The sequence below is a fragment of the Lagopus muta genome, chromosome 1 (genome assembly GCF_023343835.1).
Source record: "Lagopus muta isolate bLagMut1 chromosome 1, bLagMut1 primary, whole genome shotgun sequence".
In the NCBI taxonomy this organism is placed as follows: domain Eukaryota; kingdom Metazoa; phylum Chordata; class Aves; order Galliformes; family Phasianidae; genus Lagopus; species Lagopus muta.
This window is the reverse complement of record NC_064433.1, coordinates 52,748,533-52,992,247: the sequence shown is the minus strand read 5'-3', so window position 1 is coordinate 52,992,247 and position 243,715 is coordinate 52,748,533. Positions and strand designations below refer to the sequence as shown.

The 243,715-nt window shown below is 41.9% G+C and overlaps 5 protein-coding genes and 1 long non-coding RNA gene across 12 annotated transcripts; 5 read left to right on the top strand and 1 right to left on the bottom strand.

Moving 5' to 3' along the window:
• The first annotated feature begins 5,107 nt into the window (after positions 1-5,107).
• On the top strand, positions 5,108-96,955 carry RFX4 (regulatory factor X4). Of its 2 annotated transcripts, XM_048933386.1 has the most exons (18): positions 5,108-5,205; positions 21,903-21,989; positions 29,016-29,076; positions 34,091-34,214; positions 45,531-45,592; positions 51,386-51,599; positions 52,444-52,521; positions 54,431-54,594; positions 56,972-57,072; positions 58,858-58,916; positions 60,396-60,540; positions 63,915-64,009; positions 65,416-65,533; positions 72,078-72,197; positions 73,100-73,261; positions 80,088-80,250; positions 85,340-85,478; positions 95,460-96,955. In XM_048933386.1, exons 1-18 carry the CDS (start codon positions 5,163-5,165, stop codon positions 95,730-95,732), a joined length of 2,208 nt encoding a protein of 735 aa, XP_048789343.1. In that variant the 5' UTR covers positions 5,108-5,162; the 3' UTR covers positions 95,733-96,955. The 2 variants fall into 2 exon arrangements, with proteins under 2 accessions (XP_048789343.1, XP_048789344.1); XM_048933387.1 differs by lacking the exons at positions 5,108-5,205; positions 21,903-21,989; positions 29,016-29,076; positions 34,091-34,214 and adding an exon at positions 39,346-39,568.
• Positions 96,956-101,714: 4,759 nt separating this feature from the next.
• RIC8B (RIC8 guanine nucleotide exchange factor B) lies at positions 101,715-135,429 on the top strand. Of its 4 annotated transcripts, XM_048958362.1 has the most exons (12): positions 101,759-101,871; positions 102,268-102,362; positions 103,921-103,968; positions 111,250-111,388; positions 114,374-114,982; positions 118,254-118,348; positions 122,628-122,781; positions 123,104-123,199; positions 125,641-125,785; positions 125,935-126,079; positions 127,792-127,911; positions 134,337-135,429. In XM_048958362.1, the coding sequence occupies exons 5-12, from the start codon at positions 114,506-114,508 to the stop codon at positions 134,446-134,448; spliced, it is 1,344 nt and encodes a 447-aa protein (XP_048814319.1). In that variant the 5' UTR covers positions 101,759-101,871; positions 102,268-102,362; positions 103,921-103,968; positions 111,250-111,388; positions 114,374-114,505; the 3' UTR covers positions 134,449-135,429. The 4 variants fall into 4 exon arrangements, with proteins under 4 accessions (XP_048814299.1, XP_048814319.1, XP_048814310.1 ...); XM_048958353.1 differs by lacking the exon at positions 111,250-111,388; XM_048958342.1 differs by lacking the exons at positions 102,268-102,362; positions 111,250-111,388 and having other exon boundaries at positions 101,715-101,871.
• Positions 135,430-159,781: 24,352 nt separating this feature from the next.
• TMEM263 (transmembrane protein 263) lies at positions 159,782-174,652 on the top strand. The gene is made up of 5 exons (XM_048958468.1): positions 159,782-159,898; positions 161,135-161,199; positions 162,174-162,307; positions 165,280-165,349; positions 169,592-174,652. Exons 4-5 carry the CDS (start codon positions 165,286-165,288, stop codon positions 169,876-169,878), a joined length of 351 nt encoding a protein of 116 aa, XP_048814425.1. The 5' UTR covers positions 159,782-159,898; positions 161,135-161,199; positions 162,174-162,307; positions 165,280-165,285; the 3' UTR covers positions 169,879-174,652.
• Positions 173,819-179,044, bottom strand: MTERF2 (mitochondrial transcription termination factor 2). 2 transcript variants are annotated; one of them, XM_048958456.1, is made up of 3 exons: positions 178,981-179,036; positions 176,373-176,500; positions 173,819-176,164 (listed from the first exon to the last, which is right to left on the bottom strand). In XM_048958456.1, the coding sequence occupies exon 3, from the start codon at positions 176,151-176,153 to the stop codon at positions 174,957-174,959; it is 1,197 nt and encodes a 398-aa protein (XP_048814413.1). In that variant the 5' UTR covers positions 176,154-176,164; positions 176,373-176,500; positions 178,981-179,036; the 3' UTR covers positions 173,819-174,956. The 2 variants fall into 2 exon arrangements, with proteins under 2 accessions (XP_048814413.1, XP_048814403.1); XM_048958446.1 differs by lacking the exon at positions 176,373-176,500 and having other exon boundaries at positions 178,981-179,044.
• Positions 179,045-181,254: 2,210 nt separating this feature from the next.
• On the top strand, positions 181,255-216,182 carry CRY1 (cryptochrome circadian regulator 1). 2 transcript variants are annotated; one of them, XM_048956813.1, is made up of 14 exons: positions 181,255-181,658; positions 200,958-201,066; positions 204,039-204,181; positions 205,492-205,676; positions 206,836-206,924; positions 207,581-207,721; positions 208,239-208,550; positions 210,749-210,900; positions 210,999-211,201; positions 211,981-212,082; positions 212,400-212,495; positions 213,481-213,552; positions 213,676-213,783; positions 215,527-216,182. In XM_048956813.1, the coding sequence occupies exons 1-13, from the start codon at positions 181,501-181,503 to the stop codon at positions 213,777-213,779; spliced, it is 1,866 nt and encodes a 621-aa protein (XP_048812770.1). In that variant the 5' UTR covers positions 181,255-181,500; the 3' UTR covers positions 213,780-213,783; positions 215,527-216,182. The 2 variants fall into 2 exon arrangements, with proteins under 2 accessions (XP_048812770.1, XP_048812778.1); XM_048956821.1 differs by lacking the exon at positions 181,255-181,658 and adding an exon at positions 188,706-188,825.
• Positions 216,183-219,624: 3,442 nt separating this feature from the next.
• Positions 219,625-227,868, top strand: LOC125688006 (uncharacterized). Its single transcript, XR_007374561.1, has 3 exons — positions 219,625-219,781; positions 222,244-222,402; positions 226,166-227,868. It is a non-coding gene; the product is annotated as an uncharacterized LOC125688006 (long non-coding RNA).
• The last annotated feature ends 15,847 nt before the right edge of the window (positions 227,869-243,715 follow it).

The following is a 243,715-nucleotide window of genomic DNA, read 5'->3' as shown; positions in this document are numbered from 1 at the left end:
TGGCTTGAATCTGTCCTTCCCATGGAATGTTTCTACCTGCTTTTGGTGGGGAAATTCATTCTTTGGGAAGAGGTATGGAAGTGTATGAGCAGTGACTGGCTGCTTCACCAACCTTGCTCTACCTGTTGCCTGTAGACCTGATCAGTATCTCCTCCTCAGAGTAGTAATGGGTGCTGGAGACAGCCAGTGAATCAGTTTTGCCTCTTGGCAGTCATTGAAGATCTCACCATACGGACTCACAGGACTCATGCACCATCTTTGCCACAGATGCATATGAATGTTTGTCCAGGGGAACACCAGAACTTGGTTAAACTTTCTCCAAGCTCCCATCAGAGACGATACATAATTATTATTATTACTACTATTATTTGCAGCTGAGATTTTTAAAAAGCAGTTTATATGGCTTAATTCCTGTCTCATAAAAGTCGACAGCAATGATTCCTGTTAGCCACTCTGTGAGTGAATTTGGACCATTGTTCCTCCTTCAGAAAAATCTTTCTGAGCTTGTAAGCAGGCCATTGCTCCTTGCATCCTGCTGCTGGGGGGTGGGAGGGGGCAGGAAAGAGTAAGTATGTGTTTCTCCTAATTCCAGTTATTCTTTTACTCCCCTGTTTCCTGAGGCAGGTGCCTTTGAGGTGTTTGCAAAGACCAAGTATTTTTTGCTAATAGCTTCATTTTGCATGTCTTTTATCCCCTCATCCCAGTCAGCGTATTAACAGTGTGTTGGTTCAAATGAAAAGCATCTCCCTGCTCACAGTAGCGGTGACTTTTTCCTTGCTGTGAGTTTCAGGGAGCTGCTTGAGCTAAGCATATGTTTTTCAATTTCAGGCAGTGCGCTCAGACTTAACATCAAAACATGATGAACAGAAAAAATGATACAAAAACTAAGGAGCAAAATAAATGAATGCACTAAACGTAACTGTTTTTATTTCTTGCTAAATTGCATTCTGATAATGGAAATGGATTTACCTTTAATTCACAGTGACTTGAAAACTTAACTCTGCATTCAAGCCTCAGCCTGCCAGTCACCGGCAGGCACTGACAGCAATGCTCTGTGCTCCAGGCGGATCAAAAGAAACTCATTATCAGTCAGTCATCTAAGAGGATATGACGGCTTCACGTCCAGTTGTTCGGCAGTCTGGAATGGATCTTTTCTGTGTCTGTTGTCTATAATAGCTTTTAGGGCTGGCTCTTCTTCCAACGCACAGTACAAATCCTCTGGTAACTAGTACCAGCCACGCACAACAAAAGCCAGCTAAATCTGGTATAAGCTCAGAAATTGATGACTCCTTGCCCTTTCCTCGTACTGAAGTCAGAAAGGGACTCCTAGGGCAGCAGCCCTAGATGCAGGAGTTCTTCTGGACTCCTACAGACAATGATGTCGCCCAGACCTGCAAGACCAGAAGAGTGAATTCCCTCCTTCTGTGCAGGGTGAAGCTGACCAGTGTGAACAAGTTGTTTTGCACAGTTCCTTTGGCAACTCTGGCACTGCCAGTTCTCCCTGAACCCAGGAACTGCAGCCGAGCAGAATTCCTTTCACAGGCATTAATAAAAGCAGATCAGTTAAGGTGGGCCTATACTCATCTTCAACAAAAGTTGGCTTTGGACATCTCTACTGTTCCAGCAAGCCAGCTGCAATTAACGTTACTTTTCATTCAATCTAAAAAGAAGGTACCCCCTTGCCCAATGCATGTGCAATCCATCATTCGCATGCCTCAGCTCTTCTGATCATTTTCTCCCAGATCCTTGCCTATGTGCCTGCCCCAGCCACTTTCTCTCAGTGCTTGTGTCAGTGAAAGCCTTGTGTCAGTGAAAGAGGGATCAGTGTGTGCATGTTTACCTAGGATGCTTTCTGATGTTCTTCAGTTCCTGCATCTGTCAGCATCACACTCCCAAGCACGCACACACAGTTGATTCCAGAAGCCTTCTGTCAGTTTATATCCTGTCCTTCACCTATGTGTATAGCTTCCTAAGGAGTGTTAATATATGTAAAATAAAGTTAACATTTCCTGTATGGATAAGGAAGGTAATTGGGAGAGGAAAACCAGTACATAAACAAGATCCTTCTCTTTTTTTCTTCTGCGGGATTTTCCTAGTAGGTAAAGAAAGAAATAAAACAGCTGCAGAGCTGGGAAAGTGAGCAGACAGAAGTGTTTGTTCATTCTGGGACAGAGGTAGCAGGCTTAGGCAAGCAAGAAAATATGAAAAAACTCCCAGACTGCAGCCACTGCTAAAATCTCACTCTGTACATGCTGAGATGTTGGGGATCCAAAAGGGTCCTCTAAGCCATTCGCTCCAGGTCCCTCATGTTGTCAACGCCATTTTATACAACTGTTCACAAGACATTGACTTATTACTAAAATTAACACAAGTTCCTGTCCTTGCGAATACAAGAGAAAACTTGCCTAGAACTTCAGCCTACTGTTGCCTTGGGTATTATGGCTAAATTGATAGCTCTTACTACGCTTTGGTTTCTTCCCCTACTATTCATTGAAACTGCCCTCGCTCCTTGGCACTTACTCCCAAAGTATTTATGCTAGGGTCTAGAAATGATACTTGGGGTCTAGTACCACCATGAGGAACATCTTATGACAAGGAAATTTTGTGTGGCTGCAGCCCACTGCAACAAATGGCTGCAGAATGGAGGACACTCACGGAAACCTGTTTTTGAAAGAGCTCAAACTATTGGATTTTAAGTGGATACCCTCCCTACCCTTCGATGACCCTTCCCTTCTCTCCAAGCACCCACGCTCCAAGCACCCATTCATCTTTCTTGAACAAAGGTGACAGGAGAAGGGGAAATGGCTTTAAGTTGTGCCAGGATAAGTTTAGGTTGGATATCAGGAAACCCTTCTTTGCAGAAAGAGTTGTTAAGCACTGGAATGGGCTCCACAGGGAGGTGGTCGAGTCACCATCCCTGGATGAGTTTAAAAACCGTTTGGATGTGGTGCTCAGGGACATGATTTAGTGGAGGATTGTTAGTTTGGGTAGTATGGTTAGGTTGTGATTGGACTCAATGATCTTTAAGGTCTTTTCCAACCTCAGCAATTCTATGATTCTATGATTCTCCTTTCACAATAAGTGACACAGCCTCTCTCCCCTGAAAACACCACACTGAGGCACTAGGGTTATCCTGTTGGTTTTGTGGTTTGTCTATGTTCTGCATAGACAAGAATCTGGAGCAAAAATCCCCAATTGTAGAGTTTCTGTATTCTTGCCAAGACCTGCCCTTTACTCTGTATCAAATCCAATCCTGCAGCTGACATTACTGAAAAAAGCTAGCGCTTTGCAGTCTAACCATCTGTAAGCTTCCAACTTGCTGCACGTTAGGTTAATCAGATTTTTGTGGGAGAACGCCCCACACTTTTAGAAGAATTATGTCCTTTGCTGAGAATCGCGTGGGAAATCCAAAAGCACTTTTTGGAAATGTAAGGACAGCTCAACCAACACTGAGCTGTGGAAGGATACCAGAGTGATGTGTCCTACTGAGGATTAGGTAAGCAGGAAGATGGCAACATATGAACGTGAGGACAGGAACTAATCTGGAGAGGTGGGCAGCATGCACCCTGTTGAAGAGAAAGATGAGCCTCCAGCCATGCAGCGCAGACTCCCAATGGAATCTCACCCTAGAAAGAGCTCACACACACTTTATTCCACTCATCAATGGGACATCAGCCCCATAGAAGCAGCTCCTTTACAAGCCGACCTCCCAGGTTCTGGCAGTGCCTGCAGCAGGGCCCTGGCAGCCTGCAGAAGCTGAGGGCCGCGCTTGAGGGAAGCACTGCGCTTTGCGAGGTCCCCTCCTGGGCTCCGTCCGAGCTCGCTATGCTTGCAGGTGTCTCGAGGCCTCCAGGCTGCTTCTGACTGAGCGCAGGGCGAGGCCTAGCGGGGCGGGCGGGCTGGGGCAGCCCCACGAGGGGAGGGAGAGCCGTCTCTCAGGCGGGGAAGGCGCCCCGTTCAGCCACCTCGCCGCTTGTTTTGCTGCGGGTTTGTGGTGTTAAAAAAAAAAAAAAAAAAAAAAAAAAAAAAAGCTTCGCAAACCGACGGGCAGAGGGAAGGGGGGCAGTCTGGGTGATGGGAGGGGAGAGGGGGAGAAGAGTGGAAAATGTTGGCTCTGTCCATGGTCAAAGTAATTCAGCTATAATCCCCCTTTCTCTTCCTCTCCTGGAGCTCCATTCATATTCTAATCACAGCTTTTCCTTCCCCGGACCAGCCACTTTTATCACAGCCCCAGCTTTGCACTTTTACTTCCACTTCCAGCACACACAGCCGCCTGCAGAATCACCAACTTTTCCCAGCCTCTCCTCCCTGACCCCGAAGCGGGACGGATCCCCGCTCCCTCGGGGTAGAAGCTCCGATTCCCGCGTGCCCAGCGGCACCCCGTGCTCTCCCTCCGGGAACGCGAAGCCCCGGCCCGGAGCTGCCCCAGCACCGCCCGGCGGGACGCTGGCAGCCTCTCCCCCCGGCTCCTTCGCTACCCACACACATCGCCCTTTTTTCTTAACCCCCCCCCAGCCCCCGCCCCATGAGGGACGTCGGGGAAGCCACGAGGAAGCCACGAGGAGGAGGGGAGCGGGCGCTGCCCGCCCGGCCGCGCCCCGAGGAGCGCAGCCCCGAGCCCGTTGGAATATCGGAGGCGATTTTGATCCGTGGTTGTAATGAGCCAAAGGCGCTGGGTGGGGGCCGGGGGGAAGGGAGGAGTGGAAAGGCCGCTGGAACTTTAAATAAGAAAAACGTTTCTAATGCTCTAATAGAAGAGGGAAGTCGAAGTGTTGGGATTGCGTAGATCTAAGGCCCCCCTTTTTGGAGGAAAGCTTTTCTTATTCAAAACAGCATCACAATGGGCTTCACATTGAGCCTTGCCACATCCCCATCTGAGTAGCAGCCATTCATCAGGCTGGCTGGCCTATCAATGACATTTCTCCCATCAGGGCTTCTATAAAATGATGCTTTTTCCCATGAAACATCCGCAAACATTTTGACGGGTCTGGCTTTGCCCTGCTGGATTACGGAGTGTCCCCCTCTCCCGCGCTCCCCCTCCCCACGAGCCGCCGCTGCCCTCCCTCCCGCCCCGCTCCCTCTCCCCTCGCTCCGCGCACCCCCGAGCTGGGGCTCTGCACACCCCGGCACCTTGGGGCTCCCGTCCCGTCCATGGGAAGAGCATGCATTGTGGGTTGCTGGAGGAACCCGATATGGACTCCACAGGTAAGTGCCCCCTCCCTCCCTCCCCTCGCCCCCCGGGCAGCGCTTCCCGACGTGACGCTGCAGCCCCGGGTCTGCGCTGCCCGACGCGACGCAGCGCTGGGGTTTTCCCTTTCTTCTTTTTTTCTCTTTTTTTTCCTTTTCCCTTTCTGCTCCCCGGGCTACCGGCCGGCAAACTCGTTCCCTCTCTGCTTCTAGTTGTAGGCTTTAGGTTTTTTGGGAGCCTTTCGGCGAGGTTTATCGGGGAAGTTGCTTGCGAGGTGCGCAGCTCGTCCAACGGGCAGCGCCTCGAAGGGGAGAGCTCTGGGGACTCCCGGTCCCCTAACTGCCGGCCCGGCCGCTCAGCCCGTTCACTCACGCCTCCCAAGGAGGGGAGAAGCCGGAACAGGAGCGTGACGAAGGGATGCTCTCCCTGAGGGCCGCAACCCGCGCCCCGACGGCCGCCGCTGCCGCCAGGCGCGGCCCGACTCAACGCGGCGGTGCGGCGGGGCCGTGCCGGGGGCCGCCCGCGGGCAGGGCCCAGGGCCGTGCGTTCCCTCTGCGGCTGTCAGCCGGGCCCTGCCGTCTCTACGGCCCCAACTACCCGCCCGCTCGCAGCGGCCGAAACCCTCCGGAGCCCGGACACCGGCACACAGCCGCCAAAACAACCTTTGCAGCTTGAATTTATCTGACCGGCGCCGGCACGCGAGCCCTCCTCCTTCCCTCTTTCCCTCCCTCCCTGGGCAGAGCCTCCGGGACTCGTAGCCCCGCAGCGGATCGAGTCCCCCGCGCCTCCCCGACGGCTCTGCGGGACGGCCCCGGCTCCCCGCGGCTCCCCGACGGATCCCGGGGCTCTTTCATCCCTCACCCCGGGACGATATCCCGATAGTGTTGAGGGGAGAAAGTGCTCCGCGGGGAACTGCGCTCGTGTCCCGCCCGTGAGCGAGTTACGGACGTCGGATGGAGCTGTCCCGCTTCGCTCCACCGTTGCCGGGACGGCGCCGAGCGCGCTGCGGGCGGATTCTCGTTGTTAGGAACGGGCCTTCAGGGGACACCGCCCGAACCGACAACCAAACTGAAAAACCAAAGCAGGCAATGGGTTCCCTAGCCCTGCATTCGGCGCCGCCCGTCCTCGGCAGAGGCTCCGCACTGTCCGTTCCTTAAGTTCAGCGCGGCTGTAATAGATGGCAGCATGATTGATTAAGATAATATTAATCAGAAAACGCTTTAGTCTTGCTAAACAGATGGCAAGAGAAGTGGGGCTTTGCGGTTGTCTCATTCAGACACCTTAACCTCCCTTTCAGAGGACTTAATCCAATTAGCTTTTCTCCCGAGTTGCAGTTGTTATGTAAAGATCCTTTTGCATCGCGGAGAAATATGGCTTCATTGAAAAAAATCCCTCGTGTTTTAATTCTCCCTAATGCTTCATCTCGAAATAATAATAATAATAATATCCCATGGCCATTGGGCAGAGGCTCCACGCTCTGCAGCGTGCCATAGTCGGGCAGGAGCACCTCTGGTTTCAGAGTGCTGCCTGGATGGGATCTTGGGATGTGGAGCTGAACCTCCAGAGAGAACCCAAAGCCCATGAACTCAGCAGAGAGCCCTACAGTGCCGATGGGAGGTTGGGATGAGGCCCTCAGAGCGCTCCGTGCTGCCGGTCTGCCTGCAGGATACCAGCACAGTGCTGGGCTGCCATCGGCCTGCCGGTGTAACGGGACCCAGCACCCAGCACTGGCAGAAGGGAACGAATGGTCTTCATCGTTCGGTTCGGTTCATGAAATCACCGATACTGGTAGCATTCAGAGCTGGCAGGCAAAGCAGTTGGGACAATTTAGAACGCGTCTGTAACACAGAAGTGTGCAGCCCAAGGTCTGACTTCTATTTTTATTTTATTATTATTTTTTTTAATCCAAGTGAGTGGTTTATTTTGCTGCTGAAAATTGTTTGCTTCACCGGTTGCAGCGTGATTTACTAATAGATGAAGTGGCTGCTGTTGTTGTTTCCTTACAAGCTCTCAGGCAACCCAAACTGAGATTTATGTTTGTCCCAGAAAATGAAGGAAGTTATTTACCGCTCCGCAGTTTGCTTACAAAGGTTCTCACCTGCTGAGCCGTTATGATGATCCTTCAATTTGTTTGAATTCTAAACTCAATACGATGCAAACACGCAGCAGAAGCACCGCTGGTTCTTAACGCAACCAAACCTGGCTGTTTCTCTCATGTGATTTCACATCTTAACGCAATTTGATGTGAAAGAAATGGAACAAAACAAAATGCAGCAAAACCGTTTTGTTTCTTGCTGGCTGTGGCCGGGCCCACTCCTTGGCAGCAGCCATCGTTCACAGCCATCCCAGTGCTGTGCTGGTCCCTGCTCCTGAGGGTGCATTCCAGACGTTGGGCAGGCTGAGGGGCTTTGTAGGGCTTTGTGAGTTGTGAGTTGGCCGGAATTCTCCCGAGTGAAGAAGTTTGCCTTCGAAGTCTGACACGGAGAGAAGGATGATTTTATGGTTTACTTGTCTGAATTCTAAAATACACTGGGAGGTAGAATTGGGGGACTTTCACTGCTCAGCAGTCCGCTCTTTACCTGCCTTAAAGGAAAGCTCCTTAAAGGGATGAAAAGGAAGAACCGAAACAGGATTTTACATAAGAATAGCTGGACGGCTGCAGGAAATTATTTCATCTATTTAAGTCACAGTTTAGGGCTCATGGTCCTCAAGATTTTATTTGGGTGAAAGCTTCGTTAAAGAAGGGGCTCCTGCTTCAGGCAGATGACACTTTTGCCCGTGGGACTGCACTGAGAGCTCCACAGCCCTGGCGGTCCCACACTTCTGCAAGTGGTGAGAGGAGATCTCTGTGCTGTGAGATCCCTGTGCTGGGCATTAGAGCTGTCCCACAGAAAGTCACCGTGACTCTGCCCTCAAGCACAGATCAGTGCTCCCATCAGCATTGTCAGCTTGTTTGCTGGTGGGAAACCAGGCTGCTTTCCAGCCACTGGTGCTGTCACCGAGAAGGAAGGTTTGCACACCCATACGATCAGCAGCATCTCCACATGGAAGCGGTTTTGCGTTTTTTGAGCTTAATTTACACGTTTTGCAAGTTGGAGCAGTCAGAAGGGACGCGTCCCCTGGGACACAATTTCAATACGTGGGGTTTTGCCGTGGTAAAATAAATGACATTGTGGGAGCACCAGGCTGCGTGCGGTGGGGAAACAGTAGTGCCTCTTCACACGGGGACTTTTGAAGAGGCGGCCTTAAATACAGCCAGGGCGTGGGGCTTTGTAACAAAGCCTTGAGAGCCGCAGCGGGCTGTCGTGTAACCAATACAAATATAGGGTCAGTCCTTTGGGGGATACTTGATGTGACATTAAAGTCCAAATAATTAGCTCACAATTCCGTGAGCCCGGAGGTCTGCGAATTTTCCGAGTTCACCCGCTTGTCCGTTTCCCCACATCTGCGCCGGATTTTCCATTGGTTTCATTGTGTCTGGAAATGAATGCCCCGTACGATCCGGCCCTGCTGGAGCCCAGCAGCCCGGCGGCTGAGGCGATCGCATTGCTGACACTCGGGTTAGGAGGATGGATAGCATAAAGGGTATTTGATGGCTGAGCGATCCCATAGATAGCAAGAGCAGGAAGAGAATGCGGTGTCGATGAAGGAATAGAGACCTCTGTAAGCTTTTTATTATGCTTGCATTAAAACATGCTTATGCATGTCTGCTAGATCCTGCACGCTTGTGCATACATGTGGAAGTTTTTGTGTTTAAAGCTGTGACAGTTTGTTATCAGAGATCCCAATGCTGCAGTTTCTCCCTGAGGGAAGCACCTGTTGAAAACCCCTGTGTAGCTGCCCCAAAGGGCAGGTGTGCAGGGTCAGCTCATGATGATCCTTCCTAATGGCAGCAAGTGTGTGTAATAACTTAATTGCCTCTATTTCACATGCATAACTAGCAGTCCTGGGCTGTCTTCATTCTTCCTTCCCATTTATTTTCTCCCAGGAGGCGAGCAAAAAAAGAAACAGTCTGTTAGAAGCAAAATGTTAGCCCGTGCTAGAGATGGGGCTTAGTAAGTGGCACAGCTTGCTGCAGGAGCCCTGCTTCTACGTTCTCCATGTGTAAGTAATAGGTTAGAAGTACTTTTGACCCATTCTTGCTTTTCTGATAAACTTGAAATCAGGAAATGTGGAGAGGGTTAAATAGAACCTTGGCTCTCGCTGCATCCAGTAACGAAGGAAAAGCTCATTTGCAGCTTAAATTGTCTCAAGGCTGAAATGCGGGGCTCAGCGCTGTTTCATTCCCTTCAACTACAGCTAAGCACTTTGTTCCCTTCTATTGGTAAGTGAACTTAATTTCTCTAAAATGGAATTTGTTACAGCAACCAACTGGATGATTCACAGCTATGAATGACAGGTTCACAACTAATTAGCAGCTTATCCTGAGCATTTTTTTTCTCAGGATCTCAAATATTATGGTAATGGGAAACAGTACATTTTCAACAGCTGGAGCAGTTTGTGAAAGTTCTCTGAAACGTACAGCACGAGTAGTTTGAGGCAGTAACTTGGGAGCAGCGGAGCAGACATGTGTAATGGGACTTCTCATGTTTTCTAGGCATGCAGTGGTTAGCGTTCTGTAAATTTCCTGCTGCTTGTGAGCCCTGTAGTATGAACTCAAACACTTAGAAATACAAAATCCTTTTCTTCATTTACTTGTTGAGATCGTATCCAGAAGATAAGGAGATTTGCCTTGGTAGTAAGGACTGCAGGTTTAGGCTGTTGTCTAAATGACTCTTGTCATTTTCTGGAATGCTGTCTCTAGACATAAAACTTGTTGCTCGGCTTTGCTTTCTTCTCTTTTAAAACTCTTCCTGCTTAGAGAATTACTGTCAGGTCTTCTTTATCCTGTTTTCTTTGTAGGTATTTTCACTGGCTTGGCTATTTGGGACAAGACTTAAAAATGCATTAGATTGAACAGAACTCATTTCATTGCATGCAGAATATCTTACATGCATGTAAGTGTGCACGTGAGACCACTAAGTCAACCACACAGTGTAATTGCTGTTTTATCTCCAGCAGGTATGAGCTGGTTTGTGTAAAATTTGTAAAGCAGATTAAGAAAAAAAAAAAGTAGTAAAGGAAATCAGAAGGTAGTGGGAAAGAAATGTAAATATGCACAAAACTAAATGCAATAATAACGGGTTAAATCAGAGTGCTAAAACACCCTCAGTTGCAGCTGAGGAAGGGCAGCATAGACAAGAGTCCATTTCACTGATGGGGACTCAGGAGCTGGTGGCATCCAGCACTGTGTGAAAACCCTGTGTCCTGGGTTCTGGTCCTCCCTGGTGGCAGCAATGCTTACCTCACTCAGAAGGCCCCGCGTATCATCTTTTCCTCAACCCATGATGCTTTCCTACAAGACTGAAAGCTTCCCCATGTCAGAGGACCACCAGGAAAGGCTGTGTGTTTTTTCTAACATTGTAGGATCTTGCAGAAACAGGTCATTCATTAAATAAAATTTCAGGATGGGCATAGGGAGCAGGCCCAATCTTATCCTTCAGAGGAAAAAAGAAATCATCAAGAAGCTGTCTTATGTGATTTCCACCTTATCTGACATTCAGTTTTTGCTCATAAGGCAGGTTGTCCTAATTAAGCAAATGAGTATTTAATGTCAGCTTTTTCCAGTGTAACCTGTTGCCATCTCCAATGCTCAGGGGAAAGTTAAATCCAACACAATGAAACAAAATCCCCAGCTGCTCCTCAAGCGACAGTGACTGGATACAGACCATAAAATGTGGTGCAAGCAAATGTGGACAAAGAGTTCTGCTCTGCAGGTGCCATGTCTGGGCCCAGCTATGCCACTCTGTAAGAAGAGTTTCCTGCTTGTGTGGTGGGCTTTCATAGAGTTACAGAACGGCTTGTGTCAAAAGGGACCTTAAAGCCCATCTAGTTCCAACCTAATGCCTGTCCTCTGTGCAGGGCTGCCATCCACCAGACTGACCAGGGCCCCTCCAACCTGGCCTTGGATGCCTCGAGGGATGGAGCTTCCTTCAGGTACACTGGCTCGTGCCATAGCTAGATGCAGCAGGCTTCTGCTTAACCTTCCTTGCACTTGGCATGGTGCTTCAGCTCTAGGCTTCTGCACACCAGACCTAGCCCAAGCAGCAAGCGTGCCTGAAGTGGGTGGGATGGACATCCCATAAGAGGAAAATGTGACATGAGAACTGAAGTAAGAGTTATCACACCAATTGCAGCAGGCCTGTGGAATGTGTGCAGTGCCCATTAAAGGCTGCTTCTTCCTGGCTTTGGGGTAAGGGGTGTGAATGGATTCTGTCTTTGGGGAGGAGTCCTGAAAAGAGGCCTCCAAGACCTGCTGCAGAACACTGCAGCTGCCAGAGAAATTTACTCCATGTCTCCTGCAGGTGGAGAGCAGGTACCCTCTGCTTCCCCCTTCTCCTGAGTGGAGCAATAACAGGTACCACTGGTCACACAGGCTGGCTAGCACAGGTTTTCCACCACCAGAGCTAACATTCCTAAGCGCAGAGCCATGGGGACAATACTTGTGCAGGGGCCCCTCTAATGCAAACATTTTTTTTAATGAGTTGTGGTAGGGGCAGCAAATGGCCTCCATTGAATAGAGGTGGGGAGAACTGGGGAGGACTGCTTTTGCAGAGCATTTTAATCACATGGATGGAGCAGCGTGTTCACCTCTTCTCCTTGCTGGGTCATTTCCACTTTGAGCTCTGCAAACAGACCATCTATTGAGCAGTTAGTATTCAGTGCTGAATATTCAATACTAGACTCTTGTTTTGGTGAGTCTTAGGCAAAAAAAAAAAAAAAAAAAAAAAAGAGGAGGAGGAAAGAAGACTTCTCTTTTTTCTCATGTTCCCTCCCTGAGTTTGCTTTGCATATTGTTCAGAGGAGACTGGAGGCTTCTCAGAAAAGCCAGGCTCGTGGTTTTAAAAGCACTGGTCCAGTTTCATAGTACTTTCTAAAAGGGTGGAAGAGACAGCGTGGAAGGAACCAAATTCGTGCAAAGTTTGTGAATCTGAAAGTCTAGACACATTGGGACTGAGTGAAGACTTTCTGGGAAGCACATTTAAGCTGTGAATTTAATAATATGAAATGCATGCTCTAAGTGCACGGGTTAGTTCTGTGAGGTAGCTGTCTTTGTGGCAGTACGTTATGACGATTTATCAATGTCCTTTCGGCTAACTCTCTGGGTGCTTTTTGAGAGCTGAAAGAAACGGTGCTCATTTTTTCTGTCTGGTTAGAGCTGTATTTGCTCACAAAATGGTTGTGAGTAATGTAATGGCTGCATCCTTTGGCAGTAGCTAGCAACTGCTAGATTTGGAATGGATGTGCATTAAGTGAGGGAAGGTGGCCTTTACTTCAGCAAATACAGTATCTCTGACTCTTCTTCAGTCAAGTGACTTTTTTAGTGCTGTGATTTGCATCCTTACACCTCGGTTTTCTATGCACATAAGTGTCTGTTTCTCTGTTACTGTTTCTTATGAGAAACGTTTACAGTAGTCCTATTTCTGTGGTCCCTGTAGTTCCAGTCCAGGATCTGACTGCTTTTTCTTCCCATTTTTCTAAAATTTTCCTCTATAGTTACTCTCTTTCCTCCCACCCTTTATTTTTAACACATCCTTTTACTTGTTACTTATTCATTTCTTTTTCTTTTTCACCTCCTCTCCAACAACACTCCTTCTCCCTCATCTCTCACCACCCCAAGCCCCACAACCAGTGTTTTTTGCATTTTCCACCTATGTCTCACAATTTTTTTTGTCACCTTTGCGGTCCTGTATTACCAATGTACTTCCATTTCTGTGCCAAGCTGGCTTGGCTGCTGGGTCCATCAGCTACTGTGACAGAGGGAAGCATTTTGCAGACACTCGCTGCAGATCCTGTTGCTTGCTGAGTCACAGGCTTCCCGTTGAGCCAATTGACTCCAGCCCTGTGCACTGATGAAGCAGAGCTGAATTAAGGATTTGAAGACTCTGTGTCTTCTCATGCATGCTGGCGAGCTGAGGGACCGTGGTAGCAGAGGGAATGGTAACCCAAATAGCTTGTGAACAGAGGCTGACTTCTGCTGTAGAGTAGGAGGATCATGGATGTTGAGACAGGCACGTAGGAGTGAAGACATCCTCTTAGGAGATCTCCAGTGTGCTTTACATTAATTGTATAATATAAGAAGTCAATGAAATGTGGAGCAAAAAGGGCATCAAGAAGGTCTGTGCTTTCTAGTTGAAGAGAATAGAACTGGAAGCAACAAAGAAGCATATCTACATTTTCTTGAAAGGAACCTGTGGATAAACTGGAGATGGTAGCATTTACATGTAGCAGACCCTGAAAGACTGAGGATCTGTAATGCTTCTTGCTATGAAAGCATGGGGAACTCTTTTTTATAGGCAGAGTTGGTGCTTGGAAAGCACACAGTATTTGCAACCATCCTACTGATGATAAGATTGGCTGTAAGTTGCACAACCATGCAAGTTATGTGCCCTGGAAAAGCTGAACTCGTCAAATACTGGTGTTATTGGCTTAAGTGATCTTAGGTGAGAGAATGCCACTGGGCTGAAATTGAACTGAGGGAGATTTCCTTCACTGTAAATGAGGAATGGCCTTAATAACTAGTGACCAAATAACCAAATAACTAGTGACTACTGGTCTGCTGAAAATTACTTGTCAAAAAATGATAATACCATGTGATGTGTAACTGAGAGATGGAAAAGGCTACTCCTGATTAACAAACGTGTTCAGACAGTAATACGATAGTAATATATGTAATCCCAAAGAAAGGAACATACAGCACTTCCGAAGACCTGTCTGATCTGGGTTAGATGCTGCCCTAAAGGCCAGAATCAATACACAGAGCAATCCCATATTCTAGGACTTACAACTGTCTTGCCCTATGTTTGGGATGTCACTTCTTAATAAGGAATATTACCTCCTGTGGATGTAGTACTTAAACGAATGTGTCGCATTTAGCATAACTTCTGCTTGATATGGAGTAACAAGAAAGCAGCATCTCGTAAAATGCAGTTTTCCAACACGTGTGTTCTAGATAAGTGTAATGATGATGAACTGTGGTGATTTTTGTTTTATCTCTTTGAATAGAGTATGCCAATTTTTTTTAAATGTACTTTACCAAATAAGTTAGTAGGAAGATCACAAGGAGTGTAGACGTGGCAAAACAAAACAAAATTGTTTTTGGAGATTGAAGAGTCATTCTTCACATTCTTATGATATCATAGCATATCTGACTATGCTTCACCAGAATCACGAGAGCAAGGAAAAGGATGAAAATATTCCTGCCAACATTTAGTAAAGGCCCTGGACCAACGTCCATTAACCCTGAAATAGTTCCAAGAAAACTGTATGCCAAGAAATGAGAACAAAAGAAATGAGACTGCAACAAGAGTGCCCGACATTTTGCCCTGTTGGAAGCGAAATAAAGTTAGATTAACAAACAAAACACCAAGGTATCTGGCAGCTTGTCAGGGTAGCAGCTCTACCATCTGCACCAAGGCCATGTGTCACTGTCATCCCTGAGGAGCAGGTCTCTTGGAAGAACAGGAGATGGCCGTGTAGAACCGAGGAGGACACAGGCATGATTTCCTGTGGAGCTTGATGTTCATGACAGCTCGTGCTTGCTAACTGAAGGATACGTGCCCTGCCAGCTGATGACAACAAATGAGGCACCAAAGAGGGAAACCAGGCTCTGTGTGGCAGGTCCACCTTGGCAGTTGAAGAGGAGCTGTTTTGTGAACTGGGAATGTCTGAGCAATGGGGAAATCAGAAAGAGCAGTGTTTGGAAGGTAGCCCTGATGTGGTCTTACAAACCTTTCACTTGCCAGCAGAGAGAAGGGAGATTATATCATCTGCTTAAACCTACACTTTAGAAGATCTCCCTGTGTTTGATTAGCTGTCTGTAATAGCTTGTTCTGCTTGATTTTGGTTGATTTCGCTAAGTTTGACACCCTTCATGGGAGCCAGTGGTTGCCAAGCCCTGTCACATTATGTATAGAATGTTGTTTCTAACGTAGAGGGGCCAGGCTAGGAGATCTTGATGAGGTCTTGTTTTTACAGTGGATTGAGGCTTCAGAAGGTGATTTTTCTTTGCTTTCATTCAAAGTGCAGCTCTTTAAAAGCTCTGAATGTACTGCTGCAGTCAGCCCTCACACCACTTCAGCAGGGTTAGACTTCTCAGTGTGAGACGTAGGGATAACCAGCAGTGCTAAGGGGAGATACAGCACATGAATCTTGTTTCTAGTTAGTTTCCATCAGGTTCTAGAGCAGGCCTTCCTGAGCATGAGCATCTGATTCCTGTTTTATCTGCATCCTGCTTTATCTTCATCCTGATAGAAAGAGCTAGTCTCTCTTGCCTTAGGGAGACTGCTTTAAAGTAGCGATTTGTTCTCTAAGTTGATATGACCAATTGACACAAGACAGTGAAGTGTTATTAGATATAGGTTTCACTTGGAAAAAAAAAAAATAGGGATTGTTGGATGGTAGTGTGTTTAAGACAACGTTCAGCAAGTTAACTTCTACAAGTAAAAGTATCAACGAACCATGTAGTCCTCAGCGTTTACTTGGAGATAGTGTCAGGGCACTAAGGGTTTTCTTTAGAAAGATGGAACATCATCCCACCAACTCCACTGAAACAGTTTTGTGATAGGTGTAATATCTGGCTAACATCATCAACTAGCAAACTAGAAATAGGAAATTCAGTGGCTATTAGTCAGCCTCTTGAGCTACCTCAGGTATGGCTTTTACCTCTCAAATCTGCTGGTTAAAATCACTTCCTCTTGGTCTACTAGGCCAGATGAGCAGCTAGGTACTGAGACATATGGCAGAGATGCTGCAGGAAAAGAGGAGAAACTCTTCCCTCTCATAACAATGAATACATAACCTAGAGGGGTGATAAGATCTGTACGCATAACAAGAGTTTCTCCTTTGTCACAGGAACTGTGAAATTATGTCTGTCATCACTTCTGAGTATTCATTTTTCAATAGGATCTCTTGTAAATCCACTGAAACTTTGTTGCCCTTTGGTAATCGCATTATCCAAATATTTATATCCTTTTGCTCACAGGTAATTTCTACTTTTTTCTACATCTGCCCTAAGAAACAGCAGCCATGAATAAAAATGAGTGTGACAGTTGCAGCCGTGCCATCCAAGTTGTTGCATGGCTCAGGCAGTAATCTGAGTCACAGCATATCTCTGTTTCATCATAGGATCATGAGCTGGAAAATACCTTTAAAGGTCATCTAGTCCAAATCCCTGCAACGAATGTGAGCAGCTACAGCTGGATCAGGGTGCTCAGAACCCTTCCAGTCTGACCTTGGATGTCTCCAAGAATGGAGCGTCCACCATATCTCTGGGTGTACAAACAGCAGGGACTTATTCCAGAGGTAACTTTTGTATTTCTATTTGTTTTTTGCAAACTTTTGTTTGCTTTTTTCCAAGCAAACTTTTGTAGAAGAAACACAAGTTCCTGTACAGAGTATGCAGTAAAACTCTGTGCTTGTTGACAAACTGCGTTAAAGTTTGGAGCATGGAAGCAGATCTAGAGCTGAAGGCTTATTAAAAGAAATCCCACCCAACTTAAGAGGCCATGATGAAATAAGCACTTGGTAATTCTGCAAGCTCTGATGCTGTGACTGCTAAAAACCTCTTTTTAAATCTTTTTAGAACACAGGAGTGTTCATCTAGTAGAATTTCAGAGTAAAAAAAAAAAAAAAGCTATTCAAAATTATGTCCAATTTATGACCGCATCTAGATCACAGGATAGGGCATAACTAGAGAAATCCAGCACAGTTAGTTCCACTGTAGGGTTGAGAGGTATGGCAAAGTGCAGCTCAGATTAGGTGTCTACAGAGTTTTTTTATTTCCTCCATAAAACTTCTCAGTTTCTCCTCAGGACATTGGTCTGCCTGCAGGGCTGCATCCAGGGACCTTGGTTCAGGGTGTGTTCTCACCTCCCAGCTGCACCACACAGCCCCTCCAGCTGCCCCTGCCATCCTGCCTGGAGCTGAGCAGGACATGGAGACCTCTAAAGACCAGAGGAGACTGAGAGCAAGGGACCCTCACACTGCAGAAACTCTGAGACTTGGCAGAACAGCAGCTGCAGGAGCCAGCACTGGCTATGACCAAGCCTGTCTCCTATTCTACTCTGCATCATGGTGCCCAGGTGGCCTTTGTGTTGCTTTTGCTATTGGCCAGGCAGACATGGTAGACAGAAATGCTTTTTTTTTTTTTTTTTTTTTTTCTTCCTTTCTCTCTTTCTCTCTGGGCTGTAGATATTCTAAGCCAATAATCATTATGCAAACAAGGCAGAGTAATTATCTCATTAAACATACTGTCAATACGCTGCAGCTCTGCTGTATTCCTCACCTCCTCACCTTGAATCAGGCTCTGTGGAGAGAGGCCTTTCAGAACTGACTTCCAGGACTTCTGAAAGAGGTCATTTGTCCAACTAATTTGTCAAAGATCTATTTAAGGTACTGTGCTTCTCCTCTTTCCTAATAACTCATGGAAACTCCTGTCCCTGAAAAGCTCTAAAGTGCTTTCCTCTGTTTTGGGGAATCCCCAGGCCCTTCCTTCTCAACTGAGTTGGGAAAACACCATTATAAATACAAATGTGTGCGTCAATATGAAGAGAAGAGCATTTGGTGACTGGCAGGGTCAAAAGAATATCATGCAGACCTTTGCTCTTCCAACTCCTAAAAATAAGTTCAGTTGTAGTTTACTCTTGTTGTTAAAAGCATTGATAGACACATTTAATGGAAGACAAATATTTTTATACTTGAGGCTTTGTGAGGCTTGGCAAGATCAAGACTGAAAAGAAAAGAGGCCAGAAGTAGTTCATAAATTTTAAAAAATCCATTCTTCAACAGCTCATTGGGAACAATTTATATTTTTTGTTTGCATCATAACTATTTTCGAGTTACTCTGTAAGAAAATTGAAGAGTCTTCTCTTTTCCTTCACGTTGGAAGCAGATGTCATGTATTTGTATCCAGAGGCTGAGGGACTACTGTGCTTCATTATGATTCCCTTCTGATACTTGCAAAATTAAATAGTTGATGTAGTATTTAAAGGCACATCTTCAAAATGCCATTAAAGCACCTGATTTGTATTCTTTGCTAGTAAAATTATAATAGTTTCCACACAGTGTAATAGAGCAGAATTATCAGGCTGTGTCTACGCTACAGTTTACTAGTGGATATTAATTAATTTATTTTGCCTGATAGTTTTTTTAGCTGGTTCTGATCATTGCTCAAACTATTGTGCCAGTACAACTGAGGGTGAAGATGCTGGGGATCAGACTGGGAAGGAGTCCCAGGGAGAAGGGAAAGTGGGAAGTGTGATACACTGAAAACACTGTAGTCAAGTACACCTTGTGACACATGCATGTCTCACTAGATATTTGGGTTTTCCACATAATGTCTTGGTCATTCATTGTTACCAGATCTCATAAGCGCTTCTGCTTGACCACCACCTGAACCTTCCATGACTGTGTGACTGATTAGTAAGGTCCAAGTGCCATAACTTGGGCTCCTGTCATATTGCGTAACTTGTTATCTTTCTAGATCATACATGGACTGACAATCAGCCTTGGCAGTGTGTAATGAAAACTCAGTCAAGAGACAGCAAGGGTTAGCTGTGGATGCCTCCTTCTGACTCTGCAGCTGGGTTGTGCTCCAAGGCAGTGCGAACAGAGCTCTGCCCAGTGAGTTCAATATGCTGCGGCAGGATCTAATGTTATTAGCTCTGAAACAATTTCTTTAAGACAGACTTAGTTTTGGCTTTTCTTATTTTTTGTTTGCTTTGTCTTTCTCTTTCCTTTTTTTTTTTTTTTTTTTTAATGGCAGGTTTATGGTGGATCTATCAGGTCTCAGTGGAAGTGTTTTCAAATTCTGCAAAGCTGGTTGTATTTTCTTTTAATGCCTGCAGGCACTGTTATCAATATTGGCAGTTAAAAGCTTTGTGAAAACTTTTATCCTTATACAAGCAGTAAAAACATTTATTAAGTGAAGGAATTTCTTAGAATACTTATTTACTTATATTTACAGCTCTTGGTTTATGAGATAATGCAGCCTTTAAACAGTTAGTTGGTGTTGTCACATTTTGTCATCTGCCAAATAATTTGACAAATTTGCCATAAACTCCCTGACATTTTCACTTAAAAGAGTTCGTTTTCTTCATTCTTTCCTGCCAGACAGGTCATGTATCTTTTCAGGCCTGAAGAATTTCTATCAGCTATTTAAATGCAAGGCCACAAAGACAAAGCCAGACTCAAGCTGCAACGAGCTGAACCGGCGTGATTCAGGACCAAAGTAGTTGCAGCACATAATTAAACAGTAACTGTGCCCTATTCCAGAGATGTTAGAGCTTGCAGTGTAAATTTCCTTACTGATGAAAAGGGCTTTAAATGCAGTTATCAGGATGGTGATGAGAAAATTACTCTAAACAACACCTAAAAACTTTGTTTTTGCTACTTAGTGAACATGGCTAAAGATGGCTGCTGCCAGTTCCCTGCTGTCGAGGGAAGAGGATGAGTCCCAGCTTCCCAGCTCTCGGTGACGGCAGGAAAAGAAAGGGCAGAGCTGGGCATCGCTCTCCCCTTGGCGCTAATGGCAGCTGCCTTTGCTTGTGCTCCCTGCAGCTGGGCATGGAGCCAAGGGAATTATGTACGGCCATGGCTGTGCACTGAAAGGAGGAGGAGGAGGTAGAGTAACCTTTCCCAAGGCTTCTCGCACCTCTCTCTGGGGTCATCAGCAGAAAGTTTCTCTTCGCCTTGTAGCGAGGTGTGAAGAGCCCTCCCGGGCTCAATTTAGTAAAATGAGAGAGGAGAGGTGCTGTTAGCTCAGTGCTAGGGCAGTAAGGGCGGTCTGGCATGGAGCAGTCCTGTTGGCCCTGTGACAAGGGGTTGGTGGGCCCAGCTGAGCAGCAGGAGCAGTGAAAGCCTCAGCACTGGGTTCCCAGCAGGTTTTGGGGTCAACAGCCTCACTGCAGAGCTTTTCTTGGTAGAAGTTAAGTTGCAGTGTCGGTAAAAGTGATTTTTATATGAGACCAGGAGTGCGATGGTAAGAAAAAAAAAAAAAAAAAAAAAAAAAAACTCCGTGGATTTATCAGGATATTTTGGCTGATTTTTGGGGAAGTGTGGGTATTTGCCACACCTCAAAGACTAAGCTGCAGTGAAGAGGCTGCATAGTCACAAGTCACAGAGTGCTTTAATGGCATGATGTGCTCGTGTGACAGCGGTGTGCTCTGCTGCAGGTGTGCGGGCAAATAAACAGGGCAGGGGAGGGCCTGGAGCTGCTGTGGCCTCTCTTGGGCTGCCCGGGCACTGGGAGTGTGCAGAACAGCAGTGCCTGCACCTGGTGTCAGGGCCTGGAGCACTGCCCTGAGGAGTTCTCAGCGGGCCCTTTCTGCATTCCTGAAATGAAGTGTTACCAACTGCTGCCTTCTGTAAAACACACAGGCAGCTCTCGCTGGGCTCCTGCCTTCCCTTCGGGCCTGTTGCTGTGGCTTTCCCTGGCTGGCAGCTCCATGCAGGTAGCCTGGCGGCCTTGGGGGTGGCTTATGGAAAACACTCTGCATCCATTTCCATCCCTTTGAAGGTATTTCTGGTTCCAGCAATTTGCTGAAGGGAGGCCTGTTTCCCCTTATTTCTTGTGTATCCCTTTGCTCAGTGGGGAGGTTTCCTGTTGTAAGCTGCGGGGCTACCACAGCTTCCCACCTGCCCTTTGCTTTTCTTGCTTTGACCACAGTGAGTTCTGCCCTTGAAAAAATAGTCTTACAGAAGGATCAGTTTATCATGGTAGCATCCAGGAATTTGAAGCAAACACACTAGGACTTGTATTTTATGCTTTTGTCCAAGGAAGGTGTGACTTTTGCCCTGAAGATCTGTAACAGTAAATTCTGCTGAGCCTGGTGCATCCTCTAAAATCATCAGGGGGTATATGTTATAACTTCCAGAAGGAGGAACAGCAGAGTCAAATTGATGTAATGCTGCGCTTCATCTGACTGGGGGGAATAAATAGGAAGTAAGAAAAGAGGGAGGATGGGAGCAGCTGAGGACTTACAAAGGTTTCAGTAGCACAAGGGCTCCTGACTTGGTACCTTGGTCTCGTACCTGGAAATGATCTCGGTAGAGCCAAAGAATCCAGCAGCACAAAGGAGGTTGTAAGACTGGATTTCAGTGAGCACAGTTTGAGCCCCGCTGTAACAAAAATCCACAGGAATGTTTTACATGTGCGAACCACTCTCACAAGAGCACTGGAAGTGTTCAGGTACATAAGTCTGCCAGACAAAGACGTAGAAATCAATGCAGTTTGTGTGTTTCAGTTGCTCACGAGGCAGTAATTATTTTTTAATATATCAAGTGATGGGGAGGGGAGAGAAAATCCTAAAGACCTTTGTTGTATGCACGGAAGTGTTTTGGCCTCTGTTGTTGTAAAAACAAAAACAAAACAAAAAACAAACACAGAAAACACACAAGAAAAAAATCCCAACTAAAAGAGCCGGCAAAAAGCAACAGCTGGGTGTGAAAGCTGAAAAGATTTTCTTGCTAAAGAACCTCCATCTGAGCTTGTTATAACAGAAATGCTACAGATGACCATCTGTTGGAAAACAGCGCTCTATTTAGTTTAATGTGTTGGAAGTTTATTTTCTATGCAAAGACAAACACCAAAAAGAGCAACTTTGTTGTTTTGCAGAGAGTTGGATTGAACGGTGTCTCAATGAAAGTGAAAACAAACGCTATTCCAATCACACCTCTCTGGGGAACGTTTCTAATGATGAAAGTAAGTAAATTTTCATGAATTCGGAGTGCATGTTAAAATGTCTAAGTGCTAATTTCCTTCTATTACATATATGTATCTCCTCATAGTATTTTTGGTACTCAGTAGTTTGAAGATTTGGCTCTTTGACACATCCAAAAGTTTTATCAGTGTTTTTGCTGGAACACTGGTTACTTCCCATTATTTAAAAGAACTAATACCATCTATGAGTTAAAACATCCAGAAGAATTTGTGTGTCCCTGAATAGAGGTTGGGTGACCTCTAAAATGCACTGTTAGCAGTTGCTCATGACTAAAAGTATCTGTTTTGCTTTTCACTGGTGAACACCAGGCAGTTGAAATACAGGGAAAAAAAAAATTGTTGTTCAATACTGAGTCACACAAATAAATTCTTTAAGAAGTAAAAAATCGACAGATTAAAAAAAATCATTGAATATTGAATCATGGTATTGCTTCCCTTTAGTCATTGAGAGGAAATAATTATAAATGTAGGTAATTTCACACTAGCTATTTTTTCTCATTTCTCCTACTTAAAGTAATTTTAGCTCTTGATTTTTTTTTTAATTTTATTTTTTTTTTAACAAGAGCAGGTAATTATAAGTACCTCCAAATACCTCAAAATAACCTTTTTTTTTTTTTTTCTATTTAAAATTGTAATACAAATTTTAATTTACCATCTTGTTTTTGTTTGATTTCTATTTTACTTACGTTGTGTGAAGAAAAATAGTCTTAGGGTCATTTTTCATTTCTGTACTTCCAGCATTACTTGGTTACAAGATATTAATGCAAAATGAATTCTTCATTCAGAAAGACACAGTTTTGTATTGAATAAAGACATAAGTTTTGAAACTGAATTTTTAAATACATCTTAATGCTGATCATCCCTTTTTGCATTTATTTTTTTTCATTTTAAGAAAACTGCTCTTTGATATCACTGTAGAATTACATGCCTTGCAGCACAAAGCTTCAGCTGATCACAGAATTTTCTATGTTGGGGTCTTGCGCTTATTTGCCCAGGAGTCTCTTTTGAAGAGATATCTCTTCTGAGGAAGAAAGAAGGTGTTAGAAACATGACTCCCATACTAAGAACAGCAGAAGAGAATCCTCAAAGATAACATTTGACAGGTCTGGGTTTTGAGGTGTTCTGTTTTTATTTGACGAAATAAGAAATTAGCAAATGGTACTGAAAAAAATAAAACATGTGGTTGTTAATTGTCATTTTATGACAACCTTTGTGCAACTTATTACATTCATTTTACTCTATCTGATGCTTCTAAGAACGTGACAGAAATAATCTGTAGTGACTGAGATGTGACTTCTGATTCTTAATGGAATCTGAATGCATGATTTGATTCTATTGACTTCAGTGGGCTTTTCCTTAGACTCACAGTATCAGAGTAATAAATTAATACCATTAGCTATATAACAAACAAACAAACAAAAACCAAACCAACACAGTTTATTTTATGAGTTTCCTTCTATACTCTTTTTTAAGATTTGTTACTCTACATAGGTTGTAGCAAATCAGCAGTTTGTTATATGTGCTTATGGCTTGAATGTGTGCACAGAAAAACTTTCACGTCCCCAGAGTCAGTAGGTGAACCTACTGTCGTGATTAAGAGCAGGTATTTCACAGAGCAGCACTGAGGAGACAGGATGGTTGTTCATTCTGTCTTCTGGTGCTGGAATTAAGGGAAAAGTAATGAAAACACATGGCAGCAAACGTAAAACTGATAAAAACGTAACTGAATGTATCCCACACTTTGTGTGCAGAATGCTTTGTCACAGTACATGATGGAAACTCAAATGAGAATGAAAGTGTTCATTTAATCCAGCTTCCTTTTTATAACCAGTTCATCCAGCTGTTTCCATTGCACAAATACTGACATTTTTGCAGTGTAGATCAGAGAATTAATTCACCTGAAAAGCCATCCTTGTTTTTGTGTGCACGAAAGAGAGGAGTAAGAGGAGGAAAGAAAAATAAGCCATTTGCCTAGCAACAAGAAGACCAATAATCTGTGAAATCTAGAAAAAAGTAGGTGTTTCCCCTTAGGAAGCATCATATCATATTATGTGGTCCTTCCTAGTCTTTGGGTTTTCCTAAAAGTGCCCAAGAAGTTTCCAAAGCATCGTGTCCATCTTTGTCCAGCCTCTGTCATACACTTTCAAGCAGCAGGAGACAACATATTTTGGGGAAACCTACATGACTTTTGAATTTCTCAGAATGGTGGTCAAGCTGCTGTGGTCAGCAGATCTCCTGTTTTCATCCACAGCCAAAATAAGGCATCATTCATCTTCCTCTTGATTTATTGGTGATGTTGAATTTGTTTGTTTTCCTAAATACATCAGGTAGTTTTTGGTTGGATGCTAGTAGAGCAAATGTGGCTTTGTTTTTCTTTTAATGTTTTTTTGGAGGGTGGATATGTGCATCCATTAAGGAAGACTATGAAGATTTCCACTGATTTCTTACTCAGTATCAGCCTGCTTTTATGACTTATTTTTTCTTGCATGTTTTTACAGTTCATAGGGCTTTAGGACAAGTGATAGTTTCACTCTAACCTTTTCTACCGTTGGAGCACATGACAGAACTGTACATTGGGCCACAGAAGTCCTTTACACTCTTCCATTTTCCTCCTGGTCTCCAGGTCCGTTGAACCTGTATGACGTTGTAAAGCAATGCTCACTGCTGTTTTTGAGTGCTTCTTACCCTCTTGGGACCTTTGATGTGTTTTCCCAAAACAAAGCATTTGCACTCTAATATAAAAATTATAGGATAATTTTACTTCAGTTTCCAGTTTTCTAAGTATTTCTCCTTTCACCACTTCTACATGCTAGTCGAAAGATCAACAGGAAAATGGAATGGTACAATCTCATATCTAATATTGGAAAGAAAAAAACATTTTCTGAATCTGCTCAAGCCAGATTCTCCAAAATTGAAATAGGGGTATGAAAGAATACAATTTAAGGATTATGAAAGTTTCAACTTCAGTTTTCTGTGCAAGGAGTCATGATGTTATGTGATGAAGTGGAAGGGCTGCTTGTCCAAATTATTTTGTATATTTTGGAATGTGAATGTGTAGACAATTCAGAAAAGATAAAAGATTCATACTACTTTTTCCTCTTCAAAAGGAGTGTTTAAAATCAGTGTTGAAACTGGTTAAAATGGAAATCTTATCAAATAGGTTTTTTTTGTTTGTTTGCTTGAACTAAGCTACCTTTCCTTTGGTTGAAAAACATCCACTTGAAAGAAGAGCTACTTGATTTTGTTGACATTTTCTTTGAGGAAAAATTCTTGATTTCCCAGTCATGCTTATTGAATTGGATCTACACTTCTATGTTTCTCAGGTAGTCTAAAAGAAATCACATTACTTTTTAAAGCACAGAGTTCATGCTAACAAGGCTGTATCTTGCTTACATTTACATGGAAGTATGAGGTTAAGCAGCTTCTTACCATCCCTTAATTCATGTTAGCAAAGGGCAAATCACTTTTGAGAACAGTCAGAACTTGGGCTGCTGAGGCTACAGGGGCAGGGGCTATTCATCTGAAAATTGTGGAGGTGTCTGAACTATGTGAAGGATTTTATTCAGATAAAGCTACTAAAACTGTCTTAGCTCCGTGGAGGTTCTTTGAGACAAGTACAAGCAGCCCGGGAAAGTACATGACTCTTCTGTTAACCTTTGCAGTGCAAAGAAGAGCTCTAATTCCACTGTAGTTATGACAGAGATGAACATCAACATTAGTTAGCTGATGTCTTTAAGTCCTTTAGCATTTGTCAGAGAAGAACTGTGGTGTCTGTTCTTTGACAGTGTCTTGAAACAAGGCTTCTTTTCCATGTCATTACTTCTCTTCTTTACCAAATGGATTCGATTTTTGAAGTATTTAACTTTAAAGGTTCCTTTCAGCACACAGTGGTTCTGTGAAGGGTTCTGATAAAATGACAGGAAGAAAAAGAAAAAGGAAAAGGAAAAGAAAAAGAAAAAGGGAGAACAGTATTCTTTATATCTTTGATGCAGTACAAACAAATCGGGGACCAGGCCTGAGTCAAGACTTACGCAAAACATTCCCTGCTCAGTAGGGAAACCATTAGGTGCCCTGCTACCAAATAAAGCATAAGGAATAGGGATAGCTATTGTTCTGCTAGTAAATTATCGAATGAGATTATATGGTTGTACAGCACTCTTATATTTAATACTGAATGATTATATTTCTAGATCTCATCCATTCTTACCCTATGTACAACTCTATCCATCTATTTAATAAAAATAAATATTTTGTCCAAAATCTAGTGAAAATGAGAAACGTTTTAGCTGATATCTGGCCCATAGGCAGAAAATGAATAAAAGTTCTATATTATTTTGCAGAGGCTTGATTCTGGGGAGGATATGGGAAAGATTATGGATATTTTCATTGTGTTGAAAATCCAGTTGCTCATGCGCTAAATATTTTGATGGAAAGCGAGTCTCAGAGAAGTTTTGCAAAGAAGTTCAAAGTACATTGTTCTCCTACTTGTTACAGACAATTAGTGGAGGGTGCTGAAGCATCTTGAAGAATCACCGGGAAACATACACAGCTGAGAAAAGGGATTTAAACTGTAGTTTGTGATCTTACCATTAGCTTTTGTGGTTAAAACGCATCCTTCTATGAGAGGAACTGATTGACTATGGATAGCTTGGAGAGTGTCTGAGAGCAGGTTAGGCAAAACACCTGTTCACGGGTCTTAATGTGATTGTGAAACAGCCAAAGGATGGGTAGAAGGGATGCAGAGACCAATTATTAATTTGGATAGTGGTTTGATGTGTGATAGAGTGCCACGTATGCAGGGGAAGATCAAATCTAATTAGTGTAGGTGATAGACCTTTGCATATTAACCCCCTTAAATCACTAAATATAATCAGAAGTTCTGTCTGGAGTGGGGAGAAGGTTGGTGGGGGAACTGTAACACCTGTTGGTTTCACAGACAGAGGCAGTTTAGGATTATTGCATCTTAGTTACATCAGTGGTTACTGAGATCAGTAGCACCCAGCCTTTTCAGTTTGTACCTCGCTAGCAATTTCCAATGAAGTTTAAGCCACAGTGTGAACTTAAAGCAGTGTGTAAAGCTTTGATACTGACAGAGAAAAAGGTGATTAAGAAAACAGACAACTTTCAGCTGGGAAGCAATAACCTTATTCTGAATAAGAAGGTGGCGGGGCTGAGACGGAGCCCCTGCACGTTGCCAGTGCACAGGAGCAGCAGCTTCAATTATTGTATCTCACTCTGACGTCTCTCATGCACTGTCAAAGGCCATAAAACTCCACAGTCAACAGGAAGGTGCTGTGGTGCTGCTCTTATAGGGACTGGTGGCAAACTGGTGACCTCCCATGCTCGCATACCCATCCCCATCCCTGTTTGCCAGGCTTGCTCGCTCCCATGGCTGCCAACTTTATTTCCTTTACAAAACCAGGGGAACTCCCCCATCTCACAAGCAGTTTACTGCCCACAATAAATTGCTGAGACTAACTGTGGGTATGGCCCCAACTATTTTATCCACCTCTGGTTTAAGTCTGTGCTGCACTGCTCTGTCTCCCAAAGTCCAGGCTGTGTTTATGCAACCTGCAGTGGCCGCTCGGCATTCAGGCCCTGTGTGCCCAAGGTTTGTTGCATGCGGACCATTTGTGTTTAGGAAAAACAAACGAAAAACACAATTTAAAAGTGATTTGAAATGTGTATGTTGGTCCTTTGGGCTGAATAAAAGCAGACCAGTGAAAGGCAAGGAAGGAGTGTGCGGTCCAATAATTAGAGGCCCATTGTCATGCAGATGTAGAAGAGAGGCTGCCCCAGTGTCTGTGGATAACTGTAATTTTGGATTTTCTTGATGTTCAGGGCCTGGCCTCCCTGGCTAGATGATGTTCAGTTAACACTGAATGTCATGGAAGAAGCACTGTGATGTGAGGGCTGAAGGTAGTGTGTTCTGAAGCGGGGTTTTATTTCTGTGTGCCCATTGTTGGCATTGCACAATAGACCTCCCAAATGGGTCTGGTACTCTGAGGAGATATTCTGCCTGCCTTAAAGTTCGACATCCTAAAAGCTGGCTTATGTAATTTCTAAAAATTAATTGCACAAAGAAATGATTCTAGCAATGCAGTGTAACAATACAGTGGTTTTACCTCATTTATGTATCTAAGCTTTCTACCCTTTGTGCATTCGTTGGGGACAAAGTTGTAAAAATAGCCAACTGGATCTGAAGCAACAGTGCTTTCCACAGAACAGCCTTCTGGAGAAGCTGGTTGTGCTTCAGACTCTCAGCTTTCAATTAGGAAGCTTCATACACTTTGCAAATCACGGTTTAATAGGAATTATTCTGTATATACTTCTTTTTTCTCAAAAGAACTAATGTGAACTGGCAAAAAAGCCAATCTTTTAAAACAGTTCTACTTTCAATGTCTTTATTCATCTTTTATCAAGCTTTTTGGAAAGCCAGCAAATCAAAGAGTTAACAGAGAGTAAACAGAGAATACTATCATCAGAAAATTACCTGAAAAGAAATAAACTGTATTACAGAATGTTTTTAACTTCAATTTTAATTAAGCTTTGTAAATTTACAAACACTCAGTGTTTGTCATACATCAGGATCACAACAGTAGAAGAAAACCATAAGGTTAAATGCCTCATCTAATTGAAGGATAAAGAAAAAGCAGATTGGATTAGGCAGCTGTTCCGTTAAAGGTGGTGAAAGTTTTTTTTTTGTATTTGGACACGTTGCTAGAGATTCAAGATTCTCTTTTTTTATATACACTTATGCTTTCCAGTGTCATCATTTCTACACAACACCCCACTCCCGCTGTGAGAGAAGTTTGCAGGCTTTGTTGTCTTAAGCAGTATCTGTAGATAATAACTTAGGGAGCATCGAGTTTACATTTCTATTCTTCAGTCAGAATTTGGGAAAGCTTTGACACTTCAGAACATTTCTGATCAGATAATCCCTTACAACTTCACACTGCCTGAGTAGTTCTCACTGAAATTAAATAGTCTTCTTTTGTTTCTTAACAGATGAGGAAAAAGAAAATAATAGAGCATCGAAACCACACTCAACTCCTGCTACTCTGCAATGGTAAGATGCCTTTGAAAAAAAACAAGGTGACCTGTTACAATCTTTCCTTATCTTTTTTTGAACGGAAGTGAATAGAGATCTTGGACGTCTTACAGAATTTTAAAGATAGTTTTACTGTATGTATTTAATTTGCTCATTAGCATCCTATGTAATGCTTCTCAACAAATATCCTACTCTGATGAGATTTATTTGAATATAAGAGAGCTCTGATACAGTTTAGAAAACCCAGTTGCCATATTTGCTTGTCACCTTGCCAGTTGGTAATTTGTGGTTCATCTTCCTTGTTGTACTTACTACAAAAAGAAAACTAATACAGAGAATTTTGTTTGAGACTTGTGATTGCTTCAGTGTGTGATGATGTCCACCTTTTCTGACTGTTTTACTAAAATGCAATCTTAGACATTAGCACAGAAGATGACAAGTGATCAATCATTTTCCAGGAGGTTCTTCTATCTGGCAGAACAGAGATCTGTTACAGAGAAGTCTGCCAAGCCTCAGAGCATGCTATCTGAAATCTCATGCTCCTTAGATTGCTTTAAGTCTTTTGAAGACAGGCCTTTGCATCACCTGTAGGTAGTTCTTTTAGGATTAGATTGCTGGGTTTTTTTGCTTTTAAGAGAATGTTAGAAAAATGATTTTTTTTCTTCTGTGAACCTCTTGGGAAACCTAACAGAATAAATAGCAAAGAATAAACCAATCAGTTCATGAGATTCAGACAATTCCATTTATGTTCTCTTTAAAGTTAATCAGTTAAATTTTAGATTTCAAAAAAACAAAATCCGTAGGAGGATTCATAATAAGTTGCTGCAAATATTCAATATTTTGCCTTGCTGAATTTGCAGACACTTTCAGTGCAAATAGTGAGATATGTAAATATAAATAAAGGCTCTTAGTTCTGAATGATTACTTCTTTTTGCATATTTGTACAACCAAGATGCTTTCAGAAGCTTTGGAAATGTGAATAAAGAAGGGGAGTGACTGTAGAGAAAAAAAATTAATAAAATAGTAGGGAAATTATGTAGATGTATTTTCTCATTTTCTATTATTCACATAAACCACTCCAATACAGTTCAAACAAGATCAGTGAGAATGATCTAGATAAAATGAAATAATAGCCATGGCTTACCAATCCAAATTCAGAACAGAGTTTATTTTGCAGCAGATTCAGTGAAGAGTCTTTTCCACAGGAGCAGATAGCATAGTAGCCAAGTCAGAGTTCATTAGAACATGCCAGTGATATGTTCCCAACAGAAAACGTGCAAATACTCTTAACCGTCTTTTGCCAGATACTTTCAAGCTTCCTCAGTCATAAAGATTAGCAAATCCCTAAACTCCTGGGATATTGAGCCCTGCTGGAATGTGGTGCAAACACTAATACTCATTCAGCAGTTTTTGCAATAGAATGCCAGAATTTTGGACAAAAAAAAAAGAAAATCTGCTTACGTCATCTTCCCTTCCCCTTTGCTAGTGGATTGGCTTACTACCTGCCTGTTGTGTAATGCTTCCTACACTTTTTGGTAGGTTAGAAATTGTCCCTTTTGAGACTTCTGGAGCATCTGCAATATCCTTCATTCAATTTTCCATTCAAAACACATGAGGAAACAGGAATCACTGACATTTTCAAGTTTAACTTCTTTAGCTAATGTCAGACTGAAAAATATGATTTACCCACTTATTAATAGACCTACAGGTAATAGCTTGCCAGCTTAGTAGCTGTCTCATATGAAAGTTTTTTCTTGGCTTCGATATGATTTTCTGCAACTTTAAATTGGGGTTGCCTGGAGAAACCATGCTTCTGCATTTCTTACATTAAAATAAAGTTAGAAGCTCAAACATTGTGATCAAAATGCTATAAAGCAGAAAGCTTGTTTTGGGAGTGAAGATGTTTCCAGCCAGACACATTACCATCAGGTTATTTGTACTGTGGTAGCACATAGCAACCCATAGGTTGGTAAATGATTGTGGTCAGCACTGTGCAAAAGCTGCACTGAGTGTTTCCCACAGGTTTGGCCCTACTTGTTCGACAATTTTGCCTGCTCAGGGCTCAAATCAAGTTTTTGCACAGTCAGAAGAGATGAAAAATGAAATTTACCTGAATATGCCTCGAGTAAGCATGCATCCTACCTTCTTGCAGGAATCTCTAAGCAAGATTCAAGTGCTAGAAGTTCTGGGATAACTTACTGCCTAGATTCCAAGGGCAAGGTACTGAAATTACCTTGCTCTGGCAAATGGAAGCACCACCTTTGTCTCCTGTTTCTGTTTTTTACTGTAAGGTGCTACTATCATTCATAAATAATGGAGTCATGGGAGCAGTGGAGAAAAGAAACAAAGGAAATGTCAGTAGCAAGGAAAAAGAAGGAAAGTGGCAGGGAAAGTGAAGCAAATTGTAAGAGAAATATGTAATTTTTTGTCATATTATTCATATTGACTTTGCTTTTATTATTTATTTCTTGTCTGACATCTTAGTGAAAAGAGAGAACGCCAATCCCATGGGGATCTATCTGTAACGTTTATGCCTCTCCAAATGGGAAGTACACTGAACACTATAAAAGAGGAGAAGATCTAGCTGAGGATTTAGAAGTGTGTCTGGCGGACTGTCAGCCTGGCTAGATATCTTTCCTGGAAATAAGAATGATGTTTTTTTGCTTCGTTTAGTTTGGCTGATGACACAAAATGAAGTGAAAGGTCAGGTAAATGCAGTCATTCTGCCAAATTATCATCCAGGAACACGCACCTCCAGACTGAATGTTAACTGTTAAGGCATGAAGATTCAAATACCTAGTATTCTGTTCTTCTCTCTTGTTCCTGTGTTCATAATTATCTGCGTAGCTACAGCTTGCTAAGTACTCCTCTCAAACATTTGCCATTATTTCCCTGGCGAGCTGGTTGACCAAACTGTAGTGTAATTTCACTTCAGTTTGGTGTGTGTGTGTCTAATTCTCTCAACACTGAATTATCAAAAGCCAAGACAGCTCAAGTCCATGCAGTTTGGTGGCTTACAATTATTTGGTGCACAAAATAATAACAGTGTTGTGAAGGTGAAACAAACAAAAAACTATTGTATTTTCTACAACATGCCAAAAAAGAACAGAAAAAGAAAAAAGTAATGCACACTTTAGTCAATGGATTCTCCCAAGATTAGCAGTTTTGCAGAAACAGTTATAATACCTCAAATTATCTATTCCAGAATCCTTTGTGTAATTAGAAATGATAACATCACAGCTGTTCTGTTGCCTTCCAACCTAGAAATAAGACTACACTATGAACACAACTCTGAAATATAATAATGTCATTTATTCTAGAAGTATGTAAATATAAAGGGGGGAATGCTAATAGAGACCGGTAAAATTGTCACTATTGTGGAAGGATTTAGGGGTTTTATTGCTATACTGTAGTGGTACAAAAGGTCTTACTGTGAACTACTGGACTTATTGGGGCACTTAAAATGTTATATATACATTATTTCTGATAGAAATTTGTTAGGTAGCAGGTTGAGTTCATTATCTTCCTACAACACTGCAGAATGAGGCTGAATTCAAAACATGATAAAGTTGTTAAATAAAAGACAGGAAAATAAAAGAAGTGGAGCAAGATGGGGTTTTGATCATTAAAAAAAAAAGTTCAGGTATAATGGAGCATTGTTCGGTGTCAGACTAATGATTCTCTGTGAAAGAGAGGAGAAAAAGAGAAAAATTCATCAGATATGAGCAGAAATAATTAACTGCTTTTCTTTCTGTCCTGTCTTGGTCACGGAAGCTGACATTCCAATTAGCAGCTATAGTATACAAACGAACTCTCCAGGTTTTGAAAGAGGGTTTTGTTAAAGCGCTATGAATTTGAGGAAAGATGCCGTGATGATATTCCTGTAGAAACCAAGGAAGAATAGATGTTGCCCATACAAACTGATTCCATTCATCTAGCCGGATATCTTATTAAAATAGTTTGCAGTCACAAATGATCATGATAACTGAAATGGAAGGAGGATAAGACCTGGAAGAGGCAACGAAAGAGTGAAACTAGATATTTGAAAAGGTATTGTACAGTTGTCATATAAGAGGGGCCTATTTACTGTAAAACTGAAGGTTTCTGAGAATATACTTATTTTATAGTTTAAGAAGAAGTTGTACTCACTTTCTTCTCACAGCCAGCAAGGCAGATGAGCACACTTGCAACTTAAAAGCACAAGTGCTACCATGGGTGACAAGATTGAGGTTTTAAAGTTGTGCGTATGTAAAGATCTCTTCAACTTCTTTGGGTCAGCAATCATAAGAATATAATTTCAAGATAAATATTTTTCTAATCTATCGATTGGCAGTGGCTACGATTCCATATTTTAAACACTAAGCAGTTGCTCATTCATGTATGTGATGCATAATTAGAATGTAATGGTTGTATCTGTGTGTGTAAGTGAGTTATGATAGTTTCTACAATGCGAAGGAGGATGGTATTTCACTACTGCATTCAGCAGATCGTGCACTCTTGTTTTCTTCTCTTAATCCATCAACAATAGGGAGAAATTATTCTACAGATATAGTTTTATGCACATCTGTTGGTGTTTACAAACGAATTGTTTCAGCCACGCTTGCTTCCTCCAGGTAAGGAATTTTGTAGATGGACAGGAATGAAAAGATGTCATGAACCAATGGTGACTGTCCTGTAAAAATGAGGAAATGCTGCCCATCACCCTGTGTTTGGTTTCGTTCAACAGGCGTTATGTGATAGTATGTTTTTCAAAAAAATAGTACTTTGGAACATGCCCACAGAATAATATTCCTTTGTGCAAATCTCCTGTTGACTCTAAGAACTCACAATCTACGTATTTGATCGAAAGCAGAAAGCAAATTATAAGCAAGCTTTGTCATTGGACTTTGTACTTAAGAACAAAACAGAGAAAACTGGCTAGAAAAGCAGAGGCTGTAGTGTTTGGTCTTAAAGATGCTGCTTTGCACACAGTTCACCATACAGGACATCCAACATACTTGCAGTGCTCTCTGTTTGATATTTGCTTTTTAAGGCTGGAGGAGAACTACGAGATTGCGGAAGGTGTTTGCATTCCTCGAAGCGCTCTCTACATGCATTACTTGGACTTCTGTGAGAAAAATGACACGCAACCTGTTAATGCCGCCAGCTTTGGAAAGGTGAGTCTAAACAGCACTGTGATACCTCGAGCTCTCACCTGGTTCAGGTGAATTTGGGTTAAAGAAAAAGTAAAATTGTCATTTACTGCTAGAGACATTGATGTATTTATAAAACCTCTTACGATTCAGATTACAAAGCAAAGGTTAAGATTTCAAGTATTTGGAAAGTTGGAATCAGTTCTCATCATGACTAAGCTGCAGAATATATTACTTTTTTGATTATTTCAGCATTGGTGTTACCAGCCTATCTGACAGTTACATTATACAGTATTGGCAGCTTGGAAGTCAACTACGATCCAGTCTGAGCATTGTGACCTGTAGTGCTTTAATAAATGTATATTTAAAACAAACAAAAAAAAAAAAAAAAAAAAAAAAAACAAAAAAAAAACCCAGAAGGGTTAAGTATCAATAATTTAATTCTGGGTCTATAGTTGCCATTCTTGTAAGCATAGTGTAGAGATCCTTGAATTAAGAACACACTGGCAAATCCATGATGGAGAAAGTACAGTGCCTCTGGATGACATGATTCTGTGAAATCCCAAAAGCATCCAAAGCGTCTGTGGGGCTCTGCACATGCAGGCTGCCCACATATCTTCACACTGCAATTCCTTGTGCTTCTGCTTTCCAGGCCAGATTTTGTTAAGAGCCACTGTGCTTATTTCCAGCCTGAAGTGGAGACACAGTCTGTACAGATGCAGCAGTGCATGGCACAGGTGTGAGCAGTAAAGGGTTATGCTGTACCTCACTATAAGACATTATCAAGTGGCTAAGATGTTACACAAACTTCTTATTTTGGAATTTCTGATAAGATGATGTTTTCTCTGTGAAAAATAGGATGGTATTTTGTATTTTTCATTTTTTTTATCTAAGACCATGTTTTTACTCTCCAGTGTGTCACAGGTTTTTAAAACTCATCTCTAGACTAAATGTAGAGTTTGCCACTGTTTTTGAAATGCTTACAAGCATGAATCTGAAGCCTTCTTCTAGTGTTCACAACATTTATTCCATAAAAATGCTGCTTATTCAAAGAGGGAATGTGTTCCTAGGGTATGTGCCTGTGAAAAGAGTAGGCAAAGGAGAAGAATGTATTTAATGAGGTGCCATTTTCTGTAGTGCATCTTTATGTTGGCAGTTGAGCAAGACAAGTAAAATGTACCATATTTTAATGTTACAATGTCTGTCACATCATAAAGACCTGCATAGCTCTGTTGATTCTATGTTACATTTATTTCTAAAACACTGCATATTATGAATGGAATTGTTCATTTTATGTATTATTACTACCTACTGGTTAAGTGAACTCACAACATGTAATTTTTGAATAGTGAGAACAAGAAAGAGGCTTCATGCAGGCCTACACATTTGGGATGTAGGTAGAATTTACATGATGCTATCTTGCTGCTACTGAAAACTTCCCAAAATTGTAAGGAGTGCATAATCTGTGATTATTTCATCATAACATAATTTCACCAACATGCAGCAGTCCAGTTATCATGTGTACTACTCTATCCTTCTCTCTGCCTTCATACATATGCACTTTATCAGTAGGGTGGTAGGGTGATGTTGGCCTAACAGGACAGGTACAGTATCTTCCATCTAAAAATCAAGGTATTCTTTTTTTTAATTTTCTTTTTTTTTTTTTTCCTTCATGCTGCTTTCTATTTAGCTGTAGTAGAGTTAGTTCTGACACAGTGATCCACAATGTTTGTTTTTCCTTTTTGTGGAGATGAACCCATATAGAATTCTCCCAGTACTATCATAAAACAATGTTTTGTATGGCCAGTTTGGATCTGTAAACTGTGGCTTCTGTATAGATGTGTCCAGGAATCTTAGGCAAAACTGACATGAATATTGAAGCAAATCAGGCTTCTGTATATGCAGAACCCAGAGCGACCTCAGTGCCTCTGTGAGACCTGTTATTGCTAAAAAAAAAATGTCCTTCATAGTCATGATGATCTGCAAGGCGCGCGCATGCTTCATGTAGTCAGAAATTTGCAATCTGATTTTTCTTAGAAGAAGGTACACAAATGGAGTTTTAGCCAACAGAGTTGTGTTGTAGCTTAACCTGACCAGGTGGCTGAGCACCATGCAGTTGTTTGCTGACTTTCCCCTTTCACAGTGGGATGGCAGAGAGAAGATAAAAAAACCAACATGATAGAACTCCTGAGTTGAGATAAAACTATTTACTAAGAGAAAAGGAAAAGAATAATAATGATGACATACATATATATATACACACATATAAATGTATATAACAAGTGATGCCCAAGCAATTGCTCACTACTCTCCAGCTGATGCCCAACTAGCCCCCTGAGCAGCAGAAGAGAGACAGAGATATGAATTCCCACCCCCCTTCAAAACTCCTTCCACATGATCTCATATGGCATAGAATATCTCTTCGGCCATTTTAAGTCAGCTGCTCTAATTGTCTTCCCTCTCAGCTCCTTTGATCCTTCGCTGCAAATGGCCTTGGCTCTGTGCATCACTGCTTAGCCACAACTATAAACATCAGTGTGTTATCAACATTGTATTTCTCCTGGAATCAAAACATAGCATCATACCAGACACTTTGAGGAAAATAATTCTATCCCAGCTGAAACTATGACAAATTGTTATCATGTGACTTAAACACCATGTTGGCAGTGCGTGCTACAATGACTTGGAGGCAGAGCAGGGAAATTGGTGGTATCTGAGGACTTCTGCACTTAGCTGCTGAAATAGAGACCCCAGACATGTTCATCCTCATTGGGAACCATGAAGAGGCCTGCAGCTGTCATCTTCTGTGGAGAAAGGGGTTAGTTGTTCTGTGAAATTGTAGACAGTTCGCCTTTCAAGATTAAATTTATGATTCATCTTTGAACTTTAACTCTGTGGGCAATGCTAAACATTTAGACATTTCCTTCAACAGACTGATAGTATTCGGAAAGAGACATGGAGTTCAGCACATGAAAACAGTCTGTAAGAAGGAACATCCTAATGCGTTGTTACTCAGTTAAATCTGAATTAACCCAGCAGAATTAATTTCATTTTTAAAGAGACTGCTTGAGACAAGAAACTTGCCTGCAAATGATTTCTCCAGGTTAAGATTTTGTGGGCAGTGTTTCAGCCTGTTTATTGCTTAGCCTTAATGCAAGTGAAATATTCCACAACAAAGCATAGAAGGGGACACAGATGGATTGTTCATGATCAGCTGAACTAATAGACCTTGTTTCTTACAATTTCATATGTTCCCTAAATCCAGAGCTGTACTTAAGTCTTCTGTATCTCCATGTTTCCCTACAGTACTTCCAATTATTTTCAGGTCCCGCTCACTGTATGGAGGTCTTTCTTTTTCCAGTTTTCTTACACACTTGCTGCACCTTCCTCCTCTGTTATTTTTAGATTCCCTCATGTCTATTTGTCTGTGTGTCTCTCTTTCTCTCCTCCGTCTCCCCAGGCAGCTGGGCAAGTAGTAGTCCATAGGTTGGCTGATTGGAAGCAATGGCAGAGTTGACTCCCTGCCTCATACTCGTAGTTCTCCAGTAAATCAGTGCCAGATGGCTCACCTGAAGGTTCATCTTTCTCCCCTGTATTGTCTTTGAACCACACAATCATTAAGGTCGGAAAAAAACACTGAGATCTTCTAGTCCAGTTGTCAACCTGTCATCTTCAGCCTTAATTTCAATTTGCTATCCCCATTATCCAGCCAGGGTTTCTTACTGCATGTCTAAGACATGGACTGCACCATAGGCATTTGGTAACACTGGATTAGTGGCACAAAACTTGCTCTGAGAAACAGTGAGGAGGAGAGATTTGCAGAGAGACAGTAATACCTCACTGACTGTTTCCTTAGGAAATCTGGCTAATAGCAAGAAAAGTACTCAGAGGAAAAAAAGCAGAATTGTTGTATAAAGAAACACCATTTAAAAAGTAACCTGCACTCCTAAGCCACTTAAAGTACATATAAAATAAGGAAGATTCTAACGGTCATTGATACAATAATATTATGTGGCAAAGGAAACTGTAGCTTTAATATGTTAGCCAAGTATTTTAGTTCTTTACTTAACCAAGTAATGTGTGAAATGACAGCCAGTTCTGTCCATACTAACATTTGCCAATGTTTAAATAGCTGCACTACCTGGTTTATTGTTGCAGAATGGATTAAGATTCTTCCTGCTGGAAGTTCTGCCACTGCCTGTAGATGGGAGGGCTGAGCAGGTGTATGTTTTTGTCTGAGCATCACATTAACATAAAATATTAGTGATAATTAATAATATTAGTGATCATTAATACACTGAGCATGAATTACCCAGGAACTGTTGCTTATGGACTGGTTTTGTAAGACTTCTTGGTTCTGTCCTACCTGTGCCAACTCAGGTCCAAGTGGTAAGTCCTTGAGCTTCTCTTACACTTTTGTTTCCTCAGCCAACACTGATTTTTGTTGTTTTTCTTGTGACTCTTTATGAGCCTTACGTGTCTTAATAGAACCTCTTGAAGACGTAATCTTCCCCTACACACCAGTTTTCCCTAACTCACAGTTCTCAGTTCACTGCTTCAAGTGTACCGCGTAGCACTGTTACCTGCATATTTCTCATACAGATCACTTAAGAAAGCTTAATTTTTCATGGCGCAACCTTTCCTTTGCATCCTAGTGTATTTCCCATAACTCCCATATGCCCCCTGGAGGTTAAATAATTTCCTCCTTTGTTCTTTTGTTTTTGTTTTCTGCCTTGTCTTTTGACAAGCAGTAGTAAATTGATATTTGAAAAGAAAATGAAAGAAAAATGCTGACAGTCTGTGGGCTGCTTCTTCCTCAGCCTTAGGTCCTTTTGCAATGTGGATGCACGCTTACCTGAATCTCAGAGCCACCTCATTGCTCTCTGAATGGCTTTGCTGTAAGTTTATTTTGATAAATAGAGAAGGAAGGGGTCCACAACAGGTTTATAATGTTGGTTAGGAAAGATCTTTTACTTTTTTGAAAAATAATGGGCTGAGACACAGTTACACTAGCAAAAAAAAAAAGTTTCAATACAGTTTGCTTAGCTCCAGGGCGGTACAAGCTGTACCAGCCAGGGCCTTCTTTTATCACTATGCACTGTCACTATGCCCAGAAGTTTTGCCAGCAGGATTGCTCCTCCAAGCATGAGTAACATAGAGAGAATTTACAATTCCATCCCATCATACTGGATATATTTGACTTCAAAAAAGGACAGGCTAGCCTCTTTGAAATCTTATTGATAATGACATTACAGTATGTGTTTGGATTCTGTATGGAAATGTACACATCTGGAAACTGCCTGCTGTGCCTAGGGAAGTACTTCTGAAGATGCATTTTTTGCCCTGTCCTCCCAGTTTGCTCTTAAGTAGCCTCACAGGTAAGTGTACACCAATCCCAAATTTATTCTCAGTGCTCTGTTCTATTAGACTAAAATAGAAAGTGCTTTATTATGGACAGTTACTACATCAGGAATGGGTTTTTACTAATTTTTATACTAATTTTTTTATAGTCAATGTAGAAAAAAAAGAGAATGGGGCAAAAATCAATCTAAAACTGAGGATGTGGTTTTGGTTATTGCATGGAAGGACAGTCTGTCAGTGCTATCTGAGCAAACCCTGCTTTTCTTTCATCTTTTTTACATCCTGACTGAAGGACAGTTAATACCAGTATGACATTTTTTCCTGATTCCAAGTTTTCTAAGTCAAGCTCCTCTCACAAACCCATCATAGTCCCAGAAGCAGCAGGTCATACTGGTGTGGGAAGAGTGGTGGTACAGGGGGCTCATTGCCCTCTGCCTCTGCTTCACAAATCCCTCATATTATTACAGGTTTCTATCCATTGTCTTTTCCCCTTGAGCTTGCGAAGCAAGAAAGCCAACAAGGACATCCCAGTTTCTTTGGATAAGCTTCCCGTTTCCCAAAGATTTGCCCTCTAGCAAAGGCATTTCTTACAGGCTTTGTCACTTGAAGCATCTTTCTTCCACTCAGACCTTTGGTGTGAGTAGAGTGGCCTCTGGGCTGCTTTACCTCATGCCTTGTTAGAACGTCCCAGAGGCTGTTCTTACAGCACAGGGTCTGCCAGAGTGCAGGGATGCTGGCGCTCAGCCTTTTCCCACAGATATGCTGGGTGTGATGGCAGGAAGTGTGTTGGCACCAGGAAAGAGCAGGGGGAGTTGTTTTGGGCTTTAGGTCTGCTTGGCTTCAGCAAGGCAGCACAGAAAGTGCTGTGACTCAGTAAGACATGTGAGTCAGGGTGTTCAGTGTTTGCAGGGATGCAGTAATCCATTTGATTGTGCCTTAGGCTGAATTCTATCTGGCCAGGGGAACTGCTGAAGGAGAATTCTGTACTTAGATGAATTTGAGGATATGTCTCATAAGCTTCACTAAAGATGGAGTTTGTCATGGAGTCTAATCTCCACAGCAGGCAGAATTGGGCATGGACTGGCTTTGTCTGACTTGCTTTGCAATATCAAATGAGTTGTATCAGTGCTAGAAGAAAAATCTTATCCAACAACTAGGCCGTGACCTATTCCGTAAAATGATGCAAGTGAGTAGAGAGAAATGGGAGGATGCTGAGTATGAACAAACTGCAGCTGTGGGGTCAAGAATACTGCACCTGCACACTGCACTCTTCCCTCTAGGACTATGCAAGTATGTGAGTGAGGAGTAAGGTATAGACAGACATGCCTCTTTTCTTCACATAGCTTGGTGGAGCTGAGGAACAGGAATGATGTTTTGTAATGGACTGATTTGATCACTCTCTTTCCTACCAGTGGAACAAAAGCCTTCCTGATCTTTTTCTCAAGGTTATATCTTGTCAAGCCTGCACCAAAGCTACCTTTGATCCAAAAGGTATCTTAGCACAGGTATTAATAATAACACTGTTTAAGGATCTTAGAATCACTTTCTCCTTCTGGCAGCATTCAGATGCTGGGTTGCAACTTAATTTGTTTTTATTTCATTACACTGGAAAGCATGACTAAAAATCATTTGAAATAGAAAAGAAACAAGAGAAACATCCTTCTATATCAGATAGATTAAAAAAGTGAACGTATGATTTGAAAAGCAGCATCTCAAGCTGTTTCAGGAAAATGACTTCTTGAAGCGTAGACTCCACTTCTCTGCCTACTGCCCTCAGAGCAAAACTTGACACAAGGAGGGAGAAAAAAAGATGTCAAATGTTTCCAGACATCTCTGGTTTCTTCCATCCCTACTAGCACAAAGACAAATGCATGGGATGCTTTTCTCCTCCTGTTTTGTTTCAGGATCTCACTTTGTGGAATAATTAAGATGGAATAATTGGGAAACAAAGCTCTCAGTTTGGTAGTGAATGAAATAAAGAAAAATGGATCATAGGATGATGGCAGAATTAACAATACACTTCTCGTTTTAAAAGGGAGGCTGCCTCTGCTTGTGTTTAAATCTCAGTGCCGGCAATATGAGGAAAGGTGCAACCGCAGAAATTACAGCTGGCAGTCATCAGGATGAAGGAATGCACCTCTGCAGCCATTTGCTGGTAACAGAACAGCTCCTGCAGTTAGCCATGCCTATGGTTAATAGGTTTTGTGGACTACAGTACAGACCTTTACAGAGGAGGTGCATTTTTCTCATTGTCACTCATAAATCTTTCTCTGTTTTGCACGGATGCTTAAATAATTTATTTCATTTTGATTCTGCGGTGTGAAAAATGAGCAAAAATAGAAATAAATAGATATTTAATTCAAATTTATTTAGACACTAAGATTTAAAAAGCCAAAACTAGATAAAAATCCCATTAGTTCTGTGCAAGTTCTGTGCAATATACATTGAATGTTATATTATCAGCACTGTAATCTCAGTGCTGCATTCATTTGGGCTGCCCAATGCATTCAGAGTGGAGCAAGTACTGCCTGTCTGAAGGGACAGGTTCCCACCTGTTCTTCCTGCGCCATTCATCAGGATTTTCTACTGATGGGTTATAGCCAAATGCAGACCTGGATATATGAGTCCACTGGAATGTGTAGACTATATATGTGCTGCTTTATATCTGTCTCTTCTGTGCACAACATGCAATTACCAAGAGAACTCTGAAACCATGAGAAGATAAAGAAGCTATTAGCATTTTTATTTTTAATTGATGAATTCATACAACAAGATCTTCTATAGGCAGAAGGCAAGATCAGGTCTTGAGCAGAGCAGAGAGGAAGAGAGGGAGAATGGGACTCAAGTTTAGTAACTGAAAAAGAAATCAAAGGAGCATGGCTTTCTGAGATCAATATATGAGGGACAGATATCATAGATATTTGCAAGTGAAACTCCTGCACTACATCATTCTCAAAAACAAAAAGCCAAGTAGCATAAAGTAATGCCACATGAGTTTGATAGAGTTTTACTTGGAAAATACAAAGCCTGCATCCCTTTATTCAGCAGATCACACAGGCAGCTGGATTTGTGGTAAATTTAGAGAACTGCTGGATAAATTTCAGTTCCATTGAAGGACAATCGTAGAAGTCCTCTCCACTCTAAAATTCCCTTGGATACCACCCATGAGATCTTTTTAACGCTGCTTCTGTTGAGGAGCCAGCAATGCTGTGAGAACAGGGACTGGGCTCCATTCAGAATGAGGTTTAAACTGCATGGTCAGGTCTTGCTTCATTTCTGCTTATGCAACTCCACAGCAGTGATGAAAGGAAAAGAATCCAAGTTGGTTTTCAGATCCTAACCTGAATTTTCTTTTCTGACATCTGGGAACATCCTTCCCCCTTCTCCCTGCAGTTGTAAAATTAACTCATTTTCTGTGTAGGTCTTAAAAAAGTCAATATCTATTAAATACAATTATGGTGTGTTTTACTGAAAGACTTTTCAAGATGCAAGCATGATTTAAAAACAAATTCTGGACCTTCTGCTTTTTCCATTTACTTCAGCGCACCATGAACTCCACTTTGTCCTGCCTGCTCCAACCTCCTCTCCACTTTACAGGAAATCTCGCTCCCTTTGGGAATATCATTCCATAGGGATTCACATAAGTGTAGATAAATACAAGCATTTATATGAGCAGCTAGTTCATTGCTTACTTGATTTGTTTCACTCCAGTCACAAACACTGATGCTAATGTGTACAAGCACCAAAGCACGACTATGCTGTGCTATCTTTATCTTGCACATACAGCATTAGATCAAAGAGTCCCGATGTTTTCTTTCAGAGGTTTGCTAGATATTTTTGTTGTTAATTATTGGCAAAGGACATTTTAAGAGATGCATACTTTTCAGCTGTGTTCCAAAAGGTGTATTTCGTTGTTTAAGCATGATGAATTTAAAAAAGAAACAAAGAAAAGAAAAAAAAAAAAAAAAAAAAAAAAAAGGATCATCTGATCATCTGCTCTGTTATTCTCCTTTCCTGATCACCTCTGCCCTGGTATGTAGAAATTGGCTGATTTATTTAAATCCCAGCAACTCCTATGGCATATGGTTCATAAAGTGGCATTTACAGTGTGCATTGTAACACTTCATCACTACTAGGCAGACTTTGAAAGTAATACGGGTTCACATTGTTCCAAAAAAGAAAAATTAAGGTGAAAGTAAATCTAATACTTAGCTTTTCTTTTGAGTCTACTGCTGTAAAAAATCAACCTTAGGAGAGGAATGGAATTTTCTGAATGACAACTGCCACCAAAAAAGAAAAAAAATCCCCTAACCCAAAAAGCCATCCTCAGAAAGTAGTTCTTCAACACCGCCTTTTTTCCCACAGCCTTGTGGAGCCCCCAACCCTGTCTGCAGAAAATGAAAGAGAGAGGGGTGGGATTAATGTGTAATTAAAGGGAATTTGGAAGGCTGAGATGTTGCGGAATGTTAGATCAGTAGCTGGAACAGCATGTGGTGTTCTTTAGGCAGGCTTCATTGAATCCATACAAAAAAAGAAAGAAGGGCTGCTTGCCTGTCTGCTCATTTATCAAACAGCTAGGCTGAACTTTCACAGCTCCACAAAAGTGTTTTACTGTTTGCTGAAGTTTTGCTCCAGAAATTAAAGCTGAACAACCTTCAGTGAGTCTGAGTCTGCATTTCTGACATAAGCCACGTTGTGCAAAGCTTATGGAACATGGTGCAGGTCAATTTTTTACATGATGCAAAAGAAAGCTGAGTTGTGTGTTTGATTTTAAAAAAAACATATTACAGTCAAATATGTGACATTGTAACATCTTTATTTATAAAGCACCTTTTGATCCAAATACATGTTCCAGAGCTTTCAGTCATCAATCAGGATTAAATATTTATCACGGTGGCAAAATGGCTCACAGGGGAAAAATCTATACTATTTAATCAATTTTACCTGACACTGTCTTCTGTTTGAACAGTTGTATTCCATCTTGTATGCCTGTTTTTCTTTAATTCTACTTGTTCCTCCTCACCCCCTGCAAAATAGGAAACAGCAATTTATATTATGAAAGTATGAAATAAACTACAGATTAAGAAAGAAAGAAATTTCTCTTGTAAGTGAATCTTCAAGGCTTACTGTGTTCTTTCTTGCATGACTGTTCTGCCAGCTGAGTTTTGCCTCTGCTGCAGACAACACCGAGAATCAGGTTCAGTCCCACGAGGTGCTGAGAGCTGCCTTTCCAGCAACTCCAGCTGAGCTTTTTCATCACGAGCAGCCTGGCTGACAGCGGATCTGCACAACTGACATTCATTAATTTGTTTCTTTAAATGCATCTGGTGCTGAAGAAGTTTTGTTTTACAGTAGCAGTGTTCTTTTAATCTCTGCTGATGGACCGAAGCCCAGGTTCTTGACAATATCCTGCTGTTTCTGAGATGTGCTTGTTTTCCATAGCAGATAAATTGATTATGACCTATCTTTAGAAAATGCAACAGTGAATCTTCCCTGGTGGAAGTGGTGCCCTGTCAAATACCATTATCTTTTCACAGAATCCTCTCTCACAGAAGGGAGCGTTTAATGGCAGGATCATGAAGGCCTCTGAAGAAATGCTGCCTCCAAAGCTCTCCAAAGGAAAGGTTTCTCTGGTTGCAGGAAAACCAAGTTTGTTTTAAATCTGCAAATTTGAATAGTCAGTTCTAAATACACTCTTCATTCACTTAGAAGCAGAAATGGTGTGAGATTTGAGGGACAGTAATTCCATAAAATTCTTTATCTAAAGTGATTATAGTTAATAAAATTCATATTGAGTTTAAAAGCCTATTGCCCTTTTTACAGCAGTGGAAAAAATCAAAAGCTTTCTCCTGATTTTTTTACCCATGTATTTGGGTGAGACCACAGTACAGTTTTTCTGCTTATTGGTCTTAACAGTCTGTAATAAATTATTAGCAAGTGTTTTCATTTCTTTCTAATATCAGTTTTATTCATTTGCAGATAATAAGGCAACAGTTTCCACAGCTAACAACGAGAAGACTTGGAACCAGAGGCCAATCGAAGTAAGCAGTGTATGGTGCATTATCATCTCACACAGGGCCCCATCTGGCCTTGACTGAATAGAATAGTATGACATCAGGGAATTATTTGTCCAGTTGGGGAATTAAAACCCAACTCTGATACAGTTTCCATTGTAGTTTTTACTCTTACTGTTTCAGTGGTGAAAGTGCTGCATAATCCAATGGAGATCTTTTACTGAATTCATCAGCAATATTTTCCACATTTTTCCTACAAGTTGTCTCTTCTCAGCTCATTTTACATGACATAAAAGGCATTCACACTTAGCACTAACAGAGCTACTGTGAAATCACAGCTGGTTAACATCATGTTTAAGTTTGGAGAAAAAGTGGTGGAATGCTATGTGGAATTTAGCTAGAAATATTTTTTGGCCTGAACTCAAATTGTCCACAGACCTGGATTTAATCACAGATTTTGCTGTGTATCAAAATCCAACTTCTCTTTACACGATCAATGAATTATTTTATTGCCTTATCCGAAAGATGGTATCTCCCCAAAACAGTTTCATCCTAATAGTTCGTTCCAGAATGAGAAATAATTTTAGATAGAAGACTGCACTTCACATTCTATTTGAGATTTTCCAGTTGTTCTTATGTTCATCTTGAGATTCTCTTAACTTTTATAACTCAGCTTAACTTTTTCTCAAGCAGCCATTTTTAAGTAACTAATTGTAGATCTGAAACTTCTTCCCAAGTATAAATTCAGACATGCTATAACAACACTCAGAGCTACCAGATCCTACTCAGTTGTACACATTGGATTAGTCCAACAACATATTAGGAAAGCCTGATAGGTCAGGACTCAAAGCATCAGGACTTTGCACTGAATTTAAGTTATATATAATGTAAGTTATAAGCTCATAAAGACAGGGTGAAAGCATTCCCAGGTTGCTTTATGGAATATTTCCTATGGCAGTGCTCTTTGTCAGCCATGAAGTCATTCTGATCCTGGCTATAAATTTGTTATTTGTCTTTCTGTTTAAACAAAGAATGAGCATTGGTATATTCCCAAACTGGAGCTCCTCTATCAGGTTCAGAAGTCTCTCAGAGGGGCAAGATGCCTTTGATCAGCTGACTGAAGGCATCTTGCATTTGCAAAAATAATGTCTCTTCGCTCTCAGGGACTGAAAATCGGTGAGTCTTAAAAGTTCTTGCATATTTTCCCCCTAACCTGCATGCCTACTGAAGAGGCTTTCAGATCTCATTCTCTTATCATGCTGTCTTTGCAGAAGTTCTGATCCTATCTAGCAAGTAAGATGTTTCTGAAAAGCACTCAGCAAAATCCTAGGTCTTTGGTAGTCTCTGATAATGCTTCTGAGAGAGATTATATATAGTTATTTAAATTTCACAGCCTTAGTATGTATAAGATGGAGTTGTTCTGGTCCAAAAGAGGATACCTACGTCTTCATCCATGGTTAACACCCAATGATCATAGCATACAGAGAAGTAATTTGATCCAATGATCCAATGAAGAGGGGGGGCATAAACACATCTGCATATTACAGATTCGCATGGGCTGGAAGGAACTTCTGGAGATCATCTAGGCCAACCCCCTGCTAAAGCTGGTTCCCTACAGTAGGTTCCACAGGAAAAGGTTTGGGCATGTTTTGAATGTCTCCAGAAAACAAGACTGCACATCCTCTTGGGCAGCTTCTTCCTGTGCTCTGTCACTCTCGAAGTTCTTTCTCATATTCATATAGAACTTTCTGTGTTCCAGTTTGTGCTCATTGCCCCTTGTCGCTGGGCACTGTTCAAGAGTCTGGTCCTATCCACTTGACTTCAGCCTATGGGATATTTATAAACATCGATAAAATCCCCCCTCAGCCTTCTCCAGGCTGAATAGTCCCAGGGCTCTCAGCCTGTCCTCATAAGGGAGATGCTCCAGGCCCTCACCATCTCAGTGTCCCTCTGCTGGGCTCTCTTGTGAAGTTCCCTGTCTTTGAACGGGGGAGCCCAGACCTGGACACAGAACTCCAGATGTGGCCTCAGCTTTGCAGAGGAGATCAAGAGGATCACCTCCCTCGACCTGCTGGCCACGCTCTTTGCAATGCACCCCAGGATGCCATTGGCCTTCTGGGCCACAAGGGCACACTGCTGGCTCATGGCCAACCTGTTGTCCATCAAAACACCCAGGTCCTCCACAGAGTTCCTTTCCAGCAGCTCAGCCCCTCACCTGTACCAATGCATGCAGTTATTCATCTCCAGGTGTACGACTCTACACTTGCTCTTGTTGAACCTCATCAGGTTCCTCTCTGCCCAACTCTCCATCCTGTCCAGCTGTTGCTGAATGGCAGCACAGCCTACTGGTTTGTCAGTCACTCCTCTCAGCTCTGTTTCATCAGCAAACTTGCTGAGGATTGACTCTATCCCTTCATCTAGGTCACTGATGAAGATGTTGAACAAGACCAGAACCAGTACTGATCTCTGGGGAACACTATTAGTTACAGACCTCCAAGTAGAGTCTGTGCCACTGATTATAACTGTCTGAGCTGTCAGTCAGCCAGCTCTCAGTTCACCTCATTGTCTACTTGTCTTTCTCATTTGCACGTTGTACTTCTTTGCAATGAATACACCAGCACATACGCTCCTTGCTGGACCCAGCACAGCTATAACTGAGGTCTGTTTTTATTTTCAGAAACATCTGATTGCATTTCAGTTGTGTTATGTAAATAAATTACTTTATGCATTAACACTTCAGTCCTTTTATCACCCACTGTGCTGACCAATTGTTGCCAGTATGATTTTCCTTCCATTTCCTTGCTACTGCCAAGGAAACTCAACCGCAGAAGTGGTTGAGATCATCTGGCTTCACACTGTTCTGCCTTCAGTCTTTTTATAGCATGGCTCCCTCGTAACATTTCAAAGTTCAGAGCTACAATGGCACTATACTCTTGGTCATCTGTTGTGAGGCTTTCTCTTTTGCAGCTGGGCTTATTGCTGTAAATGTGCAGCTGTTCTCTATCACGCTAAGCTTAGAAAGAGTTCCACCATAGGTGAGCCATGAGAAGGCATCTAAATAGAAAAGCTCATTTCTTTCTGTTCTACAGCATGAAACTCTTCAATTATATACACAAGTGGTTACTTAGACTAATGGGAATGATATGGTGTGCAGGGAGTTTTACTTCTTTCTCTAAGAGTGTTGTATTGTAGATTCTGGGTCCATGAAAGGAAAAATTACTCTATTTACTGCAAAAAATGATTGTGTGGTCTGCCTGTTACTTCCTTACAGATCAAACTTTCAAGACTTCCTTATTGATTTCAGTTTGATTGTGGGTGGTTAGTTGTCACTTTTGTTTCTTTCTTTCTGTTAGAAATGATTTAAAGAAAAAGTGTTAAGAATATCCGTGAACTGCACCAGTGATTTTTTGCCATTTGGGATAGTAACATTTCCAGATAGCTTCCTCCTTCAGTAAAATTTCTATGTTAATTTGGCTATTGCTGTCTACGTAATTTTGAAGCTACCTGGCAATCTCTTTAATGTAGTATACTGCCAAGTAAAATATACCAGACATTAAGCAATGCCCTGTGACATTCTGCTACAGTTTGGAGGCTTTTATTCCTTCTTTTTTTTTCCCCAAGAATTGATTTAAAAAGAAACTTAACATAAAAGACTGACCTGCTTAAGTTATACAGAACTCTCAGTCTGTCTTGAACTTTTGCAGTCCTGCCTGCTGTGGCCTTATATTTTTCTTATTTTTTTTCTTTTTTCTCGTTCCCTTTCTCTCAGTAATTTGTGGTGGTAGTTTCTTTCCGTTTTCCCATCCCCAGGCATACCGAACTCACAGGATATAAGAAAGTAGGCTATGGGCTTTATGGCTGTTACACACAGTGCATGCATGACAGCTGCTATCAAGCTGGGAACTTGAACTGCAACCTGGAGTTGTTACAGTTTAAGCAAAAAAAAAAAAAAAAAAAAAAAAAGAATTAAAAAAAAGCTTCTATGGCTGGTGTACCATCGCGTGTAGCTTGGCACATGTAATGTCTGGCTGAATCAGCCTTCTTAGTGCCCTTCGCTCTGGTTTGTCCTTTTAACAAGCACAAAGCAGTAAGGATCCCATTCAAATAAAGCCAGCGAAACATGTGATATGCACAGCTATGGTATCCAAGCAAAAACTTGCCATCAGCTGTCTGTAACAGAGTGGGATGGATCTGAGCCTGACTTCTGGTCTGGAATATACATTTTGGTCTGAGCCCTGACATGATTAGGAGCAGATAGTGTGGCTTTCTAAGGTACTGAAGGAAGGAAATCTTACTCAAATAATGTCAGATTAATATATTAATAAATCTCCCCTGCATTATTCAATATTGAGTTCAAGATAGCTTTTATTTTTATGTCATTTATTGCTGGATGATGTGGAACATCCTCAGTCAAAATGGTAAGGGCAGCACATACGAGAATCCTGCAGCTCCCCAGGCCTCCTCTCAGCCCATCTGTGCTGGTAGACAAGATTAGGGCTTCCAGCTATTTGCCACTACTTTCTGTTGGAGATTATAACATGCGCCGATTTGCGGGTGAATGAGTGAATCTGCTCTAGAAAAAAAAATCACCTTAGCTTAAGCTATAATCAATTAGACACTGCTCTTTCACTGTTTGAATCGATGTTAGTAAAGCCAGATGATTTTCCTAAAGCAAACAAGGGGTAATCAAGTGAACTGATCTGCCTGTAGCACTCTGAAAACAGTAACTGTCTGTCTGGGGAGGATGACAAACATCTGGAGATGGTTCCCTCTCCTCCCACCACAGCTGGATGCAGAAGTGAAAGTCTCATCTCAGTCTGATAGGCTGTAAGGAGAGAACCGGAAGATCATTGAAAATTCCCTTGAAGGAAATAAAGTCAGAGGTACAAGAGCAATATGATTTTATGTTGCCTTTTGTAACCACTAAAAATTAAGTTGAAGTGATGGTGGGGCTCACAGCTGAGAAAATGAAGTAAATGTTAGCAGAATCACAGGGTGAATGAGATTGTTTCTGCTGCTCCGATGCAAGGGTTAGCCTGGATAATGAGTGCTCCCATTAACACCTATAATAATGCTAAGCCGTGGCACAACCGTGTGCCATAAGGCCACCAGTCCATTCTTGTAGTGCAGCCACACCGTGTAACACCCACTGTGCTCTGCACAGGCAGAGTTACAGCGTTGCGTAGTATCCTGTGCTGATCCAAGACCAATTATGATGGAAGTTATAAGGCACATCATTTTGGACTGTACATTTTCTGCTGTGCATTGCTTTCAAGCACATGTGCTTCTCCCTTCCAATCCTTCCACCCCTCCCCCTGTGTTTCATTGCAGTGCTTTCAGGTTTTGAAACATTTCTGATCAGTTTGTTTGTGATAAAGACTTGTGCTATTCAGGGATCAAAGCGGCCCTGGACAGTCTGAGAAGAAATAACAACAGAAGGGCCAGACCAGAGGGGTTGTACCTCTGCTTATTGCTAAACTAAAGGAGCAGCTGCACAGCACAACTCTGCCAGCAAGAAGCTTTAGGATGTGCTTTTAAATCATAAGAAAAAAAAACATAGAACTCCATTGATTTTCTGCCCTGCAACAGTCAGCTTTATTAACTCTGAAGAGAGCTAGCTGCTTTTACCAAAAGAAATTTGAAAACCCGGAGTATTACCACAGTATTCTGCTACTGAATCAGTGCTTGTTAATGATACAGAAACTATTACAAAGTCTGTTTTGCTATCGAGATTATTAACATTGTCAATTTATCTTACTCCCATATACTTTTAAAAATAATTTTTGAACAATTTACTTTATGTACCTCTCTGTGTATCAGGTACCATTATTATGGAATTGCAGTGAAAGAAAACTCACAGTATTACGATGTGATGTATTCTAAAAAAGGAGCAGCCTGGGTCAATGAAACTGGAAAAAAAGAAGTGACCAAACAGACAGTGGCATATTCACCACGATCCAAACTGGGAACATTACTGCCAGAGTTTCCAAATGTCAAAGATCTAAATCTGCCAGCCAGTCTGCCAGAGGAGAAGGTAACGCTTTGGAAATATTTTCTTAGCTTGTCCTGTATCTTTTTTTCCCTGCTTTGGATGAAAACTTCGTCTAAAGTATAAAGACTTTAAATAAGATTAAGTCTAATAATGCTTTGACTTTATTTATGGGGAACTTAACTGCTTCTTATAATAGTCAGAAGTATCTTCCCTCAGTACAACAGCATATGCTATCAGATGTATAGCAAATCTAAAGCCTACGCACACTCCTCTTTCAAAGTTGTATTACATACAGCAGGAAAGGCTTGGATGGCAACTGGTTAAATCACCAATAACAAGACCCCAGTTTTCTGTTTTAGCAATATGTGAACCCCCTTGTTGGCAAACTGAAAAACAAATCCGGTGCTTTCTTGTGAGGAGAGGAATTTAATGCATTTCTTATCCTTCTAGGCTGGAAATTAAAAGAATCCTGTCTGCACCTATGACAAAAGTGCTCTGACTGTTCTTGGCTGAGCCTGCTAGTTTTCTGATGCTATTCACTTGTGTAGTATCAATGTAAAGTGGACAAAAGAGTAGGGTTTTATAGTTCTTTATGTCCTAATTAGGGCCACATTCTCGTCTTTGATCTCACTGAGGTTTTTTGCTCCTCTTGCATTTGAAGAATCCCATTGACATAGAAAAATTCATGAATTCAAAGGGAGAATTTACCTTTAAAAAGAAAACTTATGTTAAAGCGAATCTAACTAGACTCTGATTTCATTATTTTTGCAATTTTGCATAGGTAAAAAACAACTTACTTTTTTGTGCTCTGTATTTTGATAGTTTTGAAAGCAGATTTCTTAAAGAAGAATGAACATTTGTGTGTCTCCCTCTCATTCTTTTTCAGGTTTCTACCTTTATTATGATGTATAGAACTCACTGTCAGAGGATACTAGACACTGTAATAAGAGCAAACTTTGATGAGGTATGGTTAGAAACTGTAGTTGTAGTTTAATGATATTACTGGTATGAATGGATCTGAGAGCTGATTTTGAATTTGGTATTACAAACTTATGGTTTTGTGGTGGCTAATCCTTTTCGTGAATAAAGAAGAATAGATATACATATTACATATTATGTCATTGATAGCATTAAATCTCACTTATACCACTAGGTGAGTTAGAGAAATGAAAGCAGTGGGAATGGTTTTGATTCTCCATTGGGATTAAAGTGGCAATATCCTCTTACAAGATGTTGACAATCCAGTCCTTACATCTCAACAAGTGTATCCATCACCACTTTCCTAACCTTTGAGTAAGGAACTGAGCTTTGAACTTTGAACTGAGCTCTGTTTGAAGGAATTCCTCTGAGTGTTCAGAACAAACCCAGGGCAGGTGCCACAGCCAAAATGATGTTCTCTGCTAGTCTGTTAACAATGAGCATGGAGCTGGGGGGCCTAGAGCCTCCCAGACATCCCAGTAAACCTCTACCTAAAGTCTCCAGTTCTTCAGTTGTTTGGTAGTACAGCCAGGAACACACACACTGCTCAATAGTTGATACGATTCACTAGGATATCAAACTGAAACTGAGGGCTTTCTGGCAATGCATGCATACAAGTCCTATAATTAGAGGTGAATGGCTACAAACATCAAACATTACTGGACTGCAAAGACTTTTATATCACATGTGGAGAAATTTTCTTTTCTAGGAAAGCAAATCTGACTATAGAAATGCTGAGGGCCTCATTCAAATATAGTTTGGAAAAAGTCAAAGGAAATGGGTCTTTTGACTCTGCATTCTGAACTAAAGCAGAGAATTCCTTCCTTTTTTCTATCCTGCTCTAGTTCTCAAACTCCTCTGATTTAAAGCTGAGGCACTCTTAAGCCATTGCACCAGTCTAGGTTCTTCCTTGCAAGAAAATTGTTCCTTCAGCATTATTTTACTTCTTTTCACATTTTCCAACGTGTCTCTCAGATCTTCTCCTAACCATGTTTAAGTGGGAACCCAGAAGCATAAAAAAATATTTAAATCTGTTGTACGGGTTAGAGAAAACCAAACCCCTTGGCCCATTCACTCCAAGCCCACTGGTTCAGTGATTCAGGTTCATATTCAGGTTTTGCTGGATCAGTCTCTGAATGCTTTCTTCAGAGAAGGATGTTGTCTTTTTCTAGGGAATCTGTCAGGATCAGTGGTGGAGAAGGGGCTGAACAGTAACAAGATGTAAATGATAAATGTTACTTACTGCACCTGGTTCAGTTACAGGCTGTGTGTTAAAAGGTTATCATGTAGAAATGCTGGTGTTCTGACACCTGCAGAATTGACCATGCCATTCACATAGTAACCCCTTTATTTCCTAAATGGCACTTTTCAGATGCATCTTTTTCTGTGTCTGAAATTTCCTCCCTATTTTCTTTTTTGCCCTTCTCCATTCTTTCTCCACTTTCCCTCATAGACAAGGAGACAAAGAAGAAATAATTGCTGTTTTTCTTTAGTCACTGTAACAGCTGTTAAGATCTCCAAACTGTTTCTTTTCAAAATTAATGCAGAAAATGGTATACTGGCCTCCATCACCGTGCTGTGGTCCTGTCCCTCCCCACACCAAGTCCTAGTTTCATTACTTTGTATACAGGAGCAGCCTCTCAGCTGTAGGAACAAAAAGGTACCCTGTCTCCAACTCAGAATGCCTCCTTGCCCTTTGGCTCATTATCCCATTCAGCACCTGGTTAAGTATAAGCCTGTCTAGTTAAGGAATATACATAATCTGTGTTGTATATCATAAATCCAGCTGTGAGACTGAAATAAATGTTATCCAAACAGGATCATTTAAAGGAAAAAGTATTAGTGGCCTTTTGTTATTTTCTCTTACATGTCCCTTCTCCTTCTCACGATTGCAGGTTCAAAGTTTTCTTCTGCACTTTTGGCAAGGGATGCCTCCTCATATGCTGCCTGTACTGGGTTCTTCAACTGTAGTAAATATAGTTGGAGTTTGTGACTCGATTTTATACAAAGCAATTTCTGGAGTTTTGATGCCAACAGTACTGCAAGCACTACCCGACAGGTCAGTATAACTGACTGCACTGGCCATTTCTACATATCTCAGCTGTCTTTATTATATATCTTCTCCTTGCAAAAGGCACCAATTCTCAGAAAGCTGCACGTTTCCACCTGTGTTTAAATCACATGCCAGTTCAAAGGAGCTGAATGCTGACATGTTTGTGGAAAAAAACATATTGATTTTAACAACACTTGTGTTGTGAAAAGTGTGACTTTTTTGTGTGATAAAGGATAAGACTTTCTTCTTGGTTTATTAACATCAAGCTGATAGTCATGTCCCGCCTTCCAGGGAATATCAGAAATCTGCAGCTGCAGAATGACATGTTCCTTCATTTTCTGACAGTTTTCAGATACATTTCTGTTAATCTAGTGTAGCAAGATAACAGTACTCTGAATAACAGTGACCAAAGCTGGCCTGGCTGCTCTGTCTGTAAATACTCCCTTGCATATTCAGTCACTGCAACTTAAGCATTTGTCTGTGTTTACACTCTTGGAACCCAATTGTTATTCCGCTTGCCAAGAGCAGAAAATATGAAGATTGTACTTGAGAAGTCTCAGACAACCTGGATTAATTTAAATGCTATACTGTGATGAACAGATGCACACTTATTTAAGGATCCCTGCATTAATATTAACAAGTATTTGATTCCGTTGTTTCAGAGCTCAGTTTTCTTTGCCAATCCACAAGGTAGATCTCCTCTTTTCTCTCCCTACCTGGAGTACATCTGAGTCCAAGAAATCTTAATCATGTAGAGAAAACAGAACAGAGATCAACATTTTAGAGCATAAAGTGTAATTACTGTGTAGTCAACCTATTCCTCTATTTGATTTTCCTAATATAAACATCAGGAAACCTTCTTTTTCTAAATATTTATTCACCTTTATTATTATTTGATACTTTCCTGAGGTTAAATAATTGTTACATTTATTCCTTTAAGAGTTTAATATTGGCACTGTATATTTAGCCTTCAGGATTGTAATGCAGCTCTAATTACAGCAAATGTTTTTGAGATGTCATTCTATGCTCCTAAATTGGTGACTGCTGTTTGCAGTGTATGACTGCTAAAGTACAGACAAAGTATTTTTTCCATGAGAAACCTGTTATAAGCATGGGATTTCCTTGATATGTACATTTTTGCAGGCTTTGCCTTCTCCACCCCCCCACCCCCCCCCCCCCCAAAAAAAAAATCTATTTCATTGGAAGGATTAAACAGAACAGCAGTCCTTTTCTCAAGCTGCTTAGTTCTTTCATAGCAAATAAGGAGAGACTTGAGTGTGAATATGGACTTTTGTAATGCATATAAAGGGCCAGATTGTGGCTATTAAGCCATAGCCTGCACTGGAGGGGGTGAAGAAGGGTCTCACTGCAATGGAAGCTCCTGAAGGAAATCTTGCTGACTCAGCCAGAATCTTCTGAGGAACTTCCTGGGAATGAATGTCGGCTGCACAGAAAAAAACACTTTTTAGAGGATGCAACAGATGCCATCCGTCTGCTATCCTAGGTGTCTCTGCAAAGCAGATCAGATCTATGGCATCAGTTATTTTACCACCTCTGTCCTCTGTGCAGTGTGTGTTGGAGTACAAACAGAATGGCTGCCTGGCAGCATGAAGTAAAGTTCCTTGCGTCCTTCCTCTGTCTATGTATCTTGAGTGTTAGAGCGTGTGTGTATCTTGAGTGCTACAGACAGCGCAGCTCAGTCTGGCAGCACCAAGTGCAGGTCTCCCCTGCATCATACCCCAAACTTTTCCTGGAAATTGTCATTTTTCACTGAGCAATTTAGAAGAAGGGCCTTCCAAATGTAGGAGGAAATGATGGGACCATCTAGCAAAGGGCTGTAAGGAAGAAGAGGGAAATCTCATTCATCTAGGAAAGTTCTTGCCTTGCTCAGAGCTAAGCAGGAAGGTTTTGCTGTGCCCCCGCATACAGTCTAGAAATTCCTGACTGTCACAGCCACCCATTCAATGGCTTCAGTCTGGAGCACAGTTGGTTATTGCTTCACTTACATGTGTCTGTGTCCATTTGTATAAATGTAGGGACAAATAGCCTGAAATCCCAGGCTTGATCTATTGTTGTCTTCTTTAAATAAATGTGATTTTATGTTTTTATATTTTATGATTTTATCCTAAGCTAAAAAAAAAAAAAAAAAAAAAAAAAAGATTTATAAGAATCAATACAGTGAATACAGAGACTTTCATTCTCTGTGGTGTTAATTTTTCTGGAAAGGCTTTCAGAAGTTTTCCTTCATGTCTGCAGACCAAAACATGTTCAGCAACTCAGCATAATAGTGAGGTGTAAATAATTGGCCTGTAGTGTTCACATGTTCACAATTCTTATAGAAGACATAGAGTATATGTTCTGATGTAGTGATTTCTCTTCTAAGTTTGACACAGGTGATCAGAAAGTTTGCAAAGCAACTGGATGAGTGGCTAAAAGTAGCTCTCCATGACTTGCCAGAAAACCTACGAAATATCAAATTTGAATGTAAGTATTGCCAAATCTCTCCTATTAATCTGGGAAATATGTAATGTTAATGTTTAGAAATTAATTGGAAGTGAACCTTGAGTTCTTTTAAGAATTAAATACTGACAGCATTGTTAATCTTGCATTCACTTCCAAGCTCCACTTGCTCGTGAGAACCAATTTCATTTAGTGAAATGAGGCACTGCCCCAAGTGAGAAAAATTACTTTTCCTTTCTTGTGAGTTCTGATAAGAAATTAATTTTGTTGATAGTAAGCAAACATTAGGGATATTAGGCAAAGAAAATTATTAAACAAACCTTTAGGGTAGCACAATTTGAATACAGCTTGAGGCCCTTGCTCAAAAAAGTGCCAGAGTTAAAAATGAAGGAGATCAAATTACCCTGTCGCCACAGGAAAGGGCACTAGCCCTATTCAGACATGCTTTGTAGATGCCTGCAGTGCACATCACCTATTGATAAAGCCTGCTTTATTTCACGGCTCTCAATTCTTTGCCTTTCATGAGCACTAAATTCCACACCACAAAGTTAAAGGGGAAAAAAAAAAAAAAACAAAACTAATTTAGGAGAAGGATTAACTATTTTGATCAGCACGGAAAATTAGAAGTATATTTTACAGAGAACACTCTAGAATGTGAGTTAGAATAACTAATTTTAGGTTTTTGTGTGTTGTTTACTAATTCATTTTAAAAGTTACAGAAAGTCAGAGCTGAGAGCATGCTTTATCACATCTTTCTCTGTTCAAAAATATCACGGATCTGCAACAATTTTCCAATTCTGCCGGGAAAGAGAAAGAGACAGATGATGCACTTTCTACTCATTCTTGAACAATGCTCTTTAACTGAGGAAACTCCTACTCTGTGACTACATCTAGGGCCTGTTTGGATAGTTTTGGATAGCTCTGCAGGCCTTTTGTGATTTTATAAGAAAAACATTGAGTCCAACCTAGCACATACATCCTAGCCTTTGTCATTTCTGCATTTTTTTTCCTCCTAATCAAAAGTTGTGATCAGAAGAATTACTGAATGGAGAAACTGCAAGTCTTGGTTGTATTTGCAGTTCTTAAGTCATATAATTCAGACAAAATATGATCAACAAAACATTTTAAAATTCCAGTTTCCGAGTACAAGAAGTATCTTAATACAAGGTCCAAATCCTCTTGGAAAGAGATAAAGAGAGATGGCAAGTACCTCCTAGGCTCTCTTATGCCATTGCATGTTAGTGTGTCATGTAATCACTTTAGAAACTTTAATCAAATTTTACCTGAAACTGTCTCAGATTTTAGCTCCTTCCTTACTCCAGTCTGAAGGCTGCTCTAAAACCTGTTTGCATTAAAACTTAGGAAACTTTTCTAATTTCCTGACAAAATGTTGCTGTCGTTATGTTTTGCCCACTTGTTCTTGCACCAACATTTTTCTTCCTGTTAAATAGTTCAGTCTTTATGGTTTTCAGCTCTTTTGTGTACCAGGAGAAAATTTGCTATGCTAAACAAGCAAAGCTCTTCCATTGTCCTCTACGTTTCCCTTGTCCTCTCGTTATTCACAGCATCTATAAATCATCACTTGTAATATGCCTCTGTAAAATTGATTGAATATCCAGATTTAAGGTTATAGGTCAAGGCTTAAACTAAGTTAAAACTGTGCTATTCATGCAAACAGTATGTTGCCATAATTGAATGTAAAAAACTGGATATGTTTTTTCAGTGCTGATTTGAATTCAGAATTTTCAGAAATAAAGGATTTTACTTATTTAGCACAGTATGTAAGTATATATCTCCTCTTTCCTACAGTGTCCAGAAGATTCTCACAAATACTCCGGCGACAGACGTCACTAAATCATCTGTGCCAAGTAAATATTTCAATTATCTGAGTTTGCTGAATGCCATTTTTACTGATTTGTAAAATAATTCATTAAATTGGCAAGCTGGACTTTACTCAAAGAGGAAGAGATCATGTTAGCAGTTTCTTTCCAACATTTACTATGACCATCTTTACAAAATCAAGAACTAATCAACAAAAGTACTTTGCTAGAGAGCTGGAAGCCACGCTGATCATTAAATTAAGCAGAAAACATTTTGAAGCAAATTTAGGATATGATTTGAGAGGATCCATTGGTTTCAGTGAGGCTTGAATCAGGACTATTACGGAGACAGAAAAATTTATATATGCCTGACAAAAACTTCCAAGTGTAATTGCATATTATAAATCAAAAGTAAATCAGTGAAAAACAAAAGGGTTGAACCACTTGGGTTTTAAATGAAAATATTTTTATGACCACAGCAAGGGAATGTAAGAAAATCACCCTGAACTGTTTGCTTTCACCAGCTACTTTAGGTGACAATTACCTATCAAAAATTAATGAGGCCATACTCTATGTAGTACAAAATAGGGGAGAATGCACTGGGTTAATTAAGGTTGCACATATATATTGAGCAAATAGTTTGTTTTCCTTATTAGTTTTAAAGCTTTATATTTGAAAGGTATATCTAGCACCCAGGGTAACCCTGAGAGTCAGGAAGTCCACAGGAAGAAACCTGGGGGGAGGCAAATGCTTGTGGAAGGACACCTTTGTAGATTTCTTCCTCCATTCCCTCCCCTTCCCACAGTGGAATGTCACTGAGCTTTGAAGTTCTGTAGAGGTTCAGAGGAAATCAATATGCAGAGACCACAACCTTCTGCATCAGGCTTGGGATCCAACAGTCTCCTTACATTGAAGGATTATTCAAATGTATAATTTCCTTAGGGAATCTGGTAACTTTAGTGTGGTCTGTCATCTCTGTTTCACTTACAGAGATCTGGTGTGTGTCGTATTAGCTTGAAATTTTGTCACTTCCTCTTCTATCACCCTATTCTTCCCATTATCACCAGCAGAACCCTGTATGAGGCAGATATTATAGAGAGGCAAATGATCTTCAGATTTTTCTTGTGGCTGAGGGAAGAATGGGAGTCTGCATAGTGTGGAAGAGCATGGATTGTAAACCTTTGTAAGGTTCCTTTGGTTTTGGCTTCATTCTTGCTGTTGCTTTTAATTTTGACCTCAAGCAAACTGAAAAACCAATGGAGCTGTTTTAATTTCGAGAGTCCATATTTTGGGTTTGTGGTGAGTGTGAGCAAAATATTTGCTGTTAATTGAACAAGGCAAACTGATTTCAAAGTTCATTGTGGTAAGAGGGCCCTGTAACTTCCATAAGATATCTGTTCAGTGGGTAGGGTTGAATGAGGAGAATCAATTTAGTGAGCCTAGCTAAGGAAGCGGAAAAGGGGATAAAGGTTATTTTTTTTAATCAAATAAACCATGAACTAATGAAGAGATTGGATTGGATTACAGGCATCAAGAACGGTGATCCACAGTGCAGACATCACTTTTCAAATGCTAGAGGACTGGAGGAATGTGGATCTGAATAGCATTACCAAACAAACCCTCTATACTATGGAGGACTCACGGGAGGAGCACAGAAAACTCATCATACAATGTAAGAGATGAACCCTCAAATAAAGCCAGGTGAACCTTGGTTTCTTGTTGGAAAAAAACCCTCAGTGAAAGTAATGTTTTTGCAGCTATGCGTTTGCTTAAGATATATAAGGAGACATTTCTCAAAACAACAGGTGAATCTTTTTTAAGGTCTTATATTTTAAGGCATAGATCTGGGCACTCCTTCATTACAGACTTTCTTTCTAGTATCTAGAACAGCCAGTGGCACAGAACATGCACCAAATTGAGGGGGAGTTGTTTTTTTTTTTTTGCCATGGACATGGGCAAAGTAAATCTATGCATTAGCCATTGGAGCTAATGAAGTCCATCTACCCTGCTGTAAAATTGTAGGGGAATTGTCTTTTGGAGGTGTTTGCCCCCAAATGGCTTTGAGTGCCTTGTAAATTTTATTTGTAAATAGCTCCATTTCACATGGTATTTTCTTAAACAAAGGAATTTGATGGGATGAAGCTTTTACCCTGAACTTTTATGAATAAATAAATGTACTGTATTAAGCAAGTTAATTGACTAATTTAGATTCTTTGTAGTGTAGTGAAAGGCACGAACTGAAAAGTGACTTTGGAGATGCTGGCAAATTGGCTTCATAGTCAAAGATCTTATTTTGCACTTATAAAATCTGATTTGTCTTGTCAAGCAAATGTGACTGTGACTGTAAGCTTGTGTTTAACCCTGAGCACACTGACTTTCTTCCTCCAAGGCACTGGTATTGATTAGCTTTGTCTTTAGCATCATTCGTAATTTTGGTTCCCTTCAAACCCATCTGTTGTACTGATCTGACTCCTTAGGATCAGTCATGTCTCATCCAGGACCAGCTTTAATGGGGATCAACCTGGATACTATTTGTGGGAGCCCTGCATGGGTACATTTGCTAGAGGGGTGATTCTTTCAGTGTGTGGCTAGAAAGAGGGTGATACGTTCACATGAACACTGGGCCCTGCAAAGTTGACATTGGCTCTTACACCCATCTTGTCTCACTATGGTAACACTGTGGTAAAAGTCTTCTTTTTAGGAATGCGTCTTACATCCTCTGCTACCTTTTCAGTGAGATGTGCTTTGTACCCTTACCTATCCTTCTTAACCCTTGATTCACCTCCTTACATGGTGCTCTTCCATTCTTAAGGGTATGAAACTCGACATAGCAACAGGGAAAGTAGAGAATAGTGAGAGTGGAGTATAGAAGCTTGCTACATTTTTCTGCCATCTGTTATGTGTCTACCCAGCATCCACCCACTGACCAAAACATAATGAATTCTCAAAGTTATAATCCCTAGGAGAAGCAATAGTTTCGGCTCTCATTCAGAAAATTCTCACTGTTTAGGAAATATTTTTATATGTGTGCTGAATATTTAAATACAAACTTAAGTATCATCAAATCAAATGGAATTTTCTTGAATGCAGATGGATTTGAACATACATTTTTCCATATTGTAGGTCCATATATTTCAATAAGCAAAAAACAGAAGCTCACAGAAATGGTAATCCAATATACATGTTCAACTATGTGGTGAGATTTCACAGGGATGTCAAATATATAGAACACTTATTCTAAATCTTACAGCTTTTTCCCTCATTGTTGATGTACGTTCTACTTGGCCAAAGAGCATCTCAGAGGTTACACTTTCTGTGACTCGTCACATGCAGTAAGGCCTGCTTGCACGTTCTTGGCATTAAGAACCACGAAAGTACAATTTTCAGCTACTATCTCTCAGGGGAAAAAAATGATGATAACAAAAAAAGTTCATAAACCTGTAAGTAAAGTTAGAGAGAAACACTGTAAAATCATTGGGTAGATGAGAAGCTATTTCTTGCTCAGGTACAGTCGCTGTCTTTGACCTGGTTTCTTCTTTATTCCCACTGTTCTCAGATCCTGTATTTCTAACAGTCACTAAAGGCTAAGCAATTACTTTTCTCAAATAGCTGATGGTAAATGGTTGCAATGCCCCACAGATGCAATGCTCCTGCATTGCCAAAGCAGGCGACTGATTTGTTTTTCTACTGTTGCTCCCCTCTTTGCACAGCATGTGAATTATTGCATCTATTGGCAGTTTCTGTCCAGCCAAATACTCAGATAAAAAGACAAAATTTGGATTTCTCTGAGATCTGATCCTGAATAAAGAGAGGCTGCCCATTCAGTAAGAAAAACCAAAACAAGATAAAGGCAGCCCAAACATCATTATTTCCCTTCTTCCATGATTAAGTTTCTGACCATCCAGCCTTTGCAAGTGTAAGTTAAACCAAGTTTTAAGTGGGCGCAAAAGCTTTCCTGCTTATCTTGCTGATTCATCATGGGATGCTATTGCTCCATTTAGACCACTGAGCTCCTTCTTTGCTTTAATCTCAGACAGTCTCTCTGGCTCACTTCTCCACTGGCTCCACTTCTCGCTATCACCTCTAAACTTGGTCTCCTCCACCTCCCCCACTATCTGCTTCCTATGGTGGGAAATTCTTCCCCCTTGTTATTTGCAATTAAGCATAAATGGAAATGCATAGCACATTGAGATCATCCTGTGACACAGCAGGTAGAAAGTATCTTTCTTCTTGATTTACTGGGCCTTTTATTTTAGCTGGGTTGAAGAACAGTTTCTTAAGGTCAAATCACAGCTCATGATTCTTTGCCTTTTAGTCCTTGATTCTCATTAATAAACTGGAGACTTGCAGGTTTAAGAGCTGCAGTTTAATTATTTGTTTTTTACTTTCTGTACTAAAGTATGAATTCACTAACTTGGGAAAGGTTAAAAAGTATTTGTGTTGCTTTTTGAAACTACTTCATAGCGTTTGTGCTTTGGTAACAATTTGTTCTGAAGAAGTAGAAGTTTATGGAACTTCTTTGTGTGTGTCTGGCATTGCAAATAGATGATTTGCAGCAGCTAAATAATGTTTTTGCAACTAAAGCATTATACGAAGAGAGCACTATCAACAATACTCATCTATTTGATGCTTAAAGATTCTTTATGCGTTTCTAAATCAATTTCATGCATGACCTTTTTTCATCACCAGGGTCAAGGCCTAGCTTCACACTCTTCGTAGCAAACACCATAAATGTTTCATTTCCGGGCACCACAGACAGCCGAAGGTTAAATCAAAAGAAGAACTTTAAATAATAGGTCCTGATTTGCTCGCACCTAAATGCTACTTCCAATGACTCTATCATTTTCAGAAGAAGCAAGATGGAGACCAGGAAAAATTACTGGGTCAGCACCAAGGAAATTATATTTGTCATGGCCGAGCAATCTATTATGAAAAAAAACCATAGCAAGTTGGTCATGTTATTGGCAGCTTTTTCTATTTTGTTTCTGTTTTGCTCTAAATGGAATTCAAGCACTGAAGTAGGCTGTTTTTTGCTTTGTCTGCCAGTGTATCAGGAGTTTGATCACCTTCTGGAGGAGCAGTCCCCCATTGAGTCATACATTGAGTGGCTGGATTCCATGGTGGACAGATGTGTTGTAAAGGTTGGTAAAGAATAAGGACTTGAGTCACCGATGTGCTTTTTGAGCTCTGTTCGGATCATAGATCATTAGCAAAAACAGAAAAAAGAGAAAGTGAAGCGGTGTAGTAAGCAGAAGTAAAGCAGCAGCAGATAAAATGTCCCCACCTTTCATGCACAGTATGAGAACTGCTCACATTCAGAATTCTGGTTCACTCTGCTCTTGTCTGCCCAACTCAAAAAGTATTCAAGAATGGAACAGGACTAAGATTTTCAGTCAAATAATGTTTCAAAAGTATGGAGAGATGAGCTCAGAGTTGTTCTAACTACGTAGTGCAAATGAAAATGGTAATCTGGTTTGTCCTTTAAGATTTTAATAAGAGAGGTATTTAGGCCAGCTAATTAATTTATATGCTCTCAAATGTAAAGAGGAATGTCTGTGTTACAAATTTATACTGTATTTTCAGTTGATTTGAGATAACCAGGGCTTGTACTTTATTTTGACTGGATGCAAAAATATTTTAAAAAATCTTCAAAGAATATTTTCAAAAGTGATCATGCATCATCATTATATTAAGTAGAGTATGTAACTATGTTATGAACAAACTAACTTCTGTCATCAACTGTGTTTTGTATTAGGATGTTCTTTTGCAATTTCAACTCTTCATTCCAGATTTCCTTTTTAGAGATAGTAAGTAAAAATACATGTGCTAATATGCTGCCTTTCTCTCTGCTGAAAAAGAAATTGATACAAAAAACCTACAGGCACTTCCCCAGATTACTTGAAATATTTTGATTGCTTTGGAGTACTCTTCTTGGATTATTAAAATGCAATTTTAAATGCAGACCATGGTTTGCATGAAGAATTTCAAGACGGAGTTTCATTAGATAATTGAATGAACCTAATTTGTTAACCAACGTATGACCCTGTCAAATAAGTTTCATGGAGTTGATGCCTGAAGTGTTCTTTCTGGGGAGTATTTTTGCTAGTAATATGTCTATTCATATCACAACATGACAAAACTCTAATTGAAGTGCTAATATACATTTTCAGCATAGATCAAGCATTCTTGATTACACATTGTTTCCTTGTCTAGGAATGATCATGTAAGTGATTAGGTTAAAATGAAGACTGGGGCTTTTTTGGGCAGTTCTTTTCTCATTCATAAAGGGAAGTCACTCTCAGAGTTGAATGGTAATTCTGCTTTTCTCTTTCCAGTGTTTGTATATAGTTGCAAGTTGGCTTTCTGGGTAGGTTTTTTTTTGTTTTGTTTTTGTTTGTTTTGAATTTTTAGGGTTTATTTTAATGTGAGATTAATGGTAAGTAGTTTTTCAGTTTTAAAAATGGAACATAGATACATACATTATTCATCTGTATCAAATGGTGGAAAAGAAAATTTTGCCATGTTAGATGTATCTGTTTTCTTGCAGGTAGCTGCCAAGAGACCAGGCTCTTTGAAGAAAGTAGCTCAGCAGTTTCTCCTGATGTGGTCCTGTTTTGGCACTCGAGTGATTCGGGACATGACTTTGCACAGTGCACCCAGCTTTGGTACTTTCAGTACTTTCATTTTGTTGTACTACTTGCATGACACAGACCAAAAAAAGACTACATGGCTGGTAGTTTTCATGTGTCTGGGGCTCTTCTACCAAAAAAAAAAAAAAAAAGAGTCAAGGCTGCTAACTCATATGGATGTTTTCCTTCAAATCCTAGCCAGAAGAGTGCAAAACGCTGTTATTTCTGTTAGTTGTAGCCAGAGTTATCAGTCACAGGTCAGCTTGAGGAGTCAATCATTGGAGCATTCCCTAATGCACTTCTGTGCAGTCAGCCAGGTTACCTAAACTGCTGTGGCCGTGTTATGCTAAGTGATTTTGTGCCCAAGCTTGCCAGTGAGCCATTTTGCTAGCTTTGCTTTTAAAGGACTTGGCTTTTTAATGTAGACTTCGCAGAGTGGACCTATTTGTGTGTCCTATACAGATTGCCTTCCATTCTACCAGAACACAATCAGGATAGAAAGGTGATTTCTATCTACTAAACAAGATGTTGTTTAGTAGTGAAAATGCATGCTGTTTTTCCACGTGGTTTCAAAAGATTTGCCTTGACCTCCTGGGATAGAAACAGCATCAGTTATAAAATCAGTTTAAGATCGGTGATTGAAAATGGACTGTTGTGTTATGAGTGTGTTTGTGGTTATTTGCAACTAGAGTTTGAATTAGGGATGTTTTTTGAATGTGCATATTTGCCAGGACGTAGTCATAGAAGATTAATAAGAAGTGAACTTATAAAGGCAGTGTATTGAACAACTGCAGAGTTTTCTGCCACCTGTGTTCTGCCATTAGATGACATTCAGAAACCATCAGAAACAGGAACTCAGAGTAGAATTTATAATTTAATATGAAACTTCTTTCATCACCTTTTCCCTTGTAAAGGATTTTTCCAGCAGCTATTAGTGAGTCACTACTAGACATCAGGTTAGTGAGCATTCCCAAGACGATCACAGTTTCCATCTGCTAGATTCTGTTTTCAGCACCAGTATCCTGATCATATCTATTTTGAACGTCCTCTAGGTCTCATTTTCTCCTTCAGTTATTGCAGCTTTTCTTTTTTGTGGGCATAAAAAGAGCTGATACTGCTTAACAGAGTATACATTCCCACAGTATTCAAAAATCCCTTCGTATGAAGGAATGCTGAATTTTGTGCTCCAGCATTTTGTGTTGCCACACATCTCTCTATGGACATAAACCTAAACCTGTGAAATACACCAGCAGCCAGCCAATGAAGAAAACACTTTCTATTGGTTGTCTGTTGTTGTCTGAAAGTGATTCTCAGCTCTGATTAGTAATAGAAACATTTATGAACTTGCTGTGTTTCAAGAAAATGTGAAGATTGGCGATTATTCACTTGCTCGAGTTTGGGACCCATGACGCTATAACATATTAGATCTGCCAAAATAACTTACCTGCTCTCTCTCTTATAAATTTGAGTCTTGAATTTCTCATTTATGAGAACTTTAACTGCTCCGTCATATCATTTGTTTATTTTTGTCTTTATAACTCAGTGCATGTAACTGCATACAAACTCATGATTCTCTTTATATGGATGCACATCTTCGAACGTGAATTTGATGTTTTATATATAGCTGCAGTCAGGAAAAAAAAAAAACAGTCATAAATGATGTGTTTTTCATGGGTGGTCTGTGTTATTTGGTGCTGAGGGACATGGCCAGAGGGCATGGTGGTGATGGGTCGACGGTTGGACTAGATAATTTTAGTGGCCTTTTCCAACCTTGATGATTCTGTGATTCTATAATTTTATAATTAGAACTAGACCAATAACAGCTTTTAATTTGATAGCAAAAACAGGATTTAAAAAAAAAAAAACCATTAATTCTATTGCATGTGCCATCTTTCACTGCTTAGCCCAGTTACCTGCCTCAGCAGTGTTAGATTTCTAGACAGAGGACTAGAGAATCCACTGGAAGGATTTTCTCATCTTTTTTGTTGAAATTGTTTTACTTACGTACAAACCACTTAAAAATTTGTTGAACCACAGTGGTCTGCAGCCTGCTAGGTGGAATTCTCTTCTGGGAGTGAGATGGCAAGCATTGGCCCAGTCCCAGTTCTAACCCTTATTTGAAGTGGGACCTGCTCAGATCCAGCTCCAGTGGAGGAAGGAGGAGCTCTGAGCCTTGGGTTTTCAGGGAGGAAACCAGACCTAAATCATACCCTCATCCTATCAGGGAAAAGCTTGGGTTATCCCTACCTTATTTCTTCAAAAATAAACCAAACGTCATTTAGCTGCAGACACAAAATTATAATAATTTGTACTAATGCTGTTAAACTTTCACAGCAATGCCATTTGACACATTGTTCACGGCTTAGAGTCAAGCAAATTCCAAGAGGAAAAAAACCCACCTGAATGTAAACAGATGAAAGCTAGAAGTCAGTGACTCTTCTGTGCTTAATAAAGTTCCTTCTAGCCTTTCACCATAGCATATGCATTTAGGTGAGAAACAAAGACGTTGGCACACTCCTGAAGATTTATATTTGTATACCTTTGCTCTTAACTTAGAGAAAAAGTTTTGCATTTTTATGTCATTGTAAATTTACTATATTTACTACTTTACTACATAAGTTTCAGTGGACTGATTTTTGCTTATTTTTTCCACTCAGATGCTCATGATGTTATTCAGATTAAAAAGAGGGAGGTTGTATTAGGTGCTGAGGTCTTTATATATGCAGGGCACTATATTTCTGTCTGTGAAACAGATTATATGGAAATTTGATTAGAGAAAGTTGCAGTGTCTGGCACTGGACTGGCAAGCAGAGAGATTTGATTCTGCAAAGCTTTTACTTGTGGTGACATGGGCAGGATGAAACAATCTTAGCCAAGATAAAGCTCCTATCTTTCCCTCTCCCTTTTTCTCCCTCCTGGCCTCCCTCCCTCCTTCCTATCTATGCATATCAAAGGCACAGTTGGTGGTGATGTTTGGGTAATGCATCCAGTCTATTAACATAACTAATTAGTAATAGAAGCTCCATGTGCCATGATTTTTTCCAAGTCTCGACATCTCACTGTTGGTTTTTTTTTTGCTACTTACACATAATTGCCATATCTGTTAATAGCAGATGATATTTACTGTATGTTACCTGAGTAATCATTGCCATGATTTCAGTTAACTCAATCTGAAAATTACAGCCAAATACTATTTATTATTATAATTGCAGTCTCTTGAATAACATCTTCCCTCTTCCTAAAGCAGCAGCAAGGTTTACCAGCCACAGCTGTATCCTTTTCACTGCTTAAAGATATACTTGAACGAGCTAAACAGTTTAATGTGAAAAACAGTAGCTTGCAAGCACAGAATAATTTACTGCACATTGTGCTGAATAGCTATTCACTGGGTTGCTGAAATACATGCCTTGATACTGGTTTCAGTCTGTAGCTTACATTACTTTTGAATCATTTGGAAATATAAAAATATTGCATTCATTCAGTATCAACAACTTGTTTGTCTGGCGTCTTTCACGCAAATTCTGGGCTCAAAAACTCTATACAGAGTTTAAAAATACACAGTGGGAGAAATAATAGAGGAGGAAGAGAGAAATTCAAAAGAGTGACAAGGGTGCTGGGATGTTTTTAAATGCTGCATTCAGTATTGCCAACCCCAAGTCTTCAGAACAGAGCATTAGACCCCCCAAAAACAAAGACTATTTTTTTAAATAGCAAATCTTGCATTCTTGTCATTTGCTTGGTAGCATTTGAGTGCTTAGGGTTCACACTTGCAAGCGTTTTTTTATGAAACTATAAGCAACTTTCTTTTGATTTCTTATTTGAATGAAAGAGAGTGAAGAGTTTAGTGACAAACCCCAAATACCCTGAGCCTTTTGCCACCACATGAGGCTTCGCAGCGCTGAGGCCTGATTTTCTTACCTTGGAAAATCTCATGAGCAGGAGCTGCGCTGAAATCTGTAAGACTTGGATCTTCTTAATAATCTCTTTTTTTCACTGGAGGAGCTCTGAATCAGTAACAAGGCGATCAATCAGGTCCACTGTCTTCATAATACTGCTATGTTACATAGGGTTTTATTTAATAAGACTTCTAATTCAAAAGATCTTTAAAACAGAACTTCAGAAGTAATCAGGTGATGATCTCCAGTATTTATCCTTGCAAGGCTGGGGAAACATGCTATCATTTTGACTTGCATAGATGTGGAAACAAAAAACTGAATGCTTCACGTTCAAGAAGAGCCAAAGATTTCCTCCTCTGAGCAAAGGTGTTGCAATCATGTATGTTTATCTCTGCTGCCTTGCCCAAGAACACAAAGGCTCACATTCTCTTCCCCGTGTGTGCACTCTGCTTGTATCAGTGATGGCAGAAGCCATGCAGGCATGGAGTAAGAGAAAGAAACACAAAGACCATCAGGTCACAAAGAAAAAGAATGTGCTCAGAGTTGCTTTGAAAGCTGGATTGCCAGCTAGAATTGTATAAGGATATAGGGCCTTTCAAAACACTTCTTCTCCCTTCAGCAGTATATTTCAGTGTAGAAACTGGACTAGAGGTATACTTATGCTTCACCATGATAAAATCTAGTGTCCCAAGATAAAGCTAACTTTCCAAAGAACAAATCAGTTGTTATGATACTTAATTGAATTTGAAATTTGTTGCATCTTTTTTTTTTTTCCATGGAAGTATTTTCCTCAATATGTGTTAATGGAATTTCAAAAAGAACACATCTGGATGATCAGGTGCTTTTTTTTTTGACTGGCGGTAACCGATCTCTGTTTCTCAGCTTGTGATTTTTCTCCTGTTTAAATCACAGGCTGCTGGAGCAGCTGCTAATTTAAGCTGGCTGCATTTGCGTGTGTTAGAGTTATCTGACCACTAACATGAGCATGTTTTAAATATTCCATACAAGTCTAAATAAACCAAGGAGCTTTTCAAAAAAGTATTGTGTGATCAAGCCCTGTCTGCAGCTATTAAAGGTATTGTATGTTGTGGAGTCTACTGCGTAAACTGACCAAACCCCATCTCGATACTTGTCAGTCTTCCTCTCAAAATGAATGTGATTCCTTTCAGGAAGAAACTACACAGTGTCCCAGTCTTCATGCTTTGCTTCTTTAATTTTCTGTTGAAATGCATCTATGGTCTCTTCCAACACATCTATTTTTGTGGATATGTATGCTCTGGGGCAAACGTTTCTTCACCACCCCAGACAACTATTTTTCTTTATACATTATGGAAAGCAATTCCTTTTCCCTTCTGTAAAATGAAGCCAGAAAAGCATTTTTAATAATTTGAAATCTATTGTCCATTTCCCACATCCTCCTGGTAATCTCCATACCAGTTTAAGCTTGTACAGATTTTTCTTGGACATTGGTGACTAGAGTTACGGTGCAGTATTCCAAGTGAGCTTTCACCAGTGCCTTGTGCAATAATATTAATACTTCCATTTCCAGAGAGGCATGTAACTACATTCACTGCCAACTGCATCAGAGGTTTGTCAACTAATTTATCCTCAGCTCTGTCATTTGTAATTGAGGAACTTAAAGATTAAGGTTTTCTATAAATCACTAAGGATAGAATAAATCCCTAAGGATAGAACTTCTTACAGTGTGCTAAAAAAATTTTATTTCTATTACTCTAGTCTATAGCATCTCCCAGCAGTTCCTCCTAACAACATTAACAAGTTCTCCATCTGTGCTCAGCTCTCACTTGAGGATTTGTGGCAGAGCACTAACAACATAATCTCTTTTTACTATTAATTTTCAAGTTCTTTAACTCCATCCCAACATTTTGTTTTGTCTGCACTTTTTCTTTTTAGTACCTTTTTTTCACATTCCTGTCATGGCAGTTAAGAGAGAGTACCACAGAAGAGATAATAGCACAGAAAACAGGCCAAATTTTATACTGTTGATATGATTCAAACTGGTAATTAGGTAAAAAAAATGTGGTAGGAAAAGTAAGAGGAAGCAAAGCTGAGGCAAAAGACTTTCCTTTAAGATATGTAGAATTGCTGGTGATGCCTCTGTGTGTGACAGATAACGTGTGCCTCATGCAACCCAGGCAATGCACTGGAGGTATACCACCAGGAGATCTGGAAGGCTGTTCCTACCTTTCTATGGATTAGTCTCTCACTCATTTCATTGTCCAATGACACAGGTGCTTCAGTTTTGTTTTGTTTTGTTGTTTTTTTTTACCAGAACATCACTAGGGCAGTCAATTTAGGAATATACTTCTGACAGAAATTTGTATCTGATACCATAGATAATTTCACTTGCAGTGTAACTGTCTAAACTGTTCAATTCTAATGCAGGAAAAGAAAACTCGATATCAAGTCCCAGATCTCAGGTAGGCAGCCTCTTTAACCACAACAGTTGGTCGTATATGCCTGTGTAAGTGCAGGAGTGGATAGTATGCTGGTCCTTAGATTTACTTTAACCTCTTTTACTTTGAGTAACCGGCATACTGCAGTGGTAGTGCAATATTGAGGCAGTTCTACTCAGTGCCTTTTGTGTCGAATCCCCTAATCACTGGTTTAATGAGTGTATTAAGACAGTCAATGGCTTTTCTGTTTGTTCACTTTATTACCAGGGTCTTTTCACCTTATTCACTTGATGTTTGATGACTACGTATTGTACCTGCTAGAATCACTCCATTGTCAAGAAAGAGCTAATGAGCTAATGAGGGCAATGAAAGGAGAAGGAAGCACAGGTGAGTTTGTTCTTTTATTCATCATTTGTTGTTTTACTCCACTGGATTCACTGTTTTCTTTATCCTCACCTAACCCTGTGAGTCCTATCTAGGAGTGCAACGCTGTTTTTTTGGTTCCATCATGATTTGAAATCTGTCATTTGTCAAGGGGCTTCCTGGAGTTAATGCATTCTGAAAGAGACCTGCTTCATGGTCTGACTCTGGATGTCTGAAATACTATTCCTGAGCACAAACTCAGTTTTTCAAATAGAGAACCTTTTGCCTCAGTTGATCTGTGTAAGCCACCTTTGCATTTCAGCGGGCCCAGTCTTGATTCTTTCTCACCCTTGTTTCACACTAAATAAACTCATATCACTGGGTTTGTATCAACCTAAATAAAAGGGAGATACAAGAATTGAGCAAGTAAATTAAAAAAAAAAAAAGGCTAGAATTTCTGATGCATTTTAATTCTGATTGTCTGTACCGAAGCAAATTCCTTGCCCTGTTCTACTTTGCACTGAGTTGCCAGAACAGAAGCAGACAGAGACTGCCGTTAGTCTCTCTGCTCAGGGATGCTCCTGATCCACACTGATCTTCGTTCCTTGCATCTTCCATTAATTTTGGAAAGTTAAATCACTCTGTCACCATATCTTACAGGAATAAAGCCCTACATTGTCCATGCACATATTTCTTACATGTACATCAGGAAGAATAGCACTTTTCTATAAGAGATCTTATTAAAATAAACTCACATTGGTAATACTGAATCTTACTGAAGTGCTTCTTTCAAAGATTTATGTGAGTCCTGCCATGGATTTCGTGAATTATGCAAAGAACTTAACTGCTCACATAGTATTTCTACAGTTTCTCACTGTCCCTTCACTTTTAATCATTTGTTCTGTGATTTTTCTCTCACTCCACAGCAGAAATACGAGAAGAAATTATCCTGAGCGAACCAGCTCCTCCAACTCCCTCCCCAGTGCCTTTCTCCCCAGCTAAATCTGCCACCTCAGTGGAAGTGCCCTCTGCCCCCTCACCTGTCAGCAACCAGTCCCCAGAGTACGGTGGCATAGCAGCTACAACAGGTAGGCAGGTTTCTGGCAGCTGGATCTGCTTGAAGATGGCTTTTGCATTCCATCACCTGACATGGAACTTGAGCACAATATGTGCCTGTTTTTGAGAGATGCTAAGCCTTCTCAAGCAGAAATCTGTTTAAACTATTGGTTATACTTTCTTTTATCCGAATATTGCGTGCAGTTTAACAGGAAATGGATCTGATGCTTGGAGTCCAGAGCCCTAACAGGAGTCCTCAGACCAGAATATATTCTGTTGCTGAGGCCTTCAAGAGAACAGGCCTGTTGCTGTATTTCCAAATGGTTTTTAAATCAGTTAAATTGGTCATATTTCTGGCAATGCCATGAAAACTTTTAAGCATGTTCAATGACATTGATGGGAATCAATCTCTATGAAAAGTGTTATATACCTCAAGGAAATATGCAAGTTGTTTTAAGGCTTGCTGAGGCTTTCAACATCTTAATTAATAATTAATACCCACTGCATACCCAGTGGGAAAAATGAGAATTGGATATCTTTTGACATATTTGAGACCCAAACATGCTTAAATATCTGCACACGTTTCTCTTGGACATGTTTTTACACATTACTGGTAACTTTCAACATTAGAAATTAGGAATTGAAGGTCTGAAGCATGCTCCATACTGTTTTCAGTTACATTCTCTGTTTTCAGAGCTCATGAGCTTGTTGTACTGTGGTGGGCCCACAGGTTGAAAAATCAATTCTTAATATTCAGTTTTTGGGTGAACTACCAGAAAACAGTAAAAAAAGTGATGCACCCACCTGGCTTGTTGATTGGCCTGTATTAATGGGCAACCATCCTGTGTACCCAGTTGTTACCTGTTGGACATGGAGAAGATGGTCCATCTGTTGTATGATCTAAAAGCTGTGTTTTCTTAATTCATGAAAATCAGAAATTTGATTTCTGGCAGAAATGTGAGTGACTTTCAGAAGACATTCTAGGCAGTAAAATACCAGCTTTGCTGCCCCTTGGTGCAATGGGTATATAATCAGAATGTGGAAGCTATCACTTGTGATGTACTAGAAAACTTACAAAACCTTCATGAAAGAATGTCAGAAAGTTATGATTTACCACACTGGAGAATTTGGCAGTGGCCAAATGAGTAATAAATCCTTCTGACAAATGTTTTCTTTGTTTTCAAAGGCACCATAGGGAGGCACAGTGCATAGTTGTGGTTAAAGGCAATTTAAGAATTACTATCCCTACATTGAAACTTAAGGTTTTCTCATTGTTGGAGACTATACTGCATTTAGGAAGGAAATAGAATGATCTCACCCCCAGAACAGTTAGACAATAAAGCAGTATGAATCCTAAACATGTTAGGTGAGCAGGTCAGTCTGCTTTGGATCAGGCAATGCTGGAGGTGGTGTATATGTTTGAGTCTTGAATTGTCGATTTTGTGAGTAACTTGGTCTGTACACATAATGGTCCTATAAGAACATTGTGCTATTGTATCCAGAAATTACAGGGATGCAGAATTCTACCTTAGAAGTAAAAGACTGAAAAGTTGGGAACCATGTGCTCTCCAGTGGCATTGATAGGAGTGGAAAGTTGAGGGATGTTTTTGCTTAAGCTACAGAGACTGTAACTCTATATGGATATCTTAACTATTAACCCAAGGTTTATTCTATATTTAAACAATAGCCTATACGTCATCTGTATGAGCTTCCACCTTCCATGCCTTATGTAGCCTCAGATCCAGGCAGGAATAGGAATTGCATGAACCTTATGTATCGCTTCTGAATCCATCAGTAATCATAGAGTAGAATCAGAGAATGGACTCACACAGACATTACCAATGTAATTCCCTTCTGTTTTCATGTTGTATCTTGTTTTTTTATAGTCTATTTTATTCTCTCTCTCACTCTTTTGCTTGCCCTGGTAAGGCCAAGATCTGCTGATGTGAAGTTTGAAGCCAGAAAAAGAATTACTTAGGTACAGTGGTTGAAGGATCTACTGCCATAATACAGACAGTAGAACTTGATGTAATTATTCCCATAGCAGAACTTCTTAGGCAAGAAAGCTATTTCTAATCATTTTAGCTCTGTTTTTTTTCTAGCTTCTTATTTTTCAGGTTGTTCAGAAAGCTTCAGTTGAATTGGATTTTATTCTTACAATCTTGTGCAGTCTAATTTTTGCCAGTGTGAAAGTCATTTTGGCCTAGAACAAGCCAAATTTGTCAATTCAAGCAGCCATCCGTTTATCCATTTAAGATTAAATAAATACAAGTATATGGATATTTCCCAGACCTAATTTGGACAATTAGCAATACCTTCATTTCCCATATGGATTATATAGATGAACTGATCACCTTTTCAGTTTGCTAACCATTGCACAGTGGAATGCAAGATCTGTTCACATAAGGTAATTCAGCCATGTTTCAACCACTGAAAATTGCTATAATTTAAAATGGCAGTGCTAAAGATGTAATTCTTATATATATATATATATATATATATATATAATCAAAATGTTACATACACAGATTTTTTGGAACTAGTATATAGAATATTTTGGGACAGGAAGTTCTGGTCTGGAGAAACATATTTAAAGGACATTCTATTGATTTTCTTAAACATCTTTCATGGGGTAAATATAAAACTCTGAAAATGCTTTGTACGTGTTGAGAACTGGTCCCATTGGCTACTACTACTAGCTTTACTTCCCTAATTTAAAGTATAATTAACTTTTTTTTTTTCTTATGACATTAGCAATAAAAGTTAACTATTAAACTTGTGTTTTAACCTTTTTGCCTTCACTCAATGGTCAGCATAAGAGACAGTAAACTAAACTTTGCCATTACATGGTACTAAGCAAAAGAAAGGTAAATTCTATATATAGCATTCTGTGTTACAACATCTGGCATGGCTTAGCTAGCATTTTATTTAAAACTTTGGGTTAAGTTACCAGACATTTAAAATGATAATTAGTCTCTATCCTTTCTAAATCACAAAGGCCAGATTAATGATTATTCAAACTGCAGCAATATTGTCATAAAAATGATAGCTATATGGCTGACTGTGCTATTCTCTCTCAAAGCTCCTTTGAAAGCTGTGATTACTCATTTGCTAATGCAATGTTATTTGGACAGCCTGAAATGAATTCTGAATTGTAGCTACTTTCTAACACATTAGTAAAGTGATGTATGCAGATTACTGTTTAGTTTCATGAAATACATGTCTGAAATCAGTCTTCATGTTATCAATTGTCATTTTAGGTAACTGTTTTCCAGGTCTGGGCTAGATACTTATGTTTGGGGATCTGCCCAAATTTCAGGAGATAACTTGCACAGAGCTATCAGCTCTCATATTTGTGTTTGAATACAATGACACTGTTTCTGCAAAGTTCCAGCTCCTGAACTCAAGCAAATATATGAGAACATCTAGAGTAAAGAGTTTAATTCTAACAATTGCAGAGTGTAAAACTCAGGCAGTTCTCTCCTTCCCAATGGTTTTGTTGCTGTTGTTTTCTACATGAAGAATTCTTTGTTTTGTGGAGGCAGAATGGAGGTCTGACTCATGACTGTTGATTACTTGGGGTTGACATCAGTGCTTGCTATCAGATGTAATACACAGTGCAGTGAGTACCTTCCTTGTACCTGGGTGATCATTTACTTCAGCATACAGCAAATAATAAAATGCAGCATAATGAAGCAACTTTTGGTTCTTTTGGCAGTGGTATACATGAAGGCATCACTGACAACAGGCCATAGTCAATGTTAGCAGTCCCGCTTATACCTGATTCCTGTAGATATCACATGGCCTATTAATTAGTATCCTCAAAATCAAATTTATCTTTAAAAGAAAAAAGAAAAAGAAGTGATAATAAATGAACTTCCATATTTTAATCAAACTCTGAATGTTCAGAACAAAAAGCAGAACAAAACGTTGCTCAACCACTATTGTTTTTCCTTATTTCAGAATGTGGTTCAGTTGGGTTCAGTCGTATCTAAAAGAGACTTCACCTCCTGGAGTTCAGTTCTGTGGCCAGCTGAGGAAATCAACTGTATAGGCGTGGGACATAGATGGGTGTTAGAAAGCTAACTAGGAAGATCTGTGACTACTCCCATTCCTTCTTATCTACCCGCCATAATGTTGGCAGTGTTCTGATTGACCTCATATATACCGATACACACAATCTCAAATCTATTGCCATCTTCTGCCCTCTTCTTCTTTGTGACTAGGTAACTGAAAACAGTGTGGAAACAGTGAAGGAAAACTCCATTTTCCTTCTGAAGACTAAGAGAATCAAGGCAACAGTAAATTTCCAACACTATCCTGAGAAGATTATTTGAACATCTTTCTGTTACTATGTAAATCCAGGGTAAAACTCAACATATATTCACTTCTAATTCACAACCTCCAAAAGAAGCCGAGTATTTGTGCTCAAGAGGCATCTGGACAAGATGGCTTAGTAGCTTAGTGGGTGGTAATGGTGATAGGAGAACGGTTGGAATAGATGATCTTGTAGGTCCTTTCCAACCTTGTGATTCCATGATTCTGTTTCCTACAACAGGTGTGCCAAGTACTATCTGATAGTACCTGGGACAAACTGTGGTTAGGGTAATTTTAAAAAGATATTCACAACTCTTCCAGTGCGAGACCTATTCCTTGTTTCTGTATTGTCTGGACAGGCACAATCTATGTTACACTCTAAACATTGAGTTTAGAATTGAACAGAGACAGCTTCCAATTAGACTTGAATGCCAAGAGCAGCCACATCCTTTCATCCAAGGAGCAGACTTCCCACAGGGAGTACAAGAAACATCTTGTCCTGAATTGACTCATTTTCCTCAGACTGAGATAAGATCACTAGAATTTTTCACAATGGCTGTGGCCGCACAAATTAACTATACGTGGTAAAATGTGGAGGATCTTTTGGCCGTGTTATAGCTTCATGCTAGGGCTAAGAAGGTCATGAGTTCTTTGACTCAAAGGGCGATCTGAAGTAATACTTTTGTTTTGTGATAAATTTAAGAAGTGTGGACAGAATGGTATTTTTACCTAGAAGTAAGTATTTGGTTTTCTTTTGATTCTCTTTTTTTCCTCTTCTTTTCTTGCTTTTCTCTTTTTTTTTTCTTTCTTTCCTTTTCCTGTGTGTGTGTTTTTTAATTTTGAGCTTAGTCCTGTTTTAAAACTGTTTCAAATTTTATTTTGGACAATAACACTAGGAAAATATATTGACCTTTTGAAACATTTCATTAAAATTATCCATAGACAAGTTGTTGAAATTTTCAAATTAGTTTTTCTTTTGTTTTCAAATGAAACTATTTTGTGACTGTACAAATAGCTTTGACTGCTTCCTCTTAAGCTATATTTTCTAGTAAAGGCAGACTTCCTTAAATACTTTTCCTCAGCTCAAGGAACCATGACTGCTGATGGCCAGAATAGCACTGATGTGCTAGCTCTGTTGAGTATGCCTCCTCTTTAGTTTCAGAGAATATCAATCATTCTTAAAGGGGGGAGGTGAAAGTCTGAAAAGTCAAAAATCAGTGACAGACAATGCAGATGTGAAAATGGACCTAGCAAATACATCCTTGGCCATAACACATACAAGAATGTCTCTAATATAATAGCCCCAGTTCACATCTTACCTTATGAAGCTCAGAATGCCTTTGGTCAGACTCAGAATTAAGTATTTTCCATTGCAAAAAATTATTTCTCTGATTTTGCTAAATAAAATCACATACACCTGAAGAAAACTGTGCACATCTGAAATAGTTTTTTCATTCCCTAAAATCGTGGAGTGAACATGGACTGGGGTGATACGTGTCCCTCTTGGAATTAGGCCCTTTCATATTACAGGAAGTTCCAGAATACACAGTGAATAAACAAGTCACCTCCTGCAATTCCTTTTAGGTAGTGAAAAAGAGTCAGGAGTGCCTGGACAACCCGAACTAGTGTTTGGATTGGGTTAAATTCAGTGTTCTGGTCCTCATTTGCAGAGTAATCTCAGCCACTATGGTCATGACCTCCAGCAAGAGCTGTGTTGTATTGGAACAATGGATCTGTCAGCCTCCTGAGTGAAAAGGGTGTGTGCAAAGGACAAAGGTTTTTCAGCAGCTGGCTCGTGAGTCTGGAGCTCTTGCCTGGAAGGGATCAGAATGATTAAAAAACTCAGCACCTTCCAAGCAAAATGGAAAATCCACTTCTTCACTTTGGTCCTCCCAAATGTTTTAAAAAAAAAAAAAAAGTCAGTCCCTGTCAGAAGAAACATTACTTACAGGAAGAAGATGGCTACACTATATCTGTCCATATAATTTTTATAATTTGGGGATCTACCACTGTGCTACACAGGCAGGTACCTAGTCAGATGGATTAGGAGAAAAACTGCAAAAGTGTTCAAGAAGTTTTCTTGAGTAATGCTCATCTTCTTCCAATCCTTCATTGTTTTAATTGTACGTTCTGTTTCTCTCCAGGCCTGATCTGTGAGCTAAACAGGCCAGCAGCTCATTGCATGTGAGAGGGACCTCCAGGAGTTGGTGCATCATGTTTGTGAAATGCTAGCACCGCTGTTCCTCTATTGCTGAGTCCTACCCAAGTTTTTTCTGAGCTGATAGCCTCAAGCTACAATACCACCCTCAAAGTTCACAGTTTGAAATGTTCCAGATATGCCTCTTACCTCTGGATAGTTGTGCACTCCAGCTGATAATTTCTGCTTTTATTTATGCGTCAGACATGACTGTTTTGTTCACTTTGCTGGATGCTATTTCCAATATTGGTGCTTAATAGTTTTCTTTCTAGCAGCTGTTTCAAAGCATAACACCTCTATGAACTAGCCTATCTTATCTGCCTTTCTTTAATGTTTGTCTGTAGGGGCTATGCAATCCTATACGTGGTCGCTCACCTACACTGTGACAACAGCTGCTGGGTCTCCGGCTGAAAATTCCCAACAGCTGCCCTGCATGAGAAGTCCACATGTACCATCATCATCTGTCACACATCGGATACCTGTTTATCCCCACAGAGAAGAACATGGGTGAGTGCCTTGTTTGTTTTGTGTGGTTTTCGGGTTGAACCCAAGCTTATGTTTTTTTTGAAAATGCAGTGAAATCCGTTCCTTGATGTAGTAAGTCTGTACTGCAAAAATACTCCATTATTCTTTGGCTGTTGTTTTTACTGTATGGTTATTCAGGATTGGATTTACCATCTTACTAAGTCCTGATTAAACTTCAAAACTCAATAGGCCTAGTGAATACTTGATAAAAGGGAAGGCTTTGGTAGCTTTTGGTAGCTTTCTTCCTATCTGTGATTCCTTCTTTTACATGCCATGTTTTACCTCAAAGGCTCTGTGTCCAAAGAACTAACCTCCCATACCATGTCTCAGAGATGACTCTGCTCTTCTGCTCAGCACATCTGAGGCTACATCTGGAGCACTAGATCCAGTTCTCAGCTCCCCTCTATTCTCATTCAGAAAACAGATACAGATTCTTCTCAGTGGTATCCAGTGGCAGCACAAGAGGCAATGGGCACAAACTAAAATAGAAAAAAATCTGTTAAACTTAAAAAAAAAGACAACAAACAACTTGTTTCACTGCAAGTGTGATCAAACAGTGGAGCAAGTCATATGAAGAGGCTAAGGAGTCTCCATCCTTGCTGATATTCAGAACTCACATGGGCACAGTCCTTGGCTGTGCAGACTTATGCAGGGAGCATACTCTACAATCTCCAGGGGTCCCTTCTGACCTCAATGATTAGATGATTCTATGACAGTTGTTAGGCCTGCAAATAAAAAAATTCTAAAGGATGGAAAAATAGCCACATTTTCAACATAACATCCTAATCTCATCTCCATCACCAAAATTTGCTTGAAGCACTCAATTAAAGTAGTTACAGCAGAAATTTCTTTAATGTTATTTCATCTTGGAAAACTTCAGAAAATCAGATAAAGCCTCTGCTCTTTTCACAACACTTCTGTGCCATTGTCACTTGAGCGAAAGTGTAACTCATAGATATCCATAACTAAAGATAAACAATCAAGTTAATCAGTGGAAATGGGCCTCAGGAATACAACAAGTTTAGCAAGAGCCCAGATGCTGACATAAAACAAGAAGTTCAAAAAATGTCACTGAAGGTTTGGATTTATGTCTGAATATCACTGCTATGTCCCTCCTGGAAAAACCCTGGATGATTGCTTGGTGGAATTGGAAGCAGAGTAGCTGGGAGGTTTAGGAGCTAACAGGATACGAGAATTGGAAGAGACATGGAACAGGAGTGAATATAGCTGTAAATCCACGTATACACATGAGAATTCATTGTTACTAAAGGAATCTCTTGCCTCTGGAAGGTGATTTGGGGAAACAGTTTTATCTGAGTGAATTAGCTTTTCTGAAAGTTAAAAAGACATTCTGTTATGTGACTTCTTTCACTATTTGGTTTTATATGGGACAGGTGTGTAGAAAAAATTTGGTAATTTTAGTGGTATCAGAACATTTCAGTGCTATCTACCTGCTCATCTGTAAGCGTAGCAATAAGAGCTCTTTGTCAATCAATGCTCATGTGGCATCTATCATAAATGTTTCTTGATCTTATTCCCTCTCTATATAGTAGTACTATGAAGTTTTTCTGAATCATTACATGTACTTATTTTGAATCTGCTGCAAAATCAGCACATTGATACATCAGTTTTTATGCTTCATGTCTAAAGCAACATGCTAGTAGAAACATGTTTCTGTATAAATGTCTGCACAGAAATCCATTAATGACCTCGCCCATGGTGTTTTGAAGCCCAAGACTCATTACAGTTCTCTTAGAAATACTGATTGAGAGCTTGTTTAAAGAACCGTATCTTCAGAGAGGAGAAAAAAATAAGAATACAGGAGACCTTATATGCAAGATTCAAACAGTTGGCTGCCCTGGAAAGAAGCAGAGAGAGATCAAAGTCTGCACTGAGATTTCAAGGTTTCTGGAGAAGAGACAAATAGAGTGAACAGCTGTTCGCTCAAAGGCTGAGCCTCACACTCAGCAAGGGAGGCAGGCAGAGAGCATAAGCTGTATGCTGACCATTTCCCTGTTGCAAGTGAATTTCACAGGAAATGCAGATTCTTAACCACCCAGCATACCTGAGAGTATTCTAACAGCCATTTTGCTGGGTTTACTTCCAATTTTTCACTCTAAAGATCATCTCCTTTGTGAAATATAAAGCCTCCAGAGCATCTTGAGATAGAAAGAGAATACCTAAAAGATCAGAGCAATTCATACAGAGGTATGTTCCTCTCCATACAGAGAGGTTCCTCAGAGTGAAGATGTTTCAAGAACTGAGGACTTGGAACAATGTAAAGCCCTCCTAGCTCCCAAGAGAGATAAATATAGATTGCTGAACTGATTTATACAAATATTTTTTTCTGTATTTTTGTCTGGTTATAGAGGATATAATATAAATTTAATGACCAAAACGTCTCCCTGTAAAATAAATGCAAATAATTAAGGCCAACTGCATATTAACAGCCAAGAAGAAAGGGCTGAATGATCTCTTCTCCTTTATTAAAAAACAAACAAACAAACAAACAAACAAAAACCCTTATAACAAACAATACTAGTGTAGATTTGTGGAACTGAGAGAAAGCACAATCTTCTTAACCACCTTAACTCACTCCAGTAAATCTTCAGTGGTACTCTCCGCATGTATACGATATCTGGACAGTAAACAGATCTATAGTATTAATAGGAAAAAAAAATCTTCATACCTAGTTGGAATATTCCTTGTTCTGTTTTATGTCCACTGCTTCTCACTCCATGACTGTACACCTTCTAGATGAATCTGGCTCAATCTGCACTATACTCTCCTGATAGATAGTTGAAGATCATTCCTTCGCCTCTCTTTTTAAGACTGGGTAAACCAGTCTTCTCTTCTTGTAAATTGATGGCCTCCACTAGTTTCACTTTAATGTGTCAATGTCCTTTTCATAGTTGAGAAACTAAAACAGGACTCAGTACTCCAGATGAGGTCCCTTAAGTGCTAAATACAAGGGAATAATCATTTTTAGGTCTGCTGTCTATGCTCCTGCTAATACAGTAAGGTAGTTAGCTGGTCCTCTTCATTGCCAAGGCACGGTGGTGATTCATGTTCAACTTTTTAGCTACCAGAATTTGCAGGCAATTTTCAGTAAAGCCAATTTCTTTCCAAATGGTCCTAACCTACACCACTGCAGGAGTAATGCAGGATATTCCAGGATTCCCTGTATTGTACAAATGATCAACTGAATATTTTTTAGTGGATCATATTCATATCTGCTAAACTCTAGAGTTGCTGCCACTTTCTATCCAGACTTCCCCTAAGACACCCCACCTGTGTAATGTCTCCACTACTCAGTGACTGTTGATGAAGTTCAGAAGTGACTGTAAAGTGGTACTTAGCAGAATTTTTTTTATTATTAATTTTCCAGGCTTTTTTCTGAGAGAGATGTAGGGTTTTTTTAGCCAAGCACTCTCAGATAGGCAGGAAAATACCACTCTTAAAGGACTATATTAATCTCCTCACATCCTTCAGCACTTTCTCCTGAAGTTGAACAGAGAAAGAAAAAGATTCCTAAACCAAAAACAGAAGATAGTAATTAAGAAAAGAAACATTGTCACTCCAAATTCAAGTGAATTAAAGTGTGTATTTTAGCAAACAAACAAACAAAAATAAAACCAGCGAGTTTTGAATGAAGAAGATAAGGTCAGTATCTTCCGGACTTGGCTTTACATGGGAATCCAAGGGCTCTCTAGACTATAGGAGAGACCAGCTGGATGAATCTCCTCTTGAACCAGAGAAAAACTGCACTGTGAAATGTCAGGCTTATGAGACTGCCAAAAATATCTGTTGTGGATTTTGCTTCCCAGTCAATTGTGTTGAAGGAATTAACACACAAGATGTCTGCCTACTGTTATGTGGAACAGCTCCATGACACAGTCATTTCTCTCTGCCCCAGCTCTCCACAGAGAGCCTATCAAAATCCTACCTTACGAACATCAGCTTGTCTGAGGTAGATTATGGAAACGACTCTTGTTTACAGCTAAACACAAGCGGATATAAGAGTGAGAGCTAAATATTCAACAGTAAATATAGACGAGGGAGCTTACGTCTAGAAAATATTGTTAGAGAGGGTACTCAGCTCTCATTGTGAAGCCTTTTGGTTTGCCTGGTCTAAAACTTGACATGGTACCTGTAGAGCACCACTATAAAATCAAAAGAATAACAAAGGTGTTTAAACTTTACCCAGTGTAACAATGACATTGAACTTTACAGAAAAAAAAAAAAAGCTGAAATCCATACAAAAAACTTTCTTTTATCTCCCACAACGACTTGGCTGCCCTTTTGTTTTGTTTTGTTTTTGTTTTGTTTATTGCCATTTCATTTTGATCTAGCATATATTTTAAGGGCTGAATTCGTATCAGATGTTCACATGGCTACACAAAGATGTAGAGGATGCAGAAAATGTAAATTCATCTTCTGCTAATGAATGATGCACATAATGGTGATCTACAAGCACTGACCCTGCAGCTTCTTATAGCTAAGTAAATTGCTCTCTCTTTTACCCTGGGCTGTTCCAAGACAAGCATTTGAAATGATAAAAGAAAGTGGGCAGGTTCTCCAACCTCAAATGCCATCCTGTCCTCTAGTAAGCTGCACTAAAGCTGTTTGTTGTATGCTTCAGATGCAAATGAACACATCTCTCTCCCTCCCCAAGATAAGGAACTTGTGGCTGCAGTGCAAAGAGATGGCTGAACTCCACAGTGCAGTTCCTTAAGTCAAATATTACCACACGTGCTCAGCCTAGCAATTTACTAGAAACATGGCAGTGGGATAGTAATAAAAGGGAGAAAGTGCACAGATGAGCCTGCAGCGTAAAACTTGTCACAGAAACATCCTGAGTCTCTCAATTTGTTGTTGTATTGAACACCCTGCTAAGTGGCAGCTGCTTCCCAGCTGATCTCAGAAATACACACACACATATATAAGGGTTATTTTAGAAATCATTCTGCTATGCAAAAAAATGCTACTGTATGTCACATGGAAGTTACAGCATTATTAGTGGGAATATAAAGATTATGCCTACTAAATAGTGTTTTTAATTGAATTTTAGATACACAGGAAGTTACAACTACGGTAGCTATAGCAATCAGCACCCCCATCCAATGCAGAGTCAATATCCATCTTTACCACATGATACTGCTATCTCTGGACCACTTCATTACTCCGCTTACCACAGAAGCTCTTCACAGGTAAGTTGGAATAATTTCTTTAAAATTCTTGCTACAACATTTTAAGTAAAGTCGTGCTTGTAAATTTCTTATCAGCATACAAGATCTTTGAATTATTTCTAGTCATTGATAATCACTTTTTTTTTTTTTTTCTTTTCTTGGCATCTTTTCATTCTGGTGGAGATTTTTTTAATCAGAAATAACTTTGACTTATGAACTTAGAGTACTAAACTCCAAAATCAAGCAGTCTGTATCATATGAAGTGCTTATGTGTTAAGGAGTATCCGAAACCAATTGTTAATATAATTCACTGTGTGTTTCTTAGGCATTGTGAACAGGAAGTGATACCTAACAATAAAAGTGTTTTAATACAATTGAAAGGAGATGCAGAGACCATAGTGAATTCTTCTGGTGTCTCTGCTCTTGAGAATAAATATGATTAGGAGTTTGCAAAAAACTGTGAGTTTTGTATATCGTTTGAATAACTTTGGGGCACCATTCCAAAGAGGTTCTATCTAATGTGTGTGCTTTGGTCTCCTACCATCAGCTAAGGAATTAAGTCAGTAATTATTTCAGTTCACAAAACAGTCAGTGGGAAACAGCATATATTAAGCATGAAGATGATATTTGGCAACAGTTCCAAAGTAGTGCCACTATAGGAAGGCTTTAGTATACTATGCAACTGGTGTATAGGTCTGTCCTCTGTTAGAAGATCTACAGGGTGCAACTAGAAGCAGGAGGTGATGTCTTTGGGGTATTCCACACACACAGTGCCTTTTATGCTTCATCTGCTAGAAATTTATGTAAGTCTAGTATGGAAAACCATGTTTAATTACAGTCACAGACCAGTTGTGAAGATATGAATTTGGCGGAGCTTCGGACTAGAAAACATTAAACATGCATCTCATTCTGGTCTTTGACATTGGTCTACTAGGTGATCTCAAGAAGTAATTCCTTCTTTATGCTTTATTTTTCCAGTCTTTAAGATAAGAATAATGATATTAATCTCCTTCTAAAGCTTTTTGAGATCAGCTAGGAAGATTGTCTTAGGAAAACGCAGTATGCTCATTTGGACCAGCTCAACAATGGCTCTCTAGTTGATGGAAGCAATAGTTCTACAACTTCTCACCCATTTGTGTAGCAGCTGGTCCACCAAAGAGAATACATCAGGTGTGAGGATTTAAGTAGTTGTTGTATCTTTAATGGAAACAGTGAATAAATGTTTAAGTACAATGTACTATGATAGGTTTGTATATATTGTTTTTTCATTACAGCCCATATCCTGTTATCTCAAGGTTTTTTCCAAGGTACATAACTTTTTGACTTAAATTCATCCATGAACTTTCTTTACTCTCTTATCCTTTACTGGAGAAAACCTACATAAGTGGTAGTTCTGAAATGACCTCTCAGGCAATGAATCTCTAGGTAAAATAGTGAATTAGACTTTTATTGTTTAAAAATGTTATTACCCTTACAAGGATTTTCTTTCATATCTTCTGTCTGCCACACTGACACAGACAGCACAAGTTAAGCAATAAATAAATTAAGCAAAGCAAGATGAAAACATGTGTGGTTTTCCCGTCCTTGTTAATATGCCGTATAGAAATAGTAACATACATTAAAATCATTATGTTTTTTTTCATCCTGTAATAAGCTGGCTCTACAAGTGCAGATGTCTGATAATTTTTTCCTCTCTGAGTAGCCCTTGAATTGTCCTGGATGCACATGAAGAACAGTTATCCTTTAATGATTACATCTGAGAACAGCATTATTTCTACCTGTATTTAACATGCTCTTTCTCGTGCTGCTTGTAAACTGAGATGCACTCTCATAGCAGGATAAGGTTAACAAAACCCCATAAATGTGCTCATTCTTTGTTGAAAGATATAAACTGAAAAAAAACTTTCAAAGAATCTTAAATGATCTTACTTTTTTTAACTAAATGAGCTTCTGTAAAATGCTTTCCCTGGTAATAAATGCTTTCTTAGTTACTTTTAGCCAGAAGTATATAAATGAAAAGTGCTGTTGCCCACAAAGCCTAAAAGGGTGTTATGGAACTGCATTTCTTCTAGCGGACTTTCTAAGTAGAACCTGGGCTTGCAGTAGGACTCACGAATCCTACTGCAAAATCAAAATACAGGAATCCAAATTTGCAGTGAATATGTAAACAGCTGCTACTGTACTGAAACCCAAAGAGATGAAATGTGTATTGCTGTGGTAATATAATCAGCCTAGAAGTGGAGGCATTGACCATCTCTCTTCAAAAGAATTCTTTGTTATAATTTACATTCAGTTCAAATATAGAACTCTGTCTCAGCTTTAGCTCTTTAGGACAGTGTCAACAGATTAATTCCCAAGAAAAAATCTGTGTGGGGGGTAAGTTCTCCTCTGCAAACATGGAATCAGAGAGAGCCCTTGTCCTAGACAAGGATCTGAGTTGAAACAGACAAGATGTAATAGAGGTGGCTTATAGGCTGCAGCTATAAATTACTTCTTTGGTTTGGAAGATCACCATGTCTATCCAACCTCTTTCTGTGGAACAGTGCAATGTAATCCAGGTTTTATCAGATCACTTATTTTAGGGCTGTTTTCCAGCCCAAAGCAATATTCATAAAGAAAGAGTTGTATTTGACTTTTTTGTTTGTTCCTTTCATATAACTTAAAGATGGATCATTTCACATATAAGGTTTACAGACAGCCACCAAAACAAATGACATTAGAGCAAATGAGATGGAGGGAATAGCTTTCTTTTGAGGGAAGTGGGGAGTGCTGAACATAAGGGAGGGGAGAAGGAAGCGAGTGACCCTTTAAACTAGAATTGTTAACATGTAGCGTATTGATCTTAGCTTCACACACAGAGTTATATGATGATTGCACTGTGTAAATTTCAGGATACCTGCTATGGTTTTGTCAGTGGAATCCTTACAGTGGGGCTGTGCTGGGAAAGAAGTCAGACAGCTGTAGATCTTGTAGCACATACAGCTCTTGGAGAGTATAGGTGGCAGTCCTAAGACAAGCCTATCCCTACCTGAAAAGCATTTGGTCCATGTTAGTGAGAGACTCCTGGATCATTTGAATCCACTAGTGTTGAAGGAGATGAAACAGTGATATTTGATAAAACTGAGGCACAGTGCATCACCCCCTCCCACAACTGACTGGTGAAAGCTCATGAGGATATTGTTATCTCTCACCTGTGAAACAGTCCTGGCACTTACCTTGGCTCACAGAGCAATGTGATGTGTCCTTAAGATAAGTGCAGGTTTTATTAAGTAGCTCTCAGACAGATAAATGACTCGCAGGTGGACAAGCAAGCAGAACAGTGGAGATGACCTGTATAAAAACAGTAGAGGGAAATCAATGTTCTGATGTAGTAATTTCTGCAGCTACTAACCCAGCAGGAACCTAAAAATGGCTCCTTCTGGCAATGCAGGCTGACTAATTCCCACTGCTGGCTAAGAGTCTTTTTGTTGACAGGGACAGTCTGTTCAAACCTTGGTCTTAATCCGAATGTTTTTTTCCTTTCATCAGCATCTGTGATTAGTTCTCAGAACAGTTGTTTCCTTGTAACTCCAGGCCTGATTGCTCATTTCTTGACTTGGCTTACTGGCCGAGAGCCAGGTACACAAATAAAAAAATGATCTACGAATTGATTTGGTGCTACCTAGTTCTCCATGCAACAGCGCTGAAGTGAATTCAATCACACAATATAAACTCCATCATTATTTAGGAGGCCGTGTAATGTGTGTACATAAACAGAACTATGTTGACTTTATATTTTGTTACGTTCGCTTGCCTCGAATTTTAGGTGAACCAGATACCAGGGTAGAAAAATAGATGAGTTTGTCTAAAAGCCTCTGAGTGTTCCTGTGAACCTCTGTCAAGTGTAGCAGAGAGGTACCCGCTTCAGAGGTAACCCCTTCACAATGCCACCATCTAATCCGCTTCCACAATCTGCATTTGGATGGCTTTTGATCACAGCTTTTGTCTGCAGATTTCACCCTGACTGAACAGGATTTGATCCTTTCAAGCTATGCGTAAATATTTCAATTCATATAATTCCACCTCTTCCTTAGTCATAAATTAATTAGCGCTGCAGTGATTTTTCTTTGTAATTCACAAGGGTAACACTATTAGTAGGAAAAGTAATGAATGAGAAAAATCTGCAGCAGGATGTTTTTATATTTTAATATACCTAGTAACGTGTAAAGATTCCTGTCATATGAATGTGCATCACTGTAAATGCAGTGCAATACACAGCAAAAAATACAGTACTATTTTAGTACTCTAACGCATGGCTATTGTGAATCATATTGTAGGTCCATTTATCCAGGTTCTATATGCAGTTATGGCCAGAAGCAAATGTATAGAGGAAAATTATTAGCGAAAGGATAGGTAGAGAGTGGTCCTTTTACCAGCATAGCTACACTGCTTGGTAAGAGCTGACTTGGGGATGTCCTGAGTAGGAAGCGGCAGCTGGACTGTTGTATTTTCTAGCAACTTATTCTACATTAAATTCTTTGCGCTTTTTTTGTACTTAGAGACTCTTAACAATGGGCTGTATGAAGCTTGTAATCTGCTATTAATTTTAAACCTGTTACCTCAGAATTGCATTGGATTGCCTATATTTTGGGGAATGAAGAGAAACAGGCAATACGCTTTCGCTATTTACTCTTACCATTAGAGATGTTATAGATCTCCATCATTCCTCCCACTTCCTTTCTCCATCTGTTTTCCAGACTTAGGAGTTATCTGCATAGATTCTCCCATGGTGGATGCTCTGCACATAGGAATTATACAAGGACGGCACATGGAGGGGGAAAAGGGAAAAGTTCTTGTCTATCCAGCACATAACCAGTATAAGCTTATGACTATACCAAAGCAATCAGAACGTTGAACCCTCCCCCACTAAACCATTCTGTCATCCGATACCGAGTGTCCAAATCTGTCCAAATCCTACCCATGCAACAAGAATTATTGTTCCTAACTCTACAGTTTCATAACAGTCTTGAGATTATTAAAATGTAGTTGAAGTAATTATGTATTGAATACAACAGGGAACGTGTCTAATTTTTAAATAATAGCAAATGAGGTTTTCATGAGGCTCCAAATGCCTCTCCCAAAAGTACCGAGGTCATTTAGAGTGTCTTGAAAACTTCACCCCACCTATTTGACACACCAAGATTTAATAAGCTTCATTTTGTGGACCAAAGGATTGAATACAGGGTTATAAAGATCAAACTGATCAACAGTTCCAATGCTGATATTTTTTATCAGATCTTCATGAAGTTAATTTATAGCCAGCCCTTCACAATAGCTATCATTCCTGGTATGAGTTATTTGCAAATCTTAAAGTAGTGGCTGACACAGAATACTCACTTACAGCATTCTGCAAAAACGTGAGCGAATGCACTGTAAAGTCAGAGCCACATTCATAAGGAAAATATTTTGCTGTTTGGACAGAGACACCTTTCACCTCTATGCATAATCAGCCAGTGAGCTGAGGATATGAATAAGGAGATTATTCTCGATCCCCACGCTTTAGGAATTCAATCTTCACTTCTTGGTAGGACATATTTAACGTAGTATTTTCTAAAATAATAATAAAAGACATTGAATTAATTTTTCATTCTTGGGCAAGGCCTTAACAATAATCTTCTTAAAGCGTCCCAGACTTAAATGGCTTCTTGTCTAGGTCTGAGGCAGCAGTTGCAGCAAGTGTGAGTTAGCCCAGAAAATGGTAATTTCCTGTCAAGAGCCCTCCAACAAATGTCGCTTTTATATCTGGCAAAGATCACTAGGCCCCAGTGTTTTGAGTTCAGCATGCTTAAGCACTCTTCATTAAACCGGATGTAGAGTGTGAAAGGTGATTCAGGCAGCATGGGCAGGCATCCGCCCAGATGGCGATGCTTTGGACACTCCAACAAGGCTGAATAGATGCTTCATTGGGTGAGTTAATAGTCAGGCAGGGCCCAATGAGTACTTTAAAAATATTGTCTTTCAATAGTCTCTTCACTGTAGGGAAAAAGAAGTCACTGACTCATTTGCGATTAGCTGACCTACCATTACAAAACTTTCCGTCTTGCATTCAGTCATAACAGAATTTATTGTCAAATACTAGATATTTAGAGTCCATGTTATTTTCAAGCAATTATTCCTTTTACATTCATGACACATTCATAAACACAGCTGCATCGGGTGAGCCTGATGAGGGGGAAGAGCAGAGCACTGTATCCTGTCCCCTTATGCACAGCCATTAGCTCTGCCTTCTAGAAGTCTCAACATGGTCTCTTGACTGCAAATAGGAGGGGAATTATCTTTCCTTTCAGTGCATCCCGAAGTTCATTCTGGGAGCCAAGGTTTCAATCCCAAAACAGCACAGTTTTTGTGTGTCCAAACTACCTAGAAAACATTAGGTTGCTTCCCCACATAAAGTCATGTACAACCAGGTGATCCAGCATGTCCCCACCATTCATTTTGGGTTTTTTTGTAGATATATTGAAGTTTCACGCTCTACAAAATATAAGCCCCAGTAAATATAAGCAGTAAATGTAACCCACAGCTGAAGCTGGGGCATGTTTAAGGGAGTATGAAAGCAAGTAATTCCTCTATTCTGAAAGCCACAACATCAAGGGAAAATTGCACCAAGTCAGGAGAGCAAAGCGTTCTGTTATGGTTAACGGAGCAAATCAGTTGTTGCATTGGGAAGGGATGAGAGAATCGTTTAAGTACTATGGAATAAGTATAGATTAAACTCTTTCTAAACATACTACTTAATACAAAAATTCAGTGATTTGAGGTATAGATCAATGGGTAAGAAAAGCAAAGATCAGTGCAATTGTTTTCAAGTAAAACACTACTGAAGTCAAAGTGTTTCTAGCTTGGCCCACATCTTGCACCTCCACAGATGCCATTCAGAAAAGAACAAATGTATTATTTTGTATGGTATATTTTGTTGTGGGTGTTTTTTGATTTTTTTTCCCCCCAGTAATAGACCCTGGTCTTGGCTCCTATCATCTACAATCACAAATCACTTTGTACACAGTTGAACATTTCCCAGCATATGAGATCTGCCAGGATCTGTGGAGTCAACAGCTATGAAAAAGGGACTTTTCACTTAACACCAGTCAACCCCATACAGCAGTATAACCTAAAAACTAATGGGCTGCAGCAGGAAGGAAAGAGCCATCTTCTAAAGATCACTCCTCTGTTGTTCTCAGTATTTAGGCTTCACAAATTGAGGTTTGATAAACTGTCCTGGAGGCCGCAGACAGAACACAGATGACTCACTGTTCTTAGATGCCTGACTTTCTGACCACTAAATTTAGGTGAGACGAATCGGACTCTGAAGCTATAGCAAATCACGTGACAAGTTGTTCTCTCTGAATTTGTTATGGCAGAAGTTTTGCTCATCAAGATGTTCAGATGAAGGTGGTCAGCAGGCACAAGCGTGACAATGACTTCAACATATTGCCTGTTCATGTCTGCATTCTAAATCCATCAACTATTCTTCCAGGAGATAAAATATGGAAATTATTCAACTTTTTCTGGAACCTCTTATGTTTACTCAGAATATTCGCAGGTTGATTGTTTCTTGACAGTGTCCTGTCTTTATCATGTTGAGTTAAAAAGAGAACCATGATCCTAAATTCATATCTCCTTATGTAAAACCACAAAGCTTGTGTTTCATTATTGCTGGGTACTGGCAAGTTTTATCTTGTGCAGAAGATTCTAAAACCTCAAGAAGTATGAAAACTGATTCTTCTGGAAGGGAATATAAAGCTTTCTGCAGTCAGTGCCTAAGCTCTGTCGAACTTTTCTACTGAAAAGCCTCTCAGTGGGTTGAAGATGGAAATTTAGATGATCTTGTACAGACATGTTGCCAGTGTTGCCAATACAGCTTATTCTAATATCTGCATTAGCAGTTCTAGTTGTAGTTTTGACATTCCAGTATGGTGCTGCCATTTGCTAGCCTTCTTCAGCAGCTGACTGCACAGGTGATGTGCTGTACATGCTAAATAGTGCAGTGTACAACTTTGATTTCTTCCCCCTCATCTGCTAACTGGTCTGTCTCTGCAGGACACAGTGGAATATGCTAAATCGCAAACTGCAGTATATGGGTCAAAAATAGTCATCTCTTTCTCCTACTTAATTAGGAGTGGCCAGCATGTGGCTTTTGAGCTGTTCAAATACATTTGCCAAGGCAGGGCTGCTTTCTTGGCTGTGGTCTGAAGGGAGTCAGCAGAAACTCCTCATGGAGACATTGCTGTAATTGCCTCGGGGACCCACACATGCAACTGATTAATGCCACCCGCATCCGGCAGTGGAGTAATGTAATGAGGCCTCTTGGGAATCACTGCCATCTCCCTCTGTTGAACACCTCCAGCAGCTCTTCCCACAGCCACCCAAAATATGGGGAAGTAGTTTTACAGTCCCCAGCTGTACAAAGCTTTAGCATGTATTTTGCAAGTGTTGTAAGAGTCAGATGCAGGAGAGGTGGCAGTCCTACTCTGGTGACAGCGTAATAAGGAAATGTCACAGCTTCAAACAATCCAGTATAATGAAACTTAAAATTACAACACTTTCTGTCTAAAAGGTACAGTCCTCTGTTTGTGGATCCATTCTGTTATGCTCACTGTGTCCATCTGGGGCGACTAGAAACCATCTTGCCTAGTAGGTGTAAAAAGTAGAAGGTGTGAAGATACACAGCTGGTCAAAGGGAACAGGAATCCTCACCATCTCCGCAGTGCAGATGGATAATATAAGGGCAAAGCAGGGAAAGCTATTTCTTAAGCAGAGCACAGATGATTCACTCCTTTAAGACAGGCAATAAATAAATACACATTAAGCAAACACTTATAAGCACAGTTTTCTTCCTCTTGGTTGGGCAGCCTGTGACTACAGGGAGAAAATGCAGTTCTCTGTTTTCTTGCTTATCCTTATCCTCAGCACATCTTCTCCTTAGTGGGAGGTATTTGTCAAACTTATTTGGATTCTACTTTCCAACTGTCACTGTGAACAGCTGGGAAATAGAGAGATTCTTCTTCTGCATGTCTCTTTTTGTAAGTTCTCCAATTAGCTACCCGCTCTGAGGCCAGACCATGGTATTCTTCTCCAGAAACTGGCAGGGTGGCTTGTGAACATTTGAAAGGGAAGGAGGCACCTTTCCAGTAATAAAGATACTTTTGCTCTCCTCCCTCAAAAGCTATTTGAATGACCGGGACTCAGAACAATTAACGCTGTTTTTTTTATTTTGTTTTGTTTTATTTTTACTGTATAGCAACTTTCTCAGTTGTGAGGAAAATATGAGACAAATTCAATTTATTTCTCTGCTGCCAGATATACCTGCCAGTAGCTAGCTCTTCAGTATTTAAACCATAGGATCATTGTACAGTTAGGCTTGGAAGGGACCTTTAAGATCATGTAGTTCCAATCTCCCTGCTACAGGCAGGGACACCCCCTCCAGACCAGGTTGCTCAAAGACCCATCCAGACTGGCCCTGAATATTTCCAGGGAGGAGGAAGTGTTGTGACTCCTTTGCAAAGCTCCCTCTCATATTTTGGTTTGACTTTGGGCACTTGTTATATGATATTCTGCCTTCAGTATCATAAAGGTTTTGGAGGGCTGCTCAATCATGCAATTTTATTTATGCTAAACAAGGATATGTGATACACAGATGCAGACACAGAATCGTAGGGGTTGGAAGGGACCTCCAGAGATCACTGAGTCCAACCCCCCTGCCAAAGCAGGCTCCTTACACCAGGTCACACAAGTAGGTGTCCAGGCAGGTCTTGAACATCTCCAGAGAAGGAGACTCCACCACCTCCCTGGGCAGCCTGTTCCAGTGCTCCATCACCCTCACCGTAAATTAGTTCTTGCGCACATTTGTGCGGAACTTCCTATGCTGCAGTTTCTGGCCATTTCCCCTTGTCCTGTCTCCAACCAGCCCTTACTTTAAAATTAAGTACATGATAAATAACTCTTCATTTTTCTCCTTTGTCGTAGTACCCTTTCAACAGCCCAACGTCAAGAATGGAGCCCTGTTTGATGAGCAGTACTCCAAGGCTGCATCCCACCCCAGTGACTCCTCGCTGGCCAGAGGTGCCAGCTGCGAACTCCTGCTACACAAGCCCACCCATGCACTCTACAAGATACGGCAATTCTAGTGACATGTACACCCCTCTGACTACGCGCAGAAATTCTGAATATGAGCACATGCAACACTTTCCCGGCTTCGCCTACATCAATGGGGAAGCCACCACAGGTTGGGCTAAATGAAAATGACTGGCACCAGTGAAGCCCGTATACTTAAAAGAATTGTACAAACTTGATGTTATGTGGGACTTTACGTGGACGTTCCTAAAGGGAGGTGAAGATGGAAAAGATCCTGGGAAGATAAATGTAGTTCATAACGTGGGCAGATTGCAGACCAGTATGACTGAATGTTCCTGTAGCCGAAAAGCATTTCTGTGCTATTTTAGACATCTTTTTAGGCCAATCTGTGCCTTTTCTAATTCTGGCATGTGGGCCAACCCAGTGTGATGTCAGTGTCAGTGAGCCATTGCCCCCCCTCTTATTGACAAATATTAATGAGTCTTACAAAGTACTGGAATGGAATATATTTATGATTTGTGTTAAAGACAGGAAATTCACTCTCAGCAGAACTCTGACATCTGTTCTTCTTTTAAGCTTTCAGTGCATTTCTTAAAAACAATTCTGCCAAGCCGTCATTTGCTTGCATCACTTCTTCCACCTGGCTCCTTAAAAGACACGTGTTGTGTAGATTTCAGTTTACAACCTAACTTTGTATGTTGATGCACCTTTCTGTTGATCCAGTAACTCTACAAAAGAGAAGAAAACACGTGTAGCATTGAATTATACACTGCCTTAATTTGACTATTATTGTATATGTATTTGTGTTAAGTTTGCACAATCTGGAAAAAAAAATCTAACTTCTCTGGTCAGTAATGACAACGTTAAGAATGGACTTGGGGACTGGGAAGATATTGGATTCAGAGCCACATATGTTAAATGTGATGATATGAAGCAATTATGTAAAAAAGACAATGCAAACACGAATATTCATTTGATTACCTATTGACAGATATGAAAATATTCCCTCAATTCCTTCATGTGGTGATAACTTCTACAAAAGCAAAATTCAAAGCTGTGCCTTTGAACTTATTCTGTACTGTGTATGTGTGGAAAAATGTATTGTATTTTGGGGAGAACTTTTCTTAGACATTTTCTGTCGGATTTGTAGCTATTTGTGAGTTTTTGTTAGATTTTATTAACATAGCTTTTTCTTCTGTATTATAAAATGCACCAAGCAACTGTGGTGGACTTATTACCCTATGGGTAAGAAATAAATAAATGGAGATACGACATCAGACATTTTAGCAATTGTTTTGTAAATAAAATCTTTGATAGCACTCAGTCTGATAATAACCACATTTATGCCTAAAATGGACATAAGTGTTTGTACAGTTGTGCAAGATATATGAGGGATTTTCATGCTCAAATAAAGTTCTTGAAATTGAATAGATACCATTTTAATTTACTTACATACAGAAGCTGCAAACCTTCAAAAAATCCTACAAGTGACAATGTATTTTTTTACCCAGCAAAAGACTTGTGAACATGTATAACCAACTGCAAGTGAGCAGTCCTCCACCTGTGCTTCCAGCTACAGGCCGCTCCATTCCGTTTGCCAGGTGATGACTTTATATTGTTTGGTTCATATCCTGCTACTGTTGCTCACCTAAGTCCAGATATCCACCCAGGCAGGTAAGATATTCTATTTTATTTTCTTTACTGTAACTTACAACAAACATGTTGCCACTGGAATACTGGAAATGGGAAATTTCGTCTTCCTTAGATGAGCAAATGAAGTGGCAAGCTGGTCAGATATTGTGTATTCAACCAGTGAGTAAGCTAGTGAGCGTTTGGGATGTAAAGTAACTACAGGAATGAATTGTAAATCTTCAAGAATTGAGGGACAAAGAGTGTTCCAGATGAGGTTTAGCAACTGTTCAGTCTCTTAAACATTCAGTCAAGGTCCTGGTACGTTATCAGATGCATAGCAGGAGCCTATCTCCACCTTTAGGTACCCGATGAAAATCTTGTTTCCTAAGTGTCACAGACCTTCTGAAATTCTCTTTGTGTAACCTGGTGTTATTACCTAATATACACTCACTCTTCACTTTCAGTAAGTGAGGGAAGGACAGAAGACATTGTTTCTAGGATCTATTTAATCTCATTCAAGCTACCTTCAGGCAAAACTATCCACACATGAAGAAGGTAAGTCACACTGGGAAGATTTAATAGCCTATCCTTAGCAGCTAGAGTTTTATTCTGCTTGAGACCAAAGTCCTTCTTTGCTTTTTTTTTTTTATTTTTTTTTTTGAAGGTGCTTACATCAAAGCACTGATTGTGACCTATTAATTACTAACAAGCAAAGAAATAATTGCCTCATCAAGACTACGAGAAATGAATATGGAAAAGGCAGTCATTAGAATGAAAAAATGCACTTTATCTTCCTAATTGAATTCCGAATCTCTGCATCGCTTCACATCCAACAGACCCACCAGAATGCCTTCATTTAGTTCCTATCATTGGAACACTCCATTAATCTCCAGTTACCTGAAGGAATGCTGACCACAGCCTGCCATGCTCTCTCCAAGGACTGGATGTATTGACGAGACATTTGTGGGCAGGAGTTGCCATGAACTCAAAAGCCGGAACTCAATTACCTCTCCTTGAAGAGCATCGGAGATGTCAGGGAGGTTGTTCAGGAAGGAGGATGGATACTGAACGTGTGTCAGTACCAGAAACAATGCAGGATTTATGAGTGGAGAACTGTAACACCACGTGCAAAGTGGTGGGAAAGGGAATTCTGACCAACAACAGCATCACAAAGTTCTGTAATCAAGAAAGACCCACGGAACTGTCCTTTTCACCATCAATCAGAGCTTGGATTTTTAAATCTTCTGCAAAAGGATCCCCGCAGTCTTTCTTTAAAAATATACATATACTTTGGATGCCACAGGAGTCTGAACATATGCTTTCAGCTACCTTTGAACAATTTCCTAAGGAGGGCTTTGAAATTTAAACTGGACATTCATGTGGAGCAATATATAGATCACCGAGCACAGCTCTGCAAAGGTCACCATCACCATCTGTGTCAGCAGCTCTACAAGGGAAAGTGGGCCCCCTCCTTGACCACTGCAGGTCAGAGCCCATCATATTAATATAAACCACCACAGCTTTCAGGTCACAGGGGTGTATACCAGGCTGCGAAGTGTGGTGGCTCAAGAGAGGACGATAACCTCTGGGTAGAATGGTTGGTTATGGGCAGGAATCTCTTAAATCATCCTAGTACAAATTGCCAAACCTCCTGAGTTGGAGACTGGAGACTGTAAATTAAGCCTTTCCCTTGACCATGGTAACTCAAACTGATGTTTCTTGCCTAGCCAAATATTTATGTGTAAAGGGAGTAAATATGCAAGGTGCAGATTTTTCTTTAGTTTTCATACCACATGCCAAGATATTCAAACTTGTTATCTCTTTCTCCTGCTTTCTTCCTTTCTACTTTTCTCCTTTTCTTTTTCCTTCCCATCCTTTCCTTTCCCTTCTTTTCCCTTTCCTTCCTTTTACTCTCCCTCTCCTCTCTTCTCTTCCTTCCTTCTTTCCTTTCCCTTCCTTTCTTACTTCCTTCCTCTTTCTTATTCTTTCTCTTTTTTTCTTTGTTGGTGTTCTCTTTTCTCACATTTTCGAACGTGTTCATGCATTATTTTATTTTTTCATAGTCCAAAATACATGAAAATATATATGTAATAGATCCAATATAAGATGTATTATAGCATAACTAACACATGTAACATATCTGTATATTTATATAGCTATATACACACAAACATGTATGTATGCATATAAAAATCCACTACAATTCTTCAAGATTTTTCATTACCAGATAGAAAAAAGACTCAGCGGGGGAAGAGCAGTGAGAACTCCATTCACAGGCATGAATCCTGTTTTTGTCAGGCTACCTCTTGCTGCTAAGGTCACTACCCTTTGACAAAAATGGCCTCTGACCTCCCCAGCCTCACAATTCTGTTGTGACTGACCCTGAAACCCATGAAATTCAGGGGCAGACATTGCTTTGGAAGGTTTAGATAAAGCTGACTAACATGGGAAGGGCTCACGGTATGCACTCATTTGAAAAGGTCTGGCAGTTCTTTGGTAGAGGATGCAATTTATTCCGTCCCCCTCTTTCACTGAAATCCTAATCCTTCATATGTTGCCTAAAGTGGAAACCAAAATGCAGCAATGATGAATAACAATGTGCCTTTAAAGGTTCAGTAACAGTTTTTTAGCCTTTATTTTTTTAGTTTTGGGCCTTTTTTTTTTTTTTATAAGTAAAAAGATTCCAATTGACCATGTACAAATGAAATGAATATTTTACTACGCTGTGAAGTAAATCTAAGCAGGCTCGTGCTTTGTAATAGAACAGTAAATCAAACAAGCAAAGGATTACTTTGACTAAGTTTCTTCCAGAAACTTCATTAATATACACATGGTCTTGCTTCCAAAAAAAAATGGATGCACACTTCAAACTGGACTTGAGCCACAAAGATCAGGGGACTGGAGCACCTCCCCTATGAAGACAGGCTGAGGGAGCTGGGCTTGTTCAGCCTGGAGAAAAGAAGGCTGTGGGGTGACCTCATGGCAGCCTTTCAGTACCTAAAGGGAGCCTTAAACAGGAGGGGAATCAACTCTTTGAAAGGGTAGATAACAGCAGGACAGGGGGAAATGGTTTTAGGTTGAGGGAGGGAAGATTTAGGTTGGATGTCAGGGGGAAGTTCTTTACTGTGGGAGTGGTGAGGTGCTGGAATGGGCTGCCCAGAGAGGCTGTGGCTGCCCCGTCCCTGGAGGTGTTCAAGGCCAGGTTGGATGGGGCCCTGGGCAGCCTGGTCTGGTATTAAATGGGGAGGTTGGTGGCCCTGCATGTGGCAGGGGGGGTTGGAGCTTCATGATCCTTGAGGCCCCTTCCAACCCTGGCCATTCTGTGATTCTCTGATTCTGTGATTTTGCTACTTCTTCAGTAGCAACTTCAGTATATTACTTTCATCTATCCAAACAGTGGATTTTGACAATAGGGCACTTTGACAATGGAAATAAGCCCATCTTCTTAACTTCTTAACGTAGCTCAAACCTGGAGTTTGTAGTGCTCTGTAGAGATGTAGCCAACCTGTGCGCAGACACTGCAGACTCTCACCCAGCGTGTGGTGTTGGCCCGCTCTGCCCTCCCAGATCTCCAGAGCAAAACCCAACAGTGAGGAGACACTGGGATCTCAACCCCACACCTTCTGCTTTCTCACAGCCACGTGAACACCCTGTAGAGAGTATGTCAAGCCCCCATGAGAGGACAGACAGGTGGTCTGCGGAAGGCAGTTGTGCTGTCTCACAGAAGGGACACGTGAGCCTGGTGGTGTGTGGGCCTACAAACCCCAGGGGGTGCACTGCCTTCATCCTCCAGCTCACGTGGGTTTTGTTTTGCTCTCAAATGTAATGATGAAGCCCCACTTCGGGGACCAGATGTAGACTTTGCCCCGCAATGGCCCAGGGACACTCAGCCTGTGGGCTCAGACTGGCAGCGGGTGCCATTTTGCACAGGGCAGGTGGGTAAAGGGGCCCTTCCACCCTCATGCAGAGAGGCTGCCCTGCAGCCGTCATGCACTAGAGCAGCCACCGCTGGGCATGGAGCAGGTGCAGCAAAGGCGCCATGAAATGATCCTGCCTGAAGGAAGGCAGCTGCCTACACTGGGGCAGGTTGTTTGCTTTGTAGCACTGAAGGAGCAGATAGCACAGAAGCAGGCAGGATGAGGACAAGCCTAGCGAGGAGGCTACGTGTCAGATTTTGTATCGCTGGATAACCGGGCGGCCTGCGGGTCTCCAACCCACACTCCGTATCTCGCTCTACCGCCCTTCTCGCCAGGCGCCGTCGGGGCTGCCTGCGGCCTACAATACCCATCATGCCGCGCAGCAACAAGCTCTCCGCGCACCGCAGCGCCGCCCCGCTTAGCATGCCGGGAGGCGTAGTCCTCTTCGGGGGGCCGGACGGGGCGCATAGGAAGGCAGCCAATAGGAGGGCGCTGGGGTGCAGGCGCCCCCTCCTAGCGACCAATAGCGTTCGGGCACTGCCTGCCAGTCAGGACTGTTTCCACGGAGAGCGTCGCGTCGCGTCACATCGCGTAGCGTTACGTCACGTGGCGTCAGGGGGCGCGGGGCAGGAGGTCGGGTGCGGCGGCCGCCGGTGTCGGCGGCCATGGAGCTGGGCGCGGTGCTGGAGGCCGTGCAGGGGCACGGCGGAGCCGCCGAGGCCGCGGAGCGGGCCCTGCTGCGGTACAACGAGGAGGTAACGGGCTGAGGGTGGAGGAGAAGGGAGCCGGGCGGTGCCCGCCGCCACGCCCAGAGCTCTGCCCGGCGGAGCCGCTGTCTCGCTCTGCTTTTCCGCTGTGCGCGCAACACGAGGGCTGTCCTGCGGCCTGCCCGCCTCGGGGGGCTGTGACCAGCACGTAGCCCTCGGCGGAGGCTCGGGGGCAGCCCCGGAGTGCCTCCGCCCGGTGCCGTGCTCCCCCGGTCCGTTCCCGCTGCTGTGCGGGGACTGAGCCGCCCTGTCGGCCTTCCACCCACCCGCTGCTGGCCCGGAGTTCGGCTCCGGGTGTGATCCGAACGCGGCCGTGTCCAGCTGGGTGTCTGCTGGAATTCAGGGCTTTGTTACAGGAACGAACGTTACGCTTTTTTGTTCAAGGTTCCCTGCGTGCGGCGGGGGGATTGGAGCTTGATGATCCTTGAGGTCTCTTCCAATCTAAGCCGTTCTGTGATTCTCTCATTCCCATTGCTGAGGTGAGGGGAAAAATCTGACGTGCATCATTGTATTGCTGGGTGAAGTCCAATGGTGGAGATGGCAGCATCCAAAGGGTGCTGCCTCTGACAGGCTGTTGCTCTGGAGTCTGCTGGGCTCATCTGATCTAGCTCTTAGACTTCTAAGGCACTGCAAAAGGCTCAGTTTAGGGAACCTCCGATCTCCTGTGTTTATTCTCTGAAGTGACCCTGTGTTAAAAGCTGTTAGAAAGCACCTATGTGCACGTATCACTTCTTGTGCTTGCTGCACTGTATTCTGCCTTCACGGGAGCTTCCCCAAATGAGTTTTTGGGCTTAGGTGGAATTCTCAAAGACAGTGAGAGCTGGCACATTTCCTGCTCAGGGATTTCTGGCTTTTTAAACAGATTTCTGGAGTTGTGTGTGGCTCGATGCTTCTTTTGAAGTGGATCTCAGCATGATGTTTCACCTTAATGTGTTTCTTGTTCAAAGTTCTGCCCTAACACTTCCTACATCTATTTATGTGCAATGTTAATGGCTAAGATAGATTGCTGGGGGGAGGGCAGCAAAGATTGGGCATAGTACTCCAGCTTCCAGGTCTTCCTTCTGTTTCTTAGTCTTCTTAAGCAATAATCTATGCTTTCACTGAAGAGGAGTGGTAAATGTAGTTTTAAGGTACAGGGGGCTATAGAAAAGCCAAGAGAACTCAATAGGGAAGCACCTCTGGCCCATTTGCAGTTATTATTTCAAATTTCTGTTCCTTCCCTTATTATTCCTCTCTTGTTAATCTTCTCTTGGTTAACTGCTCGTCAGTCCTTGTTAGCTGCCCTTGGTTGGTGTCTTCCTAAACTTCTGTGGTTCACTGGTGGTGTTGGGAGTCTCGTGCCGAAAAGGAACTTATTTAGAGCTGAAGCACCTCTCCTACAAAGACAGTCCGAGGGAGCTGGGCTTATTCAGCCTGGAGAAGAGAGGGCTGCAGAAAAATCTCTTTGTAGCCTTCCAGTATTTAAAAGAGGACTATAAAAAAGGACAGTAATCAACTTTTCACTTGGATAGATTGTGATAGGACAAGGGGGAATGGTTTTAAGCTTAAGGAGGAAAGATTTAGATTGGATGTCAGGGGGAAGTTCTTAACTGTGGGAGTGGTGAGGTGCTGGAACAGGCTGCCTAGAGAGGTTGTGGATGCCCTGTCCCTGGAGGTGTTCAAGGCCAGGTTGGATGAGATCCTGGTCAGGCTGGTCTATATTAGATAGGGAGGTTGGTAGCCCTGTTTGTGGCTGGGAGGATTGGAGCTTGATCCTTGGGGTCCCTTCCAACCCATACCATTCAATGATTCCTGACACCTTTAGCTTAGAAGTTCTTCAGTGTCATTAACTCGTATTACTGCTGTTGTGCACCAACATCGAGGTAACTGAAGCTGTTGGTTAGAAACACTTAAAGCCTTTGCTGTTGGGTGGAGTGTGAAAAGCACGCTGATGTGGCTGCTCTCTTTAGCTGAGACTGGTTTTAATCAAACCTTTAAAGTTTTGTAACTTGACAGCTGATGTTCATGCATAACAAATGTAATTTCTTTTTTAAACAGAATCGAGCTGTTTTCAGATTTGATCCAGCAGATGAAGATAAAAGAAAGGTAAGTAAAATAGGCTGTTGAGTCCATTCATGCTCTGCTTAGAAGTACAACAAAGGGAAACAAAAACTCCAACAATCATCTCTGTCTCAAATGAAGTAGTAATGGAGAAGCCCATAAGGGATTTCCTGGAGTCCACGTTTGGTGGAAGAAAAATAAAGATACAAAAATTTTGCAAGACATTTTTGTTTTCTCTCCTTTCAGCAGGTAGCAGTATCCCAGTATTTCTTGCCTACGTTAGGTAGTTGAGTAGTAGGTGTTGAGATAAAGGGATAAATGTAGAGCTGTGAAACTGTAAGGGAGACAATGCTGCAGAAGAGTGTTCCTCCAAGGGAAGCTGTCATCATCAGAACGCATGCTGAGTGTGTGAGGCTGCCTAGGTGGGAAATGTTTGTTTTGCAGCTTGGAGCTGTGCTGGTTTGTGAGGGCCTGACATGTCAGCTCCCATGAGATTCACTCGCATCTTTGTGTTTAAGACTTCAGCTGCCCTTGACTGCCACCCCCTGTTATCTTCATGACATAATATGTAATGACAAACCATGAGCATTGTGTGCAGCAATCCTCGCTTACGGTTCTTTATGGCACAGATGACTTGTGCCCAAGAATCAACTCCAACTAAAAGAAGGCCTTCAAGTGTGTGGTTCAACAAAAAGCAGTACTGAACTACGGTATGTGCTGCTGTTGTCTCTCGTAAATCAAAGTAAAACAAGAACAAATGTTGTGTAAAAGTCTTCCCCACAGTGTTCCTGTAGGATAGGTTTGTTTCACAAACCTGGGAGCTCCCTGAAGGTATCCTTTCATGCTTTCTTCTCTGTATTTCAGAGAAACAGCTATTACGGACTTAATGAGATGTCATATTTTTTTCACTGTTGGTTTGTGTCACTGTCTTGGTTTGGATTTAGATCTGTGTTAAAAAGCAAAGTTATAGTAGGATTTTTATGGGCAACACCTACTTTTGGAAGTTTTAATCAATATTGAATGCTATAGTTGAGCGATAGCCAGTATGACAAAACTATCAAGCCTATGTGTTTGTAAGCTGAGTGTTGTACAGGTGGACATAAAGGCCAGTAATGTTTTATTCAGTGCCCTAAGCCTGTTGCTCTAGTTGGTTAGGGCTTCTAGCTTGATAAGAAGTATTTTGAAAGCACTTGATAGAATTTTAACTTAAATTGGCTAAATTCCTGCACGTTTTGGGGGCAAACTGTTCTTTCTTTGACATTAATTTAAGGTTCAACAAAGGTCATCAAGGAATATTCAAGATAGTAAATGGGCTCAGCAGTTCTGTACTAAAAAATGGTAGTTTTTTTTTTTTTGCATAAGTTTGTTTTTGTACTGTTACTTTCTTAATGAAAAGTATCTTTAACGAGGTGCATTGGTCACATAGCATTAGGGCAGCTTTTGCTTGTACATGCATGGTAATGAAAAGCTGCATAGTTGTGTTGTTGTTGTTCTTGAATCCACCCTCATCATTCTGTAAGAAGTAGATGATAAAAAAACCATCTGGTTCCAGCTGAAATAGAGTTATAGGACACCAGTGCTTTGGTTGGGTGCCCCATTCAGTGGGGCAGAGCCAGGGCAGGTGGCCTGAATTAGGCAGGCGATCGTTCCACACCTTGGGACATCAAGGAGAAGGCTGTAAAGCTGTGGTGAGTTGGCTGGGGACATGGCTGGTGCTTGGGGGCTGCTGGAGGTTGGTTGGCAGACGGTGAGGCACCGTGTTGCTGGTGGGCAGGCAGTTGTGTTGTTGTTGGCTGTTGGTTGATGGGTGGTAAGTGCATTGCAGCTATATAATCATTGCATTTCTATTTCTGTTTTCCTTTTCTGGTTTAGCAAATGGCTTCTATCTCAACCCATGAGTTCTGTTTTGTTTCTAATTCTCTCCCCCATCCCACCTGGGGGTGCGAGTGGGTGAATGGCCGTGTGGTGTTCAGCTACCTGCTGGGCTAAACCACAGCAGAGACCTTTGAAGAGATGCCACTGAAAAACGCTATGGTTCTAAAGCTTCAGAAGACATACATGCGATTATCAAATGTTTGGCTTTACTCAAAGCTGACCTTTCTGACCTTTAGTAATGTGGGTGACTTTACTTTTTAATCTGTGGAATGCAGGAGGGATCTTGATCTGGCTCTCCTAATGTGTTTGTCTTCATTCTTCATCACCCCTTCCACCTTATTTTGCATTGAGGAGGAGAGTATGTCCAGGTTGAGAAAGTGGTAACGAGAGAACAACAGGAATTGAGAGATCATTAATATTAATTATTAAAACCATTGCAGCAGAGGAGAGTTTAGAGGAAGAGTCACAATCCATATTGAAGTCAGAATACTGAAACAGTGATGTAGTGCTTATTGGTTGTTTTTTTTCTCCTCTGCCTCATCACGCAGCTTCAGCTGTGATTTTAAGCTTTTAAGGTTGTCTGTAGTGTAGCTGTATACAGTGTGGGTGCACCTGAGATTTATGCTGTTTCATAGTTGATGCTGTTAGAGAAAGAACGCCCCACGTGCAGTGACGTGCTGTGAAATATGAAAGAGTAAGGTCAGAATTACGACTTGATTACAGAGACTGGATGGGTCAGCCAGCAAAAGTTTTGTTTGGCTGTGCAGTTGTGACGTGGCTGTTGAGTCTGATCCTTTAGGCTGTACGTTGGTTAAATTGGCAGCCAGTTTGTGATTCTGAGCTCCTGCAGGAAAGTGGGTTGTCCCTTTTTGAGGGCAGAATGAGGCCAGGCTGTTATGCTTGATGAGCAAATCCATCTGGACATTGTGTAGTGCCACCGGGCACTACAAGCTTGTGTTCTACTATCTTGTACTGATAGAAGCTGTAGCTTGTCCTGGTTGTGTTTTGTTTAATGGTTGTGTCTCTGTGTTGGCCTGTGCTATGAGCTCCAGCAGGTACGTTTCTGGAAACCTGGGGAGGGGTCTCAGGCCTGGTGTGTGTGTGGTACAGCAGGAATCCTGGGTGACTGCTGCTTGGCCTCATACAAAAAGGAAAGTTTTCCTTAGAACCACCTCCTCTTCATTTAAATAGTGGAGCAAATAGGATTGGCTTTGTTCTCTGTCATTTCTACCTTGACAGGCCCAACTCCTGCTTGTGGAGTAGTAGCTTTCTTGTGCTCTTTGCAGACCTACAGTGGCAAGAGAATCACTGGGTTGTGGCCTGGAAACTTCTGGCAGCACTGACTCCCTGGCTAACCAGGGCATGCAGCTGGAAGGAGCTAAGCATCGTTTCACTGGACGATGGAATAGAGTTAATCTGTCCAAGGTGGTAAACAAGGCTGGCTTTTAAATTGGTTGAAGATGCAGAATTTGAGAGGGGAAAAAAGAAAAAGCAAACAGCAGCCAAATGTAAGAGCATTATTCATGAGCTATATTCTTACCTGAAATTACAGGGCATTTATGTATTTCCTCTTACATTTTGTCTGCTTCACCACTGATGTTACTTGAAGCACTTGGTTTTCGCATTACAAAAACAGGATGGAAATGTTGATAATCAGTTTGACAGCTCTTCTCCTGTTGTTGTGAGAAAGCTGTTTCCAGTTCCCTGTGTTGGGTCAGCCTTGTGACATACAAATCTCAGGTCGGAATATCTCTGTGTGTTCATAACTTATTGCTCAGGTTGAGTTTGAGCATAATAGATCTGAAACTGAAGCCTTCTGTAGTGGACAGAAATTTCCTGAACAGTCTCCTCCTCACACTGCTGAAGGTTTTAAAGGTGTCGGAGTCGATGATGCTAAATCCACAACTGTGCTTTGGGACTCTCCCTGCTGCTTAAATTCACGATGTTGAGAGATTCCTTAAGGCTGGGGCTGTACTGCATTTGAACTTTGGAAGGATGGAAGCGGTGAAGTATGTTGATGTAGCAAGATGCTGTCATACGTAATATAAAAAACCAACCTTGTTGATAGACAGTATTGTTGGCACTCTGACACTTCTGGGAGGTCTGAAGGATCCTGCAGGCACAAAGACATGGAGCTGCTTTGCTCCCAGTAACTTCAGTGCAAGCTTTTAAAGTTTGCTGGTGAGAGTCCTATAAAAATATTAAGCTTAGGCTCTCTTGTGGGTTTGCTGTGGTATCTCAGTATTAATTGTTCTGACTTGTCTGAAATCTCTTCAGGGAGCACCAGTCTGTAAGGGAAAAAGTTACAAAGTGTCCTTTATTAATGATAAGGATTTGTTCCAATTCCTTCTGGTTCTGCCTTGTCCCACTCAGCGTTCTTCTCTTTTTAACTTGTCTTACATTTTATGTTAAGCCAGTGAAACTCATCTCTCCTTTAAAACCCTTCTTTAACTACTGGATTACAGCTGAACAGGGCTTTCCCTCTCCCTTTTCGAGAGGGAGAAAAGCAGGGCTGTATGAGTGCATCTTTGTCAAATTTCACCTCACCGCTCTGTGACAGATGAAGGACACACCTGGTTTGGTTCTTGACAGCACCATTTATAGTGTACGCTCCTGACCTTACTTATGGAGTGCCACCCAGCTGGGCTCAAATGCTCAGTCCTGCAACTTAAGCCTCTGCCAGAGGCCAACCTCCTGCTGTCAGCACAGGCTGAACGATGAGATTTTGAAGTGAAGCTGACTGAATCCCCAAGGAGTGTAAGTGTACACTCTCCCCTACAGGAGTCTTATCGGCAAAGGCCAGGCAAAAATTGGTGTGGCCTTCTCAGAGAAGGTTATCTAGATCTCTCTTCATTCAACACATTTGGATTTAAGCATTAGATGATACTGTCCTGGCTTCCTGAGAAAATGAAACATGGAATCATTTCAAATACACTTAAGCTTACTTTCTTAATGCCTTGGATGACTGACTCTGAAGCATAATGGCAAAATAAAATGATTAACTTATTATTTTAATGCTGCTTCTCTTAGCAGAAATGATCAGCCAACTTCTTAGTAAGCAGTTCCTTGTTATGCCTCTCTGATCCTGAAATCTTAGCTCTGATTTGCCAAAAGCATCATTTCTCTACAATGCTTTTTTTTTTTTCGGTAGTCTAGTGAAAATTTAACAAAAATAATAATAATAATAATTTTGTGTCACGTGAGAAACGCTTTTGTTTTAAAGGAAACTTCTGAATAACAAGGAGAGCTACACAGACCTACAGCTTTGAAAACTCACATCCAGTTTGTCATAGTTCTTGCTAATGTTTTTTATCTGCATGTGTAGATGTGCTGTGAATCTTCATGCTTGTAGCAACATAGGAGATAAGTATGAGGAACAGAGAGCAGTTCAAATGAGGTTAGCAATAGCAGAGCTGTGTGACTGGTTGAATAGGTGCATTTGCTTGGGAACATCTTTGTCACCAAATAGCTGCAGAAGTAGGTTGAATTATGTGCTTCTGTTGAGCTTCAGAGAGAACTTAAACTGAGATTTGAAAATTATGAAAACCATGTTTCAGAAGATGAAGGTGAGCTAGAATGATTCCAGCCAGCGCAGGGGAAGGAAAGCGTGACTTGGTGCCACATGCCATGTATTTAGGAAAATGGGAGCATCGTGTGCTCTGACCTCATAATCTTTGTTAAAGCCAAGGGCATTGCAGCTTCTGGTTCACCAGTGCTAAGACAGTAAGCATACGCTCACTATAGTGTCTGTCACTTTTATTTCTCAGCTCTCAAAGAAGGGTGAGGAGGACTAATTCCATTCTGTGTCCTTAAAAACCTAACATTGTTTTGTTTTTAAGCTCAACCTCACAAGTATGGTTAAAAAAAAAAAAAAGAATAAATTATGTTTGTGGTGCTCATGTTGCTCCACATGTGGTATTGCTCCTGTTCTGTCAAGGTGGTTGTGTTTATACCTTGGAATACACAAAGAAGTCCTAAGAACACTTCACCTGAAAATAAGTGAAGATGTTACAAAATCAGACACATTTCCTGTGTTCTGCTACTGTAGAATTTTAATTCTTGATGGACTCTTCTGGCACTTCTGTTAAGAATATGCACTGCTACTAAGGAAAGTGGAAAATGGAAAGAAGAAACATTCTTTTTTTTCCTTGCTTTAAATGTGAGTGATAAGCATAACTCTTCTGGTACTTACAGAATCCATGGCAGACTACAAAATAAAAGTATAGAAAATACGAAATGAGAGCATTACATTTCTGTGGTGTTTAGCAGAGCTCTCATTCACCTTTGAATTGCAGCTTCTCTAGGATTGAATAATCTCTGTCTAAATTAAATTTTTTATTCAATAAAGCAGTACTGTTTGCTTGGATTTGGGTACTTCCTGGATGGAAACCGTGTTGCTTTGTTTCTGCTCTAATCTAAAGGCACGGTGAGAGAAGAGAATGATTTGCCAGAGGGGAAGAAGCAAAGGAGACTAGTTGAAAATAGTTGAATTTTCTCATTAACACGTTATTGATACTGAAAAGCTACAGTAAATTTGTCTGACGTAGTGGCATCAAAGTGGCCATAGGTCGAGTGTGCTTTATAGATGTCTGCTTCAAAGACAAAGAGGAGATGAAAAAGGACCTCACATCCAGGCACCATTGGACCAAAGAGCAAAATTGTGAAGTTCTCAAATTTTCATTAACATCTATTGTTGCCAACTGAGATCAAGCCAGGAAAATATAAGCACCCAGTGAGAAATACCTCTGCTGAACAGTGATTGCTTTAAAAAATATAATTATACTTAGCCTGTAAACAGAAATGGTGATGTGGAAGTAAAGCAGTGATACTTCTTTGGCCAAAGCCACATACCGTATGGCTGAGCAAGGAAGAAAATGCAGATCTCCTGCATCTCATGGTGTTGCTTTCTATGTAGGACCGCATTACTTCTTAAAGCATTTATGCTGTCGGGAGAAAGGAGCAGGATGGATGAATGCTTGTCAAGGCCAGGTGACCAGTGGCTGTTTCTGGGCTTTGTGTTTCAACACTCAGTAAAATTCTAAAATGTGTAAATATTACTTATGCTGCAGCATGGATGAAAGGAGTTCTGTGTATTGCTCTTTCTTCACCTTACCATTAGCCCAAAAGCTGAGAACTCTTGAGTTTTAGAGAGGTGAATTTATTTTATAACTGTAAAAAAAAAAAAAAAAAAAAAGTTTGAAAAGACTGAAAACTACCTTGTTTATGTGTAGATGAGCAAATCACAGCTTGTGAAAGTTGCAGCTACATTCTGGGAGTTGAAAATACAGTTATAAGTAGCAAAAGTTAAACTTGTAGTTTAATGGATAGCAGCAAGCCCCTGAAACATGGACAGTTGTAACATACTATGGGAAGGGGAGGGGGTGCCTTACTGATTGAATTTGTTCACTTGCTTTTGTTTTAAACCAAGTAAATAACATTTGTGCCCATTAGGTTATGCCATGCTAATGTGAAAGAGGTGAGGGAAGGGAAAAGCACCATCTGAAGAAAATGAAAAGGATGATTGTGCTCCCTCCTTTTCTGTTTCTCATATCTGCACAGTCTTTACACCATCAAGAAAGCAGAAACTGTGGTATGTGGCTTTTGGTTTTGGTTGTCTCCAAGGCAATTCAGTGATAGAGTGAGTTTTGTTCCCTTGCTTCAGAAGTTACTATGAATAATTCTTCAACCAGCTTCAGATCCTCTAAGTTTTCCAAAACTCCAGTTGGCACTTAGGATCCTGATACCAAAAGCAGTGCAAGCAAGAAGCTGTATGCTGGTTCCTTTAAAATTGCACTTGGTAGCTTGCTAGAGTCTAACTCTGGAGAATTGTTAAGATTTCTACTCCGCAAGTCTTAGATCTTAAATTAGATATATTTTATATATATATATATATGTACACGCTTGTTCCAAAGTGTGGCATGGTTTAGTTATTAATGTAGTATGCATAAAAGTCATGCTTTTAAAAGGATCCTTGCTTATATCATGGAATCTTTTATACAGCCAAAGCTTCAGGAAGGTGTAGGGAATGAAGTAACATACAAACATTCAGATTGTTTTTTTTTTCCCCAAGTTTTAAGTTGGTTGTTAAATATCAAAACATCACTTTTGTTTTCAGTTCAGTATCTATCTTTGTTACAATTAATCCCATAATTGAAATTAATCATAGGTAAGAATCTTCTACTGCTGAGTTTCACAAAGATTTGAAGTCATAAGGTGATGGTTTTTGTAACCTTTACTTCAATTGCAAGGATAGCCTTCAAATGTATGGAGGGAGGTAAGGCTTCCATCTCCATGGTGAGTTGGTGGGAGTTTGGTTCCCTTTGGGATCTCTCCCACAGCGCTTCTGACATTTTGTGGTGATGCTTCCCTAGCAGCAGGTGGGCACAACTTAACTAACGAGAGGAACAAAGTTCCCTTTAGTTTCAAAGACTGTTGATTTGGATCGCCTCGTTTGTGTGTTGACCCCTGTTATTTGAAGTCCCATCAGAAACCTTCAGTCGTTTTACGGTAGCATTAGTAGTGAAAAATCAGGTAAGTTTGTAGTACTGCATTTATTTAGCTTAATAGAAATGGACGTAGGCTGGGGACAGGATAAACTGGCCTTTTCCTATCTAGAGTTCTCTGAACTGAGTGTTCAGTCCTGTTGAATATCACATCAAACACACTTCATGACTGTTGCTTCAGCTTGCAGAGTGAAGTTAGTTGTGTGGAAAATTCTTTTAACAATAAAGCAAAGTTCTTGTAAGAAATGAAGCTGTGTCCAGGTAATCTGACTGGAAGTCTAGGCTGGTCGCTTCTTGTTTCTTAAATTTTTTACTACTTTTTCTTAAAACACCTCAAAGATGCCACCTTCAGAAACATTAGGTCTCACAAACTGTACAGCTCTGTGGGAGCAAAGGTAGGTTAGCAACTTGTTCTAGGCATTTGCCCATGAAATTCACATGTTACAAACCTATGCTGCCATAGGGTGGTCAGCTGCAGTTTCTGTAAACCTCTCACTAAGAATTGTCATGTTGCTTGTGCAATAGCAAGAGGTGGAGCTCACCCTTCGTTTCCAACTCCTACTGGCTAGAGCCAGTCAGAGCTGCCAGGAAGGAGTCAAGGCCTTGTTTGGCTGGGAAATGCTTTTGGGTGGCCTTCACCCCGGGACAAGCACACTTCCAATTATACTGATTTTGTTTACAGAATATCTTTTTAACACTCTGGGAGATTTGTTGGGCTTTTTTATCCCTTATTCTTCTGGAGCATCTGTTCTAGATTTGCTCTAGACAACCTTTCTTCTTTATTTTGGCTTTAGTTATAGTGATCATGGTAATGAGGCTCTGCTTGTCGCAAGTGGAGATTTTGCTTTGATCTTTGTGTCGGGGTGCTGTGCTCCCCACCTTTCTGCTGGCAGTGAGAGATGCCATTTCAGAGACTATTCCCTTAGCACTATTTTTTTTCTTCTTTTTTCTACTAATACTACTATTCCCATAGCCTCTTATGTTGTTTTCATATAAACATACGTTGCTTGAAACCACTGTGCAAGTTTTGGGTCCTGAGAAGACTTACGCAGCAAGGCTGTTTAGGGCAGTTGCTCCTCTGCTTCATTGGGAGTTTTTAAGGCAGTGGTCAAGACACAAAGCTGGAAGGTAAGAAGCAAGGAGGAGCTGTGTCCTATGAGGCCTACATGAGAGCTTCTTCATAATTATACCCATACGTAGTGTTACTATAGTGAACATAGGGCATGAAAACCCTACAGAGTCATCTGTCATCCAACAGTCTCTTCTGTCTTGTCTCTCTTCTGATTGATTTTCTCATTGCTTCTTTCTGTCATATGAAAGTTCATTCTCATTTAATTCAGTTACTGTTGTTCTGGCCTGGAGATTCTGGGAAGTGTTTTTTCTGCATTTTTCTGTTTATCCCTACAGTCACACTTGTGTAAAGTATCAGTGAATGTTTCAACCTAAAGGGCAAGTTGTGTTGACAAAGCAGTGGTTTTTACTGTTTAGTGAGACAGCCTAAGCATTCCAATAAAAAGTTTCCTGTTATGTTCCTGTGTCAGCCAGAGACAGTCAGGATTAATGTGGGAGAAGTTGGTAGATCGTGTTGAAATGGTACAAATGAAGTACTAATACTTGTATGTGAGGCAGTTACTTAGGTTTGGTTTCATTTCCCCCAGTTTCCTGACTGAAACAACCTCCGCTTATGGTTTTGGAGATCCTGGAGGTATGGCTGTTCTACTTCAATATGTTTTTAAAACCTTTCACTTCTCTCTAGCCTTTTTGCTCTCACTTCTCAGGTTTTCAGACCCGTATAACTGGCAATGGTTGGTAGCATCTGTGCTACCATTTGGTCTTAACACTTTTGCTAACATTGATGTGTTTGGATGAGTCTGTGAGGAAGACTGCTGTAGGTGATCTTTGGAGGTCCTTCATAACGGCTTATGTTTTGAAAAGCTAGTATGGAATACCTATTTTCCCCAATCAATTTAGCTGAAAACTCAAAGCTGGGAGCTTAGCAGAAGTTGTTTACCTGTTGCTAGCAATGTTTAAATGAAGCTGATTAGGTTTTGTTTGTTTTTGTCTTTGCTTAGAAACTGTGTGAGGGAATTCTGAACATTCTGGAAAAAGACACAAAAACCTCATGTCAAACTGCCTGTCTGGAAGCACTGCGGATTCTGTCCAGGGACAAGAAGGTTCTGGTGCCTGTAACCACAAAGAGGAACATGCAGATCCTCGTGAGACTAGCAAAGCTGGATATTGTGGAAGATCCTTTGGAGCGGGTGTCTGAATTTCCTGTTATAGTAGAAGCTTTAAAATGCCTCTGTAACGTAATTTTTAACAGTGCCATTGCACAGAAGCTCAGTTTGGAACTGAATCTTGCAGCCATGCTCTGCAATCTTCTGAAAAAATGCAAGGACCAACAGCTGGTTGGTGACATTAAATGCTTTGATTTGCGTCTTCTCTTCCTCTTGTCACTTCTGCACACAGATATTAGATCGCAGTTGCGGCAGGAACTACAAGGAGTGCAAGTTTTGACTCAGGCTTTGGAAAGTTCCCTGAATGTAAGATGGACAGGAGAATATAAAGCAGCAGAAGACCACGACAGGCCACCTTTATCTTTGCAAGAGACAAATTGTGCCATTGAGGCACTGAAGGCTCTTTTTAATGTAACGCTTGATAGCTGGAATGTCCACAGCAAGGTAAGGTTTAGTTGAAATGATTGTTCTTTAAATGGGTTTTGCTCAGCCTGCAAGAACCAACATAAGCAGCAGTTTTTGTCCTAGTTCCAGAGCAAGGATTTGAATTTTTTTTTTTTTTTTTTTTTTTTTTTTTGCTACTGTCATTCTGATAGAATTTAGATTGCATTTTTCAGTACAGCAACTGAGGTACTGCTGAAATTTTGTATTGGTGTCATAGCTTTCCTAAATGACAAACCAGTCTGAGAAAATTCCTCTGAATATGTGAATGCTGACTCTGTCATATATTGATCAAAAGTGATTGGAGAGTTGGTGGACCTCTCCTATGAAGAAAGGCTGAGGGGGCTGGGCTTGTTTAGCCTAGAGATGAGAAGGCTCTGGAGAGATTTCATTGTGGCCTTTCTCTCCTTAAAGGGGTCAACAGGAAAGATGAGGAGGCATTTCACCAGGAACTTCAGTGATGGGACAGTGGGAAGCGGTTTTAAACTAAAAGAAGGAAGATTTAGATTAGATGTTAGGTAGAAATTCTTGACATAGAGAATGTTGAGGCACTGGCACAGCTGCCCAGAGAAGCTGTGGGTGCCCCATTCGTGGAGGCAACCAAGGCCAGGTTGAATGGGGTCCTGGGCAGCCTGAGCTGCTGGGTGGCAGCCCTGCCCACGTAGGGAGCTTGGGACTGGCTTTAAGGTGCCTTCCAACCCGAACCATTCTTGGGGTTTTAAGAGGTGTTGAGTCTCTAATGCTTATTGCTTATAATGCAAAAATAACTTTCTTGCTCTTATTCCTACTTAGGCAAAAAAAAAAAAAAAAAAGTCTTTTCAATGTGTTTTCTGTTTAATGGGGGAGTAGCTTGGATGATATAATGAAATAATTAGAAGTGTATGTTTCCAAACAAAAAAATGCAAAATACAGTAGAATGTGTCAAAGAAGACTGTTTAATGAGAGTCCGAGACCTCTGAAAGAAAATGAACTGTTCAGCAGTAATTAGTTGGCTAGGAAAAACTCTGTCATGTAGCTGTACCAGCTGGCTGCATCCCTTGAGATTGTGGACTGTGGCAATAGAGTAACAATTAGAGCTGAGGAGTTTCACTAGTTTTATTTGTTTTTTTCTGAGCTTGAGGATAAGCCCATCAACTGTAATTTCCAGCCACACGTAACCGAAAAAACAAGCAGATACTGTTTGAATGTCTTTTTCTCCCATCATCACAGCTTCAGTTTTGGATTTAAACATGATCTTTTAAAATTAGGTCATGTATGAGAACCAAACACACTTTCTTTGTTATCTTATTCATAGGATTTCTCTATTTTCTATGGCAACAGCAGGTCTATTTTTTTCTCACAGACAGAGATGCTGTGTTTTGTGTTGTATATTCAAATTTATAAATTTGGGCCTATATTAGAACAATAGAATTAAATAGATTAAAAGGTGTTCTTAGACCACGTCATATTGTCTCTAAAACAGTTTTGTTAACTTTTCATTGGGTGTTGTAAATCTGTAGTGTATGAAGCTCAGTAGAAAGTAGCAGTGGTTGAAATAAGTAATAGGCAAGTAATTGTTCATTTTAGTGTACTGTACTGAACAACAGACACGGTGCTAGTTATTACATTCCAAAATGTAAAACCATACAGAAATATAAAGATTATATCTTAGGGACACCAGATAAAAAGTTTAATTTCAGATTAATTGATTGGGTGAAAAAAAATCAGGGAGGCTGGGTGCTTCGAATTTTGGGGAAGTGTGAAGAAAGTGAGGAAGTTTTCTCTGGAAAATGAGTCAGTATTACATGTTGGCCTCTTGAGAAGTAATCTCTTGAAATCTCAGTCTCAAGTTCTTATATCAAGTTATTATTATATCAAGTTGTTAGTATACTTGCTCAAGATTTCTAAGATGAAAAACTGAACTTACAGCAGATGGGAGGAAGGAGGCAGTTGTGGTGTCACCTGGTGAGGCTTCGTTGGGCACCTGCCTTTGGTGTAAGGGAGGCTTTTTCCTGCAGATTTTTTCCTCCTTGAAAAACCCACGCAAGCAACTATCAGGAAAATTCCCTTCAAATTTCAAGACATTTTGGTATTAATATCCTTTTCATTTAGTTGGCTTATGGGATGAGAGCTGAAGTCATTCTGGGACAGGAGAACCTTCTTTTGTGTTTTGAAATGGAGTTTATGTAATGAGTTCTCACTAAATGTTCCTAAAAGCAAGCAACCCTTAAATTAAAGAACTCTTTGATAGTTGTAAACTCTTAACAAGATATTAGGTGATGTTCTGCTTAGCAAGTATCCCTGTGGAAATATTAATGATCTGTAAGAAAAGTAAACAGCATGTTAATTAAGGGGACTGAAGATGCAGAATTTGAAAAGTTGAGAAACAGGCAGGCTGGAAAATAAAAGGAGATCAGAGGGGTGTGTGGATAGAAAGCTGAATGAAACTCATCATAAGGAGAAGAGAACCATCTGAAACACTAGTGTTTAATGACTAGAGTTGATTTCAAAGTAGCAAAGCCAGACGAGCTGCAGGTGGTACAATTGGCAGATTTGGATGCTGATGTTACATGTGATGTATTGGGGTGCTTTGTGCAAAGCCAAATACACAAAGAACATATGATGGATGCCAAGAAGAGCTAATAAAAAGGACAAGACAATGATAGATACAGTTTTGTGATTACCTTTACTGGCACACTTCTGTGTGACTGCACTGTGGTGAAAGACTGGAAGGAAGTGCTGTTTGAAGAGAGGAAAAGTAGGGCAAATAAGGTTGCTGAGTGTAGAGAAGTTATTAAGGAAGTGTAGAAAAATGTCAAGGGAACAGAAGCAAGTGAACTAAGAAAGGAAACATATTGGGTGGGAGAATGAAACTGTTGGCAGCAAAAGCACTGAGTGAGAATGAGACGAGCAGAGAACATATGTAATCTAAACTGATGAAGAGACATCAGTCCTGGGTGTAAACAGAGAAGAAGATAGGAATGTTATGTAAGGAATAATTGTATGGAATTGGGCAAATAGTTCTAACGGGGTTTTCTATTAGCGAGGACTCATTTGGCTGGAAGAAGATCCCCTTGCCTTTTAAAAGGCTTCATTTGTTGAAAGGCCAGCATATGAAAGTACACTGCATTAAGCGTTCAAGTGAACTCTAAGGTGAAGTCCTTGTATTGATAGGGATGGATGTTGTGATCTAATAGGTATTTTCCATTTTTAATTTTTATTATTCTAGTGACCTGAAAACCTCACTTGCAATCTTCAAAATGAAAAAATATCTTCATAATTTATATTTATATAGAATGAATCTCATCAATTTCGTTACATGGCTGCCATCCTTCGGTACTGCTTATTAACCACGGGCCCCACTGAAGACAAAACTGAAGAGTTGCACAGGTTGGTAAAATTGCAGAGACAATCTACTTATGTTATTACCACAAAATAAATAAGTCGCTTTCACTGATATCTAAAGTGGGAATCTGAGAACCAGTGAAAACTGTAATTTTATGGTGGAATGCAACTCTTGTTGTTTTGCATAGAAGTTGATGGAAAATTGTGAGGTTTTTGTATGTAATTTCTGCAGTTTTGATACGCAGTGGAAGTAACACATTGATACTTCTATCTCCAGTAGTTCAAGAGTACAAGTAGTACCAGTATCAATTGCTTCATAACTATTTGTTCCAATTAAGTCATCTTGCAGTTCTGGGTGTGTTTCTTGTCAGTCCCACACCCAATTGCTTTCTTCATATTTACCTCCAATAACTCAGTTGAAACTCAGTGTTCTTGCTGACGTCTGGGGATTCTTTTCTGTTCAGCATTAATAGTCTTTTCCCATGACATTTTTGTTTTTAATCAAATCGAGTTGTTCAAAGAGCTGAGCAAATACAGGAGCATCAGACACTATGCCACGATAGCTTGGGCAATAAAAACCTGTTTTGCAGTTTTCTTTGTCTGAGACATCAGTTTATCTAAGTGCAAGATCTTTTGACGATCCTTTTATGAACCTGCAGTATCCAGCAAGAAGGGTGCAGCTTTTCACACCCAGCGGTCTTGAAAGAGTTAAATGAGCTTTACTGAAATCTTGGAAAGCTCTTAGAGATCAACAGTCTTAGTAGGCAGGCGCTAAAATCCCACATCAGAGCCATTCTCAGTTTTTGCAGGCTGATTTGGAATAATTTAGGAGACTGCTGCAGTAGTTGCCATGACTGGAGTTAGTGCTGAGTGTGTCCTAAAAGGCAGTCAGTGTTTTCTCTGTGCTGCTGCTTATGGTGGTTTGTTGTTTTTTTGCTTTCTCATCCTTAAGCAAAGACTGATGGGTCTGAAATTCCCACTGCTGGGAAAATTGAACAGATCTATGTAAGTTCCACAGCTACTGCAAGATAGAGATCTTTATCACTTCAGCTTGTAAAGTTCCCAACGATTGCCTGATAGTTTGATGAATTATCATACAGTGGATGCTGCCCTTGTGAAAACAAGAAAAATGCCATATTTCCTTGTCCAGGAGTGCAAAACTGGCCTAATTACCCTGTAAAATATCACCCTTGTAAAATTTAATTACCTTGCGCTGTCACAAAAGGATGCGCATTATGAAAGCCCTTGTGTGTTTACCCCTTGTAGACACTTGCAGATCAGGACCAAAGAGGGCTTTATAGATAGAGGTAAGCAGCAATGGACAAAATGTAGTATTAGTGTGATTTCTGTCTTTTTTTCAGCCAGAAGGAATATGTTTTGTAGATATGCTGCTTACATGGAGCATCCCTCCTTATGGAGGTGCCAGATCAAGGCAAGAATTCCCCCCAGTTCTGAGGAGGGGAAGCAGAAGGAGGGAGGATGAATCACTGCCTTATTTCTTCTGTTGTCTCCCTTTCTCCATAAAATTCAGCATACCACTGCATTGGCCTTTTTCTGCTGTGCTGGGAATACAACTTTTTCCCTCTGTTAGCCAATTTTGTTCAGCTCAGGTTGATAGAAGAAAGAGTGCAATTGTAGCACTGCTGCCTGTAATATTTGATCTTGGTTTATGACATGCTCAAGGTTGTTTGTTTTTGTTTTTTTTTTTTTAAATGTGTTAGAGTAGCACAGCACACATTTGGAACTTTGTGATTCAAATATCTCAGCCCATCTGCAGAGCCTAAATTTTGCCTTGGAACGCTACATGCTGCAGTAGAAGCTGAATAACTTAGGATGCTTTTCTACCCCCAACATTCATCACAGGGCAGTTCTGGAACAGAAGAGGTACAGTCAGAAGTTATGACCCAGCAGATCTCAGGGAGTTGGGTATCTCACTTCAATCCCCTGTTGTAATAAGCCGAGGAAATCTTTCATTCCTGATTGAAGTTTCTGTAATACAGGGCTAAACCTGTGTTAGCTGTCTATAGCCAGCATGGGAAAGCAGGCTGGGTCAGTTGGGCTGCTAAATAGGCTGGGCTCTGACCATGGGGTCCTTATTGCTGCACTGAGGTGAGAGTCAGAAAGAGTTCAGCTTCCCCGTCTGCATCCCAGCCAGCAGTAACACAGTTACTAAAGTGTCATTAGTAATAGAATGAAACAGACTTGAATAATAAATAATAAATAAATAAACAGACTTGAATGCAGAATGCAGTATCAGGAGGCGTATTACTTGGAGTTCCTGTTCACTTCTGTAAGTGTGAAAACCTGCTGAATGTAAGATGTGCAGCTGAAGGGTTTGGAGGGCCTGTTACAGTGTGTTGCATGAGTTCTTGTGCTCAGAGTGTCCAAGCTGAGGATTTATTTCATATGAGCATCAGGTATTGGATACGTGCCCTTAACTGTGTTGTACTGATTGTTGGTTTGACTTATTTTCCTAAGAAATAAGCAGAAGCTACCTACAAAAAATCCCTTAACTAATTTAGTACCTGCTATTGTTGTCATCATTGTGGTTCTGTCACGTCATTACTTAACGTTTGAATATGAACAGCTTACAGCACCACATATTAGAGCGAGTGCCGTTTTTGCCCACTAACAAGGCTTTAATCAAGGCATTCTGCAGCTCTAAATAGGCCTTTGCTTCTGAATTTGCATATCAGGAGGGGGCTGGGAGCATGAGTGGGTGGATGTCATGTCCCAGTGATTAATGATCTCTGGGAAGCCAAAAAGGGGAGAGTAATATACGCAGTATTTCTACCCCCTGGAGTAGGAATGCAAACACTATTGTGCAGATCTGTGCATAGTCACTGACTTCCTGGTAGCTGGAGAATTTCATACACTCCTCTACCACAAATAAAACTGTCAGTGAAGTGACAAAGATCAGAAAGCTGGGCTTCATTTATTGAAAAGAATAGCTCAGACACAGTGATCCAGAAAATTAATTTTGTAGGTGTTTGAGAACTTGGTTGTTTAATAAGGAGCTGGTTAAAAAGAGAACTTTTGATGAAAGGATGAAAGCCACCAAATATTTGTTGAATTTCAGTCTGTTTTGCTTCTAACTACTCCTGAAATACTGGAGAGGAGCGACTTCTGTAATGTAGAAGACGTCTTAAACAGGAATGAGAATAACTTCTTCCAAAAGAGCAAGTTGTCTGAAATTCAGTTATTAGAAGAACAGAAGGGAGGTAACAGCGTGGAGCCTGATCAGACTCCAAGCAGCACATTAGTTAGAAATCCTCTCGTGTCATTGCTGTTTTGCATTCTGACATGTTAGACCTTTGTTAGAATTGTATGAATAACATGAAAACAGAGTGCAGCTTCTATGTAAAAGCATTAACTGAACTGAAGTTTCTCCACTCTTGGAATTCTCGGACAGTCTTTGGAACATCATTTACCCATAGGTCTTTTGATAGCTTTGAGGCCTGCTTACCTAAAACCACATCATTCTGTAGTGTTTTTAAATAAGTCCATTTCAAATTGCAGTTGGGCATTAAATAAAGACAGTTCTACGTTTTGCTGCATCTGTGTCATTTAGCCTGCTTCAGGAAGAGTACAAATTGTGGTCTGTGTAATGAGAACAGGATAGAAAGCAAACTCAAAGGATATGTAACAGCGTTCCTTAAGTTCCTTGCAAAGTAAGTTCCACACTGTACTCCACTTTGTGGATTGCAAAAGCTGCCAGTTATTGCACGTTAATGCTTGGTAAGTAAGCCTGAGCTTTTTGAAGTGTTAAAGCCTCCTGTACTTCCTACATACTAAGAGCTGAGGAAAAGTGAAAGCATTCCAGGGAAACTGAGAAATTACCACCACACTCCACTGATATACGGAGGGAGAAGTAGGTTTCCATGGCATACTTTTGTCAGAATAATGATAGGACATGGCCAGATTGTAAAATCTTTTCAGTTTCAAGGAGGAAAAAGCTCTGAGCCCTGCAAGTCAATGTGAGAGTTCCCCCTGCTGGCTCAGCTGCTGGAAAGTAGTGCTGGTGGCTGTGCCTTATCCTAGGGATGTGATTCTGTGAAGGCTACAGGTAATGCTGCACTGCTGCTCTATTGCTTCTGGAGCTTTGGTCATTCTTTTTCATTTCTTTTGCTAGCTCATTCTGAAGCTAGCACTCAGGCATAATGTGTGCCACCTTCTTTAAAATGCAGAGAATAGAAAACAAAGCATTGCTTCAGTTGCAGGGCCTTTTGTTGTTGTTGTTGCAGTCAAACAAACAGTATGGTAAGTTGTGCTGCCTTTGCTTCTTTCTTTCAAATAAATAACAAATTCTAACAATCTGTTTCAGCAATGCAATCAACCTCTTAAGCAATATTCCCGTTTCTTGCTTGGATGTCCTTATTAATCCGTCATCCCAGGAGGAAACAGATATAAAATACAATGGTATGAATATGAGAGCAATCCAGATTTTATTGGATTTCATGGAGAAGAGAATTGACAAGGTATGGTCTGTGAAGGTTTCTGTCAAATGTGGCTTCTTTCATTAAATTAAAAAGTGGATGTCTGTAATGTTTGTAAGAATCTTTTCAGGCAGCATTAGGAAAAACATGGATGTCCTTGCTTGATTCTAGGTTGTGAAACACTTCAAAATTGAGAGCAAATTCCTGTGAATACCTGAAGCATGCTTGTGTTTTTAGAACCATGAGCATTTGGCTCTTTATATCTGTGTGAAGTTCATGATTTGATCATCACAGGGCTTTTTTGTAAAGTTCATAGGATTTGAAATGCACGTTAAAAATGTTTTTTTATTTGTTTTTATTTTAGGGAAGCAGCTATAGAGAAGGTCTGACTCCAGTTCTCAGTTTATTAACAGAATGCTGCCGAACTCATAGGAATATCAGGAAGTTTATCAAAGCTCAGGTATGTAGAATAGTCATCTAAATTCGAATATGAAACTAATAACAAATGTTCTTAGATTTGTACATCAGTGCAGTGCACTGATACCTTCGAAGCATGGATGGTTTCCTATTAAATTACCCAGAAAGTTCTCTCTCTGGTATTTATTTTTTCCATTACGTCTCTCACAGCTGTCAGCTATAGAAATATTTATTCAGAGTCGTGTAAATCAATAGATAGTATAGCCTAAGTTCCACAATAAATGCTGTGAGCTGTTAAATAATATTGGAGATATTGTAAAGCTATGGTAGGGGGGTCACTGTGGTTGGAAAAAAGCCCAGTAGTGTCTGACCCCTTACATCCAGCTTGTCAGAAATACTTCAGTGCAGATGAACAAACTTTATCAAGCTGTGTGGAAGCCAGTGAGACTACAGACATTTTGGTCACTTCTGCTTGAGCTTTAATTTGACTCAGCAGACAGGAGTCTTGGGAACTGAAACTTGTGAACCAAGCATGGATCTGCTGTAATTGGAGCTTATTGGAGTAAAATGTCGTCCTTTATCACTTAAAGGTCTCTTCAAAGAGCTGTTGAATACAGTGCAGACCTTGAGAGATTCTTCTGAGGGAAAAATGATTCCAACACTATGGTTAAATGATCACATAATGGTTGAGTGTGGTGGGTTTGGGGGTTTTATTTGCAGCTTTTCCTGAAGTTGAAGAGAGAAAACTTTAAAACATGAGTAAGGAAGGGACAGATGAGAGCAGCTAAGGGATGTGTTTTTCCTAACTTGTGATGCTTTTTGGTTTGCATCTTAAATGCCACTCCCAGATCAAAGCTGTGCCTGAATTCACAAATAGGATCTGTAATGGCAGTGAGCATATTTTGCATATATTGCCCACTTCTTTCACCAGACAGTGTTTTGAAACCCATTTTTGTTTAAATATTTTGTTTGCAGCAGCTCTTTCCTGGAATACTCCTTCTCATCTGTTAAATTTCTTTTAAAAAAACTTGCAGAGCCAAATATTCCAAAGTTAGAAAGTGAGGCTGTCTGCATGTTTTTACTGCATCTCAGCATCTAGGTGTCAGGATGCAACTGGCTGCTCTTCCCACAGGAACACTGCCTCATAATGCAGGAAACGGATGGGTGCTGCTAACTACATGACCAGATGTTTGATATTTTGAATGGTTTGAGTGTTGGCCTTAGGCTTTATTTAGTGTGCACTATTCAAATTCTCATCTGAAGATTAATTTCCTCATGGACTGTCCTGTGGAACTCATCACGGCATTAGCATTCAACTATTCTGAAAACATGAATTCATTCTTACAGCACTTTGGGAAATGGCAGTCATGGTACTTTCCCCATGGGGAAATTAAGCAGGGACAAAGTGTTTGCTAGTTATGTGAGTGCTTAGACTGAAAAAAGAAAAACAACAGGCCTGTCCTCAAAGTAGTCAATACATAGCATGTCAGTATCAGCTCCCAGTGAGTTTGATTTCAGTGACTGTGCAGCAAATTTGCACAGAACACAATGTTTTATGTTAAACGCCTAGAAAACAAAGAACCTGCAATTCTTAATGGCAATTAGTGACAGGCTTGGTTTCCTTAGCTAGTAAAATGTGGGTGATCCATAATTCTTTCAGGAGTCTTCAAACTACTAAATAATTGGTCTTATGGCTTAGGTTTGTTTGCAGGTCATGTCATGTCCTGTGAATGCAAAATAATGATCATAATCTGGGGTTTGAGTTTGAATGCACAGAAAAAGACAGGCTGAAGTTAGGTTGCCCAACCAAACATTTCAGGCATCTCCTGGCTTTCTGGAGGGTTGAAGTTAACAATACTAATGATATATAATGAGAAAACAGTGCGTTTTAGGTTATGTTTAAAAAGTGTTTTCTCCAAAATCTTTTTGAAAGCGAGCTTCAGCTTTCTAAGGATGTTGTCTGGGAGAAGGATGAATTTCCTTTTTTACACATGAAGACAGTTTCTGAAATTTTTGTGAGAACTTGCAGTATGACTTACTTTCCTGCTTTTTCACTGTAAGTATACTTACTGTTCTGTACAAATTATGCATCCTATTAAGGTGGGTTTCACTAAGCTGTTATTAATGTTTTTGCCAGAAACTTGAACAAAACACAAGGATCTAAGAACATAAGGTTGCTGTTGCCTGTAACCAACTATTTTGGAACAGACATTTGTGCTTTTAAACTGCTACTAGCTGTCCTTTCCCAGATGTGTGCTTGAGGTTCAGTATGCGTTTGCCCAGGATGGCAGACCAGAAGGACTGAATGTGTGATGAATCAAGTCATTGCTAGTCCATGTAAACACAGCTGGGTTGATATTGGTCCCTTCTTTAAAGCAGCGGAACTGCAATATTTTCTTGTTCTCTTTACAGTGTTTCTGCAAGGATTGGCTCAGTATTTCCATGCATTCTATGTTGCTGTTCTCTTATTTTTAATGCTGCTAGGTACTGCCTCCACTAAGAGACGTATCGAGTCGTCCAGAAGTTGGCACAACAGTGAGAAACAAGCTTGTGCGCCTCATGACACATGTTGACCTTGGAGTAAAGCAAATTGCAGCAGAGTTTCTTTTTGTTCTTTGTAAAGAGAGAGGTATACATTTATTTTTTTTCCTTCTCCCTTTTACATGAAGTCGTGCTGTAATGTTTGCCTCGCTATAACTCTTGATTTTGGCAGAACTATATGCTTTTTGTTCTGTAGCTGATTCTAAGCTGAACAATCTTTTGTATCACTCTTTGCAGTTGACAGCTTGTTAAAATACACAGGCTACGGTAACGCGGCAGGATTATTGGCAGCAAGGGGCCTGTTAGCAGGGGGAAGAGGAGATCATTGGTACTCGGATGATGAAGATACAGATACGGAAGAATACAAATCTGCAAAGCCAAAGTATGGTATTGGTTTCAATTCTGCATTTCTTCTTGCAGTCAAGATGTTTTGACATAATTTTCTGTTTCCCCTCTTACAAAATGGCCGGCTGTTGAATTACATGTGCTTACATGGAGTACTGTCTCTTCTTGGCCTCATGGTTGAATTACTGAGGAACAGAATACAGTTGGGTGGCTCCAAAGAAAAAATACCCTCTCTGATAGTGATTTAATTTCGGTAGGTGGAGCTACATAAAAATGAAATGCTTGTCAAAAAGAAACAATTCAAAATGTTTGTGGATGGCCTAAGAACACTGTTAGAGGTTCAGAATACGTGTGTTGTCCATCTAAATGCTACCTTAAAATCTAAACTTGTTAAATGAGAATCACAGAATCACAGAATTGTAGGGGTTGGAAGGACCTCCAGAGATCGAGTCCAACCCCCCTGCCAAAGCAGGTTCCCTACACCAGGTCGCACAGGTAGGCATCCAGGCAGGTCTTGAACATCTCCAGAGAAGGAGACTCCACGAATAGAATAAGGGAAGGTGTAAGAGACAATGCTCTTTCAGAGTAACAAAGCAGGGCAGAAAAGTTTTGCAGAGCAGATTTGTTTCTGCACTTCATGATATTTTCTTCCTTTTTTGTCTCTGCTCTTTCAGAAGGGAGCTCATAAACAGGAGGGGAAACGGCTGTTTACGAGGGTGGATAGTGATAGGACAAAAGGGAATGGTCTTAAACTGAGACAGGAGAGGTTTAGGTTAGATATTAGGAGGAAGTTTTTCACACACAGGGTGGTGACGCACTGGAACAGGTTGCCCAAGGAGGCTGTGGATGCCCCATCCCTGGAAGCATTTAAGACCAGGCTGGATGTGGCTCTGGGCAGCCTGGTCTGGTGGTTGGTGACCCTGCACATAGCAGGGGGGTTGAAACTCAATGATCATTGTGGTCCTTTTCAACCCAGGCCATTCTATGATTCTATGATTCATATCCAGCTGTATGCACAGAAGTAAAACTATGACATCTGTTTAGTTAAAAGGTAGCACTTAAATGAAATGTTCAGGACAAAGCATCAGTTGCATTTGTTTTTCTGTGTAGTTTTTGTTTGTGGTCAAGCTATTTGCAATGATAATTTTTCCTGAAAATGTGCTTTAAAACTAATTATCTGCTTTTGTTTCTCACCATCTCTGCATCACCATTCACTTGGTTTAACAGTGAAAATAACTGAGATTGTAAATTCTCAGTGTAATACTAATTTGTTTTGAGCAAAAGTGATCATGAGAAGGAAACCTAATTCAGCGCTTCTTCCTGAATAAGAAAATTTCCCTTTTGGTCTGTGTTCTTAAAATCAAGCCTGTAGAAGATTAGTTGCAATCACATGTCTGTTATTTGCTCCCCCTGTGTGTTGTTATTACTGATGACATTATTGTTACCAGCGTTATTACCTTGCTCTCAAACTATTGTATGGTTTAGAGCATAACGAGTACTAGTGGAATGTGCAGTGCTAGAGTAGTGAACAAGGAATTATACAGTGCATCAACAGGAAGCTGTATTGTGAGTCACAGGAAAAGACTACAGATCAGTGTGTAGGTTGGCTATACTAAGAGCTTTCACATGCAGTTCAGACAGCATTAGTCTCAGTGGTGTCTGTGAGTTGCTCTTTCCTCCTCTTAAAAAGACAGACAATTTACATACATTTTTATTAGCAATGTAACTATTTTATCTTTCCACCTCCAGCATTAACCTTATCACTGGTCACTTGGAAGAACCCATGCCTAATCCAATGGATGAAATGACAGAAGAACAAAAAGAATATGAAGCTATGAAGCTTGTCAACATGTTTGATAAACTTTCCAGGTATTGTATTTTAGCTGCACTTGATGGAGACGCTTTACATCCCCGTTCTTTGCTCTTTACTAAAGTCTACAGCTTCAAATAGTACTCTAACCTACTCTGCAGAATTAGAGCCAATTTTGCTGCAGAGAAAAATGTTTAATACTTCAAAGGAAAGAGTGATGTTTTACAGGACCTCAAAGGAAACCCCTTTGGGATAGGGTTGGACAGAATCAGATGTTGATGGAACCTGCTTACTAAATGGGTAGGCTGATGAATAATTAAATGAATTTCTCATTTTGATGTATGAGAAAGCACAAGACAAGTATACTTGTTTACCCCAAGCAGGATCTGATGGTAAATATTGATGTCTTGCTGCTGATCTGAAGAACAATTACTGCATAGAAACAGCTGTGAGCAGAAGAAATGAGTTATCTATTAGAGCAAGTAAAAGGGAAGATACAATTAAGAATTCATAGGGACTAAGAGTAAATGCAGATTGGGTTACAAAGGAGGCTTTATCATTTGTTCTAGATGGCTATGGTAATGCCATAAAATAAATTGGTGTGGTATGTGAGCTGTAGATTTAGGTAAATTTGTAAGGGAATCATTTTTCAAACGAGGGGATGAACCTGAAGATGGAAACGTTTGTGATTTGTAGAGTTGGTGAATATTCAAATAAAAAGTTATCTTGAGAGATGTTCCAGCCAATTAAATGTTTTTACCTGTCTGCTAAGGATTGTGGAAACAGCAAAAAACAGCAAATCTTGGGGGTGGTTCTGGATTTCCTATTAGCTTGCAGAGACTGAAGTATAAACCAGAGTGTGAGCAGGGAAGAAACTGGAGACAACTGATTCAGTGAAATAATTGGATACTCGAATACTTTATCCAGGTTATTTGTATGGGAAGCAAGTGTCATAAGTTTACAGTCTTCTTAATAAAGAGAAGAAAACAGAATGCACATGTAATTCTAGTTAAACTATTATGTAAAACCAAATGGCTGCTACATGAGGAGAGAATTAAGATGCTGAGCATTAGGAATAGCATAATAAAATGTCTAAATGGTCTACAGCTTTTTTTTCTTTAAAGGGAAGATGGAGAGAAAGAAAAACTGAAGACAAGTCAGTTGCTGTCACTCTAGTAGTTGCACAAGAAATCCAAATGGCATTACTGTAGTCTAAGAGCCTTTTCAGTTTGGAGGGCTGGAGACACCTGCTGTGTTGCCTGCTAAAAACTGACAAGCAGCTGGTGCCTGGTGTTGCTCCTTACTCTCTTGGCCAGTAGCTTTGCTGTCACCTTGGGCTTTTATGTCTCATTACATCCACCTGCAGTTGCTTCTATAGTACTGGAACTGCAAAATCTTCAGGGCTGCAACTCTTTCTGCTGTTTGTTTGATTGGTTTTTACTGTAGGGCAGTTTGGTTGATGCGACCCCACTGTAGGTACTGTGATAGTTTGTTTTACTAGAGAAAGGTATGGAAAACAGTTGAAGGGGTGACAAACTCTTTTCCCCTTTTGACTGAGGGTAGTGAAGGCAGTCTGGCTTTTATTATTTTTGAAAAGCTACCTGAGAGACAGATTGAGCTCCTCAAAAAAAACAAATTTGCAAAACAGCAGTACATCACTGCAAATATATGGCCTGTCATTAGTGGCTGCTATCTGTTTTTACAGTGTACCCTTTGGTGTGGGTTTATTGGAAGTAATAAAGTGGTGTTTTTGCCCTTGTTCCATAAGGTGCCAGTGGATTTCTGCTCTCCAAATTTCTCATTAATGTTGATCATGGGCACTGAAGAATTGAAATTGCTTTGAGGTGCTGTTAAATTGTTCCACGCTTTTGGTTGTTTCAGGTCATGTTTCCAAGGCTTTTGTTTTCTGTTACATTGCTGGTACTTAGGGCTGTTCATGAAGTAATTGACCCTCAATAAGGCTAAATTGCAAATAATCACCTAGTTTTATCAACACGTATGGAGAAAAGCTGAAGATTGGTTGTGCACCCATTTACTCTGCCCAAGCTAACACTGGCTCAGGTTGTACAAAAGCTTATATGGAGACTAAATGTTTGCTCAGATTTGGCTGGATGCAGTTACTTTTTGAAAGTATTAAATATGTACAAATTATCAAGATTTTCACTCTCACTAATGCTTTCTGCTGCAGCACTTGGAAGATGTAGATGTTACTCAGGTAGGTTGCCAAATGCCTGAACTTGGCCCTAAAGTAACTTCATGGGCTTTGCCTGTGGTAAGAAATAGGTGGTGGCTTGCTGGGAGTTGTTGGGTAGCTGTAAATCAGTGTGTCTTCTACCTGTGGTGCACATCTCCAAGTCTGCAAACAGATTTAACTCAACCTTTATTATTTATTTCCTTTACAAAACATCAAAGATACCCAACTTAAGTCATTGTTGTATGGTATTCTGTCTGTTTATATCATAGACTATTGGAAATAGTCTCTGTTAATTAAAATGTCTGAAGAAATATGCTAACATTTTTTTCTATTATAAATGGTAGGTAGAATTGTATATTAATTGACTAATTTAAAATGTCAGGATGGTTTTTCCAAGCCAACCTTGTATTAATAGCAAGAATCCTTTTGCTGATGAAATGGTCCCCAATTATCACAGCCTGGGTTTTGTTGTACATTCAACAGAAGTCAACAAAACAAGCAAGAGAACCTGCCTAAATAAGCAACCATACTCATTAAAAACACAAAATTAATCATAGGATGAATGAAGAAAGCAACGTTACATAGATATTTTTTTTTCTTCTCCATTCTAATCATAGAACAAAATAATGTTTTACATGAAAGGATCGGAACTATTATGTGGTACTCAATTATAAGGAGGTGAATAGGTCCCTACCATGCCATTTTATCAAAGGAGCAGGCTGGTGATGGCTATTTCATTACAGAAACCATCATTAATTCCATGTGTCAATACTGCCCTATAGTACACAAGCAGACAAGAAAGAGTTACCCTGCAAAACAAGGAATGATTTTTGAGTCGTTATCAAGCTAAATGGCAAGCAGGAAGCTAGACCTTGTATAGATATATTTGAAGGGACTCTTAGGAGATCTGCAAGTGGAAGAAGAGAATGCATTTTACCAACTGTTTAATTATGGTGCGTTTCTAAGTATACTTGAATAGAACGCTTTGTTTGCGTTAGAAAAATGAATCTTGCAGGAAGGGCTATTTGAGTGCATTGGAGGTCACATAAGGATGTTCAAACGTGTAAAATATTCCTGTTGTGTACTTGGATAGGACTTGTGGATGCGGAAGTATTCATGCTGCCACCTGCTGGGGTGAGGTGATCTCGCTTCTGCCCTATGAAAATGTCTAAGTAATGAAATTACTTCGGAGAGTGTATGTGCCAGTTTTATGGGATAACTGTACTGCTTGTATTTCACCTCAAACAGCAAACAGATCCTCAGCTGCTCTGTGTTGTCAGAGCTCAGTTGAGGTCTCTAACTGAGACCTCAAGGGAACCTCAAGCCAACCTCAAGAACCTCACCAACCTCAAGCTGAAGGGGAAGCTTGCTGAGGTTGGTGGAGCTGAGGTGATTTGTACCAGGTGAGGGTCAGCTCGTGTAGTCTTGAGCATTGTTCAGAGCCTGCAGTCAAATCTTAGCCAGGGAAAGAATGTCATGTTTTACACTACTTTAGGTCTAGCTTGTGGTTAGGAAAAAAAAATTGGTTGGTCCCTGCCTTCTGCTCTGAACAATTAATCCCTATCTCTTCTTGTGGTGGCCCAGTGTATCTTTCTCTTCATATAGTTCAGTTTTCCTTCCTTGTCTGAGAAAGTGTGTATGGAGTTCAGCCTACTAATACAGAAAAAAGAATAGCAAACTTTTAACAACCGTCTTTCATCCTGTTGAAGGACTTGCAAAGCAGGAAGCTTGTGCAGGCACAGAAAGGTAATTGATAAACATCCTTGTTATATTACGAAATGTGATCTCAGCCCAGCTCATAGTGAGCCTGGAGAGGAGGATCAGAACTCAAATGCAGCGTGGTACAGTTCATAATGGTGCACTCTGAAATGAGTACAGTGAGCTGAGAGTATCATGGAAAATGCACAAGTGCACTGCATGTTTCAGACTTCTACATTACGCTGTCACGCAAAACTCCATGTGCTTATCCTCAAAACAGACACACCAAAAAAAACCACCAGTAAGCCAACAACTGCATGTCTCAACCAATGCATCTGGTATTCAGCATCTCCACAGACAATGCTTGGGGAGATAAAAAAGTTTGTATTATGTTGTGGAGCATTTGTAGTGTAATGTAAAAGTGAATTGTGAAGGTGAGGTACAGAGAAAGGGCTCTGTGTCTTCAATGTTGACAAGAGGTGAGGTAAGACTTCTTGACAGTGTTTACAGGTAGAAGTGTCTCTGTCTGGGGAGGTCGAGGATTAAGAGATGAGAAGACTTGCTTGTATTTCTCTGAGGTTTGTGAAGCTATCTCACAGCTTGTAACCACCAGTTCCTAAACTGTATTGTGATCAGAAAACTAGTTTAGTCGGCATGTGTTCTACAGCAAAAACATTGCAGACAAGAACAAAGTTAGGTGTTCATCCCTCTACACTGTGTCATTTGTGTGGATACTTGCTCTCCAGCTTTCACTTTGCTTATCAGCATTGACACTAGAAAGTTACATCAAAGCTGCTGTGGGATTATGCAAAACTGGCCCATGTTCTCCAAGTGGTTTTCATTCTTAAGCCCATCGTGTCCTTCAGTAGAATACTGTTCTGACCAGGAATATCCCTCTTGGGTCCCTTTTTCTGAAGTGCACCTTTGATCCTTTGCTGGCCATTACCAACAGCAAATGGTAAATGGCTAATAAAGGGCATGGTTCCATGACTACTGCAGCAGTGCTGAATGTTGCAACCTAAGCCTTGTGTTTTTTAAAACTGAAATTTAGGATCCCCTCAGCTTAGGGGGCATGAAAAGCGATTTGGGTAGAATCTGCATGCTAAAGCCTGTACTACTAGAGGACGAGGAGTTTTCAGTCCTGCAGTACAGCAGGCTGGCTCTGTTTAGATGTCTGTTTAGAGATGGATTAGGGTATGGTTCTAATGGATGTCCTTCCGTGACTCGTGGCTGCCCATCCAGACATGGCTGGCCAAACCAGATGGGTTCTTCAGGGCCACTTTCTCATGATTTGAGGTACGGCAGGCAGTGGGATTTGTGAGCTTAGCGCTGTAGTATCTGATGGCCACATCTGTGCAAATAAGGTGGATTCTTTTTCCTGAGCAAAAAGGACTCTTGGAGATTTCAACTACTGCTTTGCTGTACTGTATCTAGCTTATGCATGCCATGTAATTCAGGTGTTCCCTTCCCTGCTGTTTCTATTCTTGTGTTAAGGTTAGGTTGCCAGCTGCGTACAACCAATTTCTGTCCCTTCTTTTCAGCCAAGGTAGTAGTGCAGACCAGCAGAGAGCCAGTGAAATGCTTTTGTCCTCCCCACTGAGTGGTGTGGTTTTAGTGTCCGTGGCCCGGAGGGAGCAGGGGAAAGGCATACACTGTGTTAAATCGCCTGAGTTTTACTGGCCTGCCTTTTAAGTGAGGGGTGAATTGACATCAAACCTCCGCTCCTTTATTTAAGGTGACTCCTGAATATTTTGAGGTGTTCTCCTCCCTTCCCCCCCCTTTTTTTCTTCCTCCAGGAGAAAATCAAAACGTTATCTACACCCTCGCAGGTTTTGCTATAATCCACATATCAATGAGGTGATAAAAAGTAAGGATTAAATAAATCTTTGCTAATACTTTTTGATTGGCTTAATCAATAATTAATCATCTCTTAGATGAGGCTGTAGCTTGTGGAGTAGATATAATTGGATTAGCTTTGAGAGGCCTTTAGAGCTTTGAAGAGATTAAAATGGCTGTCAATCCTGTAATTAAACTGCCGCAAACAAAAGCAGTAGTATTAGAATCAGTCAGCTTTTTAAAATGAATCAACAAGTACTTACACACCCCTGGTAGCAGTGTAGTGGTGTAGGCAGTCTGCTCTGTTCACCGAGTTATTTCCTGCAGCAAGAGCAATGTGCATCACATCTTTATTTTAACTGCATGTGCATATATTGGCCAGAACGGCAGGTGAAATTTTAGGTGGGAATGGCTGGCCAGGAACTCTCAGAAGAAAAGCTAGTTTGTGTATTTGAAACGGTGAACCTGCTCCTTGCCTTGAGCCTATTAGGCACTGACTTTTCATGGTGTCTTTAATTGGCTAAGGAGGTTTGGCCTACATGAATGAGGTCTTTATCTGTCCCGCTCTTCCCCTCCCACCTATTTTGGAAGGTTTTTTGTTCCTCTTCCTTCAAAACAGAAGGCTTCAGCAGAAATAACTTCCTTTTAAAGGCTTATTATGTACTAAAGCATATACTGTATGCGATTGTATTATACGCATGTGAATTGATATGTGTACATATGCTAATGCATATTCTTTTTTTCTATCTCTTACAGAGATGAGCTTATAAAGCCAATGGGAGTGCGGCCGGATGGCACAATGGCTCCTTTGGAAGAAGCAGCCAGCCAGTACCATACCAATAAGCAAGACAGTTCAGATTCAGACTAAAGCATCACCTGCTTCGCTCTTGATTCCCTAATCCGCATTTTCCTTAGAGCCACGGCATCTTTTTATCAGAGCATTTTATCCTCACGTTAGCCAGCGTCACTTTAACTGTTCAATTATTGGGATATTTAAATGATGGATCCTGTGGTGTAATGTCTGCATTTTTATGATGTCTGTTTAAAGAACGCGTATTCGTTTGATCTTTATTAATTTAAGACTAAATGTATTTCAAAGGGATAAAAAAGTGAAAGCCTACAACAAAAAATGAAGTGTAAACATTTTAATTTTCCAGAATCCTGTTTTCCAAAGTCTGTAGGCTTTCCCATTCTTTATACATTTTTGTATTGTCTTCCTTTTTGCCTTTGTATAATTCTAATTAAAGAAGCAAATTTGCTTAATGGCATTAGGAGCATCAGAAGGAAAACTTAGAAGTCGGACTGACCTTGCAAAGCTGCTTTAGCTGGCATTCAGCAGTGACTTCAGAGCTTCCCCTTTTTACATGTCGTGGGATTTCCTACCACTACACACGTCTGTGGTTAAGCTGCTGCTTAAGATTTTACCCATGTGTCAGTCACTGACTGCTGCTAAAACTGCCTTTAAATTGGGAACAAGATGATGTATGTTGTTTGTCCTCCCCCCTCCATGCTAAGACCACACAAGTATTACAACTGCACCACCACCCCCCCGCTCTGGTTAAATAAAAACATCCCTATTCAAAACAGCATTCAAGTATATACACTTAAATGTTGCTGTGAATAGGAGCAGAGTGAAGAGAAGTCTATGTGTGAGTGTTTTATGGAATTGGGGCCTAATGGGAGCGCTTCACTTGAAGGGAAGTCAAACTACTAAGAAAGAAATAGTTCCCTTTTTAGGGGAAGATCAGGAAATGATGGGATAGAGAATGGAAAGGTGGGAAGGAGAAGAAAGTGTAATTTTCAACTGTGTACTCTTTAAAGATAAAGATTAAAGTTGTAGTTGTGCTGCGCTGTTGTTGCTTCTTTGCCTGCTTGGTTTCTTTACTGGCATGTTTCTCCTGGTAGGAATTTTCTGAAGAATAATCTATATTTCAGATGGTAATTCCTTCTTTTTGCTCAGAAATGTGTATGTTGTATTCTTGAGAACCTCCTGGAAGCTGATGAAGGTTTTTCCAGTTTTTGTTTCCTTCAACTTGATGCTGGTACCCTGCACTAAAGAAGGCGGTTTTCAAAGGCCTCTGGAAGGAAGGAGTTTGTATGAAGCCAAAACCAGGTTTTGTTTTTCCATATGAGGAGCTTCCACAGATCTACTTACCTTTCCAGAAGAACTGAACCAACACACTGCCGTCTTCTCAGCAGTTTTTTCCCAAGGAAAGCTATGTGACCATAGCTAGACCTCTCCATTTTCCTTAAAAGGGACTATTGTCACTAATTCTGTATATTTGTAAACACTGGCATCTTTCTGAATGTTACAATAATTGATGTTTTACGACTTGACTTGGGTTGTGTTGTCTGCTGTATCCACATGGAGTGTCACATTTTCCATAGGGAAAAGAAAGCCAGCTGCAGTTCCTTCGTATTTTAAGGAGGAAGCAATACCTGAAGTAGAACCAAATACAGCATTTCTAACACTGTAATATGTCTGCATACCTAGAATCCAAAACAGGGAATTGTCCACAAGCAGAAAACATGCTTAGCGGCACCTAAGTTTGTTCTCAAGTATGAAATTTTGGGGTTTGCGTCATCCCCTGCCTCCTCTCAGCTCAGCCCCTCAGACAAACATTAAGTGGCACTGCAGGTGCAAAGTGTTTTGTGACCTTTGGCTGAAGGGTGAAACTTACCTACGTCTGTTAATGGAGATTTCAGTCCTTTCGTGGTACTAGCTGTTGGTTCGTGGAGCTGGAGGAGCTATTCTAGTAATAAGCTTTGGTACAGGTTGCCATAGAGGGATAAGTACAGAGCAAGAAAACAAGCTAAATCTCAGTTCATTGCCACATGTTGCAGTGTATGCTCATGCAAACAGCTGAAAAGAGAAATAGTATCTGCTCCAGGGACCTTGCTGTAAATGATACAGCAAGAGCCTTTTGTGATCTGGCTCCTGGCATTTTGAACAGCGCAGCAGTAGATGCACTAAGCAGTTCCTCTGTTCAGTTTGTCTTGAAAAACACATGCTTGTATCAGGTTTTTCATTAAGAAGAAAACACGAAGTCCAAGTATTGAATGTTCTGCCTGCGTGCTGCAGCCCAGCTGTGCAATTTTGGCTGCCTGTAGTGAGGATGCCTCTATATGAGCTGTATTTCTAAACTGGATCCTGTTCCATGGAGTCGAAGGTGTTAGACTGTCCTTTTGCACCTGCCCCATTTTCCCTCCTGTTCCCTCAATGCACTGCCGCACCCCTGCTGCCATAGTCCTGCAGCCTGGCTCCCAGCCCATCATTGCAGTGAGTGCAGAGCCTACAAGCAGGAGCTGTCGAAGTTCAGTGGTACTTAGAGACTTGGGAACTCCCTCTCTTGAGGTTCCATCCAGTTGCCAGGCTATAGCGCTGCACTGGGGTGAATGTCTCAAATCCTTTCCAGTAGTGCCCATAGCAATCTGCTGCAGCACGTCAGTGCCTAGAACAGGTCAGAAGCTTGCTGCTCTTCCAGCAGTAGTCCTTCAGAGTCCCTACACGGGGGGTTTGAGGAATGCATTGAACTATTCTGTCTCATATAGAGTCGCAGACTCAAGGAAGGGACCTTTAAAGGCCATTTAGTCCAACTTCTGTGCAGAGAGCAGAGACACCTGCAGCTCAATCAGGTTGCTCAGAGCAATATGAGGAAAATTGTATTTGATTATATGAACTCATGTTTTTGAGTGAGAATCACAGAATCACCAAGGTTAGAAAAGACCTCCAAGATCATCCAGTTCAACCAGCCACCTATCACCAGTATTTCCCACTAAACCATGTCCCTCAGTACAACATCTAAACGTTTCTTAACACTCCGAACGTTTCTTGAACACGAATGAACCTAATGTTACAAAAGCCACCAAAGTCAAGTCTGGGACCTTTCTTTGTCTTTAAGGTCAAGTAGTAACTGTGAGCAGAAAAAGGAACTCGTGAATAAAATGTCATTTGATTCTCTGGTGGCGACTGTAAAGGATTTAGTGGGTTTCAGCAATGCAGGTACCCTCCACTCTCAAGAAGCCCTTCACAGGCCAGCCCAGACACAAAAACTTGCTCTTCCATCTTTTTCTTGGCGCCAACACTCAGAAATAACGCGGTTCTCATTAAGGCTCACCAATGATTTGGAAGTTTTGCTTTTCTTTGTTTCCTCTTAAATAGAGTTATGAAACAAAAGATGATAGGAAATTGCTGGAATTTGTCAGAATGCTTTGTTCTTTTGCAAAACAACTCGGCCTTATTCGTTGAAATGTTAATGAAAACTTCCTGGCAGGTATTCCTACCACTAACTGAAATTTTATGTGCCACAAACGTGGTTTTCAGGAAAAAGAGGATGCTTACAGTCTTTTCAAATATGTTGTGAGAAAACTACCAGAACTTTGGATGTTTCGAATACACATTTGTATATATATGCATGGCCAAAATAGGTTTTTCAGTCCTTGCATGTGTACTTTTTCACCAAAAAAAGTGTGGGGACAGCAACTGGGCTGTAGTACAGTTCTCTTCTAGTCCTTCAAGCACCAATTTTCCTCTAGTAGTGTGAAAAATCTGTGGTCTGCGATGGCTTTAAGGAAGAGTACATTGCAGTGAAACATGCTGTCATAGCAGTTGGTTGCCAAGCATCCCGGTCCGAAAACGAAAGGACATGAGAACCCAAATCTCCTGAAGGAGCATTCCACAACACTGTCCTCCACCATACTGCTGCAGAACAGCTCATAAAGCCTTGCACCTTAATCAGGCCGGCTGTAAAGAGGCTGTTCAAACAGCTGAAAGCCAGACTTTACAGGTCTTTGATGAGCAGCAAGTTAAACAGCCAGTGGCCCAGGATTCTTCTCTGGACAAATATGTAAAAATGATGATTTAGTGATGGTACAGAGGTGCATCTCAGAGTGGGCCTGGTGGGAGGAAGAGTTGTCCTTCTGGCTTGGCAGCCTATGCTCAGCTGACTGAACTTAGGGTCGCAGACTGGCTCTGGTGCAAGGCCCAGCAGGCCGGGACCCTGAGTGGTGCCAGGCAGTGGGTGGGGGCAGGCTGGGGTCCCGCCCTGATGCCAGGCAGCAACCTGAGGGCAGGGCAGGCCCTCCAGTGGCCCCACAAGCTGCACAGCCCCTCTCCCGCCTGCAGCCAGGAAGAAGGTAGGGCAGCAGTGTCTCTACAGCACTGGTTCTTGCTTTTGACTCCACCATGAAGCACTTCCAAGGGCCTCTGTGGTGGGATGTTTACATGGTCTGCCTAGATCTAAGGCCAGCAGGTTGACCTGGGAGGCGGGAAGCCCCAAAAGCAGACCGTGGCCACAGCCAGTCCATCAGCAGCACCTGATATCACGTAATTCAGGCCCACTCCCCAGCACAGCTGGGAGCTTCAGCGTCCAGCAGCGCTGATGGAGCACCTCAGCTTTCTCTAGAGCAGGCGTGAGGGCAGGCACTGAATTGCTGATGCCCCTTCACCAGCATGCCGATCTCTGTGGGGTACCTAGGCAGGCTTTTAGAGGTTGGTAGGGAAGGAATTATTCAGACCACCCAACTTAGCTGGCTAAATTACCCGGGCAGCCTCTTCAAACTCCTTCTGCAGTCACGGATGAGAGAGAGGACAATTCAGAGTTAGGCTAATTTGGGTGCACTGAATAACCCTCTGCAGGAGCTTTGCTTTCCCTCCCTTGACTACAGAGGGAGCCTGGGGAGACCAGCTGGTTACATTTAGCTGCTAAATTGGTTGCCAGAAGATGGGTGGTGAGCATTCTTTCCTGCTTCCCCTTTGCAGTGGAGTGCACACTTCCAGAACAGGATGCTTGCTTGCTCTCTGGCAAATTTGGAGAGTGCTCGTGCAGTGGGATATGGGCCTCTGGGAGCTGCTGTGACATGGATGGTTCATCTTAATGCTGATACCGCATGTCTGTGCAGGATTTTAGGGGCTTTTGCTTAAGTAGATCCTTTGGAGAAGGGAGCCTGTTTAACAACTTGCCTCGTTGTAAGCCAAGTTTTGCACGTGTTCTGAGATGCAAGAAGCAAAGTGAAATTGTAATTATGGAGGTACAGATAAGAGAGAGAAAAGGCGTACAAGTTCTCTCCAGATGTCTGAAAGGGAGAGGAAGGCGATGCTGTGTAAAATAAACCCTGCTGAGATTGCCCCTTTCTCTAGGCCTGATAAACCCATTACAAATTCAAACAAAAGCAGCCCGGATCCACGTGCTTCAGGGCATCTGTAAGCCTTCTTTCACCTTTTAGAGCTGCTAACGGATGCTGGGTGTGGGCATTAGTCCTGCTCTATCCAAAAAGGCTAATTCCTAATTCTGGGAACTTACAAATACAAGTTTCTGCCGTGCGAAACCCTGCAAATCTAAGGGTGTCTTTCAGAATACAAGCCTGAGCCTAAGCTACTGAAATTCTAAGGATTAGGGGTTATTTTATACTCCAGAGATGCCTTTGTCCAGTAAATGACAGTGCTGAACGTCATGCTTCTACAGTCATTTGAGAAAACAAGCGTTTATTTTTTAGTTCCTGTGAAGAGCGGTGGCTGCCCACGTTCTCTCCTGTTTTCTCAGTCCCCAGACGTTCATAACACCCTGTTGATGTGGAATAATTCCCGTCCGAGTTGTAAAACACACTTATAAGTAGATGGGAAAAGCATGAACAGAGCTACAGGGAAAACAAAACCACCAGGAACGAGATCTTATTTTGCATGCTTCTCACTGCTGTATTTTTGCCCCCATTAGCATATTTTAAACACAAGGCTTAAAAAAAAATTCTGCTATCTGCCTGAACTGTTCTCAAGCTTTGAACTTTTCCATCCTTTCCATTGGTGATGGCCAAGTGACCCATATTTAAAAAGCATTTACAATAAAATTATAGCACTTTCTTTTGTGCTGCCGGCTTTCCCAGTGAAAAGCTAAAATGTTTTAAAATTGTCACTTTTTGACAGAGGTAATGGCTGTAATATATTTAGTCTCTTCCCCCTTGTTGTGCTTAAAATGGCTATGCTAATAAAGGGCACAGCTGTCGATACTTTATGGCCTGCTGGGGGGAAGAGGGGGAACGAAGGCAAAAAACAGATTGACTGTGTGTCAACAAATGCAGCTGGGAAAGAAAAAAAGAAGCCCCTTGAAGGCCCCTGCAACTTAAAGTCCAAGATAAATGATGTCCCTATGCTTTAAAAAAAAAAAAAAAATGGAGGTTGGAATTCAATAAAGGGAGCCTGAAAAGGAAACTGCTTAAAACTGAAAGCCTTTTCTCTGCCTCTAGACAGCTTACAAGAGAAATGAGCAAAACTGACCACAGAAAGAGGGTGAGCAGCCAAGCAAGAAAACAAAAGCCTATCCTGGAAAATATATTGCGTCAACGAATTATCTGAAGTGCATTATCGCCAGTGGGCGGAGAGTGTACAGTTTAATAGAGATGCAACAACAAACTTTTATATGCCGCTGCCTTTTGGGGGAGTGGGCTGCTTTGTGCCTGGGCTGGAGGAGAGAGGAGAGGGGAGCGGTAATTATTCATAACAGATAAATAAGACAGGGACACAACAGCCTGCAAGGCGCTGGTGATGGTTGCTCCTTTGGGGGCCGAGCTCTCCTCCTGCTCTGCATCCCCTGTGTCCCATTTCTAGTGATCCTTGTGAAGTTTGGGGTGCGTGGTCTGCGTAAACAGGAAGAGAGGCCTGAGGGAGGATTTCCTTCCATGTCTGGGTATAGACATGGTATCCATGTCTGAGATAGAGAAACCCACCAGGGTGACCTGTTTGCAGATACATCTGGTGTTTCCCAGAGGCACACAGAGAGTATGTGCTGCTGCAGTTCCTGCAGCCTCCTGAGGAGAACCTGGCATCCAGACACCTCCTACTTCTTTTGGGCCTGGAAAGAGATTTTCTGGAGAAGTCTTGGCAGTAGGTAAGGCCAGGAGAGCTGGTGAGCATGCAGATAACCTGTGGGAGTCAGCCTCTTCTCCCAGGTAACAGCAATAGGACAAGAGGCCTTAAGTTGCACCAGGAGATGTTCAGGTTGGATATTTGGAAAAAATTCTTCTCAGAAAGAGCGGTGCTGCAGTGGCACAGGCTGCCCAGGGAGGTGGTGCAGTCACCGTCCCTGGAGGTGTTCCAGAACCGTGTGGATGTGGCACTGAGGGACGCGGGCAGCGGGCATGGTGGGGATGGGCTGGCCATTGGACCAGGCAATCTTCTAAGATCTAAAGTTGGTCTTTCCCAACCTCATTGGTTCTATGAATCTAATCTCTTCTTCCATATAGTTGGAGAGCACGTGCAGTATGGAGTGGAGTTTCCTGCTATCAAGAACCTTCTTCTATTTTAAACTTGTAATTCTGCCATTTCAGTCCTCCTTTTATTTTTCTATCATTCATTGCCTTTTTTTTACCTGGTTGGTAGTTTCCATTAAGAAAAAGAACAAATCTAGAAAAGGTAATCAAATGAGAAACAGGGTTATTTGTTTTCTCAGTTTCCAAGGTCTTTTTATGTGTGTGTTCTTCCTAACCTCTGCAAATTCTCTAAGAATGGGAGCAAGGAAAAATAAGCAAAGGCAAGATGAAATCAGGAAATCAGAAAAAAAAATCCTGGAATTAAATAAAGCAATCATGTCAATTTTTTACTAGAACAACAGGACGTTAAAATGGCACAGAACATTCTCATTTCCTTCTGTAATTGTCTGGGAGAGTTTTAAAAGGCTGTAATTTTTACTATTCCCACTAGATTTCTCTTGGTAAAACCCTTGCACCAGCAGACATCAGTACCTCCCAGAGGGTGTGTCTGTGGGATGAGCAATTTGGATTTGTTTTTCTTTTCAAGATAGTGGAATTTGGTGTGGCCAATGGGGAAGGGAAGGGAAGGGAAGGGAAGGGAAGGGAAGGGAAGGGAAGGGAAGGGAAGGGAAGGGAAGGGAAGGGAAGGGAAGGGAAGGGAAGGGAAGGGAAGGGAAGGGAAGGGAAGGGAAGGGAAGGGAAGGGAAGGGAAGGGAAGGGAAGGGAAGGGAAGGGAAGGGAAGGGAAGGGAAGGGAAGGGAAGGGAAGGGAAGGGAAGGGAAGGGAAGGGAAGTTGTTCCCAAGACCATCCTTGGAGGTGCCCAAGGCCCTGTTTGATGGGGCACTGGGAAGCCTGACCTGGTGGGTGGCAGCTCTGCCCATGTCAGGGGGGTGGAACTGGCTGGACTTTAAGGTCCCTTTCAACCCAAGCCATTCTGTGATAAGGCCAGAAAAAGCTGCTCACCCATGCACTGATTTCTCTGATGCTGAGTAGACTCCAGGCTCCTGCTTAAGTAAAATGTGACATTAGGAGAAAAAGTAGTGGTAAATTTGGTGCAGTGCTTGTAGCTTGACTGTAGGTATCTCAGTAGTGTCTGCACAGTAACAGCTGTTGGAGAATATTATCCAAAGGACAATGTCCAAGAGGTTCCCTGAAGACCTGTGGCCCATCTATATCCATGCTTTGGAAAACAACAGTGCTGGAGATAGCCCAGAGATGGTGTGTAATGGCCAAGGCCGATGAGTCATGCAGCAGCTCCCTAATCCCTGCATGGGGGATGTAGGGAAGCACAGTCAGCTGCGAGGAGATGACCCCCTCTGTACATTGCTGGCAAGATCATGACCATGGATGGCTTCAGTGCCCATACCTCACGGGGCTGTTGAGGCCTGGAAGGCCCAGTGGGACAATTTACAGTCATGCTGCTGAGCAGCTCAGGGGAAGGCTGAGGGGAGGCTTGTGCTGGGGCCAGCACAGATGTTTTCTGTAATTTCTGATTTCCAGACCACCACAATTTTCCAGGGGAGGTTGAAGCCCAGGATAGCGGCTGTTGAGCTCATAGCCTTGCTTTGTTTAATTACCATTCACAGACTGTTCAGTAGGGGTCTGGAGACCTCAGGAACCACCAAGAGCCAGGGGCTGACTGCCACTGTATGCATCTGTAGGAAGAAGGTATGTAACTCCTTTAGTGTAGCTACAGAACAAAAAAACAGTATTTTATGTGCACAGTTGGGTACTGAAGAGATAGATTGTGGGGTCTGGTGGGCTTGCTGTCACCCAGAGCTCTTCAGTTGGTTGTCTCACCTTTAAGTCTGGGCAGCAAGCCCTGCTGCCACCATTGGTATTATCCATGTTATGAGGACTTGCAGGACTCCAGAACATCTGTGCTTTGCACCAGTTGCCTGCAGGTCTTCATGTTAAACTTTTTAGGCAGTGTCTCCACTACTCTTTTTAAACAAAAAATTCCTAAGCAGCAGAGGCCAAATGTTACCTCTTGCTTGTAATATTTTTTTCATTTGGGGCCCTTCATGTTGTCCTTCACTTGGTCTGTCAGTTTTAATGGTTCGTGTTTTCTCATGGTGCTGTGTTACTTGTTAATGCCTTCTCATGGTTTTTCATGAGGCTGTGCTGCTTGTCTTGTTTTCAGCCTGCCCAGTGTGCAGTACCCCTGTTCCTCACACTGTAAAGGTCCCTGGTGGCCTCCCTCTACCAGCTGTTGATGTCTCAGAGGTATCGGGTCACCTCAGATTTAACTAAAGGAGGCAGGGAGAGGGGAGGGATAGGTTCAAGTGTGAGCTTAGCCTTCATGAAACACCAGAAGATCCTCACGAAAAAGAAACTAATGAATACCTTAATGCAGGTCAGGCTTGAAGCCAAGATGGCACCTTCTTAAGTACTATCAGCAGCTGGGTGTATAGGAAGCGGCTTTGCTTGGTTCTTGTGTGCATGAACAGAGGGACTGTGCAAAGGGACTTCCCCAGAGTACATCAGAGCCTCAGTTGGGTTTTGGCTTCTTCCCTTGTGAGTGCATAGCCCACCTGCAGTGCTCCCTGGGCAATCTTGCAGCTGGATTTCTTTGATAATTGTCTTGTCCCTTCCAGTCACACCACCACTCCGTGCAGGTACGCACATCTCCTTGCTTTCCCTGTGCCCCCTCTAAACCTGCTGGCTGGTTTCACACATATTTGGCGGTGTCGTGAAGGCCACGGCCACCCCGTGTTGGTGAGCAGCAAGGGGGCTGAGGTGGCTGGGAGCTCAGTCCCAGCTTGAGCCACTGCCAGGCAAATAGCCATGGAGAGCAGGGTCCAAAATGCCCTCTGCTTGCAGAGCCTTTCTTGTACTACTCCAGATGAACTGGAGATTTTGCAGGGGAGGATGTTACAGTGCATAAAATCTTCCTCGTGGTAAGTCCTTTGGTGAGAAACTGTATAAAAATACCAGAAACAAGGTATTCAGGATAAGAAGGCAAACCTAGCCCAGAGGCATTGACATGTAAAAAAAAATAAAAGAAACTTTAAAAAAAAAAAAACACTGTGATTTCTTTCAGCTGCAAACTTTATGCTCAGCTAAATCTCCCCAACCCTGGGCTGATCCCTGCAGCCCCTCCCGGGTTTTCAGTGCATCCAACAATGAAAGTGAAATCCAATCCCATCCAATTAGAGGAAAATGAATGGCTCATCTACAATAAATGGGCTCTGAATAACAATAAGCCAACAAGAGAGCAATGAACTGGAGACAGAGTACAATCTTCCTGAATGTTAATCGGCAACTAACTGCTCAAGCTTCTTAGAGGTGGAAAGAATTGGAGGAAAATAGATTAGGGAGGCTTTTTAACTGCTTAGGCCTGGCATTTTTACCTAAATACAAGAATGTTTTTGGTGCTGTCTTTGGTGCTGTCATGGGGTAGGTTGGGGGCAGGGGGAGGCTCTTTTCACAAAGTTCAATGTTTTCACTTTATTTACAGCTTGACATGGTGGGTCCTACTGCATAGCCTCTAGTACCATTCCAGAGCTTCATTTATTTGATAGTCCCCTTATAAAACGACAATGTAAAACAGGGTAAGCCTCAGAAAGTTTTTTCTCTAGATCTGAAGTTCTGGGGAATGAGGCACTTGAGCCCTGATGTCAGCGTGGCACTGATGAGAAGCTGGGGAGGCACAAGAGCAAGTATAAGGAAAGTGGTCTGCAATGGAGGGCCTGAAGTTCTCTACCTGTAGCCAGCAGGCTGTGCCGATGCTGACTGCTCTGTCCCATATGGAGAGCCCTTTTCACACTCTCAAGGCTAATACCTGAAGTAGCTGCAGAGCAGTCCAGCTGCTGCTTTCCACCGCCCTCAGCCCCACAGGCAATTTTACAAAGCCTGGGAAGGTGCAGGATTCCTGAGCCATCACTTAGAGAGGCCATCCCTCTAGGCCATCCCTCTAAGTCATGCCAGCTCCCACAGTCAAGGAAACTGGGTTTCACCGAGCTGAGCTGGATTTGTCCTTCCACTCCATCCACCTTATTCATTTCTCAGTAAGCTCTTTTCCCCTCCTTAGGCAGGCAGAAAGGTAATGCAGTAAAACCAGTGCTGCCATCCCTTCCTGCCTATCCTTGTCCACGGAAGCCCAACTCAAAGGCCTCGGAGTCCCTGGACAAGACTCCCGGCTGGCCAGCAGTCATCTGAGCAGGCCCTGCTGGCTGATGGCAGGTGAATCATGCTGGGCATCCACCTTGGCTGTGGTGGTTCGAGGTAAGGTCAGGGAGGTTTGAGCTCCCAAAATAGGTGGCCCTGAGCAAACTGTCTTCTATGAATTCCCCCTTCTCTACTCATCCGTGTAGCTCCTCAGGTATGCAGAGGCTGCAGTCTGGAGGCTTTGGAGAGTTAACTGGTCCTCATCAGTATAAATCACAAATGCAATAAAAACAATAAAACAAACAAAAAAAGGAATAATTTTTTTAAAGTTAAAATCTACAAAATAATTTCATAATTTATTCCATCAGGAGGGATTAATGATGCAAATATGTTTCCTGCATTTCATTCCCTATCAGAAGCATCTTCCCGGAGGCAGCTCCAAATGTGGTATCTCATGGGCAAATAAAGCTAGCAAGTGTGTCTATAGGAAACCAGAGTATGTCCTCTCTGTTTGTGGAAAGATGGGGGAGAGAAGCCATATCCCCCCTTCCCCTCCACTGATCTGCTGTACAAGCAAAGGATCGCACACTGTATACCTTCAGATGAGAAAGAATTTCTTGGGTGTATAGATAAGCTATTAAGTAATGTGCAAGCAGAGCAAAATGGGGATTTGGAAGGAAGAATTATTCATTTGTTAAATTAAATAACAATTTGGTCTCGGCAGCATTAAAATAAATTTCCAAAGGCCATTGTTTGTTTGAACAAAGAGGGGAAAGGAGCTGTTAGGAGCAGTTTACACAGTCCAAATATGAGGGGGCCATAATAAGAGTAGCGCTGCTGTTCAGTGTTTAGTACAGAGAATACATCTGCTTGAGCATGCTGGACATGCTTTGGCCAGTCCTGTGAACTCAGCATCACACCTTGCCAAAGCTTAGCACTGAGAGCAAGGCTTGCCAAGAGGAATCTCAAATTTCACAGATACATTTTTCCTGAAAACTGGCTTAATTTGTTGGACCAAGGCAAGGCAGTGGCAGTGGTCAGCACAAGCCCCAGGCTTGGACAGTTTGAAGGCAAAATAATGTTCGTTTCCCTTCCAGCAGCCTCCAAGCACCACAGAGAACAATCTTCCTCCCCCCATCTTCCCTCATCAACTCAGCAGTAATCATGGACCCCTTACTGGAGCCTCCCACTTTGTTTTCCTGGCTGTGGTCTTCACTAAATCTGCAGTGATGGTTCTTTGGTTACTCTAGGAGTTGCAGTGCAAGAGATTTTCTCTGCAGAGCCTGCTTTGCTTCCCAGATGAGATGCAGTCTCAGATTTCGACCAGAACCAAACATCTTAAAAAATTAAAGATCTTATCACTATAGCCTTATTATGCAAGAAATCAATAATTTTATGCTCATTTTCTGATCAAAAAGGCAGTGGCACCAACAGGTTGGATTGTTGGTACAAATGCTTATAAAACCAGATTCTGGTAACTTGATTTACCCAAAATGACCCCATCTATCCTCCACAGTGATGTCTGTGGAGACAGTGGTGCGTAACAAGTTGCTATTCATCGTGGGAGTCGCAGTGAAGGGACAAGACAGGATAAGGGGAAGATTATTCAGTGTAAACCCAGTTTTCTGTGAGAATTTCAGAGTGAACATATAGAACAGAAGTATCCCATGAAAACAAATGCACTTTCCACAGGTGCCCATCATGTGTTCATATTTTGGCAGATGAGGAACCATTTCCACTTGCCCACATGGCCATGATGCCTCCAAAGAACTCTGGTCTGAAGGCTGATGTCTCGCTTTCTTCTGTGACAGAGCACTTCTCCCATGAAGACCGTGACAGAAGCTCCTGGTAGGCTCCTGCTTGCTCCTCACAAGTTGCCCAAAGGATGGATGACCTTCTGGCTAGGAAAGCTTTCTCCCCAGAGACCTCAACTACAGTGCTCACACGTCAACCCTGAGGTAACTGGGCTGTGATTGTTCATGCTATGCCCTGAACCTTAGCTTTGCTCCTCACATCAGGGTGTCCTCCATGTCCCTCATTCTGGCTCCCACTCTCTGTCCCATCTAAGCTGATAGAGAAGTATTTCAAGAACTTGCTTAAGGCACAGTGCTAAGCCTTGCCCTCAGAGGTCTGATCTCCCTGCCTCTCTGTCCTCCAGACCCAAAGCATTTTGTCCTGCAGGTCTTGCATCTTTCCTCAGATCACTTACCTTGCTGACGAGCCTACGTCCTATGGTACATAACCCTGGCTGCTCTTACCACATCCACATAAAATGCTGGAGAAGTCTCTCTTAGGTGCCTTCATCAGCTGCAACCCTATTTAGAAACTAAAAGCCAAAACCTTTAATCCAGTCTTTGCTGATTCCTTTTATTCTTATCTTCTTTATGGCAGACAGATTTGCCTTGTCATATTTATTATTCCCTGCACCACTCTGGTGCTCTCACAGGGCTGCTTCCTCCAGTGCTGTTTGAACAAAGTGTCATTTGAGAGTGGCTTTGGCGGCCCAAGGCTTCCTACAGGGATTTCTTCCATTTCTGAGAAAAAATCTGGCAAACTTGCACTTTTTTTTTGTTGTGGTATTTGTGACTGGTTGGCTTCTTCAACTGAACTCCACTGGTGGTGGTGAATTCACAGTGCTGGGGGTTGTGCTGGTGGGATGCTCAGTGCCCAGCTCTGCAAACAACCTGTTTCCATGTGAGAAAAGAAAAGTCAGGGGCTGAGAGAATTGGGTCCTGCAGGCTCCCACCAGACACTTTTCCTCAAATAAGTTTTACAGATATTGCAAGATGTGTTAACTGTTAACTAAGGACTAACTCCTCCTATCTTCATTCTCTATTTTTGCTCCCCGTAAGTCTACAGTCTGAGAAGCTGAGCTAGGGGAAAAAATGTTGTAATTCCTTTATTATATAAAAATTGTGCTCATATAGACCTTGGAGGAAGAGGTCACTCTGATGTCTTCTTCAGTCATTGACATGGACATCTTTACTGACTCCACTGGTTCCTCTTGTCTGAAAGGGAATGCTTACTGAGAAGGACTTCTGCCTATAAATACTTTGAAAGACAAACACCTGTTTAAGAGAATACCTCAACCGGATGGAGTTCTAATAGTGTTGAACAAGGCCTTAGGCATGGGGCCAAAAGCCTCTTATGGCTTGTTGTACTTGTCATGGCACTTATGGCCAAGATAATGTGGCACTTAATATAGTATTCTTTCTCTAGCATGCTAAAAAAAATACAGGCACATCCCTGTTTTTTGTGAACACCTTTCTTCAGACCTTGGAGGCTTAATACAGGGCATCAAGGCTCAGGACAGAGCTGCAGTGGAACTTGGTTTGATGTGCCCAACTGTCATTACTGTAGCACCCAACTCATTTTCTAGCTTTGGGCATTCACCTTCTCTTACATTTATCTTACAAACCTGTGTTGTTTGAATGCAGATTTTTTTGTGATGCTGCTTTTCAAACCCTCTTGATAAACCTCGCTGTAGTCAGCCTGCTTTTATTTCTTTTATTTGATTGACTATATTGTCAATAGCATACACAGATCTCCTGGACTTCATACATGTGCTTGGCTTTCCAGTCCAGAATTTACACCCAGCACCTGCATCCCCATGCAAAATTCAGCAGTTTTGATAATGCTTCAGCACCTCACAACACCACCATCAGCACTGCCCAAGCTTAGACCCACCTTTTCTACCATGAACCTTCAACTGCACCGAACTCCTACTACATCTGCACTGGCTGTAGTGCTTTAGGAAAGACAGACTCAAGTTGTAGTGCGGTGAGCACACACCAAGAGGATGTAAATTTAAAAAAAGGAGCCACTGAGCAATAGCAAACGTTAGCCATCTCATGTTACCTGTACCCATGTTAAACATTTCTCTGTTTTTATCATCTGGAGAGCAAACACTGGGAAAAAATAAATAAATAAAAATAAAGGCCAAAAAAACCCCCCAGCATTCTCTATATTGGAACATCTGCCCCAAACTACACCACATTAATTTAAAAAGAAAAAAAAAAAAATATCAGCTAAAACACTAGGGGTTACACTGATTTCAATTTTGGCAACTTTGGCAGAATTATGTTGTTTTAAGGAACACTGTCAAAAATGAACGTGATCTCAAAGTTTGCTATAGGAAAATGGCTGCCATTTTTGTTGGTACAGCAAAGAATCCCCAATAGTTTTCTAGAGAAAGAGAAACAGCCAGCCAGTCTCTGGAGTTGTACAGGGCTCCAATTTGGCAGGCCTCCCCAGGTAATCCTTTTTCAGCAGAGGCTTGCAGGCAAACATAAAGGCAACCCAAGAATAATAAAAGCATTAATTATAGGCTTTCTCTCACTACAGAACACACGCATCTTAAGGCCTCTTAGGGGATTTATCACACATGAGGATGAGTTTATTTTTTACTACTCCTTCGTTCTCTTTTACTCATGAAAGTTTTCCGAACATGACGCTCTGCTCTCAAAGTCCTTAGCTGGTAGAAAACAGGATAATGGAGCTGGTTCCCTCTGCAGCTCTACTGATTTGCACCAGCTGGGAATCATCCCATTCTATTGCCCAGGCACAGAGTGCAGCTGCTTTATTCTCATTTGATTTCAGTTTCAAAAATTAAACCGTCTTACAAAGTGAATGTTTGCGAGCGAATCCAAACCCATTACACTGAAACTCTTCAATTGTTAAGCAAGTTAAATCAGCTTTCTTCAGATAACTGCTTCTGATACCGGTGTCTTTCTTGTGCAGGCTTGAAACTTTGCTTGCAAAATCTCCTTGCATCCCTTTGAACTCTCTTGGGAGATTAAAAAAAAATTACTCCAGTTAACACTCCCCCGTTTCATTTTTAAAGGTCACGCTTAGAGCTGGCAGTTGTTATAGGAGCTGTCCTCTGTAAAGAAAAGTCTGAACTAGCCAGGCACAGACTTAACCTCACCATCGAAAAACTAACATTGTCACTAGGATATGGAGAAACCATGGTGAAGAGCTAGCAACAGCTAGGCCACGGCAGAATGAGCAGTCGGCATCTGCTCGGTGGGCCTTTATCATGCAGCGTTGTATGTACGATTCAAAATGCACGGGACGATTGTTGAAATGATGTAGACAAATTGACTCAAATTAGTTTTGCATGGGCCGTGCAAAGTTTAAGCTTGTTGAGCGCAGACACATAGCAACAGCCGCCGCGCGTTGGGCGACCGTCCGTCGGAGGCGCTTGCAGAAAGCACGACGGCGGCCCGAGCTCATGAGTTTGCTTTTGTGGCTGCTCGGAGCTTGCCTTGTCATTGTGCACAGCTCTCCAAAGTCTTGGCAGAAGCGGTCCCTGCTGAAGGCAGCACCAGCACTGATAATTTTATAGAAGTACTTGTGAGCTTTAATGTCGTTTTAGACTTCCTTAATCTTTTGACTGTTGCTTAATGACAAACAAATCCCCAAAGAACGGGGGTGGGGGTTGGGGGGGAAGATTAAAAGGATTTTGAGATTGTGTTCTCTGCTTTCAGTCAAACTGTCCCAAATCCTGCCAGCACAATTCTCCAGTGCCCTATGACACCCCTCCCCAGACCACCAGGAGTGAGTTTCTTATTGTATTTACAGTAATCTAATTACAACAGTTCTTCAATACACAGCCAGCTTTGGTATACAGACTTCAGCAAGAACTCTCCTCTCCGTGCAGATTGCAAATCTTAATCTTTTAAACCAACACACTCAGAGGACCCCCCCTCCAAAAAAAGAAAAAAAAGAAGTGGAGATGCCTGTGGGAGTTGCTGAGATGCATCCAACCCCCCCAGTGCTCCTCTCGCCTTTGTGTTGGGTTTCCTTTTGTGCCAATTTACTGCCTCAAGGTAATGCCGGAGCTCTTAAGACATCATATTCTCTAAGGCTATAAAATGGTGATCAAACAGGTCGCCTGACAGAAAAAAAACTCCTTTTAAAAAGATGTTTTTCTAAGTGTGTGTATTTCCCTGATAATTCTGTTGTGTCTTTATTTCTGTGGGAGAGGGAGCAACTAAGCAGAGGAAATAAACACATCTTCCTTAAAAGTGAAACAGTCGCAGCTTAAAATCATCGTTGCCGAAGATAATTTGATACAAATCTGAAAGCTGATAAGCTTTATTTAGAATATTTTTATGAAAATAAAAGTAGATGGAGCCTGTGTGTGTTAAAATGTCGAGAAAGTGAATACAGAAAAGATTGTTTTATATCAAAGGACATATAAAGCAAAGCAGGGTCTGCAACGAATTAGGAAATGCGGCCGTGCTCAGTGTGCCATTACAGCCATCTAGCTACGCGGAGAAGTACTGCACTCTCCAGCTTCATTTCTGTCACACATTTCCCATTGAAGCTTTTAAAATTTGGATTTATACATCGGGAAGTTTAAGGGGGGGGTTCCCTTTTCCTCCAGTCCATCACTTGACCTTCTGACCTATTCTCATGTAAAGCCAAATCTTCAAGTCTCTAAAACCTTTACTCCCAAAAACATGAGAAAGAATGTAGGGCCCAAATCACTTTAAAATGTCGGTCTCCACCATCACCGTGTTTTTTAGAAGGCGTGCATAAGGCAAATATGCATACATTTGTATTTCCTCTGAGAGTATTTCAAGTTCCCTGTTTGGCTTTTGGCATCTGTTCTGGTCTGTGTGAAGCTCACCAATCATTTTGCCTTCAGATATGTACCAGCATTCCTTGTCACGTCAGAAATGGTTTAAAACTTAGTTCCTACTGTTTAAGCTCATTGTAATTTGAGCTGAAATGTGCTAAACAGTCAAACCTCAGCTACTTCCAACTGCTTTCTTTGAATCTTGAAAAACTGAGAACGCAGAAGTGTCATTTCTGCTCTCACGTCCACAATTGAAAAACTATTTTTAATGTACCTTCTCAGCAAACTGGCCATGACAATATTCAGTACATGAAGCAATTCTCATTCAGTTTGTAACATCACAAAATCATAGAACGGTGTGGGTTGGAAGGAACCTATAAGATCATGTAGTTCCAGCCTGCCCGCTATAGGCAGAGACACCTCGCACCAGGCCATCTTGTGGTTCTACAGACTGTATATGCCCTGCTCCATCTTAAGAACTCCAAATAGTGACACGGCTTTCAACAGGTCAAAGGAAAGAGTAAGAGACAGCAGATGCTTGGAAGCCTCCCAGCTTTCATCAATGTGTTGCGGAAATGACAGATTGCATATAGCAGCTTATTTCTGTGAGATGTAATTTAAATTTTAATCTCTGGGATAACATATCTAATCCTCACCGTCCAGTAATTTATCAGGTTGGACAGTGTACAGCAAATGTTCCTACCTTTATGAAAACAAAGCTCTGCACTGATCTGGAAGATACTCTTGTGCAAGGGATTCTATCTCCCCTAATAAAGGGAGAAGGGACCGAGTAGCTGCAGAAGTTGCAGAGCAGGGAAGCCTGCGGTGTATGAATGCCATCTGCTGGTTTCACTAAAAGATCTGAACCTCCAGCAACTGTTGCTGCTGTTGCTGGAAGACAGATGTGTAGAGCTAGATCTCATTCCACGTGTCAGCATGAGCCAGTCACACTGCTCCATATTTAACTGCATGTAAATAGAAGGCTGAGATCATATGAGCCATACCTGCCTTAATGCATACGTCTGTGCTCAAGCATCAGGTTTGTTTGATGCCTTATGCCATCAGGGCTTAGTTAGATTAGTAAAAAAAGGCATCTGTGCTTGCAGTTGGGAATCACTTTTGCTGAATATTTTGCTTAGATGCACTAATCCTCACGTAGGTTTATTCCCATTCGACTATGGTCTCAGCTGGCGTATACCATTCTGCACTGAAAGGGCCCTCCACCACAAAGCCAGCTTTAGTCTGGCAGATTTCATCTCTCTGGGTCCTCTTTCTCCACCCAGCAAAAATGGATGGGGTTTCTACAGCAAGTCCATTCCCTTGTGTACCAACATAGGTGTACTTGTGTACTTACATAGTGCTAAGACGCAGCTTCTGTGATTTTGGAACCTCAAATGCCTGCAGTACTGGGAAGGCTGTGTCACAGCTGGACAGAGCAGTGGTTTTACAGCCAAGGGTGTGCAGCATGCCCTGAGGTGTGGGGTGAAGGCAGCTGAGGGTGTGAAGACTGCTGGGGGAGGATGGAGGCCAAAGTCAGCGCAGCTGACACCACCATCTGACAGAAGCAGGTCCCGTGGTTAACTGTCCAGGCAAATGCACCGAGGGAAAAACAGATCTCTTTTTCAGGGCAATAACCAGGCTTGTTCAAGAAAGAGCTTAGAGAGGAGGAGATGCCCAGGTGAAACACAGCAACTCAAGTAGGCACAGAAGGGTGTCCTCCTCTACCTGTACAACATGTATAGGCTACAGGGATTGGCCTCTGTGAATATACCTTAAGGTCAAAGATGCAAATAACAGCAGGAAAACCATGAGTATTTAATTAAACCATAGTCTGCATAACAGCCTAGAGACCAATCATTTGCAGTGATTAAATTATTATCAATTTTAGAAATTTCATGAGTGCTTTAGGGCCTCCCCTCTCAGCACATTTCTGTAGAAACTGATAATTCAGTCTGGATATGATGCTAAGAGGCAGTTTCTACCTGACTAGAGTCAAGTTGGTGCCTTGTGTGAGTGCTGGCACAGACCTGAAACTCATCTACCCATACAGTGATGGACTGAAGAATCAATAAATAAAAATTAACCTACTAACTATGGATTCTTATCATTGCTTTTCCTCTCCTGGGCTGCACTGTAAGTCCAAGTAAGGAGGAGGATGATTCCTCGTCAGGCTCAGCACTGGGTGTAGGCAGAGCCAGTAGGTGTGGACCCTGCTCCCCGAGCTGCTCACATCTGCCAGAAAAATGTCTTCTGTCTCATGTCTCACCTTAATGCAGGGAAAGAGCAAACCCTCCTGAAAGCTTTGCTTTGAGCACCCTGATCTAGCTGTGGGTGTCCCTGTTGGGGACGGGGAGTGGGGCTGGATGGCCTTTAGGGGTCTCTCCCAACTCAAAAGTTGGGACTCTTTGAAAAGCTAACAAGAGATGGACTGCAGCTGCCCTCTCATTTCTTTTATTGAGACCAAAGCAGAAAGGCTATGGATTTTCCAGATCACTTCTGAAGTCTGTGAAGAAACATCAGGCAAATCCAGAGACAGGGCCCTCTATCTCAGCAGTGTAAAGACCAATCTTCCAAAATTTGACATGGCCTCCAAATTCAAAGGAGTTTTCTTTTCAAAGTTTACAAACAGTCATCGTGTTTTTATTCTGTAATCAATGAGTAGTCTGAACTTTCCTTTTTTTATTCTCTAGAATATCCTATTAACAAATGGCACCGTGTCCCTTGTATTCCCTATCCTGGTAAAAAGCAGTGGATGCGATGCACTATATTTTTCCAAGGATGATGCATTCTCGTGAGGCTTTTACCTGAACCATGGTTCTACTCAGAAAAAGTTAATCTTTTATTATTATTTGATTCTAGGTGTCTCTTGTTCAGAAATCACTCACAGTCGAGCAAGATGAGAAGACTGCCATTATTTAATGTCTGAACTCTAAACAGAGCCAGGGATGATCATGTAGTTAATGATGGTCAGAGGTTAACGACGGGTCAATGAAGGGCTCTGACTAATGAATGGAAAAGGACTACAGAACTGCAAAGTCACTCAGTGCACTGGCTGGCAAAGACTCTGTAAACCCTTGTAAGCCCAAGCCTGCAGCCACCTTTTTGCCATCCTGGCAAATCCATGCAGCACAGCAAGTATTCCCAAATCACTCCTGGCAGAACCATGCACAGCCCCAGATCCCACCACAAGAACACAGGCTGACCATGTACCCCAGCTCTTGTGCCCAGCTGCTGTCTGCTCCACAAGATGTCTCAGCAGTACTTAAGTAAGTGATGGGCAATCCTATCACATCCTTCCTGAAAAACAGTTCTCCATCTCCTAGAGATTTAACAGCAGTACAGGAATGTCAGTGCTATAAAATACAAATAAAGTCACATAATACAAATAAAAGTTACACCATTGTCCTCATCATCATTGTTATTATATTTGCTCTTGAATAGGCAAAGGAACTGAAGGAAAAATAGGTTCAATTAGAAAATGAGGAGAAGGAAGGAAACTGTACTCCACATAGAGAAGAATACAAACAGCAGAAAGAGTCTCTGGCATGCCAATATGCACACCTTGAGGACCAGTGGCAATCAGTATTGTCTCACTTGATTAACAACCAGCAATAATTAGACCATTTACTAGACCTTAAGTCAGATCATGGAGTATTTTACATAGTCCACCTCCAGAAGAAAACAAGAGAACAGGAAAGCAGTTGTTTATTTGTTGTAGTGAAGTATCCGTAACAAAGCATGGAGATATCTTTCTGATTTTCCAACTGCTCGGGCGTCTCATCAGTACACCAGGAAGGAGGAAGCAGACCAGGGAGCTGAACGTCTAAATTGACAGAAGGTACGCAGCTCTGCACAGACCACTTGTGAGACAAAAGGAAGAAGAAGCATGCTTGCAGGCCTGGGTTCTATCTGTGCACCATTTGTAACCTCAGAAACATGGAAGGCCTTCTTGCTATGCAGACTGGTGAATCAGGCTGTGTTAATGTTTTATTTCACAACTAGAACGGAGGCATGGCAGAGAGACACTTCAGCTGACTTCATGTCTAGGACAGCTTGTTCAGCATGCTATTTGAAATGTCAGTCTTGTGGGGGAGGTTTCCATGCCAGCAGTTTTCTTCAGAAGCTACAAAAGTGGGTAAGCACACACCCAGCTCTTAGTCAACCTTCAGCCTTATTAACACACAGCAAAACATAATGCATACACACGAGTAAGCAGAGCACACAGATGGGAAACAGCAAGAAGGACTTGTTTAAAAGAGGATTAAAAAAAAAAAAAGAGTTGCCATGCTTTTTTGCAGCACACCACACCTAGGAGACTAAACAGCAGTGTTACAGCTCACCTTATTTATCCAAGGCAGGGAGCTGACCTTTCCAGGCTCATTTGTTTCAGCAAACTTTGCTCATGCTACTCATGACTGCTCATATTCATAAGATTGGAACATCAAATAATTGCTGATAATGTAAAAAATGCGTGATAGGAGGAACAATACTGCTTCCTATTAGAATTTAATTTGTACTCTGAGAAATTGCTTCAATTACTTTGGTCATTTTCCTATCAAAGGTACATTTTTAAATTCCCCACTGCACTTCCACAGATACGAAGCCTTTCTGTGTCTTGGCAACAAAACTTAATGAATAGATTAAAGAGGGTAATATCGTTCAGTTAAGTAATACTTAATTATAAGAAATTATTTTGTTCCAGGTTTTTCAGTGCCCACCTGAGCATTGTTTCAGTTGCACAGAAAAATGCCACCCTGCAGGACAAGCAGGAGACCCAGACTGCTTCAGGGCTGGCGTGGCTTCAGTCTTGGCACCTGACCCCAAAAGGGCACTGTGTCTGACCTATGAAAGGAGACAAGAAAATCCATTCACCTTTGTAAACATCAGTGCACCACATGGTTAAATAGCACAATATAAATTTAAAGTAGCAATTAAGATGATGCTGAGCACCAAGAATCAACTTGAAACAAGCTCATTAATGGCCCCGCTGCTGGAAACAGTTGTTTAATGGTTCAGTAGTGAACAGATTGTACAGTCTGCAAAATCATAGAATCATAGAATGGCTTGGGTTGGAAGGGACTCCATGATGGTTCCTGATAATTTTTTAAAAATATATATTCATGTTCTGATAATGGCTTGAACCAGTGAGTTCACATGAAGAAAACAGTTACAAAGACTCAAAAATGAGTTCTTGCTTATTCCCAGTTTGTATTGGTACAACTCTGAAGTCAGCTGTGCTCTAGAAAGGCATTAGGACACTTAGGCTTTATAGTGGTATCCAGTTCTGTACTTCAGCAGTGTGTGTGACCTGTTACTTTCTGAACCATCACCAGAACCACGTGTATCTCTGACTTTCTTTCCCCATGCATTGCAGTCACCCAGTACTCCTAGCAGACAGTTTCGTTTTCTATGAGACAAGATGCAGCTGCAGGAGAGACATCACACTTAAGTAAGCATGTCTCCTCATATGCAGTGAAGACACTGTATATATGTGAGTGATGTATGCTGGTCTTGCTTCTGTTAGTAACACTGGCCACTGGCCTCACCATTCCTAATACAACAAATCTTGGATAGGTCACCTTCCTTCTTTCCTTCCTTTCTCCTTCATTTTCTTCCTTCTTTCCACTCACCATCCGTCTGTCTATCCATCATCCATCCATTATCCATGCGTCCAACCATTATCCATCCATCCATCCATCCATCCATCCATCCATCCATCCATCCATCCATCCATCCATCCATCCATTTATCCACCATCCATCCATTATTCATTCATCCACCATCCATTCATCCTATGTGGTCTTCCCATTTGGCCTAGAGACAGCTATCTCTAAAAATGAACCAAAACAGCACAGATAGAGTATCTCATGCATTTCCTTCTTGTGTTCCTCTCTCAGGTATCCTGCAGGGCGAGCAGTCCTGCTGGAGTCTGCTGGCCAAGCATATCCCACAGATCTCACCAGATCCAGAGGACTGATGCTCTCTCCATAGCTCTGGCTTTTCATGACTGATGCCAACAAAGGGAGAAAAAAACCTGCCACCCAGCCATGAGGGTGGCCATGAGGGGACACACTTCACATCTTTAATGAAGTTCTGCACTGGATGAGAATGGTTGCTTTCAGGGCAGTCTGCATTGAGTCCAGCATAGTGAAATGCTGAGCCTGGCTGCAGTTCCCCACAGCTACTGCAGCCAGAGAAATAATGATAAGCAGAATAATGGGATACAAAATACATGTATTTTGACCTTCTTTCATATTTTTTTCTGTAATCATAGTGCATTCACAGACATAACCTAAAAACATATAATTTAAGGGAAGGGACCACTCCTCCACAGGGAAAGACTGAATGGCTTTTTTTCTGTTCTGGAATAGCTATTTTTAGTGAAAGAAGGCTATTTATGTAGCGTGAAAGCTAAGTACTCAAGAGGTCTTTCGGGAATATATTCATAACAGACCTTTGGAGATCACTAACGGTGTAAAGGTTCCATGCATGAAAAACTTCTCATGAAATGAGAAGGAAGTCACAGAGATGCCATCCCTGCAGCCCAGCCCTTCCTTTGCCGAGATGTGGGTCAGGCAGCTTCTGTTGTGCCTGCAGAGCTGTGTCCCAGGGCTCCACTGCTGGGCGCTCAGGGTGCACAGGCTGCCCACTCACACACAGCGCTTGGCTGATGTGCTCCTCTGCTCCACCCCACGTCTTTCAGAACCTGAAGGAGTGATTTCTATCACTGTGATGCCTTTCATTTTCAGATCATAGCAGGTGAAGAGTTTTCAGATCACAGAATCACAGAATAGCTTGGGACCTCAAGGATCATCAAGTTCCAACACCCCTGGCATAAGCAGAGCTGCCATCTCTAGGTGCCTCGTGTTGTAAAGGTTATGGGAGACCGGCAGCGTTATGGAGGAAATACTGAACACAAAGAGATGGGCCTGCGTGTCCACCATGGCACAGAGACAGGCCCTCAAAGCAAGGGATGGTCGCCAGCCACAGGATCTCTGCGTTTGGAGGAACAGCAGGGGCAGACCTCTGGGAACAAGGGCCTCCTTCCAGCGTGGGAGCCGAGCTCGCTCAGAATATCCCGATTCGTTTTCCTTCACCTCGGGGGTCGCTCCCCCGAGCGATCGAAGGCGCCACGAGGGCCACGAGTTCCGACCCCCCCGAGAGGCACCCGGGGGCGGCGCGGAGTCGCGGGCCGGGCAGGGGGCGGGAGCGGCGGCGCCTGCGCGCCCCCCGCCCGCCGAGGGGCCGCGCCGGGCGCTGGGGCGGGGTCTGCGGGCGCCGACGGGGCGGGCGGCGGAGGGCGCCACGTCGGCAGCGGAGGACGGCGCGGGAGTAAAGTCTCCGCCGGGCCGGGTCGCGCCGCGCTCGCTGCGACGCGCGGTGAGTGGGTGCCGAGCGGGGAGCCGCCGTTCGCCGTTATCCCGGGCGCGGGAGGGCGATCGCCCGTCCGGCGCTCCGCTGCCGCTCGGGGACGGGGAGCGGGCGGGGGGCCTCGGCCGCGGCCGAGCGGGGCCACCGGTCCGCGGAGGGCGCAGCCTTTGTGTTTCCTGCTGGGGCCCCGCGCCGTGAGGACGGGAGGGGGGAAGGAGGGCGGCCGCGGCGCTGCGCCGCGGCCTCGGTGCCACGTCAGTGCCGCCGCCCGGCGCCGGCCCGCGGGGCTCGAGGTACCGGCGGGACGCGGCGAGGCGGCCGCTTCCTGCGCGGCGCCTGGGGCCGCCGCTCCGCCCGAGCCCCGCGGCGGCGGGAGGAGCGCTTCGCTCTGCTCTCCCGAAACTTCTCCGTGTTGGGGACGCGCTGCTCGGCCTCCCGTGCTGTCCGTTTCCTTACGCTGCTCCGCGTCGGGATGTTTCCCGCGTAACTTTCTCTCTGTTTTCACCCGCTCGTGAAGCTGAACTGCACGGAGAAGAGCCCGGAAGCGCTTCGCTTTGTATGAGCGATGTGGGGACCCAGCCTGGTCGGGCACCGAGCGGAGACGTGGTTCCCTGCGGAAGATGAAGGCAGAACGGAGGCGGCCTGCTCCGCGTGGCTGTGGGCAGAGTGCTTCTGTGTAACCGGCAGGGCATGTACGATAGCTGAGCCCTGGGCCATTCTCGGCACCCTCCATGCTCTGGGCTGAGCTGGGATGGTCGGTTTGCTCAGTTCTGCCCAAGGAGTGGTTCCAGCGCTGGAGCAGCGCGGTGCTGCCAAACGAAATTGGCCTCATCCTCGGGTCGTTGTGCTGCTGCCCACAGACATCTGAGCGGTGGCACTGAGAGAAGCCAGCCCCTGCTGGCGCCTGCTGGGCTGGGTTTGCTGAGCTCAGACAGTGGAGCTGTTTGTCTGCGAAGCCTGGGAGACACCATGAGCATTGCGTGAAGTCAGGAAGGTGGCACATGTGTCCACGTGCTGCTTGGCGGAAGGCTGATGGCCATCAGTGCCGGCTGCTGTCCAGGAGCTCCATCCATGCTCACGAAGGAGAGGTGGTGCCCTCAGTGTTGTGCCCTCAGTGTTTCAGAGAGTTGAATCTCATAACGGCCAGGCTCGGAGGCTGTGCTGAGTGCCTCTTCCCACTGTGGCAGGAATACAGTGGTAGCCCTGTTCCGTACGATGTCATTAATGCAGCACTTCTCTTTCTAGGTGGATGTGGAACATCTCTGAGGAAACAGCTGACCTGACGCCTCTTTCACAAAGGAATATCTTTGGTGAGAAATTCTTGTGTTTAATGGCTCGGATGTGGATGTATCCATGGCTGGACTGGGACCTCCAGCACTTCCTGGAGCCTTCATTCAGGGTCCTATACGGTCTCGACCATAAAACCACTTCTGAGCCAGTTCTTTCCTTACAACTGTGTAAATAATTGACGCTTCTGGATATTTGTATTCTGACAGTTTGGAAGAATGTGCTTTCTTCTTTAAAACCAACTGAGAAAGTGGGTTCCTTTTTTTTTGGGGGGGAGGCCTTCATGAGCACAGAGAGGGGGAAAAAAGCATCCAGTCACTTGTGTTCTTGTTCAGAATTTCCCATGAGGTTCACACTTGTTTCTACTTCTTTACATAAGAACACACAAAGCTTATGCGCTCATCTGCACAGATGAGAGAAGAAACTGGGAAGTATCACTCATGCCCCAGATACTTTGTTCACAGCTGTCCCTCTGTACCAGGGCTCAAGATCCCATATCCCATCTGTTTGCTTCCGTGGGGTCGCTTAATGTGTGTGTGTGTGTGTGTGTGTGTTAAGGGAAGCAGGGCTCTTCCACCAGTGACTCAAGATACTGAGTTCAGCATCATAGGATGAATGTGCCAAGGAGAGATGTTTGCTTCCTTTCTCCCCCAGCCTCCCTTTTTTCATCTTTTTTTTTCTTTCCAGCCTTAGCACACTTTGAGTAAGATTCTACAAAATGTGTCAGAAAAGTTCCCAAGTTGTGATCAATCTTTGTCTAGTTGCATGTGCTTGCAATGCTGAGAATAATTTTGCTGTTGCATTCTGCGTGTCTGCAGATTCAGAGTACGGGGGACTTGAACCTGGATGTTTCCAAGATGCTTTAATCAATACTGTGTCCGGATGATACAATTCTCCAGGCAGAACCTTATCCTTGCAACTCCAGCTGCCTTAGGTGTAGGATGAGAGTTAACAATTCCATCATGTCTCAGGAGTTTTGCTTTCTCTTCTTTTGCAGGCACGTACCTTTAGTTGGGAGAGTAAAGAGGAGCCTCCCTTAGGAAACACCGCAGTCGGGTAACCGTGGGCTCTCTTCCAAGGTGGGACGTAAGCGCTTGGATCTCATCACACCAAGGAGACACTGAATTGTAGGTGAGTGCTTTCACTGTGATGGTATTATGTTAAAGATAGAAGAGCAGAACCCGCTTGCCAACTCCAGTTTTTAAAGAAAAATGGTATTCATCCCCTTCTTCTTGGACTGGATGAAGTCATTGCTGCTGAGAATTGTTCCAGACCTTTGACCTCCAGTCAATTAAATGCTCAGCTTAAGTCTCTGGAAGGAAGCCAGATTTGAGGTGTGCTTCTGTGCTTCCTGCTCACCAGATGAGCAATGCTCTGTTCAGCATGCAGGATTTGTGTCAGTTTTTCAGAGATTCTGAAGTCTCCTGTCACATTAAACAGGAAAGAAAGCAGCGTGAGTCAAGCTGTCATCAAGATATCTAAAACATTTCAGTCCTTTGCTCGAGGTAGATCTTGATTCTTTACGTCTCTGAAAAGATGCAGAAAAACAAAAAGACTTGAATTGTACTGTGGGATCTCTCTTCTGTGGCAAGAGTTGTTTTGTTTTCTGACATTGTGATCCAGTTTTCCCTTTTACGCTGTAGCAGTGCTCAACTTTCTGATCCCAGGCCCCTCAAGGCTCCCTTCCCTCTAGAATGAACTCAGTCCTATTAAGGTGACTTGGTTTTCATTAGCTGCTTTTTACAGACCTAGAAAAGATTTTCTGGCTCTCTGGGGTCTGGTAACAGCAGGTTACCAGTGCCTGACCCATGTGAAGTAGGCCACTGCAGTCCATGGAGCTGTAGGAGAATGAGGCACTTCTGTGGCTTAGAAGGTGTCCTAATTGTGTTAGATTGAAGATAAGTGATGTATTGTGTGAAATTCTGCTCTTCATTTTAAAAAGTAGCTTATATTCAAGATTTCCCTAACCTTGATCATCTGGGGAAGGTAGAGGGGGAAGGGAAAGCATCACTGCTTTCATGGAGTGCTGCAGGGTTTTGTCATTTGTCTGTTTTTTTTTCTTTTCCCTAAACAAGAAACTCTACTGTGAAGCTCCCCTATCAATACATTGCTTCACTTGTTTCTTGGCTGGCAGCTGTAAGTCAATCTGACAGTGGCCTAACCTGGATTACAGACAGCTGTGAAGCAGTCTTTTTCCCCATGTTACCTGTTTGCCTACCTTACTCCAGTTCTTTCCACGGAGCAGGGCTTGAATACTTGTATGATGGCTACCACAGTAGGTTCTTGATCCTTCTCTGGTGCTGTACATGCTGTCAGTGCTGTTGAATCCATTAACTTCTTAACAGTGGAAAATACTAAAGCAGCAAGGATCTTGTGATGCTTCCTAGCATTCTCCCATCTTCACAACCAGTTTCCAACTGCACTCTAAGCTTGCTTATGGTCTCTGATGTTATTCTGTCTGTGATTATAGGGTTAAATTATTTTTCTGAGGCTTTTATGAAGAGTTGTTGGCGAAGTTCTTGGAAATTCAAGCAGTGAATTTCATCTGGGATTTTTTGGGAGCTGCAAGCAGGCTAGATATTGGGGATTCAAATGCATCGTAGGGGTAGTTTTTTTTAATCAGTACAGATTATTCTCTGTACTAATTCATTTGTGTTTCCCTTGAGTCATTTTGAAAATTATTTTCACCGTTTTTCCTTTTGTTTGAGGTAAGGCTGGCTAGGTCTTCTTTTTAATAAGGAGACAAAAGCAAAGAAATGGCTTGGTGCTGAATCCAGTCCTTTCTCAGAACTCATTTCCCCTTCTGTTTCTTCCTAGGATCTGTCAGGCTCTTTTCAAACTCACTGAGTTGTGATTAAATAAAAGAACAAGGAATTACATAACTGCTTTTTTCCAAATTGCCTCTTAGCTTTCATGTATTTAGTCTCCCATATTGATGTGCTGTTAATCACTTTCCTGTTTCTCTGCTTCCACATCAAAGGACAGAAGGGCACCTGCTTGCCATTGCCATCAGATAAATCGTGCTGGCGGTAGATGCTGCTGCTCACTTTCCTGTTCTGCTCCTTGTATCAAGGTTCCCATGTTTCCTGAGCTGTGAGCCGATCCCCTCAGGGCTGATCGTGAAGACTTGTTAATGTTCAGTTTAGGCTTTCTGCTTATCCAGAGATCTATCACTCAGCATGTGGGTGCTGGCTCTTACTGCGCTGTTTTGACTTCACAGTTGCGCTGTGAGGGTTTGAGCTGCTCTTTTCCAGGCTGACTGTTCTCACCCTTGAGTTGTGCGTCTGCCTCATCAGCCCTTCTTCAGATCCACCCTCCTGAGCTGCAGAAATGGGCATGGCAGGAGGGGCTGAAGTTCTTGTGCTGGTGGTCAGCGAGTGTGTGCAGGGAGGAGGAAAATATGGAAGTTCCCTGGCAAGGCAGGAAGGTAGAAGGATGTTGAGCTGCACTAGGAAGCAGCTTATGGTGGGTTTTGTGTGGTTTGGTTGTTTTGTTTTAATGTCACCTGAAGTGTTTTCTTTGGAATGCTTGCATATAGGTAAACTGCTCCAGTTGTGCTGCCGTCACCACATGGTGTGTGCAGTGCAGCTGCTGGGTATCTGGAAGGTTTTCATTATGTTTCTTTCACCTTTTGTTGGTTTTTTTTTGTTTGTTTGTTTTTTCTCCTGGCCTTTATTCAAATCCTCCTGCAAGCACTCCTTTCTTTAAACTGCTGCTTCCTAGGTCCTAATGGGTCTTACAGGCAGACTGCTATTGTTTTCCAGCATCCACCACTATGATTGCTAATCTCTTTGGTAGCACATAATCAGAAGCTGTTGTATGGTGGTGGCTGCTTGATGTGTGCTTGGTGTAGGGTTGCTGCTCATGCTAAGGTGGCTGACCTGCTGGAAGGCTCCTCCTCAAGTACTGAGTCTGGTTGAAGAGTTCAACAGCACAGTCTCATAATAAAAAGTGCAGTAATCGGGCAGCAGATACCAGCTTATCTAGTAATGAGGAATAAATTCTTTGTCTGTGGAACTGATGCTGTATGACTTTTAGATTCACAAATTGTATTTTTGCTTTGGCAGAAGAGTTCTGTAGCATATGTGAACTTATTTTTTTAGGCAACAATGAATCAAACAGACAAAAGTCATCAGGAAGTCCCATCCTACCTCCATGATGAACCACCAGAAGGTATGTATTAGTTTTCATAATACCAGGTAAGTTTACAGAAATTCTCCAAAAGATCAGATCTATTTAAAAAATGGATCTGCAAGTTGAACTCTGTTAACTGTTGAATAATAGTAAACAACTCAGTCCTGGTTTGGGATAGGCCTGGCTTCTTGTTCAGTTCTGTGTTGTCCTGATACAAACCATTGAGTTCACTGTGGTTAATAACTCTGCTGGTAAGTTAAAGGAGGTGGGCAGATACTGAAGGATGTAGTTTGCAGATCAGTTCCCAGAGGTCTGAATCAATCCATATATGAGGTGAAAAGAGCCCAGCTACTCTTTTGGATGCTTGCTGAGTTTGTAGTACTTGTGACTTTTAGACAAGATGGATCTGTCTCTATTTCTGGAGAAGTACTCCATGTTCTCTTTCTGTCCATGATAAAAATTAGTTGTGGTTCTCACTGGTTGGCTTAATCTCACGGTTTCATGAAGATGACAAAAAGAATGCAGGGGCATCTTGGTCCCACAAACCAAATGAATTTTAAATGTCTTGTTATATCTGCAGAGGAAATAAAAATTCTGAATGAGCAGTATTCCCTTCTAGGCTGTGGACTGTGAGGATTTGGTTTGTGTAGCGTGGCTGGGGGCATACTGGATCCAAAACCACTCTCAACACAGAGGTCTTCTATGTTTCGTCTTCTCTCACCTTAATACCAAACATGTAGAGGTCAGCAAGCCCTGATTGCTCTGTTTCATTATTCTTTGGTTTATAATGACACTTAAAAGCTATAGTTGTTTGCACGTTATTTTTTTCTCAGCTTTTACTTATTGTGTAACTGAACAATTTACTTCACTTGAACAGCAGAAGAGGTTCAAGTAGCATAACTTGCTGTATTCTTAACAGAGGAAGTACAAGGACAAGAAGATGAGAAAAAAGGGCTAAATACATTTTGGCAGTGCAGTGGGGTTTTTAAGGATATTGTTAAGAGCAAATACTTGTTAAGCTCTCGTAGGGTTGTCAAGGTCCTTGAAGCATTTCTGAGAACAGATGTCTGGTTGGAACCTAATATATCTTATATTCAAGTCAAACTCCATAAGCTTATTTTCCTTTTTTGTTTTGTTTTGTTGGTTTTTTTTTTCTTCCTCCTTGAATTGTGTTTCATACATGCCAAACCACGTGTATAGAATTTGAATGGTGGCCTGACTGGTAAATTATAATTGATTTTTTTTGTTGAAGAAGACAGTATAAAAGTGTTTGGTTTTTTGTCTTCCTAGCATGTTGAATAGTTTCATAGAATCATTTTGATTGGAAGGGACCCTTGAAAGCTATCTAGTCCAACTCCCCTGCAGTGAACAGGGACACCTGCATCTAGGTCAGGGCGCTCAGAACTCCCCAACCTCACCTTGGCTGTCCAGTTTGTCCAGATTCAGAGTGTTAACAGCAGAGCCTGGTCATTGCTTGCATATGCAAGGTTTTATTTAAAATTTGTGAGTAAATAGGACTTCTGCACAGTAGCTTAATACAAAAATAAGCATTTGAGTATTGTACTTCAAGCAGGTGGAGGGGGTTGGTGTAGCTAGAGGGGGTGGAATTATACCCAACTAGTTTTAATGGCAACACCATCCTTGAAGACTTGTTTTCCCTTTCGCTTTTGTTTCACGTACAGTCTTCCAGGTTTATAAGTTTAGTTAAAACCCTTGGAATACCCTTCACCATCCTTTTTTTTAAAATGTTATACCAGGTCTCTGTATGCGATATGCTTACAGCATCACAAAAAGGTGGATGTGGATGGGACGCTACCAGTTCAGCGTTGCCCAAAAGACCAGCTCTGTGAACTGGCTGCCAATGTGAATTTTTAGAGGAAAGGCTCAATTCTGGAACCAACTTGTTGGATATTATTTTTTAATTTTATTTTTTAAAGACAGAAGTAGTTCCATTTTGCTCAAATGACGCTTGTCCAGCATGCTGCCTGGAGAATTTAAGGAAATGCACATGAGGAAGCTTTCTGCTCATACTTTCTGTGGGTAGTACTGTTCTTGTATTTTACCTTCTGCTTTGCAGGTGGCACCAAATTTGCAGGCTGCATTCATTCAGACCTTTGTTTGCTGTCTGACTCTGAGCAGGAAGGTGGTTTTGAGGTACTGTGGCAGTCAGCCCCTGTGCTGGGAATTCATGGCATTTTCTCCTTGAATCTAGGAACATGCTGTCTTTTCTTGTGCTGACTAGGATTGAGGAGACCAGGAATGCATATCCTAGAGTAGTAGTCAGCCAGCAATAAAAAGAACCTTTACTCTAAAGGCTTTTTGTATGTAAATATAAATTCTTGTCTCTGCATACTTTTGTTGTCAGTATGTGCCGGAGATGTCCATGGTGAAGGCTACAGGAGTTACTTGGTTTTAAGTAAAAATCTGTCAATTAATGTTTCTAGTTTCCACAATCCATTCTGTTATCTGTGTCAATTTCTTGACAGAGACCAATAAGATGGAATAGAAGCATTTGTAATATTTTTTTCTTGCTTCCTTGAGTTGCGCTATTCCTCCTGATGCCTTTTTGTGCTGAACTTGTCAGTTCTTGGATTTAGACAGCATCTGTTTGAATTACTCTGGGCACACCCTTTAACTCTCAACTTTGTTTTAATTAATTCTGACTTCTGGTTCAGTTCTTGACATTACCATGAACTCTGGATGTACGTAGGAAGTCATTCAGTCATTCACTGTAGTTTTCCTCACGAGTGCTGGGAGAAATAGTCTCAGGTGTCAGCAGCTAAGAGAGCCTGAATAGTTAGTGGAGAACAGAGACCTGATTTGCTGGTCCTCCTCTGGCATATCTCAGGAGATACTGACAGGTCTTTGAATTTAGATCTAATTTTTCTTTTCTCCAGCTTCTCTGTACATTCACTGTCTTCTTCTGAGCGTGTTCTTTCTGTCTCAGACTCCTTCACCTTTTTATTTGAGGTTACTACTTCCCTAGCTCTGCCCATTGTGATTCTGCTTGCTCTCTTTTGGTTCCTCCTCTTGTTTTTTCGCTAAGAAAGGAAATCTATCCACTAAATTCCATGTTCTACCTACTGTTATTTATAAATCATGCATGTGCATGCAGAACTCAAGAAACAGTGGGACTCTTATCCTTATTTCTTGTGAACTGCCTATCTCTTGCCATGGTGCTATCTGAAACTTCATACTGGTATCTGTGGTTAGTGAGGAATTGACAAGGCAAGAACTGAGACACACTATGCAACACTGCTGCAAAGACCAGAGATTCCCCAAGGTTCACACCAAAAATGTATTGTAGGCCAACAATATTGTGTGCCAGTTTTTAGGTACAGTGAGTTATGTTCTGTGCTGAAATAAAATGTTAACATAGTATTGGAGCAAACCAAACTGCTCCAAAAGTACTGTTCTTTGAAGATGAAATTGTCGTTACGCAGTAGTGGCACGTGGATTTGAATCTTAGGTCACCTCAGAGGTAAGATGTGCATCTCCTCAGGATTTAAAAGCCTGCAGTTAGAAGTATGAAGTACTTAGTGAGCTTCGAAGGGGCTAAGTAGTGACTCCAGGGAGGCTTTCTATTACTTCAGTATTTTCCATTAGTTTGAAGCTGTGTAATTGTACCATAAACAGAAACTGTGAATTGAGTTATCCAGCATGCAGCAAGGAACCATTATTCAAAACACAGCTTAAACATAACATAAAGGAGAACCAGACTTGCATGATCAACAATGGGCAGGAAGAAAAAGTGATTTGTTTCTGTGTCATAGTGGGATTTCTGTTGGTTGGAGCCTGTCACTGCCTGCACAGCTGTTAATGCCTTTGGGGACCACTTTTCATGAGCTAAACTAGAAGTTATTTTGTTGTCACCTTGCCCTGTGGAACTGGAGGGGAGCAATGTTGCCTTGCCATTAATGAGATCCAGAAGTGGACTTCTTGACTGCAAGACTTGGCAGCATCAAAGAGGCTGGTGGTTGTACAGGCAGGGACTGATTTATTCACTTAAAACTATGTAGGAACTGCGTACCTGATGTTTCTAGGCCCTGTGTTGACTTGCATTTTAGAAAACAGCATTGAGGTGTATGTATCTCACTGCACTGCACTTTCCTCTTTGGAACAACGGTGTTGTATGAGCATTCAAGAAAAATAAACAGTAAAGTAAGTATGTACTGCGTGCAGTGGTTGTTAGACTACAAAAGGAAATACTTATGAAGAACTCTTTTGAAAATGCTTTAATTGTGGCACCGTGATTGACTTGATTGCCGTTTCCTCCCTCAGGTTCAATCAAAGACCACCCACAGCAGCAGCCCGGCATGCTCTCTCGTGTGACTGGTGGCATCTTCAGTGTGACAAAGGGAGCTGTGGGTGCCACGATCGGGGGTGTTGCTTGGATTGGAGGGAAGAGCTTGGAAATTACCAAAACAGCAGTCACATCAGTGCCTTCAATGGGAGTGGGGCTGGTCAAAGGAGGTGTTTCTGCTGTGGCTGGAGGTGTTACAGCAGTAGGATCTGCTGTTGCAAGCAAAGTGCCTTTAACAGGAAAGAAAAAGGACAAGTCTGACTAAAGCCAAAACAGACATACTTGATTTTCTAGAATATTACCTTGGTGGCATTAAAATCTTCTAAGATTTGGACCATGAGAAGCCATGTGTCTTAGACACTGTCTTCTGAAGAGAAAGCTGATTTCATCCAGAAAGGACAGAAGAAGCTTGGCTAGCACAGCATATGAAGATTTGTTACGGCCTAGTTTCAAGCTTTGTACCTGGTGGAATGTTACACTTGATAATTATAGGAGCGAGTGTGTGTGTCTGAAGGGGTAATGCATACTGAATAAGTCTTCTGCAGTTTTGGACTGAAATGTGAACTTAGAAACTTAAGTTGATAATCTGCCGTGCCATCAGTTTGATGAGGTGCCACTTACTGTCCTCAGTGGCTTCTGCACCCTCCTGCTAAGGATCCTTGAGCTGTGTAATGGCACCATGGGATGTGCCTCAATAGCTACAGTTAGGAAACAGTACTTGCAGACAGCCTGACAGTTTTCAATGACTGCACTCTGCCACTGCAGACTGGAAGCAAACAGATTGGAAATGAGAGGGAGATGGGAGGTGAGAAAGTTTGACAGCATGGTGCAAGGGATAATGACACTTAACTTAATGCCTTACTAGAAAAGAATCTCGCTTTATTAGGTGAAGCTTTGTAAAGAGCTCTCCTGTTGTTTCTGTGCAGTTCATTGAACAAGCTTCAGAGACTGTGGCTCAGATACCTGAAACTTGCTCAGTTTTTACTGAATACAAAACTGCTAAATCTCAGGTGTATTTAACGATAGGCATCTGTCTCCTGCAAGTGGAAACTTGCTTTGATCAGCTTCTGAGAGACACCAGAAAATAATGATGGCTTAATGGAAGTGAGCAAGTGGTTTTAGTCATCTAACACAGCTATGTAACTTGAAAAATTGCTTTGTGTAGCTGGAAACCACTGAAGAACCAGCACAGCTGTTGTCTCAACTCCATGATGTGCCAGGTTAGCTTCTTGCTCTGTTCAAACGCAATAATTTTTTCACTACATCTTTATCTCATACTTAGCGTTTTGAGTAAAATGCAGTACTTTTATTTAAACCAAAAATGGCATCTGAGCTCCCTTTAAAAAAAAACAAACCATCTGAGTAAGCTGTTTACTGACAAATGCCAAACTTTGACACTCCTCCTATGGGAACATCTGTAGGTCCTCCGCAGTGTATGAGGCAAATTGCACTCCAAGGACACAGCTTGAGGTTGCCTTAAAGTAGAAGCTGCTGGTGATCTTTTTTTGTATGTGTGCTGACTTTGCAAATAAGAAGGCTGTGAACGTTGTATATGCAGTATTTTCTAAAAAGTTGTGTTCCTTCCAAAAACTTCAAAGCTTATAAGCTTACTTTTCAGGTAGCTGTGGTTGTTCAAGGGTATATAGAAACTTATTAGAAATTAAAGAAAAAAAAGTATATTATGTGTCTAAAACTTGCTCCTGTATTCATGGATGTTCAATGTAAACTGTGCACATGATGGTAGAGTGGTAACCCTGTCTTTCTGAGCCATTGGTACTTCAGCTGCAGTCTGGAACAGCTTTACAGGTGATCAGTAATGATTATGTATTGCTAGGTTCTCTGACTGGGGCAGTGGGGAGAGCAAAACCCTGCAGGTGGACCTCTGCTCCTTTTCTTAGTTGCACCAGTTGCTTATCTCTGAACTGCTGGAAGCGTGTCATGAGGTAAGGTCAAGCAATAAATGCAGTCCTTAACTATTTTTATAATCAGAAGGTGACGGAATGCTGCGTAGTTTGCAGATCCCAGATAGCTGCAGGAATGAGCACCTCAGACACCAGCAGCAGTGGAGCTGCTGCAAATTATTGAGCCTGGTGTAGTTTCCAGTGTACCCCAGGGCACTACCAGTGAGCACTGCACGCCAGCTGTTGGGGAGCATAGCAAGATTTGTAACACTCAACCCAACCCTTCACTGTTTTCTGAACACTCAAACATTGAACTTGTCTTACCCCTTTTCTTTTTATGGCATTCTTTAGTTTTTATGCTATGAAACTTGCTGCAGAACAAGCGTGTTAGGAGAGATGCAATGTTAGAACTGTAAAAGGTTGCCAGCGCTTTGGTATGTTTTGTTCTTCGCATGTCCTGTAGTTGTTACTTCTGAATCTTGTAACTGAGATGCTTTACCATGGCGTATGGTTTTAATCTTTGAGAAAAGCTTTTTCCTGTATTCTGCGTATTTTTCATTCACTTAAGAAGGTCCCTTCTTTAAGAACTTGTTCTGACTGTCCTGACTCTTGTGAAACATTAAATTGTTGCTGTTTCAGACGTACTGGAAGTTTCCTTAGTTACTTTGTGGAGAAAGGCAGATCAGTAAATGCTTACATCTGAATCTTCATACTGCATCGGTGGCCCAGGCAATCTGCACCTAAATAGCACCAAGCTGCTGTTAACAAAACCCACACTTACTGTGGTGTTGGCCATGCACAGACGTAATGCAAAATCATCTTCACTGTTTGGTTTTTGCTTTGTTTTTCTCCTGGGAACTGAAGATTGGTGGTACCCACTTTTAAGATTGTAGGAAGTTGAATAGAATATCAGACTTTTTTTTTTAACTCTCACTTTCCCAGCCCCATTTCAAAAGGGGAAATGTTTATGAACATGATTTGTATGCATGACTGCTAGTTTTGCAAAGAAAAACTGGGCCACAGAGTTTGAGAAGGTGGGGGATCAGCCTGTTCTCCCAGATAACAGCAATAGGATGAGAGGGAATGGCCTCAAGTCATGCTGGGGATGGCTCAGGTTGGATATTAGGAACGATTTCTTCCCAGAAAAAGCAGTGCTGCAGTGACACAGGCTGCCCAGGGAGGTGGTGGAGTCACTGTCCCTGCGGGTGTTCCAGAACTGTGTGGATGTCAGTGGGCATGGTGGGGTTGGGCTGATGGTTGGCCTAGATGATCTTAGTGGTCATTTCCAGTGTTAATGATTCTATGTTCACGATCGCTATAACAGCAGAGATTAAGAAGAGGATTTCAACACTGTAGCAGTCACTGAGTAATGTTTTGGTAATCAAGGGCTCATCTGAGGTTTTGTTATTGAATATAACTTGGGAAGAGCAGAGAGACAGGCCTCAGGCATACTTAAGGATGAAGGGCTGAATGAGTTTTGGCCAGCAGGTATAGAAAAGGAGTTTTTATGCTTTTGTTTTGAAACTTGCAGAAGGGAAAATGCTTTTGCAATAACTGGCAGTGACTGTTGAGGAAACAGGAAAATGACGTATTTCTTTCATTGCTACTGGGAGTACTTTACATGATGGGAATAGCAGTAGCAGGAATTGTATAACCAGACGCCAGTGGAAATGCTAAATTTTTTTATGGAAAACATTCTCTTATGTCTCAGTTTTCTTTTCATCCTGAATGACTGCTTGTTTCTGGGGCTCAGCATTACAGTAGATGGTGGTATGAATACCTCCGAAGAGCTGAAATGCCCCCTTGTGTCTGAGGGATGGAGGCTTTTGAATTGAAATATGGTGATCACAGTAAAAGCTGAGTGCTGGAGGACAGTCAAACAGTGACAAAGGCTAGCTGCTGCAATCTTTTCATATGGCGGTCTCTGCTCCCTCCTATAAATCAACTGTGTGTTTCGAAGAGTCAGCCAAGAAATGGCTTAGTAAGGCAGGAGAACATCTGTGGTGCCTGGTGGTGGTGTCACTTGAGTTCTGGCTGCCACCACATGTGCTCTGGCCACAGGGTGCTCACCTCCACGACCTGCTGGCATCCCGTCACGGCTTTGACCAGATTTTGCACTAGTTAATGTGGCACGCTGTGTGGCATCACCTTGCAGCTCACTTTCTAGATAAGTAATTCAGTACCACTGTTCTTCTGTGTTTTAAAGCTCCTCTTCAAGAGAAGGAACCCTGGATTTGGATGGCCTGGCGTGGGGCTGTGGTTGGTTTAGCTCTTGATGCCAAAGCGGAATCTGTATAGAACAGCTGCTTAAGCAAGTCTGCCTTTATTTTTTACGTGTAATATTGCTGATTCTAATTTTATTGAGAGGAACTTTAATGCTTCTACTATTTTTTAATTATTATTCACAGCCCATAAGTGAAAATAAATAAAAATCCCCCAAGGATTTAAACACTATAGGACAGGTACTATTTTAAAAGCCAGCACTTGTCAACAATTACAGTGATACATGAGAAACCGTCACCCATATACTTAGAAACTATGGCAGCTATTTGCAAATCTGGTGGTCACTTTAAATCACCAGTGTGCTCAGACTCTAGTTCTGTTACACCCATACAAAAATGGGACTTTTCCCTTTCTCTTTTAGTCATGTGAGACTCGTCTAAGTCACTCTGTAACCTTTTCTCTCCCCATGCCTTGCTAGAAAAGAAGAAATGAACAACCATGTAACAGCAATAAATGTATTTCCTTCTGCCCCCCATCCTTTTGCAAAAGGAGTCAGTTTCTATAGTCATGGAAATTTCAAGGAGGTTGTCTTATAGTTTCTTTGCGTTATGGTTTGTAAATGAACACACTAGGGTATTACCATAGCAGCTGCTAAATACAAATGCTGTATTCTGCCTGTTTTCAGACTATGCTGTAGCTGGGTCCTGCCACCCACAAGTCACATCTGCTTCAATTCTTCAATTCAGGATGCAGGAGCTGTAGCCACTTCCTGCAGCAGAAAGGAATGGAACTCGATATACATCTCCAAAGGCAGTGGACCAGTGGGTGGATTCATATTACTGGCAAAATAATCCTCCTTTTCTTTCTCAGATAAAGATTAAGCTAAGCACTACCACAGACAGTGCAGAGATGGAGCTGAAAAGCCACAGAAGCTAGAGGCCAGGCAGATAAGGAAATCAGAACCAAAAAGATATGTAAGATGCTCCCAGGGGGAAAAAAAATAATCCTTATGTAAAGGATTAATCAACCTTTCCCATAACCAGCATTAAAAAGCCACAATTTTATAATGAAGTTGTGCGTAAAGCCCGCTCCATGACAAAGGAAAGCATAAGGCTACAACCTGGTTAAGATGATTTTTGCTTCAACTCCTATCAAAGAACCAAAACTTCTTTTCTCTTTGATCATTCTCTATTGCATAATTTTAAGTACAGTTTTCAAATTAATCTTCAATGTTCAGAGGAGCAACAGGATTAAACATCGGTCTCTCCTTCTTTGATTGTATCTTACCATAATTTGCTTCAAAGTCTTTCTTAGTACCATTCAAGTTTTCTAGATTTCCACTCTTTATATTGTATCCCAAAGCAGAGAGTTTTTTAATCCTGTACTGAACAATTTGTGTTGTCAACTCCAGCACCATTGGTGTCTCTCTAATCTGCGCTATAGAAATTCCTTCCTTCAGCAGTCCCTCAAGTCTTTCTTCCAGAATTGGAACGGAATAGTAGAGAAGGGCTGGGCATTTCAGCACCAGTCGTTTGAATTCTTGATCGCTGCACTTAAAGACATTTTTGGAGAAAAGCATGCTCTTCTGCATAGTGGAGGGTGTAAGCTGAAAAATAAAACCTTTAAGTTTGGAGAGCAGCTGTAGGACTTCGTGGTCGGTGAAATCACTCTTCTGTAGAAATTCTAAGTTTTCCTGAATTGCCGAGGAGGTACTTAACAAAATAAATGGATTTTGGCTCAGTAACTTCAGTATCCAGACCTTCATATTTGCATCAGAACCTCCTAAACTTAAGTAATTTCTCTGTAACGTCTCTATCACGTGTTTGTTTTTCTCAGCTGGATTGTGGAAGATATTGGGTGCGCTCGTCAAGAACCTGGTGATTATATTATTTTTAAGTCCCAGTTCCTGAAAAAACAGAATATTTGCTTTCTGGTTCTCGTGATACCCAGTAGTGAAGAAAGAATCTGGAAACTGCTCTATTAATTTAATCAGCTGGTCTTCCTTCTGGCATACCAGTTGCCACAGAGCTCTCTGAGAGTTCACCTCTGCAGGACTACGCAGCACTGCCTCTGGGCAGCGTTCCAAGATGCTGGCTATAGCAGGCTCATCAGCACCCATTTCTTGTAGAATTCTGGCAATTTCTGGGACGTAAGCCACCTCCTGGAGAAGGACCCATTCCTTTCCTCTGCGTATTTTCTTAATATCGACGGACAGTCTGTGGAGGTCCTCAATGGTTTTTTTGTTTTCCTCTCTAGGCTTTGTATCAGTTGTGTACGTTGAATGGATTAAGAAGCTTCTGTTTGTTACCTCAGGCCGCAAGGGCAAAAAATTCAACGCAGGGCTACTGCAGTGACATCTTGCCAACAGAAATGTGACTGTATCTTTTGCACTGTGAGCAACTCCTCTCAACATCATGGAATGCAGCTCTATGCAGAGAGGAAAAACAATGCTTTGAAAACACATTGAAGACAAATTATACCTCACAATGTTCTCAGAGCCGTTGATATTTAGACTGAGATGACATAAGAAATTACTCTTAACAGTATTTTTTTGTTATTAGCACAAAAAATCAGCTTTTGTGCAGAAGGGAAAGAAAAGATTTTTGAAAGGTTAATGTTCTGATTGATGCCTCACCAGAACATAACGTGTGGATGCAACCGTGCTGCTATGGGGGCAGCACTCTGTCCATGATATGCTGCAGTCATACGAGAACAAAGCTGTCAGCTATTTCCTGCTAGTGACGGTGTTACAGCTCACTCACTCTGCAGTGGAAAAATGTTACATGCAATTTAATTTGACAGCAATTCTACTAAATGAATAAAAACAAAACACTAAAATACAGCTTAAAACATACTTCTTAGCTCTTCTTAATGTGTTTGCTTAACTGCTTAGGCATTGTTTAGAGCATGATATGTTCCTTCATGTGTCAGAACACTCCCAGGTGCTCCTTCGGTAGCAGTTACAGCCTAACTGCCTTATCAACTCATTCTCCATGCAATTAAGAAAAGAATCATCAAACCCATTTGTGTACCTATGCATTTTTCATTAGCTGAATCTGTTAACTGGGGCTCAGTAATCACCCTGATAGTTGGGAGAGGAAGCAAGCATAGTGCCACATCTTCAGGCCTTTACTTGCCTCTACATTACCCTCTTTCCACCTTCTGCTTTCTGTCCTTGCCTGCCACCTCCAGTGGGCCCAGAGCCATCGTGCAGCCCTTTGGGTAGGTGCACAGCCACTGTGCAGCTGGGGATAACCCAGTGGGGCAGCTTTGCTGGTGCTGAGTGCCAGGTATCATGAACAGCACAGGCAGTGCCCCCTGCTCGGCTAGAGGAGCTGCAGTGGCAGTCGTGCATGCATAAATATCACAGAGTGTATCCTTAACTTCCTAGGGGGTGGTTTTGTAACACCCTTTGGGAAGCACTGAGGTGGAAGTGAGAACTTCTGGTCTCTGAAATGCTTGACCTAATTGCTGCTGCTGTTAACACACTGAAAATTGTCCTAACTCAAAAGGGGGAAAGAAGATACAATTATGTTGGGTATTGGACAACCCTATTTATACAGTCACATTCACCTCTTCCAAAGCATATTGTGCTTCAAAAAGTACCCACTGAGTATTAAGTAAGGCTTTTTTGGCTGTTTTTTGTTTGTTTTTTTTTTTTAGAGAGAAAAGACAGTTACAATCACCCAATCTGATCTCTTGCATAACATAAATTAAGAAGCTTCATGCAGAACAGCTATGTGAAACCCTTACAATCTGATTTAAATCCATCTTTCATGAAAATTCATGATTTGTTTAGGGGATCAAGTGACAGAACTTCAGGTATGGTTAAACATTTTCTAGTGATAAAATACTTTTTTGTCAGTAATGTGTATCACTGCTTTTAAGTTGACGCTTTTCAGTTTATAGTTTTATATTTATTTATTACGTTGCCACATCATAAACTAGTAGATTAAGACATAGAAAATGCTGAACTACACTCAAGCTTGCCGTTAGCAGAAAGCTGTTCATCAGTAACTTGGTTGTTAGTCATATTTCAAGTTTTTGAGGCACGACCTCACAGCTCAACTAAGCAGTATGTCATAACCCCAGGTTTAATGGCTTTATCTTCATACACTTTGTGGCTTGAGAATTACTGCCCAGTGAGCTCTAGCACTGAATGAGTGATTCTCCAAGTAGCTGTGAAAGCAACCCAAAGTGCAGGTAAGCCACAGATTTTTCCAGTGTTGTTTCCTTTTGTATCCTGAAAAAGTGACTTTCACCAGGACTGAAAACTGAAGCTTCTCCTCCAGAACAGATGACACAACTGGCTGTGTTTGAGAACTGAGTGATTCTATTCTATTCACTGGGTCCAGTCAAAGTAAGCAGTCTCTGAAAGGTCAGTGCTTTCTGCATTAATGTTTTAGCTCAGCTGAAAACTGCCATCTAAATAAACTATTGTTAAAATTGTTTGGGGTGTCAGGTGATACTTCCAAAGTACAAACAGGGAAAATAACTAACCATTACTTTTATTTCAATGTGTAATCCAGCTGTTAGGCTAAATTGCCTTGTGAGTAATCAGACACTTACAATAGAGAGTCATCTAACAGATTAGTTATAGAGCTTTTTAACAACAAGGCCAAATTCTGCAACAGTAAACTGCGCTTTTCTTTTTCAAAGTCTGACATGGAAATTCTTGTTAAGTTTGCTTTAGAGAAGCTTTAGGTTGTCTGGAATTATATTTGGCATCACAGTCATTTCTTCCTTGGTAATAGTGAGAATGGCAACCCTGTACATAGCGGGGGGATTGAAACTCGATGATCATTGTGGTCCTTTTCAACCCAGGGCATTTTTCACTTGCTAAACCACATCTGACTGCATACCCAGGAACTTTTGTAAAACAGTGAGCAGATTATAGTGAAAAGAGATGAATACATGATAATGTTACGGCGTGCAGCAGGAACTGAGAAGAAGCTTAGCGGTCACGCTTGGTGTTTGAAATGCAAGTTGGAGTCTGTAGATGATAACAGCACCTGTTGTCACACAACAGTCCTGTGTATTTAACCTGTGCCAAGAGTTCAGAGTTCTCATAAGCTCATGCCGGACAGCGGTTGATACCTGTATCGCAACAGGGTCTGCAAGTCTACGTATGGAGAGATTACAAACCCAAAAGGCAGCCCAGATGGACTGCTGGCTCTCACCCAGCTGCACCCCCTACAGCACAGCCCCCCTCACCCACACGGCCCCTCCGCCCCGCGCCTGACCTGGCTCCTGCTGAGCGCTGCGCGGCCGCGCCGGGCCCGACCCTTGTCAGCGGGCGGGGCGGGGCGGAACGAACGGAACGTACCATAGCGTGGGGGGGGGGGGGGGGGGTGCGGAGCCGCCGTACCGCCATGGCGCGCACGCGGACGGCTGTGGGGTGTGGATCTCTCCCGTAAACAAGGACTTTGCCATCCTGCAGCTGCAGATTTAGAGTGCTGAAGTGATGTCTTGGTGCTTTTTGTTCTTAGAGTGAGGTGAATGCGCTTTGTGGTCTCCGTGATGGGAAATGACCTCAGGTTCCTGAGGAGAAGCACGCTGATGCCTTTAGGGGAGGCTTCTGTAACCTCAGTGCGTGTCTTTCCATGTGATCGCTGCACTTGTTACAGAATGAAGCAGGAAATTCATAGATGTGGTCATCGGGCTAGCAGGGGGTGCTGGTGGTGTTTCAGAAGCTGAACATGCTGTGCTGGTGAGGATCTGCTTCCTCTGGGTGATTTGAGCCGTGTCTGCCTCGGATCTCTTCCGAAGTTAGAAAACAAATCAGTGACACACAAACCATTTCTACTCGTAGACACGTGAGCACTTTCATACATAAATTACTGAGCTTCGAGGCAGGGGAGAGATCAACTTTTTATACAGGTAGATAGCAATAGGACAAGGAGGACCAGTTTTAAACTGAAAGGAGATTTAGGTTAGTTAGGAAGAAATTCTTTACTCAGAGGGCAATGCGGTGCTGGCACAGCTGCACAAAGAGCTGTGGGTGCCCCATCTCTGTAGACTCAAGGTCGGGTTGGATGGGGCCCCGGGCAGCCTGAGCTGGGGGGTGGCAGCCCTGCCCAGGACAGGGGTTGGAAGCAGATGATCTTTAAGGTCTCTTCTAATCCAAACCGTTCTGTGATTTTACTGTTTTTCAAATTAGCATGGGATCCGCATGTTCGTATCCTCCAGAGCATTAAAATTGCCACTGTTGGCTCTGGAAACCCTTCTGTTGTCTGTTGTCACATTCAGTAGCCTGTGTTAGATCTAAGTGTGAGAGAACTGCAGAAGGGCCGCTCTGTGAGCCCAGTTCGGGCTGTTTCCCACCGCGCTGCTCTTTCACAGTTTTCATTGTTGGTCAGTGTGTACCACACAGCAGCATACAGTCATGTTAAGAACAGGGACCTGAAGAGCACTCCTACTACTTAAGGTATCGTATACTTGATGTATGTACTTCATGTTCAATTCCTATCATGTCACACCGTTGTCTTATCCTTTTCCCTTTGTGACCCTTCCCTCTTGATTTTGTTCTCGTGGCCTGCACTAAATGAGCCCAATTAGCAAACACTGCTCCTTCAGAAAGTTACCCGCAGGAGAGCACAGCAGCAAGATGAGTGAGATCCTTGATTAACCATGGCTTTATTTCTCTCCTTGGCTCAGAGAGCCTCTGGAGCTTACACACCTTAATTAATACATTCTTCACCTCCCTTACAGTTCTTACCCGCAGCCCAACGGCCTACCAAGGAAGGTACGGTCAGAGGGTGCTTTATCCCAGGGCTTGGCACACTGCAGCTGTCGCTCAGCCTGCAGTGATCACGGCTCGGGGAGCGGCGGTTATGAAACCCGCGAGGGAGGGCTGCGGGGAGCTGACGGCGGACTGCCGCCTCTCTGCTCGGCGGCTCAGCCCTGGCAGGGACCGGGACGAGAGACCGGGCTCCGAGCCGCTCGGAGAGAGAAGTTCCAACCTTATAAACAAACACTACGTTGCAGGCAGCCTCGCTGTGCCCGCGTACTTGGCAGTTTTGTAATCGCCGCTGGGGGAGGGGAAGGGGTGGGTGCCGTGCGGGCTGGGCTGGCTGCGTAGGCATTACATAAGCGGCCCGTCGGTGGAGATGAGGGAGGCGGAGCGGGGATCGGTACTCCGCCTCGGTGCCGCCAGACCCGCAGCGAGACGTGAGGGGTGGGATAGGGGTGAGGGTGAAAGCAGGGGACGCTCGAGGGGAGCAGCGCGGCACCGCGGCGCATGCGTACCGCCTTCAGCGGGAGCGCGCAGAGCGCGATATATAACAGTCGGCGGGCGCGCGCCCAGACGGCCGGCAGCTCCTCCGCGAGGCGCCTAGCGGCCCCGCGCCCCGCCGCCCCCTCGCGCCGCCCAGGTTGGGCGGGAATCCCGCCGCGCTGCGCCACCTCCCGCCGCGGCCGGCAGCGAACACACTTCAGAAACGTGAGGGCCGGCGGTCACGTGGGGGCGGAGGCGGCCAATCGGCGGCGAGGGGCGGGACGGAGCGCCCGGCGGAGCCCCGGCGCAGTCACAGGGCGAGCGGCGAGGTGGCGGCCGTCGGCGGCGCGGCACGAGGAGAGCGCGCGGCTGCTCCCCGTCCCCGAGCCGTCCTCTCCCGCCGAGCCGCGGGGCTCCGCGGGGTGATGCGTCCCCGTCGGGTGGCCACCTCCGCCGGATCCTAGAGCGCTCGCGCCGCTCTGCCCCCCGCACCGCGCGGGGCGGCGGCCGCCCCCTGCTCGCCCGGGCGCCGGGCCATGAGCACGGCATGGGGGTGAACGCCGTGCACTGGTTCCGCAAGGGGCTGCGGCTCCACGACAACCCGGCGCTGCGGGAGTGCATCCGGGGCGCCGACACCGTGCGCTGCGTCTACATCCTGGACCCTTGGTTCGCCGGCTCCTCCAACGTGGGCATCAACCGCTGGCGGTGAGTGCGGGCCGGCCGCGGGCGGGGAGCTCTGGGCGGCCGTGCGGGGAGACTCGGAGCGGGGCGGCCCCGCGTTGCGCGACGCCGCGCGGGGCGAGGGACGCTCCGTGCGCGCCATATAAGGAGCGGGTAACGGCTGCCCCGGTGGGGCGCTCCGGGCGTCGCTCGGCGGCTGCGGCCCCGTGCGCGTGCGGTGACCGCGGGGCTCGGCAACACCCGTCCCGTCGGGAACGCGGCGCGGGGCTGAGCGCTGCCTCGGACCGAGCGGGCGCGGCGTGACGGCACTGCGCCACGTCATGACCGGGGACGGAGTTGGGATGGTTCCGTGCTCGGTTCCGCTTGGTTCTCCTCGAGGATGGTTTCGGACCCCGTGACTTCTCTTGCTTTGGATTCTACTTGTGGTCCGGTCTCTGGTTTTCAGGCGATAGAAATACTAAGGTTTCTTAGGTTAACCTTTCCTGGATGGACACTTCCACTGGCAACAATAAGGCTCATAGCATTCAGTAATAACTTCAGTTATCATTTCTTCCATGTCCGAAGTCCATTACGCATTTCTATCACAGTGGCTTTTTGTTTGTTTTGAAGGGAAGAACTCCTTTCGCATAATGAGCCCTCATGCTCTCAGTGTTGATCGTTATGGACAAAGTATGGTCAGTGCTTAAGTTTTAAGAGAACCCGGGCAATGGGAACAGGCCTGGGTGCTAAGGGAATCACATGTCTTAGGAATACTTCATAGGCTTCTGATGTGTTTTGCAACTGAAATACTACATAACACCAAGCCATTGGGTTGTGTTCTGTGAGCTGTGAATGGTGGATAGGTATGAATCATAGAATGGCCTGGGTTGAAAAGGACCACTGTGATCATCTAGTTTCAACCCCCCTGCTATGTGCAGGGTTGCCAGCCACCAGACCAGGCTGCCCAGAGCCACATCCAGCCTGGCCTTGAATGCCTGCAGGGATGGGGCATCCACAGCCTCCTTGGGCAACCTGTTCCAGTGCTGTCACCACCCTGTGAGTGAAAAACTTCCTCCTAATATCTAACCTAAACCTCCCCTGTCTCAGTTTAAAACCATTCCCCCTTGTCCCATCACTATCCCCCTTGTAAACAGAACATGAGCTTGGATTTTAGCAAAAGGAAGCTCATGTCTGTAGTGCTACAGACCTGGTTCTTCAGTGGCCATTTAATATGAGCTTCAGCTAGTGCCTTCCTTGAGTACCCTTGTGTAAAACACTTCATCTGCTTTGACTAAATTGTTGACTTTTGCAGTTTTTGTTGTTCTAAAAGACAGTCTCTACACTGCCTTTTGTTTTTGAAGAAAATTATCTTTTTCAATTGATGGCTAGGGGGATTGTTTTTCTTTGTTGTTTGGTTTGGTGTTTCTAGAAGAGAGAGATTTTTGTTTTCTTTTTTTGGAGGGGAGCCCTCACCACCACCACTCCTTCTTTCTGTATGAACAGAGGCCTACAGAAGGAGGGTGAGTTCCTCTCTGCTATCCCAAGCACTTTTCAGACAGCCTCTTGGGACTTGTGCAGCTCAGGGCACGTGCTGTACATGGCTTTGACTAGAAGATCCCTCTGCTTTCATAGCCCAGTTTTGTAAGCCCTTCCCCTGCTCCAAGTCTGAAGAAATACATTAATTTTTGTGAAGTAGGTGACTGACAGAGCTTTGTTTGTTAGAATGAACACCATCAAATCATATTTAAACGAACGCTTAGTAGTTTGGAATGGGTCCATTTTAGGTTCCAGTGGTTTTAACGAGCTATTTTTAACTGATGGCAATGCACACTCTCATAGCATGCACACCCGAGACTTATGATGCGATTTTTTTTTGGCTTGCCAGTCTTGTTCTGCACTTGTAATTGATAACCAAACATTTTATCTCCTTGGTCACTGGATGACTGTTGGCAAGATGCTTGCATGTCTGTGCTGTAGGGTGTTGCACTGGTCAAAAATGCATATTGTTCGAGATTAGGAGCAGCAGCCTCTCAGCATTTGGAAGATGAGTCAGATTTAATCTCTTGCAATAGTTTTACCGTGATCTTTCATTGGTTTGGGTAGGTTTACACCAAGAGTTTATGTTATGCTGAGTTAATGGTTCCAGTGACCTGAGCAAAACTCTTGTCTGTTGGAGGTATGACTAACAGTGAACATGAGGAAAATGGTGTAAGAACGCTAGGAAAACAGGGGGTTTATCTTCTGTTGGAAACAATATTGTTACTCTGCAGACTCAACAGTTGTGGCTCATTTTGAAAATGTGTTTTAGATCTTGCAACCTTGAATACATTTCTGATGAACTTTTCTCTTTAAACAGTCATGTAACACTCATGAACTAATATTTTTGTGTAACTGCACTATTGAGCAAGCCTAATTACCAAGCAGTCACATGGCCTTACTGACCTCCTTTCTCCTGGCATGCAGCCTACCTGTTCTAAAATCATGAATGCTATGTAACAGACATGAGGGCCTTCATCAACTTGTTTCATTTTTCTGGTTCTCTTCAGATTCTTATTATTGTTTATTCTCTTGAGCTGTTAAATAAATCATGATGACGTACTTCCATTGAGACATGCTTTTCCTGTGTAATGAGTTCTCCTGTGTCATTCACAGACTAAGTCTTGTGTGAGAGTGGTTACCCAGTATGAGGAAGAAGGCAACGGAGAAATGCTAGGGAAAAAATGCTAAATAGAAAACTGCTCAGATTTTGATAACTGCCCTTAAAGTTTTGGCACCAGACACAAGTGTTCATCTAATTGTGCCTGCAGAATAGGCAGAGAATGTAACTTAAATACTCAAACAAGTAACCATTACCTCTGTAAGAAAAAATGTGCTGGCATGTTCTCACAGACTTTTCTGTATTAAGGAGAATGGAATCTCGTGTGAGCGACATGGTTGAGGGGAGGGTTTCTTTAGCCCTAGTTCTGTACAAAATGGCACCTGATCAAAATATGGAAAAAGAAATGCAAACATTCCATTAGTTGCTGGATAAGGGTTTACTTTGGCTAATTATTGACTGGTTTTAGTTTGGTTTTTTTGAGTCTGCGTGTATGTTTTTGATATGGTAGTGTATTTTACAACATGGATAATGTAATCTTGCCAATCCTTGAGCTTCTCTATTTAATCATTCCTGGAGACAAAAACTTTCTTTTTTAGAAGAAGAGAAATAAGGCGTTTCATATACCTAGTAGTGAGAATACTGATCTGTTCAACATCTCGCTAAGTTTGTTGCTGTTGTGCCAGCTAGACCTGTTGATTTAGGAGAAGGAAGAGGTGTGATCTTTTTTGATGCTTATACCTCGAACTGAAGACCAAGACGAACGTTTGATTTCCAGGACATTCACTGCCATTCATGGAAATCGAAGATTGTTTTGAAAATTTAATACTTGAGCATCTTTTTGAGACATTGATTCACATTTGCTGTGCTTCACATCTGGTTTTGAGAATACGCCCATAGTTTCAGGTCATGAAGGAAGTGGTTTGCCCTCTGGATGCTCCCTAGCAGTTTTAGCAGGTATGCAAACACAAACTCGCTTTCCCACACCGAGCATTTCGCCAAATTTAACAAATAATAATACGTGGTTTTTGCCTATCTGAACAGATAGACAGACAGAGTGCAGTTTAATACTGAAATCATTCAAAATAATTTTATTGACAGTTTTTTTTCCTAACACTCTCGCATAGAATAAACAGGCCTGATTCAATGAATGTCCCTCTATTTTCACGGTCTGACGCTTAGGATTAAAATCTCATTGATTTATGAAATACTGAACGTCCAGGCAGTCATCTAAAGTATATGCATAGATGACAAGACTTGTGGTCCTTCTCATACCAAGGTAGATGTGCATCAGCCTCGGAAGAAATGTTAGTTTATATATATATATATATATATTGTAGATTCTTGGGGTTCCTTTTACATGAGCTGATCTCAGCTGCTCTAGCTCATGTTTACGAGGTCCTCAGGTGAAGCAGGGTTTTCGTGCTCTGTTGCAGACATACCTGTCGTGCCTTTCAACAGGTTGTATCAGTGCCCGTTCAGTGCGTAACTTGCAGAACTTTTGTTCAGCCAGCCCTTTAAATTGAGGGTGATTAACCTGTAGATTTCTAAGTCTGTTATTTCGGAGTAGTGACTTGTTTTTAGAGGTCACTCGCTTAGGTTAGAGTATTATGGTACCTCCTGTTAGATTGGGGAAACACTCTGCATCCTACCTGTAAATTGCCCACCTGCCCTCTTTCCCAGAAGGGCGCATCTACCCTAAAAATGCCCACAGTGCAGCGATTCCCTCCATAGTTTTTAATGTCACATGATTTAGTCCTGCAATTTGCAAAGTACGTCACTGAGCCGTGCTGACGTATGTCCTCGCAGCTTTAATCCCACACTGCTGATGAAAGGGCTGGTTCCACCCTCTGCCAGCGCAGCCCTCTAGTGAACCAGGTTAGCTCATTGGGCTGTCGAGGACAGCTTAATGCCTGCTTTTGGTAGGATTAGATTGTGCCATAACAAGGTGGTGGTAGCCGTGGAGAGGCAGGAGTGGGAGGGACAGCTGCCTTCCTCCCATGGCTTGGTTGGAGATGGAGATGACAGTGTAACTGTAGCCTGTGACGTTTGTGCGTGATAACCACTGGGTGTTTTTCAGAAGGTGATTATTGACTTCTTCTGTGGTGTCTCCATTTGTTGACACCCTTTGAAGTTTTATTGTTGAAAATAAGTACTGGCCTTCTTACTGTGTGAGGAGAAAGCCAATTTATTTTTTTTTTATTGTGCTATCAGAAGGTGAGAAATAACTCTGCTGGCTAAGAAATTACCCTATGCTCGCCTGTTTCTCATGGTGAATAGCTTTGTATCACCAGATTCTGTAACGTAACTGTTATTAAACCAGGAGGCAAGTCTGTGCTGGTTGCTCTAGGGAGAGCGGGTGGTATTTCCTGGGTGGTGATTTTAGGCCAGAATGACTCCAGTCAGCCTTTATACAATGTGCTTGGTGGCTGCAAGAAGGATCTTGCAGGAATCTAATTCCTCAAGTAAAGCAGTTTTGGAGACCTGGTTTTATACTACGGATCAACAGGTTTAAACACTGCAGGAGAAGATCTGAGTAAATTATTCTTGATATGTAATAGGAGCATATGGACTTTGTGACTGAGATCAAGGGAGATGTGCTCTAGAAACAAGTCCATACAATTACTTGTCTTCTTTGGGATTAGAATTTTTTTGTCTTACTGAAGTATCAATAAACTGCATTCTTGACTTGATTAGGGGGAGGTAGTGTGTCTGTAGCTTAGAATCACAGAATCACAAGGTTGGAAAGGACCTGCGAGATCATCTAGTCCAACCATCCTCCCGTTACCACTGCTACCACAAACCAACCCATATCTCATAGCTCCTCGTCCAGGCGCCTCTTTAACACTGCCAGGGTCAGCGACTCCACCACCTCCCTGGGCAGCCATTCCAGTGCCTGACCGCTCTCTGAGAGAAAAAGTTTCTCCTCATGTCCAACCTAAACCTCCTCTGGTACAACTTGCAGCCATTTCCCCGGGTGTAGCGTAGCTTGTGCTGCTATGTCCTCTGGTCATGGAGAGGATGACAAACCACACTGAAGTGCTATCTGTGCAGACAGCTTTTTTATGCAGTCAAGAATACAGATTTGTTTTTAACTGATAAACATGTATCATTATCAATGGTTTCTGCATCAGTTCATGAAGACAAATTTTTACTTTGTCTTAAATTTTCATGTAAGAAAGTATATTTCCCTCCAGCCTGTGAAAAATGTCTTAAATGCTACAAATAGCAGATACTCTTGAAACGTATTTCATTATGCAAATATTGCAGGAGAGCTGTTCACATTGTGCCACCTGAACCGTTTCATTTATGACAGCTAATCTACAGAATGAAAGCCTTATTTTCAAGGAAAGTGGTTCTCTTCCATACCCACTCAGTTCCTGGCAGGCTTTCAGGTCAGTTATATAACGAGAGATGGGAGGAAGGTCAAGCTGCTGGTGTAGTCAGCCGTTTCTTCAATGTAGAAGTGGCACTGAGGTCTGTAATGTATTAATCTGTATAGTGAAAGAAACCCTTCACTTCAGGGCTTCTTGTGATTCTAGTGTTCCCATAGCAGACTCAAAAGGCAGAAGTCAATTAAAGCCTGGATTGGTTGTATAAGCCATGTAGAGTTTGTGGCTTTGTGTTTTATAGGCTTAGTATGTTGCATATTACCTTTTAGCAGATTTGATAGCAGTTCCTGTGGTTACACCTAGAGAGGACTTGATTAGTGTGGTATGAACTGTGGGGTATTTTGGTGAAACACTCTTTAAGTTTTCACAGCTTTAAACGTGGGGCATGGTTAGTTCATGTGCTTCCATGTACTTGTGGCTTTCAGGTTCTTTGCAATCTAGGACAACGGGTGAACTATAATTGCAATGTTCTTCTGACCCCAAAGCCTCCATATATTTTTCAGGTCATCTTTAAGCAGTCACTTCCATTACTTTGGAGTTTAATGTGCATGTGACTGTTGCTTTTCACAGGGAGAAAGGATACTAAAGGATAGTGCAGAAAGGACCGGGGAAAATAGGTCAGTATTGCAGAGTTATGTTTTGAGTGTGTAAATGGAGACAAGTGCAGCAAGAGTCTGTATACTTTTGGAGCAGTTATGAGCACTCTAATTGCTCACAGTTTAAAGAAAATGTTAGCTTTGTAGGTGTTGCTGGGGACAGTAGCAGAGTTACAGTTGATGTAACTTAGTAAAACATGCATATTTTTTTTCTTGAATGGTGAACTGAGATCTATTTTCTTTTTAATTTGCATTAGTGTTTGAAAGATCTGAATGTCTGTATTGACTGTCTTGAGTAGGAAATAGGGATTTCATACTGTGACTTCAGAAAACAGTTCAAGTATCAAAACTGCTGGTTATGATTTCTTGAAAAGTGCTAACGCAACAGATTTGTTGCTATGGGATGGAACTTGTTCAAAGTACCAGAGAGGGAAGGGACTTTGTCAGTTGGACATTGATCAGGATAGTAACTATTTCCGGCAAATGTGATTTCTGAAGTGATGAGCATGTCATGTTTGCTTTTGAGTTCTGCATTGCTTCTTCCTGTCAGGAAGTCAGGACCTGCTTTGAAAACTTCCATTACCTCCATGTTCTTTGATTCCTCTCCTGTTCAGTCACATCTTGCAGCGTGAGTTTGTATGCTTGTGGCTTGCGCACCCACAAAAAGGGAAAGCTGCAAAGTTCTTGTGCTGTGGGTTTGATTCCTCCCAGGATACAAACTCCTGTCCTTTACAAATGAAAACCAGAAATATTGGGTGGGTGGGGAAAAAAAATCCGGAAGCTCAAATGTGGAAGCTGTAAAGCATGAATGTGGATTGTTATTGATTCTTTGCTAACAGAGAGGAAATACCTATGGCATGAGCTACTTAGAAACAGCTCCTGGTATGAATACTGGGATTTTTGTTATCTTTTTCATCATGTTTGCACTTGAAAAGTTTGGTTGGTAACTATGTTGGCTGTAATCTGCTGTATTCTGTAATGTATGGAGCTAGGTGCTACATCAAGGTAATGTCCTGCAGCTTGGGTTGTGTAAATGTGCAAGTGCTAGAAGGAAGTACTGACCATGTGATGTCTTTTCCCAAGTGTGGAACCCATGGTCTGGGAAATGTGTTGATTCTTTTTGCAGTAGAGAGCCTATGCGTGCCAGCAGTTGTGGAACTTTTTTTTCCTTAATGAAGCTGCCAATGCTCTGCTTACCTTGTAGGTAAAGGATAAACTGCTGCTTGTCTTGTGTTGGAATAGCAGAAGAAGGATCAACAGAAAAGTGAGACAGCAGCCATTATAGGGGAAAAACAAGTACACTGATAAGTAACTCTTCCATGTAGGCCGCTTCATGCTGAGCGTGGTGTCAGTCACAGTTATGCTATGCACTGCACCACCATGGCAAGCTTATCTCAGTTTTGCAATCTCTGCGGTTCTGAAGTACAGGAGAAATGTTTAAAGAACTGTGGCACTCCAGCTCATAGAGCAGCTGACCTTAAAAATAGCTTATATTTGTTCTCCAGTACATTGGATGAATTGAAGAATGGAGAAAAATCTTTGTGGTGATCTGTTGTGAGTTTCCTCTGAGCTGAAGGTTTGATTTTTGCTAATAAATTCCATGGTATCAAGGGATTTTTTATTTTTTTTTTTCTCCCCTCTTCTCACATTTACCATTTTTGGGAATAAACAAATGACTTATTCTACGAGTGTATTGATGTGTCTGGTTGGGTTTCAGTGACTGTCTCTTAAAACTGTCTTAAATATACAAAGAGAATAACACAGCTTTTAGCGGAGATGGATGGCTGTTTTCCTTGTTGCTCTCATGGGAGAGGCACGACCATAAATTGAAAAGTTGAGATGCGCTTTTAAAATAAAATATCTTTGTCATCCAAGTTTCAGAGGGGTCTTTGGATGGAGGTGAGGTTGCATTTTGGTTTTGTTTCTCATGAATAGTTGTCGGGTGACATTCATGACATCTCCACCATACTTTTAACTGCCAGCTCTGAGGCTTGTTAGTTTGCCAAAGAAATCTTCAGTTCTGCGTTTACTGACAGTCTTACCAGAGTTCTGTGATTCTTCTATAGGAGACAGCACAACAGACCTTGCCGTTTTGGCACTGGAGGTCAGGCTTTCAACCTGAGCAGCATTACTAGTGATCAGATGCTGCTCTTGCAGCAACAGCCTTTCTGTTGGTTGTTTTTTTTTTTTTTTTTAATGATTTTACATTTTTATCTTTTACTGCTACATCCTTCTTCCAGAATCCTATCTTTGCAGATGCTCTGGCTGCTGTTGTACTGCTCATCCAGTGTGCTGGTAAATAAATATTTATTTCTTTAATGTTCTGCTTGAGGAGAAAAATATTTACAGGAGTACTGTTATTACGTGTGATTTGTTCCAAAAATGAAGGTTTAGAGAAAATTTAAGAACTTTTCCACTTGCAGTGCTGCTGTCATCGGTTCTGGTTTTCATCCTTCTGAACTTAAAATGTTTAAGACAGCTTAAGGTAAAGTAGCCTTTGGAGGAATGTGGTGCATGTGTGTTGTTTTCTTGCATTTGTAGTATGAGAGATGTGTGTCAGAACCTTTCTACTAACTGAGTTTTTAATTAGGATGTGCTGGGTGGTAATACATAGCTTGCCTTTTGTTGGATTGTGTTGACTTCCCCTTGAAAGTGATATTTCCTTGTGCTTACCTCATAAAATTTAACTTGAGCGTAAGCTTTTGAACTTGGGGTTATATAGGCTGATCAAAAATACCTCTGTGCAAGTCAGTGTCATTGAAATGTGAATCTCTGTGAGCTTAGCACTACAAAGATGATCTTTATTTTCTCCTCGAGGTTAGGATACAGTTCAGTGGAGAACCGGTAATCTTTTTTTCCCTTTGTTGTAAGGATAATGCCCATCCATGGCAACAGCAAGCAGGGAGTTAAGTCTTTTCAAGTGTTACTTCCTGGGTTTGGTTGTATCCTTGTATGTTCCTACTGCACCCTTCCTGCAGGGTTGAATAAGGTTCAGAAATGCGTTAGTTTACCTGTCATTGACAGAAGTTTTTTGCCTTTTGTGCAGATTTAAAATGATCTTTAATCACAGCTCTAGATGGAGTTTATTAGTTTCTGAGCAGCCTGTCTATATAGAAAGAGTGCTGCCAGACATTGGCGCTGCCTTGGAGCACGTAATTCACAAGTAGCTGTTCGTTCTGACAGCTTCCCTTTCTATTTTTTGTCAGCTCCCAATTTTGCATATTGGCTCGGTGCTTTTTGAGTATTAGATTTCGTTTAACCTTTTGGTGGCAGCGCTTCTAAATACAACATAGGAACAGAACCCATCTGCTTCTGGTAAACGCTCACAGCTTTTATCTGTCTTTGTTAGGAATAAAGTTCAACTGCAAGTTATAAATCCTCTCGCAACCCTTCGGAAGTGAACTAGAATTACAGCTCCTACTATAACAGTTACATATAACTAGAAAAGTAGGTCATTGTGGCAGGGAGTAGTCCAAACAGCCAACTGGTTGCTGCAGCAACGACCTACTTTAAGAAACTATTTTTGTTGATTCATACCGAAATGTTCTTACAAACGGCATAAGGAAATGATCAGGTTATGAGCAATGCAGTAATGGAAGCTGCGGAGTTCGGAGGCTTCTTTTTGTTTCTTTCTTCCCTCCTTTTTCCCTTCACCTTGAAGTGTGGGGATTAAAGCAAATAAGGTTTGTTTTTCCTTCAGTTTGACCTCCAGTGAAGAAGGAAAATCTCTTGTGCGAGGCTCTGCATAGCAATAATACTCATCAATGGTGATTAAGCAAGTTTTTAGTTCAGAGGCTACAAATGTTCCCCTATCGTTTTCATCTATGGAAACAGCTTTAAAGCAAAAAAAAAATACTACATGGTTTCTTAAGAGAGGCATCTCCTTCCTGGAATGCCAGCAGTTTGCTTGATATTTCACTGTACTTCTTGGTTTTTAAGTGCTTTGTCTTCATTGAAAGTTATCCACTTTTGGGAAGGTGGGCTTAGAGCGTCCCGTCCTGTGCCTTCCATTTGTGTGTTTACATTGGCAGCGCTCCCTTCTGCATCTTCTGTGGTGCAGTTAATTCTGAACCTGGCACAAGCAAACTGGAAAAAACTGATAGTGTGGAGGATTTGTTTTCCAGCTGTCTGCCGTTATTCTTTCTACAGTCGAGAATCAATGATAGTGTTGTTCTTTGGCAATTCATTTGCTTCAAATGAAAGCAATGGGTAGACAGCTAAAATAGGAAAAAAAAACACCAGTTCTTATAAAGACTGCGTTTTTCATAAAATAATTCATCTGAACCATCTTCTTGAGAGATGGTTGACTATAACTTTTTAGTGATGTAGTACAGTTAAGTGGATGCTGCAGTAACTTAATTTAGATGAATTAAATTCAGTTTCTTTAAGTGAAGTATTACATGTTGGTCCTTGTCCTTGGTGTTGGTCCTAAACCAACAGGCAGGTTGGATAGTGTTTATCTAGATGTTTATCTAGATGTTACTCGATTTTATTATTTCAGCTATGATCCCGTGAACTGCATTTTGGTTCTGTATGCCAGCGCTTATGTTACTGAGCTCAGTGCATCCTTTTTGTCAGTTTCTGACTTTGATATGTAAGGCCCCTGCGGAGTGAAGGGAACCATTGCTTGCTCATACAACGAGAGAGCTGGGGGTGCAAAAGAATATTTCTGAATTTGTGCAGCTTCATAAACAAAGCTGTTATTTGGGGCTTTTGATGTTAAAAATGTAGATTCTTCCTGTATTTTTCTTTTTCTTAGAAATGTGAAAAGATTTTTGTTTATTTACCTTGTATTTAGATAAGATTTCGGTTTTCAACAACCCATTCAGAAGCTTTTGGCCATGCTGGTTCATTGGAGTAGCAGTGGGAAGTGAGGATGATGCTGAATGGCTGACCAGCATGAGGCCAGCAATAGGTGAAATCTGGTTGCTTTTGATGAAGAAATTCAGATATTTTCTGTCTTCCAAGCATTCTGCTAATTCTTGTGTATGTTAGTTGACTTCATCTCTATCCTTAATCTATTCATTTGATATAATAAGTTGTTCTGGTATGGGAAACAGAGACTTGTGATTTATACGGTGTAGTTGAGAAATATGTTTATTTTACTCACTGTTTCTTTTTCTGGTAAAATTTATAAAATCTTATTAGCAATAATTGTAACCTTATAAAGGTCAATGTAAGGGAAGTTAAAGTGAGGGTCAGTATGGGACTTGTCCTTCTGAACCAGGCTGCGGGACGGTGCCTTGCTGGAGCTTCAGTCTCTCTTATTCTTTTGAAACGAGCCTTGGCAGTTATTTTCTCACAGACAGCGTGGATTCTGGAGAGTAATGTGACTGAACTACTTGATTTAGCGACAGGAATAAAAATAAGGCCAGCTCTGGTTTAATTACATGAAGCCTTATGAGCAGCTCATTTAAATAAGGCTATGTGGGTACATGAGAATAGGGAGCTGTAAGTTTATTTAAGCGTGAACATGCCTGTACTGTCAAGTAGATACATTTTATAGTTTGCTTTTAGGTCCTATTTCCTCATATGTCCACACTGCAGATATGGCTGCTTGCTCCTGACTTTTCTTCTATGGAACCAAGTAGTTTCATTCTGAAAAGAGTCAGCATAAGGAATTAAGTCATGAGGACTTCAGCAGATTGGGATTATGAAGCTGGAGAAAAGTGAACACAGAGTACATATGTTAGAGTGGAAGACTGTAGAGAAGAGACTTGAACTGTGAGCCTGTTCATCTCTTATCACCAGAAAGCTGACCTTTGTAACCAGTAATTTGAGTTGCTTGTTGCTTGTTAAATGGGAATGAGTCTGGATGAGTAGTAGGTGTTCTTTAAGTGTGGAGCTCAGATCCAGATTTTTACAAAGACTAGATATGCTATTTGCTGTGAAGTAGGGATCACAAAATAGGAGCCAAATATAGGTTGCTTTTGAGGAGGTTATGCATGTCTCTTGAATTAGGACACCTTTGATAGGACATCTCTTGTGTACTCCTTTCCTTTGGCTAGTGCTACCTTTGAAAAGGTAGCTCACTTGTGAAGAAATCAATGAGAATGGTATGGAAGGAAATAGAAGATCTATGTCTTAGCGTAAGCTAGATTAGATTCAAATTATTTTGTTGTTTTATTTAATAGAATGATATTGCATGTTGTAGTTGTAGTTCCACCCAACTCCACATGTGAGATCATAGAATCACAGAATGGCCTGGGCCACAATGATCACCTAGTTTCAACCCCCCTGCTATGTGCAGGTTGCCAACCACCAGACCAGGCTGCCCAGAGCCACATCCAGCCTGGCCTTGAATGCCTCCAGGGATGGGGCATCCACAGCCTCCTTGGGCAACCTGTTCCAGTGCGTCACCACCCTGTGAGTGAAAAATTTCCTCCTTATGTCTAACCTCCTCCTAATATCTTAGTTTAAGACCATTCCCCCTTAGTCCTATCACTATCCACCCCTGTAAACAACCATTCCTACTCCTCTTTTTACACTCCCTTCAAGCACTGGAAGGCTACAGTGAGGTGTCCCAGGAGCCTTCTCCCAAACTGAGCAAGCCCAGTTCCCTCAACCCTTCTTCACAGGAGAGGTGCTCCAGCCCTCTGATCATCTTAGTGGCCCTCCTCTGGACCCGCTCCAAGTGCTCCATGTCCTTCCTGTACTGAGGGCCCCAGGCCCAGACACAGTACTCCAGATGGAGACTCAGAAGAGCCGTGTAGAGGGGAACAATCGCCTCCCTCTCCTTGCTGGCCACCCCTCTTTTAATGCAGCCCAGAATACTGTTGGCCTTCTGGGCTGCAGTGCACACTGCTGGCTCATGTCCAGCCTGATGAGATGGTCTTTGCTGCTTAGCTTCCAGAAGATCCACTGAGAAGGACTCAACTTGAACACTTGCTGAGGTTAACCACTATAAAGCAATACTTACTGTTTGAAACCCCTTCTTTCAACCTTTTCTGAGGAGTTTAATGTGTCATTGTGTTGTTTGCTTTTCTTTAAGAGCTTATTTCACATCAGTTATGCATACCACAGCTCTACTTGGGCTTGGGTGCATCTTGTCTCCTTCATCCATCACTGCTTTGCTTTGGCTTAGAGATAATAACAGTTGTCAATCCCAGAAGAAAAAAGGCCAGCGATGCAGTTCCTGGTCTGTGCATGGATCAGCTCATACCAAGTTATGAAAGGTGCTGAAGTCTGGAGTTGCACTGTGAAGGAGCCATTCTTTCTCTGCTGTCTATAGGACAAATCTGAAGGAGATTAGTTAGCTCTGTGGCCAGCTCACTTCTGTATCCCCTGATGAATAAAGACAACTTTTTCTTGCTCTTGTGTATAAGCACGCTAGCAAAGGTATTACTGCATATCTTTTTGGGAAATTAAGTCATATACTGTATTCATTGAAACAACGTAATATAATAAGATGTGCCTCTATGTGACCTTGATTTGGTAACAGGAAAATACTGCTATGGCAAGCTGCCAAAGGATGCTGTGGAGTGTACATAACAATTAAATCCTGTCTGAGCTTAATCTTCTTATGGTTTCATAAGAATATACTGCTTGCACTAAGATGCGTCGGTTAGTGATAAACAGGAAAACGCACTGATAAAATATTAAATATATCAAATTTGAGGTACTTCTCAGTGTTTTACAGTTGCAGTATTAGATGAAATCTTGTAGAAGCTAATCGGAGAAGTGTGTTTACCTAAGTGATACTGGAATTTCATAATGATCCAACTGAGCGTAGGGAAAAACAGAAGATGTGTATGAAAGGCCAAATCTCTCTCTTTCCATGCGTAAAGACACGTGTTCACACGATCTGTTAATGCAATCGGAGCCTAATGCTGCAAACTGTACTCATTCAAATAGAAAGGTGTGGTTGATGCTCTGCAGTGTGTAATATTCTTTCTTTTTATTGAATCCCATTCTTTATGAAAGTGGCATCTGATAGAAAATCTGAAGAAAAATTGAATAGGAAAATAAAGGCAGTGACCACTAGGCTGCAAAACACAGTGCTGAGAGACAAAGCCTAAGTGGTGATTGAATGCCACAATGCTGCAAATCTCTTGTGTGGCACTGCTTTTCTTTGTTGGAGAGATGGAAATTAAGGACTTGGCCTGATGACTATGGGTTAGAAAGGAGGCATTTGGAAATACTGGTTCAACAGTATTTTGGATGGATTGCTGGAATTTGTGCAGTCATAGGTAAAATATTTAGCGAGTGAGGAACGGAACAAGTTTTAGTTCGTGTCAGCCCCTTCCTGCTCCCTGGCATTAGCAGAGGGGTGGAACGCTCGATTCAGCTGAAGAAACATGGGTTGATGCTCTTACCTGCTGAAGTAATCTGTTCAGCCTTTTTAACTAAGTTAGGTTGTGCGCTTCTTATATTTAGTCAAAGTGATAAAGGAAGTGCTTTCTCACTTTGAGAGGACAAAGTTGTTTCAGATTGCAGACTCAGGAACACGTAACCTGTTACTATAGAGAGCGATTTATTGAAATAGCTCCTAATTGCCACACTTGGGGAGAGAAGTATAATAAAGTTCAAGCCTAGTAACTGTTACTTCAAAGCTGGTGTTAGGAAACTTTGCTCCAGGAGTTCATATACTGAAGAGAGATTACTTTTTAATGAGATTAGAGGGTTTCATGCTCATTCCAGTTCACAGACTAATTTTGAAGTATGTTAAGCTGAAGAGGGAACATATTTTTGATGGTTTTGGTGAGAAAACTCAAATAGGTTTGCTGTCTGTCCTGGAGTGCTGCTCCCAATTCTGTTTAGATGCCTGCAGTTGAGGAAAATGCCCACATCTTGCTGTCCTGCATTGTACTCATGCATGGAGTTGGTTCTTCAGAACCACCATGCTCACATGTAGTCAAGTGCTACCATTCAAAGTGGAACCTGGAAAGTAGTTCTGTAACTGTTCTTTCCGGATCCCATAATGATGCACTGTAACAGTGTGTAGTGTGCTGAGAATTAACGTTCTAGTGTTTTTTGTTTGCTTAATATGGGGGAGGTGCATGTTGTAGATACCTTATTACTCCTTCCCTGACATACATGCGTACGTTATCAATGGAACATGGATTTGTTAAGGGGTGCATTATAATGCTTTATATATGCCAATATTAAGGAAAGCAATGGGCTTAGAGTTTGTTGCTGGAGCTGGTATGACTGTCAGCTTCCTTTCACGTAAGTGCATGTTAGATAAAAGCAGGAATCCTGAAATGTAGAACTTGAAATTCAAAGTAATTTGTGCCCAGATGCATCTAAAACTAGATGTTAGCATTTAATCGAACTTCTATACATGTGAAAAAGATGGGTACTGAGGTCATGATGAGTTGTTGATTCAACTGCAAATTTATTAGTGGTGGTCATGCCTAGAAATGAGCCTTCTTAAGTTACTGCTTCTAATTGAGTAAGGAAAATCACAGAATCATAGAATGGCTTGAGTTGAAAAGGACCACAATGATCATTGAGTTTCAACCCCCCTGCTATGTGCAGGGTCACCAACCACCAGACCAGGCTGCCCAGAGCCACATCCAGCCTGGCCTTGAATGCCTGCGGGGATGGGGCATCCACAGCCTCCTTGAGCAACCTGTTCTAGTGTGTGTAACCACCCTGGGAGTGAAAAATTTCCTCTTAATGTCTAACCTAAACCTCCCCCGTCTCAGTTTAAAACCATTCCCCCTTGTCCTATCGCTATCCCCCCTTGTAAACAGCCATTCCCCCTCCTGTTCAATGTTCCCTTCAAGCACTGGAAGGCCACAATGAGGTCTCCCAGGAACCTTCTCTTCTCCAAGCTAAACAAGCCCAGTTCCCTCAACCTTTCCTCATAGAAGAGGTGCCACAGCCTCTATGTAAGTAAATAAAATAAATAAATAAATAATAAAAAATAATAATTAAAAAAAAAAACAACCAAAAACCTGCATAAAGGTTTTTTTTTTTTTTAATAAAATTTCTCAAATTTTAATGAGAAAATGCCCTTCAGATGTGGTATTGCATGAATATGGTTGGTGAAAACAAAATAGATTAGTTTCATCACTTGCAGCACATCTTGTTAAAAACATCTGGACCAGATGGAAGGTTCAAATAGGCTTAATAAATTGCACCATCATTCTGAATAATCATTTGCTGTAAACTGAACCCTTGTTCTCCAGTTCAAAAGCAGTGTTCTTTTGCACTGCTGTTACTACAAATACCACAGGGTCGCTAGGGCTTAATTTGGTCTTTATCTCCGAACAGTGTGTTCTCAGTGACAGTCGTGCAGCCTAAGCTAGGACTTGGTTTGCTTCTGTTTTTGTTTGGGTGAGAGGAGATAGCAGGGTGTGTAATTTCTTCCCTGCCCCCCCAGCTCCCCTCTCTCTTCCTCCATGTATTTGACAACTCCAGTCTAGACTGTTGGTTTTTTACATACGTGAAAGTTTTATAGAGATAGATAGTAGGGATAGTAGAGAAGATTTGGAAAACCAACAAAATAGAGATTAAATGGTATTAAGGGCAAGTTTAGGGACCTTGGATGTGAATTGAAGACTGGGTCAGCGCATGTAATCTTCTTGAATAGGATTTTGTGTCAGTCCAGAATAAAGTTGTATGCTGTGGTTTGTTAGGAAGAAGGTGGGTTGAGAAAATAGGGGGAAGTGAGATGTAGATAGGATAGGAAAAAATGATTTCCTGAGAGCGTTTTTTGCATTGAAATAGCTGTGAGCATTTTATTTGGTCAGTTTCCTTTAATACCTTTCCCCTATATTCTGTGATTTGAAGTTTAAAATCAGAAATAAATCTGCTGTAGCATTCCAAAGCCACCTGGGACACTATTGTTTGTGTTTGTAGTGGGGGTGAAAAATTTGTCAACGTGTATATTCTTGGGAAGCAAGACTGAGAAAGATTGAAATGGACAAAATTCATGACAAGAACTGTAATTCCAAGTTTAAAACAAAAATGACAACAACAGAAAAACACTCTGTACTTTCTGGAGTAGGCCTGGAAGCTACTTTGGCTTACAGACTTAGGGCCCACATTCTCTTTAAATAGAAGCATATGCAATTCTAGTCTGGAATCTAATATTAAAATGACTTCTTATGCAGATGTTTCTTTTTAGATAGAGCGTATCTTTCTTCATTGTCTGACTGCCTTGGAGGCTTTTTCGGATGAAAATTTAGCAAAGTGAGAATTGGGCATCATTTTTTCTTCCTGTCATTAAACACATAACGTAGTTGTCAGAAAAGAAGCTGCTGTGCTCTTACACACCTGCTTCCTCTGTCACTTGCTTATGTTACCCTTTCAGGTCAAGTGAGCCATACATTTCTGGCAGTTCTTGGTCATGTGCATGCTATTTTTTTCATACATTACCTCCAACTTTTTAAGGGAAAAATGTTAGTCATCACTTATCTATTGTAAAAACTCTTAATAATGTAAGAAAGACAAGTCGTCTTTCACAGTTTCAGTGGGTTCACAACTGTTGTGTATGTTATATCTTATAGTCTATAGCATTTTAATTGCAATGGGTTATTTTTTTTGTAATCTGCTCTGTGAAATAGGTGTTTTGGTGGTTCTGTTTGCTGGGTGCCTGGTCTTGGTACCACACAGGGCACATGCAGCTCAGTGGGCATCTCCACATAATTGCACCTGTGCTGCCACATCCCCAGAGCCTCCTGGCAGTGTTGTCCCTCAGTTGGTCTCAAGCTGTTGTGCCACCTACCTGTAGTGGTGGTGTGGCAGGTCCTCATAGGAATGATGGCCTCCAGCAGGAAAGTCTCTCCTTTGCCTCTCAGGGTATCGCTTTTGGTTGATGGTGGGGAATCTGGTGACACATGCATGCACAAAACTTAGCAGCTGCCCTGGTCAGCACATGATTTGCTGTACAGTAACATCATCGTGGTAGAGGGTTTGAACAGCTCCTGATTAAAACCTTACTTTTATTACATAGGTAATGCTGTGGGGAAAACACTGAGCTGGTGAGGAGACTGGGATGCTCAACTGAGTATCCCCATCATCTCTAAGTGTCCACCAGCTGCAGTTTTCTTGTCAATTTTTTTTGTCTCCCCCACAAACAATCTTCACCATTAGTTACCTATAGTTACTGCATCCACTAATAATTCCTTGGTGTGTAGATCTGCCTCAACATCATTTGTGCAAATGCCCGTTTGACCTGAAGACATGCAGATTTGCAGAACCCCATTCTCTCCCCTTTTTTTCTTGTTTCCTGATTTGCTCATTACAAATGCAAGGGAGGGTAGAGCTGGTTTGTGACATTTCTCCTTAGAAAGAGAGCTATTTTTGTAAGTGAAGGCCGAAGGCGTGCTTCTGACCATCTAGACTCCTGACATGCTGTTTTTAGTAACAGTTCAGGCCCCTGTGTTGTAAGGGGCACTTGGATTAAGTTTCATTGCTGTATGCCAATAGCTGATTGTCTCCTTTTTTTGTGGTGTGCTATTTTTTCCCCCTTCAGGGTGACAAGACATTTATAGATTCAGTTAAGACTTGATTATGTTTTAAAGTGTTCCAGAACTGAATAGCATTGAGGTGAAAAGTTGAATGAGAGCTCAGTTTGATTTTTTTTTTTTTTTTTTTTTTTTTTTTTCAATTATGTGCTGCTTAATAAGAGCTATTGAATTACTGTAAGCTAAGTGTAACTAGGATGTGGACATGCATGCATCATCAAAATACGCATGAAATATGGAAGATCTGATAACAGATGGGCTATTCCTCTTGATCCCTGTTTCTACTGTAAATTTGTTTGGTCTACCTCAGAAAGCAAACATTTCTTTCCATTTTTTTGCAGGTTTCTGCTTCAGTGTCTTGAGGATCTTGATGCCAATCTACGGAAACTGAATTCACGTTTGTTTGTTATTCGTGGACAGCCAGCAGATGTTTTCCCCAGGCTTTTTAAGGTAAATGCTAGAAATACATACAACTGAAATCCAGGTTTCTTGTTACCATACAGTTTGTTTCTGTCCATGCATAAGACTGTCAAACTGGTTTCAACTGGAAGTATTTCCTGTTCTAGTATACTGAAATGCAAGTTGCTTTCCATGCAAATGCTTAAACACTTTTGCAGTTTCAGGGTTTTTTTTTAATATTTGGATTTCCCTCCCTCTCTACTGTGCATATCATCAACTGACCCAAGTTCTTCTTAGACTGTACAGTTTTAATTTTTTTTTCCTCTCCAGAAATAGGATTAGTTTATCATGTTTTGCTATGTATGGGTCCTGGTCTAAGTTTTCTTTCTGGGTTCCCTGTGAAAAAAATGCATGCGTGAATGCAGAGATTCAAAGTCTGACCTGTAAAAGCAGTGCTTAGACCAAGGCGCTGGTGTGCTTTTTAGCCATAAGAAATGGTTCACTACATTTTTCACAGGAGACAGGCTTGATCAAAATGCAGGCTTAGCTCTCTTGTTTCTATATACTTCAGAATATTTTTCTGAAGTAGCTTATGCGTAAGTTGCAGTTGTTCTTGATGAAAACGATGAAGCTGAACTTAAAAGTTGAGAATTTTCAATTTTATTTTGTCAGATTCCTGTTCTTTACATGGTAATTAATGATATCAAACTCCTTTCATCGTAAATTGCTTTTCAATTTTTTTTGCAGGAAAGAGTTTTATCAAGAAATCCAAACTTGAGAAATTGCTACTGATAGTAATTTCTTACCGGATAATAGTGTGCTTAAAGTAATACTATAATAGGATAGTGGAAATGAACCGTAGAATCAAAGAGTGGTTTGGGTTGGAAGGGAGCTTTAAGATGATGTAGGTCCCAGCTATAGGCAGGGATGCCTCTCTCTAGACCAGGCTGCTCAAAGCCCCGTGCAGGCTGGCCTTGAATGCCTCAAGGCTGGGGGCATCCACAACCTCGCTGGGCAGCCCGTGCCAGTGTCTCACCAGCCTCACAGTAAAGAATTTTTTCCTGATATTTAGACTAAATCTGCTCTCTTCCAGTTTAAATCCATTTTTCCTCGTCCTGTTCCTACACACCCTTATTTAAAAAGTCCCTCCCCAGCTTTCCTGTAGGTCCCCTACAGGTACTAGAAGGCCACTATCAGGTCTCCTTGGAGCCTTCTCTTCTCCAGGCTGCTCAGTGTGTTTGCATACTGATTTTTAAAAGGTTTTATGGAATGACTGGATTGAGGTGATTGAGCAAGATTGGAAAAAATGTCTTTTTCTGCAAAGACTATTTTCTCAAGAGATTTAATTATCAAGTCTTCAACACCAGGCAGGACAAGTAAGAGACACTGTTTTATCTCTTGGGCGTGTTAGTCTTTCAGCTGAAGTCTACCTTGAGCATGTATGTATGTATCTCATACAGTTACTCTCGTAGCCTCTTGTGCCAGAGCAGAAATCTGTACATCAGGTACTTGCCCTGCAATGGGTGATGTGCAACCTTGAATCAAGTTTTTCAGATCATTCTCATTAAATGTCTCATAAAGGTGATCAACAGTTCTGACACATTTTATCTGGAAGGTGCTATCTTCAAGCCAATAATGATAGAAGGTAGTGGAATTTCTGTAAACTCTTGTGTCAGAAACCTAATCCAAGATGCCTGGGGGTGAATATTTCATGGCTATTTTTTTTAGTAGGGCTCTCCTTTTCACAGGTTGAAGGTTAATATTTTCAAAAGACAGAGCACTGATATATTTTAATTGTTATTAAGGACTAAAAGGACTCTAGGATTTTTGGTAGAGCAGGAGAGATTTGTGTTCTTCTTTCCTGCCCACTTTCAATCCCTATGAACACCTTTGCTTCCCTTAAGACTTAATTTAGTGTCACCCGTTCTCAGCACTACTGCTGGTATTGCTACTGAAAGCACAGTAGGTTGTCATCTTCTGGAGTAGTGCACAGAGACAGAAGTGCAGTGTGGTTCTGGCCCTTGGGTGCTTTTTTTCATGATTTCAACGTGCCAGAGGAAAGAAGGGTTCAAGAAAATGTGCTGCCAGCTGTCAAATGGATGGTTTCTACACCACCAAATGTAAAATAAACATTGTGTAAGAGTGAGTGAGGCTGCTAAAGGGTTTGGGGCCTGCTGTGTCAGTGTTGGCAGATGTAAGGGTGGAAGGATGCCACACATTCCCTAGAGGTGTTTATTCTAAGTACTGTACCTATGCTCCATCTACGTGAGGGCTAAGGAGTCAAGAAGTGAAGCAATGGCCTAAGTTAACAGTGTTGTATCCCTGTGCCTCTGATGTAAGTCTAGCTCTCTGAAATAGTCTGGCTGGTGTGTTTAGGTCTCCTGATTAAGATAACTGGGTTTAGAAGAGTGCTTCTTTATAGTTTGATGGACAAAATGTCTTTGAAGGATCATTTGTGCACACTTCACCTCACCTATTTTCTGCTGTTGCAGAAACCACAGCTTTGTGAGTGATGCCTTCCTTTGGTTCTTTTCCCCTGCTCATTGCTGTGAGCTTAATTACAGCATTTGTAGGACTTGGTGGCTGGAGAGTTTGGAACAGGAAGGAAAAAGAGAAACTTCAGCTCTGCTGCTGAAGTTAACAGGCATATGTGAAGAGCTTGCAGAGCAGCAAGATACCACTACTCAAAGATGTCCAGAAGACAGCCTGTGTCGTCTTTTCCTTCTGTTATGACTCTTAAGTATGTGGATCCTAAAGTTAAAGCTGAATTTTCAAAGCTTCTGTGGAAATGTAATGGGGCAGATCAATAGAGGCTTTTTTTGTTCTGATTCCAACCTAGATATCAGAATGTTGGCTGCTTTTTTTGTCAGTCAGGGCATCTATATCTCTGTATTTTGTACCTTTGTGTATTTTATCTCCACAGACAATAGCTGGTGTTACAACATGCCCTTTCCATTCTTCTTCTCCTCACTCTATCAATCAGCTGGTTTGCTGAAGGACCACATATTTGTTTTGTGTTTCAGGAATGGAGCATTGCAAAACTCTCTATTGAATATGATTCTGAGCCATTTGGGAAGGAGAGAGATGCAGCAATTAAGAAGCTGGCTAGTGAAGCTGGAGTGGAGGTCATCGTTCGAATTTCTCACACGTTATATGACCTAGACAAGTAAGTTACCATTACCTCTGGTTTTATAAAAAAAAGTATGGCTTTTATACAGTATCTTCTATACAGCGTGTGCTAATTTCTATATAGAACACTTTTCATTCTTCCTAACTACACATTTGTTTTATATTTTTTATTCTTCCATCTATTCGTACAAATTTTATTGCACACTGAGCAGAATTTTGCATCTCCAAAATTGATACAGAAAACTATGAAATGTAGACTTGATTCTGTGTTCTTTTTGACAATAATGTTAGTTTTCTGAATTAATAGTGAAGTGGTGCAAACAACTGTCACTTCTGACAACTGCTATCTGTTTTTGTTTAGTTTTAGTTTGTTCTGTCTCAATTTCATTTCTATGCAAGTTAGCAAAAGGTCCTCAATTTTTTTTTTCCCAAAACTGTTTTCTGTAAGTTATGCATCCAGTGATGCTCTGGGGATTGTTTGATATCCCTGTGTTCTGTTACTTAATGTGGTGTTTATTATTCCAAAGATCTATTTAAATGGATTATTGTTAGCTCCTTATTATAGAAACATAATCTGCAAACTGTTCAAAAACGTGACTGGGCTTCTCTTAACAGTAAGTAATTTGTTATGGTAGATGCTGGTTTTAGTGTCATAAGCCATGTGTATGGGAAATTGCTAGATGCGCTGGGGGGAAGGGAATAATTGCACTGATTTGAAACCAGTGGCTGTTTTTAAATCTTAAATTGAAAATCCACCCCTCTGTCAAAATTCCTTCTCATTTCCCCCTGCCCGTAAGTGAGCAGTTGATTCTGTTTACTGCTTTAAGTTATTTCTTGAGCTGTTCCTGTTTCCAAGATTACAGATTTGAGGGTGGGCAGTGCAGAAAGTGAAAACTGTGTTTTGACAAGTCATTGCACGTAAATGGCAGCCTAATCTTTTCTCAGTATTACTTCAGCTGTAACACTGAACTCTGCCCTGAATGCCAGAGTAGAATAATGCTATATTTTTATGCAGATGGATGCATCTTACTAAGATCATGCTAACTCACCTATGTTGCTGCAGTCTTCTCGTTCTTAAGGAACTTTCCTCAACCCAGAAGTTAAGATTAATTAACTTGGTTTTGAACAGTTGATTTATGTTTTCCCAGTGAGAACAAAACGATGGTTTAGAATTAAGGTGCAAATTGTCTGGATTATCATGTATATCTGTCTTTATAGCACAACATTTTTTCTGCCTGTCTAGATGTATATATTAAAAACAAACAAACAAAAAAACAGCCAAAAAAAGTTGTAGTATCCTGTTGTCTAACATACTTTGTTTTTATTCTTTTTTCCTTTTAAAACCAGAATAATAGAATTAAATGGAGGACAGCCACCTCTTACATACAAACGATTCCAGACTCTAATTAGTAGGATGGAACCACTGGAGATGCCAGTGGAAACTATAACCCCAGAGGTAATGCAGAAATGCACCACTCCAGTTTCTGATGACCACGATGAGAAATACGGTGTCCCGTCACTTGAAGAGCTAGGTAAGTTCTTATGCTGTTTAGATGTTGAGGAAGGAGTAGAGAAGGAGCCTACCACTGAAAGCGTAATATCTAAAATAACCACATGAAAGAGGTTCTATTTCTGGTTAATTGTTAGCTGGTGGCAATTATGACAAACAAATAGAACAAAAAAGGATAATGAGCTCTGTGCATTCTAGGTGTTTTGATTAAATGGGAGGTCAGGCGGATCGAACTACACAAAGTACTGTTGAGCTTCTTGAAGTACAGCACAGCCACTTTCTCGAGATACCAAGTCATCATCAAGCTGCTGCAGTCTTTTATTATTTCTTTGCTTTATATGTGTTTGGTGACCTTGTGTTTTGTCATCGATCTATCACTTTACAACAAAAAGTCTAACTTAAAACAAAGCCCCAAAAGCTTGTCTTGAGATACCATAAAAGATGATAATGAGGCAAATAATTATTTTAGAAGATTCTAAAATCTCTTGTTTGTATAAATTTCAACATCAGAAATATATACAAACAAATGCAGCATGACCACCAAATTTCTAAGAAAAGGTTCTGCACAAATTTTGGCTGTGCTCTTGCTGCTCTGTCTTTCGAAACCTTCTTCAGAAAGAAAGATCTCACTAAACACATTATCTCATGTACCTGGTGAACAGTCCTTAGGGGAGAGGGAGAGGAAAAAAGCTTGCCTCTTTTTCATCTTCTGCAGCAGAATTTCTAATCGTAATTCCAATCTGTTACGTATGTCAGTCAATGAAACATAGGGATGTTAGTTCTGAAGGTAGCATGGATGCTACTAGTGAGGTAATAAAAAAGTAAAAGTCGTAGATTAGAGATAACCAATATACTGCAGAGCTGGAAACTTGAAAATAATTTGGAAAATGAATGGAAGGTCACTTTGGACAAAAACAAAAGTAGTGGAATTGAAGTAAAATCATTCAGCATTAAACTTTATAGTGGAATGTAAAAAATGCATTTTCCTGCAAGTTGGAGCTGTTGAACATAGTTTGGTAAAACTTGGTTGTGAACTGCTATAGAACTTGTACTTTGCCACATGTCCATCTTAGGGCTGTTCTCAGCATGTAATAATATGCCATCAAGTATCAATACTTTAGAATTTATTGCCCTTCAGTAGAGACAAACAAGGACTTTCCTTGTTTCAATTTGTTTTTCAGGTTTTGATACAGATGGTCTGCCTTCTGCAGTATGGCCTGGGGGAGAAACAGAAGCTCTCACACGACTGGAAAGGCATCTAGAACGAAAGGTATATTTCATAATGTTGTGAACGTGAAGTATCTGGAAAATAGAGTTGTTCTCAGTAATGAAACGTAAGGAGAACTGAACAAATTGGGTTTTCTTCTTTTTAACTATCAGCCCCCTCCCCTCTGAAAAACACCAGAAAGAAACAAAAAATAACCCTTCATACTCAGGGCCTTTGTATAATGGTGTAAATCAAGTTGCAGTTTCTTAGTTTTAAAAGATGACACCAAACTGTCACTACTTGAACTTTTAGAGAAAGTCTGTCATGCTACTGTTTGTTTTGAGAAATGGATTTGTTTTTTCTTTGGTGATAACCTTACTTGAAATGCTTCTCATACCTTTGAAGGGCAGTTTCTCTAAAAGCTAATGTACTGTGAACTGTCGCGGTTTCCTCTGTGTTTAGAGAAGGGATAAGTAGTTCTGGAGGACAGTTCACACCTTCTTCATTGAGGTGAATTATTTACTAGAGATTCTGCTGATTTGAGGAGAGCTCCTTGAACATTTGATCACCTTAGCTCCAACATGATGTGATCACCTGTTCAGCATGTGGACTCGGTTACTGTTTGTGCATGATTTCTCCCTGTAAGCTTGCTAACTTTTGTTACCTGCTCTGTAATCTGATGGTAGAGTGTTTTGGGTCTATTTTTTTTTTTTTTTAAGGCTTGGGTAGCAAACTTTGAAAGACCACGTATGAACGCCAATTCCCTTCTGGCAAGTCCTACAGGGCTTAGTCCCTACCTCCGCTTTGGCTGTTTGTCCTGTCGACTCTTTTATTTCAAATTAACGGACCTGTACAAAAAGGTATGATTCTACACCATCAGCTACACATTCATAGAATCATAGAATCACCAAAGTTGGAAAAGACCTAAAAGATCACCCAGTCCAACCGTTCACCTATTCCCAATAGCTCCTACTAAACCATGTCCCTCAACACAACATCCAGCCTTTCCTTGAACACCCCCAGGGTCGGTGACTCCACCACCTCCTTGGGCAGTCCATTCCAGTGCCTGACCACCCTTTCTGAAAAGTAATACTTCCTCATGTCCAGCCTGAATTTCCCCTGCCGCAGCTTGAAACCATTCCCCCTGGTCCTATCACTAATGACACGAGAGAAGAGGCCGACCCCCAGCTCACTACAACCTCCCTTCAGGAAGTTATAGAGAGCAATGAGGTCCCCCCTGAGCCTCCTCTTCTCCAGGCTGAACATTCCCAGCTCCTTCAGCCTCTCCTCATATGGCCTTAAATTCTTAAATGTTGTGATTTTTTTTTTTTTCCTCTATCTTTTCCTGATAAAATGTTTTCCTTTGATAATCTTCAGGTAAAAAAGAACAGCTCCCCTCCCCTCTCCCTCTATGGCCAGCTGTTATGGCGTGAATTTTTCTACACAGCGGCAACTAACAATCCACGGTTTGATAAAATGGAGGGGAATCCTATCTGTGTTCAAATTCCGTGGGATAAGAATCCTGAGGCTTTGGCCAAATGGGCAGAAGGCAGGACAGGTTTTCCTTGGATTGATGCAATTATGACGCAGCTTCGTCAAGAAGGATGGATTCACCACTTAGCTCGGCATGCTGTGGCATGCTTTTTGACTCGAGGTGACCTCTGGATTAGCTGGGAGGAAGGAATGAAGGTATTCTTTCTCATTCTTGGTTTTGAATTTTGATTTATATTTATACATTTTGTGGCTGATGCCCCATCCCTGGTGACTCTCAAGGTGAGGATAGATAAGACCCTTGGCAGCCTGCTCTAGCTGTGGTGTCCCTGTTCGTTGCAGGGCAGTTGGACTAGATGGCCCTCAGAGGTCCCTTCCAACTCTAAGGATTCTATGATTTTAAGAAGTATAGTTAAACCCTGTAGTTGAAATTGTCTTTATAGTCATGTTTCATGAACTGTTCCTGCTCACAATGTATGTTGGCTTCCCTGCTAAGGAAGAACACAGGAATTAAAGGGAGAAGACTAAGAGCTGAGAGTGTCCCTTTAGCTACTTCTGTCCCTTCACCTTATGTTAGAAGGGTCAGTATGGGCAATGCCATTTAGCTGTAGTTTCAGTGCAATTGATTTCCATGCAAATACCCAGGAGATGCTGAAGTTGAAAGCGCATGCATCAGTCCTCTGAACAAAAGAATGTGGTAACTTAATCTTATCACTTCAATCGAAAGTTCTACTTTTTTTTTGGAAGGGTCACCCTTCTTTCACTGGATGATGATAATGATAGTGACAAATATTTTTTTTATTTTATGTTTTTTATAAATGTACTTGTCCTCTGAATTTTGAGCTTGCATTTTATATATGCATCCAGTCTTATGAAATTTCATCTCCCTTAATAGATCAGCTGCAAGTAAACACACTTCAATTAAAAGGGAAGTCTTGATTACATAAGGACATAAGCTGTCTTAGGAATTTTCCTTTTACAGTTCATTGAAGATAAATATGCACAGGTAATTCAGCCAGATGAAAAGGCTGTGTTTTACAGATGAGTGCTACTTTTGCAACAGTGCATGTATACAGACGGACCAGACTTGTGCAGTCAAAGGGTGTTACTTCAGTACATCCATAGCTAGCAAATGCTAACCTGGCCTTCTGAGGAAATGTGATTTTAAGTCTTATTGCATGGCAGCATCTAGGGGAGCAGCTGAGTGCAAGCATTTAATGTTCATCTAAAAATCTTGCTATGTTGTTAGGCAATTACTTGAAAAATAGGGTTGTTTTTAATCAACTCATGCTTAAATATCTCTAATTGCTTGAAAACATTGCAGTATACACCAGGTGTTACAAAAATAGCATGAATACTTCTCTGTATAGAGAGAGATCTTGGTTAGTGTTATCTTGTTTTAGAATCTTAATGTGAAGAAAAATGATGATGATTCTTTAAAACGTTTGGATGCAGTGCAAGTTTGAAAGGGAAATGAGGACTTGGAAAAACAGGCTAAAGAATTAACTATTTGGGAAACTATTTTGTACACTCCTTTTATAGAACTCCCTTATAGAACTTTTTAGAGAACTCCCAGGTTCTCCTTCAAAGAATAAAGTTTCTTTCTTTTTAGCCTGCATCATTAGATCATGTGATCAGTGAGCAGATAAACTTTTTAATGCATGATGGGCTTGTCTATATTAATTAAAAACAAACAAAAAATGCTAGAACTTGAAAGCTTTGGAAGGATTGAGTTTCAAATTTAGATCTATTTCCTCATATATTATTTTTAATACAAATAGTAATGACCACAGAAGATGGTTTTTGTCTCGTTGGTTCATACATCTCTAAGTGTGTGTCCTTGGATCACTAGATTAACTAGTGGCCTTCAAGAATACAGCTCCTGAATTACTTTTTTGTATCTTGAAACTCTGGATTTTCACTTGTTGGCCTCCTCACCTAGTGAATGCACACGTAGAGGTATATAGACTGGCAGTCAGAGTTGGGAAAGTTCCTTGTGTTTCCTGCTTTGTAGAAATGAGCAAAGCTTACTCAGTTGTAACGTGAGGCAGCAGCTCTTCCAAGAGCAACAAATGCACTTATAGGCAAGCCATCCTTTGAGGGTATTTTTTTTTTGAAGGTTATATTAGCAAAGATGTACAACTTTCCAGTCTTCCCTTTCTGAGATGTCTCCAAGTTTTGTTCACAGGGTAAAAATCACAACGGGTTATCACACTTTTGTTCTTGAGTTTGGCATTTAGGTAAGTATTTGCAACCGTGTACTGAGCGTTCTGCGAATGTTGTGCCATTGGAGAGCTGGACTGCCTTTGGAATTGAGGACTCCCATTCGTTCTTGAGAAGCAAGTGTTTCAAAGATGTGCCATGTTCAGACTAACCTGTTGCCCTAATTTCTTGAGGTCTTTGAAGAGCTCTTACTTGATGCAGATTGGAGTGTGAATGCTGGAAGCTGGATGTGGCTGTCCTGTAGTTCCTTCTTTCAGCAGTTTTTTCACTGCTACTGTCCAGTGGGTTTTGGCAGAAGAACTGACCCAAATGGAGATTACATCAGGTAACTCACACTCCAGAATTTTCAGTAAATTCACTGACATTGCCAAATAGCTCAATATTTAAAATGGTTTGTTTTTTTTTCTTTTTTTTTTTTTTAAGACGTTATTTGCCTGTACTTAGAGGTTTCCCTGCAAAATACATCTATGATCCTTGGAATGCCCCAGAGAGCGTCCAGAAAGCTGCAAAATGTGTCATAGGAGTTAACTATCCCAAACCAATGGTAAACCATGCGGAAGCAAGTCGTCTGAATATTGAGAGGATGAAACAAATTTACCAGCAGCTTTCACGATACAGAGGACTGGGTATGGCTGTAGGCTATTGGCTTCATTTATTTGTAGATGTATCTTGCCTTCTAGCAGCTAATGATTTCATCCCATAGATAGGTGTGAACTCAGTGTTGCAACCAGGGTTGTACAGCCAAATAAATGAAAATATTAAATACAACCAAGAGGGTCAAAAGAGCTAAAGTGGACTGCACAAATCTTGTCCAGAAAATTTTCTCTGGATTTATGGAAACTTCTGGTTAATTAAACTGACCAGCGTATGTTCTTCTGAATATTATGTTACTCTTGTACAGCTCAGTTTTAACACCACTGGATAGAAAATGTTATTCATAACTTCAGTCATACGATATATTTTCAAGTGCTGTTATTCAGATAAAACTACTGCAGCCTCTGTTAACATTCTGCCTAATTTCAGTTAGGAAGGACCTTTGCCTTTTCTCTGGAAAGAAAACCACATGCATGTAGATTGTTCAGGAGGCTGTAAGTAGTCTTTATTCAGATAATACTAGATATTGAATCGGGATACACTGCAGTCCAATGCAATCTAGTGGCACTTGTAACTAATATATACTAGAAAATGTATGCAGAACATTATGTGGAAAATGCCTGCTATGTAACTGAATTACCTGTGAAGATCTCAGCAGCAGGGGAGAGAGAGAGATGTCCTATTATAAAGGATACTTGGACTACTTGGAATGAGGATGGAGAATTGCCTGCCATGAGAACAACGGATGCTACCTTTAATTGTTTTGTTTGGTTTATGTCTTTATGGCTACATATCTTATTTCATTGCTTAGGTCTTCTTGCAACAGTGCCTTCTAACCCCAATGGAAATGGAAATGGTGGCCTAATGAGTTTTTCACCAGGAGAAAGCATTTCTGGTTGCAGCAGTGCAGGAGGTCAGTCATACTGTTTTTTAATACATAGAAATACTGGAACTGAATAGCTGAAATGTCTTTGTGTAAGGCCCTGGCACTGTGTGTTGTAAGAGAGCTGTTCTCACAAGACAGTTTCTGGAGCAACTTAATTGCTTCCAGTTTTATTCAGTGTTGGTAGTATTTGTATACAGTGTTAAATCTCTAACTTTTTATTATATTTATAGAAAAATTTTATTCATGTTTTTCCTTTTCTCAAAGTAATTTCTCAACACATATCAAACAGTTGGATTTGCCAAATTGGAATGCTGTTGTTTTGGTTTTTTTTCCTGCTTCACTAGGAGCTCAGCTGGGAACTGGAGATGGTCAAACAGTTGGAGTTCAGTCATGTGCCCTGGGAGACTCTCATACAGGAGGAAGTGGAGTTCAGCAGCAAGGTACTGTGGGCGTGCCCATCTGTACAGGATCTGCAAATCTGTGCAAGTAGGGAAAAAAATGGACAGAACATGAAAATAAGATGGATAATTTTTTGTGGAAGTTGCTGTCTAAGCTTGAGCTGGCCTTGTTTCTGTTCTTGAAACATAAAAATTGTTTCTTAGAGTGAACTTACCTTTACCTCTGAAATATCAATATTGTTCTGGATAGGTATGTTTGGAAGTGAAGGGAATCACAAGTGTGACTAAACAAAACAAATTACTGAAATGTATTCTAGGTTTATTTTAAATGAATGACACTGGAAGATGAGTTCACTTTGTATATCTGACTGCAAAATGCACATTACCTTTTCCCTGATTTCATTAACACTCTTCCATATATAATGAAATTCCACAGGTGTTTTTGTTTTTGTTTTTTTTGCTGGAAATTTTTGTAATGCGTAAGCAAACTTCTGGTCACTCCACAAAAATGTAAAATGTGGCTTGTAGTGGTCAAAGTTGCAAGCTAACAGAGCACAACTGTATTCCCAGTGTATGTTTATTCATCATGAAAGGTTGTAATCTTTGTTTTGTTTAAACATGCAGAACATAAGCAGAGTACAACAGAACAAGAAACTGCAGCTGCTCTTGCTAATTTGGCCTGCTTTTTCAAATAGCTTTTATCTATTTGTTTTGTTTTTCTACAGCTTCATTAGGCTGAGGATTTGTTATTATTTCTGTAACCAAATAGTTTAAAAGGAAGAGGGGAACTCACAGTGCCAATGCTAAATTTTGGAACAACTTACAGTATTTTACTGTGTCCGAACAGACTGCCTTAATCTGTTTGCTACAAATGCAGTGTTTGACTGTGTGCACTTAATACATTCAGGACAGTCTGTCTGAGGATTTTTCTTGATGGAGAAGAAACTGCCCTTTTTGTTAGTGTTAGTAATGTAACCATGCTTTCTAAAGTTCTGAATTTGATTTGTCATCTACTGTATCTGAACAGGTTACTGTCAAGCAAGCAGTATCTTACGCTATGCTCATGGAGACAATCAACAGTCACACTTAATGCAACCAGGTAATTAAAAGAAAAAAAAAACAACACCAAAACCCAAACCAGCCAAACAAAACACCTTTTCCTGAATTTATAGAAGTACAGCAGTAGTGTCTTGAATTATAAATACTGATTTTAAATTATCAGGAAGAGCATCTCTTGGTACTGGCATTAGCGCTGGGAAACGGCCAAATCCAGAAGAAGAAACTCAAAGTGTTGGGCCAAAAGTCCAGCGGCAGAGCACAAATTAAACTGGTAAGAACTGAGAATACTTATGGGAAAAAAACAGTGGCTATTGGACACTTATTTGAGGTGTTAAGGAAAGGAAGATTGTTAAACTGGTTTCAGACACATTAGCAGAGATGCTTATATAGCTTCAGTTACTTTCTGCTCCTCCTGCATCTCGCCTTAAATTGTGCCAGCAGCTTCTAACATGAATCAGAAGAGTAACACAGCCTACAAGGAAAATCTCAGAGCCTGGATTAGTCCTAGATGTGCAAATGGGCTAAGGAGAGCAGATCTGAGAGAGACATCACAAAGAGTGTAAAACACTGTTGTAATTATTGAATGAAAAGACCTAGGGATGAAAAAGATTTGATGTCTTGAGTGTTTTCCATTGGTCTGCAACCTGGGCACGATGCTCAGATTGGTAGTTTGTCAAAAAGAACTGTGATGAAAAGTACTTGAATCTGAGGAAGACGTTCCTAGATACATACAAATAGATGTGAAAGTGTGTAGAAAGAAGCAGACACTGGGGGAAGAGTTGGATTTTTGTGCAATCATCAACATAGAGAAGTTAACTGGATTTTGTGTTTTGGGTACAGTTAATGGTATGGAGAAAGGAGAGCAGACCAAAGATGTAAAATCCTTTCTCCCAGTGAGTGTGAATTGAAAGGAACAAGGGAGATACTCTGTAAGACATGTTAAAGAGCAATTAGAAGAGAAGGCAAAGAGTAAAAGGCTATCTGCAGGAAAAGTGGACAAGTTTAGATGGTAGGAGAGACTGTATAGATGAAAGGTGGTGGACATGTCATCGCATCCTTAACTTTCAGAAAAGAGGTTTAAGATTTGGTTGTTACAGTGTTTGAAGAATAAGGATTGAAACATAAACGTGTTAGGCTGTGGTGGATTTGGAAGATAGGAATTCCATGCAGCAAGCATAGAAAATGCAGTCAGCATCTCTGGAGATAAAAAGAGAAATTCAATCTACTTCATTTGGTTTTGACAGGAAGATCTAATTTTGCTTGTTACGTGGTGTCAGCACTTTGACAAAGTCATTGCAGTGCATTATGAACAATTGCATTGCGCTGATTTGATTCAGTGAAGAACAGTGCTTTCATACTGCCTGCCACTTCTTTCTGGAAGAAGATGAAAACCAGAGTCTGATCAGGCTGATATTTTGGCATGTACATGAAGGCCTGTAAACTGCACTGCTGTGTTCTCAAACCGTATTTTGGTATTCTGATGGGCCTGAGTGGAATGCAACTCCAGAGTCCATGTTTCAGTAGACATCTAATCCTTAGTATGTGCACATTAATTCAGCATCATGGTTAGTGTTGCAGCATTGCCTAGGTGCTCATGTCTGTATAGAAACGCCTTTAGAGCGAATGCTTGGTTCCCATCCGAGCTGCTTTTCCATTGAGAGACGGGCTGGAGGGTTATCTAGTTTGGCAGAGGAGACTGCTTTTGGTATGGGCATTGAAAGCATTCTGGAAAAGAACATCACAGTAAAATACAAAAACCAGCCAGGAAATTCTGAAAAGCAGTGCTGGTAAAAAGATGTTGACATTCAGAACAGTATTAAAATACAGAATTTGAGATTGAGTTTTTTATTCCATGGTCTCTAAAAAGAAAGAAATGAGTATTTGAGCTACTATGGGGGGGGACAGAGCTTACTGCACTGAGAAGAGGGGAACAGTATCGCTTCCTTGAACTGTTTCTACCTTCTTCAAAGCCTGCGTGACAAACTGCTGAAGAATGTTTCTTTTTCTCTTGTAGCATTATTAGAAGAGGAGATACCACTTAACATGCAGGACAAAGTCTCTGCTACTCCGTATTGGAACTGAAGAGTTGTGGGAGTACTCGTAATAAAATAACATGCTTTTTCATAAATTATTTTCAATTGTTCTCAGTTGTTGTAAAGTCCAATTTTTGGAGCACATTATTTCTAACTGGCATTTCTATGGTTTTTAACTTTTTAATGACTCTTTCACAAAGGACAAATTGAGTTTTGTATATAAAGTATTTGGTGAAGTATTTGCTAACTTAATGTAAATACAGGCGTTCATCATTAGCATAGACCCATCGATATATTTTTGATAACCTTTCATGTATATGGTATTAGGAAGAGCTGTAGTGATGTTCTGTAAAATGGATGGACATAGAAAGCTTTGAAGTTTTTAAACTGCCATTATTTTTAGATTCCAGAATTTGACTTCTATATGATCAACTTCATATTTTCATAACGTAAGTGATTAGCACTGTGTTTAATCAAATACAGTAGAGTTGTAATCTTTATTAATCACACCTGTATATAAGTCATATGCCAATTTTTTGTCAGGTTGTAAAATTTTGATGTATATGTCCAGTCCTTGTATTTTGCAGTTGCCTTGTTCAGTAACGGCATACATTGTTAATAAAAAAGAAAAACTGTATGTATGGATACAAATGTCCTTGTGTGTGTTGCTCTAGTACAAATATTCAAGCAAAATGGGGAAAAAGGAGTAAAGTCCAATTTTTAGACTTCATCTGGAAGTTGTGAACAATAAAATACATTGACTTTAACTCAAGTTTAGTGATACTGAAGGAAAACACTATCCAAATAATTTGGGCTTTTGTTGAAATTGTGTATGTATGTGTTCTGAACATCAGATGTTTTTCATCATTAAATTCATTAGGTGTTTCTTCATAATCTAGTTTGGGTTTGGTTTGTTTTTTTTTTTTTGCTATAAATGGAATTGATGTGGTAGCCTGGCAGTCTTTCCTGCACTGAAGCTAACTTGCTTTTTGAGGATGCTGATTTCTCAAAAAGCAGCAGGTTTATTAGCTACTTAGTGAATACTCTTCATCCATCCAAAATGTGCAAAGAAGTTGGGCCTAAATGTTTTCTTAGGCCATTAAGATCTCTGAAGAAGCAATGTGAGTTAGCTGACTTATTTACATGTAAATTGTACTAACTACTTGAGTGGAAGCACAGATTCCTTCTCATCTGGAAGGAGTTAATTATCTGCTCTTAATATCACATGATTGACTCATAGTCATGGGGCACTTTTGTGTGTTTTAAAATTCACACTCGAGTCAGGGGTTGACAACATACTGTGTTGGGTGCAGAATAAGTTGCTGTGATGCTGGCTATTCATTGATATTAGATGGTAACTGAATTTTTATTTTACCAAAATTATATTAACTCATGCTGTAAGTCTAGTTGCATACTGATTGGGATACCGTAACAAAATGAAAATTACTATTAAATAGTGTTTTCTTGAAGTAGAGAAATCTTTTGATCTTCAAAGAAAAATCTTAATATAGAATGGAGAAACATTTGCTAAGTATTTTCCACAGCCAAGTCCAAGTCGAATTAAGAGGTTTCTTAGTAACATACAGAGCAAAATAAACAATTCTTCTGTTTGCTTAGGGTGGAAGGGAAAAAAAAAAAAGACTATGATAGTCCTAAAGAGTCCTAAAGATAATGTTTTAGGCAATGACTTATTCTGTCAAGAGAAGGTGCCATTGGGCTTTTCCTGTTGGCTTCTGCTAGAAGAAAACCATGCAATTTAGGTGAAATACTCCACCTCACTTTTCTGAATGTAGGGGTGAAGAAGGTCCTGCAGAGCAACTTAAGGTAAGAAAACACTTCAATATCACCTTTCACTCTAACAGTCTGCACATTCTTCATGTAAAAATTTTTTAAGGCGTTCATTTCTATGGTAACTTAAATCCATCCCCTCTTTAATTGCTTAAAAGGGTTCCTCTGGTTGGTGCAGACAAGCCTGTAGGTTTCCAAAGGAAGACTTGTGATGTCATTTCAGTTGTGTTCTCCCACTACTCCCCCTTGTGTTTGTTGAGAAAGTTATAAGCCCAATAGCGTTAAGGGCCGCAATAATATCCATCTGTGGGGAAATACAGGTGGTAGGTGGATGGGCTCATTGCGCTAGATGATCCTGGAGGTCTTTTCCAACCTTGGTGATTGTATGATTTCTTAGCAGACTTGGCTGGAAACAAAACCCTGGGACAGAATCCCACGTGCAGGGATGACTGTAGCTGATGAGTGATGAAAAATGAGTGGCAATTCAGGTGTCTGAAGGGGCTGAGTGTTTTCTGAGGGCCTTGGTGGGCCTTTTCCTAGCACTGGTGCCTCCTGCAAAAGGTCTGCTCTCATTTGAGCTGTGGTGGCCCTACGGGGGCAATCTTTAATTCAGAATGAGGAGAAAATGCAAAGGGAGTTCTGTAACTGGGCTTCTCGATGTAAGATGCTTATTGGATGTCAGTGACCTGTTTCTGATGAAGGGAAACATTCACACAAACCGTCCCATAACTTAGAAATCCTCTCGTGGCAGGAGCTCCTAACAGCGGGAATACACACTTGCCATCTCCCTGTTCATCAGAGAAAGGGGTGGAGTGCAGCGAAATCCCATCTTCTTTCCTCCCACAGGTAAAGATTTCTTCTTGCGTGCCTCGTTAGAGCTGGGAAGGGCCTGCGGCACTGCGAGCTGCCCTCAGCCCCTCGGCCTGAGCCGGCGCACCGCAGGCTGCTCTTGCCGCGCCGCTCTGTAGATGGCGCTGTGGGAGCTGGAGCGGCGGGCGCGGGGCTGCCGCGGCCGGGGAGGGGCGGCGGGATGAGGAAGCGGCCGTTCCGCGTCGCCCGCTCCGATTCTGCTGGCTGCAGGGGAGGCGGGAGACGTAGAGGCGGCAGAGTTCACTACGGCAACAGGGGCGGCCGCGGCGTTTCCGACGGGGAAACCGATTTTCTTCTTTTAAAGTTGCTGTCGGGGAAAGTTATCGCATCGGCTTGGCTGCTCCGAAAGTAATGCCTCCTGTTTTCTCGTGCCGATCCATGACATCAAAGAGAGGCGTTGGTGATACGTCTGTAGAGGTTGAACCTTTCCACCGATACCCCATTACACGTTGTTGCCGTGTGACGAAGGGCAGCAGAAGGGTGCTCTGGCAGAATGGTGCCTGACACAGCGGTGCGTATGAAGCAAAGGTGTGGCCTTGATGGATGTGAACACAGGGAGGCGGCAGTGGTGCATTTCAGTAGGTGAAAGACAGGCCACGTTGCAGATGGCTCTGGTGGTCTTGGAGCATGCTGCCCTACTGGCATCGCCACACTGTTTGGTTTTGAGCTGGGTTAGATCGGATTGGAATGGAAGGAGCAGGACGGAAAGAACCTTCTTTCTCTTCCTTGTGCAGTTTCCTTATTTCCACAGACAAGCGTTGCTTGGGAAAGAATTCCTGCCTTACAACACCATACAGACAAAACACCTCTTATACGCTGTCTCACCTTTCAGGTTGATTGTTTACTGCAGTTTGTTTCTCAGAAAGTAAAGAAATTTAAACATGGAAAAAAAAATTCTGGGTTCTTCCCAGAGGAAATTTTTAGCAGACATAATTGTAATTATACCCCTATTGCCAGACAGGAGATGATGTTCAAGTGATCTAGGCTCCTGAAGTGCAATTGTGTGTGTTTCAAATGCAAATTGGACTCAATATTAAATTTAAAAATGCAAGTAGAAGTTCATTTCAATGATGTTTACAAAATGCAAGGCAGAACAGAGAGATAGAAGATGCAGAAAAGAAGGAAAAGATATAGGAAAGCGGTGTGTCTCCTCAGGCTGACACTGCTGGGCTTATGACAGCTCTTAGTGCAAATGCCATGACTGAGCAAGGTCTGTTAGGATAGAATAAGGGGAAATGGTTTCAAATTAAAAGGGAAGAAATTTAGATTGGATATAAGGAAGAAGTTTTTATGATAGGGGCAGTGAAGCACTGACATGGGTTGTCCAGAGAGGTGGTGGATGCCCCATCCTTGGATTTACCCAGGGTCAGGCTGGAGGGGCTCTGAGCACCCTCATGGAGCTGTGGGTGTCCCTGTGCATTGCAGGGGAGTTGGACCAAATGACCTTCAAAGGTCCCTTCCAATTGAAACGATTCTGTGACTTCAGAATGCTTATAGAGGAGCTGCAAAATGCCTAAGTACAGCCCACGTGCAGGATCACACCCCAGGACCTTCGGTTAGAGGCAGCTCATGCACCAGGTGAGTTATCCTTATCTCTATTTCTCTTATCTCTGCTACTTGCATCTGGCACAGGAAGATAATCCTGTTAACTGTGGTTGTTCTGACTGGGAGTAGCCGGCAAGCATGTCCATAAATATTTAATAAAAGAGCAATTTACAGGCAGCAATTACAGAGAGGGAGGATCTTCTTGAGGTCTGTTTTGCTTTCTAGGGCTCCAGTTCACGTGGTCATCGCAAGACCTTTAATTACTTGTCCTATATGTGCTTCTTAAGTGCCTTTTATCCGGTATGAACTAGCATCCCTTGTCTTGACTACCTTGGTAACTGTGCCCTTTGATACGTAGGCCTTTTCTGAGGGGGCGAGAAAAGGGGAAGCAGTGATGCTTTGCAGGTACTTTAGGTACACAGTAGTACAGTTTTCTTCTGAAGTGCTTTCAGGGAGTGCTGCTTTGGCACTTAATGAGGAGAGGACTGCTCTTCTGCCGTGCTCTTGGTGCTGGACTTCTTCCTCAGCATCCAGAGCTCACCGGGCTTTTTCTCTGCATTGCATGCTGGTGAGGCTAACTGAGCCATGAGGAGGCTGTGTGAGGCCAGGAGTTGGATTCGATGATTCTTACAGGTCCCTTCCACCTCGGGATATTCAGCAATTCTATGAGGCTGGGACTGTTGGTGCTTACTTTGCTGCTAGGTGCCTGCTGAGAATTTTGGTAAAGCGAGACAGCTGGAGCATCCAGTTTGGCAATGGGATGGCATGTGAAACCCTGTTTTAAGGACTGAAGTCTTGAGCCATGTAGAAAACCAACTATCAACCAGTAAGGGAAAGATTACCTTAGTGCATGTTTGACTGTAGCATCTGAAAAATTTATTGCAGTTTCATGCTCAATACCTTGAAATACTGCGTGAAGTAATGATGTCTGTCAATTGGGGATGGGGGAAGATTGGAATGTTATGTTTATGACTAGGCAGCATCTGTACTGTCAGGCATTTTGTCATGTGCTTACAGTCCTAATCAAGTGTGTTCCCGTGGATCCAGATAAAGAATAATGCAATTTTGAAACTGCAGCGGTACGGCTCAATGAACCTTTATTCAATTTACATTTTACCACCACTGGCAGAAAATTCTGGGTGGGTTTTTAGGATGTGTATGCACGTCCCTTTGAGTAAGTGGGCAATTAGAGCACATCGTAAGAGAAATCACTCTCCTCCTTCTGTCCTCATTAATATATGTGGAAAGTTGTGACAAAAATGAAGCCATAGGAGATGTTTCATGTGCCAAGACTTTTGAATTTGCATACCCAACCTCAGGATCTGAATCCAGTTTTAGATGGTCTCTAAATAATGAATGACAGAAAACATTGTCACTCTCAGGTTTAACCAAATTATTTCTCCTCTGAAGTGGCTTGCAATGGGAATTTGCAAATGCACGGTGGAGGAGCTGACTTTGATTAGATTCCTGTGGAAATCAGGCCTTCTTTGTGAATCTAAAGCTTTCTTTCATTGAATGTCATTCTGCTGTCTTTACTCATGTGGAACAACACCTTCATTGCTGAGCATTTAGTATGTCATCCACAAAGGACTTAGGTACACAGGGCAAACACTTGGATGCTTGAGATGCTCAAGAGTGCTTAACTTTGCTTGAGTACACGGCAGGATTTTGGAAAAAACACAGGTAGCTGTGCAGGTACCACAGATCTGTTTCTATGCTCTTGTAGAAACTAGGACTCCCTTTACCTGCGCATCGGCTGTTAGATGTGCTGAGAGCACATAATCTCCCCAGAATGAGCTAGTAACAAAACACTGGAGTGTGGGGCTATCTGTGTCTGTAGTTACAGAGCTCACCTCCCCACCATTGGGGAGACTTGGCTCTTATCTCCAGCCGCCCTCCTAGATGCTCCAACTTCAGACATGCTTCTCCGAATGTGGAGTCAAGCCTCACTGTATAGGCATTTTGCATTGTTTGGTGGGTGCTGTTCTGAGTTAGTGTGATTTATGTCTCACTATCGCTCCTAAGAGAGCCGGCACTGTCGTATGGAGTGCGTTTACAATGGAAAGAGATTCCTGCGGCTTCAGTGAAGTGGTGATGGATTCCATTCCCAGTGTATCTCAGCTATTTTTATCAGATGATCTGTGGTGGGTTTCTGTCTCTGCAGCTATCAGGACATGATATGCTTTAACGTGGCAGCAGTTATGAACCCTGAGTTTCTTTCAGCTCTGAGAAGGAAACTGAGATCCCCTCAGCCCAGAGGAAACTTTTTGGTATGCGGTGACACTCATTTCCAGAACAGTCTCTTCTCACAAGACGTGTATGAATGGGTCCTTTTTGCTCTGATTGTAAGTGCAATTGCGGTGTCTCCGCTGGATTCTGAAGGCTGGGCAGGAGTGGGATCTCCTCCCGTTGGGATTCCTTCCGTGGTGTGCGTTGTGAAGAGGAAGCTCTGGCAGAATTTCTCTCTGATCATCCTCTTTCATTTCTCTCTGCAGCTCTCAGACCGACTCCGCACACAGCAAAGAAGACTTTGCTTCTTCTAATTAAGAAGAGAATTTTGAAATATCTGCTGAATTCTTGACCTTCAGAATTCCCTCCGCCAATGTCCCTCTGATCTGAGCTCTCAAGGGCTTCCACTGTTCGTGTGAAAATAGGTAGGGTGTAATTTGCAAATATTTATTAAGCTCTGTTCTGGGTAATTGAAACTGCTGTTAATTGCTCGTGATTTCAATCCAGACAGCTGGTTTGTTTTTCTGCACCACTCCCACAGGAGAAGCTGCATTACTCAATGCCTCAAACCCCCCAAAGGCTTGCTGCTTTGCATAGCATATTGTCTATCTACCACATTTTCAGTAATACTTGACTGAGTAGCAAAGGCAACTGTGGCTTGTTCCAGGCCAGACAGAGAATAGACAGTATGTAAAGCTTTTGACTTTGGAAATTTGGGAATGATTGCTTTGGGAGCTGACAGGGCACAAGCAAGAGAGGAAGCAGAGCTGTCTCTTGGGGCTCTCAGTAACTTGGTGGACGTAGGTAGGAGGGCAGACATTGCAAAATCTCTTAAGTGGTAATCTGAGGTTAGTTAGAATTCAGCTTTGAGTCAGATCGACTCCCTGAAGGTCAGGATAAATACACTTTACTTCTGCAGAGCGTATTTCACCAGAAAAATATGTATGAGTGGGTAGATCTCATCAGGCAACTAACAAGCAGGAGAAGACACGACACAGAAGCTGGTTAATACTTTTCCTGAGAGAAATGTATTAAAAAACAGAGCTTCAAGAGCAACTGGGAAATTTCAAGCAGCTGCAAAGAGGAGGAGAGATCATTCAGGGCACAATAAATCAATAAGGTAATCAACAGTCATGTAATTGTACTAGTGTTAGAAACTTGTCTTAAACACAGCAAAGAACAAAAAGATGAAAACAGAAGAACCTACAGTGTACACACATTATGTATATGTCTGTGTGTGTATAGCTCTGTATATAATAAAATAGAAGATCAGTGTAAGTGCTCTTGAAGGGAGAAGATTGATGAGTTAGATATTGTTGTGGAGCTGAATGTCTCATTAAAGACAGTGAATGAAAAATGGTTTCTGTAAATGGAAAGAACTGAAGTGATATTCAGGCAGCAGGAGATTCAAAGCACTCCCATATGAGTAAAAGCACCACTCAGGTTATATCTACAGGATCATCTCACATCCCTTACAGACACGTGTGCAGTTGTCTCCAGATTGCAGTACTGGGCAGTCCTGGCTCCAGGGCCGTGGGAGCCCCATCCATATGGCTGAGGCTCAGCCGCAGGAGAGGGATCAGGATTATACAGCTGCAGGCAAACACACACTGTGGCATTTAATAGGAAGGGCCCAGTAACAGTTTCTGGAGTCAGCTGTGCACACTTGGCCTGATCAGGCTATGCAAGTTGGCTTGTGCTTTGGTTTGCAGGTAGGGTTGGCCAGGAGAACCCATGCAGCTAGTTTGTGAGCAAATAAATGAGTTCAGCTCCATGCAAAGCCCCCCGAAGCCAGAAGATCCCTGGTGGTTTATGCAGTGGTGGCAGTGCTGTGCAGTCCTCGTGGTTGCTCAAACTCAAGGCTTTGGGGCATTTTAAGCACGTACCAGACATGTGATTTAAGTTTTTTCTTTCATCTGGGAATGTTGGTTTTGAGGCACTTTTAGATGACACTCAGTAGGCTACACTGAGAAAAAAACAGCATATCCAGAGAAGGGACTATATATAAAGAAAGCTGGAAAAAAATGGAGGAATCTATAGAAATGTTGGTAAGTCTTACTTGTGACACATAGAAAAACAATGAAATGAAAATGGTTTAGATGGAAAAGGGACTTACTTAGATCATTCCTTTTAATAGCCACCCTGTGTCTGTTTATATTTGAGATAGTACACAGGGTGAAGCTTCTTCATTCCGTTCAGCTAAAATGGCTTCATGCACCCTTAAAAAAAAAAAGAAAGAGATTTTTGTAGCCAGCAGTTGTATTAATTTGGGAAGGATGGTGGGAGTCAGAAGAAGAGGCAAACACATACATCTGCTCTGTATGAAAGGTATTATATCGTTCATTCCTCATTTACTGCCATCTAACACCATCTCTAATGGCAAATGGTAATGACTGCACAGCTACAGAAAATACCTGAGGAGACAGAGTGCACCCACTGAGACCCTCCAGCCAAACTGAGGCTCCCCATAAGATCTCCATTAATTAAAATCTCTACAGATGGGCTCCTAATTGTAGGAAATGGAACACAATACCTGTAATTAACTCTTCACTCCAAGGCCTTTTTTTCCCCAGCCTCCAAAGGGAGTGGCTGCCATTGTTTGGTGCCTCCTTGCCGCAGGCCCTGCTGTCCCCCCAGGGTGATGTGAGGCCCCTGGGTGGAAACAGCCCTGTCTCATCACTCAGACCCCACTGAGAAGGTTTTGTGGGTCACACCACACAGCATCCACTAGTGCAAAGCCCATTGCTCTTTGCTGTGCAGGGAAATGCTGGATACTCAGTGAGATGACCTCTGCCAGACTCTAAGGCGAGCACCTCCTCACTGCTGCTGCGTAAGGAAAGACACCGAGCTGGGGAACAGGGCAACATGAGGGATAAGTGAAGGAAGCTTCCATCCTTCTTGGCATAACATATGGGCTTCGGGGCAGAGCTTGTCTTGCAATGTTCTTGGGAAGTGTCCAGCAGCACATCTGTCTATGGGGAATTCCAGGCAGCTCTGTGGAAATCTTATCCTTTGTCCCTGCAGCTTGGTCTCTTGAGCACAGCTCTGAAGTGTTGCCTTTTCTCTCTGCACCTGTAACTGAAGGCCTTGTTCAGTCCTGCACTACTTCATGTCCAGGGTACTTTTTCCTTTTCCATCCTGCTGTTATCTCTCATTATCACTTTCCTTTCCACAGCACTGAACTGTATCTGCTGTCCTGCCTTTTCTTCTTCCTCACAGAGCATCCCATCAGTCCTGAGACTCAACCAGAAGAGCTGAAGCTAGCATCTGTGCTCCCCCAGTGTACTTGTTGAGTAGGTCCATGCTCTTTTGGTTCACCAGGAAGGAGTCACCTGTATCACATTGACCTGTAGGAGTGCATCCAGAGGAGTGTCACAGAAGTGCTCCAAGGGATGGCACACCTTCCCTCAAGGACAGGCTGAGAAAGGCAGGGCTGCTCATTCTGGAGGAGGTTCCAGGGAGGCCTGAGAGCAGCTGTAAAGGGGGGCTGTAAGAAAGAAGGGAACAGACTCTTTAGAATGGATAAGACAAGGGAAAATGGTTTCAAACTAAAAGGGGAAAATTCTATATAAGGCAGAAGTTTTACGATAAGGGTGGTGAGGCACTGGCACGGATTGCTCAGAGAAGTGATGGATGCCCCATCCCTGGAGATATCCAAGGTCAGGATGGAGGAGCTCTGAGCACCCAGATCTAGCTGTGGGTGTCCCTGTTCATTGCAGGGGAGCTGACCTTTAAAAGTCCCTTCCAACTGAAATGATTCTATAATCGCATGTAGCCCAGCAAAGAGGAAGGTGTTTCCTTCTTGCCTGTTGTCAGAGGATCCTAGCAGGATGGATATTATGCTGGGCTTGAAGGAGTCAGAGGTCAGTGGACAGAGGGAGGCTAAGAGCTGTGAGTTAAAGCTTTCAAAGCCAAGCTGAAGTTCCCACTTTGGCTGCTGGAGAATAGTCTGTAAAACTGCAGGGAGGGCTGCTCTGCAGGGTTGGGGGCAGGCACGCTGTCCTCCCCCAACTGCTCACAGTGACCGCATTCCTTTCATCTCTGTGACCTGCTTATAAATGCCTTAACAGTGTATTTCCCTTTATCTGAGAAGAGGAAAAGAAACAGTGTTATTCTGCTCTTTTCCCTTCAGTCCTTTGCAGTTCACACCTGTCTTGTCTCCTGTTTTTTCCTTCCCTTTTGCTGCAGCATGAGGCTTTGTGGCATGGTGATATGACAGAAGAAATCTTCCTGAGAATGTGAAACAGGGCCGCACAAACTGAATATTGTATTCCAGGCCTAAGACAGAGCAGCTGGGGAAAGGACCATGCTTCAAGCTGCCCTGCACCCCTGGTTGTCTCAGATGGATTTGCAGGGTGTTGGATAAGGATGGCCCTGTGTGTGGGTGATCCCTAAAAGTACGCTGACTGCACTGGGTGGACTTCAGCACAGAAATCTGAATTGACTTATTACTGACCACTACTGACCAACCCAAAGAATTTTGTCACCCTTTGAGGAAGAACATCAGCTGGAGAATAAGCATGTGGTAGAAGAGCTTCAGGGGACCTATGGACCTGAAAGTAAATACCCGGGATCAGTCCACTTGCATGTGTACTTCAGAGAAGTACGTGTACTTCTCTGTACGTGTGTACTTCAGAGAATCCACAGGTCTTCGTGAACATACAGCAGCTCTTCAGAGGGTTCACTCTTCTTTCAACTCCATTCTGCCTCCTATGACCAGCAAGGGTCTTGGTGTTTTGTCTTGGAGGAACTGCTGCAGAGATCCGTTCCCTTTCTACCTCTTCGCATTTATTTTACATTATTGTGTGAGTACCCACTCTGTACAAATCTTTGGGTGGTTCTGCTGAAGATGTTTCCATGCTGTGCAGCACAGAAAGTTGTTTTACTGCTGCTTCCCACGCTTATCAGGAACTGAAGCCAATAGTGATTGTCTAATCACTCATACGCTCTCTCTGTTCTGCAACAGCGTTGTTAGAGTTTTCTATCTATGGCAATTGTTGTGTTTGTTTCATTTTTCCTGATGTCTAGGCTGAGTTAGCTTTAGGAACAAAAGTCTGCTTTTAATCAGTATCTTAAAAAATAAGTTTTTCCTGGAAATAACTCAAGGCATGGTATTACTGGCGTCGCTTGCTCCTTGAGACAAGCTTTCAGCTGCTGTGAAACACAAAAATCTGCTGGCTCTCCTGCAGAGTTCCAGGCCTGTAGATACTGAATGATTTGCTTGTTCCAGCCAGCCCAGCCACCCTTCAACACGCAAGGGCTCACGTGTGGGGTTGGCAGTACCTTTGAGTGTGAGCTTCTTGTAAATACCTTAATGATATATATATATATGCTTTTATCGGAAAAAAGGAAAGAACAATCTTATTCACTTGCTTTTTATGAAGTTTATGAATGCTTCTCTATCTACCAGTACATACAGGTACATCCAGCTTGTGATTTTTCTCCATAAGGTTTTGCTAGGGTACCTCAAGAGATGCTTCAAGTGCTGCCTCAATGAATGTGCCTTGCAAACCTGCAAAATGCCTTATTTCACTCTGTTAAACTCACTTAAGCATTTCCTATCTAAAGGAAGGGTGTACCCTCTTTGGCTTGCACCCAACAAATTTGTAAGTGCCTCTTTTTTTTCTTCCTTTTGGTTCACTCTCTTTGTTATTGAGCCATCAAATATAGTGATCAGAATACTGAAAGGTTTATTGCATTGCGCGTGTAGGAGTGTCAGACTAGAAATATTGATTTGATTGTTCATTCAGCTTGTAAGAGTTCACCTTATAGCCACATTGAAGTCTGCTTTTCTACTGCTTACTGAGAGAAAAACAATTCTGTTTTGCCCTTCCTAGCCAGGAAGCATCCTGCTGGCTTTTCATACCATAGGCTTGCCAATAGGCTTTTTGTCACTGATTTATTTTTTTCTTTTACCCTTAATCTTGTAAGGTAGGTTGTAAGGTAGGCTCTTGTAAGGTAGGATGGTACAGTCTGATTATGTCTGTACTGAAGTCAGTGCACAGTGTTGTTGGATTTCAGTGGTTCCAGATTAACTCATTAGTCGTACCTACATTTGCAGGGAGGCAAGGACTGTGAAGCATGCCCAGATTATACCAGTCCCAGTTTGGACACAGTCTAGTTTGATTTCCTCCACTATAATCATATGGGAAATCACTAGGTATGGACTCAACAAATTCCAGAAAACCAGTGCCGAGCCCAGCAACACTCACAGTGTTCTACTACTGACAAACTGCAGTTAGTGTAAGTGTGAGATGGAAATACAATAAAACAAATGCCCCAAAAAGATGGGTAGTTCTGGCTAGTTTCAGTTGTTACTGCTCATCCACTTGAGGGCTCTGATGTTCCCTCACACCAGCAGTACTCAATGCCCATCACTCCTTTTTTGTGTTGCCTCTAGGGAGATGCGTGCCATGAAAGGCACACATTTTTAGGAGGATGTGTTTATAAATGTACACATGCACTAAGTCATCATTCAGCCTCTAAGGGGAGCTGGGACTCTGGAAAATGCAAGAAGACCAGAAACATTGGAGAACAAAAGTACTTGCCATCAGTTAAATGTGCTGGAAGAGAAAATGATCTCATGGAAATATTTCTGCCATTCTTTTTTTTTTTTCCCCAAAAAATTCTGGGGCCAAACGTGACCCATTAATACTTTTAATTTTGCCTACTTCCAACAGAAATATTGATGCATAGAAAGGCACAGAGTGACAGCTAACAACTCATCAGTTGTCTTTTATGAATTTTCTCTGCCTTTCAGCTCTTCTGGTTAAATATTCTTTTCTTGGAAATGCTCTCCTAGTGTGTCCTTGCTGGTTAGTTATAATCCTCTCCCATTGGCTGTGAAGTATCTCCTGCAGATCAAGTGCAGCAAAGCGCTGCTCCTCACCCAGGCAAGACTCTCCACAGCTCCCCTGGGCTCAGGGTAACATTGTGCCCCTATGGAGCTGGGCATCAGGTCCCACTAAGGTTCCCAAGTCTGCTATCAATCAAGGGAAACCACGGCTGGGAAGGGACTCTTTCCTTGTTAGTGCTCAGATTCTCCTTGCAGGCTTAGTGCAGGTGGCTCAAGTTGGGAGAAGACCCATCTTCAGTTGGGTTGATCTGATACAGTGGCATTCATGGAAGAAACAAAAGGAAAACAAAACCAAACCACGTGGCTTCTCCAGCTTCACTGAATGTGGGTCCAACTCAAATGTTAGGGAAGTCCATGTAGATAAGGTATACCACTTTTCCCTAATCAAGACAAGGCATTATTCAGACAAGTTTAGTCAGATGCAAGCTGTCTTTCCTAAAATCGCGTTGCATTTCATCTCCATTTGTTTCTGCATCTTTATTATTATCTTCTTCAATACCTGTTTTAAAACTTTGTATATGATAGAGGTCAGACTAATGATCTATACTTTCAAAATGGTTTCTTCCCCAGCTCAAGATCCTACCTAAACTTTTTAAAGCTCTTTCAGTTATTCAGGTGTCTGCTCAATCTCCACTATTTCTACGTTGTTAACACTGCAGTGTTCAGGGAAGATAGGTGTAACTTTGTATTGTCTGTATACACAGGTTCTCTGACTGGGCAACGTCAAATTACATTTTCAAAGAAACTGAACATCATGCAGATTAAATTTTTCTCTATTTTCACCCTTAAATCTGTATAGATTGTGAAATAGCCTCTGCTCTGCATTGCAGTCATATCAATAGTTAACAGATGTAGGCAATGTGTTTCATTTACTTGAGGCTCTCTGATCAATAGAAAGTGTGTCACTTTTTTTTTTTTACTTTCCTATGCAAAAATGTCATCAATTATTAATCAAAGCAGACCAAATTTCATTGAAGATCTGACTTCCTCCAGCAAGATACTGTATCCTTAAGTGTTAAAGTGCATTAAATACTGCATGCTGGAATAGTTTTTAATTGTGATGTGGAATGGATCTAATAGGAAAGTGTAAATGAGAGTAATATGAGCTTCAATATGGGTACAGAAAGCATGCAGAACAGATGCCATAGCAATGATCCTGAAGGCCCTCAGGGCACATACAATCATAGAACCATGAATGTTGGAAGAGGCCACTAAGATCATCCAGTCCAACCGCCAGCCCATCTCCACCATGCCCACTAACCACGTCCCTCAGTGCCACATCCACATGGCTCTGGAACACCTCCAGGGACAGTGACTCCACCACCTCCCATTTCATCACTTCTAAGGATTTCTCTGTAGCTGGGAGGATCAGCATGAGCATTCACGTCTGTGCAGGGAGCCAACAAGCCCCAAATCCACACCTATGGCCCAGCCCCATATGGGGATGCCAGAAGCCAAATGTTGAGGCTGGGGCTGTCTTCCATGCAGTGGTCTCTTCAGCCTGGTTCTTAAGGAGATCCTGAGCGCCCCCAGCCTGCTGGTGCTGTGCTGGGCCATGCCAGGAGCCGTGCTGCTGAGGGAGCCATGATGGTTGCAGCACTGGACCTAGGCCTTGCTTCAGCTTCCAGCAAACAGCTTCCAGTATTTATTTTCAAGCTGTGTTGACTTTTAAAAAGCTCAGTTTGAGCCATGGCTGTCAGGAGCATTATGCTCAAATGTGAGATGAAATGACTTAAAGACTCGTTTAGAAGGACTGTGAACCCTGTCAGAACTGATAACCAAGGCCTTGCTTGCCTTATTATTTTCCCATGCTCAATTTATTGAAGTGTGTGGGGAATGAGTTGAAAACAAAGTGCTGTGTTTGTGTGACATATTTAAATTGTCTATCAGTAGCCTCTGACATTGCGGTTAGCTATTAAATAAATCATTGTTAACAGGCCAATTCAGAGTGATCTATTTTGGTATTTACACTAGTGGCCTAGGAGAGGAAACAGAGGCTGTTTGCAGGGAAAGAAGGACCCATCCATCCAGGGTCCTCCAACTAAGGTATCAAATGCTTCTTTAAAATGATATTTTAAAATATAATATGGAATGAGTTTCCACTTCTTCCAGGAGTGGAAGGCAGGCCAGTTTCTCTGCTTTGCCATTTCAGTTTTTACATGATCTATGTGTTAATTTTGAGCTAAATGAAAGAACAGTGTGTTGGTTGGGTATTTTAATTTTATTTTTAGAACATTTTTTTCCTTTAATACGATTGGAATCCATGCCTTTGGAAATCACCTGCTGCCAAGCTCAGCAGATGAAGCTGGACAGCCTTGCCATTAATTGCAACATGGCCAGTAGAGACAGCACTGCACGTGATGACCTCACAAGCTCTGTGTTTTTGTGTGTGTGTGTGTTTGTGTGTGCATGTGCTGGTGCTTTCCTTCTTGCAGCAGCAGCTCCTGGAATCGTGAGGGTGCTGCTGTGTTTTGTACCTGCTTGGAGGCTCCCAGCCTGGGGGCTGCCACAGTGTTCTTGTGTAAGCGAGGTCTAATGTAGTGATGCTGGGGTAGTTTTGGTTTTGGATCATGCTCTGCTTCTCAGTCATGGTGTTAATTATTTAATTGAGATTTCATATATGTTGAGAAAAGTGAAAGTTCTATTTTCTTCTAGCTCATTTAAGGCTCCCTTTTGCATCTTTTAATGCAGTGCTATAACATTAGCGGGAGAGAGCATGCTGAGGGGGCTGTTTGCACTGAGGTTTACATTCCTAGTGCAAAATAGATACACAGAAAAATCGTTTTCATTACTTAAAGAAGAGACTAAACTTGCTGACATCCTTCAGATTTCACTTCAATTCACAGCAATGCCCAATCTGATGCAGTGAACCTCCTGTGATGACGTCAAGCTGAGTGGTGCAACTGACACAACAGGAGGAAGGGATGCCATTCAGAGGGACCTGGACAGGCTTATTGAGTGGGTCCATGAGAACCTAATGCAGTTCAACAAGGCCAACTGCAAAGCATTGTGCTTGGGTCAGGGCAATCCTAGATATTGCACAGACTGGGAGAAGAAGTCATTGAAGCAGCACAAGAAGCAGCACTGCTGAGAAGGACTTTGGTGTACAAAAAGCTTGCCATGAGCCAGTAATGTGTGCTCACAGCCCAAAAGCCAACAGTATCCTGAGCTGCATCAAAAGAGGGGTGGCAGCAGGGCAAGGGAGGGGATTGTCCCCATCTGCTCTGCCCTTGTGAGGCCCCATCTGCAGTACTGCGTCCAGGCCTGGGGCCTCCAGTGCAGGAAGGATGAGGTGGGTCCAGAGGATGGCCATGAAGATGACCAGAGGGCTGGAGCACCTATGAAGAAGGATTAAGGGAATTGGGTTTGTTTAGCTTGGAGAAGAGAATCCTCTAGGAAGCCTTAATCATGGCCTCCCAGTACTTGAAAAGGGAGCTTAAAAGCAGGAGGAGGACTGACTTTTTACATGATCTAACAGTGATAGGACAAGAGGAAATGGCTTTAAACTAAAGGAGGTGAGATTTAAGTTAAATGTTAGGAAGAATTTTTTTACTCAGAGGGTGGTGAGGCACTGGCACAGCTGCACAGAGAAGCTGTGAGTATCCCATTCCTGAAGATGTTCAAGGCCAGGTTGGATGGGGCCCTGGGCAGCCTAATCTGGTAGGGAGCAGCTCTGCCTATGACAGGGGGTTGGAGCTTGATCTTTATGATCCTTTCCAACCCAACATATTCTAGGATTCTATCTTTCAGGACCTCTTTTGGTGTTCCCAATAAGCCCCTCAGTGGCCAGAGATAAGATATAAAATGTGAATACTCAGAGATGCAGTCTCCCTGTAACTGTGCATTTTTAACCCAAGAACAGATAAAGCTTTCTGCATTTACATCTTGCTATCTCAAAGAAGCCCAACCACTAAGGTACAAAAAAAACCAACAGAACAGCACCACCAGTTTGCTTTCCCTCTGCATAAACATGCTGGCTTGCACCAGGTGAGATCTGAACACATGTGGAGAAATTCAGAAGCTGCATCTAAGCATCAGAAGTACCTTCCTCTGTATTGATCCTTCTAAGAAGTGAAACAAACTAGTTGTTAAAAAGAAGAAAAATTGTTCATCATGAGTATGATGTATCCTTCATACTTGCCCAGTTTCCCTGAACTTCTTCTGACAAGAAAAATGCACTGGGAAAGAGTCCCCTAAAACCCCATCTCAGTAAGATCAGGCATGCACACAACACCTCTGTGTGCATCACTTCTTGTAAACCTGCTGAGTTAAATGTTTGCCTGGATATTTCTGCTGTTCCTCTCACCCTGTGGTCTGTCAGCGTTAGCAAACAGGGTCTCATGTCTGTGTGCACAGTTACCCACTCTGCCTGCCTCCCTCCCTCCCACTTAGCTTTTATTCTGGAGAGTTCACAAAAGGAGAGGGATAAAAAAGTACTCGAGCTTACTGCATACCTACAATGTACTGGTGAGCAGAGATACAGCTCAATGGAGGTGGGCAGCTGTGTTCATCCCCATTTCCAGACAGGAAAGCTCAGGCACAGAGGCCCTTGAGAGGTTTGTCCAAGACTGGAGAAGTTCTGGAACAGAAGTAGGAAGAGAAGAAAGCACATCTTGTGATTGCACAACCATGGCTCTGTCCCTGGAGGCCGGCATCAAGGAAGCCATTGGGCCCTGGCTGAAGCACTGGCAATTTTGTCCCCTCTCCAGCTGGTAAGTGAATTTAAACAGACTCATGCCACTCAACCTGGCCGTGGTTTAGTGATGGGGATCTGTAGTCAGCTTGGTGGTTGGACCTGATGATCTTGAAGGTTGCTTCCAACACACAGTTATTCTATGCTGATTCTATGATGCTCCTTGCTGCCCCTAGAAACCACAGTACTAGAAGGGGCAAGAACTGGCCTCTTCTGCCTTTGAGTTACTAGGAAGCTTCGTCTATTCCTTTGAATCATGACCCAGCCTTGCTGCCTGTCAATTATTTTACTTGATGCCACAGGGGGCTGCGTCACAAGGGCTGCAATGTGCCCCACATGCCCTCTCATGCCCAAATATACAGCCATGGGCCATGCTTTAAGGCTCTGGGCAGATAGAAGGAGCAGTAGATATGCCAATACCTGCAGAGCATGCCTGCTGTTTCTTACTGAATTGGGGCCATTTGTGGGGCATGGTGGGAGCAGAAGGGTGCTGCAACCCTTCTGTCCTCTCTTGTCACTCCCCTTCTGAGGGGTTTGCATCCTGTCCCTGTCCAGAGCAGAATTTGGGGACTGGAGACAGCAGACAGAGCACAGAGCCGTGGTAAAACAGAGCTCTGTTCTTCCCTCTTTACACAAACAAAAGTCCCATTGAAAGCAGTCAGACACTGAATCTAATGATTGAAATATATATGCGCGTACATATAAAAAATTGGAGTATTACTGTTTCAGCTGTACTCTCCCTTGATTTTAATTTTCTTTGTGGAGTTCAAACATAGAATGTTCCTTCAGTGCTTACTTTCAAAGCCTTTTCTTTTGCCTATCACATCTAAACTCCCTTCGATTTTTCTCCCAGCTGTGGAAGGCAAGGACAGTGAGGGACAGAAAAGTCAGAGGCTGTCTTACAGCACTGGCACCTTTAAAGATCATCCTTGAAATATAGGAGGAAAAAAACCCTTACAATAAATAACGCTTCAGTTTTTTTAAAGCAAGTTTTCTTCTTGAGTGTGTGGTCTTTCCCCACTTTCAGAGCATGAACTAATTAAAGTGTGCATAATCATGCTTTGTCTCTAAACCTGCCAGGACTGTTTTTTCTTTTTTCCCCCTCGCTTTTGCTGCTGTTTCATCTCTGGACTGGACACTGCTAGGAGAGTAGGTGCCCTTGGAAAGGAGAAATGTCTGAGCTTATGCCAGCATCACCGTCCTGGTTTTTCAGCACAAACAGGTTTGTGACATGTGCCCTGTGCTGCACGCGCCCTGCCTGAGCTGCTGCCTTGGGTAGTGAACTACAAGCATCTTTGCCAGGTTTCTCTTAAATACTGAAACATTGAATGATTGAAGTTGGAAAAGACCACTAAGATCATCTATTCCAGCTGTCTGCCTACCACCAGTATTGCCCTTTAAATCTCAGTGCCACATCCACATGGTTCTGGAACACCTACAGGGATGGCAACTCCACCACCTCCCTGGGCAGCCTGTGCCACTGCAGCTCCACTCTTTCTGGGAGGAAATTCTTCGAAACATCCAACTTCATTCTCCCCTGGTGCAATTTGAGGCCATTACTTCTCATCTCTGATCATCTAGGAGAAGAGGCCAACCCCTACCAACTTTCAGGTCATTGTAGAGAGTGATAAGGCCTCCACCGAGCCTCCTCTTCTCCAGAGTGAACAACCCCAGTTCTCTCGCCATAAGACATCCATGAGACAGCCTGTGAAGTGTGGAGGTCATTCAAGGGCTGGCTTTGACGCACAGTCTTCCTCATCCTGGATAACAGTGAGACTGTCTTCTCATGGAGGAAGCTACTCTAGATGAAGCTGAGGAAGAAGAGGAGGAGGGTGTTGCTGGAGCATCCCAAGCACTTTAGGGTGTGTGTACCAGGACTGGAGGTTCCTGGTGTAGTATCTGCCAAGAGGGCAGGAAGGGAAGGTAGCAGATGTAAATGTGTGATGTTGGTTTATAGAGTGCACTGCATGTTTGTAAAACACCTCGGCAGTACAGCCAGGGAGGGCGATTAGCTCATTTCTTCCTCCTTTATTTTCTCTGCATGAGGCATTTATTTGTGCAGTGTAATTAGTGGGGATCTGTGCAGGTGTGTGCCATCTGGAGTGCACCCAATTAAGTCAAGAGAATAAAAAATGGGCTGAGAGAAGATGGGAGAGGAGAGCTGGGAATAGCACCTCGATGGGGTCCCTGTTCATCCCTGTGGCTGAATGTCTCAGAACCTGGAGTCCCTAAGCTCATTTTACACAGAGGCTCACTGACTCAAAGAAGTGGGCCCTGACAGGGGTCCACCAAGCAGACACATTTGTGGCTCAGAGCAGCCATTGCTTGTCCAGCATCTTGCACGTGCTTGTGCCACCGGAAGAACAAGGTTGTGGCTGGCTATTGCTGAGGACTGGGGAGCAGAAGATGCAAATCTGTAGAAAAACAGGCTCCTTTAATCTTGTGGCTTTGTAAATGAGGGTGTGAGGATGAGGAAGCGTAGTCACTGCCAGGATGCTTGTGGTTCTTAGAACAATGCCACTAAGGCCATGAAATTAATATGCTGAGGTGCACTACGTCTCTGGATGCTCCTATTCAGAAGTCACTTCTTTTGCTATCAGGTCTTTGGTTAGATTGTTAAAGAATAATTAGAGGGCCTCAGCCAGAGCTCAGAGAGGCAAACTATGTGAATCAGTCTGCACATAGGTGGGGAAAACTCAGGCAAGTTAAAGAAAACACCTCTAGGGCCCAGAAAGGGAGAGCATCTGCATGTTCTGTCTCTATGTGAAATGCATCTCTTCAGCTAGATTTTTCAGGGGATTACTCTGAAGAGGCTGTGTTGGCTTTATTTCCTAAATGTGTCAGAGAGGCTCTTCTGAGATTGCTGATTGTAGTCACATTTCCACTCCATTTTGTGAGAACTGCAGATTCTCAGCTATGCCTGTTACGAAGCCTCATTCTCTCCAGTGCGTTAAAAAAAAAACATACCCATAAAGCCACGTTTACCCATCCCCTCTATGGGGACTTGAAATATTTTCTGCATATGTTATAACACTCTCAGCATCTCTTGAGCAGCTCAAGTTTTTCTTCTGTTTAAAAATGTCACAAACCTGCTTCCTAAACCAGAGTTCCAGATGTGTTGTTACAGGGGATCAATTAAATGTTTATTTATTTCAAACAAGTAAGCATGCCCTGCTCCTGAGAATGTGGCCTATTGCATCTATGTAGACTGCAGTGCAAACTGGATTGGTACCATTGGTGTCAGCTTGTGCCTCAGCACCTGTGGGCTCTGTATTAAACTGGGCCCTGCTGGGAGCACTATTCCACTGCCATGTATCAAAAGCATCATTTCCAGGGGAAACTTCTCCACCCCGACCTTGCCAAAAAAAAAAAAAAAAAAAAAAAAAGGCAGTTTAGTACAATATATTTTTGCTGCTTTTTGTCCCGTATGCAGCAAGCTCATGGTTCCTCTGTTCTTCTGGTCTCTCATTTGGTGGGTGCCTTGTGCTGGTCTTGCTATGTGATACCATTGTGACTGCTGACAAAGCTCTCATTGGCTTTGATAAATGCCACACTGAGACTGGATTCTGCCTTTCTTCCATGTGCTTTCATGGTAAAAAGCTGGGATTTTTAGTTCTCCAGGCATCTTTCTGGAGCTATGCAAAAAAAAAATAGTCTGGAGGCTGGCTAGCCATACCTAGTGCTAAACTGGGAGTCTTCCTACCATGCCAGGTTTACAGAGTCCCATGGTATACCTGCTGTAAGACAGATAGCAGGGTCTTTTGGGCCCTTCTTAATAACCAATAGGCTGGAGAAATCCTTAGGAGCCGTTTATTGCCTCTCAGGATCCAAAGAAGGATTTAAATGGGGCTCATTAAATGTCTCCTTTTCACTTTCAGTTCCAGGCTGGTGCTCTTTGTCATGCTGTCTCACCCTCCTTACCCATTTGTTTTTCCTTTCTTTCATACCCACATTTTTGAAGATGGTGGGCATCTTCAAAAACAACTGGATGTCACCTTTGGTCCTTTTTTCTTAAAGCTGGGAGTGTTAGATACTAGCAAGTGCTTGTGCATTGTTCCTTTTCATCCTTTTACCTACCCAGAGCCCCATCCAACCTAGCCATGAGCACCACCAGGGATGGGGCATCTACAACTTCTCTGGGCTGCTGTGCCAGCACCTCACCCCCCTGTGTGTTTGTCCCTTGAAGAAAATTATTGTGTGTCAAATCTCTTATAATGAGAACTTGATAGCAGAGTAGTGCAGGTATCATGTTCTCCACGTGATAAAAATGAGACTGTGGGCCCAGGTGACACTGGGAAATATTAGGTCAAAAACATCCTTATGGTTAACAATTGCTATATTAATTGCTATAACTGTGGTGAATTAAAATAGGGTCAAGCCCATAGCTAAGGTAAATCTGAAGTGAGGTCATTTGTGATGTCAAAACTGAAGTCGCCTGCCTCAGGCCTTCCTTTATGGCCGTAACAAGGGGAAGCAGCCAGGACTGCACAGCAGATTGCACGAGGTGGCTCTGCTGCTCCATTGCTTCAGCTGGTGATTCCAGTGAAGGACAGCAGTGCTGGGGGAAGGGGAAAGGCGCTGGCCCCAGAGAGAAGCCTGCATGGCCTTCCCTGATGGCTGCCAGAGACATGTGCAAACCATTGCTCTGAAGTGATTGAAATAAAATGTAAAGGGATTAGTGAAATTGGTTTGTAAGATAAATTAATGTTGACCTTTCAAGTGATGGGTTGGAGCCAGCAGCAAGAAAGCAGGTTTTGACAGAGACCAGTGTTGACTGGCTAAAAGCATCATAAGATAAATGAGGGCCTGTTTGGTGGTGCCTAGGCATGAGGTCACACTGTCGTGTGGGGATGCTGCTGGCCAGCAAGGTGGTTGCTTTGTGGCAGTGGGCCACTTTCTTACAGTGCCACTGAGCTACCATGGCTTGTCTGTCTGCATGTATTGTCCTTGTATTGAGTGAGCTACTGTTGGTGTAAGATCATTATGAAGTTAACAGGAAGAGTTGGCATGTTGTTTTACATGATAGTCCCTCTGTACTTAGCATTGGTGAGGCTGCACCTCAAGTGCTGTGTTTGTTTTGGGCCCCTCACTACAAGAAAGACATGGAAGCCTTGGAGTTGTGCAGAGAAGGGCAGTGGAGCTGTGAGGGGTCTGGAGCACAAGTCCTGAGGAACTGAGGGTTCTATCTGAAGAAGAGAAGACTCAGGGGTGACCTTATCACTATCTACAATAATTTGTCAAGGTGGGCGTCAGCCTCTTCTTCCAGGTAACTGTAACAGGATGAGAGGTAATGGCCTTAAGTTGTGCCAGGGGAGGCTGAGGTTGGATATTAGGAAAAAGCTCTTTAAAAGAGTGGTGCTGCAGTGGCACAGGCTGCCCAGGGAGGTGGTGCAGTCACCATTCCTGGAGGTATTCCACAACCATGTGGATGTGGCACTGAGGACATGGTCAGTGGGCAGTTCTGGTCATAGGTGGACAGTTGGACTGAATGATCTTAGAGGTCTCTTTCAACCTTAATGATTCTGTGATTCTATGTGATGAAGAGTGCGTAACTCAGTGATCCCACTGAGCTCAGTGATCCCCTATTAATAGAAATAGAAATACTCTATAGAACAGATTATCAGTAGAAACAATCCAGCAATATTGCGATGATTTCTCCAAGTCTTCCTGGAAACCAGAAGTTTTGCCAGCTGTACTCACCTCTAAGTGTTCAGATTTCCTTTTGCTGCCCACTGTGAGTGCACAGACAGCCGTGTCTCTATCCTGGCGTGACAAAGCAATGAGAAAATTGTATCTTTAAATACCAACTTAATCTAATCTGGGACAAAAACAATGAAAGGCTTTAATCATAATTGCATGGTGCCTGCTGGCTGTCACCAGAGGGCAGAGACAAGGTTGTTTGTTGCCACGTGTGGATAGTTCAGAAATTAAATCTCCTTTCCACAAAGGCAATAGATTCTGATCTAGCTTGTGTCCTTTCCAAATATTTCAGCCTCGTAACCAGATCGCTCATTTCATCAGCATCTGTCACAAACACTGTCTTGCTTCTGTCAAGCTATGTACAAAGGGGCAAGGAGAAATGTCTTTATCGTACTGTGGGTGCCTGACTTTATAACATCACAGCTTACACAAAATACTGGCTCACAATATAAACAGGAGACTTACTTTCCCTTTGCAAAGCTTTTCCAGAGCTTGGTGTTTGCAGTGCCTGCACTTTGTGAATGCTTCCCAGCTGGGCAACCACAGCAGGAACAGGGGGAGCCCGATGGGGATCCATCTTTGATCAGGAGCTGCTCTTACACAGAACACATGGAAAGCTGTGCTGTTGTCTCAGTTTAGAAGAACGAAGATTTTAAAGCCCAAGGCAGTAAGGTACAACTTGTTCGATGCTCATTCTATATAGGGAAGGCAGATTCCCTACAGCTGGCAGCACGTGAACCTGGGTCAGGGGGAACAGAGATGCACTCAGGTGTCCACTCTCCATGGCTGCGTACCTCCTTGATGGAATCTGTGAGCAGAAAAGTTTGTTTAGGAAGAGTTTAAAAGTGCTTACTGTCCTCCTGGTGCCTCCTATGTAGTTAAGCTTCATGAAAACACCTGAGGGCTTTGCATCCTGGAGAGGCTGAAGGTGCTGCTCCAGATGGTGCTGGAAATATGTCTGAAAGATCCAGATTATGTACAGGGTCACAACACTGCCCTTACGTTTCAGCATGTAAGTTCAGGTGAAACACTCAGCTCTGTGTGTTTCCCTCTCAGAACTGGGAAAAATGATTCCCATAGGCGAGGGAGGATTTGTCCTGTGAGCTGGCCATGTCCTGGCTGAGCTCCAGGGCCATAGCAATGCAGAAAGATGCTGAAGGCTCTTTGCAGTGTGTTAGCTCTGCTGTACCTCCAGATCTTTAATTTCACTGCTTTTCAAAATGAAAACAAAGAAGCTAAGCTGGAATTAGCTAATGATCTAAATATGACATGGAGGACTTGTGGGAAGCAAAGTGAACATGCAGCAGGAAAACTCAGCATCACCAGTGTGAACCATGGTGTTACAGATGCATGGTTAGCTTTTTGTGCATTGCTTCCTCCTTGCTGCTAGCTCTGGCAGGTGTGATACCCACTGCAAACACACAAAAACTCTCACTGTTTTTTACTCCTAAAGTAAGATACAGAGGCTCTGTCTTGTTCTCTACTTTTCACCTATCACGTTTTTTAGTTAGCTCAGATGATGAGGGATCTGATACTTATAAAACGTTTGTGATCTTGAATTTAGGATCAAAAATAGAATAAAAGGTACAAGGAAGCAGACTTGCTCTTTCACCTGTCCCTTTTCTTGGTCTCCTTAATCCTTAAGGATGGTGAGGCACTGGCACAGCTGCCCAGTGAAGCTGTGGCTGCCCCATCCTTGGAGGCTCAAGGCCAGGTTGGATGGAGCCCTGGGCAGCCATGGCAGGGGGCTGGAAATGGGTGGGCTTTAAGGTCCCTTCCAACCCAAGCCATTCTGTGACCACCTTGCTCCAGGTTATCTTATTCTTTATCTGGAAAAATATTTATATACTATCTCAGGCCACAGAGGAGGGAAGAAGGCTTGTCAACGCACATTGCAAAGATATTGTAGGGTTACATGATTTTGTTTTACTGGCTCACATTCAGATTCTGCATTTATCATTTTTACAACTTCAGCCTTAAATTGTTGTAAGATAACCAGACTACAGCAGTCTTACCACACTTACATGCTTGTACTTTTATTTTAGTTTTATGGTTGTGATATTGAATCCTCTTAAAGAAAAGGCAAGTAAGTTGCTTTGACTGCAGTGAGAGTTACTTCCATGCTCAGCCAAGCTTGCATTTTTTTCTCAGTGCATCTTTCATTCTGAACATCTTATGTTTACTTTTTGAGGTAACTGCAACCTCTGTCATGCTTTATCTCAGAATGCAGTTTTGGACCATCTCCCTCCAAGAAAAGCTACTCTACGCACAACAGCCCTGCCAGGCTGCAGCATGAGCTACCAAAGAGCTGCTGCTGCTCAAGTGTCTCTGTGCCATGCGCCACTGGATGGCCAGGCTTGGTGTCTACAAGCAAGCCCCTGGGCTCGCTGTTCACAGCTCCAGCACCAAGGCTTAACTGGCTGACTTGCCAAATCAGACTAAGAGTTTATATGGCCGTTATGAGGACTTAGAATAAAGCGCGTGGACGTGCAAGACATTGGTATGTAAACATTTAATGCCCTGATGTTTTAATTATTTTGGCCTGCAGCAGCAAGGAACATTTTAAAGGCCAGATCCTTTGTAGTGCTGAATATATTCAACACCAGTTGTGCTCCTCAGAACCACCGTGCTCGGTGCCTTCCCACGAGGTGCCTCAAGTAGAGCCCCATGCTGCCTGCCCTCCCAGCCAGCAGCCACCACCACCCTGGGGGTGGAAAGTACAAGGGCAACTTGACGCCATTGAGAACCACAGGACATTCCTTGTATGTGAAATTTCTGCAGATTCAAGATTTCTACATAGCTGTGCTGCCACTTACTTACAGAAACATGTTTTCACAGCTTAAATGCATTAACCCCTAGTGGGCCTTAGATTTCTGTGTAGGATTTGACATGACATGTCTTCGAGAGATCTTCAGGACAGGAAGACAGAACACCACTCCTGGAAATGAAAAAATAACTGAATTTAGATCAAACACTTGGAAAGTCTGGCTTTTGCTCTAAAAGATTAACCAGTATTTAGAATTTTTTTTTTTTTTTTTTTTTTTTCTGTGGGAGATTCCTTAAGTAATTATTAAAAAGCAAGATGAAAAACCAGCATCATCTTTTGAGTGCCAATATCACGCCTGGACAAAAGCAGTCAGCCCTAGATCAGCCCTAACAATATTTGCTCCTGGATACATTGCAGAATCCCTGGCTATGCTTAGGATAGGAAGGAATTTCCTCATGTGGTGAGTTGGCAAAGCCTTTGGGTTTGTTTTGTTCTTGTGTATTGCTCAAGGACTGTCTTGGAATTCTATTTCAGTTTTTTTTCTCTTTCTGCAGCCCTGTGATCAGAGCTGAACGTTAGCCTTGTCCCCTCTATGGACCCTGTTTTGTTTCTGAAGATTTCCTCTGCTTTTTTCAGGTATGGTTTGGTTTTATTTACTCTAGTAATCACAAAAAATAATCTAGATTTTTGTCCACTAGAAATGAGATGCAGAGAAAGGAAGAGGATTATGAGAATAACAAGCTGCTCAACCACCTACAGCCTCCTGGTCCACTCCTAGAAGTTCAGTGGATTGTGTTCAAGATCACAATCAAAGCATGCGTTGTGTCAGTTGCAGCACTACACCTAAGCAGCAACCTCTTCGCTTCTGTATGTAGCTAGATCATTGCCAGGCCTAGAATAAGGTGAACAAAATTCCTAATCTCACAGTTAATGACAACATGCTTTAATTCTTTTACTCCTGTTACACTTATGAAAACAGTCTATATGTGTGATGAATATTTATGCATACTTACTCTTCTTATTTCAGGCACATTGGTTCTAGATCTTTATAAACAGCCCCAAGGTGTTTGTTTGTTTGTTTGTTTTGGTGCTCTTTTGGCAAATAATTGGTCATACTTGAAGCTGATGGGAGAGTTTGCATTGGACTCAGAGTGGGCTTTGCCTCGGGTCAAGTAAAGCCAGTAACTGAATCCAACAACAACTACTTGATCTCCAGTTTCCAGTTTCTCCAATTGTTTTGTCTGTTCTGCAGAAGCTAAGTTAATTACAAATAATAGGCCCTAACTTGACATACACCTCTCTCATATTCAACCTTTATGATTAGAAAAACACCAAGATTAGATATCTACATGAAGTCTGTCTTGTGAACATGTAGGCAAGCTGGAAACTAGGCCTCAAAGAGAAGACTAAGTTGAATTCTTCCTTCAAAAGGGATATTCACTTCAACATACTGTAGCTGTGAACAGCATTTGCAATTCCATATCTCATCCCATTAGTTAAATTGGTCTGCTTCAAGGGCTGATGAGGGAGTTTTCACAGAGAAGACACAGATGTCCTCCTTTCCCTCTAATGCCTTGGCATTAAACCAGATGAGACAGTGCTCATGTGGCTTAATATCCTCGTTGTTCACAAGTTTTTCCTAGATTAGAGGCTGCTGAGGAGGCTTGTGCAAGGCCATAGCCCCAGCTGCATACGTGACCAACAAAGTGCTCTTTGCTGCCA

What these genes read in the sequence shown, in the direction of transcription:
- RFX4 (XM_048933386.1), top strand. Translation starts at nt 5,163, where the DNA reads ATGCATTGTGGGTTGCTGGAGGAACCCGATATGGACTCCACAG. An exon ending in TGGACAGATGTGTTGTAAAG is followed by an intron (nt 64,010 to 65,415) that starts GTTGGTAAAGAA and finishes GTTTTCTTGCAG; the next exon opens with GTAGCTGCCAAGAGACCAGG. An exon ending in CCCCACAGAGAAGAACATGG is followed by an intron (nt 80,251 to 85,339) that starts GTGAGTGCCTTG and finishes ATTGAATTTTAG; the next exon opens with ATACACAGGAAGTTACAACT.
- RIC8B (XM_048958342.1), top strand. Translation starts at nt 101,782, where the DNA reads ATGGAGCTGGGCGCGGTGCTGGAGGCCGTGCAGGGGCACGGCGGAGCC. An exon ending in AAAACTGAAGAGTTGCACAG is followed by an intron (nt 118,349 to 122,627) that starts GTTGGTAAAATT and finishes AATCTGTTTCAG; the next exon opens with CAATGCAATCAACCTCTTAA. An exon ending in GGAAGTTTATCAAAGCTCAG is followed by an intron (nt 123,200 to 125,640) that starts GTATGTAGAATA and finishes TAATGCTGCTAG; the next exon opens with GTACTGCCTCCACTAAGAGA.
- TMEM263 (XM_048958468.1), top strand. Translation starts at nt 165,286, where the DNA reads ATGAATCAAACAGACAAAAGTCATCAGGAAGTCCCATCCTACCTCCAT. An exon ending in CCATGATGAACCACCAGAAG is followed by an intron (nt 165,350 to 169,591) that starts GTATGTATTAGT and finishes TTCCTCCCTCAG; the next exon opens with GTTCAATCAAAGACCACCCA.
- MTERF2 (XM_048958446.1), bottom strand. Translation starts at nt 176,153, where the DNA reads ATGATGTTGAGAGGAGTTGCTCACAGTGCAAAAGATACAGTCACATTT.
- CRY1 (XM_048956813.1), top strand. Translation starts at nt 181,501, where the DNA reads ATGGGGGTGAACGCCGTGCACTGGTTCCGCAAGGGGCTGCGGCTCCAC. An exon ending in ACGTTATATGACCTAGACAA is followed by an intron (nt 204,182 to 205,491) that starts GTAAGTTACCAT and finishes TTTTAAAACCAG; the next exon opens with AATAATAGAATTAAATGGAG. An exon ending in AAGTGGAGTTCAGCAGCAAG is followed by an intron (nt 212,496 to 213,480) that starts GTACTGTGGGCG and finishes GTATCTGAACAG; the next exon opens with GTTACTGTCAAGCAAGCAGT.